This window comes from Artibeus jamaicensis, unplaced genomic scaffold (genome assembly GCF_021234435.1).
Source record: "Artibeus jamaicensis isolate MK-2021 breed Jamaican fruit bat unplaced genomic scaffold, CSHL_Jam_final contig_797, whole genome shotgun sequence".
In the NCBI taxonomy this organism is placed as follows: domain Eukaryota; kingdom Metazoa; phylum Chordata; class Mammalia; order Chiroptera; family Phyllostomidae; genus Artibeus; species Artibeus jamaicensis.
The window spans coordinates 20,984,922-21,273,279 of record NW_026521977.1 but is presented as its reverse complement, the minus strand read 5'-3'; the positions used below and the strand labels follow the sequence as shown (position 1 = coordinate 21,273,279).

Genomic DNA, 288,358 nt, shown 5'->3' with positions numbered 1-288,358 from the left:
TCAAATTCCTCTAAAGCTTAAAACGAATGCTGTTCCGTTCCTCAAGGTAGCCCTGTAAGCTGCCCAAAGGACCCCAGGGGAAATTAAGTGGCCGTTACTCGGACCAGAGATCCCCAAGGTGGGAATTCCTGGTGGAGACTGGGCTATTTAAAATATCAGCGACTTCACTCCTCTTATGTCCTGTATGTCAAGCTTTCAAGTCCTCCTCATAAAGCATTGGCCTGCAGATACAGACGGCAAACAGACATGGGTGACTCATATGCTCCATCCTAAACGACTAGTTTCTAGCAATGGAAGGGAAGTCCTGGCCGAGATGCAGAACAGTGGAGTAACTACAAATAGAGATGCCTGAGTTTGACGACATACATTTGAGTCTCTCCATATGCTGAATGCTATTGGTTTCTTCACCCATCTCCCAACATCGATTTCTCCTCCCTTTCAAATAGAAGCCTACCTTTCTCACCTATTTCCTTTTACTTCTTTATTTTTATTATATTTTATTGATTATGCTTTTACAGTTTTCCTGATTTTTCCCCCTTTGCCCTTCTTTCCACCTGCACCCCCCACTCCCTCAGGCAGTCCCCTCACCATTGTTCATGTCCATGGGTCATGCATATAAGTTCTTTGGCTACTCCAATTCCTATACTGTATTTTACATCCTCATGGTTACTCTGCAACTATCTATTTGTACTTCTTAATCCCCTTACCTCTTCACCAATTCCCCACACCCCCTCCCACCTGCAGTGATAAAAATGTTCCTTGTATCCATGATTCTGTCTGTTTTTCTTGTTTGTTTAGTTTGTGTTTTAGATTCAATTGTTGATAGATATATATTTATTATCATTTATTGTTCATAGTTTTCATCTTCATTTTCTTAAATAAGTCCCTTCATAAAATAATGATTTGGTGATGATGAACTTCTTTAGTTTTTTTCTTCTCTGGGAAGTTCTCTATCTGCCCTTCAGTTCTAAATGCTAGCTCTTCTGAGTAGAGCAGTATTGGCTATAGGTCCCTCCTTTTCATGACCTTGAATATTTCTTGCCAATTCCTTTTAGCCTGCAAAATTTCTTTTGAGAAATCAACTGACAGTCTTATGGGACTCCCCTGTAAGTAACTAACTGCTTTTCTCTTGCTGCTTTTAAGGTTCTCTCTGTATCTTTAAACTTTGGCATTTTAATTATGATGTATCTTGGAGTGGGCTTCTTTCCTTGCATGTTGTTTGGGACTCCCTGTACTTTCTGGACTTGCACGTCTATTTCTTTCCTCAAATTAAAAAGTTTTCTTTCATTTTTTTTCAGCTAGATTTCCAATTTCCTGCTATTTCTCTTCTCCTTCTGGCACCCCTATGATGTGAATGTTGGACCTCTTGAAGCTGACCCAGAGGCTGTATATACTATCCTCATTTTCTTGGATTCCTTTTTCTTCTTCTTGTTCTGGTTCAGTTTTTTGCTTCCTTATGTTCCATATTATTGATTTAACTCTCAGCATCACTCACTCTACTGTTGTTTCTCTATAAATTGTTCTTTATTTCAATTCGTGTATCCTTTGTTTCTGACTGGATCTTTTTTATGCCATTGAGGTTCTCATTAAATTCCTTGAGCATCCTTATAACCACTATTTTGAACTCTGCATCTGATAGATTGCTTATCTCCATTTTTTTTTACGTCTTTTTCTGGAGTTTCGATCTTTTTTTTTTTTTCATTTGGGCCTGTTTCTTTGTCTCCTCATTTTGGCAGCCTCCCTGTGGTTGTTTCTATATATTAAGTAGAGCTGCTTTGACTCCGTGTCTTAGTAGTGTGGCCTAATGTAGTAGGTGTCCTGTAGGGTCCAGTGGCACAACCTTGCCTAATACACAAGCTAGGTACTCAGCATGTGACCTTTGTGTAGGCTGAGTATACTGTCCTCTGGTGGTTGAGCCTTGGTTGCTGTTGGCAAATCAATGGGAGGGATTAACCCAGGCTAGTCAGTTGTAAGAACTGGTTGTGACCACTGACCACCAACCTCCACCCTCCATGGTGGTCAGCTGTGCAGAGGCAGGGTGGTGGTATTCTGATGTGGTCTGTAGCTGTCCACTGGGTGCACTGACTCTGGAGTTTCTCAGATGGTGCAGACTGAGGTCAGCCCTGACCTGTTTTTTGTCCAGAGCCATCCTGCCTGAGCTATAAAGCAATCTGAGATGTCTACTGTGTGTGCAGGGCTTGGGGATTCCTAGGCGAAGCCAAACTATGAATCTAGGCTGGCTGCTGCTAGTTCTGGGCCTGGAGCTCACTGAGGCCAGCTGTTATTTGTTTGCTAGGATTTAGGAAGTTGTGAAGCATGAGCCAAGATCAGCCATTCACACGGAAAAGCAGCTTATGCAGGCCTGTAAGTGGGTGGGGTGGAGTCTCTGGGGATCTCCAAAGCAGGTCAAACACTGTTAGCTGGGTTAATAGAGTCTCAGATTTGGTACCAGCTTGCCAGCTCTGTGGGTTTAGAAAAGGTGCAATGGCCTCTGCTCGCCTTGATGCCAGACACTTCAGTTTCTACCCGCATGCCAATGGTGCTTTTCAAGCTACTATTCTGGTGCTGGGGCTCAGAAGGAGTGAGTCTGAGTAGGTGAGTCTGTGTGTGGGTTCTTCAAGAGGAACTGCTTGGGCTCCAGAAGTTTCTTCCACTGACTCAATCCGCATTGGTTTTTGCAGCCAGAAGTTGTAGGGTCTTATCCTCTTATTACTGGAACCTTGGGCTAAGGTGCCTGGCATTGGGCGGAGGTTCCTCACTCTTGAGATATCTTTCCTGAATTGTTATCCACCACATGAATAAGGGACCAGCCTGTTCCACATCTGTGCCCCTCCTACCAGTCTGGATGGATGTGGTTTATTTAATTCCATAGTTGTCAGACTTGCAGTCAACTCAATTTCTGATGCTTCTGAGTGATGGTTGTTCTATGTTTTATTGTAATTTTGACGTCATTGTGTGAAGAGGCAAGCCATGTCTGCCTATGCCACCAGAATCTAATTTTGCTCACAAAAAAATGACCCACCTCCCATACAAATCCCAGGAGTAGGCCTAATTGGCCCAAGGTAATTCCGTTCCCTTCGTCGGGTATTGGTTCAGGAATAGGTAAGTGACCTAGAACAGGCCAATGAGACAAAGAGTGCCTCCATGGGGAAAGACTGCTGGGAGGGATGTGGAGGGGCTCCTGGAAAAAGTTTCTTCACTCCAAGGAGAATGCTCTAGAAAGACACTGATGCTCTCTTCTTTTGCTGAACCGCACCATGTCTAGAGGTCACTGCCAGGGTCCTGTTTCTTCCCAAAGATGACGTAACAGGAAGATGTCAGGCAGATCAGAGATGGAAAAAGAACCGGAGTGCCACGGACCTCGCTGAACTGCCGAATCAACCTCCACTTCTGCTTGCCTAGCAACATCCTTACTTGTAAATGAGGTAATAAAATATACTGGATCAAGAGTTTTGACTCACAGTATCTATCTCAGCCACTTACTAGCAGTGTGTCTTTGGGCTCGTCACTTAATATCTTCAAACTCCATTCTTGTACTAATACGCATGTCACAGATTTGTTGTGGGGATTAAATGACTGTGCATCTGAAACTCTTGAAACCTTGTAATGCCTGCTCCTGGGATGGGCGCAGATGACTCACAGGTATGACTTTTGGTATCATCCTGCGAGGAAAAGCAGTCCTGGCCAATAACAGAAATTCTGTGCTTCCCTCTGTTCACAGTTATTTCCCTCTGGCTGTTTCTTCTAGAAAATAAAACATCCATAGTGGGAAGGCCCTGTGTCTTTTTAAGGTAAACTTAGAAGTTCTCCCATCCTAACCACTGAAGCTGGAGAAGGGTAAAAGTCCCATGGCAAAGAGTAGATGGGGGATATGTTTACTTTTTCCTTTAAAATGTATCATTAGCCCTGGCTGGTGTGACTCAGTGTTTGAGCGCCAGCCTGCAAATCAAAGTGTTGCCAGTTTGATTCCCAGTCTAGGGCACATGCCTGAGTTGCAGGCCAGACCTTCAGTAGGGGGTGGGTGAGAGGCAACCACACATTTATGTTTCTCTCCCTCCCCCTCTCTAAAATATAATTAAATAAAATCTTAAAAAACATATCATTATTACATGTTCTATTTATGAAAAAAGGCAGAAAAGCAATATGAGAAAAGGAAATTCCCACATCACTGGACATTTGTGTGTTCTCCCAGATGTTTTTTTTGGTGGCTTCTTTGAAAAGAAAAAGAAAAGAAAAACAGACATCCTTGTACACTACTTCTGAGGATAAACTGGTGAAGACTTTTTTGGAGGATAACATTGTAGTCTTTCAAAATTAAAAACTTTAAAAAAAAATGCACCAACCCTTTGGCTCAAAAATTCCGCTTCTAGGAATCCTTCTTCTAGTAACAAGAGTGTTGGATTCTTAGATAAAGCTTACAGAATGCCAGGTACTGTTCTATGCATTCTTATGACAGCTCAGTTAATCCCCCATATGCGTGAGAGAAGTACTATTAATTTTTCTGTAACAGTTCTATTGACATACAAGTCATATACCATACAATTTACCCATTTAAAATGTATGATTCAGTGGTTTTTAGTATATTCAGAGTTGTGTGACCATCACAAGTTTAGTAGGTTTTCATCACCCCAAAAAGAAACCCTATACCCATGAGCAGTCATTTGCCATTACCTCAGCCCCTTGGAAACTACCAATCTACTGTTTGTTTCTATGGATTTGCTTATTCTGACATTTCATGTAAATGAAATCATACAATATGTGGTCTTTTGTGACTGGCTTCTTTGAGTAGGCACACATAATGCTTTCAATTAGTTTATGCTGTAGCTTATATCAGCACTTCATATGTTTTTAAAGCTGAGTAATACTGCATTGTATAGAAAAACCATTTTGTTGACATGTTCATCAGCTGATGGACTTTTGGGATTTCCTACTTTGGGCTATTATGATTAATCCTGTTATGAATACCTGTATACAAGTTTTGTGTAAACATGTTTTCATTTAGAATTGTTTGGTGAGAGGGTAATTCTACGTGTAACCATTTCAGAAGCTATCAAACTTTTAAAGTGGCAGCACCAAAATTTTGGCCAAGATGGAGGCATAGGCAGACACACTGTGCCTCTTCGCTCAACCAAAAAAAGGACAATGACAAATTTAAATACAAAAAACAACCAGAACTGATAGAAATTTGAACTGTATGCAAGTTCCACAACCAAGGACTTAAAGAAGAAACATTTTCCCAGACCGGTAGGAGGGGCGGAGTCGGGCAGCCAGGGCGGAGACGACTCATGGCAAGGCAGCGGCTAAAGGACCAGGGCAGGCAAGGCCGAAGCTGGCAGTCCCGGTAAGGCAGCTGGCAGAGCAGACAGTCCCACATTCGAGTGGGGAATAAACCGGGAGGAACAACTGGGGAGTGAGATAGACCCACACAACCCAGGGTTCCAGTGCAGGGAAATAAAACCTCAAAACCTCTAACTGAGAAAACCTGTGGGAGTTGAGACAGAAGGAGAAATTCCCAGCCTCACAGGAGAGTTTGTTGGAGAGACCCGCAGGGTCCTAGAACATACACAAACCAACCCACATGGGAACCAGCACCAGAAGGGCCCAGTTTGCTTGTGGGAAGTGGGGGAAGTGACTGAAAGCCAGCTGAGAGCTGAGCAAGTGGCATTGTTCCTTCTCGGACCCCTCCCCAACATACAGCACAACCACACAGCACAGAGGGTTGCCCTGACCTGGAAAATACCCAAAGCTCCGCTCTTTACTTTGGAACAGATGCGCAAGACAAAAAAATATGTCCCAAATGAAAGAGCAGATCAAAGCACCAGAACAAATATAACTAAGCGACAAAGATAAAGCCAACCTACCAGATGCATAGTTCAAAACACTGGTAATCAGGATGCTCACAGAATTGGTTGAATTTGGTTGCAAAGTAGAGGAAAAAGTGAAAGCTATGAAAATTGAAATGAAGGAAAATGTACAGGAAATCAACAGTGAAGGGAAGGAAACTGGGACTCAAATCAATGGTTTGGACCAGAAGGAAGAAATAAACATTCAGCCAAGAAACAAGAATTCAAAAAAATGAGAAGAGGCTTAGGAATTACCAGAACAACTTTAAATATTCCAACGTGAATCACAGGGGTGCCAGAAGGAGAAGAGGAAGGGCAAGAAATTGAAAAGTTATTTGAAAACAGAATTAAGGAGAACTTCCCCAATCTGGCAAAAGAAATAGACTTCCAGGCCAAGAAGCCCAGAGAGTCCCAAAGAAGTCGGACCCAAAGAAGCACACACCAGGCACAACATAATTATATTATCCAACATTAAAGACAAGCAGAGAATCTCAAAAGCATCAAGACAAAAGGAGACAGTTACCTACAAAGGAGTTCCCATAACACTATGAGCTGATTTCTCAAAAGAAAACTTATAGCAAGAGGGAGCTGGAAAGAAGTATTTAAAAGTCATGAAAGGCAAGGATCTACATCCAGGATTACTCTAGCCAGCAAAGCTATCATTTAGAATGGAAGGGCAGATAAAGTGCTTCCCAGATAAGGTCAAGTTAAAGGAGTTCATCATCACCAAGCCCTTATTATATGAAATCTTAAAGGAATTTATCTAAGAAAAAAAAAGGTGATAAAAAATATGAACAGTAAAATGTCAACAAACTCACAACTATGAACAACTGAACCTAAAACAAAAACAAAAATGAACTGAGCAAACAACTAGAACAGTAACAGAATCCCAGAAATGAAGATCATCTGGAGGGTTATCAGGGGGGAAGGGAAGGTGGGAAGAATGGGGGGAAAGGTACAGGGAAGAAGAAGCATAAATGGTAAGTACAAAATAGACAAGAGGAGGTTAAGAACGGTACAGGAAATGGAGAAGCTGAAGAACTTATATGTACGATCCATGGTCATGAACTGAGGTGGGGAGGGGAATGTGGTGGGAGGGGGTGTGCAGGGCAGAGGGGAATAATGAGGGGGGAATAGGACAACTGTAATAGCATAATCAATAAAACATATTTAAATTTTTTAAAAGAAAAAGAGTGGCAGCTCCATTTTACATTTCCACCAGGAGTGTACAGGGGTCCGCTTTCTTCACATCCTTGTCAGCTGGTACTGGGGGGAGGTGGGAGACAGGCCACTCCTGCAGGGAGCCCCAACCCCAGTTGACAAGCTGCTCTTCCAGGTAACAGGAATCCAGTGTCAAGAGGCCAGCAGTAAATCTTGTTTTCATGCTTAAGATGATCTTAAAAATTGATAAGCATAGAAGGACACAGCCAAGTATTTTTACTTCTATCATTTTTCAATACTTGTTTAACTTGTCATCCCCAAGGATCAAGGGTTTCTGGTGAAACAGCTCAGGTGGAAAGGCTGGGTGGGTTGGGACGAAATCAGAAAAGGGACCAGGGGCTGGCTGTGGCCTAACTGTGCCAGTACGCTTCGGGGGCAGCAATGACCTACAGATGACCACAGCTGCAGGTGACAAAACTTGAACCATGAAAATAGCAAACTGCACAATGGTGTTTAGCAGAGGACAGGACCAGCGAAACGTGAGTGGAATGGACAGCAGGCTACCGCTCACAGATGGGGCAACGTCAGGGCTCTGCTCGTACCCTTCCTGTGCTTGGGAAAAGGGTATCTCCACACTCTCTACGTCCGTTTTGCACCCTGAGACGGGACGTGCTCTCTGGGGGGTGTGGCCTGGGCATCCTCTTTGACTCCGTCCGCACACAACTGTCCGATCACCAAGTCCTGTCGATTTCACCTCGGAAGACCTCTGTCCTGTCCTTTTTCTCCTCTTCCACTGCTGCCATTTCAGTTCAAGTCCCCATTGCACTTGCCTGGGTTTCTGCAACTGCTTCAGAAGCAGCCTTCCGGCCTTGAGTCCTGCTTTCCCCCAGTTCCTTCTCCACAGAGACCAGACTGGACTTGAGTGGCCGTGTGGCCTGGGGGAAGAGCCTGGGCTCTGGGGCCCAGCATCTTGGTCTCCATCCTGGCTCCTCTGGGCTCCTCCGGATTTGCAAACTTGAGTCGGTAACTTAACCCTCCTGTGCCTCAGTTTGCCTCATCTCTATAATCAACGTGCTAATTTTTAGCACCTGGAAAAGGCACAGTGGTAGTGAATTAACATAGGTGAAGTGCTTGGACTAGCAGCTGCCTGCTCAATGCCCGTGAGCTACACCTTCTGGAGTGTGACTGCCCTGCTTGCACTTGTGTTTGGGACAAACTCTCCCTCGCAGCTCACAGCTCTGCAGGACCTGCTCCCCTGCCCTTTCTCACCTCTTGGTAGCTCCCTGCTTCCCATTGCACACTCACATGAAATAACTTTTTGTTCCTCTAGCCAAACAGGCTAGTAGGCCTTCCCACACACCGTTCCCTCTTCCTGGAACATTCTCCCTAATGCTCTTTCCATCCCCCTGGCCACTCATCTCTCAGGTCTGGGATGGTACTTTCTTCGTAAAGTGTCTCTCACTCATCAAAATCCAGTTAGGAGCCGCCCTTTGTGTTCCCACGGAACCCTTATTTCCCACCAATGCACTTGCTACCTTGTATTTTTAATTTTTTTTATTATGAAAGAGTTCAGACAGAAAAGAATACCACAATAGCCCTTGTTGGTGTGGCTCAGTGGATTGAGTGTCGGCCTGTGAACCAAAGGGTCACCAGTTCGATTCCCAGTCAGGGCACATACCCGGGTTGCTGGCCAGGTCCCTAGTTGGGGGATGCACAAGAGGCAACCGCACATTGATGTGTCTCCCCCCTCTCTCTCCCTCCCTTTGCCTCTCCCTGGAAATAAATAAATAAAATCTTTTTTAAAAAGAGAATACCACATAGGAGAATGAGCTCTTGTCTAGTCCCTCAACTGGTGAAGTTTTGCACATTGCTTTCTCTTTCTCTGTCATTCTCCCTGTATTTAGTTTGTTTCCAAGTAAAGGACAGACATCAGGACCTTTCACCCCTAAATGTTTTAACTTTTATATCCAAAAACTAAAAAGCCAAGGGGTACTCTCCCATCTACAACACAACAAAATGACCACACCTGAAAAAATGAATCCTTCTCTGACATCACTAAAGACTCCATCCACACCCAGCTTTCCCAGCCCTTCTGCTACACTGCATCTGAATTGCTCCTTCACTGGCCCGTTTTCCTCCAATGGGCTGTGAGCTCTCGGAGGAATGGAATGTGTCCCCTTTCTTCCCTGTCCCAAGCACTTGGCTCCTGGCAGAACAACCCTGGTGCCCCAATTCCTCCCGCCAAGAAGAGTCTCCAGCCTCCCCCAATCCCAGCCCAGCTGTCCCCTACGTGTGCACACACACACACCCTCTGGTAATGCAGGGTATCTCTCCAGGGCCCCAGGTCAGAAACCAGTGGGACATTCTAGGCACCTCCCTCGGTTGAGCTGACATGCGTCCCCTACCCTCTCCAGCCTGACCCCTTCCCCTTGCCATTCTGGAGGCCAGGGCTTCCGCCTGGCCCTTCGTCCTCCCCGGCCCAACTCCCTGAGCCTTAATACCTCTAATGCGGGATGGTGTCCCTGCCCTGCATCGGAGCTTGCTCTCTAAAGGCAAACCCACTCCACTCGCTTCTCTTCCTCAAGAGAACCCTCTGGGCCCAGCCTCCCGATCCAGCTTCAAGTACTAACCTGGCAGCTCCTTCCTTCTTCCTGTTCTGGTCCCCACCTTCCCAACTCCCTTGGCCTCTAGTCATTCGAAACTATCCACCCTGTGCGTCTCCCTGCCTCCAGTCTCTCCACCCGGCGTGCCTACCTTCCAGTGCCTCACCTGCCCCTGAGAGCCCAGGGAGAAACTCAGGTGCGGGTTGTCTCCAGGGCCCAGTCACCGATCTGTCCCTCCTGGCAGAGCGCCCCGAGTGCTTGAGCATAATCGGTGTTCACTGAGTACTTGCTAAGTGGATGGACAGAAATAGCATCCTCTCCTTCCTCCCTGGTCTGAGTGAGCGGCAGCCCTAGTCCGTCTCAGTCCTTTCCCTGGGCCCCGATGCCCAGCCCGCCCGAGCCCAGTGCTGCCCCCAGGTGGACAGGACACAGCCGAGGCACACTGCTCCCCAGGGGCCGCCAGGCCCATTTGTTGTCCTCCCTTTCCTGGCACACTGTGCAAGGAGGGCAACAGCACCCTGGGCTGCTTCTATTTTTTAAAAAATAATTAGCCCTGGCTGGTGTGGCTCAGTGGGTTGAGTCCTGGCCTGGGAACCAAATGGGTCGCTGGTTCAATTCCCAGTCAGGACACATGCCTGGGTTGTGGGCCGGGTGCCTGGTTGGGGGGCTGTGAGAGTCAACCACATACTAATATTTCTCTCCCTCTCTTTCTCCTTCGCTTCTCCTCCCTCTAAAAACAAATAAATAAAAATCTTTTTAAAAATAATAAAAAATCTAAACAAAAACGATTTCTTAGAAAACTTTTGAAGTCGTCTTGATGTGAAGTACTTCCTAGGAAGCAGAAGGTGAAATGATTCGGCCCCTTCTGCCTGGAATAGGGTTTTCAGAGCACAGTACACGTTTGTGCAAGTCTACAAGAACAGTATTCCACTTCCGTAGCATTGTGCCATGGATTCGGTTATGTGGGGTGGGGGGGCGCGGTGGGGCTTCAAGCAGAGATGCCCTTGGTCCACAGAGCTCACTTCCTACTGTCCCTGAGAAGGTTCCTGACGTCCTTGTCACCGCTGGGACCAGCCCCTGCATCACACCTGGAGCACGAGCAGAAATTTTACCTTTTCACCTTTACAACATTCTGCTCAAAGGGATGTTTTTAGCGGCACAGAACAAAACTTGACAAGGAAACATCTAGGAAGCCTGGTGGTGAAGGCCCAGGACGTGCCAGTGAAGTGGGATAAAGCTGGAATCTCCACACCCGCCCCCCTGGGGGCCGAACAGTCAGTCCTGAGTGAGGCCTTGACCGTTCTGAGCACCTTCCGCCTCGGCTGCATCAGGCTCCTCCCTTCCTCCCAGGGTCCTTCATGAAAACTGAATGAGGGCTGTATGCGCAGCAGGAGGGAAACTGAGTCTCGTCTCAGGTTGTGCTGAAACCATGAGACATTAGTGACACATTCCAAGGTGAGCTGGGACAGCATCATGCAGGGCTTCTGAAAGAAGGCGGCTGCCCTTTATCTGACCGCCTCCAGCCCACAGGGAGGGTTGGGCGAGGAAGTCAGCGGGAGAGCAGGGAAGGAGTTCTAGAATGAGCAAGAGCAATCTCAAAGGCACTGGGAGCTGGCAGCTGGGGACTCACCGGGGACTGACGTCTGAATCACGCCTAAGAAACCTCACAGGGAGGATGGCCAGCTGCAGCGAGGGGGAGACGTGGTTTGGATTTGCCAGGGTAAAGGCGAGTTGGGTGTTTTCCCCAAGCCAGAAGGGCGCAGCAGGCGACCTCGTGGGGTATGCAGGTCGTTCTGAAGGGGGAAACCAGGGGGAGTGGAAACTTCCGACCGTACCTGGTATGGCTGACCTATGCCATCCCCAAATTCATGTGTTAAAGCCCAGTGTCCAGGACCTCAACATGTGACTGCATTCAGAGACAGAGCTTTAAAGATGATCTGTTAAAGTAAGGCCCTAATGCCATTGGACTGGCATCCTTATAAGAAGAGATTTGAACCCACAGAAATACACCAGCCATTCACCCACGTAGAGGAAAAACCGTGTGTGGGCACAGGAAGGAGGTGGCCAACTGCAAGCCAAGGAGAGGAGCCTTGGAAGAAAGCCCCCCGATTTCTCCTGGATGTCTCAGCCGGCTAGACTCTGCAACTGGGAGAAAGCCAGCTTCTGCTGTTTCCGCCCCTGAGTCTGTGGCATCCGCTGTGGCGGCTCCAGCAAACTCATCCAGCACCACTCGGAGGCTGGGGACCAAGGAGAGCGTCTAGGGGAGCCAGTGTCCAGGGACCAGCAGCTCAGGGATTGTTCTCTGATATGTTCATACCTCGTGCCAGGAGATGAAGAAATCAGATCGAAGCACCCACCAGGCCCAGCCAGTGGGATGCCAGCCTATCTGACTATTATTAACCAGTTAAGAACTTCTGGCCCCTCACCTTCCTCTCCTGTGCCCACCCCCACCCCCTCTCCCCACTTGGGTTCAGAATCCTCAGTGAGCCAGATAGAAGCGTAAGGTGGGAGGGGAGGGACTGACCACAGACCCCCTTTGCCAACCTCAGGCCCCAGTTGGAGGAGGAACAGCGGTGTCCACTTGGAGCAGAGTTTTAGGTCTGGGCTAGTTCGCGGACTCAGACACGTCAGTGGCTGAACCGAGACAGTGGGGGAACCAGCGAGGCCACCAGACAGTCCCGACCAGCCCTAACTTTCATCCCCGGGGCAAGGAAAGAGCGGGGCTCCACCAAAAAAGGTTGGGGGCAGTGACAGGGAAGCTGGCTTCCCGAAAGCCCCCTGTGAGTCCTGTTTATTTCACATGCACCCTCCTACACACGGGGCGACTCAGCCCAGTCTCTGGCTGAGTAAGAGATGGCATTCACTGAGCAATTGCTGTCACTCTGAGTTCCTTGCCTGTCAGCACAAAGCAACTCCATCTTTCCCAAGCAAGACAAAAGCTAACGACAACCGACAAACCATTTAGAGCATCTGCGTTCCTCCAACCGACAACTCAGGTTCTACCAAACCCAGACAGAATGCCACCCTCCACACCTTCTGACTCACAGGAGGACACTAACTCCAAACCAGCCACGGGCTGGGCAGGCTTTATTCACACAGCTCTCCAGGGAGAACTGAATTCAAACCCTGGCTCTGCCGCTGGGGACCCTGGGTGAGTCACTTTACTTTTCTGTACTTCAACGTCCTCATCTGCAAAATGGATGTGATGAAAGTACCTGTTCAACAGGGTCCCCGTGTGGGATAAAGAAGGAAATCGGTGCCAACACTTACAGCATCGCCTGGCACAGGGCGAAAGACTCAGTACACACAGTTATCACGCACATCACTGCCTCTCAGAGTGAAACCTCGGGACAGCTTTGGGTTAACGTAAAGAACAGTGTACAAGGGGTGTGGTAATGAAGAGCACAGATTCTAGAACCAGACTGTCTAGGTTTGAATCGAGCCAGAATGGGAAGCACATTGTGTAAGTGTTGGCTATAATAGGTACGTATTTATCTATTTATCAATTGCTAAGCCAATAAATAAAGATCCATATGGTAACGTGGTGCAGATACAATACAGACAGTAGTAAGAGGGTAGTAATGGCAGCTACTACTAAGGGAATGACCGTCTCAATAAACTCACATGGGTCCCGAAGTTTCTGGTCACCAAACGACATCAGAGGCACTGAATGGAGGGCAGACAGGCAGAGTGACCTCCGCTGCTGGTGCCTGTTTGTTGGCAGAATGTCTTGAGCCCAGAAACCCCTTCTCCTGGGGCTGGGCCTTCAGCACTGCCTCCGACCTCGGTGCTCGCCAGCAGCTCTCAGCCTCTCTCCTGTGTTACCTGGTCTGGTGCCTTCCTCCAGGGCAGGTCCCTCCTTGCAGGGGAGGCACGAGGTCCCCCGGCCTTCCAGCCTCCTGAGAAGGTGACATTTCAACAGGCCCAGCTCCCTGCAAACCTGGCTCTGCATGCGCTCCCACTGACCTGGGGCCTGAGGACGGATGGAGAAAAGGGGCAGTCAAGATGAAAAGCTGATACACCCTGCAGGAAATAATTGTTTACCCAATTCCAGGACTGAAAAAACAAGTGTAACATTGGAGAAAGGAGAGTGAAGTGCCATTCAAGGCCATTGTCACAGCCTCCTCTCTGTGTATTGGGGAAACAATAGGGCTCTGTGTGTGTGAGGACAATGCTGGGTGTTATCAGCCACTTCTGTGTTACTTCTGGGGACAGGAGGGCGAGAAACGAGGCCACGGTGCCCTCCTGGGCCTGCTGTCTCTGGAACTCACGAATCTCAGCCACCAGGCCTGTCAGAGCTGGGAGAGAAGCCCTGCCTCCAGCCTGGGGTGCTCTGTAGTGGGGGCGGGGGACACCTGCTCAGGAGGGTCCTCACCCTCTCCCCTTCCCTGACCAGCTTTCAGAGACTCTCCATGAATTAGAGCTGAGAGGAATCACAGGCGTCACCCCTCCAAGCACAAATAGTGTCTCCTCCAAGTCTCGGCCTCAATAAGCGGGCACCTGGCAGGGACCATGGCCCGGCCACAGAGCTTATTAGCAGCAGTGGGTCAGGCCAGATGGACCCTGACACTGTGTCCTCCATCGAAACCCCACAGTGGACCAGGTCGCAACATGACCTCGTTTGCCCCTGGCTTCAAATACTGGCTTTGTCGCTAATTACCTGTGGCCCGTGAGCGAGTTTTTTCTCTGTTAGGTTTCCCACCTGAAAACTGGGATTATGTGGAGTCGCTGTCAGGATTAAATGTATGAATATATGCAAAACTCCAAGAACAGTGCCTAGGCCATAGACGTCCCTCAAGAAGCATGAATGACAACTTAGATGAAGCATGAATGACAACTCAGGTGACCACATCACACCTGCCACTGGCTTAGATTCATGAGGAGAGGGTGTGGAGATGCCTGGAAGTCCAGGAGCCCAAACACCCGAATTCAGCCTTCCCCCCACTATGGCCTATGTTTCCCCACTGGGTCCCTGAGGGAAGGTGGCACTGACCAATACTCCCAGGGACAAGGCAGGTGACAAAGGTATGGAGAGGGTTAACTGTGGCCCACAGAGAGCAGTGGGGACGGTAGGGGTTCCAGGAGCCCACACCAGACGTCAGGGGCAGCCAGGACTCAGGTCCAGCCAACCGCTGCAGTGCAGAGAGGTGGCAGCAGCGTGGCTAGGCTTGTCAAATGTCCTTAAAGAGCCAGAAATTTTAATGTTTATATCACATCTCCCCATTTTTACACACCGTGTCAATGAAGACATTGTTACTGCAGTTAGCCCCTAATCACGCAGCCTGTGATCCGGACACAGATGGCATTTCCAAGCCAGGGCGTGTCTGTCATTACCAGTTCTTCTGTCCCTGATTTGCCTGTGGTCTCTTGGTGAGCGATCAGCTCACTTCAAAGCCACTCCTTGGCTTAGAGCCTCGGACCAGAAAGACAGGGCAGCCCCTTCTGCCTGGACACTACCCTCCTCTCAATCCATGAAACGAGGGTGAGGAAAAGGGAAACCGGGGAAGTGAGGAGGCCCACCCTGCAGGACCACCTCATGCAGATGTTCCTCTGATAAAGAGGGCAGTTGGAACCTGGTGGTGGGACCACAGGGCAGACTGCGGGACCTCAGCCCCCAAATCTTCACTGACTGAACGGAAGCCGTCCACGGGATGAATCGTGCTTGCTAAGCCAACGCAACTCCAAAGCAACGCTGCTCACAGTGAGGTGCCATGTCACAGCCATCGGGGTGGCTGCAGACAAAAGGACCTACAGAGAAGTGCTGGGGAGGAGGTGGAGAAATCGGAGCCCTCCCACACTGCTGACGGGAACCTGAGATGGCGCAACCACTTTGGGAAACAGTCTGGCAGTTCCTCAGAAAGTTAAACACAGAGTCACCACATGACCCAGTAACTTTACTCCTGGCTACATATACCCCAAGAGAAATGAAAATGTGAATCCAAAAAGACTTGTTCACGAGTGTCCACGGCAGCATTACTCACGACAGCCAGAAGGTGGGAATAACCCAAGTCTATCAGCAGGCGAATGGATACACAGCATGTGGTCTAGCCATTCGGTGGAAATTATTTAGCAATCGCAAGGAATGAAGTGCTGATCCATGCTACAATGTGATGAACTTCAAAATACTGGGATAAGTCGGGGGGGGGGGGCCATAAAAAAGACCATGTAGCAGATTATTCCATTTTTTATGAAATAGCCAGAACAGACAAATCTGTGGAGACAGAAAGCAGATGAGAGATGGCCTAAAGCTGGGGTGTGATGAGAGGGCTGGGGGCTTGACAGCTGAAGGGCACGGTGACCTTCTGGGTGGTGGTCATGCTCTAAAACGGACTGTGGTGATGCTTATACAGCTCTGTAAATATGCTAACATCCATTAAGTCGTACCCTTTAAATGGTAAATTGTGTGAGTTACATCACAATAACGCTGTCACCACAACAAAAGAACCCCAACTAAGACTGCTATCCGTGAATGCCTTCACTTAAAACACTTCTGCACCCACACTGCTCTCTTCGCATGGCCTCACTGGGGAAGACAGGACAAGCGCTCTGCAAAGATGATGTTTCTCAGGGGATCAGAGCTCAAACGAGGGTGACCGACTGGCCTGGTTTCCCCAGAGCTGTCCCAGCATTCGTACAAAAAGTCCTGTGTCCCAAGAAATCCCTCCTTCCTGGGAAAACTGAGTTGGCTGGTCACCCCGGGGCAAAGCCTTTCCCACGGCCCAGGGAAGCGCTTCCCTTTAGTGCTACCAGTGGCAGGAACGGTCCCCAGACCCTTCCCCCTTTGGGTGTAAGTCATCCTGAAGCTCCTCCTAATAGTCAAAAAGGTGTCTTAATGACTGGTGTTCCCATTTTACAGATGAGGAAACCAAGGTTCAAAGAGATGAAGTCACTTGCCAAAAGTACCCAGGAGCCAGGAAATAAACCTGGGTCTTTCCCCAAAGCCCAAGGTACCCCTTCTGCTCATCACATTGTCTCTCACCGTACCCCTGGGTCACCCGTCCAGGAACCCCCTTAGACTGTTTCTGCCCCCTGGGGAAGGCAGTCGGACATCCAGACAGAAAAAGCGTGAGTTTTTAGCTATGGGAAGATGAGAAAGGTACGGTTTGGTGGTTAATGGCTCACACTGTGGAGTCAGACTGCTCAAGTTTGCATATGGACTCTGCCAGTACCATGCTGTGTGACCTTGGACAAGCGACTGAACTTCTCAGTGTCCCCCTATGTAAAATGGGAAAAATAATAGTACTCTGTGCGTGTGTGCATCGCATGGGATTGTGATGGGAAGTAAATAAATCAACAAGTGTGTCAGGGGCTTAGATGGAGGCTGACAAGTAGCAAGTTTGTTAAATAAATGTAAGAAAGTGGTTTATTATACCCAGAATTGGAAAGAAATCAGATTAATCTTAAGAAAAACCAGGCAGTGGGACCAAATCATGGAAATGAACTCTAATATTCTGTTCTGTTTCTTCCCGTGAGAATGTTTGTGGTTTAGGAATTGCTGGGAGATCCCCAGACCACAGGCACACCTGTAAAAGCAACACGGTGGGTGCGGCCTGGGCAGCCCACCCCAGCGGGATGCCGCAGGGCGGGCATGAGGCCCTGCCTGGCAAACTGGAGCCCAGGGGATCCCTTCACACTCTGCCTGCCCACGAAGACAAGGAGAGCTGGAATTCTCCGGCCGAGGTAGCACCTATTACTCTGCTGTGCTCTCTGAGCAGGTATGAGCAACATCCGTTTACAGATTTGGAAACAGACTCAGAAGTTCAAGAACTGGTTCCAAGTACAGTTACCAACATGCAGAGTTGGGATTCCAACTGAGATTGAATTCTGAAGTCCCTCTGCTTTATCGTGTGTGTTATGACTGGCACGTAACAAGGTACCTCAACAGTTAGTAGCTTCAAACAGCAAACATTTACAATCATAGTTTTTGAAGGTCAGAGATCCAGGAGTGGCTTAGCTGGGTGTTTCTGGCTCAGAATTCCTCATGAGGTTACAGTGAGGATGTTGGTCAAGGTTCCCATCATTTCAAAGCTTTACTGGGGCTGGAGAACCAGCTTCTAAACTCAGCAATGAGGCCGTTGGCAGGCTGGCTATCTGCTGGAGGCTTCAGTTTTTCATCATATGGACCCTTCCAGTGGACTGCTTGCAGCGGGACAGCTTGCTTTCCCTAGAGCAACAGATTCAGGAGAAAGACAGCAGCCAAATAAAAGAGCCTCAGGGAGCTGCAGTCTTTCATATCTCAGTAGTAACACACCAGCACTTCTGCCATTGGCTGTCAGTCACATGGCCAATCCCCGTACAGCGTAGAAGGGGACTGTGCAGGGGTGTGAACACCAGCAGGCAAGGATCGTTGGGGGCCATCCTGAAGGCTGGTGACCACACTGCTCACTTCTCTAGAGTCGGACAAGAAGGCACATCCTGCAAATAGTAAGGCAGTGACCCCCACAAACCAATCACAGAAATTAATCTTAATCCAGCCACTTTTTGGATGCTGTTTATTGAATACACATTCAATTCACTCAGGGCATAGGCTGGCCCCTCTGCATTTGGGCAGGTGTTAAACCTAGTGCTTACAGTGGCTCATGGCGGAGAAATAAGAATCAAGCCATGTGGACCCTTGGAGCAGAAGAGAAGAGGGAGAGGCCAAGAAACAGAGGTGGACTTGGGACTCCATTTCAATATGGCTCTAAAATCTTCTAGTCCGGGGATGGATTCATCCTGAGACAACCTGGGTTTATTTTCCTGGGCCTGGACAACCTCCCAACAGAGAACAGGAGGAAGAGAAGGAAGAGAGAAGCAGGAAGCATTGGAAAAAATGTCCTTTACTCATTTACCAATTTCTGAAATTTCACAAATAGGCATTCTTTCTTTAGCACGAGCTTATCAAGCTAAAATTTTGAGCCAAATTTTGCTAAGGAAATGGGGGAGGAAAAAACAGTGAGTCAACCAGACACTAAGCGTGGATAAGGGAAATGACAGAGAGACCGTGGGTTTGGGGGTGCAAAGGAGACAGATGTTTCCTTAAAAAAAATCAGAGTCCTGCCCTGGCTGGTGTAGCTCAGTGGATTGAGCACGGACCTGTGAAGCAAAGGGTCTCCAATTCGATCCCCAGTCAGGCAAATGCCTGGGTTGCAGGCCAGGTCCCCAGTGGGGGACACATGAGAGGCAACCACACACTGATATTTCTGTCCCACTCTTCCTCCTTCCCTTCTGCTCTCTCTAAAAATAAATAAATAAAATATTTTTAAAAATCAGAGTCCTGTACTGCCCACCAAAAACCACTTGCCACATTCACTGTAACTATCTTGTTGAATAAATGAATAAAATCACTTCCATGAATCCCCCCATAAGTGTGATAGGAACCTAGTAGGTAATACCTACTTTATTTTTTATTTTTCAATTGCAGTTTATATTCAAAATGAGTCTGTATCAGTTTCAGATATAAAACAGTGGTTAAAAACTCATTTACTTTCCATGGTCCACTGATGTTTCAAGTACCCACCTGGTCCACACTTAGTTATACTACAATATATTGACTATATTCCCTGTGCTGTAATCTGCATCTCTGACTATTCTGTAACTACCCATTTGCACTGCTTAATCCCTCCACTTTTTTCACTTGATTCCATCCCTATCCCCGCTCTTCTAAAAGCTTCTTTACCTGCTGTCCAGAACGGATCTCCCCTAGGACTACAGGAAAGCTTACCAAAAACTTCGATTCAGTTTCCCCATCTGGGTACGGCAAATAGTACCAGCTCCTATCTACCGCACACATACAGAAACTACACGTGAAAGCAATTTTACATCCTCCAAAATGAGGGGAGGGATAAATTCCAAGAATTCCAACATGCACAACCACATTTTAATTCCGAGCAGCTAGGTAGTAGCTACGCTTCCAAGGCCTCTGCCAACGCAGGCGCATTCCTCAACTCAACCAGCCAGTCCACTCAGGTCAGGGAAAAAATCAGGGTTTTTCCTGATCTGGTAAGTAAACAAGCTAACTCATTTCCTTCCCTGAAAGCCACCCATGCCCACGTCCTCCCCTTCCACGGCCCTAAAGTCGCCCGACTGAACACGCAGCCCTTGCTCCTTACTTGGCTCCTCCCCATTTCCCGGGCCCCCAGCTCCGGGCAGTTTCCGCCACCCTAAAGGACTACAGCTCCCAGCCTGCCCCACGCGGCCACTGGGACCGCGCGATTGCACTCCCCCCACCCCCGTGAGAGCGGTCACATGACCTGGGAAAAATGGCTGCGTTGAGTGCGGAAAACTTTGCAGCACTCCAGAGCCTGCTGAAGGTAGAGTGTGGGGACAGCCTGAGGGGTCTTTTGTCCCCGGGATTTTAGATGGAATAGGAATTGGGGATAAACAGACCTCGATCTGGAGCCAAGACTCAGCCACTGCCTCTTTGTGGCCCTGAGCAAGTCGTTGCCCTTTTCTGAGCTGTTTAAAAGAAAGAATAAAACTAATACCGGGCTGACAGTGGGTGGGGAAACAATAAGATGATGATTGTGAAGGCGCTGCTGGATTTCCTGATTGCTGCATTAGGGTGGTAATTGCTGGATCCACGAGGCCACTTCAGATTGCATCCAGCAGACCCTGTGCAATGCTGGGCAGTGGAGAAATTCTCTCTTCATGCGCCCAACCCTGAGTGAAGTGCATTCTTTGTTCTCCACAGTCCTGGGTTTTCTGTACTTGCTTTTGAAACTGGAAAAGCCTGTGTTCATGCAGCCTGTCACCTACCAGTAAGCAGAGATCGGAATTGAATCTTTATGGGCTCTTTATTCAGATGGCCAGAGATCTGAGAATACGGCAGGTTTGCGCCCTAACACACTGTATAAACTTCTATTTTAAACCTGCCTTTTTTGTAAGGAGAAGAAAAGTGTAGGTAAGGGGTTTGGAATTCAGGGGAAAAGTTAATCAGATAAAAGCTGCAGCATTCTTTCATCTGTTCCCTGGGCAGTGGACAGCTCACCCTGGAGAAGGAAGGCTTTGATACCATCTTGAATTGCTTGCAGTCCTGGGGCACAAAGGTGGTACTGCTTAAGGTCTCCTGGAGTCAGGGTGGGGGTGGGTCATACATTCAGTTCCTGAAACAATAGCTTTTTATGTACATTGATTACTAAGCATATTAGCTATTACCCGAGACTAAAAAATTTGCAATATTTGAGTCTCCCATCACTTTGACCTGTTATAAGGGCCCAAAATTTTCCTGACCATCATTTGAAAGATTGTAATGTCAGAAGGGATGTACTTCACAGGTCTTTGTAAGGATCAAATGAAATGATGGATTGGAATTATTTGTTTAAGTTCAGGCTTTTCGTATAGGAAGGGGCGGCTTTATCTTCCTTTGCAGTTTGCAGTTCTTGTCACTAGCAGACATTATGTATCTATTTGTCTGTCTGTCTCACAAGACTGTAAGATTCATGAGAGGCTTTTTTTCAAACCAGATGAAGAGGGTAAAGTTAATTATACTCAGCAATCATGTGGGGCACAAGTTCGTCGTTCATGGCACAACATTCCTCATTGGTCCATGCCATGGTCCCTCTGTTGTTTTAACCACTGCCCCCGTGTTCTTTCGTATCTTCATCCCTAAAGGTGCCTAATGTTATTTATAAATGTGTCACCGACAAGCGTGCCCCCAACACCTGACACAAAGCACGTGCTTAATAACTAGTTGTTGGATGTGTTCTTGAGTGAAGTGATGCCACCGGGTGAGGGCAGGGCCACGGTTCTTTCTGCGGTGTCTGATGGGAGTAGCGGTGTCTGATGGGAGTAGTGGTGTCTGATGGGAGTATCACAGTTACCGTCTACGGTTTTCTGTTTTGCTGGGCTGCCCTTTTCTTGGTCCCTCAGCTGGAGAGCAGGTATTTGTAGGAGCTTTTTTCTTGATGCACCCACTGGCGTTCTCGGTTGTCCTCTTCTTCAGCTCAAAGTCTGAGATATGTGAACAAAAAGAAAACCCAGGGGACTCACCTCCGTACCATTCCCTGGTCTCGAGGTCCCCAGCAGGGCTGTCCCCTCCTCTCTCCCATTCAGAGTTACCTTGGGTTTGTTCTCTGTCTGGTGCCCAGGGACGTTCATTGTGCTTAACAGGAAGAATAAGGAAAAGTACTCTGAGTCCATCTTCCCAGACATGGGAGTGTCCTAGGCACCTTTAAATCTGGAGTGTCCACAGTGTCACACCATTACATCATACAGAGACAGAACTGTGTTCTAAAACGTCTGTTTTCTTTGGTTATTTTCTTTTCCATGTGTGAATTTCTAGGCTTCCTCAAAAGACGTCGTCAGGCAGCTGTGCCAAGAGAGCTTCTCTAGGTCAGCCCTGGGCTCGAAAACACTGTTGGATGTCACGTGTTCCAGCCTGTCTGTGACCCAGGAGGAGGCGGAGCAAGTAAGTATGGTCAGAAGTGACCTTTGGACACTGGACTCGCAACTCCTTAGTCTCTTTCTTGACCTCCCAGCCATTGCTGTGTCCAAGGAAGTTTTTTCCCCTTAAGTGTCTATTGATATTAAAGCAATCTAAAATAGATTTTTGTTAATGTTAGTGAACTTAAAAACCTTTGTTTTGAACCTTTATTTCCTTATTGTAAATGAGGCTAGGGTGGGAGAACTTACCCAGAGTCAGGGCTCCCAACCATCTCCTTTTCAGATTTGTTACGTACAAGGGGGCCAAAAGCCAGCCGTTCTATACTTCTCTTTCCCAACCCATCACGTGCTGATACTCACTAATTGTTGGTTGGATGGCTCAGGCAAACTTCAGGGATCAGTGCGGAAGCTCTACGGCCTGAGTGCTGTGAGGGAGGTTGTGTGGCTGGAAGGATGATCTCACCTGATGGCCAAGAGGAAGAGTAGAGGGACTCAGGGATGTCGCACTCCGACACAGGAGTGCATCCAGACCGGCCTGTGCTGCTGCTGCTGTGGTTGTTTTAAAACCTGGAGCTTTGTTCATTGAAGTTAGCTGTGGAAGAGTAAAAGGCAGAAGTAAGATGATCAAACTGAGTTGGAGACTTCCTTTGGGTTCCACAGATATAACCCTGAAGCAAAGATTTCAGTGCAGGTATCACTTGAGAGGTGATTCTGGAAACCACAAAGGAAAAGGTGGGGAAAATCAAACAGGGAAGAGAGACAAACCAGTAACAGGGTGTGTGTTAGTGAGTGGTTACTTCTGTGGGCAGCTTGGGCTCAACCTTAAGGGCCTGTTAAAAGCCATGCGGAACATACCCCAGAATGTTGGTGCCCTGGAGGGCAGAGAGGCTAGGGCGTTCCTCCACTAATTCCCGCACCTCCTCAGTGCGGGGTTAATGTCCCCTGTTCTCTGAACAACCTCCCAAGGCATCAGGAATGCCCTAAAGCAGCAGGTTACCTTCGGAGAGTCCCCTTAGGTTCAGCGAAGCGTGGTTATATCCACAGAGCGACCACAGCCACAGCTGGAAGATCAGAGGGTGGAACACAGCATCCTAGCACTCCTCTTCCACCCAGCCTGGAGCCGGTGGTTCTCCTTGCCCTCCCAGGTGACAGCCTAGGGACAGGGCCATGACGCTCCTACCGCTCTAGATCCAACACCCAAACCCCACAGGAGCCAGCACCTCTGGTCACAGACAGTTCGGTCAGCACAGCCTCAGGTTCTGGCCAGCTGCGCGCAGCCACCCTTAGGGAAGAAGCTCCGCACAGAAACCGATTCCTAAAATTTTGCAGCACACTAATATTTTTTGCAGACTTGACCCCAAAAAAGGTATAATTTTGATTTATGCACACTAGATGGCTATTGTTGTGTTTGCTCTTGTCACTCTTTTTATGTGACAGTCTAAGGGAAAGAGAGGTCAGTGCCTGTGACTAAATAGATATTGCACGTTTTAAAAACCGTTTCGGCGCACCGGTTGAAAATCGCTGGACTAGAAAGTTAATGGAAGGTCAGGTTCTGTGCAGTGGGAAAGAGTACTCAGTAACTCTTTGCTCGAAAGCAGAGTTTCTGGCAAGGTGACAGCTTCCTATGCCCGGTGGCTGCATCTGTCTTCTAAAGCAGCGGGTGAGCTCAGGGACAGACCAAGGCACATGGGCTTCGGCACCTGCAGCAGAGGCCGCAGGACTCACGAGGCTGCGATGAATGGCCGCAGCAGTGTGTGGCCGTCGGGGGGAGTGCCCTGGCCCTGGTCCCTGCCCGCTTTCCCTCAGTGCCCCGGCACCCGTCTCTCCTGCAGCTGCTCCAGGCCCTGCACCGCCTCACCAGGCTGGTGGTGTTTCGTGACCTGGCCTCCGCTGAAGCAGTCCTGGCTCTCTTTCCTGAAAATTTCCACCAGAACCTCAAAAACCTGCTGACAAGAATCATCCTGGAACACATGTAAGTGCTCGTTTCTCGAGAGAACCTTGGAAGGCTTCCTGTTCTGGAAGTAGTAGGTTCACTCTTTTTTTTTTTTAATTACTTTATTTTTTTTAATTTTTAGGGAGAGGGAAGGGAGGGACTGAGAAAGAGAGGGAGAGAAACATGCAGTCAGTTGCCTCTTGTACATGCCCTGACCGGGAACCAAACCCGCAACCCAGGCATGTGCCCTCACCCGGCACCAAACCATGACCTTTCGGTTTGCAGGAGGGTGCCCAACCACCTGAGCCACGCCCGGCAGGGCAGTAGGTTCACCCTTGCAAAGCAAACACAAGTAAGCAAGATGAAAACCCTAACCCTGCCACCCAGGGGCTTAGCAGCATTACCTCCTGAGTGGAGGGCCTTTCAGGACCCGTTCGGTTTTTTCATTTACACGTGCAGAACGAGGTTGGCGTCGTTCTTAACACAATGGGATGGTGCCATTTTATAACATGCTCGTTTGCAGTTAACAGTATTAATATTCTGGTATTGCAGGTCAATAAATACTCACCTTCAGTAACCTGTTTAATGGCTGACTATAGCCCATTCCATAAAGGAACCGTGTATGACGTAATGAAGAAATTCCCAGGTGTCAGGCATTTGTGCTCTTGGCCATTTTCACTTCAGCGAACGTTTCGTCGGAGGCAGCGGACATTGGGGCTTTGGCTTCATGCTGTCGAGGCAGCAATCAGAATGCTGCCCGACTGTTGTCACACTCACACCCGAGAGACACAAATGCACCTTTCTCCCCAAACCTTCACCAGTACCAAGGGGGTGTTTTTTCCCTTTGTAAAGATTTTAGTTATTTTTGAGAGAGGAGAAGGAGAGGGAGAGAAATCTCGATGTGCTAGAGATACATTGATCGGTTGCCTCTCAAACGCCCCTAACTGGGGACCTGGCCCGCAACCCAGACAGGTGCCCTGACTGGGAATCAAACCTGTGACGTTTCGGTTCACAGGCCGGCACTCAATCCACTGAGCCACACCAGCCAGGGTGGCATTTTTATTTTTCTTACATTTTTTCTGTTCCACACATGGCCAATAGTACCTCATGTCAATTTGTTTGTCTTTGCTACTACTGATGTTGAACATCTCTTTTGGCCATGTTTTTTGGTCAATTTTATTTTTGTGTGAATTATCTGTATATTTTCTTGGCTGGCCAAATCCTTTTAAACACACACAATTTACTCAGGTTCCATGAAGTGGCTAGCAGCAGGTTTGAACAGACCTCTGGAATGGTAATAACAGAGAATGCCTGTTGACAAAGGGTTTTGTTGTCTATTAAGAAACTTCCTCATACATGACCACACTGTAGTCTGACTCTGCTTGGCATGTGTCTCACGGCAGTCCTGTTTGCTGTAGCATGAGACAGGCCTGTTTGGGTGTGTTTGGCTTAAGTTGTAGTGCATCGGCCTCGACCCTGGTGGCTCAGTTGGTTGGGCGTCGTGCCCGGGCAAGTGAAAGGTTGCAGGTTGTTTGATTCCCAGTCGGGGCACAGGCCTGGGTTGCAGGTCCGACCTGGTTGGGGCACGTACAAGAGGTAACCGATTGATGTTTCTCTCCCTCTCTTCCTCCCTCCCCACTCTCTAAAAATAAATAAAGTTTAAAAAGTAAAATAAGATGCAGCACGTTGTGTAGTAGCTATTCAATAAAAAGAGACGAGGTTGCCCTTTGTTTTGTCTCTGAGTGTGATGGGCACAACAAGGTTACAGTGCATTAAGCCTCTTCCTCTTTTTTTATGTTGTGAAAATAGCACTTGTGTCCTTAAAGTCACTGAGCTTTACAAACCAGACAACAGACAGCTGCTCGTTGGAACGAGGCTCCTCTGTGGTCCTGGCCTGTCGGAGGCTTGAAGCTCACAGGGCGGGGAAGCGGGGCCCGGGCCACGGCCCCTCTCATCATCAGGAGACGTCTGCATCCCCTTCCCATCATCTTTACCTTCTCTTTCTGTCTGAAACAGATCCACTTGGAGGACTGAAGCCCACGCAGATCTCAGTGAGTATCGAGAAATCGGCCTTTTCCTCCTCACCCCTCCTTCCCAGCCCCAGCTCGGAATCTGCCAGGTGGCTAGAGTTTCTAACTGAAAATCAAAGTGAGTGAATGATCCCAACTGAACAGTGTGTGCTGTTTTCCTTTCAATTCCACTTTTTAAAATTTTTTCTGATTATAAACTTAATACCATGTAAGCATGTTGTTAAAAAAAATAAACAGAAATATCCAAAGCAGTAAGTGAAATACTTAAAATAATGACATTTCCATTAGAAAAAAACCATGGCTGAAATCAGTTAGAAAGTTTGAATGGAAGTGGGCATTTAATAAATGATCACTCAGAGGCAGTCCCTGTGCTGAGGAATTCTCCCCGTGTTAACTCATGTGGTCCTCCCACCAACCCTGGGAGCTAGACCGAGATTATCCCCCTTTTACAGGTGAGGAAGTAGAGGCTCAGAGGTCAGGCAGGCGGTAGAACCCACCTGCAAGCCAAGTCCGTTTGTTCCTCGAACAAAAGCTCTTTCCATTACTGTGGAAGCTACATATTTCCGAAGGCTCAGGCCACAACCTCGCCTTCTCTACCCCGTGTCATTTCTCCTTGTGCCTGGACATCGGGGGGCTTGGTGTCCAGGCAGAGGCCTGGAGATGCTGCCCGCGTGAATCAGTGCTGAGCGCGGGTGGCGTGGAGCAGTGGGCCCCGCCTGTCCGTCCCCCTCAGAGTCTCGCTGTGTGGCTCGGATGCGCTGCACACGCACGGTCCTCAGGGCCGCCCGTCACAGAGCGAAGCCTCGGCAGATGCAGGCGGCGGGAGCTCTGAGCGGGCTGTCCCCTCCACAGTCTCTCTGCCACGCCTGGTCGACCTGGACTGGAGAGTGGACATCAAAACCGCCTCCGACAGCATCAGCCGCATGGCCGTCCCCACCTGCCTGCTGCAGATGAAGGTACGTCCGCTGTCACCCTCACTGGGAGGGAGGAAGGGGCGGCAGTGACTCGGCACCCCTGTGCGCCGTTGAAAATACCGGTCTCCAGAGTGTGGGCACCTCTGACTCCATAGAGGAAAAAAGTGAGCTCTGCCCGGTACAGTATTTATTTATAGTGTGTGTGTGCTACTGTGTTAACATAGACAGTGAAGCACACACTGCGTAGAAATTTTAATGAGACAAACACAAAAGATGAATTTTAAAATCATTTGCCAATACCTGGAGGTTACCTGGTGCCCTTTGGGAAGGTCGAGCTTTAATGAGACGAGCGTGCTCTCCGATTCCAAACGGCCGTCTGGAGGGTGCGCTGTGCATCAGCCGGCTTCTCTGCAGTGGGCTGAGGTCGTCCTGGGTGTGACAGGGCTGGTCCCCGTCAGCAGTCGGACATCTGTCACTTCTTCGTGTCCTTGTTCCCCGGCTCCTGCCTCTGGGGTGTCACCTTCACTTTACAGTTGTTCTTTTCTTAGATAAGGTTTTACTTATTTTTAGAGAGAGGGGAAGGGCGGGAGAAAGAGCAGGAAAGAAACATTGGTGCGAGAGAGAAACATCAGTCGGTTGCCTCTCGTGTGCCCCAGCCGGGGAACTGAACCCACAGCCCAGGCTTGTGCCCTGACCAGGAACCAGCCAGTGACCTTTCGCTTTGTGGGATGACACCCAGCCATCTCAGCCACAGCAGCCAGGGCTTCCCAGTTCTCTTCAGGAATCCGTTTAAGCTGCATTTCCATCCCAAGGGTTTGCTTAGTTAACACTGCGTAATGGGAGGTGGCTTTACTAACCAGACACTCAGAAATTCCAAACTTGTAAAGAAATGAAAACATAAGGGTGCCTCTAAGTTATATTGGTAACGCTCACTTTTTAAAAGAGGTATGAATAGAAGTTATAATACGGGGGTGGGCAAAAGTAGATTTACAGTGGCTCGTGTGGTTATGATTATGTCACAGCGCACTTAGTCCAGTAAGTGCTCAGATTGCCGGCCGCCATTATTTACGCATTTTGTAGTCTCCTTGCTCTCCTCCAGCACAGGGGGTACAGAGCGCATTATAGACCTACTTCGGCCCACCCCTGTGCTTCGCCTGCATCCCACTGGATTCTTCTGCCCCCCCCCCCCAGGGCCCCTTGTATAAACTGCCAGTGTGAACACGTGTGTCCTCACTTGACCGCTGCTCGGGGCAGGAGTGAGCCTGGCTTCTCAGATACCCGCTCTCAGTACCTGTTGCAGGTGGAAACTGACCCCCAGCCTCGAGGCGGCTCCTTCCTTCTCTGGTTGCTGACGCCTGGGCTGGGACTGTCTGTCGCTCTGAGCAAGAGCCTCTCTTCAGAGGTTCTCTGAATGGGGTGGGGCTCCCTGGTCCGGGGCTCACTTCCAGGGCTTTTGGAAGTGAGGTGACTTTGACTTTGGGGCCATGTTCTCTTTTCAGGTCCAAGAAGATCCCAGCCTATGTGGGGACAAACCCCGCGTCTCAGCCGTCACCATGGAGCTGAGTAAGGAAACGCTGGACACTATGTTGGACGGGCTGGGCCGCATCCGAGACCAGCTCTCTGCCATGGCCAACAAATGACCCCGGCCAGCTGCCAGCCCCAGCTGCTGTCGGCAGTGGAGCACCTTGAGACCCTGGGTGGGCTGCCCTGGCTGCGGCAGCCGCAGCTGACAGAAGACGGGATGGCAAGGATGGAGAGGGGCTGCCGTCCAGACGGCGCAGCCACACTGGGAAGCAGCAGCCACGCCCCCACACGGTTCTCACTCATCTTCCCTGCCCTCTCTCTGACGCTGCTGTGCAGAAGCCTCCGTCTGTGGGATGCTCCTGCTCTGTGTGCGGTGATCACCGAGGTGGCAGGTGAGGGAGGCTTTGCCTCGCCTGCTCCCTCCGCACGTCTGCTGAGAGGGCTGGTCCGATAAGTTCCTTTCCAGCATTAGCTCAGAGTAGTTCGTCCCCAGCCCTGGAGCTCGTGGAGGGAGCAGGTGGGTGACGCTAGCTGCTCCTGCTTCTCCGTTGGAGAAACCGGGCGGACCCCACAGAGCAGAGTCACTGCAGTGCACCCACCTGCCCCAAGTCCAGGGCCGCCCCAGCTCCCTCGGCCTGCTGGACTTGGCAGCACCGGAAGTCGGGGGGGCACATTTCCTTCTTCATGCATCTTGGGGCCTCTTGATAAATGCAGCCATTCCAGGATGAAGAAGTGGGAGGGACTGGGAATAAATAGCAGTTCCGAAAATGTCATCATTCTGGTCTCGCTCCTCGGCGTAGCTCCACCCTCCGCCTGAGACGGCTGCCGCAGGCCTCTGCTGCCCGTCCTTCGTAAGGGTGACCCCGACTTCCTGATTCGCAGCTAAGCTTGTGACCACGGTGAGACCCGAAACCAGGCACGCGGCCCTCACCACCCTCCATGCATCTCATGGGGAGCAGAAGCAAGGCTGACAGTATGTGCTTGTCACAAGAGCTGCGACATGTGAAAGCACTCCTCTGAGTCTAGCCAAACAAGATCATCTCTGTCACATCCCTGACATATCATAGGGACGAAGTGTGTAAGGCTCCCCTGCCCCCATTCAGGCCCACACCCTGCTCTCTGAGTGGCCTCAGGTGGGGGGGGGGGGCGGTGGATGGAGGGGCAGGCGGAGGTGAAGGTTAAATGGCATACCCCAAAGCGCTTAACACTGCTGTGGCCAATCGGAAGGGCTCGGTGGTGTCAGCTTTCATTGTTAATGGGAAGGAAAGTGGAAAGTGCTCTGCCCCTGTTGGTGAGGGAGTCCGCTCTTTGAGGTTAAGTCACCTGCTGGTAATGTCCTCATTGGGACTTGGGCCCAGATTTCTCTTTCACACAGGACTGCAAGGGACGTGGAGTTCTCTGACTTGAGCTCCATTTAGAAAATGGGGGAACCGAGGTAGAGATGAGAAGTCCGCCCTCCTGGTGAGACACCAGCAGAGTCAAGGGGGAAATCCTGGGCTCCTCTTGGTCTTCCAGCACCTGGAGGCCGAGCTGCCTTCTGCTGAAATGGCAGTGCTTGACCCTTTGGGGGTCACAGAGGCTGGTGAGAGCTGTGCGTCCTTTCTGCAGGAAATGAACATTCGCTCTTCACGTTCCGTGACCGGTTCGTGGACCAGGGAAGGCAGCCCACTGTTCCAGGTTGAGAGCCTTGCCTTCAGTTAATTCCCCGCTGTTCTCCTGTACCCAATGATGCACGAAGATCTTCAGACCTCGCCCTGTGGGCCTCTGTAAAAGACTAGCTCGAAGCAGGGAGTCCAGCGTGGGCGTCTGGAGATCTGGACGTTCCCTTTAGGCAGATCCACTGAACAGACTGTCCAGGAGTGCGGCGTGGAGAAGGTGTCCAGTGACCGGAGAACTCTAAATGTTTGCTGCCCCACTTCTCACGTGCTCATTTAAGGTGCTTGTTTTCCAGTGTCCGGGAGGGTAGGTTTTGGGCACCACCATGTTTCTGGCTGGCCTGACCCTACTTCCACCTGCTGATTTCAGGGGATGGCCTCGGGTTCAGTACTCGCCTGGTTTCCTAGTAGTACTGTCCGCATGCTATCCTTTCCTCACAGAGCAGCATGGTTTGGGTGTCCAGATGCCACCCACAAAAGGGCAGTGGTAGCCCTCAGTAGCAGCTGTGTTCTGGCTGCTCAGGACTTTCCGTCTGAACCTCAGGGCTGAGCGTTCGGCTCATCCTAATCCGTGTGGTGTCCCACGGAGATTGTCCCACGGTTGTACGTGACTCAAGCTGGGCCAGTCTGAGTCTTCCCCTACAACTTCTTTTCTGCTGGAATCAGCAGCGAAGACCACTTCCTGCCCCTGGGCTCTGGTGGTGGAGCCAGGATGCTTGGGACCATCTTTGCACTCAGAGAAAGCGCATCTGCGGAGGGGCCAGCCCGGAGGAAAGCAGAGTTTGGAGGTTGCGGAGGGCAGAAATCCAGTGTTCCTGACGCCACTCTCCATCTCCTTTCCAGTGTCTGCTGGGATGGAAAACATGCCCAGGACTTGCTTGACTCAGGAATGGAAAGACAGACACAAATAATTGTCACGAAGGAAGAGGGTACTCATGGAATCCTAGACACAGGAGGCCCACGCAGCACAAAGGGCCACATTAGCGAGGGACCGGGGTTGTTCAGGGAGCAGCAGGGCTTTACTGAGGTTTTCCCAGGAAGGAATGCGTGAGGCAGGGTAGGCGCACTGAGTAGGATTGGCTAGTTCTGGTAATGGCAGGCCCTGGGCTACACCTCATCGTCCAGTGCCTGGTCCTGGGTGGTTCAGGGCCGGGGACCGTTGGCTTGCTGTGTGAGAGGTTGGTGAAAGATGCATCTGCAGGTGTGACCACATTGGTTGGTTTGTGTATCAAACGTGCTCTCGGGGGTTTGCAAGTCTCTAGGAATTAGCTCACTCTAGGAGGAACAGTCCAGGATCAAGATCCCAAATACCAGAGCATCAAGAACACAGAAAGTGAAATCTGCTCAGCACAGTCTTGTGGTGCAGCAGCAGACAGTCCCAAGGTGCAGAGGCGTTGAATGCAACCGAACTTTATCTCGGCTACACAGCCAGGGGCGGTGGGGGCGGGAGCTGAGTGCTGGACTCCCTGCAGTCACTGAGGGGCCCCAGACCTCGCAAACTTCATCTCGGCGTGTGCCTTTGCAATCACCAACACAGGACAAGGGAATACAGCGGACTGCACCCTTGCTCGTAAAGTTTTAGCCCAGAAGTAACAGGCAGATAACATGGTGACATCTAACTTTAAAGAGGGCCAACCCCACCATGTGCCAGGAAGGAAGGAAAAGGGGGTCTTTGCTTTAGCTCTGATAACTCTTGTCCCCCATCGTCTGAACCAAGTTTCCTTTCTCCGCCTAAGCTAGTTTGCACACAAAAGAACTGCGAGTAACTGCCACCTTAGCATCCTCTCTCATGATGAACATCGTCACCGGTGTGGCAAACATCTGAAGTATTTTCTGGAAACCCTATGCAGCTCCAATCGCCTGGGATCAGTGGAACATCCGCTGACTTAGCATTTGCATTTTACTGCGAAGGCAGCCCAGCCAGGCCTGGGGCTGCACTGGGACCCAGATCTGAGTCTCCACACTCAAAGGCTGTAGGTTTCCCCATTCCTGCCTCAGTTTAGGGGAAAGGAAACCTGCAGTTTAGGGGAAAGTTCCTCCCAGGCGACCAAAGCTTTCCCTTCACCTGGTGGCAGCGGATGAAGCCTTCCCACTTCCGTCCGGGTCACCTTACCTTCCTGGCCTCCCTTTCCTGGTGATTTTCAGGGCCAAAGACGTTAACGTAAGGAGGATCAGGCACTTGAGCTTTCCCACGGCAGCCAGTTCTCTAAACGCAGTGGGCACCACGTCCAAAGTCATTAGTCAAGCTCTGTGGTCCGGTATTTAGGAGTTTCCAGGAAACGAGTCCAGTGTGGTGGCAACAGACTCTCCATCACTTTGTTCAGTAAGCTGAGAAGTCAGGAACAAGAGAGGGTTTTTGTCACTCTCTATATAGAGAGTAACTATATATATATATTTGAATCTAGGAACCATTGGCTAGCTGGCATTCTGAAAGCTTTCCAGTGGTCGAACATTTACAAGAACTGTTCGAACGTGTAACCACTAACCTCTGAGTACTGATCATTCCTGAACATCGTTTTACCTGCGTGATGTTGACTGCCGTACTCCCTCCTTCAGTGCTCATGTTTCTGCAGTTTAATTGTCCTTTTTACAACTCCTTTAAGAAAGGATGAAAGACTTCCTGGTAGTACCCCTGGAGGTGCTGGAGGACCCTGCTCTCCCAGGAGAGAACCCTTCTTCCTCCGAGGAAATGTCAGGAGCTGGTGGAGAGGAGTCGGAGAGGCTGAGCTTCTGTCGGCCGCGGGCTCTGGGGAAAGGCTGACGCATTTCCAACGCCTCGTCCACGCGTGGAGCTGAGATACCTGCTTAGGTAACGCACACGGCAGACTGACGGAGAGGCGGGAAGTGGGCCACGACTGAAGAGAGGGGTGCTCTTGGCTGCTGGTGGCAGTGTCTCTCTAGGCTCACGACCTCGGGCTCATCCCACACAGGGAAGCCTAACACGTTGAAGGAAGGATGAACCGAGAGATGCCTCAGGACGTCAGAGGGCACCGGGGACCTAGTTTTGAACACCTCAGATCTGCAGCTCTGGGCTGGCCTCTGGCAAGGGCTGCGGGAACTCGAACAGAACACCCACGCCGCCGTTCCTTCAGGTCTTCACCCCGCGGGAGTGTGCACGTGGTACTAGGATACTGGCTCGACTGCTTTAGCAAAAGCCAGTTCCCATGCACTGAAGAATGTGGTTCATCTCTTGCATCAATGTCCGGGCTGGCAGAGGGTGCGAGGAGGTTGGACGGTTCTGCTCCAGGAGACGTCCACACAGCCAGGTTCCCTCCCGGCCGTTGCTTCACCAGCCACCAGTCAGCAGAGTCTGCTCATCACTACACTCAAGTCTGTTCCCCAGTCCATGGGGGAGAAGAAAGAGGAGGGGAAGCCTGTGCCCCAGGAGATTCCACGTACTTCCACTTACGTCCCATTGGCCACAATGGCATGGCCAATATGTCACTGAGAGGTAGGTTGGGAAATACATCCCCCAGCTGGGCAGTCGGGTCTAGCCACAGCCCAGAGGGTGGGCAGGTGAGTGAGGCCCATTCCATTAGTAAGGAACAGAGCAGACTGGCATGGCTTTGTGATCAGTTGCTTCCCTGAGATCAGGCTTCCCAGAGGAGGGGAACAGAAGGGCTGCCTGTGTGTGTGTGTGTGTGGGGGGGTGGTGGGCTGGAGTGCTTCTTGAGACTGGAGACCGGGTCTCCTTCGCTGGGTGTCCACAGCGCCCTAGCACCCAGCAGACTGCCGCATAAATGTCCGTTTGTGTCCCACCTTCCACAAACTCACAGGGATTTGACCTGTGTTAGTAAATGATGGTTGAATTCTAGTGAGTTGATAGAATGGCAGGCTAATGTTGACAGGACTTGCTCGTCCTAAATCCACCTCAGCAGCGCCTCCTTTCACCCTAAAAAAATGTATTCAAACCCCTTCAGTGGGGTCTGTGGCGGCTGGACCGAATTCACCTGCCAGGACCACGCCCCCACCTCGCGGCTTTGCTTTTGGGCCTTGACTTCAGGTCTGTGCCCTGCAGCCGCCCTAGTGCCGCCCGGGGCAAGAGGAGGAAGGAGAGGTGCCCGGGGGAGGGATCCGCCAGCAGGTAGACAGTGCGAGGCGACCTCAGCGTGCTGAGCTCCTGCCGTGATTACAGGGTCCGGACTGGCATTTCCAAGGGGCAAGCGGAGGGAAGATGCCTCCTGGGGCGGGCAGGCGAGGAGAGAGCCCTGGGCCAGGGAAGGGAGGGCAGCGCGCCCTTCCAGGTGCTCCTTCTCCGAGTGTCTCCCCTTCATCCCGGCTTAACTGCCAGTCCTGCTGGATTCAGCAGCCGCACCCGAAGGGACCGAGGAAGTCGACTTAATCTCCTCTCTTCTCTGCCCGTATTGTCCGCGGCGGCGTTGCTCTCACCACACCGCCCTGTGCCTGGCTGTGCATTTGCCTTCTCCCCTCGCCGTTCACCTGTGGGCACAGGTAATAGGCAGCCCTGTGGGCTCTCTTTCCTGCCACCAGCTGAGATGGGGTTCTGTTCCTAGGGTTATTCCTAGAGAAGAGGTCACTTGTCACATCATCTTGGTGAGTCAAGATTCTTCTTATGCCCAAAAGCCACACAGGCAGGGACACGTGTCTGCCTACACCTCACCTGGGCGCAGCTGGAGCTTGCCCAGCATGCCCAGCAGATGGCGCAGTCGCTCTCCTTATCGTCCTACCCCGACCGCAAATGGAAAACAAAGGCCAGGAGAGTGGGGAAGGCGGGATCAGCCACTCCCAGAACAGAGGCAACAGGAGAAGCCCCCAGCAAAGGCAGACCCCAGGCCCAGGCCCAGGCCCTTCCCCTACAGAGCTCTTCCCCACAGGCCCAGAGCAACAAAGAGAGAAGAGGGAGATGGAGGCAGAGCAGGTTTGGGGGGGGGGGGCACTCAAGCCTGCTCCCAAGACTCAGCTCCAAAGCACCCACTTGTCTTCTCATTGCTTCTATCCCTGGTGGTGGGCGCCAGGGATAGAAGGCCTGTTGGATTGACGCATCCAAGTAAGGTTCTATTAGGAGCAACCACACAAGTCCTGGGCTCAGCCCACAAGGCCTTGCACTGCATAAGTTTCTACCCCTACTGGTAAAAAAAGATTCAACAGAGTAAATTTTAAAGATGTAGTTGGCTTTATTATTGAAAGATTCATGAATTGGACCGTATCCAATCTAGCAAATGGAAGTGTTTTAGAAGGGAAATGTTTTTAAAGGCAGGACAAGGAAGTCATAAACAAACAAACAAATAATAATAAAGGATGATTTCAGGCAAGGTCACCTCTCTTTGGGGACAAAAAACCGGCCTATTAAGAGGATTACCTCATCTGCCTTTGGGGATGGAAGGCCCCATGTGGTAGATGATCTCACTGGTGCCTAGCAGAAAATTCCAGACCGATCGGTTAAGACTACAATACATTCCCAGGAGAAGTTGTAACTGTTATCAGTTCAGGGTTTAAGCTGTGGTTTGGTGTTGTGGGCTTAGCACAAGTGACTCCATTTTGGACTGTTGCTTCTTTTTAACAATATGTTGGACAAGTGGTACAACGAAGGTTCAAATTCGGGGGGGGGGGCTTGGAGCCAACATTTCTCTACCCCTAAAAGAGAGAGGTCAAGTATAATCTTTCCTGACAATGCAGCTTAGAGGGAATTAATTACACACGAAGGTCAGAGAAATGGAAGCGTCCTGACCACTGCTGGTCAGACTTCAAACACACACTGATGCCCCTGCCCGGGTAAACCTCTCCACAGGCCAGAAGACACGTCAGTTCTCTTCTGAGAGTAGCTAAGGCGTGACAGGCACGGGCAGGGGCGGAGAGCAGGAGAAGGGCCCTGGTCCTCTCTCGTCTGGATCCTTCCAAAGCCCCCTGAATGGCTTCCCCCCTCCAGTCCTGCCCCCCTTCTCTCCTCACCTGCCGTCCTTCCTCCTCATCGCGCAGGTCTTTTCTAAATGGAAATGAATGCTATTCCCTTGCCTAAAATACTTAAATGGCTTCTTAATGCTCTCAGAATAAAGGCCAAACTCAGAAAAATGTCATGCCGTGTTCTTCACAACCTGACTTCTCCCTACACTTTTGTCTCGTGAGACAAGATGAAGGGAATGGGCTTAAATTGGAATGAAAAGTGTGAGGGGCTGGAAGACAGAGGCAGTGGGCTCTGGGAAATGACTCTGGGGACAGACATGGGGCAGGATGAGGGAGAAAGAAGTCAGCGTCACCCTGCTGTTGACCTGCCTTTTCCCGAGGACAGAGGCAGGGGCGTGCTCACCGTCTCGTCCCGGCACCTGGGACACTGCCTGGCACCTGGGACACTGCCTGCCACCGGCAGGGGCTCGGTTGGTATTTGTTGGAAGCGTGTAGTCAGGAATGAGTGAGTGAACGAAGGGCCTGATGGGGTCCCAAGGTGACGGATTGGCACTTCCTCCTCCCGACTGCTGCCAGGTCAGCCCCTCCCCCTGCTGCCTGGGCTCGTCTCTGGGCTGGAGTGGGCACTGCCACCTGACAAGGAGGCCACGGAGAAGAGCTGGCCGTGCTGTGCAGCCTGGGACCCAGCTCTAGAGGGGAGGTCATGGCAGCACCGAGGGTGGAAATCCCAGTGTGCGTGATGCTCCGGCCTCTCCCGACGCCCCATCCTAAGCCGCTCAGGAAAGTCACCCCGGAATCAGAAGGTCAGTCGCCCTGACTTTCCCCTGTGACCCCGCGGCTGCGGGCCACCTGTTCCCCAGATGGCCTCCTCCCTGCCCAGACGGCGCTCCCTCTCCCCTGCCAACCGCCACTGCAGCCTCTGCCTGGTCTTTCTCAGGACCCCACGTTCCGCATCACTGGCCTCCACTCCTCTCTGCACACGGTGGCTTCCCTTCAGTGCTCTCCAAACAGCACTGCTCCCCCTGGCTGGCCGGCTCAGCCTCCTCAAAGACGGCAACCCCTAGCGTCTGGGGAGCCAGAGGCTCTCCTCTTTCCTTGAGTAGCAGGGACGTCGGTTTTCCCACATCCCCCGTGGACACCACCCTAGGTCGCCCTCATCTGAACCCGTCCCCTGGGAGACTGGGTCAGCCCTGCACTGGCTCCCTGCCCTGGGCTTGTCTTCCCCTAGCCCAGCGTCACCGTGCTTTCCAGAAAGGAAACTGGATCTTGTTTAGCCTCCACACCTGATCCCCCTTTCCCAGGCTTCTCCATCTCGGCAAAGAGCAGCTGCAGCCAGAAATGTGGGGGGACGTCCCCACCTCCTCCTCCTCCTCCATCCTGTTGTGCCCCATGCTCAGCCCGCTCAGTGCACTGGCAAGGCCGAGGGTTCCACCTCCCACATACACTCACGTGGGTTTGTTCCTCTTCATTTGTGCGCCAGGTTGGTGCGCGGCGCCGTCCTTTCCCAGTGGCCTCTGAGTGTGCTGGCCTCTGCTGACCTCTGCCTCCTGATCTCCTGGCACTTTCCTCGTCACACGGACGACTTCCCATCAGTGCCCAAGGTCCCCTAAGCTCTCCCGGAGGCGGGGCCTTTGCACCTGCTGCCCCCACAGCCCCACCGCCCTCCCCCTGCTTTTCACAAGACCGGCTTCTTCTCATTTTGTAGGGCTCAGCTAGAAACCCAGGTCTCTAGAGAGACTTCCTTGGGCTGCTCTCTCAAAGGAGGACCTTCTTTTATCTCAACCCCAGGATCCTGTTTATTTCCTTCCTGCCCCCAATATCTAGTCTGACTAATTTAACGAATGTATGTGCATGTCACTCATCTAACCTGCTCGTTGTCTGCCTCCCACTGCGCCGCACCTCGAGGCTGAGACTCCTGTCTGCCTCGTTCAACACTGTCCCCCGTGGCACGCCGGCCTGTACTGAGTATGTACTCCGTGGGTGGGTGTTAGATGAACAAAGTCAACAAACGGAAGATCCGCGTGTCCCCACCCTGCTTTTAGTCTGTTACTGCTGCCCCCTGTGTCTCCTCGGGACACACTCCAGACTCCACAGCGCCCACTGCAGGCCCTTCTTACCCTCTCGGGAACTCGCCTTTTCCAGCTTCCTCGCCAGCCCTGTGAGGGTCCAATGAAGACAGAAAGGATAGAGCCAGACCAAGTGCCTCAGCACAGACACGAGCATGGGCCTGGGAGGCGGGAGAAAGGGACAGGTGACGAACGACCTTCCCGATCCTCCGCAGAACTTCGATTCCGTGGGGCCTAGTTTTGTAAACTTAGTTTTACTTAGTATTGACATACACTGTTGTGTTAGTTGCAGGTGTACAACGCAGGGATTATGCGTTGACGCACCTTACGCAGTGATCACCAGAAGAAGTCTAGCATCTGTCAGACACCATCTAAGGATCAAACTTCTGACCAAGAAGCGGAGGGAGCAGCTCAGTATCAGATGGGCCAGGCGGCTGGCAGGCACTATATACCCAGGTCAAACTCCCCCCGAGTGCTGACCCAGGCCGGGGAGGGTGGGGCGCACGGAATTCTCCAGAGAACAGGCCCTCGAAATAAGCAGCCCTGGGAGCCGGGCAAGGCCCCTGTAGCTCATGCAGAGCACGGTACTTGGCACATGTTAGGTCCTCAGTGCGAGGTTGAGCTGAAAGCTGCCGTGGGGACCAGAAAGCTTGTGCCACTCATGTCATAACTAACATGCAACCAAAAGCCCTGGCCGGGTGCTCAGTTGGCTGGAGCGCCGCCCCCTGTACCAGAGGTTGCAGGTTCGACCCCCGGTTGGGGTGCATACTGGAGGCAACCGATCTATGTTTCTCTCTCGTCTCTCCCACCAACCCCCATCTTCCTTCCTCTCTCTCTTTCTGAAATCAATAAAACATATCTTTGGTGAGGATTTTTAAAAAAAAAGATACAACCAAAGGCCCCCAGGGGATATCCCCTAGAAGTAAGAAGACTCTCTGAATGGCAGAGGAGGGGGCTCTCTGTCCCCCCCCCAGGAAAGACTGTGACTGGCCATCAGCTGGCCCAGGGATTGAAGGTGTCTGCCCGCCCAGTCTCCACTCCCCGCTCCCCGCACTGCTGCACGCATCTGGAAGATCGAGGGATCTCCGTTCTGCTGCTTCCTTCCGAGCAGCTCTGTGCTGAGCTCACCACTCCTCCCAGCCCAGCACCTGGCAGCTGCCAGGATGGAAGAGCCTTTCTGAGTCTCTGGGTCGGCCCCGCAGAGAGCTCTTCCCGGGAGCCCAGGTGCATGAGGTGCCCAGGTGCATGCCGCTCTGGGTGCCGGCCTCTGGCCCAGCTCCTGACTCTGGCATAAATTCAGCCTCTGCTGTGGGAGTGGGTGGGGGCAGGGAGCAGGGCTCGAGAAGGAGCAGCAGGCGTCTAGGTGCCTTTCCCCGGACCACGGTCCTTCTGAGCAGTGTGAGTTTCTCCACAGCGAACTCGGAAGCCTATTTGTATTTCTGATCTGCCCGCTGAGCCCTTCGAGATGGATCTGTTGAGAGGGCAGGGAAACTACCCTTTAGTGCCTGGCACCGCACCGGGACCGGAGTGGCCCGGAAAATGCCTCTGGGGGGGAGGCGCACTCCATGGGCCTCAGTCAGGGGGCAGAGGCGCAGAGAGGCGGAGGGACTTGCCGGGGGTCACACAGCTGAAGGCCTTCCGGCCTCAGGTCAAGTGCTTTTGCAAGGAAAAGTTAAAGCTCCGAAGATTACAATGTAAAGAAGGATCCTCTCCCGGAGAACAGAAGTCAAAATCAAGGAGAACAGATCCGAGGGTGTGGCCAAGATCTGAAGCCCCTGCTGAGTAGGGAGCTGCCCCAGAGGAAGGTGCCGGGCAGAGGCACCTTAAGATGTAAGGGGTGGCTGGGAATGTAGGGGGACAGCAGGGGACACAGCCTTCCCAAAGTGCCTCATTAGGCTGGGGGGGGGGGCAGGCAGAGAATGGGTCCCGCCCTCCCCCCCAGGACGAGGAGGGGGCCAGATGAGCCCCTTCGCCTGCCAACTCCAAATAAATCTCCACTTTCCTACTTCCTGCACACATGCCTTTTAACTCTTTTATACTTTTGAAGTGGGTTTTGATCTTTAAGTCCTCAGAACATTTTCAGCACCTCCTTTGCAAATCCTGCCTCAGCATGGAGTACAGCGGGGACGTGACATTTACTGTTTTGTGCTTGGCCTTTGGGGACCTTGGTGAAGAGAAAAAGGTTCCACTTTCATGTCAAGGTTCATTTTACTTTATTTTTTAATTGGCAATACATTTATATGATTAAAAAATATCAAAAGGTACGAAAGTGCACACGAAGAAAACTCTGTCACGCCTGGTTCCAGGGTCCCCGCCGCAGGGGCGCTGATGGTATCAGTTGCTTGGTTGTCCTTTCAAAGAGATTTAATCCAAGGGTCAGCCAACTGGCAGCTCCGATCGCCCAAGGCCAAGGCCAGCTCACAGCCTGTTTTTGTGTAGTCTGAGAGCAAACAATGGTTTTTACATTGTAAAGTGTTATAAGAAGACAAAACAAAATGAAGAAAAAAATATGCAAGAGATCATCTGAGGCTTGCGATGGCTAAGATCTTTACTCTCCAACCCTTTACAGAAAACGTCTGGTCAAAGTTTACTCAGAAGGTGGTGTACTCTCTACATCTTGCCTTTTTTTGCTTGATAATCTGTCCCGAAGGCCTCTTCCTATCAGTGCAGAAGCTCCTCTTCATTCCTTTCTGAGGGCTGGTAGGATTCCATTGTCTGGATGGGCTATACTTTAACCGGTTTCTAGTGGATGGTTGGGCTGTTTCCAACTTGTGCTATGTGGGGGCTGCTGAACCAACACTACGGACCGGATGTCTTGTAACAACAGAGTTCACTGCTCACAGTTCTGGAGGCTCGAAGTCCAAGACAGACACAGGCAGATTCGGTGTCTGCTGAGGGCCTGCTTCCTGCTTCCCAGACAAGTGTCTTCTTCCCGTGTCCTCAAATTGGCTCTCCAGGTCTCTTTTATAAGAGACCCACTTACGGGGGCTCCACCCTCGTGACCTGAGTGAGTCCCAAAAGCCCCACCTCCTAGAACCACCACACTGGGGCTTAGGTTCCAAGATATGAATTCTGGGGGAAGAGTGACTTTATCTATATACAGCAGGGCCCATGCCATTTCCTCCCCCCCTTCCTTCCTTTTTCCCTTCCTTCCTCCTTCCCTCCCTCTTCCCCTCGTACCCTCCAGTCCCTCCCTCCCCTGTCTTCTTTTCTTCCTCCTGCTTCCTTTTTTCCTCTTGGCTGTATGGCTGGCATCTCAAAAACGGTGGGGTGAGTGTGTGAGTGCCTGAGTGAATGGACTTGCCAACGATTCTTTCCAAATAAATACCCGTTTTCCAAATTCCTGCCCACATTCCTTTCAATTCTTTTATGCTTCTGAAGTGGGTTTTGATCTTTAAGTCCTCAAAGCATTTTCAGCACCTGCTTTGCAAACCCTTTCTCAGCATGAACTCCTGGGGGAGGGTTCAGTGTGGGGCCAGGGGCCCCAGGGAGAGCCAAGTCTCAGGTGTCGTGGCACCCTGTGTCTCCCTCCCTTTTTCACCCTGGCTGCCAGCACAGTGGCCCCAGGAATGGGTCCATAGTACCGTCCTGCAGCTCCCCCTGCAGGAGATGGGGGGTGGTGAGGAGGACAAGTCAGCGAAGGAGGTGGTCCCCAGGTGACCTGTACTTCCTTCAGGGCTCCTCTAGGTCCTTGTCCCCTGGAATTCTGTGCAGATGATGAGGCCCTGTGCTCCATCCAGACTAGGAACTCGAGGACCACGGATAACCCACCCCAGGGCCACCAGGGCCCGGCGGCCCCCACAGCCCATAACTCAGGGTCCCACGACACACATGTCCCTTTTCCAGTGCCCTCAAGGCCTCTCACTTTCCAAGCTCTGTCCTGATGGTTTGGTGTAGGGGGAGCAGTTGTCCGAGAAGACCAGGCACTGGTGGACTAATCCTCTCATCCGCTGAGCCCGAGGCTGGACAGACAGGCGTGTGTTGGGACTGGGCTGTCCCCAGAGCCTCTCCCCTAACGCTTCTATTTTCTGGGCAGTGCTGGGCTGGCTGGGACCAGTCCCCCTTTCCTCCCAGCCCTCCCACCCTGTGGCACTGTCAAGCAGGGCCCCTTTCAGGGTGGTCCCTCAGGAGTTGTAAGGAGAGGTTCTCTTCTCTGTAGTTCTGATGTTCCAACTGCTCGCTCAGCTCACAGGGTGAAGGCCCTGAGACAGACCCTGTACAGGTGAACAGCCCACTGAACGCAAGCCCCAACCCCCCGAACCTGTCTGCCTTGTCCTTTTCCTCATCCCCCACGTCTAGGGCACAAGTTCACTTGGGCCCCTAGTCACAATATAGTTCCAGCTTGCCCATTCTCTTCAATGTCATTGTCATCACGAGTTTGGGGTAACAATGGACTCCTAAAGACCCTCTAAGGGGCCACCCCACTGTCTTGCTGCCCCTGGAATCCATTCTTTACCTGATAGATCGGGGGCCATCTGTCCTGTGCTAACACCTGCATCGTGACAAGAGTGTGCCTGTCCCCCCTCCAGGTCCCTGTCCCCCCTCTCAGGGGCCCTTGTCTTTTGTTCACTCTCTCTGACTTAAAGCCCCTTGCATGGGCTCATCCCTCTCTCCAGAAAGCTCTCTCCCAGACCCTGGGGAAGGGGGGCGGCAGGGCAGCTCAGGGCCGGCCCAAACATATCCTTCCTACAGAGGCTTCCTTGACAGCCCCATGCAAAGTAGCCCTCCGGGCACCGGGGACCGGGCACCGGGCACCGTCACAGCTGGGGTCCTCTGCATCACCTGGCATCACACTTGCTGAACCGGTCCTGCTTGGTGCTGCCTGTCCCCTCCCCCTGGAAGCTAGTTTGCTGCCATGTCCACACCTTGAACTTCCTGCTCTGTCGAGCTCCAGGGGAACTGTGTCCTGGTCACGTCCCTGAACGCTTTCAACAACCACCTTCGTTAGTCAAAGCCCCTTCATTTTGGTCTATGAAACCGAACTAAGGGTCACAAATTAGAGCACAGACCTGTCACAGAGGACGGGAAACCCTGCAGCCCACAGCCCCTCTCTCCTTTGATGTGGACCCCCTTCATCTCCTCCCTGCCCTCGGCCCCAGCCTGCCTCCGGTCCCTCCCCAGTCAAAGGAAGGGAGGTCGCTCAGAAACTCCTGAGACCATCGGAGACAAACGGAAGGAACTAGGAAAGGGAGACGAAAACAGAAAACATGGAGGGAGGGGGAACAATGCTACCGGAAGTACAGTCAGAGAAGTCAGCCGAGGACTCACGGCGTTGAGGACGCACGTTCGGTCAAGCTCAGCTGAACCGGAGTCTGGGGGAAGGTCCAGGAAGGAAGGCGACCTCTGAACATCAGCTTCGTGTTGGGTGTTGAGCAGTTGGGGGGTGGGGGTCTGAGGAAGTCACAGGTCTCTTGATTTCTCTGTCTCTTTATCTGGTCCTTGAGCTCTACCCCTGGTTGACTGGAGAAAGAAGAATAGCTCATAATTCTGAGCATTTACTATGAGCCAGGCATCGTTCAGAGACTTTAGATATTTAGAATATTGAATTTACACATTACGTATTCACAGGACTTTATGAAGTAAGAACTAGTATTAGTATTCGTAACAGATGAGAACACTGGGACCCAGGGAAGTTCAGTAACTTGCCCAAGGTCACACAGCTACTAGTAACGAGAACTGGAATTTTCTCCAGGCCGTCTCCATCCTCACTGGGCTTTCCACAGCCCCACCCCCTGCCTCTCCAGCTCGTTCACACCAATGTGAACGAGCCTTGTTCAATGGGAACATACTACATAGGAACTCAATGTTAATCCATTCCCCCCTGCATCTCTCCACATCTCCATGACAGTACTTCTACCCCAGGGACCTCAAGGGACCCAGACCGGAGCCCTGTCCCTTGGGAGCTCAGTGCTCAGCCCAACAGCCACACAGCCGGGTACAGAGTTGGACTCCACTCGGGGGGGCTCCTGAGCACTAAGTGAAGGACAATAAGATGGTCGTGGAGCTGGAGCTCCAAGTTGGAGCTTACTGATCATGCTGTGTTAGTAATACAATTTGCTACACTTTATTGAGGGCTAATCCCCTCAGGCGTCACCTGAAGCATTTCCGATATTAGATGATAAGCTAATTCTGTCCAGCCTCGCAGATGGCCCTCAATGGTCCTCACCTTCAGAAACTCTTAGCCTTGTTGACTCCCCTTCTACACTGGACCAGGGTGACTTATCTGAGCCAGAAATGATACAACGGAAGGGGCAGTGTGTGAGGGCAATGTGACTTCTTCTTTAGTGTCTTGGATCAGCCACTATGGGGAAAGGTGCCAAGGTCTCTGGCCAACATCGACATGAAAGCGCCATCTCGGAAATGGGTTCCCCAGCCGCACTTGAGCCTTAAGATGCTGCAGTGTTGGCCGACATCTGAGTGGTGGCCTTGTGACAGACCTTGAGCCGGAACAGCCCAATAGAACACGCTTGAATTCTGGACCCATGGAAGTAGTGAGAGATAATAAATGGTGTTGTTTTAGCCACTCAGTTTGGGGAGTAATTTGTCCTGTAGCAATAGGTAACTAATACATAGACTGCTGTAGCCATCACAACTCTGTGAAGTAGATGCTAACATTGCACAGTCACACAGGCAGAGGCAGGATCTGAGCCCAGGCAGCACCTTCCTCCCCCCTCCCAGCCTGCCTTCTGGATGGCCACGTGCCGGTGCCTCTGCTGTGTGAGGTTTTCTAGGGGACTTAGTAGATCACAGTAGCAGATTCCCGAGACTTGGGCCAATCCTCAGTATCATCTCATTAAAAAAAAAAAGAAAGAAAGACTCCCAGGGCACATCCGTAAATATTTTGACTCACTAGGGCTAGAATGGGACCTTTAGTTGATTTAATATTTACATATTTCAGAGCTCACTCGTATTCCTGGAACTCCTCACTTTATAACTATGGCTCTCCCATTTGGCTAGTCGGGGGAGACTTCATTATGCTGCAGTAACCAGGAATATCAGGGGCTTCCCCGCAGAGGTTCAGTGCTCCCTCCCATCTCAGTCTGACGGCAGTTGGGTGGTCCTCCTCCATCCTGAACTAAGCCACCTGGGACAGAAGGCTTCCCAAATCACTGCTGGGAAGCAAGAGAGAGAAAGGAGTAATCATGGAACGCATTTATAAGGGTCAAGCCTGGAAGTAACTTATATGATGCCCACCCACATTCACTGGCCGAACCCAGTCTCTCAGCGCCAATAGACATGCAAGGGATGCTGGGAAACATGAAGAACAAATGAACGCCTGGGGGATCACATCAACGCTCTGCCATGCCCACTAGTTGGCTGGTAATTACGTACTATTTTGCAAATTTTATGTTCTTCCTGATTCCTCACTTCAATATAATCTTTGAGGTCAAGGGCAACCTTCATCTCTCCCCATAGGGCCGAGCACTTAAATGTTGCTAAAGGTATTCTTCTAGATAAACTGGTACTGCCGTAGCTCTAAGGAAGCAAACCGTGGCCATGGGATGGGGGTGTGATGCGTTTGTGTGCAAACCCTGACTCCAAGACTCCCTTGGCAGGTCTCTTGAGTCTCAATGACTTTGTCCATATAATAGGACTGATTATGGAGAATGCCTCACACAGTGAAGTCTTTAGGACAGAAATTACCTGCCACCCTTTGTGTGATGTAGTGGAAGATGCAAAATGGCAGCTGCTATCGTCTGCTAAGCCGAGGCCCAAAGACAGGTGAGCTTGCGTGGAGCTGTGAACCCCTTGAAATCACATGAAAACATTTGGGACATGTCTGAATACACAGGGACTTTTTTTTTCCTCATCTTTTGTTTATGCACAAAAGCATGCATGTAATAATTCCAATTATAGAATGTTTAAACATTCCAGATCATAATCACTAAGGCATGTTAAGGGCTTCCTACAAGCTGGGCTCTGCTCCGAGTGCTTTAACTCGCTTAGCTCTCGAAAGCCATGAGGTAGGGGCTTCCAGTATCACCCCTAATGTACAGACGAGGAACCCGATACACAGAGAGACTGAGTTGTCAAAGATCCCACAGCCGGTAATAGCCGAGTTGGTTTCCAGTCAAACCCAGCAGCCTGACCCCAGAGCCCATAACCTCCAGGGTGGGTGCTTCTCAGAGGGTGACACCCTCGCTAGTGGCACCAGCACCACCGGGGAACCTGTGAGAAATGCAAACCCTGGGGCCTCACCCCAGACTGAGCAAATCAGAGCTGGTTTTTTCACAAGCCCTCCGGCTGATCGAGACACGGTCAAGTTTGAGAACCCTGCCCTCTGCTGGAGCGCTGCCTCCCCTCTCCTGCAGGCCGTCCTCTGGCTCAGGGGAGTGCCTGCAGCTCACGAGGTGAACAGATGAGCGTTGTCACTGCTCATAACTCCTGTTGAAGGCCCTTCTCCCCACATCGGATGCCAGAAGCTTCAGAAGGAAAAGTTCACCCCAAATGGCCAATGCCTTCCTTTGCCCTGCTGGAGTCACCCGAGCTGTCCTCACACAGGACTACTCAGCCATTGCTGCTGTTCACTGGTTAAAACTGGGCCCAGTCCCCATGCTGCCTGTGTGCCAAGAAGGAAGGCCCAGAGTGCCTGGCTGCATCCTGGCGAGGATGGTCTGGTTTTTGCCAATAACCATGCATCTCATGTGAGTGTGCAATGAGCAGACTGCAGCCCGGAACTCTCCTGGGCCTCCGCCCCAGCTGTTTCTGCCTCGGAGACCAGCCCCCCTCTGTGCTCCCTCTGAGACCCAGATGGCAGCAGACACAGCAGAAAAGGCCGCCCCAGCCCGGAGGCTCCCAGGCCAGCTGTGTATTTGATGAACCAGAGAGTTGGCAGCATGTGTGGACAACTCACGCAGGCGGTGCGCAGGCCACAGCAAAAAGCCAGCCTGTTACCCTCAGCCCAGCCAAGGGAGTTTTTCCCATTGGTTCTGACGTTTGTTAAATGGTACCGTGATGACTGGACGCTCACTCTGGGCCAGGTGACCCGCATGGCAACAACCCCTGGTGGAGATAGTGTATATTATTCCCCTTTCACAAGGAGGAAATGGAGGCTGAGACTGGTCTCAGAACTGGCGAGAGTGAGGCTAGGTTGCAGAAGAGGCTCTGTGGGACCCCCGTGCCTGGATGTCTAACCATTGTGCTAGACAGACATGGTGCATTTGAACCTAGGCCTGAGCTGGCCAGCAGGGACTCTGGCCCACCGCCCCAGGCCCCTGGAGAAGTCCATCTTAAAGGCTGCTGGTGTTCACAACTATTTATCGGTGAGGCCCTGTCTTTGCTTAGAATTGTGACATTTTGTTCGCCAATAACTTTCTTTTTCTCCCCTGAGGATATACTTAGAGAGAGGAAGGGAGAGAAAGAGAGAGAGGAAGCACTTCGACCAGGGGTTGAACCCACAACCTAATATGTGTCCTGACTGGGGATTGCACCCTCAACATTTTGTTGTACAGGACAATGCTCCAGCCAAACTAAGCTGCTCAGTCTGGGCTGCTCACCATTGACTGTTGGTTTTTTTTTTTTTTGCATTAGCTTTCATTAAAAAAAAATCTTCTATAAAAATATTCTTTCTGCCCTTGCTGGTGTGGCTCAGTGGATTGAGCGCTGGCCTGCAAACCAAAGGGTTGCAGGTTCTATTCCCAGTCAGGGCGCATGCCTGGGTTGTGGTCCAGGTCCCCAGTAGGGGGCGCATGAGAGGCAACCACACATTGATGTTTCTTTTCTTTCTCCTTCCCTTCCCCTTCTCTAAAAATAAGTATTTTAAAAAATATATTCTTTCTATAAAAATTATTCTTTCTGTTGGTCATTGAGATTTCTGGCGCCTTACGTTTTGTGCCCAAGGCAAGTGTCTTGCTCCCCTTTCCGGCACTGTCGAGCTTTTCCAGGTAGGCGCTGACCCAGAGTGAAGAGGTTACCGCATGTCTCCAGATGGGGTGATACTGAGGCTGGGAGGGGGTGTCACTCACCCAAGGTCACGCTGCCACTGACCTGTGACGAGTTCATTCTCAGAGCTGCAGTTGGACCAGACCGCCTTGCTCTTGGGGCTGCCCCCTCCGGATGGCCAAAACCACCCTGGGACTCTCCTATAAGAAATGAGAGTGACATGGGCACATTTTGCAGGCCCAGCAGGGCACACTGACCTTACTTACACAGGTCGTCCCTGTGGCCTACAGCCCAGAGGTCAGGAGGGGAAGGGCCCTCCAACACAACCCATGGACACAACCCATGGGTGGGGCGGGATGCCCACTGCAGATGCTGAGGCACAGACAGCCCCGTCGCCGGCTCGCCCAGCAGCCCGGGACACATCAGGCCCTCAGGCTCCGCCATCCTTGGTGTCCCAGCCACTCTCTGAGGAGTTGCCTGATCTACTGGATGGACCGAGGGTAGGAGTTCGCGGGGTGGGAAGGGGAGAAGCTCTTTTTCGATAGGGAAGCTTGCTTGGCTGCTGTTGGAGGCCTCTTCTGGGGTTCAGTGCTCCCAGGGGACAGCTGGTTTGGGGAGAATAGAAAGAGGTTTGCCTCTGTCCTGTCCCCTGCTGGCAAGACCTGCGCCCTGGCTCTGGCTGAGGGTCTGGAGTCAAGCCTCCTGGACTCAGCAGATGGGTGCCGCGAGAGCCAGGTGGGAGCCAGAGGTGCGGCCAGCTCAGGTTGGCCTCAGACACCCAGTGGCCTCCAAGGCCAAAACGTAGACCACTCTCTGAGAGTGGAGGAGGCTCCAGCCCCAAGTCATCCTTTCACGGTCACTGTCGCCTGCTGGCCCCAGGCCTCTCTTCGGAGGGTCTGTCACCCAGTCCCTGGTCAACGAAGCCGCAGTGCTCAGCCCCGGTGTCACAGGGCACACGAGACCAGCGATACTGAGAGCAGCAGTCTTGTCCGTGGTGGAAACCGCCAGGGCTGGGGTGTCTCCGACAGACACTGAGTCTCCTGCCCCTGCCTCCGAGGAGGAGCCGGCTCTGTCACCCAAATGCCCAGCCCAGCAGGACCGGAACTGAGAAAGAGCTGGCAAGCCCTGGCTGGGTGGCTCGGTTCATTGGAACGTCGTACCTAACCCCAAAAGGTGGCGGGTTTGATTCTTGGTCAGTGCATATTACCTAAGTTTTGGATTTGAATCTCTCTCTCTTCTACCCCCTCCACCCTCACTGATAAATCAGTAGAAATATCCTCAGGTGAGGATTAAAAAAAAGGAAGAGGTAGCAATTAAAAAATAATGGTAGAAATGATACTGAGATGAGACATGATCCAGCTTGTGTATAGTGACCTATTGTTGCATGACAAATTATCCCCAAACTTAGTGACTACAAACAATTATCATCTCATAATTGGTGTAGATGAGAAACCAGGCACAGCTGGGCTGGGCCCTCTGCTTCCGGGTCTCTCACAGGCTGAGGTCAAGGTGTGCACTGGCATGGGCTCAGCCCAAGCGTTTGTGGGGACAGGGCCACTTACCAATTCATGTGACTCTTCATAGGACTTGCGTTTCCAGCTGTCATTTGGAGGTGGCCCACAGTTCCTCTCCATCAGGGCGGGCATATGAGAAGACCCAGAGCGAGAATACCAGGAAGACAGAGGTCACCTTGGGTGACTGAATCACAGAAGTGACATCCCACCACTTCGGCTGTGTGCTCTGGGTTAGAAGCAAGTCGCCGGGTCCAGCCCCTGCTCAGGGGGAGGGAATAACCTAAGAGCAGGACTACCTGGAGGCAGCTGTCATCTGGGTGTCATGTCAGAATCTGCCCATCGTTGCTTATTTTTACAGAACAGTCTGTGCCCAAAAGTTACTACTGCCATCTTTCTGGAAGCTTTCGATTACCTGCAAGGAGTTCTGGCAGGTGAGCCTGCTAGATGTCGGCCAGAATGAATTGGACCCAGGTGGGCTGCCTGACCAAACACAGTCTTGCTGGGGCTTCACTTATCAGCTTCCATTTCTTGGCACGTGGGAATGGAAAACTCGGAGAAAGATGAAAATCATTTGCCTACGTGGAAGTACCCAGGCCCTGGGTACACAGTGGTACAGAAAGGAGGCGTGGCTCTGCTCTCCCGGGTAAACCAGGAGGAAGTAGAGGGATGCGTGGAGCAGAGGCAAGGGGCGGGGACTAGGAAGCATCGGTGGCCAGGAAAAGGCAGCTGCTGCGAGGCGGTGAGAAGAAGGAGGGGAAAGTAATGCAGGAGGAGCGGAAGCAGAGGCAAAAACAAAGGGGAGACCCACCTATAGGAGGCAAGCCCAGGTGTAAGGAGAAACAGACAGCTAGCAACCAGCTCATCTCCGCTACAGAGATACCATCATTGCTGAAAACTGTGGACAAGGACACTCACTGGCCTAGGTTGGGACAACTGCCCATCACCGAACCAAAGAGCGAGAGTTTCTCACTGGCCAGCTCTGAGTCACCTGTTGGCCCGTGGGGTGGGGGGAGGGAGCGAGGGTCAATTTACATAAACCAGGAGAAAAGCAGGTTCTGATTCCAGAGCCACACCTGCTGGGTAGGCAAAGACATGTGGAGTTTAGGGGAGAGGAGGGCAGGGATTGGGGACTAACGTCCATCTGAGAGACCTCTCTGGACAGATTTTGGATAGCTGTTCTTCACTTCTGACACAGTCACGAAATACTGATTCTTCCAATGGTCCTTCAGCTTGTAACCTCTGCAGGTGATTTTTTCTACAAGCTCTGCATTCTGAGCAAACAGGGCACCTTTTTTTCGCTGGGCCAGTTGTTTAATCCAAAAAGCCAGAGGTATGTTTCCATTTCTAGTTTATTTCTACACAACTGCCCATTGAAATTTTTCCAAGTTGGCAACATCGTGTTTCAATTTATTTTTCCCAACTCCCCTATTTCAGGTCAGAGGTCATTTTAAAAAATGAGGACAAGACTCCCTTGCCTTTGGTCTCCCTAGCCCAGTGTTGGAAAGGTTCCTGGAGTCCAGCTGACCCGTTCTTATTCAGTTTGCACACCCAGCCCTGCCCGTGCTGCCCTGCCCCGGTGGTGTGCTGGGCCGCTGGCAGCAGAGGCTACGCTCCCAGATGTCCCACGGTTCACTTGAAGTCGGCCACGGTGAAACACTCACAGCACGGAAACCTGCAAACAGGACAACTCACAGCTCCCCCGCCCCCACAAGGCAGCTGGGGGTTAAGCATTTACTACCACATCATTGCCTTCAAAAGGAAAAGGCTTCTGAAATTGCCTTATTTCAGTAACTTTCCTATTTTTCTTGTTCTTTCAGGGCCATTTAAAAACTTGTGGTATAGCTGGGTTATTTAGTTTTCTCTTTCTCCTACATGGCTGCTTTTACCATCATCCCTCACCTATTGTTAGTTACAGGGATTAATAGTGAGGTAGACTGGTTGGTACAAACTTGGCATAGCCCGGGAAAATCGGTATAACATAATCCTGAACTCTGCAGCCGATTTCCATCTTTCTTCCTGAGGTTTACAAAGATACTATAATTATAGCTCTCGATTTAGCTCTAGACCATGGTTAAAATTCAACTTCTATAGATATACCTTCTAGTTTGGCAGCTTTAAGGGGGTATTTTATGATGCGATGGTTCTTTTCCTGAGACGAACTCACTTAGGAAGTCAAGACAAAGAGCAGAAGGAAGAGGGGGACTTCGTGGGTGGCGACAAAGGAGAGACGGACAGCGGAGGGCGGAAGTCTGAAAGTCCGAGCAGGGGTGAACTACAGGCTCATCGAGACAGACTCTCTTGCAGTCAGTGTTTTGTTTTGAGTTCTCAGCAACAAATCAATCAAAGAAGCTATGAATTCTGAATATATGAGGTTTGTCCAGAAAAAGTCCAGCCATCCTTAGTATAATGAGAATGGTTTGCGCAACATCGATGTAACCTGGCAGCCAGGGAGCGTGGACTGGAAGGCACATGGGTGAACAATGATGACTGCACTGTACCAGTCCGTGGGGTGGTAGATACTGTTGAGGAAGCATGCGTACAGTGTGGTTGTCACATTCAAAATGACTGAGCGAGTAGAGCAACAAATCTGCATCAAACTTTGTGTTAAGCTTGAACGCTCCTCCATAGAAACTATTCAGATGACTCAGAAGGCTGCAGCTATGGGCAGCTGGTGATTGGCAGCTTTATCACGTCAACACACCTGCTCAGGCATCACGTCTCATGCACAGATTTTGGGTGAAACATCAAATCACCCAAATGACTCAGCCCTACAGCCCAGATTTGGTGCCCTGGGACTTCTGGCTTTTCCCAAAACTAAAATCACCTTTGAAAGGGAAGAGATTTCAGACCATTGATGAGATTCAGGAAAATATGATGGGGCAGCTGATGGTGATTGGGAAAACTGTGTGAGGTCCCAAGGTGCCTACTTTGAAAGGGACTGAGGTGTCATTGTCCTACGTACAATGTTGCTTATACCTTCTTCAGTAAATGTCTCTATTTTTCATATTACATGGCTGAATACTTTCTGGACAGACCTCATCGTGTATCTTTCACCATTTTCTAAAATTGTTAAATGTCCTAATTTCTTAACATTGACATGTCACGATTCCCCCAAAGCCCAGTTGTTCCAAGTGTTACGGGCTAAACTGTGTCCCCCTCAAACTGACCTGCTGAAGTCCTACCCCAGTGCCGAGGAATGTCACTGTATGTGGAGAGAGGGTCTTTATAAAGGTCATTAAGTTAAAATGAGGTCATCCAAGAAAAAAATGGTGTCCTTCCAAAGCAAGCAGGGGAGAAAAAACCTGAGCAGATTAATGGTAAAAAAACAATCTAATGACTGAAGTAAAATTTCCTTGTACAAAGAACGATTTGGTTACAAATCCTAGGGCAACAAAATTCTGCAAAGGCATTTTAATGAAACATGCCGGGAAAATTCATAAAGTAAGTGGAATTTGGGCACCAAGGGCCCAGTGAGGGCACCTGTGGGGCCAAGAGTCTCCAGAGCAATCTCCTTGGGGCCACCCAATTTATCAGAGGAGGCGCCCACCGTCCCAAACCCAAAAATCATTCTGAGGTTGATGTCAGGAAGAGCCCTGCTGGTCAGACCGTCCCCAGAGCAGAGCAGACTGCTGGCCTTTTATGCCATCGTTGGGAACCGTGCGTTGGGGGTTGCATTGGCTTCAGAGCAGGAGTGGGCTGAACATGCTCACAGAAGCGAGTGGGCCGACTCGAGTCGGCCGCGCCAGCAGGGGGCCAACTTCCACACGTGAGGCTGTCGCTGATGGCCTGGCTTTCAGAGTTGCGGTCATTGGAGTTGGTTGTCACTCATCACTTGGTCCAGTTTAAAACTAGCTCTTGGTTTATTTGATGCCAAGATTATGGAACCATCACTGGTGGATGAGACAGGTTTAAAACCAGCTGTGATGGAAACTTATAATCAGGACCACAGAAGAGTCAGTCCTTTGCTAGGAGGGTGGAAACACCATGTACCACTCCCTGTATTTCATCTTCTTATTTTGATTAGTCCCTGTCTCTCCATTGGAAGAGAGAGAGGGAGATCTGCTCCGTGAGGGCAGGGCTTGCCATCCATTTTGATCCCTGCTAGATTTCCAGCACCGAGACAAGTGCCTGGCACACAGGAGGCACACGGTAAGTATTTGTTGAATGCACGAAGGAGCCTGGCCTCCAGATGGTGGCCTGTGGAAGGCACAGGAAAGATGTGGTTTTCTGTTTGCATAATTTTAAAAATAATTCATCTGCACCAGGGCTGAGCTGAATCTAATGATAAATGCTGTTGAATCGAGGGTGATGAATGAACTGTGAGACGTGGCTAAGTGGGAGGGTGTGCCTGTTGCTTTCCAGGCCGCGTTCCATCCCCACTGATGCTGTAAGTGCTACAGATTTTGGACCTCGGTGGCATCACCAGGATCGCTAATCTTGGAACATTCCTCCTCTGGTTCTGTAGTCTTTTGGTCTTAGAAAGTGAATTTAAGAAGGTGGTATGGTATGGTGACCAAAAAGGTAGGCTCTCATCTTTTCCAAGCCTCAGTCTCCCCCTCTGTGAAATGGGAATAATAACAGAACCAACCTCCTACAGCTATTTTTATCAGCACTAGCAACACCACCAATCTCTATCCCCCATGCTGTGGGTCTCAGGTGGGCTCTCCTGCCGGGACCCGGGCTTCACCAGCTTGGACAGAGGGGTCAGGAGCCTTTCCGAAGAGCCGACTTTGCCATGGGAGTTGGAAGAGGAAAGGTGACATTAAAAGTTGCTGCTAAGATTATCAGCCCAAACCAAGTGTAGCTCATGCTCACGTTCAAGGGGAAGAACCAGGGGAACCCAGCAAAGGCAGTGGCGACAGACTCTTTTGTTTGACTAGTCAATATTTTCTTTCGCCCTTGCCCCACTGGAGGGACTAGAAATGCCGCCATTTGCTTTTCCAGCCTCCCTTGCTCCCAGCCGGGGCCACGTGACTGTTTCGGGCCAGTGAAACGTAAGTGGAAGTCTGCTGGGAAAGGTCTGGAAAAACTTGCTTTCCTGATCACGAGCACCAGATTCTTGATGCAGCCTCTTCCGGTTTCCTTGCCTTGACTGTGGGCATGAGGCTTGGAGCTGGGGCCCACACCTAGTGATTAGGGACTGGTCACACCACCTCTTGGAACTCACTTTCCAAGAATAGAAGACCAAAGGGCAGCAAATCTCCAAGGACCACAAAAGCTGGAGGAGACATGTTCCGTGATCAGGGGTCCAAGGGATGCTTCTAGCGTCCAGTCACTGAGCGTTAGGGAATTTGCACGAGCCTCCTGAAGGTGATGTCACTGAACCCTGGACCAGTTACTGAGAAAGAATAAATGTTCCTTAAGTCAGATTTTCAGCAGCGTGCAGTCAAAATCATTCCCAACTGACCCAATGCCACCCTACCCAGGAGTGGAGTCACTTCTGGACGAACTTCTGCAAAGAGGCACCATGTGTTGGTCTCCAGAGGGCGGCCACGGTCCACCTGACCCAGGGGAGATTGGCCAGGGGTAGTTCGGCTCTCTGACTTCTGAGTGCAGATTTAGTCTTTAGGGTCCTAGATTCGGATCTGGGACAAAAATGAAACGAGTATTATAGAAGGCAGAATAATGCCCCCCACCTCCCCAGCAAAGATGTCCACATCTCAATCCCTAGGACCCGAGAAGAAGTTATCTTACATGGTAAAAGGGAGTTTGCAAATGTGATTAATTTAAGAATCAGGAGATGGAGAGATCGCTCTGGATTATCTGGGTGGGTGCAATCCAATCACTAGTGTCCTGACAGAGGGGAGGAGGAGAGTGAGAGATGTGACCTCGGAAGCAGAGGCCGGTCATGTGGCCAGGAGACAAGCAATGTGGTGACTTTTAGGAGCTGGAAATGGCAAGGAATGGATTCTCCTCTGGACCCTGGAGAAGGGACTCAGTCCTGCCAAAGCCTTGATGTTAACCCGAGTGAGAACGTTTGGTACTTCTGATCTCCAAAACTGTAAAATAATAAATTTGTCTTGCTTTAAGCCACCCACTTTAAGGTAATTTGTTACAAGAGCAACAGGAAACTAATCCAATGTTTTCTACTTTCACTTTATTCTTTGCTGAAATCAGGACTCCAGCTTCCATATTTTTCCATAAAAAATCAAATCCCACTACATTACATTAATTCACTCTAGGGTGGAGAAAACACAGTTTTCTAATAATACACTCCAAGACCGGTCCCACGGGTGACTCTGGCTCTGTGCTAGTCTGTGCGAGCCTGTGTGAGCCTGTTTGTGCTCAGACCTGCCCACCACCCCTTTCTCGCTCCGAGTTGCCCCACAGAGAATTTTCAAGGATCTCCTTCTTGCTGGCCTCCAGTTCATTTTGGCCAATGGGTGGCACTCACAGAAGAAGGTGGGAGGAAGGGAGGAGCCAGAGCAGGTCCCTCTCTCGCTCTGCCCCTGGTGGCATCTGGAGCTGCAGCTGCACCTCCTCTCCACCTCAGTTTCTTCTGTGGTCCCAGGTCCCACTGGGTATCGCCCACCATGGCTTTGGCTCTGCCCATCGGTCCCTGGCTCTGGGCTCCTCCTTTGATCTCTCTAACCTGGGCATGAACTGACTTCCTGTGGCTGCTCATCTCTGCGTTGTTTGACTTCTTGGCCGTGCCAGCACCTGCATAACCAGTTCCCTGTACTTACTGCCCGCTGTGTGAAGTACCTAGAGTGGCTACTTTCCACAGAGGCACTGAAGACCGTGCATGATTCTCTGGCTTCCAGCCCTTCCGCAGGCTCTGGGAGGGCAGACTCTGCCGGAACTGTGACAGCACTTGACCTCCTGCTAGGCTCGGTCCGCTCTGTTTGGTTTTGGTCATGCTTTAAAAGGGGGGAAAAGCAATTACAGCAGTAATTGCTATTTCTCATAGTAATAGTATCCCAGACCTTGGCCGGGCACTTCACACGGCTGGGTGAAAGAAAAGCCCACCCTGCCCAACCTCCTTTCCAGCCAGGCACGGCCATAGGACTGAGCTCTGGATGGTAGAACTTGGACAGATGGGTGCACCTTCGGGACCACGCCCTCCTCCCGTCCCCTCCCTGCGTCCTGCCGGCTGGAACGTGGACGGGGTGGTGAGCCCTCTTCAGCCACATGGACGAAGGCAACCCGCAGGGATGGCAGAGCCACAGGATGGAAGGATCACAGTCCCCGATGCCCCAGAGCTGTGGTGACAGCCTTGGACACCTCATGTCTGGACTGTACTACGAGAGAGAAGTAAACAGTCACCATGTGTGAGCAAGTGTTATTCTCTTCCCAGGCAAGCAGACGAGCCCAGACTGCGGTCACCACAGGGAGATCAGGAGAGGTGCAGGTGCGCGCGCAGTCAGCCGAGCGTGCTGGGCCCCGGTGACCCTTGCTACCCCATGAGGCTTTTGGCAGTCCTCTGAAATAAGCCTGCCTGCCACCACCCCTTAGGAGCTGCGTGCCTGTGATATTTACTCTCCGAGTCACAGGTGTCCCATTTGTCGGATAGAGATGATAGATGAAGGTGTCCGTCTCATGAAGTTGCTAAGTGGATGAAATGAGAAAAGGCCTCTAGACTGCTGTCCCCAGCCTTTTTGGCATCAGGGACCAGTTTCATGGACAACAATTTTTTTACAGATTTGGGGTCGGGGAGGGTATCAGGATGACTCAAGAGCATTACATTCAAGCTCACCTCCTGCCGTGAAGCCCGGTTCTTAACAGGCCTGAACCGGTACTGCTCTGCCCCCCAGGAGGTTGGGGACCCCTGCTGTAGAGCACGTATCTCAATGCTTTGCACATAGTAAGTGCTTAATAGATGGTCCTCTCCTTCCACACTGAGATGGGGAAGGGGGAGATCCTGAGACCAGAGTCATGAGCCACATCAGCAATACCTAGTGTTAGCAGGGAGCTGCGCTGGGCCATGGGACGCAAGCCAAGATGGTCCCCTTGAAGCCCTCTCCTCCATCTGTCCTGTGAGCGGAGGTGACAGTGGACAGCCCCTGTCCTGACATGCCCACATGGGGCCCCACCCCCCCTGCCGGCTGCACACCCCTCCCTCCTCACCCAGACGCACCCCCCCCCCCACTGCCCCGTCAGGAGCCGGGTGGCCTGTTTCAGCACTTTAATTGCCGTGAGGTTTGCATTCATCAAGGAAACAGCAGGGATCCCAAATTAAATTCTAATATGCAATTCATTCAAGATAGAAGGCCTATTGAGAGACTGTCTGCAGAACCCTACCTCCCATTTTGCAGGCGAAGATTTGCTGCTGCCAGTGCTGCCGCACCCCATGCTTATCCCCGGGAACCGAGGCCCCGGGGACAGGAGGCTCCCTGGGCTGATGGCCAGCTGCATCCCCATTTTACAGAAGGGGTCGCTGAGGCAGAGAGCAGGGTTTTACACGTGGGAACAGTCCTGGGGACCCTGAGGCCAGGATGGGTATGGGCTTGTCCGTGTTTGGGAACTGTGCATGCCGGGGTATCTCCCTGGCACGCCCCGAGATGACAAAGGAGCCCACCAGAGCCATAGTAAGGGCTGTGGGAATCTCATTGTGAAAACAAGAACCATTCTATCGGTGTCCATGTGCCGGAAAGAGGTCGCTCAGAGCCCAGGCAGGAACCCGTGGTCTCTGGCCTGACACCAGTGGCTAACCCCTTCCTGCCAGACCCGGCTGCCAGGGCTTCCAGACTGGCTCCTGCCACCTGTTTCCCCCAACGCCCAAATGCTGTGTCAGTCACACAGATGTCAGGACCAAGATGACGAAGTCGTTGATAACCACAGAGATGAGGAAGCAACTGAACTGGGAAGGCAGTGCAGGGGGCACTGTCCATCCTCCGGCCCCCTCTGTTTTAGCTCTTCCCTGACCGGGGTTACGTGCGGGCCCAGCCCAAGGGTTCCTCTCTGAGGGAGTGTGGTCGGTGGCCCGAGTGTCTGTTGTTATTTACTGTCAGAGACGGATCCGTCCCCAGTAAGCTTTAGGCACAGATGAGAAGTACAGCAAAATGCCAAGACTCCCTCTGGGGCCTGAAGCTCCCTAAAGTGGGAGGTATAGTGCAGGGACATCAAAGTGACATGAGCTGAAACCCTGGGAACGCTTGTTCCAGAGGGGAGAGTTTCGACAAAGCCAGCCCTGCCCGGCAAATTGCATTTCCTCTGGGTCCTTGGATTCAGCCCCCAAACCTGAGCAGATTTCCTATCACTGTGCAGAACAACAGCACCGTGGCTTCGGGGAACTGATTGATTTTGAGAACAGCAAGGCAGCAAATAACCGCTAGGGAAGAAACCTCCAGTGCTGAGCGAGAGCCGGCAGCAGGAAGTGGATGTTTCGACCCAGGCGTGATGCTGTAATTTAAAGGTGGGAGGTGGGGAGGGCTGTGCACCTGTTTTCTCCGAGGGAACAGGGAACAGAAAGGAAGAGGAGACGTCACTGTGGTCCCCAGATGGAAGGTTTAAAACCTGGGGGTTGGTGCTCCAATCTGACACTGAGGACTTGCTAGGTTTAGGTCTTAGATCAAGCTGTTTTCATCTCTGCCCCTCAGTTTCCCAATATGGAAAGTGGGTAGAACAACAGCGCCCAACTGGCAGGCTTCATTAGAGCAAGGGTCAGCAACGTTTTCTCTGAAGGGGCAGAGAGCAAATATCTTAGGTTTCTGGGCCCTATGAATGCTGCTGCCAGTTTACTCACCTCTGTCATTCTGGAATGAAAGCAGCTGCAGAAATGCCAGTGAATGAACATGGCCATGTCCCCAGAGAACTTTACTTATGAAACAGGTGGTGGGCCTGGTTCGGCCTGCATGTCACCATTTGCCAACTCCCGATTCAGAGGATTACATGACAATGCAGATGAGAGTCAAAGGGGGTGGCAAAAATAACTGACCACTAAGCATCACATCATCACCGTCATCACCACCACCACCACATCATCATCACTGCTCTGCACTTGGCCATTTGGATCATCAGGTTGCCTAATACGCCCCTCCATTCCCCCTCTCCCTGCCTTTACCAACTTCAGTCAATTTTTTAATTTTTAAAATATATTTTATTAACTATGCCATTACAGTTGTTCTATTTCCCCCCTTCATTCTCCTCCACCCTGCACACCCCCTCCCCCACCATTCCCCCCCCCCCTTTAGTTTATGACCATGTGTCTCAAGTTCTTTAGATTCTATATTTCCCATACTATTCTTGCCCTCCCCCCTATCTATTTTCTACCTACCATCTATGCTACTTATTTTCTGTACCTTCTCCCCCTTTCTTCTCCCACTCCCCTGTTGCTAACCCTCCGTGTGATCTTCATTTCTATGGTTCTGCTCCTGATTTAGCTGTCCTCTTAGTTTGCTTTTGTGTTAGGTGTGGTTCTTAATAACTGTGAGTTTGCTGTCCTTTCACTGTTCATATTTTTAATCTTCTTTTTCTTAGATAAGTCCCTTTAACATTTCATATAATAAGGGCTTGGTGATGATGAACTCCTTGAATTTGATCTTATCTGAGAAGCACTTTATCTGTCTTTCCACTCTAAATGAAAGCTTTCCTGGATAGATCAATCTTGGATGTAGGTCTTTGGATTTCATGACTTGGAATACGTCTTTCCAGCTCCTTCTTGCCTGTAAGGTCTCTTTTGAGAAATCTGCTGACAGTCTGATGGGAACTCCTTTGTAGGTGACTGTCCCCTTAGCTCTTGCTGCTTCTAGGATTCTCTCATGCATTTTAATTTTGGCTAATGTAATGATGATGTGCCTTGGTGTGTTCCTTCTTGGGTCCAACTTCTTTGGGACTCTCTGAGCTTCCTGGATTTCCTGGAAGTCTATTTCCTTTGCCAGATTGGGGAAGTTCTCCTTTATTATTTGTTCAAATAAGTTTTCCACTTGTGGCTGTCCCTCTTCCCCTTCTGGTACTCCTATAATTAGGATGTTGGAATGTTTAAAGATGTCCTGGAGGTTCCTAAGCCTCTCCTCATTTTTTTGAATTCTTGTTTCTTCATATTTTTCTGTTTGGTCATTTTTTTCTTCCTTCTGATCCACTCCTTTGATTTGAGTCCCAGTTTCCTTTCCATTACTATTAGTTTCCTGTGTATTTCCCTTCATTTCAATTAGTTTAGCTTCCATATGTTCCTCTAATTTGTGACTAAAATCAACCAGTTCTGTGAGCATCCTGATCACCAGTGTTTCGAACTGTGCCTCTGATGGGTTGGCAATTTCTTGTTCACTTAGATTTATTGGCTCTGGGGCTCTGAGTTGTTCTTGAGCCATGTTTTGATCTGTTTGTGTCTGTTACATATGAGGAGTGGAGCCTTAGTTGTTCACCAGGGCGGGGCCACCCAGGTCGCTGGTTTGTGACACTGTATGTGGGGGTTGGGTCACAGAGGGACAATGGCGGTCCCCTCTGCCGCTTCGCGCTGCTGGGGCCTGCGCGGTCTGTCTCACCACCGCTAGCTCCTTCACCGGTTTATCTGCACGCCAATGTGTGACCATGGTCCGCCCTCAGTGGGTCCACCGCCTTGCACCCTCAGTGGGTCTGCCCGCTACTCCACACCTGGGATCCACCCACAGCTGCTGGCGCACCTGGGTCGCGTGCCCAGGTCAGTCCGGTGGATCTTTGTTGCCCGACCCCGCTCTGCTGCTGGCTCTGCCCCTCTTACCGGTTTGGCTGAAGGGTTCGTTGTTGTCAGGCTTCCGTGTAGTTCAATTTTCTGTGGTTTGGCTGCGTTTTTGTTGCTAAAAATTTGTTGTTTTTAAACTTGGTTGTGTGAGGAGGCACAGTGCTTCCACTTTGGCGGAAGTCCCTCAGTAAATTTCTTAAAAGGAACTTGAATAAATGAATGTGATCCCTGGGCACCAGTGCATTTAAGAGTTTTCCCCGAAGTGCTCTGCTCCAGGCAAACTCCCAGATCGCTTAGCATTGGACAGGCAGAGCTCAGTGGTTAGAGCGCTGGTCTCACAAAGGCACAGGCAGCTGGAGCCCTGGTGAGGACACGGCACGACTTCCCCGTCAGACCTCTCCGGGGGCCTGCAGCAGAGAGTCCTGTGCAACACGGCATGTGGGTTTCTCACGGCTGCTCGAGGAAGAAAAGACGATGGCAGCATTTTACCCACGGGACACAGCTTTGATGAGGCAGGCCGACTGGTGTGAAGTCGCGCTGGGAGTTGGGAAGTGAGCGGACCCTCGATCTCAGGGTCCGGAGCGGTCCCCACACATTCCGGCTGTGCTGAGCACTGGCTTAGTCAGATTTTTGCTGCAGATCACACATGTGCTGGTTTACACAGAAAAGAATTCATTAAGTAGGCGGCTTGGAGAATTCGGGGGAGGACCATGGATGCAGGGGAGAAGGACACCCCAGTGAAGATGCTGGTGCTCCGTGGCACATGCTCCCGGCAGAGGAGCCACAGCTGGCCCCTATAAAAAAGCCATATATTCACACAACGGAATATTACTCAGCAATAAAAGAGAAGGAACTCTTACTACCTGGGAAGACACGCATGGGCTTAGAGCATATTATGCTGAGTGAGACGAATCAGACAAAGACAAATAGCATATGATTTCACTTACATGTGGAATCTAAAGAACTGTATCAATGAGCAAAGAAAACAGAAGCAGACTCGTAGACACAGAGAAGAGATGGATGGATGGCTGCCCGAGGGGAGGGGCGGGGGGACTGGCTGAAACAGGCGAAGGGATTAAGAAGTACAAGTTGGTGGCCACGAAACAGTCACGGGGTGCCGAGCGCAGCACGGGGAACGCGGTCAGGAACACCGTGATAACAACCTGTGGGGCGGGTGGGCACCAGCCCGGTCCGGGGACTCTCTCTGGGAGGTGCATGCCTGTCTGACCACTAGGCGGCACATGTGAAATGAATACAAAGTGGAACTGGATGTAAATTGCACTTGAAAAACTTTAAAAAATGTCCTGAGGAAAGACAAGACCCCTGTCCCTGCTGCAGCCTGGAGCTTCACATCCCCCGGCCGCCCTCACAGTGAATGCTGCATGGCGTCCCTTCTTCCCTGCACCCTCACGCATGGGCGTTCACTGGAGCGTCCTATCAGCTGGGACTCCGCCATGGGCCCGGGCCCCAGCTCCCAGGGAGTTCTTGGGGAGGCAGGCAGGACTCACAGGAATCCTGCAGACCTATAGGAAGGATGAACAAAAGGTGCTGGCTCAAGTCCACTTCTGGGCATCTCCCCAAAAGAAATGGAAACAAGAACTCCAAGAAATATTTGTACACCCCCGTGCATAGCAGCATCAGTCACTATAGCCAAAAAGCGGAAACAATGCCAATGTCTGCCTCTGGAAGAGTGGATCAACAAAGTGTGGTGTACACAACATGGAATATCATTCAGCCTTTAAAAGGAAGGAAATTGTGACATACACTACATCATGAATGAACCTTGAAGACACTATGCTAAATAAAGCAAGCCAGACACAAAAGGACAAGGACTGAATGATCCCACTTAAGTGAGGTACCTGGAGGAGTCAAGTTCATGGCCACAGAAAGTAGCATGCTGTTTCCCAGGGGCTGGGAAAAGAGGAAATGGGGAATTACTATTTGATGGGAACAAGGGTTTCAGTTCGGAAAGATGAAAACGTTCTGGATGTGGCCGGGGGTGATGGTTGCAGAACAATGTGCTGGTACTGAATACCACAGACCCTTGAAAGTGGTTAAAATGTGTTATGCGTACTTTAGCATAAAAAAGGCACTGGGCATAACAAATGTCCACTATGAGAGCTGTTAGTGAAGGGAAATGGAGACCCAAAAAGTGGCAAGACTCATTGGCAGCTCCGTTTGCAGTTGTCCTTCTTGCTCCTTCCAGAAAGAATCTGCTGGTGATGGTTAGAAGTTTGGACAGCAGCTCCTCAGTCTCGCAGCCTCCAGGTTCTAATGAGCGGATGGAGCCCAGCAAGCAAGTCAAGGAGTGAAGTGGGCGGGAGGGGCCAAGACCGAGAAGCAATTGGAGATGAGCCGCTGAGCACACATTCCCTCTGAGCAGGACAGCTGCTTCTCGGCTCGGCAAAGTTTGACACGTGGGAAGGCAGCCCCAAAGCCCTGCATCCGCTGGCTCTTTAAAGAAGCCACGTATCCAGGTATTTATGTGAACTATCCTGAATTTCCAGGGTTGGCAACAGGTTCACAATTAAAAGAGAGAAGAATCTACAAGCCAACTGAAATATTCAACCTGTGGGTCAAGTACCATTGGAGGGCTGCTGGTTCGCAAACTGAGTGTTTGGGTGAGAGGCAAGGACCAAAGACAAAATCCATGTATCCGTTGAAGGAGTAGACGCGAGTGTCCAGTGATTTGTCAAAGTAGACGGTCTCTTCAGTAAAGGCCAATAAGAAAATTATGGCTCTGCAGCTAATGTAAAATAATATTGAATGACAAGTATAATTGAAGAACCAAAAAAATTATAGCTATTAACCAAAACCAAAATGAGAGCCTCCTATGACATCCTAGGTCTCAGATCTAAGCGCTGGGATGTTCTGGCAGAAAGACCGGAGCCTCAGCCACCCTGCTTGCTCTAAGGAGCTCAGGGAGGTCAGCCTTACAAAGGCGTTAACCACGCACAGAGTGAGAGAACAGGCAGGCTGCGGGGAGGAGTGGTGAGGGAGACAGAGGAGGGGCGAGGAGGAGAGGGGCGGGAAGGAGGAAAGTGGATTTCCACGCCTTTCCAAGGCTGACCCCTCCTCCTAGAATCTCTGAAACCTCTGGTCCCAGTTCCGGCCATCTGGTTTCTGGTGGACATGGACCAACTGATATTTTTACTTGACTGACTCACACTTAAGAAATTTGCTCCCATGAGAAGGTGTCAGTAAACCAGAGAGAGGAAAACCGTGACAGGAGGCCAGAAACCTTACACTTTTCAACACTCCCCCTGCCAACTCATGGCTTTGTAGCCCAACCTACGGCCAACCTAGTGGCCTTTCTCGGGGGAGAGAGCAGCATCTCACTTCCCTCTCCCTGAAGTTGCCCACCCAGTGCCCACTGCTGCCCCTCTCTGAGTCCCTCTGGGACCCACAGTGGGCAGTAGAAAGTTCTGTTCGGGGTAAAAACATATCATTAATAAAAACAACTCCAAAGTTATTGTTTCTATTTCCTGACATCAATTGTCTAGTCTACCAGAGGTTATACCAAATCATATCACAGGATCATTGTACTTTCGAAGACTGTGAACTTCAACTACTGGGTACACCCGCAAGAATTAAAAGTCAAAAGTGAAATCCCCTCTTCTCACCTGATACAAAGAAACTGAGGCCCAATACTTGTTGAGTCCAGTTTGCTGCGCAGTCAGAATCCTTTTCCCTGGAGGATGGCGGGTCTGGGCTGGAAGCGGCTGCATGGCCCAAGACTGCGGTGCCCCCGGGGTGGGAGGGGGGCTGCTGCCTGCTGTCTCCGCCCTCTCCTGGGAACCATGCTTCCTGAGTCCCCTTCCCGGTGCAGGTCCAGGGGCAAGTGTGCCAATGACAGACGCCCGTCTGAGACTTGAGGGCAGACGTGCAGGCGGAGTCGTCATGCTCAGGGGCCGGGTTCCTGAGACACACGGCTTCGCAGTCCTCCCCGGGAGCTCCCTCACTGCGGTGCCTCCTTGTAGGCAGTGGCCCCTTGGCCTGCCTTGCAAGCTCTGGTTTCCCCACCCGTCCCAGGCTCAGGCTGGCGTCCTTGGTAACCGTGATCCTCCACCTGACCCTTCCGGGCCTTTGCTCCAGCAGCTCTTCCTCAGTGTCGGCCCTAATTTCCAGATTCAATCCCTCGTTCCCATAATGCTTGTTGTGGCCCTGGCTGATCCCTGCTGACACGCTGTGCAAACACAGTTCTCACAAAAGAGCCACTTACTTGATTTGAGCCAAACCAGCAAGGAGGGTCAAGACACTCATATTCAATTATTTCCTGACTAGTGGTTCCAACCCGAGAGCTAAGCCATTTACTTGTTGTGCATGAGGAAGCCAACCCCTGCTTTTCTAGACTATCTCTGTCACTCTTACCTGTTGGAGCTAGTGTCAGTCCCCCATCTCCGAACTGGGGATGCCGCCATCTGCGTGCAGAGTTTGTGGTGCTGGGAGTTTCCATGCACGTGTGTGTGCCCTGCACCGACTCGCAGGCTGGCACACCAGGAACACACCCCAAGACGAAGTTCCTTTGCAAAAGGGTCAGACTTCACACGGAGTCACTGGAGGGACAAACTCCCTGACGGGCCCTGTTCTGCACATTCCAGCGTGTTACTTCCATTACCAAGGCACTTCTTAAGCTGACTCACTTCCTAACCCAAGAACATTGATCCAAATCAAACTAAACTAAATTTCCATGCCAGGCCCCAAACATATTCCCCGATGCTCCTTCCCAAGCCCCCGTGCCCTACTCTACTCTAGGGTAGCAGACCAAAACCCCTTGGGTGGTAGCTGGATGTTGGTTGAGAGCTCACTCTGGGACGCCTCTCCTGCAGGAGTCCCCATGTGGCCACTGCTGAGGTCCCCAAGATGGCGGTACCAAGACTCTATGTGGAGGTGGCCCCTGCTGATTCCCTAAGGAGGAAGTTCTGCAGGTATCTGCAGAGGGGTGCCCTGGGCCGAGGGAACACAGAGCCAGGGTGCTGTGCTGGGAGTGTGGCTGGTGAGTTCCAGAACCAGCCAGGTGGCGAAGGCGGCTGGAGCAGGTGGAGGAGGAGGCAGAAGATGAAGTGAGATAGGTCATTAGGGAGCTGATGGTATGAGGTCCAGGAGACCATGATTTTGACTTTTATCCTGATTGATTTTTAAATTATTCAAGCATTTTGAGAACAGGCCAAAGGGAGGCAATCCAGAAGAGAGAGGATGAGAGCCGCAGGGCTGGGAATCATCTTACTAGAGGGGCCGCATCTGGACCCGACGTATAGATTTTCACCAGTTCCTGGACTTGGAATCTGATTACATGGGATGGATGGGTTTCTTCTTTCGGGATTGAGGTGGGAGTGGGGGTGGAGGGTGAGTATATTCCACGTGTGAACAGGACACACAGGTATTTGGTGGCCAGCGTCTAGCCCGGCTCCCAGTTCTTCCAGACAGCCAATCTTCCTTCCTAGCCTCCCTTGCGGGTAGGTGTGGCTATAAAACTGACCAGATGACGGGCAATGGAATATGAATGGAGGCGATGGCTACCTCCAAGCCTGGCCCATAAATACCTCCCATGTGGGCTCCTTTGTATACCTTTTCCTTTGCTGGCTCCCTGGGATGGTTCACCAGGGTGAACTTGAGGGCCAAGTGAAGCCAAATACTGTCTAGCACTGAAACCTAGCGTGAATCAGCCTTGCTCAGACCGCAAACCCAAACGCAGCCCAATTGAAGCATCAGTCACATTAAAATAAAGAAGCCTCCCCAACACTGCATCCCCGACCCCATGGCCATGCCTTCAAGCCCTAAACATGATGGAAATTCAGTCCCTCAGCTCCTGTGGCACCAGCTGTCACAAAACTTCCAAAAGGTGGTTACCTAGGTACTGATGTACCTTAGATCTTAGGGAGTAAATAAAAGGGCTAATCATGGAAAATCTAGTTAACAACATGCATAATTGAGTCTGACTCTTTGGGTAACCTGACAAGGGCAATCAATGGGAATATGACTTTGATCCTTTCACCTAAAAATCTGGTGCAGGCTAGGTGTGTCCCTACGTGGGACAATGGCTCATTTCAGTACTTTCAGTGGTTTGGGAAGAGTTCTGGAGCCTACAAGGCGGTTCCAGGTTCTTCAGTGTAGGACTCCTCCTGCGTGGCTTCATCCGTGTTCTTGCGGCCTACCCCAGACGACCACCTCACAGAGGCACACCTAACCCAGGCCTCAAGTGCCTGCAGCATGACCTTGCCTCCTAGCTTTAGGGAAAGGCTGTTGAGTCTCCTGAAATTTTGCTGTCACTCTGCCCCTTTCAGACCTGGCTGTGTTACCTGAAGCTTCTCATTTGTATGCCTTTTTCTTATATGTACTAGAAATTGTGCCAGCCAGCTGTGGGTCCCTTTCCTTGGTGACGTTCTACAGTAGACGCATTGGTATTTTGCCTACTACCGGCCCCTTCCATTGGTTCCTTTCGGGCTCCACGTAACTCATGTGGGGCTGTCATCAAGAGATGGACTGTCACACACAGTAGCAGCCATATCACCAAGCAAGTCCATTCGAGGGAATTTCCATAGACTCTCGTGAAGATGGTGTCTCTTTTCCTGAGACAGTGAGCCTGGGCCCCTGGGGCCCTCTCTGTCACCTGATGGAAAGTCATCAAGCCATCGCTAAGCAAGGCCAGTGAGCAAGGCCAGCTGAGACCCTAGGGAAAGAGAGATTCCTGACAGTTGTTGAGCAACTGGATCCAGCCAGTCCTGTTCCATACCGACAGCCCCATACCCTGGGACTTGGATGCATTAGCCAACCTGTCTTCTAAAATTAAACACAATGAAGTTTTTATGAGTTGAATTTCTATCATTTACAACTGGAGGTTCTATGAACGTTCCCAAGAACTTGACTCACCATAAGATGTCAAGGGGCGATTTGCCCATTTTCCCGCCGACGTTTCTCCTGAGGCTCTTGCTGGAGCATTTGCTGTGCACAGTGCGGGCACGTGTGCTGCGGCCAACTGAAGGTCTTCCTTGTACAGTGCACCCTCTGGATCCACTGCCTTACCTGAGGGTGGCAAGCTAAACGGAGAACACAGACAATACCTTTCTGATCACTCATCCCTGTCCTTTTTCTAAAAGGCAAACTGTTGTGTCAATTCATCACCTTATAGAATCCCTAGTGAGAGGTTTGGGGGTCTTTTTTGACCAGGATCTCTGTATACAATCCAACTGTTGAGGATGTTATTGGGGAAAATCTCTATGCATCTTATGCCTTTGTTTCCTCATTCACTGCAAAACAGCTAATAGGGTCAATTAAAATGAATTTTATAGCTCCTTGAATTGCCTCCTTCCTAAGTGATTCTAGTTTTAATTTTGGGAAGGTTGGTGCCATTTCAAGGGTTCTAATCTTCCAGGCCATCGACCCACTTTTCTAAGACGCCCCAAGCTTTGGGCCCACGGATACAATGTGGGAATGCTCCTTCAGGTCAGGGGTTGGCAGGTAACAGCCCAGGAGACAAAAGCCAACCGGTCACCTATTTTTGTGCGTAGTTATTGGAACATGGCACACTCACTCGTGTATTACATGTTGACAGCTGTTTTTGTAGTTGCCACAGAGACCACTGGCCACAAAACCAAAAATAATTATTATCTGGCCCTTTACACAAAATGTTTACTGATCACCTGCTCCAGGTCAGCACTTCTAAATCATTTCTTCATTGTGACACCTATTAAAAAATGACACCCCGGGAGATGAAGACATCGGCAACTCGACAAACCTTTGAGGCACCCTGCCTGGGAGGGTCTACCCTAAGACCACGTGGGAGAGCACATGAGCTGGCCTACACTTGTGGATTTCACCTGTGGCCAAGACCAAGACCAAGGTCACTTGTCCTATTCGTGGGTGGTGGCAGTAGTGACCCCCCCGGGCGTCCTGATTCCCTGTGCAACTGCCCTTGTGGCATCGGTTGGGGCATGGTTCTAAAGTGAGACTTAAAAGAGCACAAAGTTGTTCTCATCACTGATGGGGCCAACTTGTACCACATGTGGCTCAACGCCAATTGTTGGCACCCCTGTGCTGGCACTGCTGTGCAGCCCCGAAGACACCATCACAGCCTGTCACAGTCATCACTGTTGCTTCCCTTCCCCTGCAGACAGCACCGGGGTGAACACAGCTGGTGCCCGTCTTCTGAGGGACCTCCTGATTTCACCTCTGGGTCCCCACTGCACCAGTGGCAGAATCCTTAAGTGCCCCTCACATTCTGGGGTCCCATCAGTGTCCTCTTCCTTTTTCTCCCTTTATGATGGTATAAATTCATTGCAGAAGCCGTAACAGGAGTGACTGTTCATTTTTTATGTCACCGTAGAGGAGAAAGGGGTGTTAAGAACCAGTCATACCAATAAAGAATGAAACTGCAAGTTTATTTGAAAGTATAAAATTAAAAAAAAAAAAAAACCTAACCAAAAAAAAAAAAAAAGCCTGCACACAATCTTTCCAGTTTAGATCAACTTTGAACATCACAGACCAGTAACCACTTAGTTGCATTTTTTTAGAAGTGTCAATGTCAAATTAGAGGGAGTTGAATCAGATGAGGAACTAGCTATCACAGTGGAAGTGTTTTAAGGCTAAAATGAGAAGGACTCATTGACCTCATTTGAGAAAAGAGAACAGAGATGGTTTTCCAGTTGGCATAGATTTAGGCAGCGTATAAAAAAATATCCTGACTGGAATGAGTTAAAAAATATCGCGGGCCACCTAATTTGCTATCTTGAGTAGAGGGCAAAAAAATCCCCAAACCCCCCACAGCTTTGGTGTCTTATTAACATATTTTAGAAACATTCATTAAAAAAGTCAAATCTGTAACAAAAGCATCCCTGTGTTTTAAAAAACATTAAACAGGCTCCTTTCACCTACTAACACCATTTGTTTTCCCAAAGGGCCTGGGAGCAGCAAATGTGCGAGAGCGGAATTCACTGCACTCCTATTAACATCAGAACGCTTTCCCCGGAACAACGTCCAGGGCACCAGACAGGAGGGCCCATCCCAGGCAGAAGTCAAACCATCCTGACTCACAGCAGGTGAGACGTTCAGCCCGAATGTCTAGTGTACTCTGGCTGCCACCAAAACTTCTTTCTTCGTTGGATTTCTCAGAAAACAACTAGAGTGTTATTTTAAAAATGAAGGATGCAAGCAACTAGGTTCCTTTCCTTAAAAAAGAAAGACATCACCAAGTGGTTAGCTTTCCTGGAACACCCTCTGGGTCTGGTTCGAAAAAAGGAGCCCGCAGAACAGGGTCACTGACACCACTTCATTCCCCTCTGCGGGGTCCACGGGGTCAGCATCACAGAAGCTACTGCGAGTTTGCTGGGCCGTGGGGAGAAGCCCCGAATGGGGAGCAGCTGCCCAGAGTGGCCCCCCAGTTCCAGTTTTGTCCCCTGTCTGTTTCTTGCCAAATAACACCTAGGTTTCTACCCAGCCTGTTCCCCAGGGGGTGGGCCCTGCGGCTGGCGGGGCAGAGAGAAGGAGGAAGCCAGCAGGGACGGAGACCAGGAACTAGATAAATAACAGCTCAAAGTGCAACAATGCACAAACACCTGGCATGTGGGTCGGTCTGTTGTGACCTGTTATCAGGGATCAACGGGACAAAGGTGTGACCTCCTTTAGCATCATTCTTTGGACCTCACTAGAGAAACAACGACAACGACAGCTGTCCTATACACATATAAATAGTCCCTTAACTGGAAGGGAAAAAACAAACACACCATTTCAAATGCATTTCTAAAAGATAAAAAAAAAAGTCCAAATGGCAAATCCTGACTCCAAATTGTCCATGTCCATGTCTCTCGGGGGAGAAACTACAGGGTGTTCGAAGAGGCCTAACCCACTCTAACCCTAACCCTACACTGAGGCTTTGCAGTGGGGAGTGTGTGCAGTGCAGGGAGCTGGCAGCTCTGGTGGGAGGTGCTGATACGGTTCTCATGTGTTAGCAACTGATGCCAAGTCCAAATACACATGTGAAACATCTTCTGAGTGTTAAGGGAACTTAGGAGGCTAGTGTTGAAACTGCATGAACAGGCCTGGCAGGCTGGGTGTGCTTTACAGGGACAGACGGCCAGATCGGACACTCGGCCAGCTTCAGCCGGATGTTCACCCCTTGGCTGCAATCAGGCCGCAGCTGGGAGGCTGACGATCCAGGAACCAGGAAGGGACTGTGGACAAAAGCTGGGCTCGGCCCCTGGCAGCCTGCACTTCAGGAGTCTCGAACTTGGACAGACCCCTGGTGGGGATGTCCTGCCTATTCGGGGATGAGGCTGGCAATATGTTGCCAGAGAAAGCTCTCAAAACAAGGATTCTCGGGCAAAACGTTACAGCCAGAATCTATCCAGAGTAGGCAGTTTCACGGTCATTCACAAGCCCAAAATTACATGGCTGATTACTGACGAGCTCAACTCATGTCAAAGGTTTTCTCTGGCTACTGCCTCCCCTGAACTGAGAGTTAAGCACAGGATAATGCAAGGTTTCCACGCTTGCCTGGTTTCGAGACCAAAACCCCAACACAGCTACCAGATGGCAGCCCACAGAGAATGTGGCCCAGTGTCCCCTGCCCTTTTGGAATGCCCAACACGGCACAGAAAGAATGCTTCTCGGGGCTACTCATACCCTGGTTCGTGGGGCTGCCTACTCGGCCAGATTACAATGGCAGCAGCAGAACAGTGGGAGGCGTGAAGCTGTGATCCCCGGCCCCAGCGGAGGGGTGACCTCCCAGAAAAGATGCACAGTATACATCATGTCAACTAGAGGCCAGGGGAATGCCAGGTCACCCTCCTGAGAACATCCTGAAATCTGAGGGAGGAAGGAACAGAGACAGCTGACACCCCTCATCACTCCTTGAGGCGCCTTGAAGAGCTTCCCACGAGTGCAGGTTGTTAGGATGGTAACAAGTCAGAGCAGATGAACCCACATGGACTTTGGAATAACCGGATTTTACACTTCTTCGGTGCCCTGGCTGGGCACGGAGTCCCTGGGCTCGGCAGCGCCCTCCTGAGGGCCAGGCTGCCCAGAGCTGTGGCCGGTGTCTTCCACGCTCAGGAGGCTGCTGGCGGCCTGGGAGCTGGTGCTGTCAGCGCTGCCGGAGCGGGAGCGGTAAGGGGGAAGATCGGCTTGGTTCAGGGACTCGGTGTCGGAAGAGTAGGGCGGCGGAGGAAGGTCGTACCATGCGGGTCTGCAGTGGAGAAGGCGGATGGGGAGGGAGAGAGGAAGGAGAATGCATTACGAGGAGCCAGGGCAAGGCGGGCAGTGCCAACTTCTGCCCGCTTCTGGGCAGCCGCCGACGCGAGGAAGATGTGCCCTCCAAGTACAAAGGCAGCTCGAGGTGGTGCGCGGCAAGGCGGGGCCGGGGCCGGGCACAGGTCGGTGCGCTCCGGCTGGCTTGTGCCCCAACCACATCCTCTGGCTGGAGCCGGAGTGAGGATGCCAAGTACACCCTTGGCTCGTGCTGGGTGGTCTGGCAGAGTGGCTTTGCTCCACCGGCTGGGGTCCCTGTGGCCAAGCCGCTGGCCTGGTGTTTGATGGAACCTCTGAACTTCTTACTGAGAGCCAACTCTACCTTCTGTGTGGACTTGGGTAACACCTTGGTCTCCTTGCCTGTAGAAGGCGATACTAGTGACGCTTTCCTTGCAAACAAGTGACAGCTCACTTTCTGGCCCTCACTCACTGAAAGCTCACTGAGTCGGGCCAGGCCATGTGCCTACATATCAGGATGACAAGAGCGAAGAGGCAGGTGTTACTTTGTGCTCTTGCACTGACTGGGGAGGAAACTGAGGCAGGGGCACAGGACCACCAGTAACGTGGAAGCAGCGGGGTGGGATATGCACCCAGGCGTCATCTTGGTTTCGGTGATTTTAACCTTACTGTGCAGTGAAATAAGAGACTGTGAGTGGGGAGTGAGGTCCTGTACATTTATGCTAATTTGCGAAGAGATCCTTAAGCACCACTCCCTGAAGTTACCTTTTATGAGGGGGGAAAGCAAAGATTAAACAATACAAGAGCTGCCAGTGAAGAGGGTCCAAGAGGAACCCAGTCACCCCAGAAACATGGGCTCACACACAGTGAGTCCGAACCTCAGGGGACTCAGCTCTGGTCCCAGGCCGCCAGGATACCCCGGAGGTCAGCAAAGGAGAGAGGGAGGCGGAGCAGGCAGGATTCAGGTCCACTACCCACTTCGACTACAGAACTCTGGGTTCTGACTTCATTTGTAGGGAGGGCTCTACTGTTTAACAAAGCTTGAGAGTGCTCTGCTCCGCCCCCTTATTTTACAGGTGAAGCCAAGAAAAGGTAAGAAACTAATTAATTGGCTCACTCATTCATTCATTCATTCCGCAAATACTAATCAAACCTCTAATATGTAGGGGGCACTCTTCTGCGGTAGCAGGCGAGGCTTCCGAGTGTGAAAGCCAGTGGCCTGAACATGTGCCGGTGTGGCAATAACAGGGAGAGGCAGGGCTCTCAGTTGGCCAGGATCCTAACTGTATGTCCTTAACAAGGAACTAAACTCCAGTGCCCTCAGTTTCCTCATTTGTAACTTGAGGCAGAAGCAGAGCCATCTTCAGCGAGTCAATGGGAGGATGCATGTGAATGGTTTTGCAAGGACTCAGAGAATGCCAGACGCTGCTGTGCCTACGGCACCTGAACGCAGACTCTTGGCAAGGCCCAGGAATCCAGGTGTGCGCACGTTCTGCTCCCCCCACTGGATGAGCTCCCTCCCTCCATCTCTTCCACCCAGCACGCACCTTTGGTCCAGCAAGGCCTCTGAGTAGGAGGGCGGGGAGCCCACTTCTGATGCGTTCTGCTCGGCCTGGCTGGCCACGTACTGGATGCCATTGTTGACGTTGTAGGTGACATTGCAGTGGTGGGGGTGGTCCAGGACCACCAGGCGCGAGAGCAGCACAGGGTGCTGCAGCCGGTGCACCGGCAAGGTCATGAGGTTGTTCCGCTTCCGCTGGTGGTGCAGGACCAGCGCCAACAGGGCCACCACCAGCACGAAGATGACGGAGCTGCCGATGATGGCGTAGGTGATGCTGGGGTAGTACACGAGCTGGTTCTCCGAAGTCACAAACACCTGCCCGCTGCCAGGTTCTGAGAAACCCCCGAGGGGAAAGAAAAGGAGGAGGTGATCATTTAACTCACCCCAGGGCACGCACGCAAATGTTTGTAGCAGCTCGCTTCACGCTTCACGACGGCTGAAACGGAGAAACCACCCAAATGTCTACTGACTGGTGAATGGATAAACAGAATGTGGTGTCTATACAGTGGAGTGTTTCTGAGCCATTAAAAGGAACAAAATACTGATACATGCCACAACACAGATGAACCTCAAAAACATTACACTAAGCAAAATAAGTCAGACACGAGACCATACTGTATAATTCTGTGTATGTGAAATGGCCAGAAAAGGCTAATTTATAGACAGAAAGTAAATTAACGGTGGTCTGGGGAAGTGGGGTGGAAATGGGGATTAAATGGGGATCACCCCCGGGACCTTGTTGGGGTGAGGGAAATGTCGGGTGTGGTGATGACTACACAAGTCGGTAAACTAACGACAACACACCGAATGACACTTAAAATGGGGAAATTTTATGTTACGTAAATTATACCTCGATCGAGTTGTTTCAAGGTATTGGCCCCGGGAACTATAGTATCCAGGAGGGGCAGCTCCTGTGGCGGAAGTCGGTTTCCCCCGAAGCTTTAATGTAACACACACGAGGGACACTGGTCTGTGGGTCTGAGTGCTTATGTGTGCAGAGCACTTATTTTATGCCAGGCCCATGTCAAGCTTTCAATAGAGAGCCAGCACAGCACGGGCTAAAATTGTGCACTCGGGAGCCAGACTAGGTTCAAATACCAGCCGCTCAGTTTACTGGCTGTGTGCCCTTTGGACAGTAGTCCACCCCTCTGTGTAGCACTGTCCCAACTGCACAATGGGGATAGTAACAGTCCCTGCCTCACTGGGCTGCCAGGAGCATGAAATAAGTGAAGAACCACCAAAAGGCCCCCCCCCACAGCAACAGCAATCCTGAGAAAGAAAAACAAAGCTGGAGGAATCGTGCTACCTAACATCAAACTATACTATAAGGCCCCAGTAATCAAAACAGCCTGGTACTGGCATAAAAACAGACACACAGATCAATGGAACAGAATAGAGAGCCCGGAAATAAACCCACCCCTTTACAGTCAATTAATATTTGGCAGAGAAATTCAATGGAAAAAAAGCCTGTATTCACATACCTGGTAAGGTAGGTGCTTTTATTGTTTTATTATTCTTAGTTTTCAGATGAGCAAACTGACTCAGAGAGGTGAATTAACTTGTCTAACGTCACGTAAGTAGAGGAGCCAGTATCAGAACCCAGATAGTTCTTCAAAAAAAAACACCACACGTGCTGAAACATCCCATCTTCCTTCCTCATATCAATCTTTCTCGATTCTTCCAAACAGTCCTCATCTGAGACAGATTTTCCCCCTTAAGCTCCAGGCTTTGTGCTAATTTTCTCCCTAGCTACGCTCAAACACGCATGAAAGCTACAACATTCCTGTGGGTCAATGATTAACTGTACAGAAAGAAGCAAAGAAAACCCCAGACAAAAGGTGGATGCACGCTCGAGTTAGGGCAGGGAGACAGTGCTGAAATTTTCCCGAGACAATTAGCTGTCATTCAGGGGTTCTGCTGGAGTTCTGTCTGTTCCCAGTTCAGATAATTAAAAACCGGGTGGGGGCTTGTATTTCAGAATCCAGACTTAAAACACCCTCTTTGTTTTGTTGTCTGCAGCATAGAGCGAACGGGTTGAATCCTGGGACCATCACTCAAGGAAGTTACTGAACTTTTATGAGCCTCTGATGCCTCATCTTTAAAACGGTGGCGGTTCTGTGTAAATAACAGCGGCCATCTCCTTGGTTACCGAGAGGGTAAAATACAATATTCCCAGAGTTCTGAGCCAAGAACCTGGCAAAGTCCTGTGTGCATGTGTCTGACATGAAATTGGTCAGTTTAACCATGTTTAGGTGTGCAGTTCGGTGGCATTGAGTACATTCGCACTACAGCGTAAATCGCCACCATCTGCCTAGAGAACTTCTCATCACCCTGAACCAGTTAATGCTAATTCTTGGTGTCCACAGTCTTTCCACTGTCCTCATCAACCTCTCTGTACGGGGTGGTGAGGCTGGAAGAGACAGAGACAGGCTGGAAGATCTGCTTTTGAGGGGTAAGGTGGGGGACAGGATAAGGATCGAGGAATTTCCTTTCCAGTGAGAGATGCTTCTTTTCTTTTTTTCTTTTAAAGAAGAGTTTTGCTGCTTTGGGGAGTCTTTAAAGATTTTATTTATTTACTTTTAGAGAGAAGGGGAATGAGTGAGAAAGAGAGGGAGAGAAACATGTGAGAGATACATGGATAGGTTGCCTCTTACATGCCCCCAGTCAGGGGCCTGGCCCACAACCCAGACATATGCCCTGAGTGGGCACAGAACCAGCAACCTTTTGATTCACAGGCTGGTGCGCAATCCACTGAGCCACATCAGCCAGGGCAAGATATGTTTCCTAAAAGAGAAAGGTGGCTGGGTTTTCACAAGGAAAACCAGTGGGTCCAGTTTCAGGACCCCGACTTCTGTGTAACTTGCGGTTTTAAGAACACGAGAGAGAGCTCCTTCAATGAATGGAATGTCGGATGCTCATGGGTCTCAGCAGCCTCAGTAACGTCTCCAAGGGCAGGCCGTCTGCAGATCGGCCCACGTTGGCAGGCGAGAAGCGGCAATCACATTCGCTTGAGAAATTATGTCACGTAAGTCAGTGGTGCCTGGTCTCCTTTTTGCTCTGTGTGTAAAATGTCATCTTGTATTAATTCATTAACTAGACTTACTTTTCTTAAGAGCTTAATGAGCTCGCTGGCCAAATCACTAATATCAGAGCTGCCTGGGATCCAGGCTCCAAGTGCATAACCACGGGTAATGAAGTCCCTCAAGCTGATGCCTTCCTGCTCCACTGCCCACCGGTGTGGACTCCTTCCCGTCCTGTGCCTGCCCCTCCCACCACAGGAACGCCAGGCAATCTGGTTACTACCCAGAGACCATCGTGCTGGCTCCCTTGGATGGGCCGTGTACCACTCCGGGGGCGCTCTGCCCCTCCAAGCCCCTCCAAGTCCCCTGGGGTTTGTGTAGGTATCACAGCAGTTTTCGAGGGTCTCAAAGCAGAGTGCCTTTTTCTCATTCCCATGGTGGCACTGTCTGGACCGACAGAGGGACAAAAGCAGCTGACACGTGTGACTTGGGTGTTCCTCTGCTTCTCAACAATTCCCTCTTGCGGGTACAAAAGGATTTTTCTACAAGAGATCTTCTTTTTTTCCCTTATAAGATTGGCAAAGGCAAAGATGCACTTTGCAGTTGGCTGGCCAGGACTCGAGAAAACAAGCGTGATCATGAATGCATGGTCAGTTCGGGTGGGAAACTGGTGTGAGTCAGCGTGGTGACAGGGTTCAAGTACATGTAAAAAAAAGGACATTTCCTCTGACCTAGCCATTCCACTCTGAGAAACCTGTCTGTGTGTGTGTGTGTGTGTGTGTGTGTGTGAGAGAGAGAGAGAGAGAGAGAGAGAGAGAGGAACTTGTTGTTCCACCCGTCCCTGCACTCGTTGGTTCTCTGGTATGTGCCCTGGCTGGGGGATCAAAGCCACAATCCTCGTGCACGAGGATGATGACACACTAAACACCTGAACTACCTGGCGGGGGTAAGAAATAACTTCTTAATTTAAGTATTTGCTGAAGCATTTTTCATAATAGCATATATATCCAAACAGTTCTAAAAGCATCTATCAATTGCAGCATGGCTAAATTATGGTGTATTCAGGCATCTTTAAAAAATCAGGGCAGCTCTGCATATGTGGACGGAACAACCTGAAAGATGCCGTATAAATGGGGAAAAAGGCCAAGTTCAGTGGAGAATGCACAGGATGGCTCTACGGGGACACACAGAACTGGCATCACCGGCAGCGTCTAGGGAGAGAAACAGCAAGAGAGGGGCTCGGGCTTCCTCTCCTACTCTGTGCGGCTTCTGGTCCTGTACCATCCACTGGAAATGGGAGCCTTGCTTCCCTCTTTCCGTGTGCTGTGAGGGCTCCCCGGGGGCCCTGTCTCCCTGTCACTCCCCGAGACCCCGTGCTGACGCTCCACTCCCTGAGAATGCTCCGAGGCCTCCAGCCTGACCTTGGGAATCCCAAAAACATGTTCTGGAAAGTTCACCGTCCTGGTCACATGGACTGTTCACCCTTCCTCTGAAGTAGTGACTCCTGTGTGCTTTTTTAAAAACATTCTTTTTTAAGTTTATTTTTCTCCAGATGAGGTATTTTAAAAAGTGAGGTTTCTTGAGATATAATCTGCACACAATAAAACTGCAAAGCTGTAGATGCCCTTTAAAAATGTAGAGTTAGGTGAATTTTAACAAAATAAAACAGTTGCGTAACCTTCACCTCCCACACCCTGCTATAATTTGTTCCTGGGCTCCCTGGCAGTCACCGGAGACCACTGAGTCACGTACGTGAAATCATACCATGTGTAGCCAATTGCGTCTGGCTTCTTCCACTTGGCAAAATGCCGCTGACATTCATCCATGTTTCTGTGAGCACCCCCATTTCATTCCTTTACATTGCTGAGCAGTCTTCTACTGAGTGGATGGGCGTGCCAGAATTTGTTTATCCATTCACCAGTTAAGGGGGCAAATAGGGTTGCTGTCAGTTTCTGGAAAGCAGGTCTTTATCCTGACATATTTTTCATGCTTACTGATATATATTTAGGGGTAAGGTTGCTGAGCCACATTGAAAGTATTATGTTTAAATTGGTAAGAAACTGTAATACTGTTCCCCAAAGTGATTACAGCATTTGTCTTCCCCTGCCCTGCCAGTTGCGCTGCAGCCTCATCTGCACTTAATATGCTCAGTCTCGTACATTTTGGCCATTGTGCTAGGTGTACAGCGGTATCACTGAGGCTTTCTTTAACTTGCATGACCGATGATGTTGAGTATCTGTCCTGTGCTGATCTGCCACCCCCAGCTCTCTGGTGAAGTGTCTATTTAAATCTCTTGCCCATTTTTAAATGGGTTTGTCTGACTACTTATTATTGAGTAGTAAGTGGCTTTTATACGAGAATGTTCTGGGATAAAAATCCTTTTCCAGAAATGTCATTTGCAAATTGTTCTCTCCCAGGCTGTGGCTTGTCATTTCATCTACTTTATGGTGTCTTTTATAAGATAAGTGTTTTAAAATTTTTTTCATGAAGTACATTGTATTAATTATTACTTTTCCTTTCTGTGCCTTTTGTATCCCATCCAAGAAAGTGTTGCCTAAAAGGAGTTTTATAGCTTTAGTTCTTACATTTACTTCTATGATCCACAGCAAGTTAATTTTTGTTTATGGGACAAGTTGAAGTTCAATGTTCTTTTCCCCCTCCCTTTGGATCTCCAACTGTTCCAGCACCATTTGTTAAAAACCCTATTCTTTCCTATTAATTACCTTGGCAACTTTGTTGAAATCAATTGACCAGACAAGCCTGGGTCTATTTCTAAATTCGCTATTCTGCCTGACTGAACCACATACCGATTCTTATGCCAGTAAGTGTGTTGATAACTACAGCTCTAGAGTAAGTCTCGAAATTGGATGGTGAGAGTCTTTCCTGAATAGAACTTTGTTTCTGATCATAAAAACCCATATTGATTATTCAAATTAAAGTAAGAAAACGGTGTTGAAAACATACAACATTCCCCCTGTAAATCAACTTAGAAAGCCACCAGAGAAAAACAATCAATGGTTTGGTGTATACTAGAGATTGGTTCACTTTATCTGTTAAGAGCCAGATTGTAAATATTGTATGCTTTGTGGGATGTGCAACTTAAGTACCTCTGTAGGGCAAAAAGCGATACTCTGCAGGACAAACAATACGTCAATGAATGAGGATTTCTGTGTCCCAATCAAACTTTATTTACAAAGCAGGAGGCAGACTGGATGTGGTCCACTGGCCTTAGTTCACTGACCCTCAGCACACACTCTTCAAAAGGGTTATTCACAGACCAGACACACATGCACCTTCCTCAGGCTGTGCAAAAATCTCTACAACAGACATCTTTTTTCACCCATCCACACCTTTGTTAAGGAGTAGCTGTGTAGTGTTCCATGATAGACTATGTCACAATTTACTTATCCGCTGAGAGAGGAAATTGGGAACAACTAACTGCTATGGGTGTACATTTAGTTTGCCCCCCACCTTTTGCACTATTCAAAACAATGCTACAACATTTAGGCAGACCGACCAGACCGTGAGAGCCTAAGGAGAGGAACAGGCTTGCTTTCTGTCCACCAGTCTACAGTCAGTGCTCAACAAAGATGATGAGTACATTAGTGATCGGTGTGGTCCCTGGGGCAGGTTTCTTACGAAGGGCTCCTGGATGGCAGCCGTTTCTCCAGCCATGTGGTCTCCCGGGTCTGAGCGCTGTAGGCTGTCTTGAACTCTCTCCTCTTCCCTGTCCACACCGAGCCTCCACTCTACTTCTGGTTTACATTTCCAGGACCACATCTAAGCTCAGGCCAGAAAGAGCAACCTCCTTGTGGGTCCTCTAATCCTTCTGCAAAACTCCTATCAGTGTGAACACCACCCAGCTCTGTGACACTGGAATTCTTGTGAAAATCTTCAGCTCAAGGACCCTCAGTGGCTCATATCACTCTCCTCAGCCAGGCATTCAGTGTCTGCAGTCTTCCCTGCCTGGGCTTTGCAGCACAAGCCCCAGAGGCCGTGGGGAAAGAAGGCCAGAGCTGGAAGTGAGGAGCCCTGTGATCTGTCCTCACTTCCAATCTGAACTGAGCAATACAAATAACACTAACCACCACCACCACCACAAAGAAGAATAATAATGCCATCCTAGCAATCACCAAAGCAGGTGCCCTGTATCTCTGTGTTTACATATAGTAACTCTGGCTTTATAATCCTTACACCATGTGGAGTGAGCTGAATGGTGTCCCACCAAAACATATGTCCATTGGGAACCTCAGATGTGACCTCATTTGGAGTAAGGGTCTCTGTAGATACAATTAAGGTGAAGATCTCAAGAAGAGACTGTCCTGAATCCAGCTGGACTCGAACTACAAAGATGAATGTCCTTATGACAGAGAAAAGGAGAAGACACAGAACAGATAAGGGAGAGGTCACGTGAGGATGGAAGCTGGGGTCATGCAGCTCCCAAGCCCAGGGCCGCCGAGCAGTGCAGGGAGCCAGCGGAAGCTGAGAGATGTGGAACAGACTCTCCCTGGGAGCCTCCACGAGAGTGGACCCTGCCAGGGCTTTGATCTTGGACTTTTGGTCTCCAGAACTGTGAGAGAACAAGTTTTTGTTGTTTTAAGCCACTAAGCTGGTGGCAGTTTTTCACGGCAGCCCCAGAAGACTAACATGCCATCCTGTGAAGCAGACCGTGGGGAAATGGGGACTCAGGGAAGTGACGGAAAACTGCCCAAGTCCTCCATGCCCCTCAGGTATTATTAATATTAACAGCCGTAATCCCAGGACTGTTCAGAGCCTTCACTAGGCAGATGTACATTGCGACACTTTGTGAGAGAGGATGTGGCTGTTTTATCAACCTCGCTGCCGCGCTGAGACGAACAGGAGGCACCCCAAGCTGCACACAAGCACATTCCCAGCACCCTGGATGGGGCCTGGCCCTCGGGCATCCTGCTAGAGGAAGCTTGTGGCCCTGGGTACCAGCCCAAAAGGCGGAAGCTGGGAAGGGACTGCCTCAGCCCCGCCCCTCTGTGCAGCAGCAGCTCCACCTTCCAGGCCACACCCACTTAAGGTTCAGCATCACCATCCCTGGCTGACTGACGCCTGCCCAGCTCCTGAGTGAAATGAGAGACCCCATTCACTGGAAGTGCTGTGTGACACCCTGCTATCATGACACCTGACAAGAAAGGAGCTGTTACTGTCAAATGCGCAAGGAGCCCAAGGCAGCCGTGGGTCTGTTCTTCACATCTGCACGTCTGTGATGGTCCCTGCATAATCGGTTCATCGGTGCTGCGTCTGCCTGTTAAACTGTACCACCTGGGGAAACGCTGAGTGTGCACACTTGGACCTAGTGAATGCAGAAAACTTTCTGAATAATTTAGGGAAAAGGGCTGATAACAGAGGCATTACAGGCAGGGCTCCCAAGGGGCAGCTTTATAGACCATGAACAATTTCACGGCTTTTGGAGATTGCAGAGAATCTTAACACAACTGGGGCAGACACCCCGCAGTGAAGGGCTATTCCTCTGGCACACAGTGGGGCCTTGTGCTCCGGTCCCAGAGCTGGCAGACAAGGACCTTCACAGGGGCACAGGCACATCTGACCCAGTCAGACTGCACACCAGCCCTGGGGTGGGCCGGTCCTAGTGTCCATGTCTCCTTCCCTCTGCCACTGCCACCTCATCCCAGCCACAGTCTCCTCCATCCACCCCGCCCCACCTGCTCCCTACAGTCTCTTTTCCCTTGGCTGTAGAGTGCTCCTTCTAAACCCTAAACTCCTCCATCATGTCACTCTCTGTTCAAAACCCTCCAGTGGCTTCCCACAAACGCAGTATAAAGTCCAGAGTCCTCTCCGTGGCCTCGCAGGCCCTAAATAACCTTGCCTGTTACCACTCCAACCTCCACTCCTGCCTGCTCGTTCTGCTGCAGACTCCCTGCTGTGGTTTCAGAACACACAAAACCCCTGAAGGCCCCAGGACCTGTGCACACGCCGTGCCCTCTGCCTAGGCATCTGCATCACTCACCCTGTGCCACTCAAGTCTCTGCTCCTAGGTCAACATTAGCAGGAAGACATCCTGGGCCACCACCATCCTCTCCATCTCCTACCCCGCCTTATCTGTCTTCACAGCACTTGTCACTGCCTGTCACTGTTCACTGTGTTTGTATGGAATCATCTCCTTCCTACTGAACGGCAACCCCGTGTGGGCACAGGCAGACTCTGCTCACACGTCACTGCATCTCCAATACCCAAAATGGTGCTCAGCGAACCTCTGTGGGGAGATGTGGGCAGAGGGCCTCGAGCTCCGTGGCTGTGCGTCTCGGTTTTGGCGTGCTGGACTCCCGCAGAAGCACTTGCATCTTTCGCAGGAGACCAAGCACTGCACGTGCCAAGTGTTTCATGGCCGGGACTCACTTTGCCTCATAGGTGAGAAAAATAAGTCTCGGGGAAGTAAGGTCACACACCCCAGGTCACACTGCCTAGAAGTGACAGAGTGTAGCTGTGAGCTTAGGTCTGTCGATTCAACACCCAGAGATCCTAAGGTATAAGGGCAGGTCCCACTCAAGTCTGCGGAGGCGATTTGCTCTGAGAAATGGGAAACCACTTCTGTGGCTGAAATAGTCATGGTATTACTGATGGGCAGCCATTGAGCTCAGGACTGTAGAGAAGATACATGTTCACTGCTTAAAATACACAAGGTCTGTCCAGAAAAAGTCTAGCCAGTGTTAATATAACAAGAATGGTTTGCACGGCATTGCTCTAACCTGGCAGCCAAGGAGAGTGGACTGGAATGTGCGTGTGTGAACAATGATGACTTCACTGTACTAGTCAGTGGGGGTGGTAGGTGCTGCTGAGTGAGCATGTGCACTGTGTGGCCGTCACATTCAAAATGACTGAGAGAGTAGAACAATGACTCTGCATTAAATTTTGCATTAAGCTTGAATGCTCCTCTGTGGAAACTATTTGGATGATTTACAAGGCCCAGCCTATAGGCAACTGGTGACTGGCAGCTTCATCACGACAACACACCCACTCAAGTATCCCATCTCATGCAGAGATTTTTGGAGAAACATTATTATTATTTTGATTTTCAGCTATATCCACTCTACTGTTGATTCCCTGTAATTTTTTTGATTTCACTTAGTATAACCTTCATTTCTGCCTGGGTCTTTTTTATGTAGTTGAAGTACCCAGTGAGTTCCTTGAGCATCCTAATAACCAGTGTTTTGAACTCTGTATCTGACAGATTGCTTATCTCCATTTTGTCTAGTTCTTTTTCTGGAGTTTTGATCTGTTCTTTCATTTGGGCCATGTTTCTTTGTCTCCTCATTTTGGCAGCCTCCCTGTGTTTGTGTCTGTGTACCAGGTACAGCTGCTTTGACTCCCTGTTTTAGGGTGGCCTATCGTAGAAAAGCACACGGGGAAGCTGGATGGGGCGGAGCCTCAGGTACCGTATTTTACTGTGTATGATGCACACTTTTTTGCCCAAATTCTTGAGGGAAAAGTAAGGCTGCATATTATACATGGGTAAAATAATCGGTGTACCGTGTGAACAAAAACATGGATGCACATTATACACAGCGAAATACAGTGGTCACCAGGGTGGGGGAACCCACGTGGCCACCCTATGCCTCCACATGGGGGAGGGCTCAGAAAGGAGACAGTGCTGCTGCCTGGCCTCTGGAGTTCTGTCTGACAGGACGCTGTCGCCCAGCACTCACCTGGATGCCAGTCACTTCAATTTCTCCCCGCATGCCAGCTCCTGCCCTGGTGCTGGAGCCCAGAGGGAGTGAGTCTGAGTAAGCCCTAAATCTGTTGCGGGCCCTTTAAAAGGAGACTGCTGAGAATCTGCCGTTTCTTCTGCTGCCCGAATCCCCCCTGCTTTTTACAGCCAGAAGTTATAGGGGCTTTTCTTCCTGGCACTGGAAACTGGAACCCTGGGCTGTGTGGGGCTGGGATTCCCTTGCTCCCAAGGTATCCCTCCCAATTTCTACCCCCCACACATGGGTGTGGGACTGCCCGTTCCACGTCTCTGCATCTCCGCCCCTCCTGCCTGCCTGGACAAATGTGGCTTAATTCTTTGGTGGTCCGACTTCTACACTGCTCAATTTTCTGATGATTCTGGGCGACACTGATTTTATAGCCTGGCTGTAATTTTTGCTGTGGTTGTGTGAGGAGGCAAGCTGTGTTTACCCACACCTCCGTCTTGACCAGAAGTCTGGGAGACTGAAAGAATTTAATGAACACCCGTGGGAAGCTGTTCCCAACCTCGGGTCTGAGGGGTGAGGATGTGGCTTCTAGAAGCAGGTGAAATCTGACAGGAGCCGAAGCCTTCGGTGGGTGAAGGAAGCCACCGCTGATCTGTGGCCTCACCAACAGGGAGCTGGGCGAACAAATGTTCTGATCTTTTCCTTTTTCCACCTTCTACCTCTTGCTCGTGCTTCCTACTGACCAAACCCACCAAAGCAAGATGGTAAGAGGCCCAGCAGATACAGCCCGTGAACATCAGCCGTCACTGCAGAGAGGAGGCTGGCTGCAAATGGAGATCAGAGCTTCCAGGGCGCCCCGTTCTTTTGCCACAACCTCTGGGGAGCCCCTTCCCTGCAAGTCCCACCTCCTCTCGGCCGTCGCTCGACTGCTACCACTTTCACGAAGCCTTCCACTGTCCCCTCCACTGGAATGAAAAGGTTCCTTTCTGCGCTCCCCTCACCACCATTCTCTCTGCCATACCGCTATGATGTCATGCTGCGTGCCATGTCTGACAGCGTGCTGGAAGCCAGGTGGCTTAAGCGAAATGGGGATGACCCGAGGTGCCCCCGGCCGGCCGGGCTCACAGCCCCACGCAGGGAAGCACCTTCCTTCAGAGCTGGCACTCATGCTCACTGCACCCTGATTGGAAATACACGAAAACCACCCAAAGGAGCACAGCAAAGATTATTTATTCCGAGCCTGCCGCAGCAAGGGAGTCAGGCTTCCCCTGTGTTTTGGTAGAGACTGGAAAGCTGGCAGAGGAGTGGGGAAAAGGGACGGCTTCAGGTACGTCCGGACTGGGGACGGTCGGCACGGGGAAGTGGAAGGGGGGCTACGGAACTGGTTAGAGGTTTATACTTGGTTTCTCCTCTTGGCCCTAAGCTGGAAATGGGGATTAACCTTAGGGAGGCCGTTAGTCATTAATCAAGCCTTGGAATGTTTGGGGCCCATGGTTAAGGGGTTGCTGTTTGGCTTCATCGGGCTGGTCACTGTAGGCTGTGGGTCAGCATTCCAGTGTTCCACGCCATCTGCCGGTGCCCGTCTGTGCAACCCATGTCTCCAGGTCTGGCCCACATCCCACGGCTGCCTCAGGCCCCGTGACACCCAGGGCAAGTCTAACGCTCAGTTCCCTCGTCTTTGAGGTGGGGGCAACAAACAGCCACGGTGCAGAGTGGCTGGAGGCCAAGAGTGCGGGTGGGGAAGCCCCTGTCATGGAGCGGCAGGTCTGTGGAGGAGACACTGGTGCTGCCGTCTGCGCGCACGGGCGAGGCAGGAGCTGGAGGAGTCGATCCGGTGGAAAGAGGCGGCGTGCGTGGTGGCGAGTCCGCGTGGAATTCCGACTGGCTTAGCTTCTGGTTTTGTCCCAGACCACATGAGTGGCTCTGACCAGTTTACAGCCCCTTTCTCAGCCTCGTCTGTAAAACTGGGTTTAAAAACCTGCACCTCTCCCAGACCCGACATGAACACTAAAGACTACTCTTTTACACCTGAACCGAGGGCCGATGGTTTCTGGGCGTTTCGGGGACTTTAATTTCTGCGAAGACTCTGACCTCTTTCGCACCCAGTTAAGAGAGGCCCTGTGCCTGGGCCCGCGTGGCTCAGTAGGTTAGAATGTCGTCCCACAAACCACAAGGTAATGGGACTGATTCACAGTCAGGGCACATGCCTAGGGTTCAGGTTTTTTTTTTTTTTTTTTTTTTAAAGATTTTATTTATTTATCTTTAGAGGGGAAAGGAAGGAGAGAAGGAGAGAACTGGCCTGCAACCCAGGCATGTGCCCTGACTGGGAATCGAACCGTGGTTGCTTGGTTCCCAGGCCCGCGCTCAATCCACTGAGCTACACCAGCCAGGTTAGGGTTCAGGTTTGATCCCTGGTCAAGGCGCACACGGGAGGCAACCAATCCATGTTTCTCTCTCAGTCTCCCTTTTTCTCTCCCTAAAAGCAATGAAAACAAATGTCCTCAGGTGAAGATTAAAACAAAACAAAACAAAAGCCCTGTGGAGTGGTAACTGGCCAAGAAGAGGAAATGCTGTCCAGAGGAGACAGGAAGGTCAGCCAGGACTCTGGGGACACGGAGGGTGTGACCTTCAAAGGCTTGGGCTGAGAACTGAGGTGGAAGTCTCGCTGGGTGCACATTCACTTATCCACTTAATGAAGCCCCGATCGCGTCTGGGCCCTGTGCTCAGTGCTGAGGATTCTGGAACCCAAATGGCAGGACCTGACCCTGGAGAAGCTCACATGCGGGAGAGGCCCTGGGCCCACTTCTCTCAGCACGGCCCTGGGGTGACCTGTACCCTCCTGCAGCCAGTCACAGGAGCCGTGGCCACTGTAAACCAAGGGCGTCCCACACCCACCCTGGCTTCCCTGTTTAAAAAACACCCTGTGGACTGCGGCACCTTTGGGGATCCCATTCCAAGCTCATCTTCTGTCCCAATTTAGATACAAATTGAAGAAGTTTAATTTAAAGGTCAGACCAACAAATAACTGAATCAAGAGAGAACCATGAAAACCCCACTGAACCATTACCATGGCAACTCAAGTTTCTAAAATTAACCAAACGGAGGGTGATGGGAAATCTGCGCGTCAGCAGGACCACAGCAGGAGCCATGCTGCCTGAAGCAGCGGGCAATCAGACAGAGAGGGGACCCCTCTGCTGGGGGGGACGAGGGTTTCTAAGACCATCCTGAACCAGGACACAAGCGCCACACGATTAAACTCAAAATGAGAGGGATGTGTACGAGAGGAGAAAGTTCTAAAGCTGAAGACAGAATACTCAGTGGTTCTTATTCCAAAGGACCAAAGGGGTTCTGGTCTGGTCTGGCCTGCCCTTGGGCAAAGGGGACAAGGAAGCGTCCCTGAAAGGTCCTGCATTTTTAACAAGTGCTATGGAGACAGCCGGCGTTACCAGCGCCCCTAACAGACAATGAGGAGGGTGGAAGGAAGGAAGTGTCCTGGGATCCCGGGCTCCCTGCGGCTGCTCAGAGTCGATCCCCCAGAGCCTCAGCTCGGCCTCTTGTCAGGAAAGGCTCAGTGATAAGCCAGGGAGTGGGTGGGGAGAGGCCTCTTTGCTAAGAAACAGGCCCAAGGTCGTTATAGAGTTGGCTGGTGGGGAAGAGGCTTGCCTAATTGTCTATTTAAAGGTAGAAAGGCGCATTTTTAAAATATGAATTCAGATTGCCTGCAAAAGTCTGTGATGAGGGTAACTGGGAGCTAGGGCTCAGGGGTCTTTTCAGAACTCTGCTCAACTGTGCGGTGGGGCCTAAAAAAATGTCAACAGAAGAGCACAGGGAGGGGGAGCAGCAGCTGGTCGCTGCCACTTCTTCTGCAGATCACAAAAAGCAAACACTGAAGAGAGCAGGCAGCGGAGGGGTCTGCAACCTGGTAATGAGCTCACGTACTGGAATCAGTGTTCTGTTCATTCTGTTACAGGGGAGACCACCGGTACTCCCCTTTCCTGAGCCCTGAGTGGCTCCGGCTGACCCACACCCCTGCACACGGCATCCGGGGCTGTTCTCGCAGGCAACATGCTTGCAATGGACACAGGTGCTTCCCGGGATTTGCTGAATAAGGAGGGCTGGACAGTTACTGTTCCTATTACTGTATCTGCTTACCTGTATTGCATGGAGGAAAAGGCAAACTTAAACGCCCAGCAGACAGTCTTTGAACTCAATGGTCAGTTGGTTTCTGGCCCAGTAATAGGGCTTGGGGAGCGACAATACGGTGGTTTATTGGGCCTGCGGTGCCAGCAGCCAGAGCAAAGAGCGCTAACTCCCCTGGGACGCAGGGAACAGCAATGCTTTCATCAGCCCGTGAGTGCCGAGCAATCCTACAGCAACAGCATTGCAGGGAAAAGCTAACCCTAAAAACCAGGGAGAGGAAAAACTACCCTAAGTGTGCCACTGTCACTGCAAGTGAGGTTTCATTTGTGAGGGTTGGGAAAACAAGTATCATCACCACACGTCAACTGCGACCCCACGATGGCGTCCCCAGCCACCCTACACGACGGGAGGCCCCGAGTCAGCAGGGTCCCTGCTTGCCTTTCCATTTACATGCAACCCTTCCTCATTCGTGTCCAACTCATGTCCAGGGGCAGGTCCTGCTGATTCTGCTTCCTATGTTTGGGACAAGTCACTGTCATCTGCTGCACAGGTGACCACATCCTCTTCCTCGCTGCTCTCCCAGTCACCAATCTTGCTCCTCGCCAATCCATTTCCACACAACGAGCAGAAACCTCTTTTGAGGAGATAAATTATGTGACTGTTCACTGCACTTACAATCACCCTCCTAACAGTGGCCTAGAGAGAGAGACCTCTGCCCTGGCCCTTACCACCTTCAACCAGGCCTTGAGCCGCCTCTCTTCTCACAGCCCGTGCTCCATCCCCGGGGCCAGCGGAGTCCGCCCTCTGACTATTTTTATACACAAGGCTCCACTGGAGCAAACACTCACTCAGGTTCTGCCCGTATTGGCTCTCCTGCTACACGGCTGAGTTGTACAGTTCTCCCGTGAGACTCCGGGGCCTGCAAACCCTAAAATACTGACTGTGTGGCCCGCATCGGTCTAACTCTGATTCTTTGAACAGACACTGTAATGAGCCACGTTTCCCTTTGGGAAACGATGTGACTCCACAAAACCTGGCAATCATGGCTACAGCTGAAATGGCAAACTAAAAGTCAGGCCCTGGCTAGGCTTCCACTGGCTTCTGCTTCCTGTTGTCAGTAGAAGTGAGCGACTCAAATGCTCCTACAGGAAATGGCAAGCTTGCTCTTATACTCGGATACGAAACACCCGCGTGGCCAGAAGTCCCTCTGCTTTCTGCCAGCACCGCCTCCGTGGGCAGCTGGCGATGCTGCCTGACTGTGCACCCACCCGTGAGAAGTGCCTGGACGTCTCCTCTTTACGCTCCTGACAGCACGGCCGGTGGGGGTCTCCGTGTGTGTTCTCTAAGACAAGGTGCTGGGGGCTCTGCTCCGACACCACGGGGCCTGCCGGGCAGCCGACTCTGGCCGTTCCGTCACGGATGAGGAATGACAGGGTCCGGGCAGGGGAGGACTCGGGGTTACCTGCTCGATTCTTTAGAGAGGAAATAATCACCAACGATCCCTGGGCGTTTTAGAACCGAAGTGTCCCTGCTCTCCAGACACCAAGGAGAGGCCAGAGAGCTTAGGCGAGCATTAATGGGGCTGTGTTTGAACAAGTACACGATGAATTAAAAGCCCTCCGTCACTGATGCCCAGGCTGGCCTCCTAGGAGGAGGAATCGGAGGACCTGCCTGGATCGATGTGATGCAAAGATGCGTCCTGTGAAGGGCCAAGAGCAGAAAACACCTGCTTAGTTGTTCCCAGTTTTTCTGATGTGGTTTCACCATTACAGAGAGGACCTAGACCTGGCTGGTGTGGCTCAGTGGATTGAGTGCCGGGCTGCAAACCAAAGGATTGCCAGTTCGATTCCCAGTCAGGGCACATGCCTGGGTTATGGGCTAGGTCCCGAGTGGTGGGCGTGCAAGAGGCAACCACACACTGATGTTTCTCTCCCTCTCTTTCTCCTTCCTGTCCCCTCTCTCTAAAAGTAAATAGTCTTTTTTTAAAAAAAGAGAGGGGACCAAGATTATCGAGGAGAACATCACGGAGGTGACGTGCCCTTCTCAGTGCGCCTGTCGGGAAACCCCTGACACGAGCTCGCTGACGCCGCCGACCGTGGTCTCAGCGTTCATTCAAGGCGGCGCCTGCCCAGACCTTACACTGCCAAGTTACTAGTTGTCCCTTGGTAATTAGTTAATAAGCATCCTGGAGATCCTGTGAAACTGCAAACACCCTGTTTCGGCTTAAACTTTCCCCTACTAATTTTAGACTTCATCCTGGATCTTGCCTGCAGTAATTATTACTGTGTTGCTCTCATGATTTTCTACTTCTCTCGTTCCTTCCATGTTCACGTACTGAAGTTTTTCTGTAAGGAAGACTTGCCCCTTCCTCCCACTTAGTTATTCAGTTATTTGTGTAAATAACTGACATCAGATGGGCTCATGAATATTCATTTGACTCTCTGAGCCATAATCCAATACCATTCCTGTTTAACCTGTTACTGCAGTTGCCCCAGTTTGGGCCATGGGAGCTCCTTCCAGGAGGCTCCTGAGACAACCTTTGACTCCGCCCCCCTTATTCTGTCTGTTGGTTTTTCAGACTTTTCTTCCTGGCAGAGATGCTTCAGGCTTCTCCCGCATTTCCGGCCCGAAGCCTGGCACCGACCCCTAGTAAACAGCTGCTCCGTGTATTGTTTGTAGAGATGTGCCATTACTTACTTAACCAGAATCCACTGGCTGGGCGCTTGGGATCCATTTCCAATTTTCCCCTATTATAATCTTTTCCAATAAAAATCTCGATAGATGATCATTTCACACTGCAGCAGCCATCACAGTAAAACCTGAGTCTTCACAGAGACTTACGAGGCCTCCCTGAGTGGCCCCTGGGCTCCCTCCGACGCCAGGTCCTGCTGCTCCTTCCCTCCTGCCCAGCACGGCAGGCCACCTCTGGGGCCACCTCTGGGGCAGGCCACCTCTTGTGACTTGGAAGGATTCCGGGAATTCACCCTCTGGGGTGATCTTCTTCCTGTGAGTTGGGGTTGGACTTATTTTCTCACTTCTAGTGAACAGATGACAACAGAAACAATGAGTGAAGGAGTGTTCATTTCCTATATGAGGATATAAAAAGACTGGCTTTTATTCTGCCTTAGGTGCTTGGTGTGGCCTCCGTCAATCAATCTCTCTCTCTCTCTGTCCTGCTCTGCGGGCCATGATGGGAGCTGCCCTGTGAAGTCCACTGGCAAGGAGCAGAGGGAAGCTGTCGGGCAGCCGGTGAGGAGCTGAGGCGCTCCTTCCAGCAGCCCACAGGGAGCGGCATCGTGCCGACGTCTACATGAGTGAGATCGTCTACACGAGTGAGCCTCGCAGCAGACCCCCCCCCAGCCTTCAGACGAGACCACAGTCCCGGCCAATGACGTGCCTACAACCTCATGAGACCCTGAGCCGGAGCCTCTTGTATACGAAGAGCAACGTCTACTCACGTCACAGAAGAGCTGACGTGGACAGCAGTGTTCCCAGACACAGGGCCCCGCAGGCCAACCTTTCCAGAAGTCCTGCCTTCCCAGCACTGCCGATGGCCTGCAAGGTTCTACCCAACTTGACCTCCCGTCCACATCCTGGCCAGCCTTCGAGACTGGAATGGCCACGGAGCCACATTCTCCCTGGCTTCTCCCCAGTTTTCTGACTAGAAGTAACTTCTCTTTGCTACAGCTTCCTCCCCCCGCACCCTGCACCTCACCTGGTCCACGTCACAGCACTTTCTCACACCCTCCTCTGCTGAACAATTATGGATACAGCTAGTTTCCTGCAAACAAAACCCTACATTTCTTAAGGACTGATTTCCTGTTTCAGTCATGATTACACCCTGTTTCTCTCACTTCCAAGCGTGAAGTTCAGCCATACCACATATATTTAGGTGCTCTCTAATACCTGCAGAGTCAGGAAGAGAAATCATGGGCTTAGGGTCTCCCGGCAGACATGGTAGGAGCTCTTGTAAGCGTTATTACCACCGCTTAATATTCCAAGAATGAATGAATGTTCCCTTCTCTAACAAGGATTTAATTTTCTGGACTCCCCCATGAGCTTCCTTCCTGATGTTTTACTCTCCAAAATTACAAGTAAGAAATAACTCCTGACCAGCAGTTGACGGCCTTTGGCTCAATTCTGTTGTTTTTATATGTCAGATGCTCCTCCTGGCGATGCCTCCACCCAGAGCAACAAGGAGACACTGGTGTTCACACAGAGCCTGGACTTTCACTGGAGACTCGGGGCGCAGAAGCTGCCCGGCAGGAGCGGCGACGAGACGGGCTCACGTCCATTAGTACTCCCCCCCTCACTTCGGAGAGTTTGCAGCCGCCCTGTCACTCCCAGCAAAGCTCCTCGTGCAACTGTACGCACGTCCGATGGCACTAATTGAACACACAAATGAGGGAGATAAAGGGAGACTGGGCTGACTGTATTCTTCTAATTGGCTTCAGAGGAGGAAAGCTCATCGTCAGTCATGATCATGATCATGACCACAGGGGACCTGCGGTCTCAACAATACAGACCTCAGCCGGGCCAGTCTGAAGCGTCCTGCCTGAGGGCAGATAAACTGGCGCTTGACCCTTGTTGGTCTATAAAGTCTATAAAGACTTTGAGGGAATAAGGGGTGCTGGAAGCCTTCCTGCTTCCTTTGGTTTAGAAGACCCTGCAACCCAAGTTGTAAGCTAGAGATACTGTCATTTGTCTGTCCCATTGCCACCAGTATCGGTTGTCTTTCTGGACAAAAGAGGCTGTGTAAATAGTCTTTTAAAAAACATTTGTTGATTTAGAGAGAGAGAGAGAGGGAGGGTGGGGGGAGAGAGAGGGAGAGAGAGAGAGAAAGAAAGAAACATCAATTTATTGTTCTACTTATGCACTCATTGGTTGCTTCTTGTATGTGCCCTGACTGGGAATCGAATTCACAACCTTGTTGTATCAAGGCGACTCTTTAACCAACTGGGCTACCCAGCCAGGGCCTGAATAACCTTTCAATGTGAGCCTCACTGGGACAACATAATCCCAGAGCTAGGCTCGTGAATCCTGTGACTGTCTCACTTCTTCAAAGTCACTTTTCAGGAAGCAGAGACGAGCTGTGCGCCTCCTTCGGTCTTTCACGCTGGCGACAGTGGGTGGTGAGTGAGCCCTGTTGATGGCAGGAATCTCCGTACCCGTGGGGACCACAGAAGGGACCAGGGTTTTGTTGTCTGAACTTATCCTAAATGCGTAGGTTTTGTGAGAAATAAGAATAAGGCAAATCCAAACTGAACACAACACTGAACTTGAGCCCCAGCTGAGTCTGGAAAACACAGTTCCAGAGAATTCTGGTCACTTGTTAATAAAGAGGAGGGAGGGGCGGGGAGCCTGGGGTGGGGAAGAAGGGGTCGTGTGTCAGGGCTGGGGGCACACAGGGACAGGTGGCCTGAGTCTGTGGCCACTAGCTCTCCCCAGACTTGTGCAGCACAAGTGCGGGCAAAATGGCCTGAATGGCTGGCTGGCAGCCGGCGGGAATGTCTAATGGTGAAATGATACTTTGGGAAAACTTCATAAATGTAAGACCTAGCAGGGAACTGAAACCATTAACGAAAAAACTCCAACGACAACAAGATGACAGAAAATAGCTGGAAGAGAGCCCAGGGCCCAGGAGCTCAGCCCCACTGGACAGCCTGCGAGAGACACGGGGGCAGCAGGGAGCCGACTGGGTCTGGACCGGGCTGGCCACTGGCTGGCTCGTTCCCCACCTTTGGGTGAACTGCTTCACTGTGCCTCAGTTTCCTCCTCTCTTTACGATGAGCCGGACACAGCATCCAGATTTGGCTCGGCTCTGACACACCTGTAACGCCATTATTTTTGACAGATTCCCAGGACGCCTGCCCAGAGCCTCTGACTTCCTCTGACCCGCACATCATAAATCGCTTCTGTCTTACACTTCAGCAGGTTTGCCCATAAATACATTCAGCCCCAAACTGCTTTAATTACAGAAGGAGGAAATTGCTTCACTTGGTGAAAGGTTCTTCCCGGTTTTGCTAATGGCAGTCTGGTATGCACGTCTGTGATGGGATTTTTTTTTCCCAACTAAAGCCATTGAGCTTAATGAGAACTGGAAAGGGGCTGTGGAATCACCATTCACTGGAGGCTCATGCTGGCCCTGCTGGTGAGCTGTAACTGCTTCAGAAATCACGCACTACTCTAGACGGCGACCACTGACCTCAAGACAGGGCTTCAAGAACCAAGAGAAGCCACTGGCTGAGAGAGCAGGACCTGACAGGCAGGGGCGGAGGGTGAGAGGCCTTTGGGTGGTCAGTCATGTATTTGCAGTGGAACCTGGGGAAAGGGCTCTGGGTTACATGGAAACAAGGCCCCGCAATGGCTGCAGTGAGATGCACTCTCCTCTCCTCTAAGACTTTGCTCTGAGAGTCTGCAAAGTCCCTTATAAGCATCCAAGTATCACCCCATTTGCAGATGGGAAATCTTCCAAGATTTCCAAATGCTCAGACTCTGGCTCTTACCACTAAGGGATGACGTGGAAGCCTGTCTTTGTGGGGACAGGTTTTCCTGTCCAGTGGGTGGCTGCCCAGGGACATTAAAAAGGGGTTGGAAGGATGATGGAAGGATGATGCACTAATGTCTACCAGAGACCACCGGCTCCTCGGGCTGACTGCCCTGTGTCTGCCCCCTGGCTCTACCATGTACTAGCCTTGCCATTCTAGCAAGCTGCTGAAACTCCAGAGGCTCAGTTTCTTTGATCTGTGGCATAGGGATAACAGCAGCCATCCCACAGGGTGTTTGTGAAGATCAGACTTCGCCATTATAAAGTGCACAGTGCAATGGCTGGTGAACAGCCCAAGGGCGTAATAAACACTTGTTGCTGCTACTGTGCCAGAGCCACCAGAGTCTCGGCTGTCTGGTCCTTGTGGCTTCTTGTAGGGACCTCTACTGCTGAGACACCCTGGAATTTCCATCTGTCGGGAAGGCAGCCTCAGAGACACCAGGGAGTTGAATAACTCCACTTGCAGCTTAATGCGGGAACTGAAAAGGTTTCCTTCTGTTTTTCCGACCTGGAGAAATACGAGAGTGAATGCATGGCAAAGAGCATGAGTCTCAGGACAGGAAAGAGCTGGGTTCCAATCTACCCCTGCCACTTCCTCGGCAGGTGACCCCGGGCCAGTTCCTTTCAGTCTCAGACCACGGTGGCCAAGAGGATGAGGGAATCGTGCATGTCAAGTGCTCAGCGTGCTGAGTAGCCTGCAGTAACTGTCCGATCCAGGAACTGGGTTATATAACATGCAGTGACCGTCATATTCTTGTTAAAAGCCAATTCCCGCACCCAGCCCCATAGACAAGGGAGCCCAAGGAATGCTCAACGAAAGGCTTCTGATCCGGGCTGAGGTGACACAAGGAGGCCTGTGCTTGTCATAAGAATGTTAATTCAAGGTACTATCACGGCCACACCCTGAGCAAGGACGATCCAACGATCACCCAACGGTGACCCCCGGACCTCAAGATCCAAGGAAGCTAGAAGTCTGCAAAATTAAGAGTGAGAAAAAAGGCACGTGCGCTTGTCTCCTTCACATTTCTGGGAGCTATCTGTTTGGAGAGACTCTGCTAACAGTTTGAGGAGACGAAAACACAATGTGGGCTCCCCGCACGAAGCCGGCTGAAAGTTTAATTAAACACAATTGCTGGCTGTGCGTTCCTCTCCCAGCCGGCCTCATGCATATTCATCACTGTAATTACGGTAGTGAAAAATCCACAACTAATTACTCCATGTTCCCCATCTTTCACATGCCTTGAATTTTTGCATAATTATTGTTGGAATTAATTGCAAGTTAGTTAATTTTATACTTTGTCCGCTCAAAGCTTAATTGAAAATTAATTTAAAAGATAAAAAAAAAAACCCAAAACTCAACAACCACACAACAAAAACCCACCACCAGCTGTTACGGCAAACCTAGTTTCTCACACTTGCTATGATGGGTGTTCAAAATGCGGTGTGGTCACCTCTAACCCAAGCACAGGGCTGTACACATCACGCTGAACCATGAAAAGGCCGATCCCACGAACGGGCCCGCAGTCACGTCCTTATTTTTCTGCTGTACAGCAACAAAGAGGAGGCTGGCGGTGCATGGAGCCGCTGGTTAATGGCCTGGCTGTCTTCTGGCTGTGGGCTCATCATTTTATTCTTAGCTAATGGCATCTCCCAAGGCGGCCAGCATGTGGCTTCTGTTATCACCCCATTCCACTTCTACCTTCAAAAGCCTCTACTGGCACCCACTTTCAGGGTCCAACTGCAACATGGCACCCAGGATACTTTTCTCTCACACAGCTGAAGACAGTTCTTGTCCCCGTTCTGCCGCTGTGCTCGGCTATCACCAGCTCCTTTGAGAGGCTCCAAGTAACTCTGCTTCTGTGATCTGTTCTGTGTGGGACCAGGAAGGAAGCACTCGTTGGGGCTCTACCTTGTCTTGCACTTGGTTTTAGGCATGTGCATGAGTTTCATTTAATTTCAGCACCTAACACAGTGCCTGATGCATAACAGATAACCAATTGACCCACAGTTATTTCTTGACTAACTGAAGGAGTGAAGAATGGCCCCTGTGAGCCCCTGAGTGAATATTTTACAGGAGGGGAATAGGCAAGTTCAGAGGGGTTAAGTGTGCCTCTCAAGTTCATACGGCCAGTCAACGGCAAAGCTGGCATCTGCTGCCCTTCTCATCCCACATCCTCCCACTGACAGCCCTGGTTTTATCTTCTGCCCACCACAGTCTCTCTGTAACATGCTTTTCTTATTCCCAAGTCCTGAAACCTGTTGGTGATGGACTGAATATTTGGTCCCCTCCACACATTCATCTGTTGAATTCTCTAACCAATATCTGTTGGTATTTGAGGGGGGGGGCCTTTGGTAGGGTTAACTCTCATCATAGGATTTAATACCCTTACAAGAGGGGGCCGGAGAACTTGCTCTCTCTCCCTGCCATGTGAGGAGACAGCAAGGTGGCCGTCCACAAGCCAGGAAGAGAGCTCAAACCAGGAAATAACTGATGCACTTTCATTGTGACTTCCCAGCCTCCAGCACCATGAGAAGTAAATGTCTAAGGCTCCCAGCCCATGGAATTTTGTTACAGCAGCCTGAATAGACCAAAACACTGTTCCAGCCTTACTGAATGACCGTGGTTACTCACCTTATGTATTGTAGACTGACTCAAGGTGAAGCTGTGTGAGCATAAAGGAAAAGGAAGTGAAAACCAAGTTGAGAGGGAAGACAAGTCTTTGTGACACAAAGGACGCAGGATGGGGGACTGGTAACAGGCTAAGGCTTAGCATGTGCTAAGCAACGGCTGGCACCCCACCTGGATGAGACGATGCATCTGTATCTGCTAACAGGGGTGCTCATCTGCACAGCAGATGTGTCTTCAATTGCACCACAGAGGAAATGAGTGGATCGACTAGCCACTGAGTAGATGGGAGGAGAAGGGGTGGGAAGCCAATGCACAGAGCACAAGGCCATTGATTTTTTTTTTTTGAGTCCAGTAAAAGTATCTCCTTTAAAGGTGACCTCTAGTGATCTGAGCCTTCAGCGATTTCAGGGCAAACAATTCAGCCTCCAAGAGACTCATAAGATTCAGTGACCTCTTAGGACCCTAGAAGCAAATTCCTTAACAGGAAATCTTTATTAGAGTTCCAGCTGCCAAAATCTGAGAGGTGGTTTAAGAAACAAGGTGATGCATATATGTACAAATTTTTCCTGCAAATGTTGAACTGAGCCCCCCATTCCAGCCCATAAAGGCTGCTGGCAAACCCCAGTTGGGGTCCTCCTGGATACCAGCACACAGCGGGAGAAAAGCCCCCGAGAGTCCGGAGGCCCTACGTGGTGCTGGAAGGAGCTTTGCAGATGGAAGCCCAGTCAGTCGCTGGGTGTGTGACCAGAGTGGAAGGGCGGGCTCTTTGAGCAGAGCCTTCCTGCCCCCTGGGGCGGGGCGGTGAGTGGGTACATAATGAGCTCGGAGGTCCAGGGTGGCTCTCAGTGATAAGAAAGTCAGTCCTTATGGCTGACATGGCAAGGTGAAAAAAACTGATTTAGTAAAGACTATATATTTTATAAGAGCGGGATGCCATTTTTGTGGATCAGAAAACATGTACACGTGTGCATGTATTTCTATTCATTAAAAAATGTGGATAATGGTTATTACTGGGCGGATAAATTAAGGGCGATGTGGGGGACTGCTCTCCGGCACTCCGTGAACTATTTCATCATGCTTTAACGCCTCCCTCTCCTTCCATCTCAAGTCGGTCGGGCCTCCTGGAGGAAGCCTGTGCTGACCACCTCGACAAGGACAACTCTTGTGTCCGCCCGGAGCCAGCTACCTCTGCTGCGTCACAGTGCGTGCTCCAGTTCCAGTTCCTCTGCAGTCTCCCATTAGTGTCTGCCGTCCCCAGGAATCTCTGTGTCTCATAAGCACGAGGTTTGGCTTTGTTTTTGTGGACGACTCTGTTCCCAGCATCTAATAGTAGTGATGATCATAATATCGACAGCAGCAGTAAAGGTGGCAACTAGCCCTTATGCAGTACTCACTAAGTGCCAGGAGCTAACCCAAGGACTTTAGAACGAGGTGCAGTTGACACCCCCCCTTTACCAAAGCGGAAACCACAACCCAGGGAGGCTGAGTGCCAGTGCCGCCTCATGCAGCTACCAAGGACTGAAGCCAGGATTTGCGCCCAGGCTGCGGGGCACCTGGGTCCATGCCCATAAGGACTACATTTACACTGCCCGCTTTAAAAAAATTTTTTTTTAAATCCTCACCTGAGGACATTTTTTCATTGTTTCTAGAGAGGGGCAGAGGAAGGGAGAGAGAAACGTTGATGTGAGAGAGAAACGCCTATCGGCTGCCTCCTGTACGCGCTTGGACTGGGGATCAAGCCCACGACCTGGGTACGTGCCTGGACTGAAACTCGAATCCAGAGCCTTCGGTCACGGGACGATGCTCCAACCAGCTGAGCCACCCGGCCATGGTGTGCTGCCCTTCGGTCCAGCACGTAACACACAGGGTGCCCAGCAAATATTTGTTAAGGAAAGATCTATCACGCAGTCCTTTTCGGAACCCCAAAAATGTTATCTTCTTTTTTTTGGATAAAGGGAAATGAAAAACAAACAAACCAACCACTCCCCTGGGAATGAGCCAGCAGAATAAAAGCAGTAGTTATGAAAAACTAGAGTTTCCTGGAAAGCAGTTTCTTTTTAGACAGCAGTGCTGGACTCTGAAGAAAACACGCCATGCAGCCCCTTCATCAAAACAAGTCCCGACGTCCTCAGTTTCCTGAGTCCAGAAGGGCGAGGGACAGACAGGGCTCAATGCCATGCTCCTCACACACAACACAGCGGGACACCAGACTTAGTTCCCGTGACTTGATGAAGTCAAAGGTCCCAGTTCCCGTAAGTGGCTAATCAGAGACGAAGCCAACCCTTGATGTGACACCTTCCAGGCGCGCAGTAAGAGGACCTGACCCTACAGAATGGGCTGTGCACCACCGCTAAGGTTAAGACGGGCCAAGTGCCTCATGTGAGGGATTCGAGTAAACCATGCCAGCATGGGGAATTATTGACTCTTTCCTAAAAAAGCAGGCAGAAGCAGTTGTATTTGCATGGTCTTCACAGAACAAGACTGACTGTGGAGCTGAAGGGCCCCCTGGGCATTGTTAGTTTGAAATATTTAACAGATTAGGACCGCGCGTACTGGCAGACAGACCTGATTTAAAGTTTTCACATGGTATGAAATCCCCAGGGTGAAGCCCAGCAGGCTGGCATCTCTCCAGGTTCAAGCAGAGGATCAAACTGGGAGATTCCAGGCTGTTCCATTCATTCCGAACTGAGAGAGAAAACACTCCTCAGAGCTCATTGTTTCGGAATTAGGGTATGTAATGTGGGTGCCACAGTGAATACCGATGAGATGGGGCCTCACCTCATTAAGCACTTGATATGGTTAAACTGCCTCCCTATTTCAAAGTCCACAGGAATTACCACACTGACAACCCGTCCTACAGATGGAATGCAAAGTACACTCCACACTCCGCCTCCCCTTTGGATCGTTTTAAAATCCAGTGGGAAGAAAGAAAAAAAAAAGGATGAACTTTGCCCCTACTCCCTGCATCTCTGAGTAAGATAAGAACGCATTTTCTGCCATTCCTACCATCCTCCGGCTCATGTCGAAGATGCTGAGTAACTCAGAGAGGCCAGACGTTTCCCATTCCCGCAGACACCGGTCCAGCACCAGGCAGCTGTGAAGGGCAGCAGCGGTCTGTCAGGACCGCGTCAGGCCAGCTTTTTGGAGGGGGTACACTTTTTAAGAAACTTTTTTGGATGAACATTTTGGCAAAAGGCTGGGATGGGCTGATTATAACATAGGTGTGTTCTTGATTCAGGTGACGTCTAGCTGATTAGTGACGGCGAAAATGACTTCCCCTTCCTTCCTCTGCAGACACAGACCCAGAAGTGTCTGAATTTCACCCACAGGCCGGGAATCAACAGGGGCATTTCTGTGGCTCTCCAGTCCTTCCTGCCAAACGCACACTCATGGCCCTGGTGGGTTCGGGAGATTGAGGGGGCAGCCCCAGAGGAACTCAGGATGTACTTATCCCCAGGAGCAGTGACTAAGATCTGGCCACGGAGAAGCACATGCAGGCGCTGGTTTAACGCATCATGGGGCTGCTTTGCAGCCCTTTAGTCCGGCTTACAGAGTTATTAGCCACTTTCTCCCTGCTTTATGAATGTTTAATTCATATTCAGCTGTTCTATGTTCTGAGCCTTAGTAGTGAAAAGCTACTGGAATGTTCAAAAGGCGTTAGACAATGGGACTTCAGAGGCCGACGACAGTGATCAACTGGAGTCACCCAAATGGCCAGAGTCGGGGGATTAGCTGTGGTCATGATACCAGACACTTAAGGGGGGGGGGGTCATGCAAGGGCTTGTGGGGGAGTCTTATGCGGCTACGCCCCGAGCCCCTCATTCCTCCTCTGAGCAGGTCTACACAGCATGATTAGTTGATATGAAAGGTCAGGGGGTCTGATCTGCAGGAGCAGCAACAGGCTCAGGGTGGAAAGGTCACCCTCGGGGTCAGGTCCTAGCCTACAATACTTGTTTTCCAAGTTGTGCCTGTTGCTGGGCACCCTGGACTTGCTGCCCTGGTGACACTGCACACCTGGCCGGTGGTTCCTGCTCCCCATCGCGTCTGCCTCACTGCCCTCTCTAACAGGGGGACGCGGTGCCACGTTGTCAACCAGGGCGGGGCGCAACTGCATGGTGGCATTCACGGGACAATACCAGTGAACCTGAAAGGGCTCCCAGGGACTCGTGTGCAACACGGACAGCCCTTTTTAAATGGTTCTCAGGAAATGCAAAACCTTCCCTGTTTGTGCAGCATCACTCCCACCACCACCTGTTACTGGTACTGCTGTTACTGGTACTGCTGTTACTGGTACTGGTGGTGAGGTGATGATGGTGATGGTAACAGCAGCTGTGCTGAACATTTAGCCAGGGCTTTCCATATGCCAATGTCTTTATAAATTCTTTTTGCTTTTTAAAAAGATTTTATGTATTTATCTTTAGAATGGAAGGGAAGGAGATAGGGAGAAAAATATCAATGTATGGTTGCCTCTCATGCATCCCCTGCTGGGAACTGGCCTGCAACCCAGGCATATGCCTTGACTGGGAATCAAACCTTGATCCTTTGGTTCGCAGGCCCGCACTCAATTCACTGAGCTACACCAGCCAGGGCTATAAAATGTTTTATTTGGACTATTTCATTTGCTCTTTATAATAACCCTGTAACGTAAGTATGGTTATCATTCCCACTTTACAGATGGTAAGACTGAGGAACAGAGTGGGTTAGGGACTTGCCCCAGGTGGCTAGGAAGGGATACACAAGCCCAGTCAGGTGGTCTTGCTCCAGAGCCCATTTTCAACCATCGAAGTCTGCTGCCTTCTCTGCCCAGTCGTCCAAACAAATCTGAGTCAGCAGGGACCATGCTGGTCTTGGTTATCACCACGTTGTTGTAAATAAAACGGTGCCTGGCACACAGAAGGTCTCAATAAACATGGTGTTTGTCAAGGAAATGAATACAGGGATGAATGAGCCAAGATGACAGAACATTAGCAAGCTGGGGACCCTGAATACTGGTCAGGATTTGGGGCCGGATGAAGCTTCCTTCCCTGTGTGTCCTCAGTGCTTAAGGAGTGGTCGAGTCTCAAGACGACTGGACCTGCTCTGGGTTTCTGGGAGAGGCTGTGGATCTCAGTGAGAGAACTACAGACCCTCAGCTACTGGACTGTACCTGACTTTTGAGGCTCCCAGTGCCTGGCAGAGGCCTGTATGCCCAGCGGTGACACCAGGCTTTCAAACCGGCGTCGCCACGGGCAAGACCTGACACAGGCCCTTGGAGGACATGGCGGTCCTCAGAAGGATGGCCAATGTTCCTGAAATTTTCTCCTTCCAGATACGCAGTAGGACCTGACTTCCCTGTCCCCTTAGGAGTTAGACTTGGCCTTGTGACTCTGTCTGATGAAACATGAGCGTACCTGAAATGAGAAGAGCCGGCCCCAGGAGTCCATAATGGACGTGTAGGCAAACAAGAACTAAACCTCTACAGTTCTGAACTGTGGAAACGTGGGTGTCTCTGCTACCACAGCATCAGCTGGCAAACGGCGACTGACACAGGAGGGCAAGTTACTCACAGAAAACAACCGGGGCCCGCACCTACGGAGCTGACGTTATAGCAAAGTACGTGCGTGTGAAGAAACGATGGGGGAAGAGAATTCACATGCGAGCAACGCCACGCCAGATGTGACAGCAAGGAATAAATGTGGCTGTTTTATGAGGATTCCACACGCTCCCTGATCTCTCACCGACTCATCATGACGCTACCCTATCCGACAAACTCCCCGTTTGCGAGTGAGGACACGGAAAGCGGACGTTCTGTTCCCAAGGCCTCTCAGGTGGTCAGTGGCAGAGCTAAGATGGGAACCCACATCCCTCAGACTCCAAAACCTTACACTCTTTCCCTCCACAGGAAGAGGTGTTCCCCGCCAGGGACACACACCCGAAACTGCACAAGCCCAGTGCTGGCTGCAGTGTGGAGAAGTGCTTTCTGATGGGAGCGAGTTTCCAACCAACTCTTAACATATCTGATGCTCTTGGGAGGCAGTAGACATAAGAGGGGGTGAAGAAGACGGTGGTCACTTGGGCAGGAAAGAGGCAAAGCAGCAGAGTTGAGACGGAGGCAGCGTGTGAAGCTTTACACAGCACACGGCCAGCCAGGGGGGGTTGATTTTACAAGCACCGTGGGCTCCTCAGTGAGGGTGGGAAGTGATGAAAGCAGTGTTTATGAAAGGCTGTTCTGCAACTGCGTGGAGGGTGCATTCCAGAGGGGAGGGGAGACTCAGGGTGGCCAGGCAAGAGGCAGGTAGGCCTGAGTAAGGACAGAGGCTGTGGAAGTGGAAAGAAGGGAAGTGATTACTACCTTTGGGAACCAAGCTCTCACTAACTGCCACGCATTGGGCTAAGCAGTGTGCAGATATCGGCTTCCAGAACATTCACAAACGCCTCAGGAGATGCAGCGTCGCCCCATTCTGCAAACGAGGAAGCTGGAGCTGCAGAGTCTCCCAATATGCACAGGTAGTAGGATGCTGAGTTAATAGCTAATACATGACAGGCCCTCTTCTACAAGCCCATCTTATGCATTATTTCATTCTGTGCCGTAGGCGCCAGCGTTCTACCTACTTCAGAGACGAGAAGGTGGAAGCCCAGGGAAGTGAGGTCACTTACGCTGAGTCAGCCGTCAGTGGCCAGATCAACGCCTGAACGGGCTTGGGCTGTCTCCCAAAGCTCATGTGCTGAACCACTGCACCCATGAGGACGTGCCTTTGGCCTCTGTGGCCCTGGCTGGACGGGCTACGTGCCTGGGCGCACGCGGCAGGACCCCATCTCGGAAAAGGAGCCTCTGCCGTTCACCCCAGGGGGTGCTGGGAGAGGAATCGGGTAACACGACCTGCCTTGGGAGCTGGAGAGGAAGACCTCAGTCAGTGTCCCTGGTCGGGGCTGCCGAGGAGCATGCGGGAAAAGGGAGTAAATCCTCATCCCACTCCCCAGGTATCTGCCATGTGGTTCTGCTTTAAAAGCCAGGGCAGAATTATAAGTTACTCCCCAAAGGGGTGTGCGGTACTTCGTGTGGGATCCAAACCCACTTCGAGGCCACCTCGGCCACCTCTTCTGGTTTGTGGTAAACCAAAATGCTCCAAAATGGATTTTTTCCAATAAACCACTCATCCTGCTGAGAAAAAAGTCAGCTCACAGGCTTCTGAAAAGTCACCGCTGCGTCTCTGCTTCTGCCATCGAGGGGGACCCGGGCCTGGCAGACCAGGCGGACAGAGGCTCGTGCGGGGCCACCTGTGGCGAGGCTGGGAAATGCCTGCAAAGCTTTTTCGCCGACAGCTCCCTTTGAAAGTACAAGTGCTCTTACCAGCCAATTGTTCCTCCCAGTGCATTCTTTAACTTCATTTTTATCTTTATCAAATGAACATGTGCACACAATGTGAGGAGTCAGGTGGCTGTAGAGGCCCCGATAAAAGGAACAGCGATCTTTGCCCTGCCTCTGCCAGCAGCGGTCATTTCCCAGTATTTTGGCTGGGCCTCTCCTGCCTCCCTCCGTATCTCTCGATCACACGCCTACAGAGCCACTTCTTCGTTCTCAGTTTCAGGAGTTAGCTACGGGCTTCCCGTCGAGGAGATGCGGACGCAGCTCCAGTCTGTCACCGTCTCAGCGGCTGGCCCACGAATGCCCACTTTCAAGCCCCCTAGTTAGATAGTAATTTTAGATAATCAGCGCTTTTCTTATCTTGATCATAAAAAGGTTACTCACTGCCACGTCATAACGTATATTATGGCTCAAACACTTCTCTTCCTGTTTTCCCTGGAGCTCCTATAGCCTCCCCCCTCCACTTGTTTGGAATTATATATGTATTTGCTTAGTACTACATATAATTCTCACTAATCCAAGCCCAGAACCTTCCCCAGCGTTGTAAACACCTTCTCCATACACTCACAAGTATCTCATCAACGCCTGCAGGCTCTCCCTTTCCCTCTCACTTGTCATGTTGGATTTCCCATGAGCTGTCTTCGTGTTTCTCGGTTTCCTCCTTTAGTTTGGGTACCGCACCCTCATTCCTAGTTTCCTGGAAGCGCTGTGTGAAAGTCCCTTTTAAAAAATCATTTCTGAAATGTGTTTATGCAGCAGAATTTGACATTATCTGCTCCAGAACTGTCGACTGGTGCCCACCGCTGTTAAGGGGTCTGATGCCATTCTGACTCCTGAACCTTTGCAGAGAGGCGCCTTCCTTTACGTGTGTGTGTCTGCAGGCCTCTGGGGGTGCCTGCGGGACCGGCCCCTTCGTGCCCAGTGTTCTGACAGCCCACGCCGACGTGCCTGGGTCGGAGCATTACACAGACCCTTTCCTGTCTGAAAACTCTGTGCTCGCTTCTGGGGGAATTTCCTTTAATTTCTCCATTTTTCTCGCTTCTGTCTAGAATTCCTGTCATTTGGGTGTAAATAACCACATCCTTGATTTATTTTTCTTATCTTTGCGACCTTACTCTGCATTTCTTTGTGTTTTTGTACTGTCTGGGACATGTCCTCATACTCATGCTTCAGCTTTTTCATATTTTAAGTTTCTGAGTACTTCCCTGTTTGCTCTCTTAAAAGGACATCCTGCTTGTTTCCAGAATGCAGTATCTCTGGTTAGCTCTTAAGCTTTAAAAATCATTTTCTTCCTCTTTGTACAGCCCATTTCCTCTAGGTGCTTTTCACTTCTGTTGCTGTCTCTTCATGGGCATGTGCCTGTGCACACATGTGTGTGCATGTGTGAGTGCTCTGTCCCTCACATTCCAGTGCCCGGTGATCCCGGCTGGCCACTCACTTATAGGATGAGGCACTAACACTCTCTCGGGTGTGGTTTATTGACTCCGGGCTTCCTCATAAGATAACTCAGTTGGCCCATGTCATTGGGAATCTCCAATCCCTTAAACTGGTGAGATTCCCCCCCCACAAAACCCTGTTTAATGCTTGACTAGAAGGAGCCTGAGCCTGGCTGTGTCCTGGGAGTTGACTGGAGGGGGAGTGAGGGTGGAGGTGGGGTGGGGGATGGGCGGAGAATAGTGGTTTCAGCATTCGTTATATCGATGCATGCTAAGTCCATTTCCAGAAAGGCACCTTCGTCCTCAACTGCACCTGACATATGGCATCCAGAGACCCTCTGCTTCCCCTCAGCAGAGAATCAACTGGCATCTTCTGCCACAGCGAGAGGGGCAGTCGCCTGGCTGAGTCTGGCAGGGGGAGAATCTGGAAGTGTGACAGGTTTCTAACGAAATGCCAAACAATATTCCTGGTCACCTCTGCTTCCAGAGTTTCCTCCTGGGAGTCCAGCGGTTGGTTCTTGGTTCTCCGAGTGCCAGCGGAACTCTGCCTTCTGAGCTAAGGCAGCCGCTACTCATCCGATTGTTCTCCTGCTTCCCCATTTTTATCATCTTTTCTTTTCTCCTTACACTGTCCTTGTGGGTTTACTCTTTAAAATACCGTTAGGGTGGATTCTGGGGAGGAAACAGAGGTAAGGGAGTGTTTCCGAGTTGCCATTTTAAACAAGCAGGCTTGTGGGCAGGGAGTCCCCCTCACCTACTCCCCTGAACCTCCACGATCTCAGGCACCTGGGTGTTGAGGTAACTGCTGTTAACGGCACCCTGGGGGGCTGCTCTGTGATCACCGATCCCCCCTGATGTGGTTCACTTTCCAGTGTGGCCAGAACACTGGGCCAAGAATAGGACAAGAGGTACTAATCCTAGCTCTGATTCCTACTTACTGTTTTCCTTGGTCTCACCTGCAATTTTAAGATAATCACCATCAACCTATGCACTTTCAGGGTTCAAAGAGGGATCAAGTAGGATAATGACAATGAAAGCATTTTGAAAAGCATAAAGGACTACAGGAACACAAGGCTTTGCCATTGCGTAAAACCTCACTTTCATCTCCTGAAATTCAATCCAGCATTACCTTGGCCTGTCCTCAGGGGAGAGAGAGAGGGTTGTCGGTAGTAATCTTATAATCACCCTTTAATGTTCAAAAGAATGTCCTCTAGTCACAGACATATGACAGAGGATAGTGTTGCCCCCTCTACCAAGACCTTTCTATCAGTTGCCAAAGCCGGCCAGACTCCACAGCACCCCAAACAAACACACCCAGAATCCAAGGCCGTGTTACTGAAAAGCACTGAGGGAGATGGAATTCTTTTGGGGGTCCATTCCACAATGGGTCTGTCGCTGCGCTGAGCTGCATGTGCCCACCTGGAGTGAGGTCAGAAATGTAGCAGTACGAGTGGCTAAATGTATCTAAGCAGCACCCTATGTATTGTAGCCACTGAAAAAGAGTGGGGCGGGGGCTCTGTGCGTGGTGTCCTAAGAAGAGGCCCACGGTCTGTCAGTGGTAAAAACAGGATGCAGAGCCACGCGAACGATTCCATTTCTATAATAAAACAAGACCATATATACATATGTGCACGTATATATCTACTTAGCTGTATATTTGCATTATATATACTAAACTATGAATACGTTTAAAAAGTGGTTGCTTCTGGGAAACAGGGTTGGAGTAGGGAAGAGGAATGACTTTCACTTTTTACTTAAACCCTTCTGAGTGGTTTAATTTTTTTCATAGCATCCACATGTTATTTCTAATCATAAAAAGAAAAAAACCCCGTAAATTAGAAGACTAAAAAGGAAGATAAAATCTAGGGGGAAATAAAGGTAACAAGAAGCCAGAGAAAGGTACAGGAGAGGCTAAGAAGGGGTCAGAGCTGGCAGGAGTCAGGGACAGGCCACGCGCTCCTGCAAGATGCAGCAGGTGCACCCCTCCCCCTTCCGGCCACACAAGGGGGAGCCACACAAGAACCCCCTTCCGGCCACCGTGCATCTGCGAAAGCTCCACTACCCACTCGTTTGGAAAAGGAAACTCACTTTTAAATGTTTATCTTGTTTTTTATTTTTACTTTTAAGAAGTTTTTGTATTTATTTTTACTTACTTTTTAAATTTTTACTGTGTTTTTCCATTACCATGTATCCCCCTCAACCGCCCCCCCCCCCCCCCCCGCGATCACCACACTGTTGTCCACGGGTCCTCTTTCCTTTCTGCTCAATCCCTCCACCCCCAAAGCCACCCCCTACCCTGGAGTTGTCCGCCTGCTCTCTATCTGTAAGTCTGTCTCTATTTTGCTTGTTAGTTCAGTGTGTTCGTAACACAGCTATGGGACATTTACACAATGGAATTCTACCTGGCCATAAAACAGAAAAAAATTTTACCTTTTGCGACAGTATGGATGGAGCTGGAGAACATCATGTTAAGTGAAATAAGCCAGTCAGAGAAAGACAATACCGTATGATCTCACTCATACGTGGAATTGAATGAAAACTCCTTTTTCAAAAACTGTCATTTCAGTTCAGTGACTTCCGACAAACGCACACAGCCGGGTGGCCTACGAAGAGCATCCGTTTCGAACCAACCCCCTCCCTGTGTGCCGACGTGTGTCTCACCTGGTGCAGGTGAGACACAGGAGAGGGCTGTCTCAATTCCGACGGCCAGTGACGGGTCCAGGCTGGGTCCAGTACGGGACTCACACCCAATCCCGCTCACTAATCCCCAGCGGCGCCTGCCTGGTGGTGCTACCTCATTTTCTCTCTGCATTTTCCAGAGACCTCCTGATTCCGCACTCCTAGTCTGAGTGGCTCCTGGCCAAGCAACTCACATGTCTCTCGGTAACGAACATGAGAACCCTGAACCACATGTGCAAGGAGGTACTGAGCTGAAAAGACCCTCGGAGGCGAACCAGCCGTCTCAAACAGGCCAGCACTACCGCCGATTTCCCCTTTCAAAATGGGAGCTCTCAGCTCCCTGACTCACCAAAATAGTGGACTGTTTTCCAGGCGCTGACGGTACCTACGTGCCGTCCCTCTGGCCCGGCATAATAATCATGACAGCCTGCACTTATTGAGTGCTTGCTATGGCCAAGCATTATATTGTAAGCAATTTATATGACTTATCTCCACAACCACACCATGCCCTAGGTACTATCACTATCTCCTTTTTATGGATGGGGAACTGGGGTCGAGATGTGAGTCCCTTGCCCAAGGTCACTGAATTAGTAAGTGATAGTGTCAAGACTGGAACCCCGAAGGCCGCACCTCCTGTCACCGGGGAGAGACTGGCAGGACCGAGGTGGAAAGAGTCATCTCCTGACTTCCTGGCCAGAGCATTCTTTGCCAGACTCCGTGGCCTCTGTCTGATACATAAAGCCGCCAAGTCCATCTTTCTTCCACAAAGAGGCAAACGGACAGCAATCCTGAGGTACTGCTCTGGCCACAAAGGAGCCTCGTAGCTCTGTCTAGACACAAAACCCACAGGGCACCGTGCCTACTGGTGTTTTATAGCTACGGGTTTTTATCTTGTTTCCTCTCGGAGGAGCTGGCGGATAAATCAGGCTTCGCAGGTGGAGAGGAAAGTGTGTTTCTGAGAGTGACTTTCACAAATGGAGTGAAGGGCGAGCAATAATGTGGCCAATAGAGGCACCTGTGGAACCAGCGGCGACCTCACCTCGAGAGGACAATTAACCCACCTGAGGGAATGACAACCAGAGCGGCAGAGCCGGGGTGCAGACTGCCCACCCAATTTTCAACGACGGAGGCCGGAGTGCTCTTCCCAGAGGGGCTGCAGGCAGGGTTATCCTGGCAACACGCGCACTACGAAGACGCAGAGGCCTTTGTCAGGGTGGGTGGCCCTCTCGTGGACTGTATGCCGTGGGTCTGCATTACCTAGATGGTCTGTGGACCCGCATGAACTTGGTTTCAAATGACAGTTAACTGTGGTACTCCCAGAAACCTAGCAGAAGCCAAGCGGAGCCTCTCTGGAGAAAGACAGCTTCATCATACCCCTCGGTGAAGCCCCACAAACAATTTTTCAAAGACGATGAGTGGAATGCAGCCCCAAATACCAAGTGCTTGAAGGTCAAAGGCACCACGAACAGACCCATGGAAACAATGGACATCAGACACACAAACACTGCAGAAATTAAATTATCCGACCAAATCATAAACACGTTTACTAGGTCTAAAGAAATAAAAGGTCGACTACATCCTCTGCAGGGAAGGGTAAACTATTAAAAAATGACCAAATAAAAATTTGAAAAAAGAACCAGACAGACTACTTACAAGTGGATAATATTGTTACTAAAATTAAAAACTCAACGGACCCATTAATGGTATATTAGAAATGTGTGAAAAAAGAATATATGCGTATTTCCCTTTATTGTGCTTTGCTTCACTGCGCTTTGTGGATAATGCATTCTTACAAAGTGAAGGCAAGACCCGTCACCAGAAAACAGACTGCGACTCACTTCACCGTGGCTGTCTGGAAGCACACCCCAACGTCTCTGGAGTACGCCTACAAAGGAACTGAACGACAGCTCGGGAGGAGTTACCCGGAATGCAGCAGGGAGGGACACAAAGAGATGGGAAATACGGACGAGAGGCTAACAGACCTGGAATGGGGTGGTCCAGGGAAATACAAACTGTGGCGTGCAACAGAATCACCTCTGGAGCTTGTTAAAACATGGATTTTGGACCCTGGCTGACGCAGCTCAGTGGATTGAGTGTGGGCTATAAACCAAAGGGTCACTGGTTCAATTCCCAGTCAGGGAACATGCCTGAGTTGCAGCCCAGGTCCCTAGTAGGGGCTGAGAGGCAACCATACATTGATGTTTCTCTCCCTCTCCTTCTTCCCTTCCCCTCTCTCTAAAAATCAATAAATAAACCCTTAAAAAACATGAATTTGGGGGCTGTAATCCTGTTTCAATTCTCTGGGACTATGTTGGGTTCCAGGAATAAGCAGCGGTAACAGGTTCAGGAAGTTCTGAAATAGTGACTTCTGGTGGCAGCCTTCAGAAGTGAATGCTTTCCTTGAGTCTAACGATTAAACTGCCACTGCGCACGGACCCTTCTCACACAGAAGAGCTGGGCAGGGTGCACAGTGTCCCCTTGTACCATGGTCAGTGAGCTCTATTCCAGTTCAATAGCAGTTCACACAAGAGAATCAAAATATGCTTTAAAACCCTGTATTTCTGTATTTGCACAGCAAGATACTTAAATTCTGCTTTGAGTGTATGTAAATTTACTACCTTTGCTTAAACTGGGCTTTGGTTAAAAAGGTCATGCTGCTTATCTTCTACTCACTCCAGCCTGTGACAAGTGCCTCTCAAAGGTTAGCTAAAGGTTAGACCCCGTGTGTCTGTGGCTGGCTCACTGAACCTTTGCTTCTCACCTCCCCTGCCTGCGACATGAACATCCCACCGTCTGCATCCTCAGTGACAAGCATGAAGTAAGTGCTCAGCACAGTGCCTGGTACGTTGTAAGTGCTCAAAATCTAGAAACTGTTATTAATAAATAATGATCCATTTCTTGAATTGCAGCCCCAACCTTGGAGACCTCCTTTCTTCTGGTTTTCTCCCCAAATGTTTTGTGCTTCTTCAAAGATAGCAACTTCTTGGCCCCACTGTCTTAGCCTGGCTCCCTTGCTTTAATGCTTAGTATTGGGCTCTGTGTGTGACTAATAAAAACTGAAAGTGCACACTATTAAATTGAGACACGCAGCTTCTGGTGATTCCAGGAATGGCTCCCTAAAGAAGCAGAAGATGACAGATGAAGGGGGAAGGCCTTTGTGACTTGGCTCTTCCCTACACAGCGGTAGTGCGCACTGTCAAAAGTCTGCAAAAGCTTCAACAGGGAGCTAAAGGGGACTGGCAATGTTCCCTTGTCCCCCACTCCAGAAGTGGGGAACAAGGGGCTTGTGGACTCTCTGAAGTCAAGTAGGACGAGACTTCCAAGAGTGCAAGTGCACCAGTGAGTAGCAGATGTTGCCAAGATGGAAACTCCTTAGAAGGGCGGGCTGGGGCGGAGGTAAATAGGAGCAAAAACTGAAATGTGCACATCCTCTTACCTACTGTTTTTCTAGTCTGTCTAGAATATAGACCCCTAAGGACAGGGGTTTCCGCCCATTCTGCTCACTGCTGCAAATCCAAAGTCTATAACAGTGGCTGGCACACAGCATATCCTCAAGTATATGCTGAAGAAATGACGCCGGCAGAAAGGGATTCTAAGAGAAGCAGCATTGATGTGTGTCTTCTAGCTCATGTCCACGGGGCCTCAGCAGTGGAGGGGGTGAGGAAGAGACAAACCCCAGCTGGAGAACAGCTGGCATCTTAGATGGAAGAGACCTTAAATAACATTCAGGGAGGGAAATGCTGGAACCAGCGTTCAGAATCAGGTGTGTCTTCTGTGATCTAAGCCTTGGGCCGGCCATGTTACATGTGCTCTTTTATTCGACCCACCAGTAGCCCAAAAAAGCAAGCAGGACCACGCCCATTTTACAGACAGGGAGGCTGCCCAGGTTGGCACAGCAGGAAACTGCAGAACTGGACTCAACTCAGATGCACGTGATCCACCGCACCAGGGAGTCCCCAGAGGGGCTTTAGCAACGACCAATTTCTGAGATGCCTGTTAATAATACAGGTGTCTGGGGTCCGCCCTCTGATTCAGCATCTCCAGTGACTCAGCCCAAGAATCTGCGCTCAGTGGGCACCCTGAAGGCCCTTATCAGCCAGGGCCTTCTTCTGCCTCTCTGACTCATCATTCGGGTCAGAGAAAAAGTTAAGCTACAAACAGAGACACACTATCCAGTTGAGAGTCAACCCGATTCACAATAGAGGGCTTACGATCTCTAAGGCAGATGGCCATTCCTTTGGGTAACATGGCACTCTCTTACCCTCGTGACCTTAAGAAGCTTACAACCAAGTGGGTGGAACAATAAAGGGAAACAAATAGTAGGAATAGAAGCATCCCAACAGAGGTGTTGGCGATGTGGTACTAATTAAACACTATGGATGTTCCAAGTCAGGAGTGATGGTCGCTGGACTGGCAGCACAGGCCGGACAACCAGTGCAGGTGGCAGGAGAGATGAGTCTTGAAGGATGGAAATGATTCTAGCAAGTGGAGATGGAGTGAGAATGTTCTCCGTGAAGGGAAATGACAAGACCCACTTGGGGAATGATGAACAATCCAGTTTTGCTGGGACGCGGAGTGAGAGTGTGAAGTTCACTGGAATCAAAATGCCAGGGTGAGGAGCCGACTCTTAATCTAAAATGTCAACACTCTTTTAAAAGCACCTTTCTCAAGCTCAGAGAAGGATGTGGGCTGTATTCTGAATGCAGACTGCCTCACAGCAGTCCTCAGTCATTTAATTTGCTGAACTAGACAGATGAGAAATCACAGTATCGAGGAGCTTGGTTGCTCCGCGCTCTTGCTGTTAAGAGGGGTCCACTTTTCAGGGTCCTACTGTTTCCTCACCACGGACTTTGGGTGCTAACTCCTGGCTACAGTTGAGATCACTGGTTTCATACTTCAGCTGCGACGCGCACACACACGCACACGCACGCACACACACACCTGTTGCTGCGAAGCGAAACAAGTGACATTTACAGCTCTGCCTTCCTTGTAGAGGCTCCCCTATTGATCACAGATGACATTTACTTAAACATTCCCCAGTGGAAATACACCTCCCCCTTCCATGTCCTTCTGAAAAGGCCAGCAAATGTGCAGGAGGCAGGAGAAAACCCACTCAGAATAAAACCATCTATCCATTCCCCCACACCCATGTTGTTTTCATATTGTAACTTTAATTATTTCTTCAGTTCTTCTTGACAGCTCTCATTGTTAGTCTAACCCTCACCCAGCACTGATTCCCTTCCCGTTAAAAATAAGCATCAGCGGAGCACCCCAAGACTGCCTGCTCGAGTTTCCTGCTATGCCGGGAGGTTGTAACATGCATATGAAATCTGGACGGCATGGAAGCTAAAGCAATCTTAACTCCGTGACCTTGTTGATTTTAAAGCAAATGTTAATGAAATAACGCATTACTTATGGTAAAATGGCAGTCCCAGCCGGGGCACATTTTAATTAGTAGAGTTTGTTCAGAGAAAAGCAGATTTAACTCCTCCTCATCTGTCGGCAGGCTGCCCTGCAACCTGAAGACAGGGGAAGAAGAAAGAACAGGAGGGCACACGTGAGCATTTCCCTGTCACTGTCCGGTCCGGGAGAAGAGGGGAGCCCTGACCTGGCCATCCCCGCCCCAGTAGCTCTGAACTGCTGGTCTGCAGTAAAACACTTCACTTTGTGCACTTCGAGACTCTGGGTCCATCTTTCAAGACAGCAGATTACCAGAACAGTCAAGCACTGGTGATGATGTCCTCAGGCTTGCCACTGCCTACGACTCAGGACACTGTGGCAGGTGCCTAGGCAGTTTCCTCTTGCTGTAACAAGGTACCACAGCTGGGTGGCTCACACGAGCACAAATTAAGGCTCTAGGGAAGAGTCCTCCCTTGACTCTTCTTAGCTTCTGGTTGTTGCTGGCAATCCTCGGCAGTCCTCGGCTTGCAGATGCACCCCTCCACTCCCTGCCCCTGCCTTCACATGGTCCTATGTGTCTGTATGCAAATTTCCTTGTTCTTCTAGGGACGCCAGTTGTCCTGGATTTAGGGCCCACCCTCATCTGATGTGGCCTTGTTGTGATGGTTAAATCTATGTGTCGACTTGGCTGAGCTGTGGTACTTGGCTTTAGTCAAACACCAGACCAGACGTTGCCATGATGGTATTTCTTCAGATGCGACAGGCATTTAAACCAGTGGACTTTGAGTAAAGCAGAAGAGCTTCCGTAATGTGGGCGGGCCTCACCCAAACAGCTGAAGGCCTTAGAAAAGACTGATGTCCTCTGAGGACTGACTCTGCCTCCAGAGAGGGCATCGGATTGAAGACTGCAACAGCAGCACTTTCCAGGATCTCCAGCCTGGGGGGCTGCCCTGAAGATGGTGGGTCCTGCTCTCAAAATCCCGTGAGCCCATTCCTTAAAGCCAGTTAGTCTTTTTCTCTTGACAGAAGGAGAAATAGACCCCTGACTGACACACTCACCTTACCTTGATTTCATCTGTAAAGCCTCGATTTCCAGATAAGGTCACATTCACAGGTTCTGGATGGACATGAATTTTGAAGGAATGCTATTCAGCCCGGTACAGCTATGCAGAACAGGGCCTTACTATCCAAAGCGGGTGCCTGGGTCAGTGGCAATGACATCTCCTAGCAGCTTAGAAGAAATGCAGTCTTTCTGGTCTGGTCCTGGACCTGGTGAGTCTGCATCTTCATTGTAACAGATCTCCAGGTGAGACGTATGTGCATTACAGTTCGAGAAGCCCTGGGCTGCATATGTTTCCACCCATTACAGTATTTGTAATAAAAGACATTGTAAAAGTTGGACAACTCTGAAGTAAGGGGTCAGGGAAGAGGAAGAAAGAAGGTAGGAGCTTTAAAGGAAATCCTGTCTCATCCACATGCACCTGACCGAGAGCTGAGACTCGAGAAAATATTTATCGACTGAGTGGACAAAAGAATAAAAGAATAACTGAACATGGGCTCTTTAAGCTTTCAGATAAAGAGGTTTCCTAATAAACTGACTTCTGTTTACAAGGAAAGCCCTTCGGCAAAAGAGAGAAAAAGCTCATTCCCACCCCGCGGAGCCCTTCCCCCCTTGTCACAGGGACAGGCCCCGCTGTGCCTGTGTGACCAACCGCCCGGGGAAAGTGCTGCGTCCGACACCAACGTCTTGCTCCAGGCTTCCGCCGTAACTCATGTTGACACGAAGAAATGTTTCATTTTCAGATCCATATGTATGAATTTTTAATGAACTGTGTCAAAGAAATCAAATATTTCCCCCTCCACCCCCACTGTGAGGAGTCAGATTTTGACCTTCTGCCGAACGACTATAAATCACGTGCAGCGGGAAGAGGAACAGGACCCGGGGGCTGCAGCACGGGGATCAGCCCGTCCATTCCGCTGTCAGGCCGTCACCTAAGCTGTCACGGGGAGGGGAGAGGACTGCAGGGCAGGGAGGGGGGGGAGGACCTACGGGAGGAAGAAAACACTGTGAACAGGAGGCGCTCCATGGTTGCTGGCTAAACAGCACAAGTCAGAAAAATTAAAATACAGGCCGTTTATTGCCTGAAAACGGCGTGGCTATCTCAGGCACCAGATCTCTGGAGTGTTCATTCTCCACAGTCTGGTCCTGTTGCTCTTCATGTGAGGTGACTTTGAAGTGGCAGGGAAAAAAGATGAGAGCTTAGGCAAAGTGGATGAAAATAAAGAATTTCCTGCCCTGGCTGGTGTGGCTCAGTGGACTGAGCACAGGCCTGTGGAAGGAAGGGTCGTTGGTTCGATTCCCAGTCAGGGCACATGCCTGGGTTGCAGGCCAGGTCCCCAGGTCAGGACGTGAGAGAGGCACCCAGCGGATTCTCTCACACACCAATGTTTCTCTTCTTCTCTTTCTCTCTCGCCCACAAATATAAATAAATTAAATTAAAAAAATAAACAATTTTCTTTTTCAAGAGCACTTTCCTTGAAATTTCTATGCACTATGCAAAACACAGTAGGATCTTCCTGTATAAAGCCTCAGTCGACACAAAACAGGAATGTGCAACAGTACAGAAAATTAGGTATCATTTCTTGCCTAGCAATGCAGCAATGCAGGATTTAAAAATGCTAACACCCCAGGTTGGCCAGGATGCAGTGGAAAGGTCCTATTCAAATGCTCGTGAGGATGTAAAAAAGATACAACCCATTTGGAAAACAATTTAGTAATTTAAGTACAATGAGCCCTGTAAGTGTTCACACCACCTGATATACATCTTATGAAAATCTATTGTGAAGAAGTAATCCGAAATATGAAACAAAGCTTTAAAGACCTTTACCACTGTGTCTGTGAAAATTCGATGGTAAAGCCTAGGTGTTCACCCGCAGGCGTGTGGCACCCACTCGACAGGGTATCACGCAGTCATCGAGAATGCTTACTGAGTTAGAGCTTACAACAACATGGGAAAATACTAACGCAAGCAGAGAGAAAGGAGAATGAAAAGCTGAATAAATAAAGCCATGGCTGCAAGAACAAAATGCCTCCATTACGTATGCACAGAAAAGATTATGGAAGAAATTACACTGATAGGTAATAAGTATTATTATTATCTTTAATCCTCATCCAATTAATTTGAGAGGGGAGAGAGGATGAGAGAAACAACGATGTGAGAGAGAAACATCAATTGGTTGCCTCCCACACGCCCCCTATCGGGGACTGACCCACAACCTAGGCCAGTGCACTGACTGGAAATCGAACCTGTGACCTATTGGTTTATGGGACGATGCTCCAACCAAATGAGCCACACCTGCCAGGGAGCTAATAATGATTGTTATGGATGGAGGAAATATGGATGAATTTTTCCCTCTTCTATATTTTACAAATGTCCTATAATGAGTGCGTGTGTTTTTATAATGAAAACATGATTCCATTGTGCTTTTGAAAAGTAAATCAATTGTACAGGATCTTAAAAGACGTCCCCGTCAACAAACAATAATAACTGAATCACAGCTAATTCAAGGTGAAACGTGTTGGTAAATACCACGGTTTACAATGTAGCATCCAGATCTGGGGCAGAGAAGGACCTGGCCTGCCGCCTGCTCGCAAAGCATCAACACCGCACTGAGGCTGAGCGAAGAGTCCAAGCCGTCGGCTTTAAACTACAAGGCTCTGGAGCGAGTCAAACAGCTGTCACGGGCACTCCATTTGCTGGCGCTCCTTCGCTGGGAGGAGATCTGCTGTGCAGTGCCAAGGACCAGTCCCAGGGACCAAGGCGTGGGTCGGAGTGGACATTCCTCGCCAGAGATCATCGCCAGTCACCGCACTCTCCCTTCTCTGCCAGTCTCTGTGCTTGGCAGCTATCGTCGCCAGCTTTCTGACCTGGCTCAAGCATGGTTTTTTTTTGAAGCAAGCCATCTGCTTCTGGGAATGAATAGAGATCTAAGGCCATCGGCAGGGTGAAGGGGTAGGGGATGTTTGAGCGATGAGCATACGAATGTATTTTCTAAGTGGTTTCATCTTGTCCAGTTTTAAATAAAACCACACTTGGGTGACCTGCACTGGTTAAGCTGCAGCAACGGCAGCAGGGCAAAGCAGGACAGAGGACTGGGCCTCTCGTGAAGGGCTGCACTTCCCATGCAGCACCTGCACAATGGTAACTGCCCGGGAAGCCTGTGGAGCAGGGTGTGGGCAGCGGACGGCCGTGATCTGCAGGCCAGGCTCCATCACCAGGGCGGCTCCTGGGAACCTGGAGATCACTCAGGCCGAGGAGAGAGCAGGAAGGCCCCTTATGGAGGAGGGCCGTCTTGATTCAGGCAGGTCACTGACTGTTCTCCTTCCTCCCCAAACGCTCTAGTCTGTTTCCAGCAGGCAGGAGGGGGTGTGAAAAGTGGAGCCAGTCGGCACCCATGACAAAGGGAGGAAATCCAGGTGCCTCACTCTGTGCTCTGAACAGTGGGCTGCAAACATTTTTATTAATAACTTAAAAAAATACCTGTTTCCCCAATATAGACATATTGATTTATATTCTATATATGCTTGTTCATCAATCCATGTATCGAATAGAAAGCTTTTTTTTTCCTTCAAGATAAAAAGAAAACCTATCAGAACCCTAAAGAAAACTTCTAAAAAACTTCCATCAGATGGCCTTGGCAGTGACAGGCAATGGCAAAAGGAAGTAACAGTTTCCTGCCTTGAAGCCTTACTGAGTGAAGGAACACTTAAAAGGACCCCCACATCTGGTTGCTAGGTATCTTACACCAGCTCTCTCCAAAAGCCCTTTATCTACACCGGGCACTATATTCTACCTGGGCACAGGTAAGACCAAACTTTATTAATGGAGCCCAAGAACTAATTCAAAGCACAGGGGGCTATGATACACACCTGTGCTGCAGACTACAGGGAACGGGTCTGATGAACAGAGTAAAGAAAGTGGAGGTGGAGGGTGTGTGTTTAACTCCTAGAAGGGGGTACAGATCGAGTCTTTTCAGGCTCCATTTACAGCCAAGCAATCCATCCATCAATTACAAACCACTTCTTATCCAGACATTAAAGCAGGCAACTGCTCATGTTGGAAACCAAGCAGAAGTGCTTCTCTTCAACCTTCCCTAATTCCAGACTTTGTCCCGATCCACCCTGGCTTCCTGCCTAATGCATCTGGCATTGCCTTTCTGCCCTGGTTTCAGCCCCGGGCTTCCTGTGATGTCAGACGTCAGGGCAGACACAGGCCCACAGGGCGGGGCAGTGAGTGAGCAGATCTTTGTTTGAACTACCCGGGGAGGCAGATGCCATCCTCAAAACTGCGGAGCCCCCCCGAGAGGATCTGGTTCGAGGACAACCCCGGTTCATCCCTCCCATCTGAAATATTCCAGAAAAGAAGACTGTCATAACGGGGAAGGGGGAAGCTGTGAGGTGAGCCAGGACTTTTTAAAAATGGAGACTCCATACCAGACTGTGGATTTCCACTGCAAATCAACTATTCACTGTGTCCACCAGTGGCCAAGCTCAGGACGCTGGCTGATTGGGAAGCTTTAAATTTAAGGATCCTCACTTGGCTCCTGGGTGTGGGGCTCACGGTGGGGGCTCCAATTCACTCTCCACACAGTGTCTAGCAAGGAGCTAATGCAAGGAGCAGAGGCAGAGCTGGCAGGCCCCCCCCTTCCCCCCACCCCAGCACGTGCCCTCACAGCCCAGGGCTTGCCGGCTCGTGTGTCATTTCTGTGCATTAACATTCTGACTGTGCTCTCCCTTTACACTCAACGAGTCTATCGCAGGCTGTAAATAAGGCGGTGAAGGACGAGGAGTGTGTCAAGGAGGGCTTTCTTCTCACATGTGGTGCACAGCGACGAAAACCGTTTTAGCAACGTGATCAGAAGAGACTCAAGGAGGATCGGATGTGCTGTAATTTCTGTCCTGATGAAGAATCCTGCCAGTGGGAGGTGATTGATATTCCAATTCTACAAAAACACATCTTCCTAAAAATGTAGATTAAACTTGCAAATATAGCTTTAAAATGCTCCTTCAACTCCCTTTCTCCCCCGGCACCCCCCTTTCCCTCACCCTGACTTAAAAATACCATGCCAGAAATGTATATTTGGTTCAAATTTGCTTAGCACGCCAAAGCTAAATGCAGCTTATACACCGATCTTGTTTCCCAAAACCACTTCCTTGTAAATGTATGAAAATGTAATGGTTTGACTTACAGCTTTCAGTTAGCTCCTTCATTGCTGATCTTTGGAGATTCCTCTAGGGGTGATTATTTTTGGATATATCCAAGTCTGTGGACTGCATGACTCTCGACAGATGCTCATTCATTCTCACAGAGCCTCCCAGTAACTAGCCTACACGTGCCGTTCACTTAAACATTCAGTGAGCACCCAGGAAGCCTTAGGATTCATACGGCAGGGCACACAAAACTGATCAAGGCCCTGTCTTCAGAAACTTATTACACTTATTCCCAGGCATCTTACGCGGCAGACGTGTTGCCACAGCAACTAAATTTATTGGCAAATCAAACTTGCGTGGTCTGAAGCCCAGGTCGTGTATGTCTATAAATGCATCTGTTCTAGCCCTTTAGCAAGAGGGCTAATTATTATTCCTGGAATGGGAATGGAGTTGGCTCTGAGGATTGTTAACCATCCATCCATCCATCTCAAAATAAAACACTTAGAAGATAGACTCCACAGGGCCGGGATTTTTTCCCTGCTTTTCTGATTTGTTTTCCTATATATACACATATCTACGTATTATTGGTGGTCTCTCCATCGTTTGAGAAAGTTCGTGTCTCACCCTGTCTGCAGAGACTCAGAGGCTAAAGCCCAGTCTACATGTGCAATGAAAATGAACTTCCATTTTGCAATTAGAAGATGGGAGTAATGAGACCTGCTTCACAGGGTTCCTGGGAAGGAACCGGCCGGATAAGGAATGAAGGCACGTTTGTTGCAGTGCCTAACTCCCTGAGAGCTCTTCCCCAAAGCAACGAGACACCAAGGAGGCTGAAGCTTTGCTGGGCTGGTGTGGAGAGATGAGAGCCCCTCGCGGGGGATGGGGGATGGGGGGGGTCCAGCTCCGGCCGTTCCTCACCAAGCCACCGCATATCTTCGGGGACAACACATGTGCATTTTCAGCCCTGATTTCTTCCTTGGGAAGAGCTTTTTAAAACTAAAAATCAGTTTAAAAGGAAAACTATGACTATCCAGGGAATCAGAAAGCATTAGTATTTTACTCAAAGATCGTCTCCTGTGACAAGCAGAGTTCCTGGCTTAACAATGGGATTAAAAAAATTTTTTTTCATTGACTTCTGAGAGCTTAATTGAAGGAAACAAACTCCCGGAAACAGAGTTTTTTTATTTTTGTTTTTGGCTACAAGGCTAAATATGGGTTAAAAGGAAAAAAAGAGCTTGTTGGGATACGCATTCCTGTGCCTCCTAATACATATTTCATGTGCCATCGCTTAGAGGAATGTGCCCCCCGCCAGCCTCGTCCCCTCTGGCAGGAGAGCCCTGCTGGGCCCCTGTGGGTGCACGCGCCCTCCCAGTCTCGGTGGGAAAGGCCCTCGGGGCTGGCCTGCACGAGGAGCAGAGCGGATCGCTACATTTCCCACGGAAGGGCAGGCCGAATGTTTCCATTTTCACTTTCCCGGGATGTCCATTCACTACACAGATTCGGGTTTACTTCATGTCTCAGGTGAGAAAACGGGAGTGGGGAAAGACGCTTTTATTTTTGTCAGACTGCTGCTTATCTGCCTCAGCCACAGCCACAGCCACAGCCACGAGGACAATAGATTTACACGTTCTGCTGCCGTGGTCTTACCCACTACTGGCCACACGCAGCACTGTGTGGCCGGGCATGTGCAAGGGCGGGAGTCCCGACGGAGGCCCTGCAGCCGGGCGCTGCCGATGAGACGCTGCAGGATCCACCGCTGGGCACCAGCGAATGATGGGGGACAGACTGAGAGGAAGCCAGCTGGCCCTCTAATCGTGTCCGGGCCCCTGGGGAAGGGGCGGGTTCTCCTGTGGGCGGAGGTCACAGAGCTTGTCACCCTGAGGCTGGCTCCCTGTCTCCCCTTTTTCTGGGGATTCTCGCTCTCTATCACCATCTCCTTGCCCCGCTGTCTCTGCTCATTTCCATTCTAGTCCAAGTGGGGGCTCCTTTCCTTTTAGTTCCTCTATTCAAGAGAGTGAGGGAGAGGCTGTAATTTAAACACACTCACTCATTCACTCTACAGTCTTCAGGGGGAATCCATCATGCAGCAAGCAGTTCCTTCTCCAGCTGTCTGGGCTGTTATCAATCAATAAAGCACAAATCCTGCCCACAGGACACTTACAAGCTAGCAGAGGGAGACAGGCAATAAACATAATATGATAAATAAATTATAGAGTACGTTGTTTGTTCAAAGACTGTTAGGTGCGGTGGCAGAAACCAAATCACAACCCCCACAGCCAGAGTGTGAGAGGTGGCGTGAAGAGTGGGGGTGGGGGTGGGGGATGGGCTGCAGTTTTAAACAGGGCTGTTGGGTGTATCACTGAGAAGGTCACCCCTGGTCAAGAAGTGAGGCCGGACCCTCGCTAGCTGGAAGGAGGAGCAAGTGCGAGGGCCCTGGGGCGAGAGAGTCCCTGACGCGTTTGAGGGGGCTGTTCCTGAAAATGCAGCGGGAGGCAGGGGACACCCGGACAGAGCACTGCTGGGAAGGCGCTCGCCGGGGCGCCTCTCCCACTCCAGTGTGGTGCCCGGTGCTGCGAGAATAAACGCCCTGCTGCAGCGTTTTTAAACCGTGGGGTGGAGACCACACAGCAAGGAGAGAAACTAACATACCGGGTCGGGGCCCACATAACATTAAAAGAAGGAAACAGAATCTGAAAAATATCAGTGTACCCACCGCACACAGAATGCATCTCTATTTGGATAGTGGACTGTGGTGTGAAAAGAATTTCTTATTGTGGGTTGAGGTCAAAATAGCTGGAAACCTAGCAACCCCCAGGCCACCCTTCTACTGCCTGCTGCCCCTGGCACCTGAGAGCACCTGCCCTGGAGAATCCAGATTCCTTGGAACGCAGGCTCGAAAGGCGAGGTCCAGAGGGACGGAGACATTTCTTCGCCCAGGAGACACTGCTTGTGTCGGAATGACGGGAAAAAGACTCTACACCCTCCAAAGATCGACGCCATACTCTCCGACCCTGGGGCAGGCCCTCACGGGTCTGGCTCCATCAGAACTGGAGACATTCATAACAGAGACTCACATGGTGGGAAGCAACTCCCCTTCCGGATGACTCCACACCACAGACAGGAGTCAAATTCACGGGCAGTTTGCTGGAAAATAACCCCCTGACCTAACCCACATTCATCTCTTCTCCTGGCCCAGACTCCATGGCTCGCCTGGGACTTCCGAAAATGACAACGAAATAAAAAGAGATTTTTAAAAATCAGCAGCAGCACTATAAAACCGCTCACAAGCTGCAATGTGGGAAACTCTTCAGTCAACTCCCCTCAATTTTTTTCTTTCCAGACAAAACCAAGTTTGTCTGGCAGCCCCCAGAGGTCTTGCTTTATCTGGACAACTCATTTCTAGCTTTTGTAATCTATTCTCCACTAAGCAGAATACTATTAATATTCCTGTTTAAAGACATGAAGGGGCAGAAATGGGGGGCCCTATAGGATGGCTTTGGGGGTTCAGGAAACTCTGTAAAAATCTGGAGACCCCATCAGGTCCTGGCAGCGTTACTAAGAGCATTCTGAACGAGGCCCCCTCTTTCCAGCAGGAGACCAAAAGATTGCCCTTAACGGAATTTTTTAAATTGCTGAAAATTGCTGCTTCTATTTCGGGCTGAAAATGACAGCCCTCGCTGCACTCCCCCACCCCCCCCCGGAGCTGCTCGGAGCCCCCGAGGACATCTGCACTACAACGGCACCGTCAACAAGACCCGAGCGCCCTTTGTGTGCACAAAGATGTTTACAGCTTTTGCGCCAGACCCAAGGAGGCTGTGACTGACACACACGTGTTCCCAAATGGATTTAGGCTTTCCTTTTTAGTTTTTAAACACGATTTAAAAAAAATTACCCACATGATTTATGTTCCCATCCAAAAACATTACAAATCAAATGGTGGACACCTCGGAGAGCCTGTCGTGCTGACGATGAGGGACGCTGGCCTTCCTCTGGTGGGGTCCTCCATCAGTCAAGTGAGAGGCAGGAGGGAGGGGCAAACCCTTGTTCCCAAATAACGCCACATCACTGTGTGTGTGTGTGTGTGTGTGTGTGTGTGTGTGTGTGTGTGTGTGTGTGTGTGTGTGCACTGCCCACGTTACCTTCCTGTGTGAGAAAGCTGTGTGTGGGTAAACAAACAAAACTCAGGCGCGGCCGAGCCGTGAGCGGGGATGGCGAGCCGTCAGAGCTCCGCTGCACACCGCAGTGAGGCCCGGATCTGCCTCGGGAAAGCCCAGCCCTTCCAGGCTCATGCTAACGACGAATGGGTGTTGTTCCAAGTGGCCCCCAACCACCTGGTTCTCGTTCTGCCGGGGCAGCTGGCCCTACCCAGGGCCCCGCTGGGTAGAGCCGCTGGATGGGCCAACTTGGCGTCTGCAGTGACAAGGTTCATGTAGAAACTGCTCTTAAGCTGGGGATGGTGTCACCCCACAGAGATAACTGACTGATGCTGGTTCACTCTTAAAGTCCCAATTAAGAAGCTAACTACTGGAGTTCATTTTTTTAAAGATCTTATTTTGTATTTGTTTTTAGAGAGAGAAGAGGGAGGGAGAAAGAGAGGGAGAGAAACATCAATATGAGAGAGAAACATTGATCAGTTTCCTCTTGCACACCCCCAACTGGGGACCTGGCCCAAAACCCAGGCATGTACCCTGACTGGGAACTGAACCAGTGACCTTTTGATTTTCAGGCCTGCACTCAATCCACTGGTGAGCCACACCAGCCAGGGCTGGAGTTTGTTTTTATTGCTTCAAGTGCAACGAGGTTGTACAGTCTCCGCTCAGTCAGTTCTCCTGGATTAACACGAAGGCTTTTTGACCCTGGCTGTGCATCAGAACTGCCAGGCCCCCATTCCGGCACAGCACAGTCTGCCCTCAGTATTGTGAAACCAGCTCCTTGGGTGATTCACACGTGCAACCAAGACCGAGAACTACAGAGGTGTCGTCGCCAGAGACACAGATGGCACCGAGGTGACTCTGTACACGCACCTCACTAAGCAACCCCCCCCATTAGTCCCTGTATGTCTACCTTTCCACAGTTTACTACTACAAACCCCGGCCTCTTTTCCTTTTCTAATCACTTCCACAATGTATCGCCCTTTGTTAAAATGGTATCCAACCACCAGGTAAGTGATTAATCAGTTCTTTGCATTTTCAGTTCTTTTCCATGAAGCCCCCGTGTCCACAAAATTAAAAATATTAACATCAATAATTTTTTCCCTGTTGACCTGTTTTTTTTGGTCAGTTTTATTTGCGGGCCCCCAAGAATGGCCGAAGAAGATCTGATTTTTCTTCCCCGACAGAAAACTACACTGTTGAACAGTGCCGAGTACTTTGTGTTTTCCACTTCTCCCATTTAATCCTTACCACTGATCTGTGAGGTGGACATTGTTATGCCCATTTTGCAGAGGAAGAAACCGAGGCTCAGGAACAGTAAGCGATCGCTCAAGGTCAGAAAGCTAGGAAGTGACACCAGTCTGACTTGTTCTAGACCTCACAGCCAGGCTGGGAGAACACAGGCGGTAAAAGTGAACTGGGCAGCAAAGGCCTAAGTCAACGAAGCTACTGTTTGACTGGGTTGTCTCAAACAAGGCTTTTAATAACAATCCTTTACACAAAAGCGTAAGACATCAAACAGTTTAGAACTGTTAATGGCATCTGGAGGCACGGCTTCGAAGTCTGCCAATAAAGAGACGAATGTCACCCAAAGGACTCGAGCAGAGTGGAAGAGTCACAGGCGGGCAGTGTGCAGAGCTGGCCGCTCAGGAAAGTGCCTGATGGCGTCGCGCCTGCCCCCTGGGTTGTTAACAACAACGTCTGAAAATCCTTCCCAATCAGCAGACTTCCCAGACAACCGCAATCCACCCTGAGGAGCCTGTCGGCCACCAATTAATTCCTGATCAATGAGAAACCAAACCATGGCAAATAAAACAGTCCAAACCCAGGAGAGTGGTAGGTCTGAGGTCAGAGGTCATCATCCCCTTCCCAGCAAAGTTCCAACTCAGGCAGAGAGGGAGGGATGAAGAACAAGGAAATGAAGAAGAGGTGTCCTTTCTCCGAGGAGGGAGAATGGAAGAGAGAGAAAGCAGCACATAGACAGAGAGACTGAGCCTGAGAACAGGAAGGGCCTCAAGGACAGGGACCCGTGGTGGGAGGGCAGGCGGCAGCTGCTTGAGGCCGGCTGGTCTGTCCATGAGAGAAACTCCCGTCCCACATGAGAGCACCGTCGGGATGGACATGGACGGCCCTCTGTGTCTTAGTCGGGTCTGGGCTGTTACAATAAAGCACCGCAGACGAGGAGGCTTATAAACAACAGAATTTGTCAGCTGGTTTCTGAGCCTGAAAGTCTTGAGCTCAGGGCGCCAGCAGACTGGTGGCTTCTCCTTGTGTCCTCGCGTGGTGGGAAAATGAGTGAGCGAGCTCTCTGGCCTCTTCTGACAAGGCCACTAATCCCACTCCTGAGGGCCCCGCCCTCAGGGCCTAAGGCCCTACCTCCTAACATGGGTTTCACTTTGGGTTTCGGTGTGTGAATTTGGAGGGAACACACGCACTGTCTTTAATACTCTGACACAGGCTCCAAGAAAATCAGTGATACGATGGGTCGTGAGACACGGGACAGATTCCCAACTAAGTCACCTGGCTGGCTGCAGCCACAGCTTCTGGGATGGCTTTGCACGGGGAGGTAAGACGGTACAAAAAGGGGTGGGAAGTCACGGGTTCTTTGGTCGGTTACGTTCACCAAACGCCGGCTGCACAATGCGGAACAGGCTTCTTTTCAGTAAGACGTCTCCACAGTATGTGATTTCTGAGTGGGACAGTGTCTCCTGAAGTCTGGGGACCACAAGCAGAGCTGCTCGCAGGTTTGGGGTTCCAAGGGCACTGCCACGTGGGGTCTCGTGCTCTCTTGGACACTAAAGGTGAGTCACCACTGTCCACTCTGCCTCACCTTCAGCTTGGGGATGCTGGAGATGGCGGGGGAATGAGGACATTCTTTGCATTTAATTCTGCCTAGTGTATAAACTGTGACTTGTAGTGGGGGTGACTTTCTCAGAAATTAAATTGGGGCTCTGTGTGCTGACTGACACTCTGAAAGAACGCCAGAGATGTCAGGGAACCTTCTGGATCAATTTACAGAAGGGGAACAAAGTTGCAGCGACCACTCAGTGGCAGAGATGAAACCAGAACCTGGGGCCTCTCAGTCTGAGCTCTCCTCCTGCCCTGTGTCCTGCAGGAAATGAAACTCCAATCATTCAAAAACTCAGGAGGAACTGTGTCCTTGCGCTGTGGGGAGGCAGTACTCTCCACCTCCCCAGACTGGCCACCTCTTGTTGGTCTGTAGTGACTCTTCCACAGTATTTATCCTGTGAAAGAAACACGAACGAGAGAGCGAGCCAGAGAAACTCCCCTCGGGAGGGAGAGTAGGGGCTGGGTTGCCCCCCACTGGAGTGAACGAATATGCAAACGCCTGCTTCTCTCCCCTCTGCTTTGTTCACGAAGCAGAAGGAAAACGGCATAAAGGCAGCACTTGGGAAATGGGTCACCCGGACTGTGATGAGGGGACGTTCCACTCAGCCATTCAAAATGAGCCTTGCTTAATTAGATCCCAGGCTCGGTAACTAGGTCCACACACACAACAGCTTTCCAGACTGGTCCAGACATAGATGAACTGAGGCGATCCGGAGAGAAGCCCCGTGCCCCCGGGGGCGGAGAGCTTGCTCTAGGTCTGGCCAGATGAGCCGGCAGACCTGGCAGGTCTGGGGACGTGGAGATCACCCCGTTTGCACCCTGCCACCTTCAGTTAAAGACTCCCTCCCACCACACCTGCATGTCGGCCAGTGGTCAGACAAGACGCTTCCATGCTATTTACTCACGTCGACTGACAATAACCTCTGGTTCCTCCCAGACCCGTAGGCTTCCCACAGCAATGGAAGTTGACATTTATTCAGTCTCACAGTATAAATCCTACATATGTTTATTGTAGGCCAGCTACTTGCCAGGAGGTCCTGTTCTCAGAACTGAGGGCAAAGCATTGACAACACAGAGCTTCTGCTAGTCAAAGCCTCCCCTATGCCAGGCATCTTGCTGAATCCTCACCTATGAACACCCCCTTTGTTGGGGACCCTAGGCTCAGAGTGGGGAGATGACTTGCCCCAAACACATGGTAAATGGCTGTCAGGACTGGAACCGGGGTGAACAGGACCCAAGTCTTCATTCGTAAGCCCTAACCACTCCTGCCTCCCTTAAGAGAAGAAAAAAGACTGACTGACTGTGCCCTGGACCAAGAGCTCATCTCTCCCTGGGTTGTGGGGTAGGGGAGGTCCCCCAGGACTAACCTCCAGATATGGTGATTCACTAGGACTCCAAGGACTCAGTATTTAGTTGTACTCACAGCTAGCATTTATTACAGGAAAAAGATACAGAGCAAAATCAGCAACGGGAAAAGGCACATGGATTCCAGTCTGGGGGAGCAGGCGCCAGCTTCCAACAGTGCCCCCCAAGTGCGGCCACACAGCACTACTGCCTTCCCCTAGCAGTGAGCTGTAACACCACGTGTTAAACTTTTATCAGGAAGCTCACTAGGGACCAAGGCTTTTAGCCCAGGCTGGTCACATGGGCACACTCGGCCTAGCAGGTGCCGTGTTCCGGTCTCCCAGGTGGCACGCAGGTGTCCGGCACAAACCACACTGTCTGCGCAGACAGGTCAGGCACAGGAAGCCCTCTCTGCAGTCAGGGTGGTGGGAACCCTTCCAAAATCCAAGTTCCGGGTGCCGGCCAAGGGCCAACCTCGCAAGCAGGATTTTCTAAAGATAAGCAGTCCCAAGCTTGCTCTTGTAATTGCTTTATGCACACACTCCTTCTGTTAGAAGGGCTGCTCAGCACAAAACGGCCAAGGGAAGTTGGTATGAAGCAGGTAGAACCTGAAGTGTAGATGAAACCCTCTCTGGTATAAGAACTGTTGCGTTTTTAAAACAGATTATGGTGAGGGGTTTTTGTGGGGGGAGAGTGAACGAGGCCATGGGTGGGCACGGGGTGACTTTAAAAAAGAGCTTTACACAGGGAAAAGCAGTGGCTGCAAGCCTCACGGGACTGAAGGTTCTGTTTGGCTTCAGGTCAGTCCCCATCTCAAACGAGCTGTGTGACCTTGGCCCAGTCCCTTAACCTCTCTGGTTTTCTCATCTGTAAAATGAGGAGGCTAACCCACGTCATCTGTAAGGTTCCTTCCATCTCTGACTGTGGTTTTATGACTGATGAGCAGCCTCCTTTAAACAGGAGATCCCCTGGTGAATACAGAATGTGACACAAATTCCACCCAGCTTTTCAGGAGCACATACGTCAAGAAGTGAGACCCTTGCGGATGCCTCAGCTGAGGGAAAGGGGAACGGGGGCTGCATTTCTCAGGCCAGCGGTGGTTTTAGTTCCCTCAGGGGGTATGAGGAAATTCAGCATCCCTTGGTTCTACCGGTTTGTACTTCACTCACAGGAATGGAGACCTGGAACGGGCTGGTTTGGGGAGAGACGGGGTGGCTGCAGAAGGCACTGTAATTACCCCGGGGTCAGTTCCTCAGAGTCACCCAGCTGCAGGTGTTGGGGTCAAGTCCAGGAAGCTCCCAGGCACACCCAGTCCTTCAGCGTGCAGTTCAGACTTCCCTCGTGGTGTTACCGAGACAGAAAATAACAGGCTTAGTGTATTCAATATATTTTCCTCCCTTCGACTCTATTTACTGACTCTAAAACCCGTCTATTTGGTTGAATCCATGCTAATGCCAGTCTCTGCTACAGAGGGTGTGACTGGCGCTACACGGGACGAACAGATCTGGCCAGTAAACACTGATTCAGCTCCATGCAGGAGGGGGGAAGATGATGGTATTACAAAGGAATGGGACGTGGGAGCCTGGCTTCACAGAGTCTAGCATCCATCAGGGAGGAAGCAGAATGTCATGGAAAGAACAGGGGCTTCGGAAGCAGACCTGAGTTAACTGCTGCCCAGCCCCGTTGCTTGCTGGCTATGTTGAGCACCTGCAGCCTCAGTTTCCTCCTCTGCAAAACGGAGGCAAGGGCATCCCCTTTCGGGGCTGAGATGGTCTGTATGGAGGGCTCGGCACCCCTGTCCAGTGAGAGCAGTCCTGTGTTTGATGTGAACGACGCCCCCTGCAGCTGTGCGACGCGGCAGCCCCGGCCATCGGCGCTCAGTACGTGCTCAGTAACGGTGGTGCTATCTTACTGTCAGCGGCATTACTGTGTGAGTCAGAACTCTAGGGAGTCAGCACCAGTCTGAGCCAGGATGAATTCAGAAGTCGTTCCCAGATGTGATTATGGTTCACTGAAATGAGCCTTCTGAATTAGAATTTGAACAACTAGAAGTGCTGCTGGGTGAGCCCAGGGAGGGCAAGCCAGGGAGAGGGAAAAGCAGGAGTGAAAAGCGGAAAACCAAGAGGTGTGTCTAGAACAGACTTGGAGAACCTTCGATATTAAGCAAGACGCTGGGCTTTATGCAGGCAGCACAGAGCACAAGACAGTGAGGACCGGGCTCTGAGAACCACGGACTGGAGGTTGGGGGGACGAGGGGCAGGGGGCCTCACCAGCACGCAGGCCGTGTGAAGGACGGGGTGAAGAAGTCCAGAATTAGGGCGCAGGCATTCAGCTCCAACAGGTTTTTGGTTGTGGGTTTTTGTGGGGGGGTTGTTTGGTTTTTTAAGGACCAAATAACATCCTCAGTCCTGGGATGGGTGGTGACACAGCCGCTGGGAGGTGATGCTGTCCTTCCCCAGAGGATGCGACAGCACACACAGTCCCCAGGTAAATGATATCCACCTGCAGCCTGGCGGTAACTTCCAAAAAGCCATTTTGGAGGTTGTAAAAGGCACCCCCCCCGCCCCCCGCTCTTTCTGCCTCACCCTACTGCACTCCCCACTCCATAGCCCCACCCCCTGCCCATCGAGGAGGAGGAGGAGGAGGAGGAGGAGGAGGAGGAGGAGGAGGAGCGGAAAGGAAAGGAGCAGGGCTGCGCCTGCTCACTCAGCCCTGCGGGGTCGCCTGGCAGTGGGTGCGGAGCCCCATCGGAGCCCTGCTCTGGGCAAGGACACCACCCACCGCCAGCACTCCTAGTCCGGAGGAAGCCCTGGCTCCGTGCTCCCCAGATGCTGGGTCCCAGGCAAGGGTTTTCTTCCCAAATATTGTCTGAGATGAGAGAGCCAGACGGTGTGGTGCTGCAGGCAGGGACCCCTGGCCACCTTCACCGATGCAGACACTTGTCCCTGACACTTTTAACAAGGAGCCAACAGGAGCTGGGGCCGGATTCCAACTCCCTCCCCTCCTCTCCCGGTGAATGCTGCGTGAGGTCAGCCACTCAGCCAGAGACGGGTCTCTCGATGGTTGGGTCTTTCTAGTGCTTCCAAATGGGGCTGTTTTGTCCTTTCCTTTGTATCTACTACATGCTTTTTCCTGCCAACTTACCTTTATCTAGGGACATCTTTGCATTTGCTTCTCCCACACCCCCTCCATTCTTTTTTCAACAGGAGAAAATCAAATACTTAATACAACCCCTCCGTTCTTTTATAGATTCAACTGGACAGATTTCATCTCCTCACCTTCTACAGAGTCCCTGGATATTTTGTCTCCTCCCTGCCCAGTCCTCCTGCGTGTCTTGCTCATCCCCAAGAGCCCTGCAGAAAGGCCAGCATCCCTGGCCCCCTCAAACTGGGTGAAACGCCCCTCTTACCTGCCGTGTCGGTACTGCACAGGGCTCACCCACTGGCCCTGTGCCTGCTCCTCTTTCTAGACTCCGAGTGTCTGTGAGCCCAGAGCTTGCTTCTCCTTAAATCCCAGTAAACACGAGGGTCAGTCAGTTCACAGGAGGTACCAACAATGCTAGAGAACTGGGTGGACGAAGGAAGGACTAAATGAGGGTCCATTTCAGTAACATCATTTGCCCTTCTAGAGCATCCACCACCATCTATCACAAAAGCTTTGAGACAGAATGCTATTTCAATTCACTGCCAACGCTTTCAGCCAACCCGAGCCAAGGGAGCCCATCCTTCACAGGGCGGGTGACCTGTGGGTGGCAGAAGACAACTGAACTCTCCGTGTCGCTCAGAACTTGGAAGACATCCAGGGTTTGAGAGCCTTGCAGGGACAGAGCAGCCCTGACTCAGTTTCCCGGCTGCTGCATGAGCCTGATGGTCATTGAGAGCCAGAGCACAGGGTGGCCGGAAACCCTACAACAGCCTCGTCTCCTTCCCCGTCTTGGCCATCACTCAGACCTCCAACAGCTTGATTCTACGTAGTTCTTGTTGCCAGTGCTATAAGCTTTTCCCTTCTGGCCTCACTGGTAAATCCGACTGTCAGAAGAATTTCCCAAAAGCAGGTGGCCAGAGAAAAGTAGTAAAAGCAGCAATGTCCCAGCTAGAGAACAGAACATCTAGATCCACCACTAGATGGACTGAAATCACTCTGGAGTCACCACAGAAATCCAGAAAGAAAATGCAGCACCAGAGTTCATCAACACGGAGACCCCAGCACCCACAGGCACCCCCTCCCTGCTTATAACGCCCTGAAAGGACAGGGGAGGTGTCAAAACACAAACACGGGGCTGAAAAGCTAGGAGAACGTCCTCACTGACCCCAGTCTATAGTTTTCTTTTTTGTCTTGTCGTGTTCTCTAAAGCCCCCATGCCAAAGTGTACCACTTATAGAATAAGAAAACAAAAAACATAATGGAGGATAAAGTAAAAGAACAGGTACTAGAGCCCCCAACTGGTGGCTCGCCCTTGTGACATCTCAGGGCAGTGAAAAGCCAGGGACTGAATCTGTAGGTCGGAGTCACGATGACGGGACACAGTGAAACATTTACTGTTGAAGAAGCTCTTCTTGACTCAAGAAAAGGCACATGACACTATGTATAGTGGGATGAATTGTGTCCCCTCAAGAGGTACGTCCAAGTCCTCAGCCCCAATCCTGTGAATATGACCTTATTTGGAAATAGCATCTCCAAGGATGTGACTGAGTGAAGGATCTCCAGAGACCATCCGGGGCTCAGGGTTGGCCCAAAGTCCAGTGACTGGTGTCCCTATGAGTAAGGAGACCGAGGTCCGAGACACGGAGACACACAGGGGAGAAGGTCCGATGAAGGCAGAAGCCAAGACCAGAGTGACGCTTCTGTGAGGCAAGAAATGCCAAGGGCTCCTGGAAGCCAGCAGAAGCTCAAAGAGAGGCACGGGACACACTGTCCTGCGGAGCCTCCGGAAGGAACCAATCGTGCCGACGCTCTGACTTTGCACTTCTGCCTACCAGCCTGTGAATGAACCCGTTTCTGCTGCAATCCACAGAGTGTGTGGTTGTTTATGTCAGTCCTGGGAACGTACATGCTACAGTAAGCAGAAGTGGCTTATGTAACTACAAGATGGTTTCAACTATGTAAGAAAGATGGACAGTGGGTGTGTATAACTTTATAAAGCGAGGGAAGTTATTAAGAACACAATTTGCCATCTTTCCACTAATGATCAGCTAACAGCAAAACCTTGCTACTGTGCTGTGGTCCTTATGTTCTTCGGATACTGCATGTTCACAGTAGCATGGGGAGGTGAGAGCACAGGGAACGTCATTCCAGTTTTACAGACGAGCCACTGACGCTAGAATGTAGGCACCAGGCTGAGCTGGTGGTGGCTGGGTCTGAATAAGAATTCTGGTCTCTTGGTGCTTCTCATCAGCTCCAGTCTGTTTGGCTAGTTACTTGGGGCTAAGGGGGTCTGTGCCACAAACCCCCTCCCCATTCGTATGTTGAAGTCCTAACCCCCAGCACCTCAGGAGGTATCCTTATTCGGAGATTAAGGTCTTTAAGAGGTGATTAAATTGAAATGAGGGCAGGAGCGTGGGCCCTAATCCATTCTCGTAGGGACTGCTGTCTCTACAAGGAAAGGACATCCAGCCTCACAGAAGACCGGTGAGTATCAGACACCTGCAGGCACAGAGGAAAGACCACGTGAGGACGCAGAGGGAAGGCGGCCACCTGCAAGCCCGGGAGAGAACACTTTGAAGAAACCAGCCCTGCTGACACCCTGACCTCAGAACTGGGAAAATACCAGTTTCTGTAGTTGAGCCACGACGTGGTCTGGGACGGCATGCTGAGAAAGCCCGAGCTGACTGTGACGCTTAGGAAAGCTGGAACGCACTCTTTATGCCTGCTTCCTTCTTCTGTGCACCCTCGCTGGGCTCAGCCAGGAAGCAGGCAATGCATCCCCGCCTGGAAAGGTTATCCTGGGCTAACAGCTAGCACTTCTGGCAAACTGATCTTCTGGATCACACGTGCCAAGTCTGGTGGGCGGACAGAGTGGTCAGGGCCACGTTCACCAGCCGTGCCAGCCTTTTCGGGTTTCTCATTTAGAGCACAGGCCACCACTGCTGGGGCGTGGCAGGGGGTGGGGATGGGGGTGGAGGGGGCTGGTGGGCAGGGGGTGCCGCCCAGGCTTGGGTGTCCTTTCAGGCCAGAGGATTCTTCTTCTTTTTAAATACTCATCTGAGGATATGTTTATTGATTTGAGAGACAGAAAGAGATGTGGACGTGAGGGAGAAACATGGGTGGGTTGCCTCCCACACACACCCTGACCGGGGACCAAAGGGATCAGACCTGCAACCTTCTGATGTAGTGGACAGCACTCCAACCGACTGTGCCGCCCGGCCAGGGCAGGCCAGAGGACTCTCTGCGATTGTTAGGCAGGGAAGTGTGGCTGCGGGAGGCAGGGCATGGCAGCTGGGGCTCTGGAAAGAAGTGAGGTGCAGATACTGGCTCCTGTCGCTCCTGTGTGACCCTAAAGAAACTGCCTCCCCGAGCGAGACTCAGCTCCCTCACCTGTGTAGTGAAGCTGGCCCCACCCACCTCCCTGATGGGAATGAATCTGCAGTGTCCAGCACCCGCTTAGCACAGTGCCCGCCACACACAGTGGTGCTCAATACCTACTTCTCCTGTGTATCAGTGAAAAGGGTGCACCAGTTTGGCTCCTTTCTGAGCTGCACCGAAATCCCATTGGGGCAGTCTGGTTTATTTCCCCATGGGGCTACCTGAGCCCTGGGGCTCAGTTTTCATATTTTAAAAGACTGCACGGTATTTTTAAAGATTTTTATTTATTTTTTTACCCCAGCATTTAAAACTCAAGAGCTTCCAAACAAAAATTCCAACCTGAGTCCTTTTGATAAACCAGAAGACCCAGCGATACAGAAGTGTCCTCCTTCATGACAGTCCCTGGCTAGGCGGGGGCTCGCCCCCCTTCACAGAGCATGAACCTCCTCCGGCATGGGTCCCACCTCGTGGGCTACACCACACCCACCTGCCTGGCCTCTTGGAGACATCTGTACATGGACTCCAGGTGCAGAGAGAAGGGGGTGGGACCCACGGAGCGGGTTCAGCATGCACACAGGTCAGTCAGGTAACTGAATCCTTACCAGCTCTGACTACAAGCTGCAGAACAGACCTTCAGAGTTCATGATGAGCCACAGTTAACATGGACAGGTGAACAGGTTGTACTATGAAGAATTGTACCTGGAGATCTCCCAGGAGCTACTAAACCAAATGCGAGCACAATTATAGGCAGACTGGAGCATGACGGAGCAGGCACGAAGCGTGGGTTTTCTTGTGTCTAGCTTTTCTGCCAAGCCCTCAACAAACCCAGTGGGGGCTCTCGAGGAGGTCCAGACTGTGGTCCACCTTTCGTCAGAGTGACATCGCCAGAGACGAGGCGTGAAGCTCAGGGGGTTACTGTGCTCAGAGCAGTCCTGGCAGAAGGCCCCAGGGACCCCAAACACTGCGGTGGGACAGGGCACCCCCACCCCAGAGTGAAGGAAGGGCGGGGGCTGGGAGCGAGCAACAGAGATTTACTTTTCTCAGAAAATGAAACAAATTAGCCCCTGCACATCCTATCTGAGATTCAGGGGAAAATACGGCTTAAAAAAAAGTCACTGATGCAGCATTTTCACAGAGCAGATCGATACTGCAGCTTAAATGAGAATTTATTGCCTCAGAAATGCAGATGAGACCGTGCTCCACGTCTCAGTCTGTCTCCAGCCCAGCAACCCAACAGTTCTGCCCGCTTCCCGTGGCCTTGAAGGCCCCAGCTGGCTGCCTTTTCAGGTCATGGACAGAGCTACGGACAGAGCTCTGAACGTTGCCCGTCTGACTTCTCCAGCTGGGGACACCAGGCTCAGTCCCAGTGTTGTCATGGAAACCACCATGCGAACACCTAGCCTTTCATCCATATTGGTTAACTGACCTCCTTCCTCCCTCCTGACAATTGTACCCCATGGACTGCCTCCTCCCCCCACTGCACCGAACTGCCCCCACAGGTTGAACTCTGGGCACTGGCTCCCAGCAGCCTGGCAGGTGTGTGCTGCAGCCTCTTGGACCCGCTCCGAAGATGTGACTGGTGCGGAGACCAGGTGCGGGCCTCAGGACAGCCGTCTCCGATTCCCTGGGAGGAGGCATCCGCTCCCACATCCTCCCCAGCCATCCAAGACACACATAAAAACTTCTCTGTACTTTCATCTCTGCTGTGTGCTCTGGGGAGTGCTTACAAAACAAACGAACATGAACTTCAAGGTACCGGGAGTGTAAATCACTGAAAATCCTCTCAGGCCTCCAAAAGCTACAGATGCTGCTTGGCCAAAACCAAAGAAAAGCTGGGAAGGCGATTACTCTTACTTAAACAGGCACTGCCCCACCTTCGCCCTGCACCCTGGTGGACGGAGCGTTTTCGCATCTGTTACCACCACCCCATCCCCATTGTGGACCCACCCGAGAGGCAGGGCCAGTGACACACAGCTCCATTTCAGGGTAAAACATACAGAAAAACACTTAACACGGTGGTAGTGCACTCACCAGCACCTAAATATAAAACTAGCTAGGGTTTTGTCATAGTTCCATTAATTAAAAAAAAAATCTTTCAGTTAAAGTGAAGGTCTTCTAATACACCGCCCCCCCCACCTCACCCCACTGACTCCAGGTGATCATTTTCTTCCATTTGTTTTACAACCTTAATGTCATTTTTAAACAACTTTCATATACATGTTTATACCCCTGATCAATAAACAGTATTGGCTGGTTTGCATATGTTTGTAAAGTTTATAAAAACCGTCATATTCTACACTACGAGTGAACACCTGGCTTTCTTTAACAACTCAGGTCCTGTAGGGAACTGCGCTGTGATCTGTCTGATCCCCTACTGACGGGGACTTACATCGTTTGGCATATTTTCATCATCAGGAGCAATGAGAACGAGATACCCTGAGTCTCACCCCAGTGCACACGTGGCAAGATCTCCTCTAACGTGAGGTGGGGCCCTGCCCGCCGCAGAGGGGGCATCTTCTCACAGGCTCGTGGGTCCCTGTACTTCCTCTTCTGGGAACCGCCACGTCGAAATTAGTTCAGATCAAACAAGCCACAGCCAGGGGTAACAAGCACAGCTTTCCGAGGCAAAACGGAACACTTCCCTGTCACTTTCAGGGCTTCCCCCAAAATGTCAGGCTGACCCCACTCCTGAGAGCCTTCAGGGCGACGGCATCAATACCCACCCAGGCCCAATGCGACGGTTGTGTAGCTCGCTGTCACTGCCGCTGGCTTCCTGCTGCCAAGGCTTCCTGGAGGAAGAGGGGCTGCCAGCGTTCCTTCCACACGAGTTCTTCCCCACATCCACGCACAGAGGCCACCCCCAGGTCCCCCTGCACCCTTGCCTCCTACGGACAATCTAAACACTGGCCACGAGGGCCTCCGAACCCCCAGTCAGGCAGGGACAGCGGCCGCCTGTGTGCCGCCCTCCTTGACCTGGCAGCGCTGGACGGGTTAGTGGAAAGGGCGCAGGCTTGTATTCATCAGCTGTGCAACTCCAGGTACGTTACCTACCCTCTCTGAGCCACAGACACCTCCCCTGTACTGATGTGAGTTTTAAGAATTAAGCGAAAATATGCATGAAGTAATTGGAAAATATCAGGCATTCAATTCATGGTAAGTGACAGCAAGCCAAGAGGCCCTTGTTAAAAAATCAATACATCAAACAATGATGAGCTCTGTGGAGACAGAAAAAGCAAGATGTGGCCCAGACTGTGGTTGGTGGCTGGGGAGACAAAATGAGGACACGTAGTCGGGGTCATTGGGAATTAACTGATGGATCCTAAGGGCTGGAAATGAAGTCTCCACGGGGAGGGGTAGATGTTAAGCTGAATCTGGTCCCCTGGGGACACTTGGCAATGTCTTAGAGACATCTCTGGTTGTCACCGCTTGAGGGCGAGGACGCTACTGGCATCTGGGGGTAGAGGCCTGGGACACTACTGCACAGCCTGCCGTGCACAGGACGGCCCTCCACAGCAAAGGGCTGGCCGCCCCGGATGCCAACAGTGCCGAGGCCGAGAAGCCTGCATCAGGTCACGGGACAGAGACGGCATTCTGGGGCCGGGCGCAGGAGCGAGTGCAGCATTTCCCTGAGGCTGCAAGGGAACTTACTGGCTCAAGCCAAGACCACAGCTGGAAGGGGCAGGCAAGGCATGTGAACAGGTGAAAATGGTCACGATTCCTACTGAAAGTGGTAACCCAGGTCACAGGATGGCTGCTGGGAGGCCCTGCTGGCTCACGAGGCCGTGCTCTCCAGACAAGCTGGACTCACAGAGTCAGAGCAGAGCCACACCCAGGCTCCGAGCCGGCCACTGCCTCGAATCTTCCTCGTGGTCCAGCCACCTGCCCCGCCCCCCCAACCAAGGCTGACACGTTCTGACAGTGGCCACCTTCTGAACCACAAGCCTCTTTCACATAAAACGCATGAGGGAAGTCTGGCAACAATATCTGCCACCATGACGCAATTATTAAGGACAATTTCACCTGATTCTCATTTTTTATTAGTAACGAACAAACATCACTGCCAGGCGGGGCCTCTGATCAGCCCGAGAGACCAGTGGGTGTTGCTATGAAGCTGAAACGAGTCCAACAAGAGCAAAGGAACCGGGCATTTCTAAGCTGGGCGGAAATACCATGTAGGCCACCCACCTCTGATGTTTATGGAACCCGAGGAACCCGACGACCCACTGTGGGAGCCGATGATGTGCTCTGACTGCTTTGCCTCACGGAGATGAACCCGAGGTCTAGAAACGCGTCAACGAGAGCTGACGTTGGTCTAGTCCTCCGTCAGGTGTCAGGCACTGCTCCACGCACCGGACACATTAGCTCATGGATCCTCCCAGCCACCTGAGAAAGTACCATCACTTACCCTCTTCACTTATTTGCCTTTCAGAAAGGGAAGAGGCACAATCTGAACCCAGGTCCCTGTGGTTTCAGAGCCCATGTTCCTTCCCCACAGGCGAGGGTCCTCCTGCAGTGGACAGGTGGCTGGTGTCCCTGCCGGCCTTGGGCCCAATGGCATGTTCGTCGGTCAAGTACTCAGGCTGATGCTGCTCAAGTTCTTCAGATTAAAGGATGCAGCCCCTCTGCCACCCCACCCTGAGTTATGTAGAGCCCAGGAAATTCCACCTTTAAGAGGCAGTCTGGCTTTATACATATACACATACATACACACATATATACATATATGTGTATGTATACACACAACCACAGTTTAATATTTCTAACCTTAAAACACAAAGAGTCTAGCTGAGCTAGAGAGTCTGCGAACACAGACATAACAGACCCCACCCCCCCACGGAGAAGACAGACACCCAAACGGCGCTCCGCTCCCGGTGCCTCCATTGGTGCCTCAGCAAGCGTGGCAGGAGCAGCACTTTTCAAGAAGGGGTTTAGGACGCTGTGGCTGAATTATTATTTATCCATTAACAATAGGAGTCTTGCTAATGAGGCCATAATGGTGCTCATTCATCATCTGATTTGGGAGCATATATTGTATTGGTCTGCAGTGCTGCCCACGCCCACGAGGCACTTAGCAACACCAGCTCGGCTCTGCGACCTGTTCTCAGGAACCCCGAGCCCTCCCGGAAACCAAGGTCGGAGACCGAGCTGACTGCCAGTGGGAGGCTCACTCTGATGATGCCGGTTCCTTTGGCGTTGGATGCTTCATATGCTTTCCCCCTGGTTTTCAACCGGGGTCCCCAAATTGTGGTGGGTCTGCTAATTCTGGCAAGAGAAGTTATAGGTACAAGGAACTCATGTGGTTATGTCATTGGAAGTTGGGTGGATAAAAACTGAACTTGTCGGTATCTGAATTGAGTGTTTTAAAAGGTGTTCAGTAGCCAGAGGATACAGAGTCCTGGCTGTAGCCGCAGGGACACACCTCTCGCCTCAAACAGGAACAGTGCGAGAATGACCCCAGCCCAAACCTCTGTTCCCTGGTTGGGCTCAGTTCAGGTCGTCTGACAGTGACAACTGACGCTTTGCATGGTTTAGTTAGGTCCCATGGACGCTTCCTAGTGTTTACGCTGAATCCTGCCTTGCCTTTTACTAGCTGCAGGGCTCTGGGTAACGCAGTGTACCCGCTGCCCGCCAGCGGGCACATCTGTGAAACAGGGACGATGAGGCCCACCTATGCCACAGGGCCATTATGAAGTCTACGTAAGACAGTGTATGTGAAATACCTGGCGAATGGCAAGTTCTCAGGGTTTCGGGCCTCAGTTTAGTCCTTCTGCAAACGGTCAGCTCCCTTACTGCAGCACACCCCCTGATGAACAGCGCGAGACCCACGTCTGAGGGTTCGGGTGCACAGGTGATGGGCTGGAGCACGCGGAGGGGTAGCTTACCCGGAAGGACAATATAGAAAGACTTCAGGGGTCAGACATTTGGCAGGGTCAATCCATGAGGTGTAACTCAAAAAATAATTCTGCGGTTGAGTACTTTCAGGAAATACCTCCCCCACTGAGCGATTCCTATGTACCCAACTATATCTGAAGTGCGAAACAGTCATAAAACTAAGAAAGTGGTTTAATGTAATGTTTACCCAGCCTTTCCCATACTTCTTGTCACAGAACTTTTCTGGGAGGTGGGTGAGAGAGGGCATGAACTCGTTATCATTTCAGACACTCAAGGTAATAAAAAGACTCAAAATGCAAACAGAAGGAGAGAAGAGGAATGGAAAATCAAAACTGTTATCCCTCCCCTCTACTCCCGAGACTTAGGAGGCAACAGCGACAGCTGGGCCTGACCTTCCCAGACTCCAGCTGCATAAGGGATAGAGGCTGACTGTTGCACAGACCAGGTGGCAGAGAACCGGAATGTCCAGGCACAACTCTTCTCAGACACCACCTACGTCCTGAGTAAGCTGGATGCAGAAACAAACACAGCAAAACCTTGTGCTCATTAAACCTCCTGGTTAAATGATTAACCAACAGGGGAGAGGAGACTTCTCTGGGCTGAGTCAAAAAAAGGCAGAAGCCTCAGGCATCCCAGCTGTCTGCCAAACATTACCCTTTCAACAGGAAGGGAAAGAAGGCTGGGGGGAATCAAGAGAAGGACGCTGAGAGAGTGGAGGGCTCGGAACTGAGAGGGAGCAGGCAAGAGAGAGGAGGGGACCAGAGACAGAGAGAAGTGAAAGAAGCAATTGGCATTGCACCCCATTTAACAGCCTCATGGCGCTGGAGAGCTGATGCTCCAGGGGTGTCTACAGTGCCCGAGGTTCCCACCACCGACTTGCTGATGCCAAAATCTCCTTCCTGCTCAAGTGACAGGTTTTCCAGCTAGATGGAAGGTTCCCACTGCCACTGAGGGAGTGGAGGGATGACTCCATTTCTCCATGCTGGTCAGCAGCAGACGCCCTGAGCTACTGCTCCCGCTGCCACTCCTAGCGTTCAGCTGAGAGCCAGGCTCCCACTGGCAAATCCACCTGCTGCGTCCCCTGGTCTGAGGACAGGGAGCTCCCTGAACAAGGACATCTCATTTCCCACACTGCCATGGAGACAAGGGGTAAAATTCCCTCTCCAAGCTTCATACCTCTGGATTAAGAAGTCACTTCCTTCAGACATGCAAATGTCACAGACCCCACGGAGTGAGAGTCGGGACAGAGCAGCCTCTGGCCTGACAGGACAAGCAGGGTGCGGAGAGCTCAGGTTTTCACAGGGACCTAACGGAGTGCTTGCTAATGCTGTCAGTTTGTGCAGCTACATCACACGCCGCTTGGTAAGGAGACCAGCAGTGGTACTTTACACATCTGGAACTGCAGCACCCAGGGCCGTGTAGAGCGTTGCGATTTATCATCTCCTGCTGGCAGGAAATTCCTCCAGATTTCCCTCCTCAGTTTCCACAAGGTGTTGATATTGTAGTTTTGCATTGTAGAAGGTAACTTGTATATGGATGTGCATGTGCAAATATAGATATACACTTGTCCATGTGTGCATGCACATCACACACATGTATATGCAAATGCAGATACACATGCATGCATGTCGGGCATGTGGAAATACAGACACACATGTCTGTGCACATCATACATACGTGTGTGGATCAGGTACACACGTGTGTGTCTTTGTCACCTGTATGTATGCATGCAGGCGTAGGAAATGCTGAGAGAGGGGAAGAGGGGATAAAGCCAACTTTCTCAGCTTCCAGGTCTGTCAGCTGGAAGCAACATCTAAGAACCACAGGTACTCAGAGCTGGACTGCTCCGCCCTCTAAAACAGGAAGCGGACACAACCCTCTCAGGTGACAGGGCAGACACACCTTCACGGCAGATGCCAGAGCACGTGGACATGGACCTAAGGCGCCTTTACCTTCTGGATCAGATGTACATGAAGGCAAAAATCTAAGGACGTACTAACTCCATGGATGTGAGAAACAAGAGCCACTGCCAGAGACCACCTGAGTCACAAAGGGCAGCACCTGGAACCCTAAATAAAATCCAGGTGTCTCTGAGTCCTTTGAAATTTCTCTAGCACAACACACCGTGATGTTGTGACCTTTGCCATATTACATGCCTTGGTTTCCTCATCTGTGAAACAGGAAACTACCACCACCTACTCCTTTTGGTGATAAAGCCAACTTTCTCGGCTTCCAGCTCTTCCAGAGGGAAGAGACATTCAAGAAGAGACACCTGGGTCATTGTGAGAATGCAGTAATTTACAACAGAAAACGCGCAGAGCAGGACTGGGCACACAGCATCAGGCAGGCTGAGCATCATCTCCTCTTATCACCACCGCTGGAATGGCCACCCATCATCCGAGCATGTAGCGTGCACACCCCACACACTTCTCTCTTCTCTCACATAAAAACTGTTAAGTGCTTCAAATTCGCCAGTGAGCAGACAGACAGGATGTGGCCAAGATCCCTGCAGTGTGGTCTTCTTTACATTCTGTCTGCGGCCCTCCTTTATAAACAGTTTCGCCAAATTGACGCTTAATAGCTTAATATCAGGTTCATACTAATCTCCCCGTCTGAGCTTCAAAGGAACAAACTGTTTCGACTGTTACTGAAACGCATTCAGTTACTAGTTTACAAGAGATCGGAGCCAAGAAAAAACCAGCTGATCTAACAAGACAAGCATCTCCTCGGTGCTCTTTTAAAGCCATGTAGGTTCAGAGCCGCTACCCTAAAGCGAGGGAAATCCAGCAGCCTCACCTGGCTGGCACAAGGCCCCACAGACACTAGATGGCACTAGAACATGCTCGAAACACGCGTGCCAGACACCTGGGCTTGGTCAACCCTCCACCCATCCTACTCCTTTATCATCAACTACTCATAACCGATATTCTTTCAAACTCCCATTCAGCCAATCCCCAACTCCAGTGCAAGCCGGCAGTTTTTTTCCTTAATATAGGGAAATAATAAAATAAACACAGTCTTTAATACCTGTGCATTTAGCTTCTAATAGTCATTTCCCCAGTCTTCTTTGTTAAGCACACAAAATCAAGTTTTCAGGAGTATAGGTGTTATTTATTTTTTAATGGGTAATTCTCTCTTTCAAAACATGAAAGAAATGCGCTCAATGGAAAATGTCTAAAACTGGACGTGAAAGTCCCCAGTGAGCCTCCAGCAGAGATAACTGCCGCTCTCGGGCAGAGACCCCGCCTCCAGGCTGAGTCGGGCACAGGGACCCACTTAACAGTGGGTCCCACTCCGGTGCTTCCTCACATGCAAATCCCCGAGCCCTTCGAGACACCCCGCGGTCTTACAACATAGGTCCTCCGCAGCTCATAACCCTGTGGAGTTCTCGCTTCCTTCCGACAGAAATGAAAATCGATGTGAAAGTCACAGGCATGCCACGATACACCAGGGATGCTGGAGTTCCCGGAGATTAAAAACCAAAGGATAACTCGGACCACCCAGCACCCCAGTATTGGATATGCTAGTCAGCCTCCACTGGAAAGCCCCAATGAGGCTGACAGCCCCAGTGGCTGATGGCGGGCACCAGACCTCCTGGCCCCAAAGTCTGGCCAACAGCCAGCTGGCTTCTTCTGGGGCCAGCCTCCTGCTCCCGAGCACTCCAAGGGCCAGGCTTCCCTCACTTCCCTGACAACTGGGAGTGGCCGATGCAGGGCTGGCAGTGCTCTCTGCGATAACCTGCCCTCTTGAAAAGAGAGCTGAGCATCTGGGGTAAGATGAGCCATACACTGGGATAAAGGAAACCTGCTCTCAGTGGGTGGAAGTCTTGACTTAGGAACCGGGCCCAGGACTGGAGATGTAAAGATGCCAAGAAGAGCAGGCCCATATCTAGGAACAGAAGGGGTTTGCCGTGAAGCTGAGAGGTGGGCAGAGCTGGTGGAAGGAGCAGGGGGCAGAGGCCAACAGAAGGGAGGGGAGCGGGAGGGAGTGCAGTGGGGAAATGCTACAGCGTCCTGCTGGGAGCCTGCTGGAGCCTCAGAGACCTGAAGGCAAAGATGAAGCTCAACGCAGGACTCGACCCTCCAGCAGACTCTGTAAATGAGGGCGTGGAGAGGCATCGCACGCACAGGTCACCGTGCGCCACCTACCGTGTCCCATGGCCTTGTTCACCCCTGGCTGGGCCCCAGAGCAATCCTACAGCTTCTTCTATCGGGTGCCCCTAAAGGGTGGCCTTGCACACTGGACTGGACTGGGGGCTGCTGCTGGAGGGGAGGAACAGGACCATCTTGCCTGCTGCTTGAGTAAGAAAGTATTCTTCACCAACGAAATCATCTGCCCAACTCCGCCAAAAGGACGTACAGAACTCTGCACCGAGGGCAGTCTCCCAAACCTGTTTACTCTCAATAGCAGGCCCGGGTGTGGACATCTGGGTGCTGGGAGGTGGCGAGCGGCACCGGCCACGAGGGTAACCCTGCCATCGCTGTGTTGAGTTGCCTCGGCTGGGAGGCTCTCCCCGAGCGACGACTGCGAGGAGACTGCTGGATCGGGGACCTGCCGAGGTCCCCGCAGAGGCCTCTGCTTCACCTTCTACAACAAGCAGCTCATTCATTCTTCCATCAACAGCCAGTGACTACCTAATATGTGCTAATAACAATAATATTAATAATGACGACAGAAATAGCAGTGAACATTTACTGAGTGCCTGCTGTGTACCAGGCACTGACCTGAGCATTTTAATGTATTAGTTAATTCACTGTACGTAACAACCCTACCGTCCTCAGTTTACAGATGGAGAAGCAGCAGGGGAGAGAAAGAGTCATCAGCCTAAGGTCGCACAGTCCACAGTAAGTGGCAGAGCGGGGATCTGAACCCAGGCAGTTGCTTCCGCAGCACAGGGTCTGAGGCACTCCACTGCCTCTATGTTCCAGGGTCGGGGTACACAGAGGTGAATAAACCAATATGAGCCCGGTACAGACCAGAGAGGAGACCTGCAACCACGGATAAATCTAAACACTGCCCCAGAAGAGACACGCACAGGACACTGGGATCGAGAATAGGCAAGGCTGTGGTCTTTGTAGCGGCAGAGCTTTAGGCAGAGGGAACAGCGCCTGCAAAGGCCCTTAGACAGGAAAGAGCTTGGCAGAGGCCCAGGTGGACAAGGAGAGTATCAGGAGATGTGCAGAGACCAGCTGCGAGCTGGAGCACAAAGGCAGTGCAGTCTTTGGTAAAGAGTTCGCATTTTACTCCAGGCACCGAGAACTCCCAATACACCACCTTGCAGAGGCCAATCAAAAGCACCAAGGTTGAGTGAATCTCTAGGTCACCCCAAGCTGTTTGACTTTTTTCAAATTGCTTAAGCTCTCTGGTCATAAGTATCCTCATCTGCAAAACAGGAGTAAGAATAATACCTACCTTATACGGTCATTGTGAGTGTCAGAAGTCACTTAGAGATGAGAAAATCACCCAGGCTAGTGAAGGGCACGTGTTAAGAGCCGTTTCTGTGTAATCTGGTGGCCTCCGCCTCCTCTAACCCCAAGTTTTCACCATATATTAAGCAAGTCTCCCAGGTTAGTGTGGGACTAAGTAGGACTAAGGCAGAGCAAGGAAGGGAAGGAATGAGGCAAAGTTAATTTGGAGTCAACACTGCTTGTAGCCATTATGGTGACAGGCACCATATCAACACACAAATGGAAGTGAGCACTGGCTTCCTTTGCCAGCTGCTAACACCCACCACTTTAGACAGTTATGCGGGCAGACGCGTAACCTTTACATAATTAAGCATTCCCTGACATTTTACTCGCAGCTCTCCATGTTACCCCCTCCCCCTTTTATTTAGGCTGCTTTCAACCTTGAAGGTCCAGCCGCCTGCTGGCTTCTCTAGGGTGCGATGACTTACGGTAATTTTGAGGTAAGCTTTATTTTACAGTCTAGGTAAGTAATGAGTCAGAGGCAGACTCAATAAAAGCCAGCGCTGGCCGGAACCAGAGTTCAGCTCTACGACCACAGCAGGCCTCCAGGGGTTTGGGTGGTTGGCACAGAGGGGGCTGAAGAAGGGGCTGGAGGAGGCGCTGTGCCACGGCAGGGAAGTCTCCCGAGAAACAAGACATTTGCAAGGCCAGGGGCAGCCACCTGTGGTTAGAACCTACTTCCCCTACAAACTCCTACAAACTAAGTGTGACTACATTGCTGCTCCTGGTTCTTCACCTTTCCTGCATCCCTGTCCTAGAGGCAGACTGTATTTTCCACCCTGTTGATCTTAGGGTTGGCCACGTGACTTGCCCTGGCCACTGGGACCTTAGCATGTGCAGGCTTAAAATATGCTTGTGCAGCTGGGTTTTTACACTTCTGACACTGTCATTGAGAAAAAACATGCTCTGGGAAGCCCATTTCCCCAAGAAAAAGATAGAGGGAGGGAGGGAAATAGGCGGAACCAACCTGGATGCAACCTGCAGAATGGAGCCAAGCCTGACTTAGATCAGCGGGACCCTACCAAACTAGACTGAATATTCTTCTCAGGGTGCATGTTTTGCATTACATTAAAAATAGTCACTGATGGCTTACTCATCAACAACATCTGCCGGAGTCCTTACTACCAGGGAGTGCAGGGTGCACAGAAAAGTAAGCGAGCAATGTGGGGATGATCTGTCCTCCCTTTTACCTCCTCCCCTAGTCTCTGAGCTCGAGGGCTGGGGCAGGGTCTTATTCTTCCTGGTCCCTCCAAGCCAGTGTCTGCTTAACAACAAGTACAGCAGCCACAGTGTCGATAAGTAATGGCAGCTACTAGCACTGAGGGCTTCCTCAGCGTCAAGCCCTGCCCTGAGCTCTTCAGCAACACCACTTCACTTGCCAGTCCCAAGAAATGACAGGGGTCTTGTCCCCACTCTTCAGGGGGAAAACTGAGTCTTGGAGAGGTTGCTTCATCAGTTCTTGACCCTCAAGTGTACACAGTGAGCCTTTTCTCCCACACCAAATCCCCGCATCCTTGACCACAGCTCCATCCTGGGCAGCGCCTGCAAGCTGTTCACCCAGACCCCTCGCTTGCTCTTCAGCACACAGCACAGCTCACACTCATGGTTTTGTTTATCCGTTTGGTCGCCCAAACCAAACATGAGACCCTAGGGAGTGTGTCTTAAGAATGTAGTAGTAAAGATCTTCACGTGTGAGGTCACAAGACTATGAGTTCAAATCCTGGCTCTTCTGTTTACTGGAGACTGTATAGTCAGGGTTCTCTAGAGAAAGAGAATCGACAGGAGACTGGATGGACAGATGGAGACAGACAGATACATTCTATGAGGGACTGGCTCAGGTGATTATGGAGGCAGACAACTCCCGTGATCTGCTGCTGCAGGCTGCCCAGGGAAGCTGGTGGTGTGGTTCCAGTCCAAACCCAGATGCCTGAGAACCAGGGAAGAGCCAATGGAAGGTTCCCCTACGCAGGGCTCAGTCGGAGTTCAAAGGCCCGAGCACCAGGAGCAACAATGTCCCGATGCCCAAGGGCAGGAGAAGAAGGCCGCTCCAGCTCAAGCAGAGGAAGTGAATCTGACCCCCTTCCTCCACCTCTCTGTCCTCAGTGGATTGGGGAAGGTCATCTGCTTCACACAGTCTACTGACTGTGATCATCTCTTCCAGAAACACATGCCCAGACACATCCAGAAGGGTTTTACCAGCTCCCTGGTCATTCATTAGCCCAGCCAAAGGCACCCAAAATCAACCGTCACAATGACCTCAAGCAACCTATAACCCCCTGGCCCTCATTTTCCTGCCCTATAAAACAGGGATCACACTAAACAGAGGAACTTCCTGAACTGATTCTGACATGTGAGGAAAATGAATGGTCGGTGCCTGGCATGCAGCGAAGGTGCAATAATATTCACGGCCGTTTCAGGTGGTAGGCACGGCATTTTCGAGGAAGACGGTCTCGTGGCTTTGCCTGTGCTCTCACACTGGCCCAGGCTCCCCACTCCATGCTGGAGGAGACCTTTTGGCTTAAATACCGTGAGAAAAGCAGAACGAATAAAAATGCCTGGCACCAGTCAGCACAGATAGACCACCAAGCTACCATCGCTCACGAAGCCCTGGTCTGCCTGCCTGAACAGTTCTCCCAATGCCTCTTTTGAGACGCACCTTCCCCAGCCTTCCATGACGAGCAGCGTTTGCCAGAATGATGACAGTTTGACACGCACATGTGGCACCACCTTCTCACAGCCATCGACATCTCTCTGGATCCAAGGTGATGCTCGCTGTTCGGCCCTGCGGCCCACCTCTCCCGGCCAGCCCCCTCTAAATGAGGGGCCGGACTCTCTCTGGGCGTCTATGCCCACAGACGGCGTGCCCACACTTTCCCAGACCGCTCCACAAGCTGCGGTGCAGGCTTGGGATTCCTCATCTACATGCCAGCCTGACTCTGCACCCCAACACCCCGTCATTCCCTGCCCCCCCTCCCGCCACCATGTTAACACAGCTCCTCCCCCCCAGGGCGCCTGGCTTCAGTCATTGCTCTCACTTAGGCAAGCCCTGTCTGTGGGTTCATTCCTCTAATTTTTTCCCATAAATCAATCCTCCCTCCTTGGCCACTGCTGTTCTGTCTGGATTACTCCTGTAGTCATTTATTCATTTCATCCAATCGTGTCTTCAATAAATGGTTATTGAGTGCCAACTATGTACTGGGTATGGAGGACAGAACAGTGGATGAGAGAGGCAGTTCAGCCTCACTGCTGAAAATGCTGAAAGGTGTCTGGTGCTGGGTAGCTGGGTTCAAACCCCGCCCCTTCACCTCTCAGGGGAGTGACCCAGAGCAAATGAACTAACTTCTCTGGACGTTTTCTTCATTGGCAAAAATGTGGATAACAGTTACCGCCTCGTGGGGTTCTTGCAAGGTCTGAAAGAATAATGTGTACGAAGTGCTCAGAGAAGTCTCTGGCACACAGAGAACACTCGAATGACAGTTCCCACTGAACACAACTCCAGGAGCAACGACCTCCCACTCACTACCTGTGGAGTAAAACACATTGTTATTCCGGGGAAGGAAACTGGCCCTGGATTTATGAGGGAAGCTACAGGGTATTATGAAATCATCCGCTGACAAAGGGAACCGGCCACTTTTTAAACAGGGTTCCCTATATCATCGCACGGCTCCGTCCTCTTCCCCATTGGCCTCTCAGCTCTTCCTAAAGGAACATAAATCCCCGGAAGGCGAGGACTGTCACATACTACTTGTGAATTTGTCCCCAGACTAGAAATACAGCTGAAGGGGTCTAGATAGTGTATTTATTAAAAACAAAAGCAGACAAAGGTACCAAGACAATTCAGTGGGGGAAAGAATAACCTTTTCAACAAAATGGGCTGGAATAACTGGATACCCACATGCAAGGGAATGAAGCTGGAGTACTCACTCTGTCCATAAAAATGAGCTCAAAATGCATCACAGATGGATGGAAGAGACAAAACTATAAAACTTAGGGGGAAAAAAGAAGCAAGCTTTGGCACTTTGGATTAAGTAATTAGATATGATACCAAAAGCATACACAACAACAGAAAAAAAAGATGAACTGGACTTCATCAAAATTAAAAACTTTTGTGCTACAGTTGAAAGGCAAGAAAGTAAACAGACTACTCACAGGAGAGAATCTTTGCAAATCAAAGAACTTGTTTGAAGAATATATTAAAAACCCTTACAACTCAACAATAAAAAGACAAACAACTTTAAAAAAAAGTGAAAGACTTGAATAGACATTTCTCTAAATAAGATATGCAAACAGCCAATAAGCACAGGAAAAGTTGCTCATCATCGTTAGTCATCAGGAAATTACAAGTAAAAACCACAACGTGGATTTCGCACCACAAGGATGGCAATAGTAACAACAGCAGCAGCAGCACAATAACAAGTGTTAGGGAGGATGTGCAGAAAGCAGAGTCCCGCTGGGGGGTGTATAAGATGGCGTAGCCACTTTGGAAAACTGCCTGGTGATTCTTCAGAGAATGAAACACAGCTCCCGCGTGGCCCAGCGGTACAGCTCCTAGGTGTACACACCCACAGAAATGAAGAGATGCGTCCACACAGAACTTGTACACAGGTGTCCACAGCGACATTATTTCTAATAGCTCGAATGTTAAAATAACCCTGACGGCCGTTAACTGATGCCGAGTTAAACACAATGTGGTACATCTTATTGTACCACGAGATACAAGATGTTATTCAGCAATAAAATGAAATGAATCACTGATACGTGCTAGGATGTAGGTGAGCTTCAGTGACATTATGCTAAGTGTAACAAGCCAGTCACGAAAGGGCGCACACAGCTGGGTCCCACGCCCAGGACACATCCAGAAGAGACCGGTCCACAGAGACGGCAGGTCGGCGGAGGGCGGAGTGATGAAAATGTCCTAAAATTAGATGGTGGTCCAACTGCGTGACTAGATTAAAAAACACTGAATTGTACACTTGAAATGGATGACTTGTACGGTATGTAAGTTATAGTCAATAAAGCTGTTCTTTAATAAGCGAAACCAACCGGTAACATTCAATACCTGTGACCAACACCTCCAGTGGTGGTATTCAGAACTCCTGACCTGGATGGAGTTCAGTTCCGAGTCTCCAACGGGCAGGAGGTAAGGCATTCTAGACATGCACTCTCATTAGTCATTTACTTTATTTTGTTGCTTCTGTTGCTTAGAGGTTCATGTCGGTCAAATGGCAGAGTGTACAATGTGTCAGTTCTGTTCACAACAACATGCAGATTATTCCCCCTCTAATTACTACCTTCAGTTTTTTTTCCTCCTTAACTAGGAGTATAATGGGGAAAGACCTGAGTTTCGGGGTGTAAAGGAACGGGTTCCTACCCAGTCTTGCTGTGCGACCTTGGACAAAAGCGCATCACTTCTGCAGGCGTCCCCTTCTACTTTCTCTTTATAAAGTGAGAGTTGGTCTGATGTTTCTCAAGCAGAGAGCTATTGGTATTGGTGGGGTGGGGTGGGGAGGAGGCGGGACGAATTCTTTGCTTTGTGAGACTATACCCCTCAATGAAGGGCATTAAGTTTCCCTGACCCCTTTTAGTAAATACTAAACACATCTCCTCCACCCCTAACCTCCGCCGCAGCATTCTGAAACTCACCATCAACACTCCCAATGCCCAGCTCTCCCCTGCTTCTCAGCCACGGCTGGTTAAGCATCGCTGTCAGCAGACGCTCTCCAGGGCAACGCCAAACACACCTTGATGCTGGCCTCCAATGACGTCTGCCTCTACAGAACCCCGATCACACTCACCTCCACTTTCTAGATCTTTCTGCAGAGGCTATAAACATCTTACAGAATCATCTCTGAATTTTCTGACCAGACTGAGAGCTGAAGGGTCCACCCAGCAGGAAACTGCCGCCACCTAGAGCATGGCCACTAATGCTGACACTGCCCCTGGAGTGACAGAATCCGTGTGGAGCCTCTGTCCTGTGGACACTGCTGTCACGCCCCCGTGTCACACTGTCAGACTGAGCGGGGAGCCAGGGCCTCAGGATACTGTGGGGTCAGCTCCCCCGGAGCTGGGAGCTGCGAGCTTCGGACCCACTCTAGCTGACTGATCTTGAAAGTCCACATAAAGTTCTGATTCAAAATACTTTTCATGACAACAATAAGGAACAATGACGGAAATAAGAAAAGACAAGGAGAGAACCAAGATTAGTTCAGAATCCAGCAAATTAGTACAGTCCCTTCTTGTTTCTGCTGCATGTGTCAGCTCATATCCCTGTTTTAAATATAGCACGTATTAAATATAATGTGAAGCCACATTCTAACACCCTGTTTTGCAATTCTAATAGAAAACATGCCATAAATTAGTCTGAGGCCACTCGTCTCCTGCAAATGTCTCCAAACACGACCGTCTAGAACGGATGTGCAGTGACACCACGGGCGTTTTCCTCCTTCCCTTCCAGATTCCGTCTCACAACTTCTGCTCTCAAAGTCTTACGATCAAAAGTCAAGGCTTTGTTCTGCTTGATAAATAATCAAAGTCATTTCTTCCAAACTAACCAAGACTTACACGTGGCTTTTAAACTGGTGCCGTTCCTCAGAAATGGAGAGAACCACACAACACAGGGGCCTTGTGTGTTCGGTGATGCACCAGGTGTCTGGCACATACCACCCGCTGAAGGAACAAAGGCGATTCGCCTTTGTGACTACGATGAGACAGTTTCTCTAACTTCACTCCTGAGACACCAGGGGCCCCTCCTGAGCACCCCCCACCCCCGCCTTGCTGGCGGAGGCTCTCTGCTCCACCCCCACCCATATCTGCACACCCACACTCTGCAACATTCCACCACTATTTCCATTTTTTTTCAGACCGGGAAGCAAGATGCCACATGGAACCAAGCCTGGGGCCTGGCTTCTTGCTTGCAGGCAGGAGGAAGAAAAAACCTGTCAGCTCTCTGAGACCAAGTACCCTGGAGAGCTCACCTGATTCGTTTACATTTGGTGTTTCTCCAAAGACGAAGAGGCTCAGGCAGGTAATGACGGAGGCTGTTGGTTTTCTGGAGGGCACACTGACACTGCGGGAATGGAAGCCCCACTCAGGGGAACCTGCTCTGAGCTAAGGGCTCTGCAGCTTTCTTCCTTCCAGCAGGTCTTGGTGCTGAAGAGGCTCAGAGTGGTTAAGCAACTTGCCCAAAGTCACAGAACAAAGACTGGGCTCCTAATGTGTTAAATCATGAATACAGCTGATGTAGTTGCTACAGTGACAGAGTGTCTTGGAAATCAGCTTGCTCCTGAAATTTATACCCAAAGCCTGATGAATTTCTTAACTCTTTCACATCAAACGTTCTCCTCCTCTGTGTGTTCGTGCTTAGCACAGGACCGGAGAGAAAACAAAGCTCCCAGGTTTCTGTCCCATGCTGAGGAAGTGGCGGGTCGGGGTGACCAGGAATCTGCTGTGTGACTGAGACTCGAACACGGGGACTGTGGGGGTCGGCAGCCTTTCTGGCCTACGTGTGCGACTCCGTCTTCGTCTTCGGGAGAGCGCAGGAACGCGGAGGCAAACGGAAGCCCTACGGGGAAACGAGAGGCCCGAGAGAGGCCCACAAAGGGTCTGAGACCATCGGCTTCTCCGCCTGGGGAGCAGACTGGTGGTGAGGGAGGGGGAGGTCTTTCACCGACGGAGGATCCCATTACTGCTGCTGCCGAACAAGTCACCTCCAGACGTGACGGCTCGAAGCGACATTTTATTATTTCTCACAGTTACTGCGGTTTGGGAATTCAGGAAAGGAGCTGCGGTTTGGGCTTGGGGTCTCACATGTTGCTGAGATCGGCAGGGGCTGAAGCAGCGGGGGCTGCCCGGCCACTCTCCTGTCTCTCTTCCTGGGCCTCTCTGTGCAGAAGACTTTGGCCTTCCTTACAGCGTGCTGACCTCAGGGGAGCTGGACTGCTTCTGCGGTGACTGATGCTTTCAAGAGAAAGTGTTCTGAGAGCAACAAAGCCTTTAACATCCTAGCCACGGAAGCCCATTGCATCACCCCTGTCACAAGTCACCACAGCTGCCAAGGGAAGGGGCACAGGCTCCATTTCTTGATGAAAGGAAAGCCAAAGAATTTGTGGCCGTACTTCCGAACCGCCACCCTGAGGAAGACCGAGGGAAGTAGTTGGGCTGTGGATCCCACGGGTCGGTACGGGGACGAGGGAGGCGCCCTGTAGTCACTCCCCACCCAAATGCACACGTGTCCAGAGGGAAGCAGAAGGGCCCTGGCTGACCAAGGGTCAGAGGGAAAACCTGTAAGGTTCTGAGCCACGTGGGAAAGACCGCCTAATAAACCAGCCCGTGAGGGCAGAGCGTCAGTCCTTGGGCATTTCCTTCAGATGCACTCGAATCCAAGGCCCAGTGACTTCTACAGCAAAAGCAAATCAAAGTCAGGTTCCTGACATTGGAAGAGTAACTACTACCCTGATCAGACTCCAAAATTAAAGTAAAAGCTTGGCTCTCAAAGGATCTCCACAGGTTTGCAATAAATGGGTCCATGAAGGAAGAAACAAATACATAAAGAGCCTCTTCAACTAGACACTTGAAGATGGAGGGGGCCACCCTCACTGGCTACGTACCTCGGTTTCCCCTGTCGGCACAGCACGGCGTCCCGGCTCGGCCCGGTCTGTCTGAGGGACAGAGCACACGCTGCGTGTTCTCTCTCAGGCTGCGTGAATTAATGCCTCTCAGATAAAAGTCCGGTGGTCAGTGCCAAAAACCTGTAGGCCATGCTATCCGCCTAAACCAGCCTCCGAACTACTGCCTCCGTTTAAAAGAGTCCGTAGCACCACGCACAGTCATTGTAATATTACTGGCTGTACTCTCTAAGCTGTTCTTTCCATCCCGTGACTACTCTGCAGCTACCACTTTGTGCTTCCTAACCCCCTCACCTGTTTCACCCAGTCCCCCCACTCCCTCCCCTCTGGCAACCGCTGGTCTGTTCTCTGCATCCATGAGTCTGTTTCTCTTTTGTTGCTTTGTTTTTTTTGTTCTTTAGATTCTGCACATAAGTGAAATCATATGGTATGAGTACTAGAAATATTGGGGGGGATACTTTGTAAAGTGTACATTGTCTAGCCACTATGCTGTACAGCTGAAACTAATATAAAATAATATTGAATGTAAACTATAATTGAAAAATACAATTTAAATTAAGAAAAGTTTTGCATGTGTGCACTTAGGACACTCACACACGTCTGTGACAGACACCGTGGCTAATCACTCCCCAGTATCTGCCCACTCCACTCCTCCTCTCTGCCTTTTCAGAATAGATATTCCTGAGTTTTAGCTAAGCAAGTAAGGACCCACAATGATAAAGAATCCGTTTCCCAGCCTCTCTTACAGCTAGGTGTCGTCATGTGACTAAGTTCAAGGCATTGGATTATGAGTAAAAGTGACGTGTGCAACTCTGGGTTGCGTCCTTGCAGATGAAACAGCCTGGTCTTCTTTCTTTCTCCTTCCTGGTGTCTGGGAAACAGTGACCTCAGAGTGACCCTGGGAGCCCCCAGGAAGGCGGAGCCCCCTGCTGGCCCAGGCTGCTCCTCTCCAGGGTGTTGTGTGGATAACTTCATCTTACTTAAGGCACTTACTTAAGCTATAACCTCAACCTTATTTTAGACACCGTATGACAGGGTCTCTGTTACACCAGCTCAGCCTATTTCCTAACTAATACAGCGTCTCTGGACCACCTCGAGTCTTCCAAACTAAGAACCTAATGTTAGGAAGAATCAGAGAAGAAACGCTAGCAATGGGATCCTCAAGGTCCCCAAAGGATTTCCACGTACGCTTCTTTTCTGTAGTTGTTCCATCTTCCCGTTCTCTCCTATTTGTCTGCAGTGAGTAATCTACGTCTTCCCTGGCTCCATGAATGACTGACGATGACCACTCCCCATAGAAACATCACTTGCTACCCACTCAAGTCAGTGCAAATGAAAGGAAAGGTTTCCTCCAGGACACACAGGCCTCACTGGAAGGTGGAGCCCTCGGGCCCCCTGGGAGCTAGAGCCAGGCCTCTGGAAGCCACCTGGGCTAAAGCAAGCACGCCCGCCAGCTCTCTGAGTAGGGAGAGAGGCCACCTCTAGCTTCTGAGATGTCTTCTCTAGGCAGACCAGCACCCTCCACTAAGAATCCTGCCCTTCCCAGCTGTGGCTGTGTCTTATCCCAACACAACGTTTGCTCAGCCTCCTAAGGCTGCTTCAGCCCTCAGCATCCGATTTTAAGAGAGACATTCTGATTCACTGCTGGCCACCCCACAAAAGGAAGGGCCTTGGGCCAGGTATCCCTGCCTAAATGGGTCGTTAATGGCTGAGGTGGTTGGGAACTGTCTTGGAGGGTGGAGGGGGCCCTTCCAGAGGTTGTGAGTGGAGTACGTGGTCTAGAAGGAGCTGAGGACAGGGCAGCTAACAGAATGCACACGGGACACCCTGGCACCTAGGACACCCTGGCACCCTGGGTGCTTTAACATATATTTTCAAATGCAAGGCTTGACGCAACATTTTTCAGGTCCCCAGTGCCGGTCAAAGGGTGACAGTATACTCCTGGTCTTCCTCTCCAACTGAGAAGTTGGGTAGGTACCAGAGAATGGAGCGCCTCCCAGGAGTCCTCTGGTCACCACGTAGCGCTCAGCAGCGTGCTCTGCAAAAGGACACCCTCAGGAAAGGCTGACCTACCGAGGCAAACTGGAGGTGCACACACGTCACAGAGGGCACGAGAGCTCAAGGAACAGAGCGCGCTCTGAGAAAACGTCGGTAAGAGCCATCGTGTGGCTTTCCAGGACCAAAGGTTGATCTGACCGGTGACCCACTGAGTTTCCAGAGAGAAACAAGGAGGGCGTGGGAAAGAGGTTCCTGGAGCATTTGGCAGGCGTGGCAAGACATCTGCAACAGTAGGAGCACATTTCCACTTTTCACAGGCCACCGAGCTCTCAGGGAGCCAGACCGGGTCCAAAATCAGAAAGCTCCTTCCTGGACCACATAACCCAGGGCAGATTTTCAAGCCACTAGTCAAGGGCAGAGGTTGGGAATACCTGGCCCATCGTCCTCTACCCTCCCCCACGATTCTCACCCTGGAGAAGCCTCAGAATCTATGACTTGCAGCCTCCTGTACAGTAGCCCCAAGTCCCAATTAGGTTTTCCCTGTCTGTGGGAGAACGGAGCTCGGTGTGAGACCCACGGAGAACCTGAATGTTCTCTGTGTGCGGTGATAAGCAGCCCTCCTGCGAATTCCTTTCCCAGACCTGAGCATCTTATTTCTTCTCTGGTTCCACCTTCCAACTGAAGTGAGCAGCCTCAACCCACCCCGACAGCTTCATGTCCCCGCCACCCCTGCCAAGGCCCCCAAAATATACATACACACTTTGCTTCAGCCGTAAGGAATCTCTGCTGTTGAATATGCTACTTCCTCTGGCTAGATGCCCGGTCTCATGCTTGTTTATGGGTCCGTTTTTGTTTATCATTAAAGACTGGGCAGAGATTTCACTGCTCTGAAGCCTTTGCCATGTTCCCCAAGGAACAGCAGTCATTCCTCGCCGCCCCAGTCACATCCTGTGTCTCCACGGCATGCTGCTCGCTCCTCTATTACAGCATTTATCATACTTGAGGATCATTATCTGTGGGGCATTACGTTTCTCCCTTGCTGACTGTGAGCAACTTTGATCTGAGCTAGCCTTGTACTTCTTCCAGAACCTGAGTGGGGCTAGGCAATAGCATGCGCCCTGCAAATAATTTGAGTTTGAATGAATATGAGGAAGCATCCGGGGAATGAATATGTTATGGAACGGGGTGGGGAGCTGAGGGCCACAGGCTGCCCTGGGACTGGCCCGATGAAGGTCCCCTACACAATCACACAGCGTAGCGAGCAGTCACACGGCTCAGAAAGCCTGCAGAGCATACCTGCAGACAGCAAGGTCCACACTCAGTCCCACTGCCCCGAAGCATGTTCTGCCGGGTGTCTAAGCGGGACCTCGCCTGGCGGGGAGCCTGAGCAGTGGGGCAAAAGGCACGCGCACCTGGACACCAAGAGGAAGGATTCTGCCGTTCTGCAGAATCAGCATCTCCACGGTGACTCGTGCAGGAGGGCTATTTCGATCCCTGGCAACCCTCATGCAGTTTGTCATCAAATCTTAGCCATGCTAGCCTGAAGTACTTCCTGAAGCCATTGTCCTGTCTACCACACCGTGATCACCTCTACAGTCTCCTCCGTGACCTGCCACTCCCCACAGGAGAAAGTCCCAAATCCTTAATGTGGCTTCCTGGGCCACCAGTTCATAGGCCAATGCTGATCGCTCCGTTCCTCCCAGGTTACTCTCACTGCCCACCACGGCGGAGGCCCCTGCTTTGTTCTGCAGTGCACCCCCCTTTCTAAGTTCTGGATCTTCTAACCCGCACTCCCTTCTCCCCACACCCTCCCACCTCTTGTCCAGTGAACTCCCCCTTCTTCTGGTTTTCACTTCGGCAGCCCTTTCTCAGGAAGGCCCTCATCACCCGCAGGACGGGCCCCACAGCATCCCGAGTTTGCCTTTTCCACCCACACATTCCTCATGCTAGTTCTTCCAACCAGAAGGAAGTTGCATCAGAGTAGAGACCACCCTTCTCTTCTTCCCTATCACCATTCTTCATTCTAAAGTAAGTGCACATTACTTTTCCTATTTTAACACTCTGAAATTGAGAAGTACCTTAAAATCAACAGGCCATCATAATTTGTCAGCATTTTTCCTTTCTCAGCAAAATGTAAAATCATGGTGGTTCTCACACTCCAGAGCATCTTAAGAGCAGGCAAAATTGGGTATGTCCTGTCTACGGAACACGGCGCCCAGCCCATGGCAGCAACTGACAATCCCCTGTCAAATATGTATGACGTGGGTATATTTCTTGAGGATCTGGTGCTAGTCAGTTTTTGCTGTGTAACAAACACACCTTAAACTCTCAGGGGCTGGCAACGGCAGAGATTCACTACCTCGATCATGCATCTGCCGGCTGGCCGTACCTTTGCTGGCCTTAACTGGCACCGACCCCAGTGTGCAGGTTGGGTTCAGGTCTGTTCTATGTGACACCCATTTTCCTTACACCAGCAGCTCCCCCTGGACAGGTAGCTCCCCCAGGACCAGCAGCTCTCCATCTTCTTCTTAGGGCAGATCGCTGGAATTCGGGGTAACAAGCACAAGCGCACAGCGATTTCAAACCTCTCTTCTCATCATGTCTGCCAACACTCACGGCCAAAGGAAGCCCAGCACCCACGAGGGAGGGACATTTCCTCTGGCTACTCTGCCAGTCACAGGGTTGACGGAGGGAGTGAAGAACTGAGACTAAAAAGCCAGTCTACCACAGGCCCCCTGGGAGGCGGTGGGGAGCAGGGGCGGACGGGCATGTCAAGGGACACCATACTTGGCATTTCAGCAGCACTAAAGGACAGTCCCCCTTGTGGACTTTGTAAAACATGCGCCTGGCCACAATGGGTGACAGGCCCAGCAGTGAGCAATGGTGGCCTGAAGTGGCGACCCTCTGCCCAGCAGCCTCAGGACTCTCGTCCTGCTCCCTGTAGCTGTGAGGTTTTATTTGAGGTATTTATTTGAGAGGGGAGCATAAGAAGCAGTCGCTGTCCCTAATTCTCACTTCCGGTGGCTGTGTACTTACTCACTGGGAGCCCAGGCTCCAGCTCTCAGTTGGGGCTGGCTGCTGACCCACTCGGGTGGGCTGGGGCCTTAGAACAAAGAAAGACCCAGGTGCAACAGTCCTAAGTTGCCAGGAAAACAGAGGTGCTGATGGACTCCGACCGGCCTCTGTAAACATACGCCGGGAGATGTCCTATTAACCAGGCGTGGCTCTACCAACCCAAAGAGAATTTATTCTCAACTGTCACGGTTCCCTAAAGGCACCAAGCACTTGTACGTGTCCCTAAGGTCCTCATCCCGCTTTGCTTTTGCACACTGTCACTCTTTCACAGCTTCGCTGTGCCTCAGTGTGTGACTGTGCCTTGCCTGTGATTTCCTGGGGGCAGCGTCAGGTGCTAGGGCTGCTGTAACTGAGTACCACCAGCCAGAGGGCTTAAGCGACAGAAACTGACTACCCTGCCATTCTGGGGACTGATGTTGGCAGGGTTGGCTCCTTCAGGGGGCCGTGAGGGAGCATCTGCTCCGTCCCCTCACCGCACGTCTGGTGGCTGGCTGGCAATCTTCAGAGCTCCCTGCCCTGTAGATGCACCACCCCGGCCTCTGCCTTTCCATTCACGTGACAGTCTCCCAGAGCCAACGTCTATGTCCAAATGCACCCTTTTCATAAGGACAGTAGTCACCTCGGATTAGAGGCCCGCCCCACTCCAGTGTGACCTCATCTCAACTAATTACATCTGCAATGACCTTATCTCCAAATCAGGCCATACCCTGAGGCACTAGGGTACAGGGTTCCAGTGTATGGACTGAGGGGGGAGGGCACAACTGAAGAGGGGCCAAGGTCACTTCTGCATTCCTGCATTCAGCTCAGGGCCTGGCACGTGGAGGCGCTCCATTACCTGCCCACTGACAAAATGCCAGGAGGAGTCTCTCTCTCTCTCTCTCTCTCTCTCTCTCTCACACACACACACACACACACACACACACACACAATTTTACAGAAGAAACAGCACAAAGCTGTCACTGCTAGCTTTGGGTGAGGTGCCAAACCTCACGGCTTTCCAAATTCCCCAGAAGCATTATCACCAGAGCACAGCAAGCAAGATACAGAAGCTGCAACCCAGTTGCCAAAATACTCCTTGAACTACCCTGGTGTCAGTGGCTTCTTCGGAAGAACTGAACTTCCCGGCATGCCTCACGAGCCAGGAAGGTGGACAGGCATCATTTTCTGCAGAAAGGAAAACTTGAGTGCAAGAAGAGGGATGATATGCCAGTCCTCAGCACAGCCTCCCCCATGAGCTCACAGGACCAAGGGCTGGATCTGGTGCTCCTGGTCCCAGTACAGTGACATCCGGACGGCAGTGCCATGGGGGACAGAGGGTCACAGAGGACCTTGAAGAGTATCAAGTTGCAATGCTGGGTGATCTGCGTTCCCACCCTGGCTCCACCACTGACTCCTGTGGACGTGGCACAACCTTGAACAATTTCTCTGTTCCTCAGGTTCTCCATCTGGAAAAGGGGGGCTCATTTTCTGTGTCAGGGTCCCTCTCACACATAAAATACTCGGAATGGCGCCTGCCAATTGGTCAGTAATCAAAGTCACAGCAGTCTTTATAAGCACCCTACCTGATCTCCTTCCACAGACGACCCCCCACCATCACCTGAGTCTTCATAAGCCCTCTGTGGCTAGAACAGCCAGAATCAGGGCCCACATGAGAGGTATATCACTTATCTACTGCCAACTGTGTAACAAATTACCCCCAAACTGAGACTTAGGTAAGCCAAACACTTCATTTCAGTTTCTATGGGTCAGAAGGAGCAGCCCAGCTCTGGCTCAATGCTAAGGTCACGGTGTCTGCCGAGGTCTCAGACGGCTCGAGCTGGACCAGAGGAGGAGCTGCCTCTAAGCTCACCCATGTGGTTACTGGCAGGCCTTCATTCCTTGCTGGCTACTGGTCAGAGCCCTCACCTGGTCACTGCCCGATGGGCCTACCCAAGGGGCAGCTTAAAACATGGAGGCTGCCTTCCATCAGCATGAACGAGAGAGGGAGCAAAACAGACACCAGAGTCTTTTGTCGTCTAATATTGGAACTGACACCCCATCACTGTTGACACAGCAGTGTCATTTTGTGCTTTTGTGTTCACAGCAGCATCATTTACAATAGCCAAGAGGTGGACCAACTCAAATGTTCGTCAACAGATGAATGGATAAATGTGGTACAGACGTACAGCGGAGTATTATTTGGCCTTAACTAAAAACGAAGGAAATTCTGACACAAACTGCCCCGTGGGTGAACCTTGAAGGCACTATGCTAAGTGAAAAATATGCCAGTCAGCAGAAGACAAATACCGTATGATTCCACTTACATGAGATACCCAGAGCAGTCAAATGCAGACAGACAGACAGACAGACAGTGGAATGGTGGTGCTCGGGGCTGAGCAGAAAATGAAGGGATGCGGAATTTTTTTTAATGGGTGGAGTGTTTCAGTTTTGCAAGATGGAACAGTTATGGGGACTGGTGTGTAACGACATGACTATACTTGAACACAACTGAACTATACACTCCAAGATGGTTAAGATGGCGAATTTTATGGTATGTGTATTTTGCCACAATGTTTTTAAAAAGCAAGTCGCAAAGTCTAGATCACATTCAAAGGATTAGGGTTCTACCAGGGTGTGAACCCCAGGAGGTGAGAATCAGTAAAGGCTACCTGCCATGCTCAGTCATTTATCCAAAATAGAAAAGAATCTAAATGTGTAATTAGGGCTGAACTCAACTTATTTGAGGCCACATGTGCATGGCAGCACCTGCTGACTTTGGATGCACCGCTCAGGAAGAATTCCTAAGCAACAGAAAAGTCCATGTGCAAGCCTGCTCCAACGCCACAGCTTTGGGAATTATCTGGTAAACAGGTTATGGTTCCAATCCATAAGGCCCCAATTAAAGTTCAATTCCACCGTGCTGTTCTCTGGTCTCTAATACATCCCATATGGAAATAGAAAGGTATGGCAATGACTACATGTTCACAGTCTCATCATGCTTCCAATTCCTGGCAGAGTTTGTCGTTGGTTTAACTGCCAAGGATCAGGCAGGGAACTTACCGGGATGAGCAGAGAAAGGGAGGAGAGGTGCACCAAAGCCGGTGTCTCTGGCGTGGAGACAGCACTTCTCCACACCCTCATCAAATTAGAGGGGAAGCACTTTAAGAACCGTACTTCCTGTCTTGGGGCCAGCTTTCTCCACTCTGTTCAGATAAACATCATAAAATATAATTTTCTTATCCCACATCAATGGAAAGCAAAGATGCATCTGTGAAGGACTAGAAGCCCAGCAGAAGCAGACAGGATATATTTTGGCTAAATGAGATCATGCACAGAAAGTGCATATTAGCACAGTATCCAGCGCATGGTAAGGCTTGACGATGTTCACTGTTACTAAGATGACAAGGGCTCATATCTTCTGTGGCCCCAGATGAGATCCTGTCCAGTCCAGATGCCTCTCAAACTCTTCAGGAGGATGTGGAGCCCGTTCTCTCGAAACCCCGGGGGCCGGGACCTCCCCCAGCCCTGGTACATGGGCATTCCACGGTTCCAGCACCAAAACCAGCAGTTTGCCTACAGGACACCGGACCAGAGGAAAGCACACCCTTCACGGCTAGAGCCACACTTGGAGCAGGGGGACGTCACACCATAAGAGGGACGCCAAACTGCGTCCCGGCCCAGGCGACAGCAGGCCCAGGGCCCATCACATGCTTCCCGTGGGGCCAGCTTTCCAGGGGGAAGGACAGCAGCATCTTCTCTATTATTTAATCAACAACAATCATCCTGAACGCGATTATTTTCATAGATGGTGGATTTGGAAACTCACAAAATTTAAAACCACCAATGATGTAATACTACCCAGGGCGCAAATTAAACACAGCTTAGTAACCTGACGCCCGTCAAAGACATCTTTTCTAGTCTCCAGTGCCTATTCAACCACCTGTGAGGGCGCTCTGCTGCCAGGCAGGATCTGTGGGGTTCGAGAGGCAAAGAAGGCGCGCTCCTGATGGCAGCAGGCCTCTCCGCAATGGGCACCCTCGCTCAGAGGCTGTCATACCAACGGCAGCGGACAGCTGTTCCCCAAGCCCGGGTGGGACGTGTTTTCAGAGAGCACGTGAGAACACCGCTTTCGGTCCAGGGGGTGCTGTCTGCGTGGGGAAGGGCACAAAGCGGAGACCTGAGGAAGGGGGCTCCAAGTCAGGCGTCCGCCAGCAGTGGGCTTTGGGGGCACTGGGCCACCACTACCCTTTCCTACACCTCACGTTTACATGAAGGTACAATATTACGGAGGAAAAGGAGTTGGGGCTGGAAACACTAACTGTAACCAGCCCGCAGAGGGACGGTTCCCAAGGGTAAGCAGAAATCTGCTTCAGCGAGGTGCTGGAAGAGGCCTGGGGGGGAGGGGATGGGACAGATGTAGCTACAACCAACAGGACAAATTCCCTGGCTTCCAAGTTTTAGACTTGGGGGTCCTTTTGCTGAATATCTCAGGGCACCACTAGTGCATGTAGTACACACGGGAGAAAATGATATAATAACACTCAACAAAAATTCTCCGCACTCTTTCCTATCTGTGTTAATATTTACTCGCCTTTGTGACTGCTGTTCCCCGCATCCAACACCTATCACTGCCGATGGCACATGCCATAGGAGGTATCCTGGCACCACTTTTGGTGAATAACAACTTGACTTTGTGTAAAGACCAGAAATACCTTGCTGTCCCATCAGAAGTTTAGAAATTCCTCATCCCATGGGACGATTAGAGACCTCTCTGAACTTAGTGTGACACAGTGGCTTCAGACCAGAGTGGGTACAGAAATCACCGGGAGGCTCTGAAAACACAGAGTGCACCCCGGTGGGTTCAGCTGCTCTGGGGGGCAGCCCGAGCTCTGCACTGCCGGGTTTCCCACGCGAAGCGGCTGCTTCTCGAGGACCGCACCCTGAGGCAAAGACCCAAGGGCAACTGGAGGCTGATTCTGCCTAAGACGCAGTTTTCTGGGCTGTTCTCTGCACAAATTCTGGCAAAGTCTGTGTTGATGCGCATTTTGTCTTTTCTTGTGCCTGAACCTTGGGCGTACAGAACTGGGCCGAACATAATACTTGATTGGTGACCCACTCTCACCGGTGGTCTGTGAATTACCTATTTATTCATTCATGTATTCATTTTCAATAACATAACCACCAACCGAAATAAAAGCTAGTTCCATGAAAAGAACCCACATCTAACTTCATGGAGCTTACCCCACGCCTCCGACAACCATCCTTCACTTGCTTTCCTTGTTACAGTGTTGTTACATCTGTAACCCGTGGCACATTTGTAGAATGGAATACTGGCAGCAGTCAAGAAAATGAAATCTACCAACAAACAACAACGTGGGTGAAACACAGAGATGTATTAAGTAAAGAAAGTAAAGACTGCATACAGATGATACCAGTTTATGAAAGAAACACATACTTTTTTAGGGTGTTTAAAAATGGACATATGTTCTTAAAACGTTACATTTCTCCCTCATCACTGAAGAAAATACTGTCTACAGTAAATCAGAAAAGCAAGGTACCAGGAGAGGATATTATCCTGCTGCATCTGTCTAGTTCCCTAAAAAGCTCATCCTTCCACCCCCAAACTGCATCCATCAGCTTCCAGAAAATAGCTCTGAGCCCGAGAGCCCTACTACAAGTAAGCAATTCACACAAGAGGAAACAAAATAGTAAACACACACATGAGGGGAAATGTTAACTTTGCTCATAATAAGAAAAAATGCAAATGAAAACATTTGGGGAGCTATTACTCTATGACTGCTAAATTAGCAAAAATAGAAAAAAACAGAACAGCAGTGAACACCTAGGGTATTACAGTGAAACTGACAAGGGCAGACAACGCTAGTCACCAGGTAAAGCAAAAAAAAAATCATTTCAGACAGCTGTGTGGCAAGGCGGAGCCATGAACCGTGCAGATGCTCCCCCCCGCCCGCCCCTGGTGGAACTTACCCCAAACAAGTAACTCAATGGAAAGAAGCAACCCCGATGGCCCCCAACAATGCAACCATCCAGAAAACCACAGCAGAGCACCATGCCAGGTTGCATCGCAATGAGGGCAAATTTCAGTTTTGAAGAGAAAATGCACATACGACGTTTAATACATGAGAAAAAAAAACTGGATGGTGCGTTACAGATAAAGCCGTGTGCCCAAGGACTGCAAGGTCAAGTGCAAACATTAATCAAGTGTTGTACCTGAAGCGGACACAGGTGTCGCCTTCTCCCTTCCCGTGTTACTGCACCGTGCGTGGTGCTGCGATTATTTTTAGCACTGGGGCATCTCCTACCTTGAGAACTTTCACAGCTTTCCTCGTCACTGTTGTCTTGGCAGTTATTTTGCCCGTCACAAATGAAGCTCTTGTCAATGCAGAGGCCGTTCTTACAGTGGTAGCGCGCCGTGGAGCAAAGCAGAGGGTTTGCTGCTGTGAAAGGAAAATAGATCGCGTCACCAGCAAGGCCACAAGTCGCTGTGAAAACTCTGGGGACCTTCCCCAGCCTGGAGCATGCCCTGCTTGGGAAGCAGCTCCCCTTCCAGGATGGCTGACTGGATCAGAGCCCATCCTGGGACACCAGCCAGCCAATGACCCAAACAGGACAAGGCTCACTCTGCCCAAGTCACCAAACTGGTGCCCCACCCAAGTGGTCAACCTCTAGGCAGGCCAGCAGTCCCTGAGCGGCCGGAGGCAAGCCTGAATGTCCTGGAGAGCTGCAAGTGGAATGTCTGGTGGCGTAAGAGACACAGAGAGAAAAGCAAATCCAGAAGGGGTAGCTGAGCCAGGGATCCAGGACCCTCAGCCACAGAGGCAGTGATATCATGATCCAGTCCAAGAGCCCTGCCAGATCCTTCTGGCTCCCCAGTGATGGACCAGCATCTTAATTCCTCATGTGTCTTTACAGATCACTCAGCTCTGTGGTCTCACTTCCCTGCAATCCAACAAGCCCACTAACCCACATGGTCAGCCTGTGTGGCTGCCCCATGAGGCTCCCTTTTCCAGACACTTTCAGGGACCTCACAAGAAAATCACAGGATCCCACCCTGAAAGGCAAGGGGGGGGGGCGCAACTGACCAGGATGGGGTCACTGCAAAACTATTTACCACCATGCAAGCAAATCTCCACGGCAAATCAGTATTTCTTCACCATGATTTGCCTCATTCCCGGTTCCCTGCGGTGCAATTCAAACAAGGCTCTCCAGAACTCTATTTTTAATAAGTGAAGTAGCAAAGAAGAAGTCACTGCAATCCCAGCTCTGCCAGTTATTCGCTGTGTAACTTGGGCAAAAGAAGTCACCTCTTGAGCCCTGGTTTCTTATCTGTGAACAGGACTGGCTACATAATTATCAGGGCCTGGTGCAAATTGGAAAATGTGGGGCCAACTGCTCAAGAATTATTTAAAAATTCAAGAAGGTAAGTGCAGGGTGTAAAAGTGAGCAGGACGCCCTTCTAAGGCAAGCCCGGACCCTGAACGACTGCTGGCCACAGGCCTGCGTGGCTGGCCCTGCGACTCGCGCAGCACCAACTGGTGTCCCCCTGAGACAACACAGGACAGAAGGCCCGGAGTCTGGCACCTGGTGCAGGCTCAGGGAACATTCCCCTCGTTATGTCTGAAGGAGCAATACTGGCCATGATGAAGAGGTGTCATCCCGGCTCTTGGGCGACAAACTGAGCCCACAGCTCAGTTACGCGTTGTGGGAAGAGCACCAGCGCGGGGCGCCAGGCCTGGCACGGCAGGGCACTGTGGAACCCGGGCAAGCCCCCGCTGGCGTCTCTCAGTGTCCTCAACTGCAAGATGCAGCTGCCATCTCTCCTTTGCACAGCTCGCTGGGCTGTTGTTGAGAGACACAGGGAACGTGGCTGCAAGGACTGTAAATTTCACAGGGATCCGCAAACTCGGACTGCAGAGTTATTTTTTAACTATTCAACTCAGACAGTCTGAACGGAAAGGTCAGAGGAGGGGGAGGGAGGAGGGAAGCCGGTGCTCGCAGTTTTGAAGATGAAGGATCAATGCAAAGCCAAACAAAAGTAGTCTGGCCTGGAAACGGGAGTATTTTTTTTTAAATATTTTATTTATTTTTTTAGAGAGAAGTGAAGAGAGAGAGAGAAAGAAGGGGAAAGGAACATCAATGTATGGCTGCCCCTGGCATGCCCCCTACTGGGGACCTGGCCCACAACCCAGGGACGTGCCCTGACTGGGAATCGAACAGGTGACCCTTTGCTTCACAGTCTGGAGCTCAAACCACTCAGTCACACCAGCTAGGGCTGGAAATGGGAGTTTTAATTATTTAAATCACTGTGAGCCAGAGAATGGTTTGACTTGATCAAGCTGAAACCAAAATCTGTTCAGCCAAAACTAAAACAGAAAAAACCCAAAACCACAAATCACATTCGGTTTCTGTCCAAGGCAGCCCTCCAAACTTTTCGTGTCCCACCACAGTGGCTTCTCTGGGACCTAGAGGGTCACCTCCACACAACCAAAGCAAGCGCCAGCGGCAATCAGCTTCTGGGACGATGCCGCCGGGGCAGGCTGTTTTGGATCAGCCCTGCTGACACTGTTGCCAAGTCTTTCCTTTTCTCCACCCTTAGACTCTCACAAAGGGAGACACTGGTGCCAACCTTCTCAAGGGAAAGAGGTCATTTATGCATGCATGTGTGTGCATATTTGCATTCATACATACTACATATATGTGTATATATACAGATCACATGTATCTTCAAGATGAACTAAGGCTGACTAGACCGTGAGGCACAACTCCGGTAAAGAATCCAGACTGACTAAAAACTAAGACACTGGCGGTCTGTAATGCATAACCAAAAAGACTAGTAGCCAGAATACATAAAGAACTCTCATCATTCACAAGGAAAAAGAGGACTCAATAGGAAGATGACCCAAGGATATTATTAGCAGATAATTCCCATAATGAAAAAAATGGTCAATAACAGCCCTGGCTGGTGTAGCTCAGTGGGTTGAGCGTGGGCCTGAGAACCAAAGGATCGAAGTTCGATTCCCAGTCAGGGCACATGCCTAGGTTGCAGGCCAGTTCCCAGCAGGGGACACATGAGAGGCAACCACACACTGATGTCTCTCTCCCTCTCTCCTTCCCTTCCCCTCTAAAGATAAATAAATAAAATCTTTTTAAAAATTAAAAAAAAGGAAAATGCTCCATAACAACTTGAAAAGATGTTGACCTATAACGAAGCACCACTTTTAACTGCACCCACTTGCCAAACGTGTCTTAAAATACCAGGCTGTTGGCAAGGAGGTGGAGGGAGAGGAAGTGGCACAGACCGCGGTGGGAGTGCAGACTGGCGGGTCCACCCCGGAGACCAGTTTGGTCCTGTTCGGTAAAGCTCCTGGTGCACATGTGCTCCGGCCCCATAATTTCCCTGCCGGCTCTGCCCTCTGGGGAGAATCGGGAACAAGCAGGAACGTTTACTGACACACTGTGACCTCAGAATTCTAAGGCAGGGCTCAGGTAACTTTTTTCTGTAAAAGGCCAGGCAGTAAATATTTTAGGCTTTGCTAACTATTCAGTCTTTGTCTCCGTCTTAACTGCTCAACTTTTCCATTGTAGTGCAGGCAACTGTAGAAAATTAGGACATGGAAGGGTTCCAATAAAACTTTATTTACAGAAACAGGTAGTAGGCTAAACTTGGCCCACGGGCCACTGTGTGCCAACCCCTGGTCAACAGCAGTGAAAAATAAATGAATCTGAGACAAGGTGAATACATTCTACCAATACAACAGCGAGGGAGAAAAGGAGGTTATGGGAGACTATCACGGCGTTGTGCCACTTGCTGGAAGTTACCTGAGCAAAAGGACGCTAGCCATTATTGGTGGACAGGAAAATCGACACTGAAAGAACAAAAACTCGCACTGGAGAAACACGGCTAAGTCCAGAAGAGTGGGTGCCTCTGGAGAGAAGGGAGGAGGACAGGATCCGAGGAGGAAGTACTGCAGACTCCTAATGATATTTGGTAGCATCTTATTATTTTAAACTCTGCAGCAAAAGAGCAACACGCTAATGTGATTTTTTAATTAAGATATAATTAACAAATAACATTATATTAGTTTCAGGTGTACAACATGATTTGATATTTGTATATACTGCAAAAAGATCACCTCAATAAGTCTAATTAACATCTATCACCACACATAATTATATTTTTTGCAATTGTTACAAAAGTTTTTGTGTGATGAGAATTTTTAAGATCTACACTCTGAGCAACTTTCAAATATACCATGCAGTATGACTGACTAGAGTTTAGTTATGATAATGTAATAACTGTAGGGCCCTGGTCGGGTGGCTCAGTTGGTTGGAGCGTCGCCCTACACACCAAAAGTTGGAGGTTCAATTCCTGGTCACAGCACATACCTAGGTTGTGGGTTCAATCCCTGACTGAAGTGAATACGGGAGGCAACCAATCAATGTTTCTCTCTCACATTGATGTTTCTCTCCCTCTTCCTCTCTCTCTAAAATCAACGGAAATATCCTTGGGTGAGGGTTAAAAATAAAAAAAAATAACTATAGGTAATATAATAATTGAAAAAGGGTATTGGGAACAAAGAAGTCAGTTAATTTTGCTTTTCTTTTCCAGTGTGCTTGAAAGACTGCACTACGAATTTTTAAACACTCCAGTCTGGCAGACAAGTTTCAGCACCTACACACTTTCCTTTTTCTTTACTTTTTCCCCACAAAACTCTCTCTGGCTCGCAAACACCCGTTTTCGGTATCATTCATGCTCAGGTAGGTGCCCAGCTGCTGTGAAGACACAGGTACGCACTTGTAAACCACCACACCTTGTCCATGGCTCTTCATAACACGCCGCGCCCACTGCCCCGGCAATGCCAGGCAGAGACCCAGGCCGAGGGTGCAGCAGGAACACGCCCCCACCCCAGCGGCCAGCCTGAAAAAAGGCCTTGAGCCACCAAAACACACAGTGGGGTGTTCATGCCCCTCAGGTGCCAGGAGCTTCTCAGGGAAGGGGCCCTCAAGCCCGCTCTCCTTCGAGGTGCACTGACTCCCTGGTTATGTAAATCCCAGCAAGGTTGGTGGTTGGCCCCCAGGGACCCAGCAAGTCATACGGGCAGAGGCTGGCCTGCCACCCTGCAGACAAACTGCCGGCAAGAAATGAAAGCTGACAACTATGGGAGGAAACAAGAAAAGCTATAAAAAGCAGCCTAAGGTAGTTTCAAAAGAGATTGGAAAGTTCTAAAAGGAGCCAAAGGCAACCCAGTATTATAGCCCTGTCTGAAAACTAAGGTTCCTAAGAATGGCCCACGGCTGTCTCCAATTAAACACTGATCACGCCAATATACAACACATCTCAGAGAATCCCCGTCAACAATGTTCCTCAAAGGCAAGAACGCTCAGTTATTAGGCGGCTCACCCAACCAGAGTGGCAGAGCCTCCCAGAGTCGCCAGACAGCTCGAGCCTCACTACGTTTCTTCCGGGGCCTCTGCAGCTAATCCCCAGACTTGGCCAGATTTCAGGGCCAGTGGATGTAGGGCAGCAGGCTCCGGGTGGTCAAGGTTAGGAGCTCCTGTGGTCCCGTGGAGCGTCCCTCACCCAGGGCCCTGAAATAGTAACTGCTCAACAGACTGCTCATAAACTAGCCAGGAAACGCTCCGAACTTGAGGATGTTATGTCTCCGTAACGTCTATGCTCAAAATCTGTTTTCTTTGTTTTTGCTAAAGTTTACCAGTCACTGAGAAATGGATTGTTTTACTCAGTTAGCTAGGAAGGGGAACAATGTGTTTTATAGTACTCATTTCAATAGGGATAAAGGACACTGCACAGTTAACTTCAAAAATACAATTTCGGACTTAAAAGCTCCTCAGTTATTACCACAATAAACACAGGGATCTGAGGATCTGGTTCCCGGCCCACTTACTCAGCAAAGAGAACTCGTCTCCCCTGCCAGAAGGAGGGAGGGAGGGAGGGAGGACCAAGTTAAGAGTAAACTCAGTGGTTAATTAAACTGGCGGCATGTCTGAAGGGAAGGACCAAGGGCCCACTGCGGTTGCCCCAAAGCAACGGACCGGCGTCAGGGCAGGAAATGAAGCAATGTGCCTGCAGCAGGACCCAGGGGATGCCGCCTTGAATCCTTTTAAAGTCTGTATGGTTGGCACCCATTCCACCTGAAAGGGTTCTGGACAAAACACTCCAGTGAGAAGGTCCCTGTCACCAGCCCTCTCGTCTCCCATCTGCTCCTCGTCCCGCGGTGGCTGCCGCTCACTTCCGACCAGCATCCCAGCGTCGTGGGGCTCTTGTCTTCCCAGCTCCACTTCCCTGGAAACCATGCAACTGGGAGGAACGAAGCTGCTCCGAGACTCCCTCTGCTCCAGGATGCAGGGCGCCGGACCCCAAGCCTCTCTGCAAATAATCCATCCCATTAACAAGCACCACTTCCTTTGTGGCCTGGAAAACACTCGAAGCCGCAATCTTCAAAGACACGAGGGAGCCTGTCTGAGGCCAGCTGCAAGTTCCTGCCCTCCTTCAGAGTCCGCTCAACAAGGCAGCCCTCTGGCCACCGAGACAGAGTGCCTATGTACACCGCTTACCTCTTCCCAGCCTCTAAGACTCAGAGACTTTGAATTTTTAAAACCCCTCCAGACTTGGCTTGGTGCCAAGGACTGTGTCCTTGTCCCCAGAAGAGCTTCCTTGGCATGGTGACCTCCTGTTCAACACCCAAGTCTGCCTTTTATCCAGACCTCTGCTCTAGCAATAAACATCATCTCTCTCCTGATGGCCCATTCAGGCACCTCTGCCTGAATACCCCCCACCCAAACTGTGTGTGTCTAAAACTGATGTTCCTGCCTCTCTCTCTTTCCTGCAATTCATAGGTTCTCTGTCCCTCTATTTTTTCCTCAGAATTTATTAATAGATGACACTGGGCTCTGAAAAATTTCCCTCATTCTGGATCTGGCACTTTGTTTACCTACAGGTCACTAATATGTTCCTCTGGCCCTGAACTTCCTGTAGACTCATAGTTAATGTCATGGACCGCATGTTCTCTCCTCCAAAACCCTAATTGCTAGTGGCATGGTATCAAGGGGGGCCTCTCAGGAGGTGATTAGGGTTAGATGAGGTCATGAGATGGTGCCCCCAGGATGGGCTTAGTGCCCCGTAGGAGGTGGGGATCCGAGGGGTCTCCCTGTGTGTACACACACCAGGGAGGGCCACGTGAGGACATAAACTGGAAGAGGGCCCACACCAAGAACCTGACCATGCTGGTGTCCTGGACCTTGGACTTCTAGAACTGTGACAAATAAGTTTCTGTTGTTTAAGCCACACAGTCAATGGTGTTGTTATAACAGCCCAAACTGACTAAGATGTAGGGGCTCAATCGGATTCAGGCTGGGTGTTCTGGGTAGATGTACATCATGGCGGTGACGTGTGTCATCAGAAGGCGGATGACACCTGACTCTCTCTTCTTGTGATGCTAAAGCCGAGCTGGAGGAGGTTTCGATTCCAGGTCGGATGCAGCCAGCACTCCCCTGGCTCTCCCACTGAATGCAGCAAAGGAAACAGAAACCAAAACCAAACAAACCCGGACAGAACACATGCGGCACGTGTAGCAGCTGTTTTCAGATTCTGAAAAGAGAAACTGGAGCAGGCCAACTGGGGAGGATGATGACGTTTCAGACAACTGCGGAACCCTCTCAGGTCCCAGGACACTGGGATGTGCCAGAGAGATCGCAGACAGGGACGCACTTGGGGAAGCAAACCCCTGAGGTCATTCCTGAACTCCCGGGCTGGTCCCCAGGCTGCACGAGCACAGCGCAGATGAGAACTGAACTCGAGCACCACTGCCCAGGCCCGGACTGACCACTGGGGGGTGCGCGTGCGGGACGGATCCAAACGGCACTGCAAAAATAACTGGAAAACTGCTGCAGTCCCCGTGGGGGGCTGTCGGGAACCTGTGTTCTGATCTAACAAGGTCATCTGCCTCCTAAAAAAAATAAATAAATAAGCACTCTCTGTAGGATTTAAATAAAACCCATAATGTCACACATAATATTCAAAATATCAAGAATATAATCCAATATTCCTTGCCATCTGGAAAATCTCAATTCTCATGGCAAAAGATAATTAACAAATATCAATGCCAAAATAAGACATGTTGAAATTATGTGATGAGACTTTAAAGCAACCATTATACAAATACTCTAACAAGCAACCACAAACACTCTCGGAACAAATGGAAAATAGAAAGTCTAGGCAAAAAGCAGAAGATACAAAAGAAGAGCAAAAAGGAATTTTAGAACAAAATACAGTAACCAAATTAATAACGAACCATAGTATGTGGACTGAAAAGTTGACTAAGAAAAAAAAGTTGACAAGATAGAAATTACCCAATCTAAACAACAAAAAGATAAAAAAGATCGGTTAATAAATGAGCAGAGTCTGAGGGGCCTGAAGGATGCTAAGGAAAGAGCTAAAGTTGTTATCAGAATCTCATGAGAAAAGGAAAAAGAGCGAAGTTCTTTAAAAAATATTTGAAAAAATAATAGCATGGCAAAAGACAAAAACCTACAGATTCAAACGGAACCTTAAGGAAGATGAACTCAAAGAAATCCACATACCCAGGCACACAATAATCTCACTGCTAAAAACTAAAGAAAAAAAAATCTCCAAACTAGTCACAGAAAAAGGACAACACATTCTCCACGGAGAAACTCTGTGAACGAGCACAGATCTGTCATCGAAAGCCACAGGCGCCAGGCGGGGCGGCACTACATTCTGAAAATGCTTAAGGAAACGAACTGTCAGCCCGGAGTTCTACACTCAGGAAACACATCCGGGAGCAATGGCGGTGAAACACAGACATCCTCAGACGAGGGGAGACTAAGAGCACTGGCTGCCGGCGTGTCTGCGTTAGAAGAATTGCTAAAGGAAGTCCTGAGACGGAAGGGAAAGACACCAGAAGGAGACTTGGAACCTCAGGAATGAAGGAAGAGCCACCGAAATAGTGGTTACCTGGGTAAATATTCTTCTCCTGGTTTTCTCCTCTGGGCATCTTTAAAGCATATTTGAAAATTTAAAGCAAAAGTTAAAACTCTGCCTGTTGGAGTTTTTAATGCATGGAGATGTACCAAAACAACGGAAACACAGGGAGGCCTCAGAGTGGACAAGGTGTCTGCATGCCACTCGAAGCGGTGCAGTACCGACTCAAATTCTGTGAGAAGGCTGGCTGCTGGCTCCAGGAGTTTCCAGCCCGATCCATCCACTGTGAAGCTCCCCAAGTTTTCATCTAATGGTTTCAGCAGCCACTGATGATCCATTTCTCTATTAGAGTTTACAAAACAGAGATACCCTAATTCCCTCATTCTTCTGTTACAGCTGGCGTTCTTCAATACAAAGGAGCTCTCCTAAGTCAGGTATTTAGTTACTCAGAAGTGCAATTCATAGGGGAAAGGGAAGGTGCTTGGTTCTTTCCTTTTATTTACCAGTTTTCAAAATAGTGGGTTAGAACCACTATTTTTAAGTAGTAGTTAAGGCAAAGAAAAACAGTGACTTAATATGAAACGGATATAATTTACTCAATTAGGGGCCAATATCCAAGCATTTAAATCAGACGTGGTTTTTAACTAAGGCAGGGAGTGTGTAAGATGACCCTGTTGTCTAGATGTACACACTATAATGTGTCGTACTCACTTTTCATTGCCACTGGATTACTCTCTAGTGTATATGTACTCTTAGTATATACTCCCTAGTATATATATATCACTTATATATGTATATGACATGTATAATTCCCCCTTAGTTTATAAGATCCCCATGGACAATAGGAAGTAGAGCTCAAGCTAACAGACACTAAATGAAATATAAAAGCAGCGTGTCCTTTTCACAAAGATGGAGCCAAAATTAAAAAAGGATGCCCCTGCCCCTCTCAGAGCCGAAGCCCAAACAAAGGCTTTGAAGGCAAAGAAAGCAGTGCTGAAAAGTGTCCACAGCCACAAAACCCCCAAGATCCGTACATCACCCACCTTCCAATGGCCCAAGACACTGGGTCTCCAGAGGCAACCCGAATATCATCGGAGGAGCACCCCCAGGAGAAACAAGGTTGGCCACTAGGCCATCAAGCTCCCCCGACTACTGGGTCAGCCATGAAGAAGACAGAAGATGCCAATACACCTGTGTCCACTGTGGATGTCAAGGCCGACAAGCACCAGATCACACAGGCTATGGAAAAGCTCTATGACATTAATGGGCCAAGGTCCACACATGCTGACCAGGCCTAACAAGGTGCTTTGGATGTTGCCAACAAAACGGGGATCATCTAAACTGAGTCCAGCTGGCTAATTCCCAACATAAAAAATGTTTTCAGTGTAGAGAAAAAGGATATTCTTGGACATCCTAAGCCAAAGGCAAAACTCTAGTAACTATGGTCTTCCTCTTAATCACCCACGGTTTTAAGTCACGACACACCTTCATAACCAATCACTCCGTGCCAGCCTCTAAGCCTTTTTCAGATATCATCGCATCTAAATCTTACGACAACCCCAGGAAGCAGGCGCTCAGCACTGCTTTTGGAGACTAGGAAACCACTGGGCCGGGTCACGCGGCATGTCCATCCCCTGCTCAATGAGGGCGAACACGAGCAGGAGGCCAGACCCTGCAGCTCCAGTCACTCTGCTCAGTCGGGCCCGACCCACTCAGTGAAATGCAGCCTCCCAGGAAGGTGGGTTTCAGCCGCTGTACTAACTGTTCAATAACCTAGTGGCTGTGCCGTATTTCTGCCACCTGGGACCCAGAAGATGAAATAAGGCAACAGGAGAAGGCAGGTGGGAGAGTTATGAAGTCCCAGCGTCCCTGCGGGGAGGGCACAGCAATGACTGCTCCCTGGAGGACATAACAGCACAGGGGACAGCTGCCCCCTTCTCCAGGGACTTAAAATAGAACCAACAGGATAAGAGAAAACCAACTGATCAAAACAATCGCTGAAGTCACCAAAACTTACGTTTTGGAAAAAAAAGATAACGTGACAGAATGGTCACAGGAAAGGACAACTCAATTAAGCACAGAGAAGAGAAGAGAAGAGAAGAGAAGAGAAGAGAAGAGAAGAGAAGAGAAGAGAAGAGAAGAGAAGAGGAGGCGGCGGAGAGAACAGACTGGCACAAAACAGTCCAAATATTAACGGTGTTGCGTTCTGGGCAGCTTTGCCTCCCTCTTTATACTTTTCCATATTTTGCAAGTTACATTAACAATCAGAAAAGAAAATCTTATACAAATATGCAGACACAGAAAATAAATGTGTAAATTGGCCCAGAGCCTACTACAGTTACCAAGGCCCTGTAGACTAAATATTTAAGGGCAGAGCAAGGAAGAAACAGTGAGCAGGGACCAGAGTGAGCAGTAGCAACACAGCAACCTGCTGGGAGAGATGGGATAGTATGAGAAGCAAGAAAGAGACACTCAAAGGTCACCGAAGCCGCTGCGTGTGAAGTGATTCTGGACAAAGAGATGCCAGCAAGGAAGGGGCTGCATGTACCCAGGCCAAGGAGCGGCGCTCAACACCAAGACTGCTAAGAGGCCAGGCGGGATGGGAAGAACCAGAGGGGGTATGTGTGTCTGTGTTGACTCCATGGAATATTATACAGCAGGTAAAAGGAATCGGGGTGGTCACGAATCAAAACCTTTAGCTTTCTATACTGTCTGAATGTGTTTTTCCAAAATATATTCTCATAGTGTGTGTGTGTGTGTATACATATGTAATTAAAATATAAATATCTTTTTTGAAAAAAGAGGAGAGAACTGGCTCTGCTACTTGTACGCTGGGTGATTCCTTACCTGTTAACGGGACCCACACACCTGCATTTGCTCAGCTACTGTCATAACTGAAAGCAAGGTACGCCCAAGGCCCAGTGCACTTAGGAGAGTCCTGATAAAGGGCAGCTGAGCATTCGCACGAGACAGAAGTGGCAAAGAATGGAATCAGGGTCACAGCAGAAAACGCCTGCGCCTAAGGGTGGAAGAAGCCCAAAGGCGCCAGTGGCCAGCGGGGAGGGGGTGGGCGGCTGCCAGTGACCAGGGATCACAGCACGCAAGCTCCCAGCACTCACTGCAGTTCTCTTCATCGCTGCCGTCGGGGCAGTCCTCAAACCCGTTACACCGGAAGCGGCCGATGATGCAGTGGATGCCGCTGGCACAGGGGAAGAACGTTGGGCCGCATTTCGATTTCGCCTTGGCTGAGGGAGGAAAAACAGGATAAAGAGCAAGACGTTAGGAAGTTAAGTTCACTAACCACGCATACCCACCCCACCAGCTCTGAGTGTGCAAATGGGCCCTCTTCCATTTACCTGGAAGTCTGCAGGAGTTTCTTACTACCACCACTCGCCCCAGGCTGGAAGCCCACAGGCACCATCCTCTAGGAAGGGAGTGGCTAATCCTGCTGCTCTGAAAGCCCCAGAGAGGCCACCCCCACCCCTGCGCCACCAGGGCTCAGTCCGAATGTGCTAACAGGAATGAATTGGTGAGTAGATGGATGATGGATGGAGCCTGCTCTTAAGGTGCTAACAAGCCATTCAAAATTCATTCCTTGACTGTCAAAGTAATTGCTGACATTCACTGAGTGCTTACTGTCCTAGACGGCGTGGCTGGCGCTTCACACGGATCATCTCTTTTAATCTACCCAGCAACCACCCAATGGGGCGGTATGCAGAAAAAAATTTAATGCAAGAGGCCAGAGACTGCGATTCTTAGAGAAAGGCTTGCTGGCAAGGCTGGCCCCTGCTTGCCTGACATCGGGGAACCTGGATGGTTTGTACCACCCTCTCATATTAATGGTTTGCTGCGCCCAAACTCTTTATGTAGATGGCGCAGTTGATGCGGAACACCTGCTTTTCCCTGAAAGCGTGTGCGAGGGTGCCGGTGTGGCTAACCCACTCCCAGGAAAAACGCTGGGCACCGCGTTTGAGTCTCTGACGAGCATCCGTCCTCACTAGAAAACATCTCACACCGGTCATCGCAACCACTGCTGGGGGCTTCAGCACAGCCTGTGTGGCACCACTGGGTGACAGGACTCCTGGAAGTCTAAACTGGGTCTCCCCTGGAATTCGCTCCATTCACCTCTTTTCCCCTCGCTGGTTTTGCTTTGGCTCCTTTCACTGTCATCAATCACAGCTGTATGACTGACTATAGGCCGAGTTCTATGAATCCTTCGAGCAAATCACTGAACCTGAGCATAGTCTTGGGGCCCTCGACAAAGATGGGTACAGTTCTTATCCCCATTCCATAGATATGCCTTGCGAGATAGAGTCACTTGCTCAAGGGCGCAGAACTGGAAGTCTGGCCCTGGCACGATGCCCCAGGGCACTTAGACCCCAGAGGCCATGCTCTCCACCAAACCCATTGTGCTGCCACCAGGCCGGCATCTGACATTTTCTGAAACAGAAGCCCATCTCCTGCTCAAAGAAACTCTTCCTCCACTTCTGCTGTACAAACCACTTTAAAAGAAACTGCTGTGACACAGGCTTGGCTGAGTGTCCTGCTAACCAAACAGCCCTGTGGTGTGACGTCCTTTCCCAGTCATGGGCCTGGCTGCTCTGGCTGGTGATGAACTGCATCCCGGGTAGCAGATCCCACCTGGCATGACCCTCATCTCCTGTCTTAGAAGCAGGGCTCAGTGTCCTCAAAAGGAAGGGCCGTTTCTTTGGACCAAACAGGCAGTGAATTATCCTCACGCTCCGGCTGATCCACAATCAAGAGGGTTTTAAGGGCTGGGACACGCCTTGGTTTTAAAAGACCATGTGGCTTTGTTTTGGCCCGGAGCGTCCATCCAGGACCTGGTGCGCCCTTCACAAAGCACGAATGTGAAAGAGAGTGACGGAGGCTCCATTTTTTCATGACCTTGGGTAAGTTTTCAAATATTACTGAGTTTCAACTTCCTTATCAGTAAATTCAAGCTAATACCTACCTCATAGGGCTCTAAAAATATTCAGTGAGATCATCTATGTCAAATGTTTAGCACAGAGCATAGCACACTGTAGAGCAGGGGTGTCAAACTCATTTTCACCAGGGGCCACATCAGCCTCGTGGCTGCCTTCAAAGGGCCAAACGTAATGTTAGGACTGTATAAATGTAACTACTTCTTAACTAGGGCAAGGAGCTTGGCACTGCTGCCGGGTAGAAACAAGGCGTCAGGCCAGATAAAACAAGGTGGAGGGCTGGATTAGGCCCGAGGGCCTTGTGTTTGCCACCTGTGCTATAGCTGCTCAATTAATGATGCTTATGCTATTTATCATCATCGTCATCATCATCGTCATCATCATCCCCATCATCAATAGGCTTAAAGAACTCTAAAATTGATCCTTGAGCTGTTGAACTTTTTTTCTGATGACCAAAGTTCAAAGAGCTCATCATCATGGACAATCTCTAGGAACCGATGTAAAGTGCTCTCCAGGACTGACCGTTAAGTGGAAAAAGCAAACTGCAAAGAGGAGCTAGAATACATTGACCCTCTACAGTAAAAGGAGGGGCTATAAGAAAGTAACTGGGACAACTGGAACAGCATAACCAATAAAATATACTTTCGAAGAAAATATACATGAATTACCTTATCTGTGCAAAAGAAATCCAGGGAGAATAAGCCAGGAATGAAAGACTCCGGCTACCAACAGAGGGTGGGTGGGCAACAGTGGGAATGATGGGGAAGCAGGACTGGAACGAGGTAGCAGGGATGGGAAGGCCACACGTTTCTCTGAGTCTATCTGCGTAACTCCGACTCAGAACCTCGATATTTCACACACCCAAAAAGCAAACAACTAAAATCAACCATGTGTATGCGTGTGTATAGACTTAAAATGCAATACAAATAGCAACAAACGCACACAACTGTATTACAGATGAATACCACCACCACCACCCTGAAGGGGTTGGGGAAGAAAAGAACTAGCCTAAGTAACTATGAAATGATTCTTTTTACTGGATTCTATACGGTGAAAGGAAAAAAAACAGCACACAAATACGGTATTCTAGCTGTAGTTGTTTGTCACAGGGGATGGATCAGGGATTTTGAAATTACTTTAGTAACAGCAAGGTATCTCCCTATCAGAGAGAGAAGTTACAAATAAGGACAGTGGGAAGGCTGCAATGTACCCTGAGGCTCTGTACTGGGCTCAGGTTTGTCCAAACAGACTAGACACAGATACAGATGAGTGTAGATACAGACGCACAGAGACAGGGAGAGAGGTCGGGTTGGTGATGTGTACGGGGCGACGAGTGTACTTCTATCTCCCAGCTCCACCTGCTAAGAAAGACAGGAGCAGTCAGTGCACCCTGACGGCACTGAGCAAGCCCCGAGCTTGGTTTCTAAACACCATTAGCCAGTAAAGGGAACCAGGGCTCCCTGAAGAAGTGGGTGATTCCAGGGGGAAAACACAAGATAAACCTGGAGTGTCCTGTGTTGCCAGAAAGTAGAGAAGCGTTCACAATAGGATGGAGACCTGTCAAAAGGACGCAGGAATCAACCTGAAGGACTGAGTTCCCAATGACCAAGGGTAGAATAATTTAAGCAACAAAATAAACAAAAACAGTACTGGCTTGAAACCCAGAGAATATAATAAATGCCTGTGAGTCCAAACTGGCATGACAAATTGTTGAATAAATAAGTAAATGAGGGAGAAGGGAAAGTGCTTCCTTTTGGAAAAATTCCAATTAATAAATGTGGAAGGGATGAGGGAAATAGAATGTCACAGTAACAACCACTACAGGCCAGACCCAGGGAGGGACACTCGAATTAAGAGGCCCGCCCGCCTTGCTCGGGCCGTCCTTCTAAGGCTAAGGGAAGAAAATACCTGTAGGCTTTTTACCCTCCAAACGGGGTTTCCTCATAAACCTCAATGTGGTCACTCCGTCACTCGGAATTCCACTGCCTTCCCACCTCCTTAAGGAGGCCCAGGAACCCCCCCCCCAGCACCACGTGCTCCCGGAGACCGCTCCAACTGCTGGCCTGCCCATTCTCTGTGCTGTGGCTACACAGGCCTCCTGGCTCCTCCTTGAGCCCACGAGGCTAAGTGCCACCATAGGACCTTTGCACCGGCCGCTCCCTCTAGCTGGAATGCCTTTCTCCCCGGGGTCGGCATGGCTCCCCCCACCACATACTTAGGTCTCTTTAACCACTGAGGTCCCTTTAACCAGTATGGTCTATAGTAGAACCCTGCCTCCCACCCACAGTCACTCTAGTGCCTACCCTGCTTTTCTTTCTTGTCCTTCATAGCAAAGATGTCACCAGCTTTGTGTTGGGCTGTTTGGTGATGAACAGACACTCACTCGAACAGTATCACTCACCACTTTGGAAGGAGCCTACACCAGATGGCTAACAAATACTTGCTGAACATACAAAGGAACCTACAAAGAGAAACAAGGGGGTTGGGTGATACTAGTTAGCATTTACTGAATACTTGGAACGGCTAGGCACTGCACTCCATGTTTTACAAATATCTCACTGACTCCTCACAAAACCCGTTTTACAGATAAGAAGACTGAGGTCCAGATGTGAAGTAGCTTCACATCTGCTAATAAACTGAGTCAAGACTCAAACCTTGTTCTTGACACGTCTTCTCTGTGGCCTCCTTACATATTTTTAAGGCCCAGCAATCCCAGTTCCAAAGGCCTACACCTCATAAGATAATGAGAGAGAAAAGTGAGTGAGAAGATGAATAATTATAAGTGAATTAGCCACCATTCAATTAACCAGCTCTTTCCCCTGTCCCTGCACTCTCCTCAGGGACTAGCCATCAGACGTCCTGCCTGGCCAGGGATGCTCGGATACTCAGAGGGAGCCTGTCCTGTTAGGATTTACATCTGCACCAGCAGACGCCGGCTAAGGCGACCTCCACGGTGGATCACAGGCGGCCAGCCGAGCGCTTGGCAGAGGCTCAGAGAGAGAGGCCAGGTGCTGACAGCAGCTGTCAGCTGCTCCCTGCCTGCGTGACCTGCTGTGAGGCTTAGCGGGGTCCTGGACAAAGTCTGGGCCCCATCTCCACGGAGGGGAGATTTCAGCATGAACCTCAGCAGTCCTGGCAAAAGGCGGAAGGACTCTCCGCCTAAACTCGCACTGACAAAGGCGGACAGGGAGACTCCACTCCCCTGAACCCGTGTTTAAATCCATCACTTTGCAAGGAGCTGCTCCATGAACTTTTCAAAGTGGCAGCTTTTGCCAGCAAGACAGGAATCAGGGCTCTCCTGGGGGCTGGTTTATTTCCTGATCTGAGTCCTTCCCCTCCTAACAGCCTGGTTGCTCCAGTTCTGAATTTCATAGACCAGTAAAATAAAATTTAAAAAAATTTAACTAGATGGGAATGGACAAAGGATGCACACAGTTGCTGATTTTTTATTTTCACAGCAAGGACACAAATAAGCAAATGTGTAATAACCTCTATTCACCATCACCCTAAACGCAAAGCTGCCTTAGCATCCACCATGCAGGAAGCCCAGAGCCCTTGGCCCAGAGTTTGCGAGTCATGTCAGAACTGGGGTGGGGTGGACCAGGAGACACCCCAGTGTTACCAGGCTGTGATGCCCTCAGGACCAAGGCCCAATCTTTACATGCACGACACCCCGAGCACAGCAGGTAATTCACACGGGCTCACTCAGAAACTAACCCTCACTTTTCAGAGATGAGGAAAACTAAGGCCCAAGGAGGCAATGGGGGTTACCCGAAGCCACCAGGCTATTATTTGGGGTCAGACTGCTCCAGAATCCAGTTCTGCTGCCCCAAGTCTACACTGTGCGTCAGACAGGATGCTGCAGGGCCACACCCTGCCAAGGCCCACCTCAGGGATCAGATTCAGGAGAGGTGCCGAGAAAAGTGGCCATGAGATTCGAAGGCCCTTTTCTGCATGGCCAGAACCTTCCAGGCCTCGGACAGAAGCACCAGGCATGATGCCTGTGGCTCCCGACCTGCTAGGGGCGGGTGCCGCGCTGCCCACTGGTCCTGGAAGGTGGCGGACGTTGCAGGCAGGGTGGCCCTCTACAGCTGCTGCCCGGGCTCTCCCCACGTGTAATCACGCTCAATGCTGGACCGAGGCTGCAACACCAGAGCTGCTCTGTTCAGCCACAAGGGCCGTGAACTCAGCTCATCAGGCCTGCGGCACCGGGCAGACTGTGACAGCAGCTGCAGCCACAGACCCGTACTCCAGCCTCTCTCCTGGACCTCTGCGGCGGGCCAAATGTGCAACAGCTGCCGCGGCCAGCCCCTGCTCTAGGATGCCACCAGTGTGTCCCGGAAGCAGCCCGAGGAACCAGGAGCAGGAGCCTTAAAGCTCTCGTGCATAATTACCATCCTTGCTTTGTAAACTCGAACATTACTCAATGTGAAAAATTCAAACAATAGAGAAACATACAGAGGCAAATGTAAAAATTACCCCAAACTGCTGCCACCCAGGAAAACCCGGGGCAGTAGTTTTGGTTCACGTGCTCCTAAAGCACAGTCTCACAAACTACAGTGTGCAGAGGGGCAGCCCCGGACTGCATTAACATGCAGCCCGTCGGGAGTGGAGCTGGGGTCCTGCGTTTCTAATGCATTTCTGGGCGATGTGGGGGCTGCTGGTTCCAAGCCCTCCACTGTGAGCAAAGCACCACTGTCTTAATTCACTGCTCTGCCTCCTGAACCCAGAACAGTGCCTGGTACCTAAGCTGCCAGTGACTACTGACCAAATTAATAAACGGATATCAGAATATGCTGACTAAATGCACCCATAAAATATTACGCTACTCTGAACCCTGCTCCTGTGACTAAACATTGTACACTGGATGTGTTCTGCTGGTAACTGAAGGTCCACACCATCCCTTTTGGTGGCTAAGAGGAATTTTACTGTGTCTATGTGCCCACAAGTCCCATTACTGGTGGACCTTTGGGGCATTTTCAATCAACAGTGCACATCCAGACACGCAGGTTATTTTCCCCGCTTGTACAGTGTCTCTTTAAGGTATAACCACTGGGTCAAAAGATCTACGTATTTCACATTTGGGCCTCCTTCTGATCACTGGCTGCCTCCTCCCTGAGGACCTGGTACTGCCTCTGGCCACAGACCACCCGAGAAAGCCTCCAGCCCAGAACTGTCTGAGGGGGTCGCTGCTCCTCCGGCTGGCGAGGATCTCCCTGGGAGCGCACAGCCAGAACGCCGCGCGGTTCCTCTGCGTCGTGTCAGGGGGGCCCTTCGCCTTTGCCTGTGCTCATCACTCTCCATCGGTCTCTGTCTCCCTTCAGTTTAACATCTGCGTAGTTAATTCTCTGCAGAGTAGGGGACATTCCTCTGTGGTCAACGAAACCATGACTCCTCTTTTTCTCTCTTTAAATTTGCGCCGGGGGCAGGCATCAATCCTGCTGGAACTGTCTCCCTGGGTTGCGCCAAGCACAGGCCACCGCAGTGGCCCTCCTCCCAGGAGATGCTCCTTGAGCTGACTTTGCTGCACTCCCCCCTCTGAGGTCTCTGACAAAGGGCGGGTTCTCCCGCCAAGGACTGTCCCATCTGCCAATACTTCCCTCGAAACTCCGGTGCCGTAAGGAGTGTTTCATGAAGAAGGGGCTCGGTGCCCCTCCTGCAGCAGTAACTCCAGGGATGTTGTGAAAATGTAAATTCCTGGGCCTCCCCGGGAGGATCTGCATTTTCACTGAGCACCCACAGGATGGCAACGAACGCTAACATGTGAACGTCCCCCTCAGACTGACTCGCCTGTCTCATGGCCGGCGAGCAAACGACCTCATCGGCCCTCCTCCTGATGTCGCCATGACACAGACCAGCGGCCCCTCCAACACGGGGCACACGTGGACCGTCGCTCCCTGGAGTCAGATCTAGCTCATCCCAGACGGTGCAGTCACCGCGAGAACAGTGCCGCCCACGAGGAAGCCACAGGCCTCTGCAATCCTTCCCCATTCCAACAGGTTCTCTCCTCTTCCACGGTCCTGAGCGAGACACGAAATCACTGTGCTTTACACGAAAGGCTGAAGGCTCGTATTCAAACAGTTCTGTCCTAGCAAAAAGTCCCTCTTAGAACTTTAAAACTCTTAACCAATCCTGTCCACTTTTCTGTTTTCGCAGAAGAGAAACAGACTCATAGGTACACAGAACATTTTTACAGTTGCCAGATGGGAGAGGGGCTGGGAGGATGGGCGGAAAAGGCCAAGGGATTCAGAAGTGCAAACTCGTCGTTACAGAACACAGGGAATACTGTCAGCAATACAGTCAGGAAGTGCGTATGGAATCAGATGGGGACTGGACTCCTCAAGGTAATCACTTCCCAAGTTACACAGATGTTGAGTCAGGGGCTGTGTACCTGCTCTGTCCACTTGTGAAGGATTAACACTTCACCTGTGCGCAACACAAAACAGGGTCAAAGGAACCCAAAAAATGCAGGGTCCAGCAGAAGTAACACCTGCTCGAGTATGGTTGGTAGGGTAATGGGTGTGATCACTTACAGTTTCAAATTGAACATTTCATCTAAAATGTCAGATGGTGTGCTTGAGTGCGGTATCGCTGTGTTACAGAATTACCTGCTTATGGTTCTGTAATAACATTTTGTCATTTAAAAGCGGTGTTATTTGTGCTAGACCCTGTATTTATGCCCCCTCTTGGCCAATGACAAAATATACCTGAGCATCGTATTACTGTATCTGTCAGGCACTCAGTCAGTTGCATGGCAACTAAAGGGCACTCCTGACAGAAAACAGACAAGTCAATGAGCCTCTGCATGCAGTGCTGGGAGTGCTCTCATGGGGGAGCTGGAGGACACGCAATCTCAAACTGGGGAGGAGGCCAAGGTCAGAAAACGACTCTCGGAGGAAAGCCAGGTTCAGTGGAGACACACACACCATATGCACCTAAGGAGAAAACCAGTTTAAGGCTCAGAGAGTCCGAGGCCTGACTTGTTTGGCTGGTCACTCGACTGGCATTCCTTCACAAACTCTGTGTCTCACCTGCACACAGTGAGGAGACGCAGGAGGCAGTTACGCACAGATGGAAGTCTCGTGCTGGCGGGACTGCGGAGTGGAGGCTGTTCCAAGGGGGGGAACAGCACGTGCAAAGGCTGGTGGCGGGAACGAGGGGTCACGGGAGAACTGGAAGGGGGTCGGTATGAATTTGTTTCTCTTACCAGGAAAAGGACCTGGTATCTTTTATTTAACTAACAAAGTAAAAACCCTGTTTCTCAGAACAACTGGGCGACAAGTAGCTACAATTCAGCTCACGCTAAAGATGTTGAGAATACTAAGTATTACACCTAAGTATAAAGTAGAAAAAGATCAAATCAGAAAATTCACATAATTTGAATGAACATGCACACAATCCCCTGAGTGACAGCCACGTGGGTTTGTGGCCAAACCCATGTGGCTAAAAACTTTGCAGAAAGTAAGGGGTCTGAAACTGCTAGTATATTCTGTCTCCTGGATCATTTTGTAAAAAGTCAAACTGTGGCTCCTTTGAAAAGTCAAAACTGACATCATGGATGGGAGCAAAAAAGCAAAAAAGGTCTTATAAAACTAAGACTTTTAAGAAGCCACATGCCCAGATTCTCTAAGCGGGGGGAGGGGGACAGGTCTTTCACTTGTTCCCAAAAAGCCCAGCAAGCCAAATCCACACGTGGAATTCAAGCCTTTACAAAATCCTTACTGGATGAGCTAAAAACCCCTTTGCTCGTTCCAGCAGTTCCGCTCTGTGGGGCTGCGGGCATGGACTCAGGTTTTAGTGCTCAGATACCACAGCGCATTACTTCCTCCTAAAACGCCACGCTGGCTGTCGCGGAGATACACCCTGGGGAGTGGAGAAAGCAGAAGACCAGAGGCTAACCGGACTATAAACACAGAGAGACACTATCTAGTTGAAACAGCTTTACCAGAAGGTTCTCAGACAGAAAATTCTTTCTATACATTTCCTCTTTGAAAAGTAAAATGGGAGGCCTACGGCCCTGGGGCTGAGAGGTCTGGAGGGCTTAGGGCTCGAAAGCGTCTGGGTTTCTATCCTCATTCTGCCTCCGAGCAGCTGAGACCTTAGACAGTCACTGAACCTCCTTTGGCCTCCGTGTCCCCATCTGCAAAGGGGTGTGAAGAGCATGCAGACCGCACCAGTGGATGGAAAACAGGATATGCTGCACGTAGAGGAAACGGCCTAACGCTTGGCATCCCGCAGGGACCCGACGCATCCTCCCCTGCCGAGCACGGTCCGTGGTTCCACACGCTGCTCTCCACACGTGTGGATGGTCCTGGGGAAATGAGGCCGAGCCAATGCAGCGCTCCCACTAGCCGAGGCCTCACTCGCTAGGCTGTTTTTCCATCAGTGTTAATTCTCGGACACTTCGGCCACACAGGACTCAGCGTGGAGGCTGCAGAGAGAACCAAACACTCAAACATGACATCTGCTACCAAGACTTCCCTGGGTGAGGCGCACTTAGTCAAGAAGGAAAAAAAATGAGAGTGAACAGATTTCTGCAATGAAATGTGGTGAGTGCAGTAGGAACTGTAAAACGTCTGCCTTTCCAGGCTGTATCCCAGGATAGCACACGGGGTTCCACGCCAGCCTGCCTGGGGTCAAGTACTGGTCCCACTCGCTGGCTACGATTCACAGTAAGTCATTTCACCTCTCTGCGCCTCAGCTTCCTCACCAGCAAAGGGTGACACTAACAGTACCTACCTTGAGAGTTGCTATGGGGATTTAAATGAGACAATGTCATAATTACATAAGTCTTCTTTGGAACACAGAACTATGATAATTCATACTGTATTAGCTACTGTTGTATACATATTAAATGTTAGCTATTATTATTTGATTATACACTATAAAGTATAGCATTGTGTGAGAGTGTTATAGAGTAGTACACAGTACAGGCTACTGTGATTACCGTTATCATTTATTACTATTATTTTCAAATGGTTTCTGCCCATCAGTGGATGCTCAATTGATCTGTGGGAAACAGCCAGAATGCAAAGGAAATCCCCCAAAAGAGAGCGACACACTCAGCCTGGCGGACCCTGGCGGCGCGGCAGAGGAGTGCTATTTCAGCTGGGTATGAAAGATCAGCGGGAGAATGCTGGTGAGAAAGGACAGGGAAGGGCACCCAGGCAAACGAAGGGCATGAACCAAAGCTCTGGGCTGTGAGGAGGAGACCTGGCGGAAGTCAGGGCATCAGGAAGGCAGCGTGTGTGGAAGGAGGTGAGGCTGGAGGAGAGGCAGGCAGGGGTTTGGACGCTCACCGCGGGAGCCAGCAGACATCCTTATAAAGGAAGGAAATGTGTCGGAGTTGTTTCTTTATAGAAGAAATCTTTATGGACTGACAACGATATCATGAGGCTCCGTAAGTCAAAGAAATATCCTCCTCACTCCCCAAAAGCCCTGAGGGAACTAAAGAGAGAAGCCAAGTCTGTGATATTCTCAGGGCTTTTAGGAAAAAGGGCACTCTAAACAATAAGGGAATTTAAAATGCCTGTCAGTGCCCTTAAAGGTAATTTTATTATTAAAAATGATAGGGAAAAGGCAAAACAAGTTAGCAAGCTTGGCATTAGAAAATTTTCTTATGGCCTGAAGGTTTTTGGTTTTTTTTAGGCTACCTACTTTGGCAATTTATGACTCACACGTACATGTGTATGTGCGTGCATATATTGGAATGGAAAGTCCAAACAATCTAACAGCAGGAAACCCAGGCATTCTTAACTGGTTCTTCTACCGAAAAATCTTCAAATGTGGGTCAGATAACTCAGCCCGGGGAGGCTGCCCATCGCGTGGAGGGAACACTTCCTGACAGTGGATCCGAGTCCCGGGGATTAGGAACAGATGTGGGGACAGATGCCGATAAAAGACAAGTCTCCACCTTCAAAGGAGCATTCGATCAAGGCATCGGCCAGCTCCTGGAGAGGGAGTGTCTGAGGGACAACTCCTCAGACATGAGAGGAAAAGGGAAAAGAGAGAAAAGGAGGAGGGAGGAAGGGAAGTGAGAACTGAAGAGGGTTTCCAGGTTTGCATAAAAATGAGTGGGGAAGGAAGAGCCTGTTCTGGATCCCTCTCCACCTTGCAGGGCAAGGAGGGTCGCCTTGGCCAAAAGGAGGACTTGCTTCTCAGAGGTTCACCCTCTCCCGCCCACTGGGCCCCCGGCAAACTGGGAGGTTTTTCTCCTTACCTCCTCATTTTCATTTTGCAGATCCTACTTCCTTCAGGTTTGTGAAGGGGTGGCTCATTTCTAACTGTCTTTCTAAAAGTGTCTCTCACCGGCCCTCCTGCCTGCACCTCCCTAGACAATGCACGTACACAGGAAAACTTGGGGCTCAGACTTTGTGTTGTTATGACACCTGCACAGGGAACCAGGGAGAGGTCTGTGATGGAAGGCCACACGTGGGGAGACCCACAGGACAGCGGGACCTGAGCTGAGGGACCAGTCCCTGCACACGCGGAGGCAGGCAGGGAGGCAGGCGGCCTCTGGCTGCTCTGACCGGCTGACCGGGAGAGCGCCCTCTGTCTGCCACGAGGAGGACTGAACACGGCGCTTTCAGAAAAACGGAACTCAACCCGCACGAGTGTCCCTGCAGGACAGGGCTTCGTGGAGACATGCAGAGCTTCTGTGCCGCCTTCAACAGCAGTCCGGGAAGCGCACGGATCCGGGGATCTCACCTCTTGGCAGCTGTGGGCGCACTTTAAAGCCAAGATGGTGATCCTCAGCTTCTACTTTACCCCACGGGCACGGTGACCTTGAACCCTAACTACGTACTAGGGTAACCGTGGAGGCCTACAAAAAAACTATCCAAAATCATGAGAGCTGGAGTGATTATGCAAAACAGAATCAGACGAAGCAGGATTTAAGACCAAAAAAAGTTCCTAAAGAGACAGAAATGGTCAAACCATCAGGAAGACATAACTGTATGTACCTAAAAATAGCCACAAAACACGTGACACACGCACCAACTGAACTGAGTGGAGAACCGACTTTGACACCTGAGGGTTGGAGGCTTCAGTCCCCACCCCCAGTGATAGGCAGAGTACGCGGGGTCCACAAGGGAACAGGAGACAGGGATGGCACTGTAAACCAGCCAGACCCACGGACTCCCACGGACCTCCCCGCCCACCAGCGGCCGGGCCCATGTTCTCCTCAGGTGCACACGCCACGTCCTCTGGGGTGTTCCAAACGTGAGGCCGTGAAACAGACCTGGTCCACGTGAAAGGAGTGAAATCATACCACATATGTTCTCCAATCACATCGCAATGAGGTCAGAAACCAGTACTAGGGGGCTTCTCTTGGGGGTGAAGGAAGTGTTCTAAAAGCAGAATAGTGTTAACAAGTTGTACAAGTCTCCAGATGTAAGTAAAGAAACAAAACGTTCCAAGAACCCCTGGAATCTAGGAGGGGTGGTAACATCGAAATAAAAGAGCTGTTCTTTCCAAAGAAGGTAGTAAATTGACCGCATTCCTCCCTGGGTCTGGTCTGCTCACCAGGTGACCTTCCGCAATACTGGGGGCAAGGGCAGTCAGTGCTGCTGACGTCTGGTGGGCAGCCCGGGGGTGCTGCGAACCGCCCTACAATGTGCAGAACCCCCGGCAACCATCCTCTGGCCCCCAGATGTCACGAGTTCTGAAGTTAAGGAAGACTAGGAAGGACGGCAGGATGGGGCTAGAGCAGAAAGCCGGGGATCAGGGGTCAGTGAGCGGGAAGGGGGCAGGGAGTAGGAGTCCCTCAGGGAGGGCTTCCTGAGCCCGAGTTTGGGTTTGATCCCAAGTGTGATGGGAAGCTTTACAAGGGACTTATTTATCTTTTTTTAAAGATCAGCCACTGCCTAGACTGAGGGCATGGAGGAGTGGGTGGAAAGATCAGTCCAGGGAGTAAGAGCACCTTGAGCCCGTGTGGGAGTGGGGAGGATGGAGAGCCATGCATGAACTCAGAGCCCCTAGACCAGTGGCCCCCAACCTCTGGCACCAGGGACCGGCTTCATGGAAGACAATTTTTCCACGGACTGGGGTGCAGGGGGCGGTTTCAGGATGATTCAAGCACACTACATTCAAGCTCACCTCCTGCGGTGCAGCCCGGTTCCTGACACGTGCAGACGGGTACCGGTCGGAGGCCCGAAGGTTCGAGACCCCTGCTCTAGACTACAGTATCTGGACCTCTGCACTACTGACATGTGATGTGGGCTGGAAATTTCCTTGCTTGGAGAGCTGTGCTGTGCATTGTAGGGTGTTTCACAGCATCTCTGGCCGCTACCCACTGGATAGCGGGCACCCCAAGTTGTGATGACCAAAACTGTCTCTGGACATTGCCCAATGACCTAAGGATCAAAGTCCCCCCTGGCAGAAATCCAATGCTTTAGAGGTGGCATTGACTGGACTTATCAGTGGATTGGACTGTGGAGTATAAGAGAGGCCACAGGGATGATTCCTAAGTTTTCACCAACAAAATAAAATAACCTTAAACATACGAAGTGCTTGTCCTCTAGGCCTGTGGATGATTCTGATGCTCACTGTCACTCAAACATTCATGCATTCTACAGTATCACAGCCCTCCATGAGTATCACAGCCATTCCCAATGTCAGGGCTGCACACATGACTGGGGACACTGACATATAAGGAAATCAGGTCAGTGGAGCAGGACTTGCGCATCACACAAGCCCCTGAGACTCAGCAGAAGCACAAAGGCAGATATGGGGAGGCGGGGGGAGCTCCAAGGGGAGCTCCAAAGGCTATACCGGGAAAACAGAGGCACCGAGACAAACATCATGTGAGACTGGAGGCTGGGCAGGAGCGGCTGAGACAGGCAACCAGGCCAGGGGGCTCTGTGAGGCGCACTTTGGGGGTCCACTGAGGGCTGCTGCTATCATCCATATTCCTTATAACTAACGATTAAAGAAAACTCAAAGCAGACTGCTGAGTGCTCACAGTATAGCAGCTCCAGTGCTGGGCACTCTCACTAGATGAGGGACAGTCCCCGCCTGCAGATGAGATGACAGCCGCCTAAGGAAGCTCTATGACCTGCGTGAGATTTCCAGCTGGCAAGAGGCAGGGCCAGGCAGGATCTGTGCCCAGACCAGCTGGCTCCCGAGTCCTCTGCCACCTGACTCAGGCATGAGAACGGTAACATGATCTGAGAGATGGTTTAGGATGATCATTCAGAAAATAAATATTTGGGCCTCACTAGTTTATGGGAGTGATGAGCTCTCCAAGGGAGGATGCATGAGCAGCAAAGGATGGAGTTCATTTCCAGGTGAACAATGATGCAGAGACCAATGACCAGAGGGGCTGCCTGCCTGCAGGGTAAGGGTAGGGTGCAGCCAGAAGATGAGGGGGGAGCCAGCAAGCAAAGCAGGGAAGTTAAGGGTGTGGTTGATGGAGACCAATGCTGCTCAGAGGTCAGGGAGGATCAGAATGTCTGCTGAATCTAACAATGAGTGGTTTCTTGGTCATCTTCCCCAGGGCAAGTTCGGTGAGCCTCAGGCTGCAGACTGAGGCTCAGGAGCCACTGGCGTGGGCAGTGTTTCTCACAGGGTGGTCCTGGGAACACCTGCAGCATCCTGGGCCCCATGCTTGGCCTGCTGCCTGGGAATCTCCCAGGAAGCTGCCTACTGAGGCCTCCCGGTCCTTCTGATGGAGCCTGCAGACCCTCTCTGCTCGCAGTGCAGACCTCAGACCAATGGCATCAACAGACTGGTAAAGGTCTGTTAGAAATTCAATCAGCCTTGCCCTAGACCCACTGACTTGGACCCTGTGTTTTTACCACGACCCCCATGCCTTTCATGTACATATAAAATGTGAGAAGTTTGAAGGGGAAGGGAGAGGTACCTGGGCACCCTCCTACAGGGTGTACTCAGTGCAGGGTGCTTTGAGATCGGCAAGCCACTGATTTTTACCAAACGCAGCCGAGTACTGCTCAAAGGAACACCTGAATACTTCCAGGCCCTGCCACATCCTCCAGGGCCAAGGAGAAAAGTCAGGCATGACTGCAGACACTTAAAATGCAACCCTTTCCTGCAAGGCGGGAAAGTGTTGTGCAGGACGTTCAATATGCACTCCCTTTGCAAGGGAGGCAGGAAGTCCATCTAAGCCTGAGAAACCTCTGTACAGACCCGCATGGCACACATTTACCTGCAGGGGGCAGCATAGCAGAGAAGTCAGCCTGCTCGCATGAGCTAAATGTCTGCCTTCAGAACTTGGCTGAGCCATTCGAGCACCTTAGCCAATGCCTTACCTTCTCTAAGCCTCAAGTCCTCATCTATAAAATGGGGATACTGACAGGACCCACTTTGTGGGGTGGTTGTGAGGACTGAACAAGACCATCCACGCAGAGCGCTGGGCACTGTGCCTGGTATGCAGTTAAAATTCCACAGTCTGACCCAGAAGCCCCCGCACCGCATGCCTGTGGGGTCTCCATGATTTTGCATAAGCCTAAACTACCGTGGACCCACCCCTACGTGTGCATGCCCACATGCCAGAAAACCATTCTCTATTTTCACAAGAGGATGTCCTATTTTAAATGGCAGACGTCTGCAGCTGTACGTGGACTTGGAAGGCAGAGAAGCCGGAATGCATGCCCAAAGCACACTATGCGGGAAGACCACGGGCAGACAGTGCAGGCAATGGCCGAGCAGCGGAAGGCCAAGCGCGCCATCTGCCACTCGCCCAGGCTGTGCTACGTGTAGAGTCCCCACAAGCCTCGGGTTAAACGGAGAGGCTGCTGAAGCTGCCGGGTGCCCTCTGTTCCTGAGCATAAAAGCCCCTCATTAGCCCTTGCCTCTGGCCTTTCATTCCCAGCCAGGGCTACAGTGGCTGAGCTGAGGGTGATAGGTGTCCACACAAAGGCTTAGAGAGGGAGAGAGGCAAGGTTCGCCCCGCGGTCATACCCCTGGGAACCCAAAGAAGCAGGAGAGAACCGAGAACCTGGAGGGCTACTTATCCTCAGAAGAAAGATTCATTAACAAGGAGGAATGAGGGTCTCAGGAGGCAGAAAGGGAGCTTATAAGGACAAGCTGTTAAAGCAAATCAGCTAGGTGACCCCTTTTAAAATCCTGAGGGAGAGAGACAAGTGCATCTGTGTTAGAGGGGAGGCACCCCACTCCTGCTTAGCAACCCCATCTGGCTCCCTGGTGGGAGAAACACCAGCTCCGGGAGAGCAGTGTGTGCGACAGATCCATGGAGGAAAGCAACAATGTGCCCCCACACATCCTTTCAAATTGTCACTGTTCTCTCACTGGTCCATTCAACCAACGTGCACAGAGCACCTTCCATGTGCCTGGAACTGACATTGTCTGATGCAAGGGTAAGAGCGAACAAGATGCAGGCGGGGCCTTACCTGGCTGTCCTGACGCTTCCAATGTCACCTGACAGAGGGTACCATTCGCTCTTTACTGTATGTGCTTGTTTACAAGTCAGAGATGGAGAAGGGCCACGGGAGAAGGGTCAAGGGGCATCTCCCTAACCTGGGGAGAAAGGACAGGAAGGCTTCTGGGAGGCAGTGTGGTTACAGGAGAGGCCCCTGTCCTTACCCATCTATCCGTCCATAGATCCACCCATCCACCTTCATTCTCCTTAAGCAGCAGCCTCTGCTGGTGGTTTACATCACCAGGGAAGCCAAAGAAGAGGATGGTGCCAGTTCTGTAAATAACTAGTATCTCTGGGCACACGCCAAAGGGCAGATTTCTACTTAGAGGGAAAAGGAGGCTCAGAAAAATAAAAGCAAATGCCCCAAGTACCATGCAGGGTCGAGAACAAAAAGGGTCTTTCCTACCCACCCTGCTTGGCTGTGGCATCCCTGCCTCCCCTAAGGTTCACTCTCAGAGGCACTGTTTCCTAAAGTTTTCTGTTCTCTCTTGATTTCCCCATGCACCCTGCAGCCATACACGGGGTAAGCACCATACTGCTCCTATGTAATTTTCCTAAAGGTCAGCCTTAAATATAAGACTGAGAAGTCTGCTGATCAGCAGGAGAAAAAGCCTGGCAGTAACAGCAAATTAAATGATGAAACAAATCTGCCTTTGTACTCCCGCTGTCTGGAATGAAAAACAAAATATTTGTGAAATGCAGAACAAGGGGAGGACCTGGCAGAGAACCGGAATACCCGAGAGCACAGGGAAAGCGTGTTTCACATATGTACTGTTTTCACAGTCCTTCACACGCGCCAAGATTTGGTTTGCACACAACCGCAGCTTGTCTTCTTCTGACACGCGCCTTGCAGAGCAAAGGGAAGAGGGGAACCATGTCTGTGCCTGGTCCGGGGTGTGGCTGGTTGCCAGCACCAGGGCGAGGGTTTTAAAGAGGGACCCACGACATCGGGGGCGGGGGGGGGTCCACACGCCACGCCTCCCGGCAGCCCTCGTGGGAACTGTAAAAGGCCTGGCTCCTGCAGGCACGTGGCCCACTGGCAGGGTCAATGGCACTGCCCAGAAACTGCCTGCAACCCAGGACAGGTCTGCTCCGCTGTCTGAGCATCTCTCCTCCAGAGTCACAGGAAGAGGAGCCCAAGCATGGTCCCCAGTCGCTCCTGGTCAGTAGAGCAGTGGCGTCACCGCCACCCACCCGTCACCACACGAAAGCACTTGGCCCGTCCTCTCCACCCATTCCTCAGGCAGACAGAGAGGCCGGCCCGGTCACACGGCCTGCAGTCCATGAAGCTGGAACTTGACATCATCACGAGCCTGAACGCTTCTAAAAACAGAGAACGCGTGAGCATCTCCAGGGCCGCCATCAAAGGGTTCCGCCATCAAAGGGTCCCGGAGAGCAGAGTTTGGCTCATTACAATAAACACATTTGTGAGTACTCCCATCTATGACAGCTGGAAGCAAGCTTTGTTCTGGAAAAGGACAATTACCGTGAGGTCTCCGGAATCTCAGATGTCAAGAAGGGACTAAAGAGGGAAGAAGGCTTCTTAGGGTTCTAGTCCAACAATCTGGTCCAGTGGGACTCCACTCTCTTTGTCTATTTTCTGCAGAATGAAATCTTATGCAAAGCGCATTAGGTGTTAAGAAAGAGAGGCCTGACCTGGCCAGTGTGGCTGGGTTAGTTGGAGTGTTGTCCTGTAGACCAAAAAGGGTCATGGGTTCGATTCCCAGTCAGGGCACATGCCTGGGTTGCGGGTTCTGTCCCTGGTCCAAATGCGTGCAAGCAGCAACTGATCAATGTTTCTTTCTTACATTGATGTTTCTCTCCCCTTCTCTCTCCCTTCCCCTCTCTAAAATCAGTAAGCATGTCCTCGAATGCAGATAAAAAGAGAGAGTGAGACCGGTAGCTGCTTTGCCTTCGCAGGATCCCAAGTCCCCTCTGCCCTGTGGCCCTCCTTCCTCCCTACGGCACTGACAGTTTGCAGCAGTGAGTGGGGTCTCAGCCCTCACCGCAGAGAGCTGCACCCCAGATCGGAGAGCTGCGTCCCACACGCTCTGCGCAGTGGCTCCTATGACCTTGGCAGCCTTTCTGTTCGCACTTTAACCATCACCTATAGCCCACCTGGTGCATGTGCGTGCAAATGATGTTACTATTAATAAAAATGGCTCCCACTCCTCAAGAGCTCCATAAGGGTCACGCATTGTCCTAAACACGTAACAGGGATAAGTATATCTGAACTCCATGTGCTAGACACTACTGGATTAGTCCCCGTTTTACAGATGATGAAGCTGAGGTACGGAGAGAGGAACTGACTTTCCCAGGACACAGAGGAACCGGGAAGAACCCAAGCAGCCTTGTGCCAGGGTGCGTGCCCTGAAGCACCTCACAGACAGCCTCCTGGGCAGATCCCCCTCCCAGAGATGCCCCTGTTGACAGGAATGCACTCTCGTTGGCGTTCCTTGTTGAGACGTCCAAAATCAGGCACCTCTGGCCAAGAATTTCATTTCTGGCTCGGAGAGCACTTGGGATCCAGCTGCTCCCTTTAGGAGAAAATACGCACGAAAGTCCTTTAAAAGCGAACGAAGCTCTAATCCCTGCGGCCATCCCATTACTTGGTGCTCTCTGCTCCCGTTTTGCTCGGAGGCCAACACACCAGTGGGGTGCTTCTTACCTGCCTGGGCCTCTCAGAAGACATCAAGAACCCCTCCTCCCGATGCGGAAAGAGGCTGACAGCGTAAGACGTGCCTGATGTGACCCCTTGTTCCTCAAGACTGAGAGTCCCATCAGGGGACAGGCGCACCTCAGTGTAGTGGGTACACGGCTCGCCTGTGCCTCTGGTTAAGACGCCAGTGTTGAGGTCCCACCCACAAGGTTCTCTTCCGGCAGGGTTTGAACAGATGGGCCAGGCCACCCTCAGGTGGCTGTCCCTAAGTTTGGTGGCTGTCCCTAAGAGCCTGGGAACCCCAGCTGGCCGACAGCTCGAGCACTATTCAGTTATTGTTGGAGAGAAAACAGACTCACTGAGGTGTGGGTTTTTTTAAAGCTGCTTTTGGGAATATCACATGGAGCAGCTTCATGCTGAGCCTTCGAGAAAACACTACAACATGCCCTCACCCGTTCAGCAAATGTATGAATCATGTCACTGTGAGGAGTCTGGTGACTGTCTGGTGAACGCAGGCAAGCCCTAACGATGGCTTTCCCATGACTTTTCACAGGTGAATTCAAAGCACAATGACCGGAACTGCACACTGTTCCCAGAGCTTCACAGAGAGCAATCTCTCTTCACAGCCCCGCGAGATGGACCTGCTCCTATCCCGCTTTACAGATGCGGTCCCTGCAGTGAAGAGAGGCTCAGTGACGTGCCTGGGGCCACACGGCTGGGAGGTGGGACAGCAGGAATGACCCACTCATCGGGCTCTTGACCACAGGCACGCAGTGAACGTCCTTCCCTTGGGGGTCAAGGCCCTCCTGGACGCCACCCCCCCATCTCTACACACTCCCTGAACATCTCTTCTCCCCGCCGGTCACAGGAATTGCTTCGGCATTCCCAAACACCACCCCCTCTCTCTACCCTTGGGCTCTGTTAGGTCTTCCCTTTCCATGCAGGTGCGCCCGCCTGTTACAGGGGTCACCTCCATACCCTGCCAGTGCCAGCGGAGGCCGTGGTTTGCCCAGACACCTCCTAGGAGCCCCCGGTGCCCCTCCTGTGGGACCCCATGGCACCGAGGTCACGCCCCTCTCCCACACCCCACTGCAAATGCCTGTTCACTGTCTCGTCTCTTCACCTGACTAGGTCTCTCAGAAGATGGGGTCTCCTCCGTCAGCCTGTCTCCAGTGCATCACAGGGCTCGGCATATGTCTGTTACACGAATTGGTGAACTCATCCCTGGTAGGAGCACGAACACAGCTCACCCGTGGCGGTGGGGGTCAGGGAAAGGCGGTGCCCAGGTCTCCTGGGGCAGGGGGTGTGACCGAGGGCCCCTGCCACTGCCCTCAGGACCCCTCCCATGGGCCTGGCTAAACAAGCCGCACTGAAGTCCGAGGCTCTTCTCCTCCTCCCTCCTCCTCTCCTCCCACTAACGCCAACTCCCAGTCACCGCTTGCCCTGCCTTCTCGGGCTCCCACCCCCAGTACAGCTCTCGGACACCTAACCCCGTCCCAGCGGCGACATCTCAGCTGACCCTAGTAACACAGCGGCGGAGCCTGAGTCGTAACTGCCACTCCACGGCCCATTCCCAAAGCCAGGAGGGCCAGGCCGGTTCTTCCTCAAGTCACCATAGGACCCAACATCCCAGCGTGTGGCCAGGAAACAGCTGAATGGGAGCTGGAGGAAGAGCAGTCCCAGGTCCCCGTGTCCATCTCAGAGGGGCCCCGAGTAGCAGCAGGGACAGGAAAGGAGGTGGGCACTGCGCCAGGCCTTGCGCCTGCACACAGTGACTGTGGGCAGCAGGTGACCTCTCTCCCTCGCTCTTTCCCCGCGCCAGACTGGTCCGTGTCCTCAATTCCAGGGAACTGGGAACAAGCTTGGTTTGGCTTTGAATGTCAGACAGCGAGTGCCAGAGACCCACCAGGTTCCAAACCAAGACCATCTGCTCCCTGTCATCCGACAGAGGCTCCCTCCGCCTCCCACGGGCTGCCGGCCTACTGCCCGGGCACGCGGAGACTGTGTCCGCCTGCGCTCCACCGAGGAAGGCCAGAGGACACGCGGCACAGTGACGGTGATGGGCTGGAGCAGGCCACAGGCAGGATCCTGCTCCAGGTTCCCCTCTCATTGGCCAAAATGTTTAAATCAGCCAAGAGAAAAAAACATCCCACGCTGGGCGACCACCAGAAAATCACTGTGCAAGTGGGCCCCCCATCCAGCTCTCTGGGACATCTGATGCTCGGACACACCGCTGACAGTCTCCTCCTCAGGGCCCCCCTCCCCCACCTGGACCCCACCCCTCCCTCAAGCACCTTCTCTTAGCTCGTGCCAGGGAGCATCTTGGGTCTTACTGCTGGATCCCAAAAGAACTGCAGAAGCCAATAACCCTCCCCCCTGCCGAGGGACAACAGGAGCCAAGATGGTCCTTGATCCCTGCAGATTTCAGCCCCATGGAGAATCAGAGGCACTGGGTCCCTGTCTCCCCCGACAAGCCAAGGGCCCTGAAGATAGCAAAAACTCAGGTATATGCAAACTGCGGCTTTCCAAGGGCGCAGAGACTGCGTGCTGACTTGGAATTGACCTGAAGCTTTGCCATGCCTAGAACATGGAACTACATGTATGCAGCCTATTTCTCTCCCTCCTCTTCCAACCACCGAGCCCAGACAACCTGGCAGCCTTTAGCCCTGAGACATTCCCTGCGTTTCCCGGGAGCCCTCTTGCAGCCCTCTTAGCCAAGGAGGTGGTAGAAACCGTGACAAAAGCCAACAGCTCCCGAAGTGTTTTGCCGCGGGGCCATACCTTCTGACCTCAGATTCTCTACCCACATCGCTTCCCACTCTAAACTCGCAGGAAACTAGTGTTCTAGTGTTATTAGCAAAAGAATGCTGCAGTCACGTGTCTGGATTATACGCAGGCACCACATCCTCTTCTTTTAATGACTCCTTTCTCACTGGTCTCTGAATTGTTTAAAAGCCATTCGGCAACTGTAAGCTAGCTGGGTCGCAGACGAGAGTACGTGTCTGCCCACGAAAATAAAAATGAAAAGGCGGCCCGGTCACAGCCCAGCTTGAATCAGCAGGACTTGGACATACCAGAGAAATACTTTTTTTGATGTTCTGTGACATTGCAGCCATTTAAATTTTATTAGCAATTTAGGAGCCTGTTACCACGGACTACGTTGTGGCACAGCTCCCGCCACGTCCTGGCACCAAGACCGAGCCTGAACAACGGGCCCAGCACCCTGGCCGAGTGCATTCCAGCAGCTTGGAGCATGGACCCTCCCAGCCCGGGCCCTTCATTAGGATTCTCCTCGTGCAGGCTGGGAAAGGCAGCACACAGTGCTGAGTGGAGCGGAGCTCTCCACGGGCAGCAGCCGGAGGACTGGCGAGATAAGCGAGGTTGATATTTGCACAAAAGAGTTGACTTTTAGGATGACTCACTGTCATTTCAACGGGCAGTTGTCAAGAAAGCAGGGGCTGCAAACCAGACGGAGCTTGGTGGCATTTTTGGTAGGCGCCATGTGAGTCTCTGTCAACATTAACATAGGATTAGAATGACACCGGCAGGGACGTGTGTGTGGTGTGGTGGGAGGGATTAACTAAATAATAAAACAAGACTTTCTAAGAAACTGAGAGCTTCGGTGACTTCAGAGATGAAAGATTATAAGATCTAGGGAGATTACTAACAGGGACAAATCCTCCCAGTTTTTATCTAGGCTCCAGGATGCTTACTTCAACTTCTCCCTGGGGCAGGAGTCTGAGATCTCCGGCCCCAGCTCCAAGTGAGGGGGGCACCAGGGCTCTTGGTAGAGTGTCTGGTTCTTCTCACCTCTGAGGGGTGGGTGGGGGCTCAAGAGCACTGGGGATGGGATGGGGCTCCCTCGCCCCACACCTCCAATCAGGGAGGGCTGTCACGGGATCACTGGGTTCTGTCTTCTGAAAATGGTTCGGAGGGGGGGGACAGGCTCATTTTCGTGAATGTACAGCCAACCTGAAGGTGCACAGGATTTCTGAAACGGAACGGTTCACCTTCCTCAGCTTAGCCAATCTTTTAGAAAGCAGAATCGGCAGAGCATCTTCCAGCCCATCTCTGATGACTGAATGCAGGAGCCCCAGGGAGCCTGCACCAGATGTGCTCCGGCACCTCGGGAGGCTGTCCCTTTCGGGGAATAATGCGTTGCTGGGGGCGGGAGAAGATGGGAAAGCACACTTGATAAAGTTCCTGCTCTGCACCAGACGTCAGCACTGGCACGCCTAATTCTCACACACCCCCTTTTTCAGACCTACTCCCGTTTCACAGAAAAAGAAACTGAGGCTCCAAGCCAGAGAGCAACCAGCCAGTGGCAGAGCTGGGATGTAAACCAGAAAGGTGACTGTGTGCTGCCAGCGAGACTACAGCTAATATTTACTGGGCGCCTGCTATGTGCCAGCTGCTGTGTGAAGGGTTTTCAAGGTTTTAGCTCCTTCAATCTTCATAAAAATTCCATGGGATTTAAGGAAACTGAGGCTGAGATACCTTGCCCAGGTCCCACAGCTCCCAGGTGACAGAACGAGGACCCAACACAGGCAGTGTGGCCCGAGAGCCAGGCCCCTCCCAGCCTCCCTAAGGAAACCATATGCCGTGGTGCATGTTTGAAAACGTCGGCAGCCTTGGCTGAACCATCACATGCTCATGATCAGAGAAAACCACTTGTATTTCACTGACTTCAAGGTGCCGCCAATTTACAAGGCATATCCTGCGTTCCATACAAGTCAAAAAGAAAAAAACTGCCAATTAAACTGGGATGTGTTTCTTTATCCCATCACTTGTAAGAAGCATCTCAATGTCAGCGATCTGAAGGTGAAAAGATGCCTCCCTTAGGGTTCAAGTAGAACTGGAGGCCTGGGGAGATGCACCATGGAGGCGGAGTGGAAATGGGTCCTCCGAGTGCGGATTCAACCTCAAGCTGAATCTGACTTTTCAAGAAAATCTGATAATCCCCATTTTTATGTGCAAGTTTTAGAAACACTGGCAACCAAAGCAGTTTTTAGGGTCTTTGTGCAGGACACACAAAACCCGCCGGCTGCTCCAGCTGGCTGGAGGCCCTCCCGGCTTCCTCCCAGGTGGGCTGGAAGGCAGCGAGCTGCAGGCAGCGGTTTAGTTACAGCAACTCCCACCCCCGTGGCTTTTAAAGGCGCAGACTTTCACAGGCTGCCACGCACACGAACTAGCGTCCAGAGCACTTTCTTTACGGTGAAGTGGCCAAATCAAGGCCGCCAGGTGACAGCAGAGTTTTCTTTTTTAATATTCATTTTGTCATACAAAGTGCTCTTCCCATGCTTTCAAACCGCTCCTCACCATGACCACCACGCTACAAAGGGAGATGAAATACGTAACAACGAACTAGCCCCAGCAGATGCAGAGAGAACCCACCCAGAATGGAGCTCCGTGTGAAGGCCTTGTCCTGCAGGCACCGGGCATGCTGCCTTCTCGACAGGGCCCCAGTGGAGCTGGGTCTGAGTGTCCGGCACCTGTGAACACAACCTTGTTTGGAAATAGCGTCTTCGAGTACGTAACCAAGTTAAGATGAGGTCACGCTGGATTAAAGTGTACCCGAATTCAACAATGGGTATCCTTTTAAGAGGAAAATTTGGATGTAGAGACAGGTGCACAGGAGAAAGCCAATGACAATGGAAGCAGAGGCTGGAGTGTGTGTCGACAAGCCAAGGAAGCCAGTGAGGAGCAGGGAGGGCCCTGCCCTGGAGCTTTCAGGAACAGTGCGGTCCTGCAACAACTGATGCCAGACACCCAGGTTCCAGAACTGTGAGAGCACAGGTTTCCGTCTTAAACACTGGTGTATGGGACTGTGCTATAGTAGCCCCAAGGAACTAATACACCCAGAAAGTTTCGGAGCACTCTGGATTGCTCAACTCAGTGTAAAATTGCTTGCATCTTCAAACAGCTACCAGGGCCCTTTTAGAAAAGTCTGCATAAGGTCAAGTTCATGTCAGGTCAAGTGTGGCCTGACAAGCCGGAAATGTTCCTAGGTTGCTATCAGGTGACAACCTGGGAATTTATGCTGAGATCCTAACATCTGGACTGCACGCCATTCCTCGCCATGGGCGCGGGGCACACAGAGTACAGCTGGAGGGCCAGAAAACAGTACCTGGGAGACTGTTACTCCTCCAGGCTCTGGGCCTAAAACCTCAGAAAAGCCACAGGGAGCAGTTCTGGTCTCAGGACAGCAATGTGAAGATGGAGGCTGAAGAAGACAGTTCAGGTGATGAAGCAAAATACCCCACCAAAATCCACCCAGATGCTTACCTGTGTGGGGTTCCAGCTGAGCTGGGAGAGAGCCAGTGGCAGCCACTCTGGCGAATGGGGAACACCTGCAGGCCCCGTGTGGCCCCGAGGGGCTGCCTGGCTCATCTCAAGCTCTCAAATAGGTGTTTCCTTCCCTTTCTGCACTGGCTTTGGGGTCTGGCTGCCTCCCTGGAGCTCGAAGCTAAGGAGAATTCCAGCTAAGGAGAATTCCGTTATGAATGGAACCTCTGTGAACCCTGTGGCACCACGTTCAAAAGAACGTGTTACATGTGGCGCCACCTAGAGGCAGAAGATGAGAGGGAGGATGAAAAGAAAAGGGGGCATTTCTGCCCCTGCTTTCCTCCTATCTTACATTTCTTGGTGACCGTCACTCCGAAGTCGCCCTCTCAACCACAGCTCATGGATTTCTGCCATCACACCAGAGCACTTAAAAGTCACGCTCAAGTAATGGTTGGGAACAGTAAAAGTAAAATTTAAATTCCATCTTTGTCCCTATTTTTTGATGTTTCTGAACTTGGAGATGTATTAAAATGTTATCATTTGACAAAATCCTTGAATCTTTCCCCATCTCCTCTCGCCTCCCTCCACCCCTGCCCACCCCACCCCACACACCCACACAAAGGAAAGGGCTGGCGACTGGAAGAGTCTGCCCATGCCTGGTCAAAGCTATGATCCATATGATTTTTCCAACCTCCACGACCTCACCCCCATTTGGTTAGGACACAAGAGAAGGGGCAGCTACAAGCCAACACAGAGCTGGAGGCAGATCTCTCTGGACTCCAGGTCACGCGCGGTCCTGGAATCTGGGTCGCTGCGTTACCGCCACAGCAGTGGCAGCCACAGAAGTGTGGTCTCTTCCTTCGCAGACTCACAGGGCTAATCGACGTTTCAGAAATCATTTACACAGAAAATCATTACCAGCGTTTCTAAATTTTTAAAAAGCAGAGTGGTAGGTAACAGAGAAGACTCATTCAGCAGTGACACCAACCCACGTGGACAGAAAACCGCAGGACCCCCTGGGGGTCCCTGAGGGGGGGCGGTCACAGGGACATGGTCCCTGGGGCAACGAGCAAGCTCTGCCAGTCTCTCCAGTTTCCTCATCTGGATATAACGACAGTCCCTTCCTCACAAGGCTTGCGACAAGCAAACGAGGTATAAATATAACTTAACGTGCAGCCCAGAGGAAGTTCCAGTCAGGCCACAGCACCACAAGGTGTTCTCATGAAGCATGGAGCTTCCCTGTTTTTCTAAAACATATCTCTAGTCCTTTTGTTACCACCCCCCCCAATTATTTAGATGAAATGATTATTTAGGGCATTTCACTGAACAGAAGTACACTCAAACTTCCCCAAAATAAGCAAGGTCTTCTCTCAAAACTCTATGAAGGGAGGTTCTTCAGATTCATGAGGCGGAAAATTTAATGACTTGACCCAGACGGAAATTTATTCTAGTGCATTAACAGGTACTACACAAAGGTGGAAATATTACTAGTAAACAGGGGTACGGGGAAACATTCAATTTCTTTAGATAATAAAAATTAAAGTTAAAATATATATCTGTTTTCGTCTATTCAATGAGCCATACAAATATTTTTTGAGGTACTACTGAACCCCGCCAAGACTAATAAAGCCAGAATTCTCACGTTGCCCGTGAAGACTAAGCTGGTGCTGGCCTCTAACAGAACAAGTGGGCGGTCTGAATCAAGAGCCAGAGACAGCTTCTGTCCTTCAACCCAGTCCTTCCACTTCTGAGAATCTAGATTAAGAAAATTTCTCAAAACAGAGGGAAAGTCTTTTGAGGAACAAGTATGAAAGACACAGGAATGAGGACTGGGGGGCGGGGAATGGGAGGGAGGTGGGGAGACGGGGCAGGTGGGGCTGGGATGGGAGAAATAGACAAAAAACTGTACTTGAAAAATAACTAAAATTTAAAAAAGAAAACAGAGGGAAAGTCTCGTCCACCCTCACGTTCAGAACAATGAACACCCTTTCTAATGGTAAAAAACTGGAAACATACATGCTGAGTAATGAGTAAATAAACATTACACCAAGTGAATAGAATATTCACTTAGGAATTAAAACTGATACAGAAAAAAATATGTAAAGGTACTACAATGTTGAAACATTACCTGGAAAAAAGTCACAACACAGTAATGCGTATCCTCGGTGACAATGGGGAAAGCCGGGACGCAGACTTTGGAGACGCTCACCAACAGCGGTTCTGCCAGAGCACTCGCTGTGTGCGTGCGACCCTGCCGACTCTGCCCCTTTCCTCATTTTTCACAACATGTGACTTTATTACCTTTATGATAGAGAAGTTTCCCCCGTCTTAGGAGAAGCGCTCCTCTGCGTGCACACAGAAGAGCTGCCTCCTACCCCACGGTGCCCTCTGCCTTCCAGCAGGGCGAGCGAGAACGCTCCTTGCTGAAGTCTATTATCCTGTAAAGGCCAAAGCTATTTCATACGGAACTTGAGGCAATCACCTCTCTCTGGTGAGACCATCAGCCGCCTTCGCTCTCCTCTCCTTAACTACCATATTACTACAAAGAATCAGAGAACGGGCCTTGCAACTTCTGCGCAAGATGTGGGGGGGGAGTGGCACAAATTCTGAAGAGGCCAGTCGGTTACCCCGGAGACCTCGGTTCAGCCCATCCTGACCCCGTCCTGGCGTACGTATAAATTCCTCAACTGACCCTCAACCGTCTGATCAGCGGAAGTAAAAAAACGAAAGAGAGTTAAACCGCCAACAATAGCAGAACGTTAGGCTACAGTACATCTACTTGGTGGAATAGTAGGCAACCTCAGAAAACAACGATCGTGAATGCTAAACATGGTAATGTGGCAAAGGGCCTCCAATGCAAAGAAGAAAAAACAGTTGCTCAATCATGTTTCCATGACGACGTCCAGATTAAACAGTTTGTGCAGGCTGACCAGTTAACAGCTGATGTTTACCAGGCCCTATGCTGTGTGCCTAACATGCTTTCAAACTTCACAACAATGCTTATTAAGAGCCTCATTGTGCTCATTTTGGAGAGGAGGGAATTGAAGCACTAGGAATTCTCACTTAATCTTCCCAATGGCCAAGATTTAGAGCATTCTGGTAACTCCCCCAAGACCACAGAGCATCTGGGGGAGGAGTGGGAGGACGGCCTGGGAGCTGGATGCATTGCCAGGGCTCGCGCCCTCGACCCCGAGGCTGTAAGGCCATATGTCAGAAATTTAAAATGCAAGTTGAATTTGCTTTAGAAAAGGACTTCTTTTTCTTTCTCTCTATTGTCTAAACTTTCTAGTGTTGTTCTGTTTTTATTTAAAAACAAGAAAAAAAAGGAAGAGCAACAGAGGAGAGGGTTTTATTTAACACATGTGTTTGTGTGTATGGTTTGTTAAATTACGTTTTGATCAAAAGACTAAATAAGTGCCAATCAAGTCCGCACTTGGGGGTTAAGGATGGGAAATGAGGAAAAAAGGATGGAGAACAGCCAAGACGAGCCTGTTCCAAACCAAACAGTGCCAGGCAGCTGCCCAGGCCATCTTTTTGCTCCACAGTCTCATTCCACCACGTCCTCCCGTCTGCGTGTAGATTCCATAATCATGGCACTGGGCTGACAGAGGACACCGAATGTCACAGCAGATGCTGATATGGCACAGCTGCTACTGACAAAGCTGGGAATAAACCTTAGGTCTCCACCCCCAGCCCTACATTCTTCTACAAACTTATCCTGCACTGAATAACCCGCCTCGGCCAAGTACATTTATTGGAGGACACACCACATCCTAAAAATGGCCATTCCACATATCTGCACAGTGTTACTAATGCTTGAGGCTGACAGATTATAGAGTTTACACATGTTATGTCATTGGAAACTCAAATGACAAATGCTATATTTCTAGCAATGTTGAAGCCACACTAGAAACACAGAAGGCTGAGAGAGACCATACGTTTTTTAACAACTGCAAAAACAAAAGTGCAATATGCAGAGTGGGCTATTCACACTAGAAAAAAATCATATGCAACAACCAAAATGACATACTCTGCACAAATAAGATACTGCCAACCCACCCCCCAAAACTTCCCTGCGGGCAGAGGCAGGCAGCAGGAGCACCGGACTCTCGTCCAGGTGAGGCCAGTCTCAGGGCGGGCTGCTCGCCGGAGGAGGAGGCACGTCACTGGGTGGGGGCAGAGGGGCAGGGTGGCAGCGGTTGCTGACTGGCTCCCAGGGTGGACACCAAACACAGTGCTCCTTCCTGTGGGTCAGCAGGCTTGGCCTCAAATGCGGGTACCGGCTATGTTAAAAGTTCAACTGATCGGCCCCTGCCTGGACATTTGCTCAGCTGGCTTCCAGAGAGACAGCAGGCTGAGTCTGACACACGTCTTCCTGTCAGAGAGGCCTGCTGCCTGAAGGCGGAGAAAGAGCCAAGAATCACTGTCCCGCTGCGCAGACCCCCAGGCAGACACCTGCTAGACCAACCTGGGGCCAGTACCCTGGGTGTGCTTCCCCCTCCAGGGGCCGAGTGGAGCTTGCTCTGCAGCGCCACACTCTGGGAGGAAGAGGAACTCACCTCTCCAGGGCGCACGATCCCTAGACACCCTGGACCACCCTCCACTCATCCCAGGTGTCTCCTTTCTCACAGATGACCCCTCACCCAAATCTCATGCACATTTCAGGGCACGAAATGGGTAAGAGGCTGAAGGAGGTGGGTGGGTGAGGCGGATCAGAGAGGCACCCCTCAGGCCCTGGTGGCCCTCATTTGAAGATGATGCCCAGGCCTTTTCAGCTGAGGAAAGAGCATGGAAGCATATGACGATGTAGTCAGTACCATCTCCAGGGTGGATACTTGTCACAGTGCTACACCTCATTTAATCGTCAAGAACACTCCATGACGTACGAGACATGCAAGATGGTTATCAGCCTGGGCCTTGGGGTCAGGCAGCCCTGGGTTCAAATCCAGGTCAGCTGCCTGGTGGTTGGTAGATGGTGAAGCTACATAACTTCCAGGTCTCAGATTCCTTGTGCATAAAGTAATGGCAATGACAGGCCCCAGGGTGGGGGTCCTCTGTGCGCCCAGAACTGTGGCTCTGCTGCCCAGACCACGCCCTTCTGAGGCAGAGCTACAGCGTGGACAAGGACAGCAAGCTGAGTGCCCAGGGTCTGACTACACTGGCACCTCCTCCCTCTGCCCCGGGACCCCCCACTCGACCCCCACCCCAGCAGGGCTGGACACTCACGGCACTCCTTCTCATCGCTCTTGTCGAAGCAGTCGGGCAGCCCGTCACACTGCCAGGCGCCCGGGATGCACCGCCCGTTGCTGCACATGAAGTTGCCCGGAATGTTGCACTCGTTGGTGAAGTTGTTCCCAGGGAGCAGCTGGCTGTCTGTTGGAGAGGGGGACACGGATATCAGAGGCCTCATGAACGTGGCAAGAACTTGAGCCCCCAACTGGAAGGGCTCTTGTCTGGCATGGGTTGTGTAGGTAAGCGCTCGGGCAGGTGACTTGACCTCTCTGGGTCTCGGTTTCTCATCTGTGAAATGGACTGATAGTCTTCACTGCCCCACCCCTGAGGATTCTGGGAGGACTAAGTAGAGAAAAATCGAGAAATATGATATAGGTGTCTGACACACATTAGGTACTTTTCTTCTCTCTCCATCAAGAAGATGGGCTATAAACGTCCAAACATCTCTCCTGGCCAGCGGCGGGCCTGAAAATGAAGGGTCCGGCACAGCAGCGACCACTGGCCTCCCAAAGGCTCCAAGAGCAGGAGCTGCGCGCGCCCGCCCACCAGGCCTTGGACTCCATGGTCCTACAATCACAGAATCCTTGAACTTCGGCCCACTTAACAGGAATACTGGCAGATAATTTCACTTTAGAAAATGGGAGCCCCAGCCCAAAATAGCAATCTGCCTGAGGTCACATGAGGAGGAAAAGCCAAAATGAAACTTAAACTAAGACCTCTAACCCCCAAGGTCACTGAACTGCCTGCCAACAGTTGTTGGAGATGCTGAACCGGGCCCAAGGTTTGGACGCAATCCCACTGAACAAAGTCACAAAACGCCGAGGCCTCACCCAAAGGTGCTCTTGGGCTAGGAAGCAAACAGGGCATGGGAGCGGGGTGCTGAACGCATCCACCACTGGGCTCGCGGGGGCAGATTTGCAAGGGAGCCAGAATCTAATCAGTCTGATCACTGTGATTGATGGCCAGGGGATAAGGATCTATCTGGAAGTAAAACGGTCTCAGGGTAAAAGGAGAGAAAAAGACCAAGCCTCCCAGGGCTCCCTCCTGAGTCATCGATGAGCATTTACTGAACGTCTGTGACCAGACACTTGTGCCAGGTCCTGAACACAGATGCAGACTAGGGCTGGAAAGGTGCACGGCATCCTAACGATCTGTCACGGACTGAGACGGGTGTCCGGACCCCCCCGGGGGTACGGGGGTAGGGGGGCTCATGAGCCTCGTTCACAAGCTTGGCCAATGAGAGGCAGCTCATCCCAGACCCCCGCCATTGCATCTTTCATGCCACTGTTCTCTGCACAGGCTATCATTTTTACCTGGAATGCCCTCGACCCACGGAGTCTGCTCGAAAGTCCCTGTTAGCAGCTGTTTGCGTACAACGTCCACGTGGCTCTCCCTCTGAAGTGTCCCCTGATCTCTCCAAGCAGAGGGGCGCACTCACTCTCCCATGTGACTGTGGTACTATGGGGGTGACACTCAACGTGTCGGACTGGAATGAGTGGGCACCCAGCAGTCCCACATCAGCCCGGTGCTGTGGATACTGCCGTGGGCCAGCTGCCCCACGGTACTGAATCAATCATGGACACGCATATCTCCCTACTGAAAATGAGCTTGCAAAGCTCACTGAAGACTCCTACAACAGCAGCTACAGTGGGGGGCCTTGCCCTGCCCCAGCTGCCCGGACCAGTACCCTGACAACCCTCCATGTCTGTCCCCTCCTCACTCGGTCACCCCCTACAGATGGCCAAGCACCAAGTGTGGCACCCTAGTCTCTACGGCCACAGCCATGAGTCCAGCCCAGGTCACCACCACTGCTGACCAGGGCTCCTCCCATAGTCTCCCAGCCTGACCTCCCTGCCACCCCTCACGTCCCTCTCTGTGGCCAGAGAGGGACCTTTCTAAAGAGCAAATCAATCAGGACCCTTCCTTACTTTAAAAAGTCATTGAATAGTTCCCTACTGTTCTGAGGTCAAAATTCAAGGCATCAAAGAAAGGTTCAAGGAGAGAGGTGGCATTTGTAGTGGACGCTGATGGATACAGAGATGGAATGTTCAGGGCCCTTCAGGCTTAGAGTGAAATAGCAAAACAGTGCAAGAAGGCCCAACCCAGAGCATTAAAGGGTACGGAACAAAAATGAGCCATGGTTGTTAGGAAGTGCAGACATACGGTGCCACTGTGTCCCCTATTCCACCAGCCAGACAGACATCACTAATCACAGCACTGTGTCCACTGAGCCCACACCCCACATCGAAACCCCTCTCGAGACTGGACTCCTTAAAAGCCACCACCCACCCCGAGAAGAACATGAAACCAATTTGCCGTCTCCAGAAGAGGGCTCTAGAGGGCAGAGGGGAAGTTACAGGACAGAAGCCCTGAGGGCCAGCCAGGTGCTGGATCCTGGCCAGACAGGGAACGTACAGCCCAGAAAATCCCACATTCCAGCTGTTTCCAAACAGCTGCCCTGAGCCCCATCGGGGAGCAGGCAGTTCTTCAGGGCTCCAGAACGTAACTATCATGCCGTTTCATTAGGAAATCGCCTACGCGTGCGATTGTAGCACCAGCTCCTCGAAGGCCAGCTCCCTGAAAAGCCGCTGCAACTGTGAAATCTTGTTCTCATAAACAGATTTCCGGAGGCAGAGCACTGGCCAGATTAGATTCCGAAGTGCTTGCTCTGAGACTCAACAGGCTGGCGGCCCGCAGACTTGACACACGAAAGGGTGTGATGCAGGGACTTAAATACCACACCTGTCACAGGCAGGTGGCCCTGCCAGCCACAGGGCCCGGAGCTCTGTAGGCGGGACCAGAGATCCCCAGGGCCTGTTGACTGACAACACAGTGGAACATTCTTCAAGCACCTCTGAACGCCATTACGTATGCACAGGGCACAGGGCCTTGTACTTCAGGGAAATGACGATATCATCAAACTCAAAAGCATGTGGAGAAACCAAGGCAAAGAGAGGTTAAATCCCATTGACTTTGTCCTCGACAATCTTCCCCGAACCCACCCAGTGTGCCTCACTCAATTGGTACCAGCCAATCCACGCTGCCAGCCCAGGTCCTCAGCCTGTCAATGTCCCCTGTCACTGCTCACAGGGGACAGAGGACTCCTGTATTCTGCAGGAGCATTTTTGGTTTCGGCATCTAGTGCAATGCACGCTTCTGCTCATCTGCAATGCACAGGGCCGGCCCTCACAGCAAAGCACCGCCCAGCCCGAAATGTCCAGAGGGCCAAGGTTGAGACATGCTGGCCTAAACCAACCTGCCAACTTTCACTTCTCACTGCCCCCAGTTCCTTCTCTTCACAGCAGAGGGGGATTTTAATGGGCTGCTGATGGCTTCTGGGTGCCCTTACAAGCATCTAGAACTGCTGCCATGGTTGACAAGGCCTGGGGTGATCCTGCCTCCCTCTGCAATGTCATTTCCAACCACTTCCTGGAACACGAATCCTCTGGACCTCAGCTTCAGGCTACTTATTCTGAGACCCTGTGTTGACACCCAGTCTAACGTGGCTCCCATTTCTCAGCTTCCTGGTGCTGCTGACGTACTATCTCCCCACTGGCCTGCACGCCCCCAAGGCAGAGGGCCAGCACTTGGTTCAGTGCCACACCCTTGACATCTGGAGCTCAGTGGTCTCCAGTAAGTATTTGTGGTCGCTCTAAGAAGAAAACCAAGTGTGCAGTTACTTATCCCCATCCCCAGACGACTCCTTGAAAAGTTCTATCTACTTCCTGCCTGTCTCCCTAGAAGGTGAGTGGAATCTACAGCTATATAGTTAAAAATAAGGAACATGAGGGTGTGGGTTTGTGCAAGTAAATCACGACCCTGTCGGTTTTAAAAGAGGTGAGAAATCTCTTCAGCCCGACAGCAGGACTTTCTAGTGGCTGAAATAGTTATCCCATCTCACTGTCTTGGGACACATTTAGAATCCAGAAAGACAAGCATTAGCACAAAGTAGGCTACCTGGGGCTTCTCCTCTTCCCTTTCCTTTTTTTTCATTAAGCTGAGAAATGAAAAAGAGCTGCCACTTCCACCACAGCACACCACTTACTTAAAATACCTACACCATCTCGCCAAGAATGAAAGAAAAAGTCCCCAGTCCTCCCGCACTGCACAGAGGCGAACAGCCTACTGCAGCAGCTTCTTCCGAAATTTCTGGCACCCACAACTTCATTATTCGACGAGGGGCCGAGGCTGAGGTCACTGCAGAAACTCAGACAGCGGCTGGAACAGGCAGCCAGCGGTGTTGGCTTTCCCAGCTGAGAAATGGGAATTCTACTCCAGCAGCTGAAGTCCTCCGCATCCTCCGCTCTCCTCCTGCTCACCTCCGGGACGCGCTCTGGATATCCCACCATGATGCGGTAGAGGACCGACATCTGCAAACTACCGACAGGCCCGGCGTTCAGATTTCTGCCCAATCGCCTCCGTGTTCATCCTTTGCCTCCTGACAACCCAGTCTGCAAGCTCCATGAACAACACAGCAAGACACACAAACACACACAGACTCACACAGATCTTCCCTAGAACCTCCCCAGAGAATTAGCACACCTCTTCCCCCTGCTTGGTGCCAGCACACAGGATGTTAGGAGGCCACTGAAAACAACCATCTGTTTTCCCTTTGACTCGCTTCTTCAAACACATATGCTCCACACACGGCACACGCAAAGCACCGAGAGCGCTGGTCTGCAGCGATCTGTTCGTAAATACCCCCGGAAAATCCCCGCAGGTCCCTCCAACTGCAGACTGCTCCACGCGGTGCCATCAGAGTCGGATGGAATGAGGGACATCTGTTCCAAGCATATCCCAGGGCCATTTGGTTCTCATCAAACTGCTTCCTGCCAGAGTCCTGCTACAGGGAGCACTGTGGTGGTCACCAGGAAGGGAGCAGTCACGTGTGGACACAGGAGCCCAGAGTGAGGCTATGCTTCTGGCTCCGAGTACCTGCACGTGGCCAGGTCCCCAGCTCTGTCTAGACTGCACACGGCCCTGCCCTGTTTGCCTGTCTGGTCAAGGGAAGAAAGTGGTGAGAAGGTGTAAAATGACTCACGGATTCGGCCCAGGACTGGGGACTCTCAGCATGGACGGATTTCATGTTTACACCAACCATGAAGGAAGGTCATGTACAATTTTCCGCAGGAAAATCTATGGGCGGTGAGTGGGCCGAGCTGTCAGCCTGCACCTGTGCTTCACGTGCTTTCCTCCCTGCTTCTCCCACGCAGGGTGAAGTGGCAAACGCTCCAAAGTGCTGAACGCTTTGCTTCCTTCTTCAAATGAGTTGGCGAAGAAAGGCAATGGCTAGTCGTAGTGAGAAAAGCAGAGAGAAAAGTGACAAGGTCTAGGGAAAAGACAGTTCCTCACCAGGAAAGAGCTTTATGAATTATTTTTGTTCTGTATTTATAGCCTTATTAAGGGTGTGAAGCTGTTACTTACATCTTTTAGTTATGCTCCATTGCATTTCAAGAGAAAAATTATGTTGGAGCGACATTAACGTCATGGGGATTTGCAGGGCCGTCAGGGTGCAGCCTGTGTGAGGTCCAAGGTCTGCAGCTCAGGGGCTGGACAGCAACGCGGGAAGATGCTGGCCCTGGGACGGGAACACGGGGCCGTGGGCCACCCTGGTTTCCAACCCCCTGTGCTCCCTTCAGCAGCCTTTCAGAAACCAATCGTTACTGACTCCTCACTAGGGAAGATCTACCATCTACTGAAGCTCCTGACACAGGGCAGGAGGTCACCACCAATTCTTTTCATTCCGTCATGACGGCACTATGAAATAGGTTCCACGCCCCCCTGGCAGGTGAGGAAACAGACTTCAGAAGTAACGCGCCCAGAGTCGCACAGCTGGAACGGGGTCTGTAGCTCTGTCCGCACAGTCTTTATAAAAGGCTAGACAGTAATCGTTTTAGGCTGTGCAGGTCAGGAGGCCAAATTAAAGATATTATATAGGTACTTGTAAAAGAGGAGAGAAAATAATAGTCACAAAATTTTTATTGATGAAATTCAAAATATTATCATTGAGGACAATTTTCTGTAACATGGTTTTCTTCTCATCTACTGACAAGAAGAATGAAACCCTCTGAAGGGACAGGTGAGGTGTCACTTGACTGAGGTTCAACATTAGTGTTTCCCATCATCGACATTTACTGCAAAGTTTATCTTTTTGTCGACCATTTTAAAACATTCAAACCGTTCTTCGGTCGGGGACATGGGCACAGTACCCACTCCTGAGCTAAAAGGTGGCAGGTCTACCTGAAATGACACACCGGCACAGGTGCCAATCCAAAGGCATGGCCTCTCGGTGCCATCACGCCCACCGCACTCTGAAACGATCCCTGTGGTTCAGGGGCTGCTCCCCACACCATGAAGACAGTGACCTTGGCCGTCCTATTCCCCACTGTGTCCTCAACCACTAGAAAGTGCCGGGCACCCCCAGCAAGCATTCAGCAAATGCTTGTTGACTGGGTTGGGGAGCAGAAGCTGATGACTCCTAACGACCCCACCCAGTTCTGACACTCTCGAGTGCTGTGATTTTACCTAAACCCTACTTGAATCCATTTGCACTTCCGCGCAAAACACAATGAATGGGTAGGTGAGACTGGGTCTGCAGACACCCCTGAGCTCCTAGAGGAAAGGCGGGGAAGTGATGAAATGCAGGAAAAAGTGGTGACCTTTCCAAGGTTCTCTTTTCCCCCACACACCACGTCCTCGCGGGGACCGGCTGCATGTCGGCCTGGGTGAGAACCTGGAGCAGACGCTGTCCCCACGTGTTCTGTCTTGTCAGCTTCAATCAGCAGCAGCAGGAAGTGAGAATCAGGCAGCGAGACTACCCCTACCCGGAAGAGGACAACTTTATGACCGGTTCCATCAGGCTTGCAGATAAGCCAGACTTGGGAGAGAGCCAATCAACCTTGCACTTCAGCCTCTCTCAGAAACAGCCACAGGGTCAAGAAGAAAGATTCTGCTCTGACCCCAAGTTCAGTGCAATCCCATCTGCTCAGGGTCGGCTGCAGCAATTCTTACAGTCACTGCAAACCGTTCTAGCCTCTCCTCTGATCCACAGACACACCCACGCAGGGCACATATGAAAACTACCAACGCAAATCAAGGATTAGTAAGGGCTAAAAAACTACAATGAGCTTCACTTAGGCCCAAAAGCATATCTCTGTGAGCTCAGGGTAATAATTTGTGGAATAAGACTCAAGAAAGCACAGGTCGTAAGGACTGATAAATACAACCAACTGCATTAAACTGTCAAACTCCTAGTCATCGGAAGACACTATGAAGTTCAAAGACAAGCCACTAACTAGAAGACAGTATCTGCCACATATAACCCACAAAGACTGACACCTAGGACTGTCTTACAAGACCGTGTAAGAGAACACAGCCAACCCAGTGGACACTGGGCAGAACGCACGAATGGCCAACTTTCACTGACGAGCAGCCTCACTGGCCACTCAGTAAGTGCTTAAGCTTACTTGCAGTCGAAGAACGATTAACGAAACACGCAAGTTCTCTTTCACATTCACCAGACTTCCCAATTTTGGAAGTGTGGCAAGCTCGAGTGGTGAGGTGACGTGGAGCTACGGGAGCTCACATGCGGCCCGCGGGGGAGGAAGTCAGGGGTTTGGCAATTCCCCGTGAGGTGGGGACACCACTGCCCCTGACCCAGCCGATGCCCCGGCGCACGCCCTGGGCCTGGGGGGACCGGGTGCAGACAAGGGCCTGAGGATATTCTCGGCGGCATGGCCCTAATACAAAACTGTGAGATGCACTAAATGTTCATCAGAAGGGGGGTGGACGAAACCTCGGGGTACATCCACACAATGGGCTACTACCCAGAGCTTCACTTCACTGAACTGAGGTGGCATGCGTCAACATGGAAACATCTGAGCTACGCTTAGTGAAAAACGCAAGATGCAGAGTATCACAGGTCAATGGATACATACAGATGTGAACATGTTTTGAAAACATACGGGAAAGGAAAACATCAAATTCTGGAGAGTGGATACTCACTGACAAATGGGGTCATACGGCCCACAATAAACCTCAACCAGAAGACTTCTTCTTTTAAAGCAACCTGAAGTAAGCATGACAAAACACCAACATTCAACGGAGCTGGGTGGAAGGCACACAGGCTTTCTTTGTGTGACTCTGTCTGGATCCTTTAAATAATGTTTCATAATTTATTATAAAGAAAAAAAATTATGCTAATATTTGAGAAAATCTATGAAAGACATATGGGACCGTTTACCAATAATATCTTGCTCCAAAATCCCCACCCACGAGAACAAAGGCAAGGACGCCCATCCAGGAGAGTTGGTCTTCACAAACTCTTCATTTGCTGAACGGCCGCAACAGTTGCAGAGTAGCAGCCGATTGTGGAGGGGAAAAATAAGCACATCTCACAAGACAGATTTACCCACCCAACTTATTAAGCCATGGCATTCCCAAAATAAAAGTAGCCAGGCCTGGCCAGCAGGTCAGACATTTTTTAAACACCACCTCCCTGAGACACCAGGGCAGGAAGAGCCTCTGTAAAGCTCTCCTTCTCAGAACGGCGCACGCCATCTGCCTCCTCGCCCCTCGGCATTCAGCTGCGGGAGGCTGAGCAGCCAGCAAGGCAGCAGCGGCAGTGATTTGCTGAATGCCTGCTTCTATCACTGGCTGTGTGACTTCAGACAAGTGAGTTACCTTCTCTGAGCTAATGAGTCTCCATTTGTAAAGCCAGGGTAGCCCCGCCTCCCAGACAGGGTGGCCACCTGTCCATCTATCTGTAATAGATGGAGGGACAAAGTGAGAGAAGGGGTGGCAAATGGCTGGAGATCAACAAACAGTCCTAGTATCTGCTACTCCTTCCTCCCCCACTCACATTCCTGAATGCTGGCACGGTCGATGTCCTCAGACAAGACGGGCCCTTTTCTCGCCCTGCCTCCCTAGGAAGGGTGCAGCCCGAGTGGACGGGAAGCCTGCTGGAACTGAGGCTGGCTGGCGGAGACCCACGGTCACTCAGGTCCACAGGGAGAAATGCCAGGCTTTAAGAACACAGTGAAGGAGCTCACAAGGTGATGCTGGCTGTGTGTCGTCTAACACACGACAGTCTCAGGTTGATTATTCCTAATGAGTCCCGCTTGGGTCATTCCTCGGGCTCTTTAACGGCAGCCACACTATGAACATGAACCACCCCTCTAAGCAAGGTAGTGAGGAAGCAGGTCAGAGACAAAGGCACGTGGGGTCCACCACTGGGATCTGGGGGAGCCTCTCCACGTCCCTGAACCTCGGTTTCCACCATGGGTAAAATAAGAGAGTAACAGATGATGTCCACGTTCCTTTTCAACTTGGTGGCGAGGCTCGACTTGCCGCTCTTGTCTGTGTGGACAATAATACCCAGTTCTCATGACAGGCCACACTCACCACCTGCCCATCCCAGATACATTCTTTAGCACTTAAACATAATACCTAGGATTTGCACAGAGCTCCTCCTCTAAAGAACCAAACACCTCCCTGTGAGGCCAGTACTAAAGGTAGTTCCTCCTTTTTAAATAGAGACTAAGTCCCAGAGATCAACCATCCTGGGAAAAGGCAGGGCTAGAGCCAGCCTGAGAAGTGGGGTTTCCAGGCCCTCCCTGGATGACACTCAGGTCTTGCCTCTGCACTTCAGAGCCCTGACCCCCCGTGGCGTCCCCTGGGAGAAGGCCAGCCCCTCACTCCCTCACAACAGGAGGAAACCACCTCCAAAGGGCCAGCGATCAGACCTGCCTCCGGTTCCCTACGGATCTAGGGGCCTCTCCTGTTCACTGCCATTGCCCACAACCTTCCCTCATGTCTCAGCAGATGAAGAACTGTTTGGCTCATCACTTCTGATTAGGGACATCAAAACCACCAGCCTGGGAGCACTAAGCAAGAAGGGAATACATAAGAACCGGTGCGTCTTTTTAAATTCTATCAAGTCGCTTTAATCCACTAAACCAGTCCGTTCACTCCCACAACCTGCTCGTGTGGGCACCCGCCCTCTCTGCTGAGCCCGACGACAGCCCCTCCATCATGAGGAATTAGCTGATTTCTCAAGCAAATGGTGTTTGCACACGTAGCAAGGGCCAGCGTTGAGCAGCATTTCGGGCTGGAGTCCCTGCTTCTGTGTGTGACTGAATGAGCGCAGCCTTCTGAGGGAGCCATTTACCTCCACGAGAGACTTGTCGCATTTGGAACATCAGAGGGCTGGAGCGTGCAGACTAACCCGTTCGGGTTTTCCAGACCACGGAGGGTAGCTTCTGACAGCGAAGAAAACAAAGCAAATGAAAAGTGAACGAGGTTACAGAGCTGGTCTCACTCGGGCCAGCCCTGGGGCCCACAGACTCGGAATTCGAATTCCACTCCTTCCAAGCTCAGAGAGTAACTTCACTCCCTGTGCCTCAGTTTCCTCACCACGATGGAGATGGACCGAGCCTAAACAAGCTCCCTGGGTATTCTGTCCACCTTGGTACTGGAGTCACGTCATCACAGACCTGAAAACATTAGAACTCTCAGGAATATCAGTCACACCACAGAAATCTCTTCATGGAAAAAATATATATTAATACAGGCCACAGATATGCCAGAGTTCATTTGTTAAGAGTACTATTATTCACTAATTAAGACTTACTATTATACAAAGATTAGATATAACACGGGCACATGTCATTACACCGGACCTACGATTATAATGTAGTTCCATGATTAGTAATTAGAGGAAGAGTGATCTCAAGTATAAAGGGAGCTTTGAAATGAACACAATAGAGTCCTACCAGGTGAGAGGAGAGACCAGGAGAAGGGGCTGCTCATTAAGAAACGATTTTTCAAGAAATCGAGTACGCCTCACCGTGTGGCTGCAGCCCGGGTCAGTGAGGTGCTCGGCGAACGGGGGCAGCTCAGCACCCACTCACTGGAAAGAAGCCCATCACTGCCGGGCTCCAACCCTACACCTGTGCCATCTTCAATCCCTGGACATCCAGTTGGTCTCCACCCCCTTTTGTGTCCTGAATCTGGCCCCACAAAGTGACTGGTGGCCTCCCAAGTCTCCCAATCATTCAATGCAAAGATTAGCTTTTAATCTTTACCTTATACACAGTTTTGCCCCATTGGACCAACTGGATCACTCCCCCCTTGTGAAACTCCACTCCTGTGGCCTCCCCCACACATCTGGCTCTGACCACTCCTCCTCAGCTACCCTGGGGGCTCCTCTCCCTCCGTCCGCCCCTCAACAGCCTTCAGTGTCCTGCCTCCTGCCTGTGGGAGAGAGGGCTACATCTGCCCTGGATATGTCGCCTCGTCCGCCGTTAGGTGCAACCTCCAACTCAGCTCTCTCCCCTCCAACTCAAATGACCCCTGGAAGGGAGGAAGAGAAGGTGGGAGGGAGGGAGGGAGGGAGGGAGGGGGGAGGGAGGGAGAAATAGATGAATGGATGGTATAGGGATGGATGGAGAGAGGAATGGAGAGATGAAGAGATGGAGGAATGAATGGAGGGAGGGAGGGGAGGATGGCAGTCTACACCTCTGGATTAGCATGATTTAAACCAATAATTAAATCTCCATGGCTCAAAGTAAAAAACTCAAATGTAGCCCAGTACTTTAGGACCATAACCTTAGAGCTAAAAGCTTGCCTCCGGAACTCTGGGGCATGAGGACTCGACATAAAACGTGAGCTGTCAGCAATACCTGACACAGCTGAGCAAATCCAGCACTCTACGATGACCCACTCTCGCAGAGACAACTAGCAAAAAAGCAAGGTTATCGCAGGCTCTGGCGGAGAGGAACCAGGCCAGGTGCATCTAGTCGCTGAAAACACCGTGAGAGTCAACCTTCTATTTCTGCTCTGCCGCGGTTGGAGGGCGTCCCAGTCAGGCCGCCAGGCCTCCGTCCACGGGGAGGTTGCCTTCCCCTCTCCCCATGGTGGATCCCAAACCCTCCGCACCCTACATTTGGCCTCTGTTTGTTTCTGTCTGTATCCAGGGAGTAGTGACAGCTGCACCAAAGACAGTGGCATTTGGGGCTGGGACAGTCATCCAGAGCGGACAACGAAGCAAGCCCTGTGGGGGTGGTCTGGCAGGACAAAGGGGCCTAAAAGGGATTAAGGATCTGCCTCTGTCATCAATGGGACCCCAGCCCCCAGCTACCCCCACTTCTGAAAGCCCTGGCGACCTCCAAACCAACAGCCCAGCCTGTTTACCAACATGGAGGGTGGCCTGCCTCCAGAGGCTCTGGACGTGAACAGAAGAAGACTGGCTCCACGTGGACCTGCCAGGGGAGTTTAGGGAGCCATGCTGATCTGGAAATGCCAGCAGCACAAATAAACAGAACGAACCAGAACTGCCGACACAGCCTGAGAGACTCTCCCTGTCTTTTTTGTTGATCAGGTGCCTTTAGGCTAAAGACCAGAGAGACCGCAGTTTTTAAGAGAAACGAGGTGAGGGATCCAGCTTCTCGCTGAACACCCTCGATATAATCAGCTCCGACAGGAGCCAACCCCCGCCTGGCACGGCCCACTTTCCACCCCATGTCTCCCCCCAGCCTGCGCTGCGCCAGAGAGAACGCATTCACAGACAGCCAGGACTCTCCAGCCAGGAGGAAAAAGTTCACCCGATTAAGTAAAAACAAAACAGAAAACCGAAGTCTTTAACCAGTGCCAAAAAAATAATAATTTTTTAAAAACATGCACCGTTGGAACTTTTATGGAGTTTTATAGCCAGGAATGTCAATCAAGGTGACTTTTTTCCTAAACAGACCTTTCAAAACAATCCTGTATCCCTAAATGCAGAGAACTCCTTAAAACCCAGTACAAAAGCCTAGAGAAGAAGAGATAAAGGAAATATACAAGCATGTCACCCAAAATAAAGATGGCTACTAAACAAATAAAAAGATCCACAACCTCACTGGTAGTTAAACAAATTCAAGTGGAAATGCCCCCTTTTAAAGCAATCTGATCAGTAAACGTCAGAAAGACAGACGATGCCCCGAGCTGCGTGGGCTCGAGGAAGCCAGCAGGCCCCCCCTGTTGGTGAGGGTGTGAGTGGCGCACCCTCCCTGGGGCCGTGAGGCAGTTTCCTGCACCAGCTACTATGAGCTAACATTGGACTCACCAATTCTACTTCTAGGAATCTATCCTTAGGAATACAGAAACGCATAAAAGACTTTTTAAAAATCTACTCATCATTTTTGTAAAAGCTCAAAAGAACTTAAATATCGACTAACAGGGCGACAGGCCCGTGTGATACGGTGCATCCCCACTGCAACCCCACAGCCCTGAAGGAGAAGGAAGAACCCAGCAGCCAGACCTACTGACCTGGAAGAATCCCCACCATTCATGCAGAGGGGGAAGCAAGCTATTGAACGTGCACAGCATAATCCACTTTTGTTCATCTCCAGAGATGTCTGTGATCATGTACACGCACCTGTGTGTGTTTGTTATCTGCAATGTCCTAGAACACACTCTGAAGGAAGGGACTGAGAGGTCCTTTAAAAACATAGGTATATTTTCTACTGGTGTCTTTGCTTCAAAACAAATTTCTTAAAATGTCACCACAACAAATATGCCTGGAGACCTTTTAGGAATGACCATGACAGTGTGGAGGAGGGACTGCCAAATACCACTCAGTATCAAAGTGTGTACACACACACACACACACACACACACACACACGCACAGACACTGGCCCCTTTAAGAAGCACAGCCAAGAGGTCACCCTACTCAACGATGTTCAAACCATGAAAAAGACAAAGCACTCCTTAAAACTTAAGAGAAACAAGTCTGGGTAAAAGCACTTTTACATAGTTATGAAACAGTCTCAAACACTGGCTCAAACTAGAAATTAAAAAAATGGTAACCAATTAGCAAATCACTTGGAAAAACCTGTGGATGGCTGCTGCTTCTTCTGGGAGGTTGCCAAAGGGCTATATTCCCTTTTACTCCCTTTAGAACACAAATATATTCCACAAAAGAGGTGATAAGCCACCTTTCCACGGTCACGCATGTCCCCTCCCTCGAGGCCACCCTGCTGGCCTGCGAGGGGGTGCTGGGGGCTCTGACTCCGCTTGAGGGGTATAAATTGAATTTGTCCCCAGCGAGGAATGTGGCATGTTTCTGCAGGGCTTGCCTGTGCTCACTGTCAGCCCACAATTACGGCTGGCTGGACTCCTGCTTTGCCGCTGCTGGATCTTCCAGGTGGCGCCCGGCCACACTTTCTGCTGGAAGACAGAAGAGCTCATTCAAGGGCGCCTGGAGAGAGAGAGCTGGAGCCTGGAGCCCGTGGCTGCTGGGGCGTCTGGTCGCCAAGGTTTCAGAGTTGTCCTCGCAACCTAAGTGGGTGGAGGGTCATCCCACAACCCGCCTCCTGGAAGAGGCTGCGGAAATTAGATGTTTTTAATGCTGAGCAAAAGGAGCCAGACGCTCTTATTCTTGCCAGCTCAAAACCAGGCGAAAGCAATCCATGATGGTGGGAGTCGGGACCGGCAGTGGGCAGGACCAGGTGCGGCACGAGGAGGGCGCTGGGGCGTTGGTAATGCCTGGTTCGCGCACCGGTCCCCCAGCTACGTTTACCCCATGAAAATTCACGGTGCTCCCTACCTCTGTGCACTTTTCAGTATGTGCATTAAATTTCTAGGAAAAGTTTACTTAAATAATCAAAGGGAATCTTCTGAATATGTAGCTGGCTCACAGACACCTTCTTTGTCCTTTCCAGGTTGACTCTCTCATTTTTTCCCTCTATAGCCTGAGCCACCAGCAAAATCACTGGTCCAAGTCACACGAAGGCCAAGTGACTGCTGGGGACTGGCAGTGTGAGGGGAGGGCAATGTCCAGCATGTATTTTTAACTGATATGCTCATTTGCCCCCAGTATGAAAACAGTCGCAGCCCTTGTCCCCGGTACCCCAAATGGCCTCAGTCGCGCCCTGAGAAACCCCAAACAACAGTGGCTGGGCCTGGTACCGGGCTCCGTGGCCCCAGCCACTGAACTCAGCTGCAGCTCAAGCCTCTGGGAAGCCCTGAGAAAAGTCTGCGTGGCTGCTCCCTCTCTTGGCTGCTCCCTCTCTTGTTCCAAAGTGAGTCCGAACTGGGGTGGGACCCCCTCCTAACAGCAGTACCATCTCTCATCACCTTCGACTCACTCCCCAGCTCCTCTGGGGTTTATCCGGCCCATCAGGGATATCAGGGGTCTTTGATGAACTTTTCCATGAGGTTCGTGGGGGGGGGGGGGTTCCTTCACTTTTGTGAAGCGAAGAGGGTTTGTCTTTGACAAAAAGAAAAATATCAAGTTTACAGAAGAAAATTATATGGAAAGTGAAGCAATAAAGAATGATTTGCATTCAACAAGCCCACCAATTTTAGGCAACCAAACCTCCCATTCGTGTTCTCTGGACCTGGCAGTGCATCCCTGTCACGCACCGCTGTCTGTCTGTCTGTCTGTCTGTCTCTCTCCTTCTCTCTCCGGTCAGCTTCCTGTGTTCCACAAAACAGCTTCTGTTCAAACTTCAGAGGACAGCAACTCCATCTCCTGACACCTCCCCCAGCCCAGGAAAACTCGGAAACGAGGTGTAAACACAGAAAGGCCAAGCTCAGACTCCAGAGGCGGGAGGTGTGGCAGGAACACCTCAGGCCACGCTCACCCGGCCAAGACCCAGCCCGGGACCCTTGGTTCGGCATCAGGTCACAGACCCTAAGATCACACCAGGAAAACCTGAACAAGAACGAACCAGCTGAGGACCTGTTAAAACTGTGGTGCACAGCTCTCTTCCAGGGCCTTCCAGATCCTAGTAGGACACACAAAAGGGGGAAGACAGCCACCTAACGGCTCCTGCCTGGGGGTCAGCAAAACTGGTCCGTGCGGGCAGAAGCGTCCATGTAACAAGAACTGCCAGACCCCCCACTACCTCCACAGAGGAAAAGCCTCGGACACACTCCCTCCCTCGGGGGTTGCAAACTCGGGAGATGCAGAGAACAGATACGTAAAAAGCAGGGTCCAAAGAGACAGACAGCAGCCCTTCGAAGCCCCTTCTCTAAGCGAGCTGCCAAGAGGCTCAGGGGCCCTGCTAGCAAGCACATAATGTCAGGAAAATGTTTGTTTTCACCGAACTTCCCCATGAATCAGGCACTATTTCTCAGTACTTCTTAAAGAACAAGAAAGAAGAAAGCGCAAAACATTTCTCAGCAGTAGGTAACAACAGCATTTCTACCTCTAAATATGCCAAATAAAATCGCCTGCGAGCACGCCAATGTACACAGAGTAGATCTTTCTGTGTTTCAAAATTAACAAAACTTCAGAACTAGAAATGAGAATTCAAACATTTCATGGAATTCCATTTTCCGTCCCAAGTACCAGGGCTTTTTCCTTCCACCTTTTCCATTCATGGTTTTGCTTTTCCTGATTTCAACATCTCCAGGAGTTCACATCTTTAAACAGAGGCACAGTACTCAGAATGTCTACCCTCTAGTGACTATGGAAGGAAGACTTCCCAGCCTTAGACTATAGAAGGCAATCTAAATTTACTAATTAAAATCAAGAATAAGAAACCACATCAAGCGCCAAAAAAAACACACCAAAAATGCAATTTCAGACAGCAATGCAGACCACCACCAACAATGCCAGTGACAGGACACCCTAAAAGCAAGACCAGCCTGTAAAGTCTGGACTTGACTTTGCCCACATTGAGAAAGCAACAGTGGTTTTGAGAAGGGGAGTGTCGTGTGGTGAGTAATGCTTCACGTTACCTTAAGCTGGCAGCCCCACGCCAAAAGACACTGGGGTAGGGAACAGTGAGAAACTCTGGTTTGGGAGCAATTCAAAAAACGTAGGCACCTATTTGGGAATCAAGGAGTTGGGCCTTACTTCACCAACTCCAACGTATGTTCCCCCTTCGAACAAGAAGTAGTACAAAAGGCTGGTGAAACTTAAAACAAGCAAAGAGACTGAGCGTCTATGAGCTGAAGGAGGAGACACCCAGCCATCAAGCTCCGGCTCTGGAAAACAGCAGATGGTCTTTTTGGCAGCAGACCCACTGTCCTAGTTCTATGTTTTGCTCCGGCTAATGCTGCACTTTGTTTGTATTGCTTCGGCCCGCACCACGGAGCAAGGGGTGGGCAACCCTCACAGGAACAATCAAGGAAGCTGCACTGGCCTCCAGACTTGACCATGGGGATAACCCAGACCCTAATACGTCAGGACGGACTGCATTCTTCAGTCTCCTACGCTGGTGGCGTTTGGGGGCGAGGGAGTCCTGAGCACTCTGTACAGACAATTCTGACTGGTTTGCTTCTAATCTGCAAAATCCAACGACAACCAGAGGGGGGAAGGAAAAGAAAACAAACAAAAATCAGAGAGTAATAAGTAGCTCTGTATGCAAAACTGGAAAATTCCTGATACTGGTTACAGATTTCTGGAAAATAACTGCTTCAGAAGACAAATAAAACCAGCTTTTTGAGAAGTGGGTTTTTCTAGACCTGCCTTTTGATGTGCTCCTTTCTGCAATAACAGTAAAGAAGCTATTGCAGGAGATGAAGCGACTCATGGCATTTTCTGCATGGATTCAATTTTTGCTACTTTCTGTAAGCAAATCAATAATACAGTGAATGGCACCAAACCAACTCACGGAGCAGGGGACAGGTGCACGGGAGAGACTGTAGCAGGGGTGGAAGACCCATTCTTTCCTGAAGAGTTTCATTGCATCCTCCCAAATCCACCTTACCCCTTTCAACAGAAACCTTTCGCAGGGGGAAAATCCATCTCTAGCCTACGGGAAACTACTTTTTCAGGTATGTGAGGGAAGAGAACGCAGGACTGTCTTCTGTACTCTTTTCTTACCCTTCTTCTCAGCCAGGTAACAGGACAGCCAACCTAATCCTGCAAGTGGAATTCACCTGCAGGCTTGCTGATGGTGACCACTCCCAAACCCACTGACTTCAATTGTTGTTTGGAAGCATCTGATTTCATGAAACAAAAAGTGTCCGTCTCCGGGCAGAATGGGGAGATTCCCTAGGATATGACGCCAAGATAAGGAAATGAACTCTCCAGGGAAGGCCTAGGGAGAAAAGGGTGGAAGACACAGAGAGGAGCTGGAGAAAGGCTGGACATTACAACAGCACAACATCCATGTCGCCAGGGACCGGAAGCAGGGTGAAAGTGAAGGTGTGCCCTTGGGCCTTGGTCTCCAGGCGCTGGAGGCCGCAGGAAAAAGTGCAGCAGAGGAAGGTATCTGGCCCGGCCTGCATGCAGAGAAATGAAGGTGAGAGAATGGTCAATTAAAAGAAATAAAAAAACTGCATAAACTGTATCCGTAACCAAAGTTGCAAGAGACTGCTATAATCTCCACAGTTGTAATTCTGCTCTAAAAACATGTTTTTAAAAATAAGGCCCCAGCAGAAATAGAAGTCCAAGCTGGAAAGCCTACAAGGAAAACAAAGCAGCACTCCTTCCTCGCACCGTGCAGCTTCCTGCAGAAACTCGGTGAATAAGGACCATTCATTTCTTTTTTTTTTTTTTAATCTTCTTTTTTTTTTTTTATTGATTATGCCATTACATTTGCTCTATTCCCCCCCCTCCCTTCCCCTCCACCCTGCATACCCCTCCCTCACCATTTCCCCCTTTAGTTCATGAACATGTGTCTCAAATTCTTTAGATTCGTTCCCTTTTTCTTACCCTCCCCCTATCTATTTTCTATCTACTGTCTATACTACTTATTTTCTGTACCTTCTCCCCCTTCCCCCTCCTCCCACTCCCCTGTTGCTAACCCTCCATGTGATCTTCATTTCTATGGTTCTGCTCCCGATCCAGCTATCCTCTTAGTTTGCTTTTGTTTAAGGTGTGGTTCTGTAATAACTGTGAGTTTGCTGTCCTTTCACTGTTCATCTTTTTTATCTTCTTTTTCTTAGGTAAGTCCCTTTAACATTTCATATAGTAAGGGCTTGGTGATGATGAACTCCCTTGAATTTGGTCTTATCTGAGAAGCACTTTATCTGTCCTTCCATTCTAAATGAAAGTTTTGCTGGGTAGAGCAATCTTGGTTGTAGATCTTTGGTTTTCATGACTTGGAATACCTCGTCCAGCCCCTTCTTGCCTGTAAGGTCTCTTTTGAGAAATCAGCTGACAGTCTGATGGGAACTCCTTTGTAGGTGACTGTCCCCTTAGCTCTTGCTGCTTCTAGGATTCTCTCCTTCATTTTAATCTTGGCTAATGTAATTATGATGTGCCTTGGTGTGTTCCTTCTTGGGTCCAACTTCTTTGGGACTCTCTGAGCTTCCTGGATTTCTCGGAAGTCTATTTCCTTTGCCATCTTGGGGAAATTCTCCTTTATTATTTGTTCAAATAATTTTTCAACTGGTGGTTGTGCCTTTCCCCCTTCTGGTACCCCTATAATTCGGATGTTGGAACGTTTAAAGATGTCCTGGAGGTTCCTAATCTTCTCCTCATTTTTCTGAATTCTTATTTCTTCATTCCTTTCTGTTTGATCCTTTTTTTCTTCCGTCTGGTTCTCTCCCTTGATTTGAGTCCCAATTTTCTTTCCATTACTATTGGTATCTTTTGTATCAGCATTCATTTCAATTAATTTAGCTTCCATATGTTTCTCTAATTTGTGACTAAAATCCACCAGTTCTGTAAGGATCTTTATAACCAGTGTTTTGAACTGTGCATCTGAAAGACTGGCTATTTCTTCATCACTTAGGTCTATCGGTTCTGGGGCTCTGAGTTGTTCTAGAGCCATTTTTGGTTTATTCGTGCTGTTAAGGGCTGAGCGGAGCAAAGCCTTAGTTGTTTACCAGGACGGGGCGACCCAGGTCGCTGGTTTTGTGACGCTGTGTGTGGGGGCGGGGTCAGAGAGGGAGCAATGGCGTTCCTCTCCGCTAGCCCAGCGCATCCAGACACTCAAACGCCTCGGGCTTGCTTATCCGATCCTAATTTTGCGAGCCTGCTGCACCGCGCGGGTTTCCCTTCTCACTGGTTTCTCCGCACGTAAATGCGCGCGACCGACCGACCCTCCGCGCCGTGTGCGCTCCGGCAGCCAGCTCACTGGCGATCAGCGCCCTCGGTTGCCTGCGCGCTCCGCGCACCGCCCCGGGAATTTTTTCTTGCTAACCTGCTCCGCTGCTGGCCTCGCTCCTCTACCGGTCCAGCTGAGTATCTAGTTGTCCTTTGGACTCCGTATTGTCGATTTTCCGTGTGGCTTGGTTGTGACTGCTGTTAAAAATAGTTGTTCTTAGATTTGGTTGTGCACAGAGGCGAGGTGGACCCTCCACCTACTTCTCCATCTTGGCGGAAGTCGGACCATTCATTTCTTAGGAGACGAGACAAAGGCCTCAATTCTCTCGAACGACTTGTTATTATTTAGGCAGTTAAACATTTGCCTTTCCCAGTTGCAACGCACCAGCCCATAAAAGAAATATAGGCACACAGCATACACATGTGCCATGTGTGTGCACAGATGCACACTGATATAGCATGTGTGCGCCATACACGTGCCGCACATGTGCACACGTGCACACACATTTGGGCATGTGTGTGCATCCAACATGCACACACATGTACAGAATGCTATACCTGCAAACACCTGTGCATTCACAAACCCAGTCGTCCATAGGGGCCTCTAAAGCTCTGGTCCCTGACCACGACCAACTCCCAGGGGAAAGAATCTCAGTATCTGTTTCTCTCTCTCCCGGTTATAAATTCCTCCTTATAGTTTTTAAGACTGGAGGAGGTCCCAAGGCCAAATAAGAATCCCACCCTCTTCAGTGAGCCCCAGAGCTGAAAAGAGTGAGCCTTTTCTTCGACCACAAGCCTACTCCGGTCAGGAGGAGCAACCCAGCCTGGTCTGCATTTTCAGGCCTTCAGGTACACACGCAAATGGCTTTTTGTAAGAATAAAGGACTCTACCCATTTGTTTACCAATTCTGCCTGTTTTGTACAGCCAAGCTTCTTTAAAACTGAACAAGAACATGCTCCCCCCACCAAATATAAATGCACTGATGATAATCACCATTTACTGAGTGCCAGATGCCTTTACAAACATCTAATATTTGTAACAGTTTTAATCAAAGGATTTATTAGCTCCATGCCACCCAAGAGGATAGATGGGCGGCTCAGGGAGGTAGAAAGCAGTCTGCCTGAGGCAGCACAATAATCGAGGACCTGGGATTTCCGCTGCGGCCGGGGCTGCACGCTTCATCTTATCTCCTGCCGGACTCTTTCATCTGGCCACAGAACCAGGGGACACCCAGCTGTCTCCCATCCTCCTCTTGGCCCCTACCAGGGGACCCCCAGCTGTCTCCCACCCTCCCCCTGGCCCCTACCAGGGGACCCCCAGCTGTCTCCCACCCTCCCCCTGGCCCCTACCAGGGGACCCCCAGCTGTCTCCCACCCTCCCCCTGGCCCCTACCAGGGGACCCCCCCAGCTGTCTCCCACCCTCCTCCTGGCCCCTACCAGGGGACACCCCCAGCTGTCTCCCACCCTCCTCCTGGCCCCCACCAGGGGACCCCCCCCAGCTGTCTCCCACCCTCCCCCTGGCCCCTACCAGGGGACCCCCCCCAGCTGTCTCCCACCCTCCTCCTGGCCCCTGCCAGGGGACACCCAGCTGTCTCCCACTCTCCCCCGGCCCCTACAGAACGAGAAGCCTGCAGGACGGCCCACATGATTCTTCTGCACGTTTCCCACAACAAAAAAATTACAAGGATTTTACAAAATCACTGGTTTACAAAGGCTGCAAAGTGACTTTCCAGTTCTAAAGATGAACAAGAATCTCTCCAGAGCTGATTATTAGGGCTGATGCAGCTAATAAACCAGGCCATAAAGCCATTTCTGTTCTATTGGTTGTCTTCCTTCTCCAGAGGCCTGTCCAAGGGGAGACTGCAGCAGAGATGCCACCCGCAGCTCTGTGGTCCACCCACACCAGGAGCCCAGGAAAGCCTCGGCTTGCGTCTTGGCCTTTTCCCTTCCCCGCCCTTATCAGAGACTCTCAAGTTTGTACAGAGGAAACATCATGAAGCAGCCTCGTCTACCAGATCTCAGATGGGTCCCAGGAGCCGGTTCTAATTTACTTAAATGATTGAGATCTCTATCTCCCAGTTACTCAATCCTGCAATACCAGCAGCCAGCAGATATAATTGCAAAGCAGGTAGGCTAGACTCTCCAATCTGCCCATCTGGTGCCAGCAAACGTTGCAAATTACAGGGTATAAATTTAGCAGGGTGGGTCCCGACACACATTCCTGCATATTACATGTTCCCTCGCTAGCAGAAAGTGCATTAATTACTTCAGGACCATGCACTATTTCCACTTAAGCCAGGCTTTCAAAAGAGCTGCAAGCAACTCGGGGTCATCTCTGAAGATTAAAGCATAAATAAATAATGCCTGGTGGGGAGATGGAACTTTTCCAAAGCTCTTGGCATGAGAATTGTTAACAGTCTCCCCGCAGATTGAGAGAGAGCCACAGCATGGCGTTGAGGTTGGACCGACCCAACTGTGGGCCGGAAGGGCTGCAAACTTTGAGCAGGTGATGCTGTCACAGCTGCTCCTTTCCTCCCTCATGAGCTAGAAGTGCTGCTTCTCCTCCAGGAGGGAGACGGGGCGCCAGGCAGGGACAGCAGGGCGGATGCACGGGAAGTGGGGTCTGGGTCTGCGGGCTGGAGCCCATCAGATTTCACCCCATGTAACAGAGCCAGTGCTATCTGTGTGCCAGGCACTGGGCTGGGACACAAAACCTGCATCTTTAGAGGATCCTTCACCAGAGCCACACAAGGGAGAAAGGGACCAGTGCTAACTTTACAGAGGAGGAAACAGACAGTTAAAGACCTTGCCCGAGGTCACATAACCAGAGACTAGTGGCACCAGGTCTGTGTGGCTCTCAAACTCATACTCTTCAACCCCAGGAGCGGCAGCGTCTGCCGAGGGGCATCCGGCCCGATGTTCGTGGGGGCCCTGTCTGGGGAAGGAGAGAACACCACACACTGCTTCCGTGCCTCCTACACCCTGGGCACACAGCTCAGGGCTCTCACCAAGGCTGTTCTGTTTAATTCTCGAAACAACTCTGTGAGGTGCCCCATCCTCTCAATTGTGCCCCCGAGAAAATCAAGGCTGGTTAAAGTCAAGATCATCCAGCTGGTAAGAAGCAGAGCCCAAACTTTAAACCATCTACGTACCTCCTAAATTCAAAGCTTTTCCCTCTAAACTAAGATCTTGATCTGGGAGTTAGCTGTGATTCTGATAGCTCTGCAGCCTGTGTGATTTAGGCAGTAAAAGGATTTCAAAGACCAAACTGCTGGGGACAGAGGAGAAGATCAAATGGAGATCCCATGGTGTCCCAGAGCCCCTACTTCCAGGGGCTGAGCAGGCCATTTTGGAGTCACAGCCGCAGTGGACACTGGCGGCGCCCACTTCTCCTGCTTTATTGGCACCACCTCTGTCTCGCTGGCTGTGATGTAACAGGACCATAACCAGGGCCCTACACTCGCCAAAGGGAGCAGTCCCACGATCTACGCTGAACCACAAAGATGCTCTCCCCTGGAATTAGACTCTGGACAAGAGGAGCAAGGACCCTGAAAACATCCACTTCCTGCCAAGAAGCCGGACGTGGCAGGACTCTTTTTACCTAAAACAAAACCTCTCTGATGCCACTCAGTTTGGAAAGGTCGCGGGCCTCTGGACTGAAGGGACGTGCACTTCAGCAGGAGAGCAAGGCTAAGAAAACACAGCTAAAGAGGAAGAAAAGCAACGCAGCTTCCACACAACCCGAGCGCCGCCTGCACTTTCACAGACACAGTGTTCGGAGAATGTGGCTGACTTCCAGGGGGACACGTGCTCACTCTGATAGCAGAGGCTGCCTGGACCTGCCAGATAAGTTAAGACCACGCGTGGCTATCACAAGAATGACTTGTCACAGCCAGATTGCTGTCCCGTCACATCTAATATTGACAGGCCACTTCCTCTCAGTAATAATAATTTGGTGGATTAATTAAACTTGGAATTCCTGAGCACTCAAGGTTATGACCTGAATCCCGACTTCAGGAAATTGCACTTCTTTGTCTTAATTGGAAATGGGTATGGTTTTACCTAATAAAAATGTGTGTGGTAATCTAATATCACATGCAAGGTTACTCTCTACCAGAAAGCCAATAAATACAGTTGACACAGGCGTATAGGAAATGGCTGTCTTTACATTAATAAATGTGTAGAATGACTGTGAGCTTCTGTAGCGTAAACGCCACCTCGTTACTATGGTGGTTCCTCTCTGATTCTTTCCTACTAAAGAGTAGGAAGCCATGCGGTAGGTGTGCCACAGGGACCCTTGACTCATCTGTGCAAGTCAAGATTAAAACCGTTTGAGTCTTGGCTAGTCTGGCTCAGTGGACTGAGTGCCGGCCTGTGAACCAAAGGATCACCAGTTTGATTCCTGGTCAGGGCACACGCCTGGGATGCTGGCCAGATCCCCCGCAACGGGGGGTGTGCAAGAGGCAACCACACACTGATGTTTCTCTACCTCCTTTTCTCCCTCCTCTCTAAAAATAAACAAAATCTTTTAAAAAAATGGTTTGAAAGTCATTCATCTGGCACACTTCTGACCTCCTGGGACCCTTAGTGTGAGGTGAGACTCATCATCCTGAACCCGGGTGAGATTCTGGGGGCCTCCCCAGTCTGGGAGGGGTTGATGCCTAGATTGGGAAGACCCCAATGGCACCCTCAGTGGCTGCTAAGACAAAGAGCCAGAGCTGAAAATTAAAAATAAAATAAAGTAAAGTGCACCATGAGAGGATGATGCCAACCGGGAGTATCAAACGGGCCCTCTGAAAGGTTCTCATTGACTTCTTTCCAGTCGGAGCAGGAGCAGTAACAGAGGAACGCAGTCCTCGGTTCTCCACTGTCAATGAAGCGATGAGGGGGACACAGGGGGAGTGACAGCATGCACACAGCAGCGAGCTGCCAGGCTCCTAAGAGGGTCACTGTGTGGTCTCAAGAAATCAACTACTATTAGAACAGATAGCCTAAATTAGGAGACAAATAACATATAAGCTTACTCACCATTTCCATGATACAGACTACAGAAAATAAATCTAATAAAAATTACATGGACTAAGTGAGGTGATAAAGAAGACTGAGGATAAACTGAAATAGAAATGCTCAAGTGAACAGAAAAATGTTCAGCGTGTGTAAAATGAAAAAAGTTTAAAAACTATACACTCACTCCTGCAACATGTCTGAAAGATAATACATCAATTTTTGGATGGTAGCATGACTGATGATTTTTGTTTTCTTCTTTCTGATTAACTATCTTCAGTAACAAACCATAGTAAGAATAGTAACAAATGTTATTTTTCAGGATTTTAAGGGCGGGGGGGGGGGGGGGGGGAGGTGGGGTAGGGGGGTTGGGACCATCCCAGAACCAAACTGTCACAGGGTCAACGCAGGTTGAACATTGACTCTGAGGAGACAGTTGCCCCTAAAAAGTCAAAGACATTTTAAAAATTTTATTGCATTTATTAGAGTGACATTGGTTAAAAAGGTTATACAGGTTTCAAGGGTACAATTCTCCGCTACATCACACCGCACTGTGTGCTTACCATCCACAGTCAACTCTCCTTGTCAGTCAGCACATGCGGGGGGGCCCCTTACCCTCACGACCTCCCTCCGCCCCCTTCCCGCTGGAAACCACCATAGGCTGTTGTCTCTGCCTATGAGATTTGTTTACCGTGTTTGTCATTTGTTGCTTCCTGTTTTATATCTCAGTATGAGTGAAATCATATGGCTCTTGATTTTTCAGTCTAATTTATTTTGCTTCACATAATATGCTCAAGATCCATTCGTGTTGTCACATACGGCAGTATTTCATCAAAGACATTTTTTGATAAAGAAACAGTGACGCGTAAATGGAGCTCATTATTTAGCTAATCTCCCCACAGAACCTCTCTGTACTAAGTGGCACCTTAATGTGCAACTTGGCAATGTAACGGCTGCTTTACATTTCAAACGTGTCTACACGACTCTCAAATCACAGAACGTTACGGACTTACACCTGCCGGTCTGACTCTGGGAGACCCCCACCTTCTCCTCAGAGCCCTTTCCCCCCCTCCGAGCTCTCTCTCCAACCACAAGCTGCTTTTCCGGGCAGCTTCCTGATCACGAAGGTACCAGTGAACGGCCACAACAGACAGCCCACAGGTCTGGGGAAACCAGTTCTACCACTTCAACAGCCAACAGTCACATGGCAAGGGCCCCACGGGAATGTGATCGCGTCCTCACCAGGTCCTGCTGCCTCACCTCCGGCTGATTCATCCCCCAGCCCTTCCCTCCAAAGTCTGGCCCTGGCCCCTCAGTGGGGACCATTGAGCAGCTCCCCACCCAACCTCAGGGACCTTGACCGAGCTCTCCCCTGTCACTTTTTATGCTGAGGACAGGTCATGTCACGTCTCTACTGCATGTCTCCGGAGCTCCTGCCTCCAAACCCCACCGGCTGGGAGATCCGTCGCCTGGCCTGGCCTGGCCTCCATCTCCTTGCTCCTGGCAGCATCCAGGACAGTCCTCCCCACAAACCGAGTTCCTGACACTCACCTCATCGCTCGTGCTGCAAAGACGCTTTTAACGACACGACATATTTCAAGTGTATAAAGTACAGATTTTAACACAACAGGCCCTCCTGTACCCAGACCCCCAAACTCACAAACATTAATGCCAAATTTTATAGAGTCTGTTATGTGGGAAGATCTTCAGTAAAAGAAGGTCATGAAAATTGTATAATAACAGTCAAATCAGAATACTCTGCTAACTGCTAATAGGACAGAAGCCAGATCGCACGTAAAGAAATGCACAGACTACTGGTCCTGAAACAAGTATTCTGCAACAGTTCATACGTGTTTTAAGGACTAAAACTCCACTGAGATGGATGGTTCCGCGCACCCTCCCGCCCATCACACTTTCCCTGGGGAACTGCAGTCCTGGCATGCCTCTTCTTCCCAGGTTTGCTACTGTTACCACCAACGTAAAATCTAACTGTGTATTTCACAGGTAATTATGTGTGGACAACACTACATATGTACCAGACAGACAGTCCCATTCTGTGTGGTTCTGAAATGAACTCAAGGGGCACACACCACCTGCCACTTCCTCTCCCCACCCTCAATGCCTTGAAAGATCTATCCACGTGGTATGTGAAGATCTCCTCTATTCATTTCGGTTGCTACATAGCACTCCACTTTATGACAGTGCCGTCAGTTACTTACTCGGTCCCCTTAGATGGAGGACGAGACGACTTTCGGCATGTCACTACTGTGAACAGAGCTGTACTGAGCGTCCTCACGGGCGTCCCCAGGGGCCATGCAGAGACCTGCTCTGGAGCAGCGCTGCATCCACAGGACATGGGGCTCACCCACCCCAGATACTGCTGTGCCCGGGGCTCCTTATGAGCGAGCAGGTCACCACGGTCACTGGTTCTGAACCTGGACCACCACTGACTGAACCAGAAGGGGGCCACTGGTCCCAGATGGGGTGACATGCATGGTATGGTCAGAGAAGACAAATAGGTAGCCCACACTCCTCCCTTGGGGTCTTTAGAATTAGGCCACAAGCTGGCCAGTGAGCCCGGAAAGCTGAGCTGGTAAAGCTCAGGGGACACCTGGGACTGCGATGACTTGGCCGCAAAGCCTTCAGGAAGCAGTGGGCAGGACAGGGACACAGTGGGCATGTGAAGAGAAGCTGACCACACCTGGAAGGGGCAACCACACAGGGTGAAGACAGACGGGTAGGGGAGGAGCCCCAGCTCTGGAGAGGCTCCTGGCTCCAGTCTGCACTGCCTCCCCCCCTCCTCCCAGTAGCCCTGCTTTAAAGTCCTTTACAGGTAATCTGGCTGATTCATCAGAGAGGAATTCCTTCAAGGATCCCTTAAGGTCGTCTGTGCCACAGAGCCTTCCACACAAACGGAAAGGCTCATTCCCTCCGCGACGCTCACAGCACTTCCCTGCACCTCTCTCATGACATGCAGCTCCCGTATGTCAGTCCTGGGCTGCACCCAGTTAGCTGCCTCTACCCTTGTCCTCAGCACAGGACTTTGTACACAATCGATCAGTGTTCCATAGCTGAATACACTCTGGGAGCTCCCTAAACGCAGGGCCCACCTCGCCCCCATCTCCATCACATATCCAGGGCTTTACAGAGTCGGGGACAGAGCAGGTCCTCACTAACTGTGTCCTGAACAAATGACTGACGCGGGGCTCCTGTGAGTGAGCACACCTGCCTGAACTACTCTCCCAGGGCTCATCCCAACGAGCGTACTTCAAAGTGGAGGTGACCAGGCCGAAGGATAATTTATCTCCCTAAAGACGCTAAGTGTCAGTTAAACTGTTGTATTTAATAGGGCCTGACTTCAATGGGCCATTTTGAACAAAAGCAATAACGGCTCCAGTAATGAGCCTACTTTAAATTGCTATGACTATTACCACACCAAGTCCAAAGGATTCCTTGAACCACCAGACTAAGGCTCCAATTAGGGATCTGCCCCCTTTGCAAACCGCAGGCGCCGGACTCACATCTTTGACCTTCCTGGAACCACTGAGGACGTTTTCCAAAGGCATCCAGCACAACCCTCGCCAGGGGCTCATTCTAGCACTGGTTTTTTCGTTTTGATGGGCCTGCCCAACGGCTCTAAGTGATTTCACATATCAAGCCTGATAAAAAGAGAATACGTTACAGCTGAGGCCTCAGAGAACCAATCTAGTATTAAGTGTGTTTATTTTATTTCTTGGACGCATCCAATACTTACTAGCCCCTGGGAACGTTTGGAAGCATCAAAGAAGAGGGAGGGAAGGAAAGGCCTTTATCTGCCAGGACAGATTGTGATCTCTAACAGACAAGATGAAGGAAAGGCACCCCATACTGAAACTGGGCGACGAAAGTACATGCACCACTGAAAACTGGCTCTTCAGCTCAAAAGGGAGCAGAAAACACTGCCTCGGCCTCCGTGATCCCGGGCGCAGAGGAAGGAGGAAGTGAGAGGCAGAAGCAGGTCCACTCCCACACACCACGTGACTGCCTCCCTCCAGCGAACATCCTTGGGGTCACCTGGGGGAGTCAACTCCCTTCTGAGAAGACCTGCAAATCGGAAAGGGCACCACAGGTCTAGGGCCTGTGGCCACGGTGTCCTCCCTAAACAGCACCTCCACCTCGCATCAGATGATCGGTGAAGAGAACACGGTGGTAAAAACATGAATGAGGTCCAGTGTTAGGCAGCCCTGAACTCAGGCCCTGGCCCCGCTACCTTGTAGCTATGAATTCTCAGCAAGTTACATGCCTGTCGGAGCCTCAGCTTCCTAATCTGTCAAATGGGGGTGAGAAAAGTTGCCACATTGCAAAAATAGCTATTATTTTGTGAGCACCTGTCAAGGACCATTCTGTAAGCTAAGTGCTCCGTGCGCATTGCCTTATTTCAGCTGCCTGTGGTCCCGTGAGGTGAGGGCATTACAATCCCCATTTGATACGTCAGGAACCTGAGGCTTAGAAGGAAGACACTACATTCCCAAGGTTACAGGGGGAGCAAAGGAAGGAGCCGGGCCTTGAGGCGGGTCTACCAACTCTCGGCAGTTCTTCGCCTCTAGGCTGGGATGTTGGGAGAGGTTGCGTGAAACCTGAACCCCCAAACTATTAACTGTTTTTGTTTTATTGAGCATTACGTATATTTGCTGCTTCCCCTCAGTGTGCTCCCTGCTCCTGGCCTTCTGCATCAGGCCAGGCAGGAAATCAGTTCTGATCAAGAAACAGACCTCCACCCGACACTGAATCCATACACGACGGATTCTCTGTTGTCATGAAAACTAGCCAAAGGCAGAATTCCCTCCTAGGTACTCAGGGCCCGGGATCCGTGCAGCAGGCCAGCCCCGTGGCAGGACAGGCCACTCCTCCCCACGCCCCCCTTCCTCCACCAGCTCAGACCCTCGCTAAGCAGATTTCCCGTCCCTGAGGTGTGCCCCTGGCACCAGCGCTAAATTCATAATGGGAGAGGGAGAAGAAAACTGGGAGGTCCACGTGACAGCCCCTTTTAACATGGGAAATGGTCCTGCCTGGTAGAAGCAAATATTTATGCAAATAACTAACTAAGACGTGGAGTGTATTGTTTGGTCCAGTGTTGGGTAAAACTTGGTGAATAAATAGCCCTGAAATGGTCACTCACAGACTTGGGAGAGGGCAGCAGGTCTGAATGGTCCCCTAAGTCCTCAACAATGACCCCTGGGGGGAATGCACCGAGCACCCAGACTAACCCAGACCTCCACGCAACACCCGCCTCCCCATCCTTTACCCCAGCAAAACTCTCCTTCCCTTGCTTCTCTGGCCTGGGCCATGTACTCAGGGCTCAATTAATCGCTACAGCTTTGGCTAATTCAAGAGCTGTAGGGGAACCCGGCTCCTCTTTTCTCTCTCATTTCCTCTATTATCCCCTACCTCAAAGTCTACTTTCCATAGAAGGGCTAGAAGCCTGGCAGCTAAGAATTTCTATGGTTTCTACTCTGCACTACTCAGAAAATAGCATCTTCGCCTGAAAATAAACAAATGGAGCCTTCTGTGTGAGCTGAGGCCATGCCGTGTGTCCTGCACCAAACCCTGTGCTCAGCACAGAGTCGTGCAGCCAGCCCTTCCCTGTGTCCTGAGATTTCCTAACCCCTGCAGACCCCACGGTAAAGGGGTTTATAAGGAGGCTATTCACTGCCAGTACCTTTTTTAATCCAGAGTTCCGCTCAGTCTTTCAAAAGAACACCCAACCCCTTGGCTGGCCCCTGAAATGGGCGTTGAGACTGACCAGTTTGTAGCCTCAGCTCAGTCACTAATAAACTGTGTAAGCTTGAACCCACTTCTTATACTCTCGGGTTCGTTCTTTTCAATGGAGAGGACAATCTATAAAAACGTGGGTATGAAATCAATTTGCTGGGTCACGCCCACCAACTTTTTCCAGAAACAGAAGGAAACAGATTAAATAAATCAGAATGTATTGGACATGAAAAGAGTGGGTTTTGATTCAGCTGTATGTAAATGTTCTAGTTTGCAATGTAAATGTGATTTTAACAGTCTTATTGAGATATAATTCACAACCGCACAAATGACCCACTTAAAGTTTACAACTCAATGATTTCCAGTACGTTCGGGGTTACGCAATCATCATCACAATCAATTTTAGAGCATTTCATTGCCCCAGAAGGAGACCCCACCGCCATCAGCAGCCACTCCCTGCTTCCTCCTAAACCCCCGCCTCAGACCTAGGCGACCACGAATCCACCTTCTGTCTTCATTAGCAGCATCGTACAACACTGTGGACTTTGGTGTCTGCTGACTTAGCATGTTTTCAAGATCCTGCCACGCTGTGGCATTTATCAGTACATCATTCCTTTTTACAGGTGAGTAATACTCCATTGTGTGTATATAACACATTTACTTATCATTCATCCACTGGTGGACACAGGGGAGTTTCCACATTGGGGCTAACGGTAACTCTGCTGTGAACCATTCATGAGCAAAGGTTTGTGTGGACGTGTGAATGTGTTTCTATGGGTCACTGTCAGCAAGTCTGAAGCTGGGCTACAAGATTACTAAGGGGCAGTGACACCATTCTGTATTTTTTTAAATCAATTCATGGACTTTCGCTTTGGAAAAGGAAATAAATTATCATCAAATCAAACTTGCAGTCCTATTGACAAGGCCATCAGGGACCCTGTGGCCAAAAGTGCTTTACTACCACCTTGAAGAAGCTGTCATTTCAGAGAATTCCAACCCTTGGAACACACATCCCTGCTGTCAAACAGACTGAGACGGGGGCCCTTCCATGCTGATGGGAGCTGCGGCACAGCCCACAGATGTCAGCCATGGGTACATTCCCTTCTTTAAGGCAGCTCCAAGGTAGACCCAATTCCAAAATGTGAATTCCTGAACTGTGAGGTCTCGGACACGAAGTGGCATTCACAAAATATAGTCAGAGGCTCCTATGAGCTCCTTCCGCCACACACACACAAACACACACGTGCAACTCTGAACTCATAGTTCATATTTACGAACGGGTCTGTATGAAATCTGACTCCTACAACTGTTGCTATTAAAGAGCTGATGTCAGGAGACAGACAATGGTCACGAGCAGCTCCCTCCGCCAGCAAACCTGCATTAATAATTCAGCTGTTAACAGCCATGAAACCAAAGAAGCTTGGGAGGGACAGACAGCGCCACAGTCTGGGTGGGACGCTGGGAACACCTCCAGGGTCACCCCTTTTCTACTTCAAAATCACAGACGCTGTTGTCTTGAAGACCTTGTTGTCCTCAGAGACAAGAAAGGTGACAAATTAGTGAAACCTAAGGAATAAGCACCATTCCTGTAGGCCTGAAGTTTATGATCCTCACAAAGCCTGCAAAATATGATGAACCATCGTAGGTTTTTCCTGTCTCGCCTGCCTTGGCCACAGTTAATTTTGCCAGGCTGGCGTGCACTACGGGAGCTAATCTATGGAGGTGGGAGACTTAGAGCTGTAGTTGCCTTGCAGTGAGTAATAAGCTTCTGCAGTTTGGAGCCCCCGGAGGTAAAAGAAGCAGTAAGGACAGGCCTCATTCTGGAACCATTTGTGCGCATTTTCTGTTTTGCATCATTAAGCAAGACAAAAGTGCCTGAGGAAACCATGAGAGCGTGGGGCTGAGTCACTCAAAACCCAAATACCGAGCGTCTTCTGTAATTGAGATGCATGGCAGCTTTTACACAGACCATAGAACAGCATCATCGTATAACAAATAAAAGTGGTGTAGCACCAAAACCAACAGGAAATGCTCTGGTTTTACTGACACCATAACCTCAAAGGTCTGAACACACAGAAAAGTTCAGTTAGAAAGTTCCACGTAGGTTTTCCCAAATACTCTGAAGAGTAACAGAAACTCTTCTTTATTGAAGGCCTGGCATGTGGGTAGAATTCTGTCCCCTAAATAGACAGGTTCGAGCTCCCGGTACCTGTGAACATGACCGTATTTGGAAAGAAGGTCTTTGCAGAGGTGGTGAAGTTGAGGAGAGGTCATACTGGATCAGCGTGGACCCAACTCCGGTGATGGCTTCCACGGTAAGAGAGAACTCTGATACAGACACATGAAGGAGGCCAAACGAAGACAGAGGCAGGGACGGGAGTGGTGCACCTGCAGGCCAGGGCACCAAGGACTGCCTGCCGCCATCAGAGGCTGGGACAGAGGCGTGGAGGAGACTCACCCTCAGGGCCTCCAGAAGCAACCAACCCTTGTGACATGTTGATTTGGACTTCCAGCCTCCAGATCCATGAAACAATAAATTCCTGTTGTTTTAAACCACCTAGTTGATGGTGATTTGTTATGGCAGCCCTGACGATTTAATACAGCTATCAATAAAATCCTTGCTAACAACAACCCTGAGAGCTAGGTATTCTACAAATGAAAAAATAGGCCTGGGAAAACCAAGTATTTAGTTCAAGATCACACAGAAAGCCAGTAGAGGGACCAAGATTTGGGCTTAGGTTGCCTAACTCTTAAATAAACCCCATGCCATAATTACTAGCGAACACACACCAAATTTTGCCATTGTGTCCACAGAGTGGTTTTCCTATGAGAAGGTTTTTAAGAAAAAGGCCCTTAAAATGCAATAGCTTTGGTATTTTCTTGCTAACGAAATACAGTAATTTGTCAGAGCCGGGCTTGACCCGCTTCTACGATACCAGGCACAACCGCTCTCCAAGCAGACAATTCTATCAGCAAGATTATTCTAAGAAGCACTGTCAATCAGACAAAAAAAATCAGAACAGATTTTAAATACTTCATTCATTCAACTCAACCAACACTTGGTGAGGGCTGAGAGAGGGAGAGGAAAGGAGCCCAGTACGAGAGAGGAGGAGGTACAGCCCGGGACTAGGAGAAGCTCAGGCCCTCACTGCCTTATCTGGGACACAGGGCCTAACACTATTCACACCTGAGCTTGTAAACGGCCTCGATGAACTCACGACCAACAGGTGTCCCCTGCGCTACCCACCTGACATTCCCATCTGTACTGCCCACAGTGCCCCCACTTCCCAGGCTAGGCAGGGCCACATGACTAGTTCTGGTCAATGGGACGCAGGCAAAAGTGACACATGTCGCTTTCAGGGTGAAAAAAAGAAGAGCAGCATGTAACAACTCCTGCAAACCGTTCCCTTGCTTTGCCCACGTTCCAGGCAGGGCGTGTGACCAGCCTGGGATGAGGGACCATGCGGAGTAGAGGCCCCTACCCATTCCTGCAGGCTTCTGCGTGCTAAACCAATGAACTCTCACTTAAACGTACCATTTCCCTAAGGCTGCCTAACAACCACAAACTGCGCAGCTTTCAACAACGGAAGTTCATTCTTTCACAATTCTGGAGGACAGAATCAACATATGGTAGGGGGGCTCCTTCTGGAGGCCCCAAGGGGGAATCCATACCATGCCTCCGTCCCAGTTTCTGGTGGCTGCCAGCAGTCCCTGGGGTTCCTTGGCTTCACTCCACTCTGTGCCTCTGTCTTCACACAGCTTCTCAATGATTCCTCCTGTTCTTATGAGGACACCTGTCACCAGACTGATTTAAGGCCCACCTGAATAAGCCAGGATGATATCGTCTCAAAGCCCTTAATTATGCTCGCAAAGACACTTTTTCTTAATAAGATCACATTCACAGGTTCTGGACAGACATATCTTTGGGGAACAGAGATTATCGTTCAACTCACTACACCCCACTACAGGGGTCTAAGCATCAGCCAGGTAAGCTTAGGTTATCAAGCCCTTCAGAGCACCTCACGCCCACCTCTGCCCCCAACCTTCCACCCAGCCATAAAATCCGGGCAGGTCCATGCAGTTTCTTACACGGATAAAGGGAGAGAGAGCTGTAACCAGCACTGTTTAACAGAACTGTCATCCAAACTACATACGTATGTAATATAAATGTTTCTAGTAGCCACATTACCAAAAAAGTTAAAAAGCACAGGTAAAGTTCATTTCACTAAAGCATTTCATTTAAGCCAAAGTGCCCAATATAGGACAGATACGGTCCATGTCTTCAAAGAGGTGGCGGAGGAGGCCCCGAATGTGGGACTAATTATTGCAACCGGAAGCAGCTGAGGAAATAAAACTGCTGACAGAAGGACCACAGAGTTCCAACTCCCAGGCCAGAGGGCCAAAGTAAGAAGTGGGCTTTCTTTAGCTTTCGATGGAAGAACCAAGAAAATGCAGCTTTTCTGACGTGCGACTGAAGTGTGCCTCAAACTGCCCCCCAAAACGCCACGTTCGCAGCCTGGGCTGAGCAGGGCTACCGCCGGCTCCTGCTCACACAGCTCATGCCAGGGCGTGAGAGGTCCCGTGTGCCCTCGGTCTTCCAGGGCCTCTTGCCAGGGGGCTGTCTGTGCCCTTGACAGCTTTGGCAAACTGCAAGTGTACCTTAAAAAATATGAGGATGTGAAAACAAACCTTTCAACAGGATGTGCACCTGCCAACAAGGACCTCAGGTCTCCACGGGATACATTCTGCTCTTAACAATACGAAGAGCCTACCAGTGCCAGCCTAAGTCACCCCTTTTGTACATATGTTATTCCACTGAGTCTTCTTGCCAATCCACTGAGGTAGTTACTGCCTCCGTTTTGCAGGGGAAGGACCTTGAGATCAGAGAGGTTCAGTGACAGTGCCAAAAGCACACGGCTGAGACACACAGAGCTTGGGTCTGGTCCACAGTCACTGTGCCGACAGCCCCACGCTCTCCGTAAAATCCTCTCTCCTGACTGCATTCCAGCTGCCTCCTGTACTGCCCCAAGATGTGACCGTGAGCATGGAGAGCTAGAAACTAAAAAGAACCCAGCCCCAGTTCTAGGTAGCCCGTGGACTCTGGAGGGAAAGATTATCTAGAATGTTTTTCTTTCTTTCTCTCTCTGTCTTTCTTTCGTTTTAACATGTGAAATTTCCTAACCAATATGAAAACCAAAACCCAAATAACAATGCCCCGACTCCCCCAGGGGTCAGCAGCGGCCTGAGAAGTCCCCACGAAAAGCTTCCTCACTCCACATGGTTAGGGGAGGAAAGATCCCCAGGACTACTTCAAAAGGACCGACCACATTTGTCCATTTGCCTAAATGCCAGGAAATTAGCACATCAAACGTTTTTGCTCTTGGCTGAAATCAAAATATTAGCGTGGTAACAATAACTACTTCCTTTAAATGGAATCTCTTAGAGTTATAAATGTCTCTTATTAATGTTTTAACAATACAAGTGATTTAATTATTGTGGTTTGGTGACAAGCTACTTCAGAGCATCTGGTCTGTGGGGGACACCCGCGGAGTCCTTGGCTGGATGAGACAGGAAGGCAGACGGACTGAGACTTACCAGCGCCTGTGTCATCCACATTCAGGAAACTGGGAAGTGCCCTCATGAAACCTTGTGGCAGAACCCCAGTTTATCATGAATAAAATACCACTTCTCCCAAACTGTTTGATGAAGTTCACATTCACTCCTTCACCGTCACAGTGGGGGAGCGAAATGAATCAGAATTTCTACTGTGTACGTGGCGGGGTGCGGAGGGCAACTGACTCAAACCAACTCATCGCTCACTAGCAGATTCGTTCCCTAATGAAACCATGCCTATCCTGATAAAATCAAGGGAGGAGAGGAAAGAGGGGGTGCCAGAAAATCTTGGCACTACTCTGATTTGACTTTCTAGGGGTAGTACTTTTTGCTTCTCTATAAGAAGCCTCAATTTCCCCAGCAGTGAAGTGGGGGTAGTATCTGCCACCAGGTACTGAACATACAGCGATAAATTACCTGAATTGCCTGGATAATCAGCATTATGCAAATTGAAGGTATCATTAGAGAGCTACCAAACACAGTTATAAATCTTTCAAAAATACTTCAGTGGAAATTGAAGGCTCAATTAAAAGGCTCCATGTCTTAAAAATTTCCATCACCTTGTTACATTAAAAACAAGAACATTTAAGTTCGGCTTAGATATTTGTAGAGAAGGGATACAGGGCCTTTCTCTCACAGTCCTGATAAAGCTCTACACTGATTTAAAAAAAAAAGTTGTCTAATCAGAAAGAGGATGTCTTTATAAAACAGTTGAGAACCAGACTAAATCTAGAGACCAGGAGATCCCTCCCAGTCTTGGACTCAAGAACCTTATCTCGGGTGGGACGCCGACTGCCACATTTCTTGTCGCGGAGCTACAAGGGCTGGTGTATCCGAAAAATTCTTCCGAGCGTGGCACACAGGAAAGAATTTGAACTAACTTGACTCAGTCTGACTTTGCTTATCCCAATGCCTTCAAAGGGGGCAAAAGAACGGCCACGACCTAAAACGAATGGACGGAAGCTCTGAGATTCATGGCTTCAATACTCACCTAAAGCTCACCAACTTGAAAAGTTATCTGCGTCCTCATGTTCACTGCAGCATTATTCACAATAGCCGAGACTTGGGAGGGTCTCGACTGATGAGTGGATCAAGAAACTGTGAGATACACACACACACACAGAGGAATATTATTCGGCGTTTAGAAAAGAGGGAAATCCTTCCATTTGTAACAACATGGATGGACCTTGAGGACATTACCCTAAAAATAAGACAGAGAAAGACAAATACCACATGATTTCACTTACATGTTTAGTCTAAAAACAAAACAAACAAACTAGATAGCAACTCACAGGTACAGAGAACTGATGAGGCAGTGGGTTAAGGGTGAGTGAAACGGTAAAGTAAGTCCTGGGGATGAAATGAACAGCGTGGTGACTGTAGTCACACGACCCCTGACTACTCTTCCCGCCGCTGTGAACAGGAGTGGCGGAATGCAGTTCTATGGAGATGAGAGTATAAGAACATGGCTGGAAGGAGACAAGATATATTAACATCAGCCATCATCATTGGTCCGTCCGTATTTCCAGTAAATATCCCTCCCAGGGCCTCTATCTTTGGGAAAAAACTTTCCCAGCCCCACCACCCAGGTCCCACGTCATCTCCACCACCCTTCCTCTTCTGTGGGCTGGATCCACAGAACTAACCCCTACAGCTCTGCTTTTCTTAATTACTCAGGGATATAAAGACCCCCTAGGTACACTTCCTAGTTCAAATGCTACCATGATACAACCAGCTCACCAGCAACAAGTTTAAAGAATTACCTGGCAGGTTCACTGCCCACATCACCTGGGTCAAAAGAGGGAGCTTATCTTGCTTAGTGCCTTCCTCCCTCCTCCAGGCTGGGATTCACGGGACTTGGCTGCTACTCAAGCAGTCACGTGGGGCCAAGACGTAGCGGCAGAAGAACACACAAGTTCATCCACCCAACACCAGTCCCTCTCCTCACACCTGATATCAAAAAGGCCCCTCCGCAGCAACTGACTCGCCAGCCCTGCCAAGGAAAAGCGTCTTCTAAATGGCCCTTCTCCTGAGCCTGGGCACTCAATTCCTTTCTCAGTTGCTGTGAGAAGTCTCTACCACCATCAGCACGTTCAAATAACACTAAAATTCTCATCTCACATTCTTCCACTTTTTCAAAATCCCCTACTGTTCCCTCCTCCTCTGGGCCAGCTCTTTGTCCCCGCCCACCTGGAGGTTCCACCCACCTCCATCCCTCAAGAACCAGAGCTCTTAAAGAACATCCGAATTATAGGGGTACCAGAAGGGGGAAAGGCACAGCCACAACTGGAACACTTATTTGAACAAATAATAAAGGAGAATTTCCCCAATCTGGCAAAGGAAATAGACTTCCAAGAAATCCAAGAGGCTCAGAGAGTACCCAAAAAGTTGGACTCAAGAAGAAACACACCAAGGCATATCATAATTACATTAGCCAAAATTAAAATGAAGGAGAGAATCCTAGAAGCAGCAAGAGCTAAGGGGACAATCACCTACAAAGGAGTCCCCATCAGACTGTCAGCAGATTTCTCAAAAGAGACCTTACAGGCAAGAAGGGGCTGGAAAGAACTATTCCAAGTCATGAAATCTAAAGACCTACAACCAAGATTGTTCTATCCAGCAAAACTTTCATTTAGAATGGAAGGACAGATAAGGTGCTTCTCAGATAAGATCAAATTCAAGGAGTTCATCATCACCAAGCCCTTATTATATGAAATGTTAAAGGGACTTATCTAAGAAAAAGAAGTTAAAGAAACATGAACAGTGAAAGAACAACAAGCTCACAGTTATTAACAACCACACCTAAAACGAAAGCAAACTAAAAGGACAGCTAGATCAGGAGTGGAAACATAGAAATGAAGATCTCAAGGAGGGTTAGCAACAGGGGAGTGGGAGGAGGAGATGGGGGGAGAAGGTACAGAAAATAAGTAGCATAGACAGTAGATAGAAAATAGATGGGGGGGGCAAGAATAGCATGGGAAATATAGAACCTAAGGGACTTGAGACACATGGACATAAACTAAAGGGGGGTAATGGTGGGGATGGGGGGGCAGGGTGGAGGGGAATGAAGGGGGGAATAGAACAACTGTAACAGCATAATCAATTTTAAAAATAAATAAAAATTAAAAAAAAAAAAAAAAAAAAGAACCAGAGCTCTATCATCTCCCCGTAAATCCTACCACGCTCAGTGCCAGAAATCACACCCTATCACGACCGGCTCACATACTGCTTATTATTGCTGGGGAGGTTGTTAACTTTCTTTAACCCATCATCTTTTAATTCCTGCTCAAGTCCTCTATTCATCAATCCACACTGGTTTTGGGGAAAAGAAATGGGAGTTTTCTTTAGTTCTGTTTCAGGGTGGGTTTGTTTTTTGGGGGGTTTTGTGGGGGTTTTTTTTGCCACAACCTATAGGGACAAAATTGACTTAAACGAGTGTGGGAAAAACGAAAGTGGAGAGAACACAGCTGCCAGAATGTCCGCCCTTCCCCAGAGGTCTGTGCCTCACACTCTCCTTCAGGGACCAGGACTGGGACGGACCCACGAGCAGCTCCGCACCCCGCGGCTGACCCCACTACTGCGTCCCAACAGGATAACGTTTTCGAGCTGCAATGACACACTTGGTTTCATCTACAGGCAGTGGTGCAGCCAGAAGGTAATGTTCATCAACAGGAGCATAATTTCTAACAAAGCACACAAGTCCAGGGCCCAGTGCATGTGAGACTGCAAATCTTCACTACACCCCAGCGGTTGCTAGGTTATCTCTGCCGCCATGCATCTCTGGAGACACAAAGCATGGACATGAAAGCAGCCGCCAAAGGGTCTCAGACAAATGGGGCCCGCAACTGGCCAAGGTTAGGCTCCAACACGACGGGGCTGGGAAGGATGAGGGCCGCTCCCCGGCGCCTCCTACCGTCTTTGAGCCAGCTTCTCTTCCTGTACTCACCCCTTACAGAAATGGGTTCAAATATACATGGAAATGTAAAGTATAATGAAGGTGAGGTGACAGACACATTCTTAAGAAGGCCCTGACAGTCTCCCTGTCCTGGCGTCATGTTGTTGTCTAATCATCTCCCCTGGAATGTGGACGGGACCTGTGACTAGCTGCTAGTCAACAGAATACAGCAAAGGAGGTGGGATGCATGCAACTGTGTTAGGGAAGACCGCAGGGCCCCTTTCTCTTGCTGACTCGATGAAGCAAAAGACCATGCTGGGGACCCACAGGACGAGAAACTAAGACTAGCCTCCAGCGAGAAAATGAGGCCTCACTCCAGCTGCCTGCAAGGAAGTGAGTGCTGCTACAACCACACGGGGCTGTAAACAGATCCTTCCCCAGTCCAGCCCCAGTTGAGACCGCAGCTCCAGCTGACACCTGATGGGAAACTTGCAGAGAACCCGACAGAGAGGCCGGGGTGTGGCCAGAAGTACCATTCACCAATGTGAGTGTAATCTCCAGCGTGTTTCATATGCCCAGAGTCCGGACCCCACAGAAACGGTGAAATAATATACGTGTGCTGTTCTAGGACTCTAAGTCTGTGATAATATTGTTATGCAGCAATTAAAACCTAATGCAGGTCAAGTCAGTGGGCAGGAAAGGATTATTCAGTAAATGATTGGAACAAATTAACGAGCCACCTGGAAAAAAAAATTAAGTTGGATTCCTGACTCATATGACATGAAATATATTCCAGATGGAGGAAAAATTTAAATGTGACAAATAAATCAAAAGGCAAAATGCAAGTTTTTTAATATTTGGAGCAAGAAAGGCCTGAGTGGGACATGAAAATCTATCATTTTTTTCATCCAGAAAGAAAGAATTAACAAATCCAACCAAAGTGAGAAAATATATCTGCAACTTGTATCACAAAGGGCTAATTTCTTTAATATATAATTATTCTCAGATATCAGGGTTAAAGTTTCAACATTTGAATTTGAAAAGACACAATTCAGCCCATAACAGTGTCCAACAGGCCATGGAATTCCCAATAAAAACCTTCACTGGTGTCCCAATGCCCTTGAAACACGTCTTCCCAACACATAACCCCTGACTACTTCTGTCCCCAAGCTGGGAACAGGAGTGGGGGAGTGGCCATTCAAATGGAAATAAGAATACGGCTGGGAAGAGGTAGAAATGGCACTCTTTTCTTATTTCCCTTCCTTTTTCCAACTTCACACGGCTTTGGGCAAGCCGTCTACCCTCGGCAGAAGAAGACTCGGTCCCTGATTACCTGTAAGCCTCCTTGAACTCAGACGTCACGTCACAGGTGCCATGACACATCCACCCAGTACTTAGACCCCTGTTCAGAAAATACCTGTGTCGCCTCAGAGTCGCACACAGGGAAACTTTGGGCAGAGGCAGGATTTAAGGCAGATCTACCGTCCCTTTAGATGTGTAACATCCCTCTGAGAGCTAACTGCTCGTTCAGGTGTCCTGCATTACCCACACCCGGGAGTCGCACGGGAAAGCACGGCCTTGCCGGCACCCACCTGCACTCCCCTGTCTGTCTCCATGCAAACGCTGAATGACCTGGGGCAGGAGGCTTGACGTTTCTGAGCCCAGCTTTGCTCATCAGCAAAATGGGACAACTAAAATCCTTCCAGGTAACCCCTTACTGTATTGTTTCCTCGGGTTGCTCAACAAAGTCAATAAACTGGATGGTTTAAAACAACAGAAATCTGTTCTCTCACAGTTCTGGAGGCCGGAAGTTTGAAATCAAGGCTCCGGGGAAGAAGGATTCCTTGCCTCCTCTAGCTTCTGGTGGTTGCTGGCAATTCTTGGAGCTCCTTGGCTGGTGCTTACACCACTCCAGTCTCTGCCTGTCTGCACGTGGCCAATCCTCTTCTGCATGTGTCTGTGTGTCCTCTCCTCTTAAGGACATCAGCCATTGGCGTCTGGGCCCACTCTAATCCAGGATGACTTCATTTTTTCATCTTAACCTATTACATTTGCAAAGACCCCATTTCCAAACAAGGTCATGTTCATAAGTACTGGTACCAGGACCTGAGCATGTCTTTCACGGGGACACAATTCAACCTACCTAGGAGACCGTGGAGAGAGTTAAAGCAATCACGGAGCACAGCACTAAGAACTCTGCTGGGGGTGCTCAGAGGAAGCACCCAACAGGTGGGGGACCTCATCACTGTCAGCCACACAAGGGAGCCCTGCTCCCCACACAGCAGGCTCCTTCCCGGGTCGGGTCGGGCCTGGCTTCCTCACTCCCCATGAAAACAAAAACCTCAAGGAAGAAACCACGAGTTAACAAGCTGGCATCCTGATGGTTGCTGTGTTGTTAAAACTTTCAAAACAAACAAACCAGGGCTACGTACCGAGTCACCGTGGTAAATGTTTTATCAGTGGGTCTCTCTGAGAAACCCTGCACGCATACGTGGGCCTCACACCTCCTCCTGGGAGGAGCTGGTCTGCCAGGAAGGGGCCTCACGGGCTGCTCTGAAAGCCAGAAATGGTTTACTCAAGGTGTGCACCTCTGCTTCCAACGCCTGGCCGCCTTCCAGCTGAGCAACGCTTCCAGAAACAAAGCCCTGGGAGCCCCACATGCAGTGGGGAGAGAAAGGCCCCCAGCTGAGGCTGGGTCCCAGGCAGCCCGCTCACCGGGCCTCCCGGGGAGAGGCAGGAGGCAATGAATAAATCATGGGCCAAGCTCTTCCCCGCTGCCCTCATCTGTGGAAACCAAAACGCCCATCACAACGATCAAAGCTGCAGCCCACGACTTGATATCGACTTTGACTGGGCTCATTCAGTCATAAACTCCTACAGGGTGGATTTTCTCCACGGGTACTGCTTGAAAATGAGGAAGTAAGTGGCCTGGGAGAGCCTGGGACCCATTAACCAAGTAGCCAGACAGAGCTTCCCATTACAAGAGAAAAATGGCTGAAAATCTGAAAACGCCTTGGGCAGCTGTTCAAAGATTCCATTATGAGTCTTCTGAGCAGCCCTCTGGGGGCAGTTGTGCCACTGGGAGAAAGAAGCCTCCACAGATGTGGGGAGAGGAGCGCCGGGTCCGGGGTTCGAATGCTGGCTGCTCCGGAACAGGGAGGCCTCCCTCCTCTTTGCATTTACTGATTATTTGCTCAGGGGGAGAAACAAGAGCCCCAGCCACCAGCTTCACGTAAGGTACATGGACTCCGCACCCCAGACCCATGTACAAAACCGTAAAGCTGAGCCAGCAATTGGTGCGCCCGGAAAGAATTCTCCCTGGGAAGGAAATCTGCGTATCAATGCACCCTCCTCTGCCAGCTGCCAAAGATGAGGCTGCGCTCCAGGAATATAACCAGGGGCACCCGTCACCAGTCACCAGACAACTAACTGCACAGTCCCACAGGGAAACACACACACACATGTGCCCCAACAAGTCCCGGCTGTTACTCAAGACAGAATGAGTCATCAACAGGTTCCAAAACAGCATGCCGATGCCATCCTAGAGTCGGGGACCCGCGAGGAGAAATTAAAGAATGTGCCAACCTCCGTGTGAACCCCGACTCTGCCACTCAGTTGTGAGGTGACTTGGATACATCAAACACCTGCAGCTTCAGTGTCCCCGTCTGTAAAATGGGAGTGACCTCGCCTCTGCCCCCAAAGACTTTCCGTGAGGGCTGAGAGACCCCTCATAATGCGCTGCTGGCGGTGCGGCATAAACGGTAGGTCTGCCCCCTCTGGTTCTCTGCTCCTGCCCCGCTCTCTGGCACTTCCCACCTACCTGCTCCTACATTCACAAGAGCCCTCCCCAGGCCCCCCCCCCCGCACCTAGTGGGGACTCTGCACTGGAAAGCCCTTCCCCCAAATCCTAAATACCCATATACCTGAACACAGGGTACCTACACCTCGTACTGCCCTGGACTCTGCCCTCAGCTCCCTTCCCTGGGGCCAGGCCGGCCTCTACCCGGTGGGTCACAGGCGTGCACTGCAAGGACACCACGGTCTGCCGCAAAGTGTCTGTTGGTCAGCGGCAAAATGAGAATCTGAAGAAACCACTGCTAAGAACTCTTCTTAGAACCGAACTTACTTGATTTAAAAAGCATCCTTTGTTCCGAGGATGAGCCACTTCCACATTTTTATATTAAAACATGATTTCTTTTAGAAAATGGTGGTGATACAATAAACAGTGACTTTTTTCATTGGTCTCATTTTATCAAAGCAAGGTAGGTGACCCCACACCAGAAGCCCAACCTTTTGGGTTTAAGTATTTTTCATGATTTTACGGGTCCATAAAACCCATGTCTGGGAATCGCTGGCTATGTGAACGAGCAGTGCGTGGCTGCCTCCACTTCCTCCCCAGTCCGACTCCTTAACTCTAATCTACAAACCCAGCCTCTGCTCTACCCTTCAAGGGAAACTGCTCACAGGAAGGTCTCCAAATCCAGGCCCCTCCCTCCAGCCCGCATTCGACCACCCGGGACAGGCCCTGGCTACACTCAGACAGAGCCTCCAAAGGGCCAACACGGCCCCTCTAAGCAGCTTTGATCAAGGCAAAGGCTTCTCAGTGCCAACCCCATAAGGCCAAGTTCTCACTGGCATTCGTGGTCCTCATCACCACCCCACCCACCAAAGCATGGGCCAGGGGGCCAGAGAGCCCGAAGTCCACCACCTGGCGGTCGTCACCCGTGTCCCACCAAGTGGCCTCACGTTAGTCGCCTACTGGCTGAAGTGATGCTGACGGTGCCTATTTCACAGGAGTCTAGAGAGGGCTCAATACAATTCTGTGGGTGAAGCACTTCCCACGGTTTCTGGGGCACAGTGAGGGCCAACGACTGGAAACTCTGTAGCAGGAGGAGTGTTCCAGCAGACTACGCCCTCTTTCTGGCTTTATCCCCCACTGCTCCTTCAGACTCTGGCATAACTGTAGTCTTCCCCAAGCACATGCGTCCCCTCCCACCTCTGGGGCTCCGCCAAGCCAGCACGGAATTCCAGCCTAACTCCACCCTCTGCTCCACGCTCACGCCAAGGCCCTCCCCCGTGCCCTTGCTGTCCCATCGCGGCCGGCCTGACAGAGTACGGTCTCCCTCTGGTCTCGGGCAGCATTTGGTCTGTGCCACTCTGCAACTCTACTTTCCACATGACTACACAATGCTTTACTCAGCCCTACCTGCACGGCTTCCCTCTCCTGCTCAACGTTAATTACTTAAAGTCCAGGGGAAACTGTACATCCAACAGTGCCTGACAGTGCCTTATACGTAAGTGAACAATAAATAATTCTTCTAAAGAGCCAGCGACATCATCCCCCGTAGATTACTCTAAAATAGATGATAAGCAGATACAGTATAAAGACCTCCTATGTACAGTGTTGAATGTCATCCTAAGACCACAGCTAGCGAAGTTTACACATGTGCACACACACATGTATACACACGGCTGTGTCCACCTACACGTATATAGAAAACACAAGCACCAAATACGCTCATTCCCAAATCTCAGGCAACGCAAGTAGACAGTAATTAACATTTGAATCCTATGGGATTTAAATCCATTGTCCTAGGGTCTGGCACTTCCTCGCCCTCAGTTCCAACAGACTGTCAGTACAAGACGGGGCTTTGTTCCCTGGTAACATTTACAACTTTGTACTTCACACTTCTCTTTTGTTTTGATGATGCTTCCTTTTGGGTTAGTCTTTTTACCACATTCTTTCCCTATCCCCCTCAAGTCACCCTTTCCAGGTGGCACTGTTATTTATTTGTTTGTTTGTTTGTTTATTTTACGGAGCCAGTCTTTTGCCCTCCGCTTGGTTCTCCACCCCTCTTCTCTCTAAATCCACTAAATGGCCTTTTTAGGGCACCCTCTGTGCAAAAATAACTCAAGTCCGGAGAGATTTCAAGTTCTTTCCATTCTGCTCTCATTCTCCATCACTCAAATAAATGAATTATTTAAGCAGAAAAGGGAACAAAAACAGTTAGTGTGTCTGCCTCTAAAGGTACTTAGAGAAAGGGCACTTCTATTTCCGTATCTTTGAGGGTCTTTCGTTCTTCCTCGGTGCTCATTTAAAAGGAGATGCCCCCGAGAACCCTGGACACTTTGAACGTCCCAGAAGCAAGCTGTTCACTCCCTTGAAGCCAGAGCAGAAACGACTTACAGGAAATTATCAGTCACTCAGTCTGCATGATGGCCCTACAAGCTGTGCATGCCCACTTCCATACAGAAGTTAGGATGGAAAAAGATTACTCTCTAGAGCAGTGACTTTCAAACAGTGCACCACAAGAATTTTTAAAACAAGCAATACCTGACTATTTAGTCAGGGGCACTGACCTCCTTTCCCTTAGGTTGCCAAATTAAAAAAAATGATGACAGCCAACAGAACAATAGTCATTTGGTGTGAATGAATCAAAATTACACCTATTTTTTTGTTAGGTTGGCAAAAATATGATACATTTTTGAAGTGCCACAGAATTTTAGTAATTAGTTTATGTGTGCCATGAAATTTTTTAAAAGGTTGAAAATTGCTGCTCTAGAGCAAAACAGGCTGAGATGAGCCATCTGAACTTGCCGCAGAACTATAATATATTTGGGATTCTCAGGACCCTGCTTCCAAACTCTAACTTAGCACTGACCCTTCAGTGTGTCCTAGGTCATGAAGGAGTACATGCACGCTCTGGAACTTAGAGACAAGGTCAAGTGCGACCTCCAAATACTTGGGTACTTCAGAGCCACCAAAGAGGGGGAGCAATAAGAAAGACCAAGAACAGGGGGAAAACCTCTCAGGAAGAGGGATAATGGGAAGAATAAATTTCTTAAAATCATTGTGAAAATGAGTCAGAAGAGGTACCTTGACTTCAAGTTCATGCTTGGTGACTAGAAACTTCAGGACTGAAAATGTCCAGGTGGACCGACAGCTCTCATTTCTGTTTAAAGAGCACAAGTGGGGTCATAGTCATCCCTTGTTAAAAGCAAGTGATCGATCTTACGGTCTGACCTCAGCCCGCAGTCCTGCACACACGGAAGCACAAACCAGGAGCAGGAACTCAGGGGCTCTTCCGACATTCATGGCACACCCACTGCAGCGCCAGCGCTGGGCTGGGCACCAGCACTTCTGACATAAACAGCACTCCCAGTCCTCAAACCCCATCTCAGAGTGTGGATTAGTAAGCATGCTGTGACTGTTGACAAAGTGCCAGGCACTGGGCCAAGTTCCTTGCAAGCATGACCTCGCCCACTCCTCCCAAAGAATGTGATGAGGCTGGCATTCTCTTTATCTCGCTTTGACAGGTAAAGAACTCACTGAGTCACAGAGAAGCTCTGCAGGTGGCCTGAGGTCACACAGTCAGGACCTGAGCCAGACTCCTTGCCCCTAGAGCAGTTCTGAGCCACCACTCCTCACGCCTCCATCACAAGTAGGGTCCAGGAAGTGGCTCCCCATTGCTCTGCTGGTTTTCTCACACCGACACCCTTCGTTCCGTGGTCTCAGCAGCCCTCTGAGTAAAAGAGGCCCCGGGATGGAGTAACGCAGAACTGCCTTGTACGAGCCCCGGGAGCACCCAGAATCCACGTGGAAAGCAAACACTCCCCTTTTCAGCAGAAGTTGACCTCATCCCCTGGCTCTAAGACCCACAGTGAAGGACATGGAAATTCTTGCCACATCAGCGCCTGCGCCCATGTCCTCGGGGTTCTCCATCTATATTCAGCTGGGGAACGTGGAGGGGGAGCCAGAGGAGGGGAGGCCTGGCCACGCCTATCACATTCCCCTCCCTGGTAATCGGGGAAAGGACAGCAAAACCACCCAAGTGACCACTTTGTGCCCTCTGGGACACTGAGAGCTCTTAATTCCAGTATCACAGGAAATGTGGGGAAACAAGCACTCTAACGAACCATCACTGGGACGATCCATGGGTAGGACCATTTCGGAGGGTAAGTTGACAATATCTAGTCAGGTTGAAAATTCACCAATCCTTTGATCTGCAATTTTTCAGGAATGTTACAGAGCCCTGTCCTTGTGCACAAGGATTTCCACTGCAGTGTGCCTAGCCATGGAAATAACCCAAATGTCTCGTTCAGAGATGAGTGGACAAACTGTACATGCACACAGTGGAATACCCTGCAGCACTTATGCAAGGATACATCTATATGTGCCAACATGGAAGGACCTCAAAATTATAAGAATATATGAAAAAAGTTAAGTTGCACGCATTGGTTGGATAGCTCAGTTGGTTAGAGCATTGTCCTGATGTTACAGAACAGGTGGGGCGAGGGGGGAGGTGAACGATATATTGTTGCCGAATGGACCCACCCTTGTGCTCCACCCCCCCACCCCACCCCCCGCCCCATACTAGGTTCACCTTGCCTGCCACCAGATAAAGATGTCTCTCAATGCCAGAGACTGGTAAAAAGGAAAGGGATTATTTATTTAAAGAGTTATACAAAATTAAGACTAGTGACTTAATGTCTTCACTGAGATCCCAAAGTCCCTTAGAATACCCACAAATGCAGTCCTTCTTTCTCCCCTTTGCCCGGTCTGGCGTACCATATCTCAGAAAAAGAAATAGAAGTCTGTGGTTCTCTGCCCAAGCCACAAGGTCCCAAAAAGACCCTTCATGGCTGCCGTGCCTGGGTTTAAATCCCAGTGCCAATCTTCCTCTGCCGCACCATTTCCGACTCCGCCCACAATTGGCCACAGCTGCCAGCATTCCCATATTTTTCCAGTTTTACTGGGCTGCCATAGTAAGTCCAGGCAGGCGTTGACCTGTGGTGTGGAACCAATCTTCTCCAAGCTCCCACACAGGCGCTGTAACCAGGGGGAGTTGCCTCCCAGTTACATCATGGGTGGAAGTCACTCCCATCCCCCTGGCTCAAATCATGGCCACAGCTATCTAACATATCCATGAGACCAGTTAGAGGTTATAGATATATTAAATGACCATTCTAGAGGTTAGCTGCAAAGCTGTTGCATTCAAAACTCTCAATGCCCTGCCCCATGTGTCCCATTCCCCAGCTCAGACTTGTCAGGGTGAGAACATCCTACACATATATATTTTTCTAATATTTCCTGGACACTGAGTTCTGGGGCCCATTAGAAATCCCTATTTGGGGCTCCCCTTGGCTGCACCCTGTTACACTGATATGCCAAGGTTTTAGGTTTGATCCCCTGTCAGGGCACATACAAGAATCAACCAATGACTGCATAAATAAATAAATAAAATAATCAATAATTTGCTTTTTCTGTTTCTTTCTCTCTTTCTCTCCCCCCATTCTTCTCTCTATAATCAGTTCAGTTTTTAAAAATTTTTAATGAAAATGTAAGTTGCAAAAGTATACACAGTATGATAGCATTCTATACGCATTAAAGTATGATACACTGGATACAGATGCACACAATGAGGTAAAAAATTCGAACATGGACAGAAGGGTTCTACACCAGCTCGGGAGGAGTAGGAACCTCCGGGCAGAAGAGAAAAAGTAACAAGGTGACGGAAACTTTTTCAGAGCATCTGTAACATAGTCTTCTAGAAAACAACCTAAACTAAAATGGCAAATGTTAAAAATGTGATAGATTCGTATGATAATTACACTAGTATTTGTTATATTACTCTTGATTCTTTTACGAAGTTTGATAAGTTCCAGAATTTCAGGTAATTAAAAAGTACGTATGTAAAACACCCAAGTTACTCTTTTAGTAATCTAATAACCACTTAAGATAGAAAATGAGGATAAATAAATTAGAATACCATGTTTTAAGTCCAACACAAACAATCCAAGGCAGAGGCAGCCACTAAGAAGAGGGATGACAGAATATTATTCAGCCATAAAAAGGAAGGAAACCCTGACATTTACAATCTACACATACATCAAGTAAAAAAAAAGAGGTGAGACTGACTTTGTGGTTGGCAGTTACCTATGGGAAGCCAGCTTTCTGGACACACTAGCAGGGTGGTGAAGGGTGAACACGAAGCATTTTTGGAGAAACTGTACAAACACAGGCACAGCCTAAGTCAACAGCAAGACTAGACAGCAAATGAGGCACACACTCTATACATAAAGGCCGCACTGAGCTGTGGGGAAATGAGTGAGCTGGGAGACACCTTCCCTTCTCAGTCGAGCTGGCCAGAATCAGGTGCTACAAATCCAACAAGAGCGAGCACTTGGGCAGTAATAACATCTTCCAAGAAGTCGGGCCACGGGCTGTGTCAGTTGACTCCACCGTCAAGGCAGGGAGAACTTTCCCACAGGGCCTGGGTGCCCTGAGGCCTCAAGCTGCAGGGAGGGGTGGAGACGGAGGCCCCCACCACAGCAGAGCCCTCTTAGTGTCCACTACAGCCTGCGAACTGGACGAAAGCAGAGCACACACGTCCAAGGGGATCAGAGTTTCACTCGTTACGGTCTTTCCCCTGCAGAGGTAACACTATCCCCACCAGTCTGAATGGGGGCTTCATCTCCCCCAACCCTTATAAACTGCTGTGAAATGTGGGTGGGAGTTAATTTATGGGAAGAGGTAGACTGAAGTGTTTGGCAGAGGAGAAGGCGGTGGGCTTTGGAACAAAAAGCAACAGTAACACCAGTGTGGTCCAGCACCCAAGGGTCCTGAGAGAACCCAGGGGAGGAGGAGAGTCAACGACTGACCTGCCCCAAATCGCTAGCTCTTTGAGTGAGGGGCCGTCGGAGCTAGAGTGACTGAGTTTAGAAAAATGAAGAAATGCCACGCTGTGCCCCAGGGGGCAAGGGGCAATTTCTCCCTCTCCCCACGACCCCCCCCCAGACACACTCACACAAGTCTGAATCACTCTGTTTCATAAGGATTTTCCTTCTATGTTAGAGCTACCCTTCCAGAGCAGCCCTGGCGGTACCATCCGAAAGGACTTTCCGAGATGACGAAAATGTCACACACGTCTGGGCGGGGCACCACGGCGGCCACTGCCCACAGGAGGCTCCTGAGCACCTGAAACGTGTCTGGTGTAAGTGAAGAACTGAATTTTTGATTTTACCTAATCTCAACTGATTTAAGTAGCCACATGCGGGTAACGGGTATCTTACTGGAGAGCACAGATCTATGGAGTCTTTCTTCCTGCCTACACAGTGTTTTAGCGGATCGGTGGGACAAGTCACCCTCTCTAGTGACTATTTTGTTAGCTGTCCTACACATCCTCCTGGCTGAATGTCTGCACACATCCCAAGCTACTTAATCAGAATAAAGCCCTAGAAGAGGAATTCTTGAGTCACTGGGTAATTATGTTTCTCAGCTTCTTCTGCATATTCAGACCACCCATGTACAGTAACATAGATGCGAACAAGATTTTGCCTGTCACTAGCAGTTTTCACACACACACACACACACACACACGGTTCCCACTGGACCCTCACGACCACCAGGTAAAATCAGACAGGAGAGGTAACACCACCCCTAGGTATGGGGAGAGGGACAAGCTGCGAGAGAGCGCACCACCGACTCGGCTGTGAGGGACGGTTTTTACAGCCGACACTGAAGGGTGGGTACACCTGGCCGTCCTGTGATGCTGAACCATTTGTGCTCCCAGATTCCTTTAACAAAGAAAAACGCTTAGACTGTATTCTCAAGTGAAGAGGACGGGATGTAAAATTCTATTCCGAGTATGATCAAAACCATATAAAATCAAAGAAAATAAACCAACGTGCTAACAGTCTTTGGGTTGTAAGACTGGAACTTTGTTTTTCTAATTGTCTGCTCAAATTTTATAACAAACCTAAATAATTATTAAAATAAATAACTCGCATTTTGTGAGCAATTAAAGGCTGAGTGGTTTACATGCGCTGTATCTCATTTAAAATATTCAGACATGCTAGGGACCATCATTACCTCTGTTTACAGATGAAGACACAGTGCGCTGAAAAAGCTTTAAGAAACCAGGCCAAGATCAAGGTAGTGAGCGGCATTTGAACCCAGGCTGACTCACTGGAAAGGCTCTCAAACTGTAACATGCACACGGATTACCTGAAGATCTTGTTATAATGCAGATTCCCATTCACGTGGTATTGGTGCTGTTGGCCTGGAGCGCACACTTTGATTGTGTAGTACGGACTACACAATCTCTATACTATAATCTTCAAAGAGAAAACGTGTCTCTTTTTTTTTCTTTTTTAGACAGAGGGGAAGGGAGGGAGAGAAACATCAGTGTGTGGCTGCCTCTCATGTGCCCCTACTGGAGGCCTGGCCCACAACCCAGGTATGTGCCCTGACTGGGAATCGAACTGGCAGTCTTTCAGTTTGCAGGCTGGTGCTCAATCCACTGAGCCACACCAGCCAGGGCAAAAACAGGTTTCTTCTAAGACATAATTTAAATAATAGCAGTTTTTGCATATATATATATGCGCAAAGATATACTTTTCTTCTCCATAACCTCTGCAACCCTTCTTTATCCATGCGGCAGGCCTCAACTGCTCCTGCCAATTCCCACCACTGACAATCCCCTGGCCACACGCTGGTGTCACAGTCACTAAGCCCAACTCGGAGCTTAATCAACCTTCTCATCGCATTAGCAGGGAGCACGTTACCCTCAAAGCTTTCAAGAGCAAGCATTTCCACACACCCAGAGAGCAGGTTCAAGGAGGAGGGGCCCCAGGGCTGTCCCAAGGAACCAGTCAGTGCCACCTGCCACTCCCAACTGCAGACACTTATCACCAAGCCACCAGCACAGTTCAGATCTGGCGTTTCTCTATTCCCACCGACTTCTCCTTTGAAACATTAAAATTATGTATTCTCTAAACAGTTTAACCTTCCAAAATCTGGCAAGCCCTGGCTAATTTTATACTTAAAGAACCTTCAACACCCTTTAATTAGGTTCCTAATTCTTTATGTCTTTTTATGTGGGATTATCGGATACTTGTTGTTTAATGAACCTTTTGCCGTCTGCAGTAATCCTGTTTATCTATCTTAATGCTTAAGGCCATGAAATTACTGATCTGATACCTTGAAAGTAGCTCTTCCAGAATGGATTTCATTACCCTAACTCTTCCTTTCACTTATATCTCTTGGCTTTTACTACTCTTCCTACAGTGAATATATTGACGGGCGATTTTTTTTCTCAATAAGAGTGACAGTTCCACATTCAGGCAGTCTGTACATGATGTAGTTAGATCACCTTCCATGTCCCTCTGAGACTGTACTTATCGATGCACTTCCTTCCTTGGATCATTTGTGTGACTTCAGCAGAAAACTTTTATTTCCTTTTACATTAGACCAAAAGATAGTCTTCGACTTCTTCTATTTAATGTTTCTGACATTCATACTTCATAAAACAGAACTGTTTTCACTTTTTCCTCTTGGTAACTTCTCCTACTCATTACAGTAAACTATGTAAACTCCCTTCAAATGGAATTAAGATGCACAGCAGTTTCCATTGACCTGTCAAGCCTTTTATATATGCCACGCATACTAGTCTTAACGTATCATCTGACTTTAAATTGCTATAATCCATTTCTGTCTCAAAGGCCTCTTTCTCTTTGCCTTTTAAAGCCAAAGGTATCTCTGGTCTTGGGAGAGGAATGAGACCGTTCTAAAACCTGGAGGAAATATCATGTGTCACCAAAGGGCAAAGGTGACTTGGCCAGGTGAACTTCAGTTCTTCCCTCAAGCCCTTCTCTCCTTCGGTCACTGGTACACGTCTCCAGAGATCAGCTCCATTCCTTCTGGTAACTGACAGGTGACCTTACTGGGTCACTGACACTATGCCAAGCACTGACTCAGGTGCTGGAAAAAAATCAGCAAATAAGATAGATATCAGAGGTGAAGACAGATCCCATCCTGCCTCACGGAACTTTCATTATAAGAAAGGAAGAGTTCTTTCTTCTGGTGAGGACCGTTGCCAAGAAACGTATTATGGGCACTTTCAAAAGTACCCATGTTGCCCGCTCAGTGCTGGACAGAGTTCTCGCCCCTGAAGATACATTCCAGTTTCTGTGCATCTCCATTTCCTTTGGCAGGTTCATGATTCAAAAACTGGACGCCCTTATTCCCGCATTCTGCCACCTATTATGTGCTTCTGGGCATAATGCATACCCACGTCTTTGTCCCACACTTCCAGGAAAAACATCTTTCGTTTTAATTCCTTTTTATTTATTTATATTTAGATACTTGCTTTCTGTATTATAAAGTCACTTGAGCATTTATTTTTGAACAGATACTGGTACAAGAAATTTTCTGTAACAAATGATTACAAAACACAAGAACAGATACAAGGTATACCGGGTACTACCCATGTAGAATGTGCACCCTCATCTTTCCCTTAAAAATTTGGGCATAAAAGTGCGCATGATGCATGGCAAAATATGGTAAACTTTTGACATCTGTTGGTTTTTCCTGGATTTTCACTACCATCTACTTGGGCAACACAAACCTCGGGCACACTCACTCACACCTTCTGCCTCCCTGCTGACCTTCGTAGGTCCTGCCAAGGTCTACGGTTTCTCTGCAACACTGTAAGGCGAGTGCTGCCGTCGTTAATACAGAATACTCCTGATGCAAGTCGTTCTTCCCAACTTTAGTCCTCGACTGCAGCTCCCGTCAGCTTCAGCCCTGCCGACGGCGGGGCTCAGTCGCTGCTATCACACTTTCTGATCGAACTTAGGCTGATGTGTTCATCAAGTCTGTTCTTCAAACCCCTTGTTCAGTTCTGTTCTGGTTTCTCTTAGCAGTACCCATTGTTCACGGCTTCCAATTTCTCCTGATGAAGTTTTTTTGTGACACAATGCCTTACGTTGCTAATCCCTTTTCTGTCCCCAAACTCCCCCATTTTATTTTTATTTTTAAAAAAAAGTTAAATTTAGAACTTTCCAAACCAACGGAGAGGTTTTTTTCTAGCTCGTGGAGCTGCACGTGTGACGAGGGCTCGTTTTTCGGCCATGTCCAATTAGCTTAATGACTCCTCAAGAACACTGCGCTGGTTCCAGGCTAACGATGGAGGAAAATGTTCCAGTAATGCCATCACAGACAACACTTCTGATACCCACAAAGCCAACCTCACTGGGCCTTATAATAACAAAAAGGGATTTTTAACGCAGTAAAGTTAAACACCCTTTATGCTTTCGTTCCTCTACGCCAACAGACACACAAACGCCCCAGGGGGAACACTTGGCACCTTGCGCCTGCAGGTCTTCTAAATGGAGTTATTCATGACTCCCACACCCCTCCAGTTGCTGAGGGGGCCTGTTCCAGACGAAGCTAAATGGCTGCCCTCCCTCCTGTGGCCTCTCTCCCAGCCAGGGACAACCCTCGCCTTCACTCTGTGCTGTCTGTTGAAAATGACAGTTGGGTACGGCCCCGGCACACTCAACCCAAGGTACAGTCTTCCAGTATCACAGCGACTCGTGCAAGGAGAGGCCGGCTTGCAGGGAGCATGGGAGTGAGAGTTTGGAAGCCTGAAGCTCATTCTGGGCGGCCAACGTTTTAACACTTTACAGACCCGCAGCATTACTTTCTCACAAGGCACGACGTAGCGCTCACAAGAGCCCCCTGGTTCGCATTAACAAGATGGAGCAAATTATTTCGAGCTTCTTTCTGGAGCAGTACGGTAACATTCCACCTTCTACAGTAAGTTCAGAAAAAGTTCTCTCATATGTGAATCATATAAGCTTAAGCTTGGGATCAGAAAGTAAGAAAAAACCTTACATTTTTCTTTTTATATGAGGCACTAAAATTGGCATTATTATTTCTGTCTTAAAAATCTACTCCTAGACCGTTTAAACAGTGGGCCCTTCTATCTGGCAGCCAGAACTAGTTGAGAGGCATGAAACTGCTTTTGGTTGGTATTCCAACCAAATATTCCCCCCAAAGCCGGGAGAAACATTCTCCATCATCAGTATATTCCAAGGCAAGTCTCATGGTGCTGGAATAATTTATCATTGTTGTTTCTTTTAACAAATCAAGCCTCTGCAAAGGTCAATTTAAATGCCTAGAATGACGAGTTCTCCACGGAGGGAATGACAGAACACGTTTCAATCTGCCAAAGACCCCGCTTGAATGAAATCAGTTTAGGATGCCAGCCCCCCGCCCCCCCCCCGGCACTTCAACAGCTCTCTAACAGATCATCCCATCCAAAACAGTAAGCGAGAAGTCAATACTGACATCACTACCCACCGATGGGATTCTTTTACAGGGGTAGGGGTGGCCGACCTTTTGGAATCTCTGGGCCACACTGGAAGAAGAGTTGTCTTGGGCCACAAGTTAAATACATCGTGACATGTAATCACACAAAAAATCTTATAATGTCTTAAGTAAATTGACAATTTTGTGTTGGGCCACATTCATAGCCCTCCTGGGATACATGCGGCCCACGGGCCATGGGCTGGACACCCCTGCCCCACACAAGCTACACAGTGCACTTCTTCATTAAACATGAACTTGAGTGTCTGTTCTAAGCCAAAGCCATCGAGTCAGTGGTTAGGAGCACAGGTTGAAGCTGTGTAGATCTACCTGCCAATTCCCACACCACCTCTAATGGGCTCAGGGCTTGAAAGAAACCATTTAACCCTCTAGTTTCCTCACCTATAAAATGGCAGAGCATACTACCTACCTGAATAAACTGCTGTGAAAAAGAAATGATTTATCAGCAGTGGAAGCACTAAATAAACTGAAGTATACACGTATCCCAGAAGATGTATTTAAAGCTGTTTTTAAAACAATGGGAAGCTACATAAGAACTAAAAGAAAGACAACCAAGAAGACACGTACCTTTAGTATCGTAACCTCAGAATTCAAGCTACATCGAAGAGCCAAGAGCACCTTCTGATAGCGCAGGATGGGCGGAAGCTGTGATTTCTCGGTCATGGGCAGTGACTGGGTGAACTTGGTCACAGCCATTCACGTGTTATATCACTTCCATCCAGTTCTGTGCATGTTGGCACCACAGAGGTTGAATTTACCTATTTACAATGTCCTTTAGAAGATTATGCTAAAATCTGGCACTGAAATGAAAAGTTACTGTGTATACAAGACAGCAAGGAAAGAGCATAAACCTGATTAATAGTGAAGCAAATCTCTGTTACTGGAAGAATGACTACAATTCCATATTTTCTGCAAAGCAAGAACCAAGCACTTTAAAGGACTTATGGAAGGCACTCACAAAGAGTTGAAACTATATTGCACTCTGCTTCCGAAATAGAGGTAGTAAGGAGAGTGCCATTCACGAAACTGAGCAATGCAAGGGAAGGCGAGTGAAAATGCCAAAAGCTTTGGAATAATCAAAGTGTCTAAACCAAAGGAAGACAAATGTGGCCAATTCACACAGCTCAAAGCACAGCTAACAAAATACTGTAAATTAATAAAAGCGACTACAAATGTAAACAAGTATGAGCTCATTAAACTACACATGTATATATATACATGCATGTGTGAATGGGTGTATAATCCATATTAGGGTTACACTGATATATTATAGTTAAACTTCATTCAGAAAAGGGGAGAGAATGTAAATGGAGGATGGAGGAAGATTTTAATCCTCCATTGTAATTATTTCTATTTTGTTTGAGATTTTTATAATGAGCGTGTATTGAATTTTTTACAATGTTTTTAGTTTCAGAAGATTACAACAGAACAGTAAGTGTCCCGTCTTGGTACCCTGCCAAAGAGAGTAAATTTTCAATGAGTGGTAGCCATTACTGTGTTTCTAGATGATACAAAAGAAGTAAGAAATGTGATCTCAACTCTCAAGCAGTTTACAACCTAGAAGGATTCCAGACTAAAAGAGGAGAGACAGATAAATGGATGCGGAAGTGGCTGGGTGGATGGATGAATGGATGGACAGATAGGTGGTTGATAGATAGACTAACCTAAAATAAAGTAGAAGAAAGCCACAAACCACAGAAGAAATGTCTTGTCCAAATCTCAGGAGCCGACAGAGAGTAGCTACTGGAGTCTAAAAGCAGCAACATACATAAAGTCCTAAAGCAGCAACATTGTACCTGGAAAGCTAAGGAAACAAGCTAAGCCATACGTCGTCACCTCTGAAACCTGTCCAAAATGGCTCATCCAGCCCTGGCTGGTGTGGCTCAGTGGACTGAGTGCCAGGCCAGCCTGTGAATCAAAGGGTCATCGGTTTGATTCCCAGTCAGGGCACAGGCCTGGGTTGCAGGCCAGATCCCCAGTCAGGAGTGCGCAAGAGGCAACCATATACTGATGTTTCTCTCCCTCTCTTTCTCCCTCCCTTCCCCTCTCTAAAATAAATAAAATCTTAAAAAAAAAGATCCATCCATTAAATATGCCACAGGACAGTGCATCCATGTTTCCCCAAGCCCACGATGTCCCCACCAAGGCCATAAATCCATCAGCATATCCCACATTTAGGAATGCCTTTTTTTTTTTTTTTTTTTACCACTTGGGGAAAAGTGCCTCTGCTCTTCCCAGACAATGAAAAGAGGGTAAGCAACCCCATCTCCATCCCTGGATCACTTGATTCTTCAAGAAAAAAGCATGGGTTTCACACCACTTTCCATCCTGAGAGCACAGCACAGTGCCAGGGTGGGTACCACACTAACGAACAGCCAAACAAAGCTTTCAGAAGAATTTCTAGTTACCCAAAGACAAAAAGGGTAAGAATATTTGCATGCTTGGGAAGCCAGACCTCCTCCCTGGAGACACACGTGCCTGATCAATGGGCGCACCTCCCCTGCAAGCCCAGCGTCCCTCTTCTCAGCACCTCCTTTCTTCCTGCAAATTCCTGCACAAAAGAGGACAGCAGCAGGCAAAGTACACTACTAGTCTGAAGAGGAGAAAGTAAAAACTCAAAGAAGGAAACAACTGAGCAAAGGAAACGACGGCTGGAAGACTTGTCCTAAAGAATCCAAGTGTTATAAAACGATATATGGCATAGCTTTTATAAGACCAGAGACAAATTCGAAGACAAAAATTTCTCCAAAACCCACTTACTATTAGTACAGATGATTTTCTCCACCACCTGCAGAACTGACTCAAGTTGTAAAGACCTTTGATGGGAAGGGAAACGGAATTCTGGGAGGGTAAGGGGAACTGAAAAGAACAATAAGGGCTCTGTAGAGAGGAGGAAGAGGGACTTCCAGGGCTAGGATTTCAACACATGACTCCCAAGGCAAACTTTGAGGCAGCTTCTCCCTTCCCTCCCAGGGCCAGTGAACCTCCCAAGTTCAACATTCAGGGAACCAGGTGGCTCTTGGTGTCAGGTGCCACCTGCCCTTTACCTGCTGCTTTCTCAGCAAGTCTTTCCCAAGAAAACCAAAGAAAAATACAATCTTAAAACCCCAGAAGTTTGCACGATGCCACAAGGGAAAGTGGGAGGGAAAAGGTCAGTACTGACACATTTGTAGCTAAGAATGGGTCTTCACATGGAACTTGCGGGGAACCTGATGACTAAAAGACCCCTCGGGAGGAGGATGACCCCCTGACCCACTGCATCCAGAACACATTTTTAGGATGAGGAGTAACAATGTTCAAGAGGTATGGCGGGCAGGCCTGCTCGACTAGGCCGAGGTTCTCAACTGGGGTTCTCAACGAAGTGACTTTGCCCCCAGAGGGCATTTGGTAATGACCGGTATGGCTGTGACAACTGCTGGTGGGAGGGTTTGGGGGAGTGGTACCGGCATCTAGACCCAGAGATGCTGCTACATAGTCTACAATGGCAGGACACCTCGCTCCTCCCCCAACAAAGAACTAGGCAGCCCAAAATGTCAACAGCACCGAAACTGAGACTAACCCCATCCACGCCATCAGCTCCAGAAACCCTAACGACCCTGCCTGAAGTATCTGCCATCCCTTGGGCTGCGCAGCGACCCTGCCACAAAATCCTACTTACCCCGGTGAGCATCGTTACACAGCAGGCAAATGATGTGACAAGCAAATGCAACATCTGCAAAGTACCCACATGCTCTCCCACCAAACATTTTTAAGGGCATTCCTCGGGACCCAAGAGAGTAAATTCTTTTACGACAATTGCCATGAAAAGAAGGGAACTTACACGCATACGCACGCATGCACGTACGCACGTACGTACGTACGTACGTACGTACGCCCGCATGATGAAGCAGCCAACTTAAAAGTGCCCCCAGGGTGTCACTGGTAGAAAAGCTGCACGAGTTTGGATGACCCAAGCCTTTCCAAAATACTCCAAAAGGAGAAAGAAAGAGGCAAAGAGAACAAACAAGGAAAACTCTACAACCAGAAACAGATTTGTCCCCGAGACTATCTCCCAGCTACAAACAGTTCCATCACTCCAACTTGCTTGCACGGCATGCAGTTATCTTTTGTCAACTGTAAGATCCAATAACGTGTAAGAAAAGGGGGAAATATAAAGACACAGCTTAATGAACAACAGCGAACCCCCTACAGCTCGGGTCAAGAAATCTCACGGTGGCGGCCCGGGGTATCTTCCTGCCATCTTCCCCGCCTTGCACACAGCAAGAAGATCAGTGCTATTTTGAAATGAGATTCCTTAAGGATTGAGATTTACTTTATGTATTTACCAAAAACAGTGACTGCTAAATTCGGAGCAGTGACCACGGCGTGAACAGATTTGGGAAGGGGGTATCTCTGGAAGTAACCTCATTGGCTGCTAACGCACAGAAGCCGTGGGAAGGAAGGTATGGAAGCGCCAGGCCTGGAAACTGGGAACACCCAGGTGGAGAGCCAAGAGAAACGGGTTGGAATCCAAGCTCCCGTCCTTCCTCCCTCATTCTGGGTAACGATGCTGTCTCACAAACCATAAAATAACTTCCTGCCATACCATAGCATTGGAAAAATTCAGCAAGATACGTGTTTAAAGTGGCAAGCAAAGAGGCTCACGCAAAGATATTCCTTCCACAAATACCAGGTTCTCTGTCCTCCCCTCAATATGCAAACATGCAAGGTGGTAAAAAGAGCACATCTGTAATATGAGATTATTTATCTATTAACTTTCCTAATCCCAAAATTCTCTCAACTGTTTTACGAAGGTGATGATACAAACCCACTTTCAAGTTACTCTGGAGACTTTGGCCAGAAAGTGTCTGAACCAGTCTCGGAGGCGCAGACATTACCTTCCTGCCCTTTCCTACTCACACCCCTGTCCTTCCCCCACTAATCCCAAAGTAAATGGCCTAAGTGGGCTGTCAGGAAAAAACACCCCACACCCCAGGAGGGAGGCTTCTGCTCAGCTCTTTGAAGATGAAAAGCAACGAGGTGTGTTTATTTGTACTTCAGTGCACAGTCTCACCTACCTGGGCTGGGCTGCACCAAGCTACTATGCTAGTAAAAATTAATAATGAAATCCACCTGCTGACACCATTAAGCAGATCTTTCCAGGAAAAAAAGGTCAATAGCCATACTCCTGGGAGTACATATGGGGGAACCTTGAGCCTTTTCACTGACAGGAAGAGAATGTCAAGGAATCTAATCAAAGGTCAGCCTGGGAGGAGGTAAGAAGACTGACCACCATTTACACATGTCTACTTTCAGAGCACTTAAACCCACCCAGACCACTGTGTGAAGAGAAACTGGACATTGTATGGGCAGAGTCTTTCTCACAGGATACATTAAAAAATAATAGCAGCCAAAAATCAATGCTTCACTTCCCTAACACAAGCAATAAAAACAAAGGAAGAAAAAAAATGAAGGTGTCTGAGATGGTTCCTGAATAACAAAGGCTGCCAAACTGTTCTTGGAATGCCCATGGCCTTGAAGCCCCACAAAGACAGGGAACTCTGACTCAGCCTCCACTTTGACCCCAGGTTTCTTCAGAGACTATCAAAGAGACAAACAAATCTGTGGTACTGGCTTAAACAATCTCTCGTTTCATCAACTTCCCAGAAGAGGATCAAGATGTAGGAGGTGGGATACAATGGCAGGGTCTCTGGTCCTGCGATGGACCCCAAACTGAACCACACGGGCTTCTCTACAGGCGGGCAGCTCAGGACACCAGGCCAGCATCAGGAAAAATGGCCAGCCCTGCTTCTCGTAACACTTCGCGTCAGGTCAAGGAGAAATCTGTGCTAGGAAGAGATGCTTAATGCAACATGAAATACGGACACACCCACACCTGCCTAGAGGGTTATAAACCAGCAGCTCTAGAGGTGCCTCAAAGCCACACAGGCTCAATGACCATGGATAATGGAAAAACACCACCTGGGACAGTTAGGCAGTCCTGTGACCCCACCCCACTCTGACCATTCTATTTATTTTAGCCCTATTTTATATGTACACATGTGTTAAGTAGCCAATACTGAACAAGAGAAGAACAAAATTAACTTTATAGCTATTTTTATGGAGATGGGGACTCAATCAAAGCAACCAGGACCAACTGGGAGATGCAAAAAATAGTTTCCACTGAGCCACAAGCAGCTCACACACACACACACACACACACACACAGGCTTCCAGGCTGTCCTACTTGGGCGTTACCATGGGACACACCATGGTTATGCAAATTGAGAACGTGAATCTAGGTGAATCTTTATGTCTCAGATGCCCAGGAAGTCTGCCTGCTCTGCTTCCAAATAATCATTCATGTCAACAAGTGGCTGCCAATGCCCCCTTGGAACTCCCTCCCTGGGATGGCCCAATAGTTCAAGAGAAACAGGGCACTCTGACCCAGACCTGGTTAAAAATCCATAGCAGCCACCAGCATTCCACCCTCACTGGAAGCCACAACAAACTCACAGATATCTAAAGAGAGTCTGTGAGGAGTGGGGAGGGGCTTTGAAAAGGTTGCCCAGTGGCCAGGACCTGAACTTCAATGAAGAAGGGAGATTTCTCTCAGCACGCTCCTGGGGGGAGGGGCAGGGGTCAAAATGAAATGAGCCTCAACTTCCCCTACAGACACACCACCAAAAAGACACCTCCACAGCACATAGCTAGAAGCACTGTGGGAAATCAGGCATAAATTACATATGTGGATGCCACAAATGTCAGGCAAGCAAGCTGCTGCTGAAGAAAGTTCACTGGGCCTGTCACCCACTTTCTGGGCATCAGCTGCCCAGAAATAAACATCAGGGGGCCAAAGGCGAGTGGAGGCGAGGAGGGGCAGCTGACAGCTGTGGCGGCGGGCAGGGACAGGGGAGGAAGGGCTCCCGGACTGCAATTCGGAGCGTGCCCACATCAGCAGAAAAGTTCCTGGGAACAGCACGCTGTCTGGGAGGAAAAGACGCTTGCTGCTCCTCTGCACCTCAGGATGCACTCACTACGGTGATGCCAGATTCAAAAGCCCTCCAGACGAAGCCCGGGTCCTCTCCTAGGGCACCTCGCCAATCAGGGCGCCCATTGAAGGGCGAGTGAGGATGGTCAGATGACAAATAAATGATCTGATCCCAGAACCAGTAGGGAAGATTATTAATTCCCAGGCCCAGCCTTGCTTCATCTCTTTGCCCAAACCAAACACAGTCCAGGGAGGAGTGGAAGGAAGCGGCGATACAGCTCGCCCAGCGATCGAGGATGGGAAACTGAGGCCCGGAGGTGTACGAAAGAGACCAGGGAAGAACGTCTGGGGAGGCTAGCCAGCTCCGAGTACCCGGGCATATGGGAAAATGGGATTAGGGAAGAGTTCTCTCCTTTCCTCTCCGCTTTTCCCCAACACACACAACACACAGACTCACTCGAGCTACGCCCAATCGGGGCAGTTGCCGGACTCCCCAGAGCCGGGCTGCACACAAAGCCCCGCCCGCGCATACACACCACACAGCAGAAGCCGGCGCGCACGCCCACACAATAGGACCGCGCGCACCCCGCCGCGGCCCCTCGCCCGGGTCCCGGCCAGCCCGGCGCCGGGGTCCGCCCTCCCTGCACACCCGCGCCAGGAGACGCAGCCCAGGCGCGGGGAGGGGGCGCTATGGTAGCCCGGCCGCCGCGCCCAGCACCCCGCAGGAAGTTCGCCGGACGCCCCCCGACTCACCAGCCGCGCTGCCCAGCAGCAGGCACAGCGGCCCCAGCAGCCACATGGCACGGCCGCCGCTCCCGCAACCCGGCGCAGTCGCTGCCCCCGCGGCCTTGGCGCTGACCCCGCCCCTCGCCGCGCCGGCCCCGCCCCCCAGCTGTCCCTCCACCCTCCGCCCCGCCCGCTTCGGCCCCGCAGGCTCTGCCCAGCCCGGCTTGAACTTTTGCAAGCGACCTCGCTGCGCTCCGTGGTCCGCCTACCAGCGCGGTTGTCCCGACTCCAGGAGGCCGCCGAGGGGGCAGCGGAGGGTCCGGCCCTTTTGGCCTCTCGCCGCCCACTCACTCTGGCTGCGAGAATCTAACTGCCCGGGCTCTGTTCTCTGCCTTCTCTTTCTCCCCTTTCCTTTTCTCTCTGTTCTTCCATCCTCTGAGGATGCGGCGCTCACCCTCCCCGAACCCAAAATAGTGTTCTTTATTCAACTATAAAATGGGCTTACTGTACTCCAGAGAGGGAAAGAAAAAGTTGGAAGGAAGAGCCGAATACTCTGAGAAACTGTTTAGGTTTCTTTTTTGTTTTTAATAGGGAAAGTGAAATATGACCCGTGCTTCTCAAAATTTAATACGCATCCGACGAAACACCTGGGCATCATGTTAAAGGCTGACTCTGATTCCGTCAGTCTGGGGTGGAGCCTTGCTAACAAACTTGTAGGTGATTTGGAGGCTGATGGTCCATGACCCACACCTGGAGAAGGGAGGCTAACACCTTCAAGGTACACAGGCTGGCCATATGAGTTATTTCATCTGGATCTGGTCTACCAGTGGAACGTTTGGGCCCCGATTTGTAGAAAAGTAAATGTAAAGAACACACCCAAGTGCGAAATGAACAGCTGCTTCATTCAGTGCAGCTGGGGCTCCTGGACAGCACTGGTGCAAGTTCCTGAGAGTCAGATGGTGAAAGACTCTCATTTTCTGTTCCATTCCCTACTCCACAAAAAAGCAAAAAGCTAATGGGGGGGGGGGGGGGAAGGGGAGGAAAAAAAGCCAAAACAGGAAATAACTAAAATGCCCATCAACTGGTGACTGGCTAAACAAATTTTGCTATATTATTTAACACAATTTGAATGATTCTTAAAAGCATGCTAAGACAAAGAATCTGGCCCTATAGGGTACATTCTGTAAGATTTCATTTATCAGGCTTGGGGCGAGGGGCAGCAGAACCATAAGGACCAAAATCAGCTCAGTCATTCCCAGGGTCTGGGCCTAGGGGAGAGGGGTGAGTGCTCAGGGGCTCAAGGGACCTTTTCGGAGCAGAGGGACTGTTTTGCATCTTGATTTGGGTGGTGGTTACACAACTTAATACATTTGTCAACACATACAGAGCTGCATCCCTAAAACAGGTGAGTTTTACTGTATATAAATTATATCTGTTTGGAGGAGTCCAGAGGATGTGGGTGCCTGGACCACTTGCGGAGGGAAATTGCACAGGGGAGGCCGTCATCCCATTTCGGATGCACTGCAGACAACCTGGAGGATGCTAAGATCCAGTGCCTTGACTTTTTGTCTGCTCTGGTCTGAAAACATGGAAGCTAAAGTGGATCAAGTCAAGAGTTAAAAATACCAATGCCCGTTTAAGGTAATGAGAAAATGTGATGTGATGTAGGAAAGTTTAGCAAGTTCAATATTACAAAGTAGTTTGTCAAGTATGGAAAATGTAAATTCTCCATAAGAGTTACCATTCTCAAAGAGTTACCATTTGGGTTTTTTTTTTATCCTGGGATCCATGAACATTAGGATATCATCCATGGGCTCTGAGGAATTTTAAAGCCCCTCAAATTTTATGCAAAAATTCAGGTATATGTGAGTATGTGCATTCTTCCAGGAAATGTGTTGTGGAAAGGCCTTTGGCCTTTGATAATGACACCCAAGAAGACAAGTGATTTCTCCTACAGCTGTTCATTCACCTCCAAACATTAGTAATACAGAGAGACAGTGGACTTGACCCAGTACTGTCATTCTTGTCTCCTTAGGTTCCTTTGGGCACATGAACTTCAACTCTGGAAATGATTTAGTGTGCCTGGCTTACTCTCTGCATCTCCATCTGTCTGTCTGTCTGTCTGTCTATCTATCTATCTATCTATCTATCTCATACACGTTTTAAATATATTAATGTTTTTAAAGTCATTTGGACAAGTGTGAAGTCCTCTTTAAGTTCCATTGTTTTTAGAGTTTTGCCAAATCCCTTGCAACCTCCTCACCATAAAAGCTGGGCAGGAGGTAAAACCATTCATTATGCTCTCCTATTTCGCAATTCTTTAGAATTTCATCAAAAACACAGGACACTCCATTTCCAGAAAATGTCATAGCTCCCAGTGGTAATTGTTTGGGTTTCAGAGAGCCAATCTCAAGCCCTTTTTATGTTGGTTTAATAAAAATCAAAGCCAGAATGCTTTGTCTTCTATTTACCACAAGTGAGACACTCTGACCTTGGATGCATGTTCTGGCATGGCTTCACATTGCCGAAGGAGGGAAGAAAGAATTTTGTCTCTCTGTGGTCCTTGGTATAATACTCTGTAGTACCCATACACATTCCTGATACAGAGAGAGTTGATCAGATCATTGGGGAGAAGTAGGGAGGATTCATAGGAGGAGTCTGCAGAGGCAACTGTGAACAGTCTAGGACAGGACTGGCTGAGAAGCTGAATGCCTCTGGAGTGTGTGGAATTATGAGCAAGAAGATTTGAAATAAAAGAAGGGCTCTCAGCTGGGTGGGTGCGGGTTCTCTTCGTCTCTGGGCTCTCTTCTTCCTTGAGGATGCCTGGATGATCGTGCTGCAGCTGCCTGCACTTCCCAATGTGTGGAATTTGGGGTGGGAAGAAACTCCGGGCAAAGCCTAGGGTCCAGCTGGCCTGGCAGAGGGTGGCAGAGTTATTCTTCTGGGGGTGTTCTAGAGAAGATGACCTCTGAGGCAGAAGCCTGCTGTGCTTCCAAAATTGTGTAGCTTTTGTATCTTAGGTTGCTTTAGTTTGTAAACGAACCCTGCAGACTAATGGGGAAAATGATAGGAGAATTCGGGTGTTAGAGTTTAGCCATAATTAATAGGTTTAGGTGATTAGTGCTGTAACTAAAGAGTGAGAGAGTTTAGGACTGCTGGCCAAGATGGAGGCGTAGGTAGATACACTGTGCCTCCTCGCACAAACAAAAGAAGGACAACAATTTAAAAATAAAAAACAACCATAACTGACAGAAAATCGAACTGTATGGAAGTCTGACAACCAAGGGTTTAAAGGAGAAATATCCATCCAGACCAGTAGGAGTGGCAGAGATGGGCAGCCAGGCAGAGAGGACTCACGGCAAAGCGGCGGTGGAGGACCAGGGTGGGCAAGGCTGCAGCTGGGGACTGGCAAGGCTCCCGCACGTGGAAGCAGGCAGTCCCACATTCACTTGTGGACAAACTGGGAGGAACAACTGGGGAGCAAGACAGACCACGAAACCCAGGGTCCTACCGTGGAGAAACAAAGCCTCACACCACAGATTGAAAACACCCGTGGGGTTGAGGTACCAGGAGAGACTCCCAGCCTCACAGGAGAGTTCATTGCAGAGACCCACAGGGTCCTAGAACCTACACAAGCCCACCCACCCTGGAACCAGCACCAGAAGGGCCCAATTTGATTGTGGGTAGTGCAGAAAGTGACTGAGATCTGGCAGAGAGCGGAGCAAGCAGCACTGTTCCCTCTCAACCCCTTTCCCACATACAGTGTCACAACCCAGCAACTGGGTTGCCCCGCCCTGGTGAACACCTAAGGCTTCACCTGTTATATGTAACAGGTGGAACAAGACCCCCCCAAAAAATGGCCCATATGAAAGAACAGATCAAAGCACTGGAAAAAATACAACTAAGTGATTAAGAGATAGCCAACCTATCAGATGCACAGTTCAAAACACTGGTAATCAGGATGCTCATAGGATTGGTTGAATTTGGTTGCAAATTAGATGAAAAAAATGAAGGCAATGCTAAGTGAAATAAAGGAAAATATACAGGGAACCAATAGTGATGGGAAGGAAACTGGAACTCTAATCAACAGTGTGGACCAGAAGAAAGAAAGAAACATCCAATCAGAAAAGAATGAAGAGACAAGAATTCAAAAAAATGAGGAGAAGCTTAGGAGCCTCCAGGACAATTTTAAACATCCTAATTATATGGGTGTCAGAAGGAGAAGAGGAAGAGCAACAAATTGAAAACTTATCTGAACAAATAATGAAGGGGAACTTCCCCAATCTAGCAAAGGAAATAGACTTCCAGGAAGTCCAGGAAGTTCAGAGAGTCCTAAAGAAGTTGAACCCAAGGAGGAACACGCCAAGGCACATCATAATTATATTATGAGATTAAAAATAAGGAGAGAATCTTAGAAGCAGCAAGAAAAAAGAAGACAGTTACCTACAAAGGAGTTCCTGTAAGACTGTCAGCTGATTTCTCAAAAGAGACCTTACATGCAAGAAGGGGCTGGAAAGAAGTATTCAGAGTCATGAAAGGCAGTGACCTACATCTAAGATTACTCTATCTAGCAAAGCTATCATTTAGAATGGAAGAGCAGATAAAGTGCTTCTCAGATAAGGTCAAGTTAAAGGAGTTCATCATCACCAAGCCCTTAAATGAAATGTTAAAGGGACTTATTTAAGAAAAAGAAGATAAAAAAATATGAACAGTAAAATAATTGCAAACTCCAGCTATTAGCAATCACACCTAAAACAAAAACAAAAGCAAACTAAGCCAACAGCTAGAACAGGAACAGAACCACAGAAATGGAGATCACATGGAGGGTTATCAATAGGGGAGTGGGAGGGGGAGAGAGGGGGATAAGGTGCAGAGATTAAGTAGCATAATTGGTAGTAGAAAGTAGACAGGGGGCGGTTAAGAATAGTATAGAAAATGTAGAAGCCAAAGAACTTATATGTATGACCAATGGACATGACCTAAAGGGGGGAATGTGGGTGGGAGAGGGTGTGCAGAGGGGAATAAAGGAGGGGGGGTGGGAAATGGGACAACTGTAATAGCATAATCAATAATAAATAAGTAAATAAATAGTTAAAGAGTTTAGCTTTAACTGATAGCGTAAGAGACTAATGCATGTGAAAACCTTTTGTTCCAAAATGGCTAAGCTTTTAAAAAAGGCTCCTTTCCTTTATCACCAAACCTTTGCCTCTGGAATTTTGCCTAGAGGATGGCAGTGACCCCAAATGTTCAGTAATATTCTCACTCCTCACAGTAGCCCCACTAACACCACAGGTAAAAATGGAGCAAAGCTGGACTTGAGCTCAAGTCTTTCTGAGATGTGCTCCAGTGTTCTTTTCACCTGCCACATACTAGCTCTGTGACCTTGGGCAAGTTAGTAGCCTCCCTAAGCCTTAGTTTTCGTATCTGTAAAATGGGGATATTCAAAGCACCTGGATCTCAGGGTTGCTGTCAGGGTTAAATGAGGTACTGTCTGTCAAGTCTTTGGCACAGCACCATGAGCAAAGTAACTACTCCGGAGGTGGTAGCTGTGGCTATGGAACCTGTTATAAGGCAGCTGCAGTAGTAGCCAGTCTCCAAGGAGGTTCCCAAAGGTCCTTGCCTTCTGGGATCCATGCTTTTGCATAGTCTAATTCCACACTGTGTGGGGCCAGCCTGTGGACCAATGGCTATTGTAGAAGTGACACTGGGCAACTTCCAAGGCTGGGTAACAAAGCACATAGTGGCTTCTTTCTCACCTTCTCAGATCCCACATTCTGGGGGAAGGCAGCCGCCATGTGGTGAGGGCGCTCAAGCATCCCTATGGACAGGCCCACACGGGGAGGGACAGAGCTTCCCGCCAACTTGCCAGCCATTGGAATGAACCATCTTGAAAGTGGAACCTACAGCCCCAAATAAGTCTTCCTATGACTGCAACCTTGGTGAGAAATCCTGAGCTGGAACCACCCAGCCACTCCCAAATTCCTGATCCACAAACCATCAGAGATAATGAATGTTTACCATTGTTTTAAAACACTAACTTGCAGCTTGCCATCTATCTCCATCTCCCTCTCCTTCTCACTTGCCAGCCCTCCTGTTGTGAACTTCCCCATAGAAAGGCTGAAGTGGCAAGGAACTCTAAGGGCCTTCCAACATCATCCAGGGAGGAATTAAGGCCCTTGATCCACAAAAAACTGAGTCCTGCCAACACCCATGCAAGTGAGCTAGGAGGCAGACAAGGTCGCAGTCCTGGCCGCAGCTTGACTACAATCTCATGAGAGACCTTAAGGCAGGACCACCAAGCTAAAGCTATGTGCAGATTCCTGACCCAGAAAAATTGTAAGATTATATATGTTTGTTGGTTTAAGCCACTACGTTTTGAAATGATTTGTTACACAGCATTAGATAACTAATACATTGAGTCTCTGAACACTTACTGAATCTCAGTCACCCATTAGCCTGAGGAAGGCTGTGCAAGAGGAGATCACTAATCAAGTGTCTCCTTCAGACATTGTACATTTATAATCAAATTTATCTTCACAACAGCCTCCATGTTAGGTATCGTCATCCCCTTGCGGAGATGGGGAGCAGGAGACAGGAATCTGTGGCCCAGAGAATTTAAGTGACTGGCCAAAAATAACCCAGGAAATAACTGAGATCTGAAGCCCGATCCTTTTGATTCCAAAGGATTCCCATGCCACCATACTGAACCTTGCTTGCTGCCTTCTCCGGCAAAACCACTTCCAATTCATGAAATTCAGAATGCCTGTGCAACTCCAAAGGTAATGTGTTCACTGGGTTTGGGGCTAGAAAGGTAAAGATGCTCAACATATTAAATAAAGATGCTCAACATATTAAATAAAACTTGATTTTTTTTTATGTAATACAGTTCGACTCCCAGAAAACTTTTCTGGATGCATCTAATTATTGCAGTCTCTACCCACCCCCCCAAAAAAAACTGCTGAGCATCAAACTTCTCCCAGCTAGGAATTAAACTCATCCCAGAGCTGCCAAATGCATATATATATATTTTTTTAATTGTCAGACTAATCTACAGGAAAATACAGCTGGGGACCAACAGCATTTTTGTAATTGATGTTTAATATAGTTGCTAGCTTGCAGAAGAGAGATCTGCTGACATTTATTAATGAAAATTTTGCACCCTCTGAAAGGATGGAATTTTTACCCCTCACTTCAAAAAAAACATGCAGCTTATGATTTATTTTAATGCCTCAGTTTTACTTCCCCCTGAATGAAGTTGTCTACACCCTTAAAAGGGTGATTTTTCACTTGTGACCAGTCTTGGAACTGAGAAACAATTATATGAAAAAGAATTTAACCTGCAATTTATCAACAAAGCCATTTTGCCAATTTTCATCACAAGCACATTTTTTCCCATTCTGAATTAGAAAAAGAAAAAAACATGGATTCATTATGTGTATAAACCTACTCTTGGTCTATCAGTTTAAGGGGGAAAGCTGACCTTGAACTGTATAGATCTGCGCTGCAATATGGCAGCCACTAGCTAGCTACACATGGCTTCCTATAGCTACACCATGGGCTTGAAATGTGGCTATTCTGAATTATGATATGCTCTAAGTATAAAACACAAACAAGTTCAAAGACAGTACAAAAAATGTAAAAGATGTCAGTAATATTTACATTGATCATATGTTGAAATGTAATATTTAGATGTAGTGTTATATAAAATAATATTAAAATTGACACCACAGGTTTTTTCTGCTTTTTTAACGTGGCTACTGGAAAATTTATAATCTTATAGGTGGCTTGCATTGGGGGATCACAGCATATTTCTTTCAAACAGAACTGATAAAGATAATTTTTTTTATTTGGTAAATGAACACATGACCCTTGCATCACAGTTGAATACAAGTCCACTTGAGGATCACCGACTTCAGAAGGACGTTTTTCCTCCCAGTTTCTCATCTACCTAATTCTACTTCCCAACCCTCCTCACCTTATGTTCTAGGCATCCAAGTCTACTGACACAAAAGTGACTTTAATGTCATAATGTCACTATTACAAATATACCACACGGTCAAGAAAAGAGGAAGGGGGAAATGAATGGAGAAAAAAAGAAATCATCTTTTTAAGGAACATGAACACTTGGCACTTCAGTTTCAAGATGAACCCAACACTGAGTAAGATCTCCGTTTCAGTAAGGAAATTTATACAGTAATTAACTAACAAGCTAAAAAATCACAGGAGATACCCATTGAGTAACAATGCAAGAAAATGATTCCAGCATGCCCTGGTCTGATTACCTTCTCTAAGGAACCAACTCTCTTTCATAGACAAACAGGCAAGCGGCAGACTTTAATAAGAGCACTCACAAACAACATCTGGAAGGTAAATAGATTTACATTTTTAATCTGACGTTATTGGAACACCTTCCCTGCACTGTGAAAATTCCACTTTAATAATTTAGGTTGTTTTTCTCAGTGCCCCTCAGCCTACTTTTTAAAAACACACCTTTGTTTCAAACTAGACTCTTTGGGCTTAATTGATTTTAATGATTAAAGGCTTCATTTTGGGCGCTGTGTGACTGCCTAATCTGGGGCGGATGCTGCGTGGGTTTGTACTTCATCTTGGGAGGAGGGAGAGCAGAGAGATGGATTTTGTGTTTGTTTCTTGTTTATTTGTTTGCTCGCTGAGTTTTGGTGAACTCCCACACCCAGTGTGGAAGGGAGGGAGCAGAGAAGGGAACATTGTTGACAGCTTCCAGAACCCTTCAACATACGTGAAACAAAAACACTGTAGAATTATAGGTACATTGGCTCTGTCAAGCATTGATCGCAGCTCCTTAAAACTAGCTGGTGACTTCTGCCTTGCCATTCAAGCCAGAAATCTGGGTATGCGCCTAGGCCACTCTCTCCTTCACTTCTCAGTATGGTCAGTCACCACCTTTTGCAGACTTGACCTACTAAATGCCTTTTGCCACCAAGTCACCCCTGCTCCTTCTTGAGTTCAGACGTCCACGCACCTGTGCCTGGGTTGCTTCAGCCCCCTCCTAACTGGTCTTGTCTGCTGCAAATCTCCGTGGCTCCCTACTGGACACGTCCAGACTTAGCTGAGAATATCCTTCATGCTGCTGCTGAGGCTGCCCCTCATGGGGGTTAGGGGTGGAGAGAGGGTAGAGGGGTGAGACCCGGGGAGTGAATGGGAGATCTGGGGCATGTTAAGGTTACTGGTTATCCTAGGAGCAATAGGAAGCAGAAACATGCATGCACATATTTGTATAGAGGTTCAAAGCAAGGGTTCTGGAATCAAACTTCAATTCAGTCTGACCGTGCCACTTAGCAGTGTGACCTTGGGCAAGTTACTTAGTCTTTCTGAGCAGATTTCTTCAACTATGAAATGGCAAGTAAGACCGCTGTGAGAGAAGCACAACTGTGATATCTAAATAAGGTAGTACTTAGCATACTGCCTAGTATATAGTAAGCACCCTACTAATTATAATTAATAGTACTATTAGTAACTCCCGATCTTTCTAGGCTTCTTCCAAGAAGCCCTCCATAAGCTCTCAAGACTGAGTGAAGCTGAATTCCCTTGTGCTCTTGTAACACCTTGTATTTTTCCCTGTGGAAAGCATTTCTCAGTCTGTATCTTAATGGCCTATTAATGTGTTATTTCTCCCACCAAAAGATAGCTCCCTAAGGCTGGGAACTCTGGCTGAGAAGTGGCAAGGGTTCCTTCGATATTTACAAATGAATGAACACTTTAGATTGCTTGGTACTTTGAATCGCATGATCTCTTTTGCCCCATAATTACTCCCACCTTACAGCAGGGAAAGCAAAAGCTCAGAGAAATCACGTTGTAAGCCTCAAGTTCTGCAGCCAGAGCCTCAGAGCTGCAGCTTCTCACCAGGGTGGAAGAGGGAGAAACTAAGAAGTTAACACCTTCTAAGGCAGCCTTCCCAGAGCGGGATGGGTGTTTGCCCAAAGCTTCCCGAAATGTGGAAGTGAAGGAATAAAACACTGCAGCTGGAAAAGTAACAGATAGCCAGGAATCAACCCCCATCCTACCAGAAATAGTAATTCCAGGAAACAGAGCAAAGTACACAAAAGGAAATAGCATACTCCAGGATACTCATGATAAACTCACCTTGGCAAAGCTCGTGTCCTCACGGCCAAGCCAGGGAGCGATCAAATTTAAAAGGGAATTGGAAGGAGGACATTTGCCCATGGGAGAGCTGTGCCAACCCACCCTGCAGTGTTCAGCTGCCTGCCCCATCACCCTGATCACAACGAAACTCCAGAGCAATAACAATGAAAGTTTCCAGGGTGGAAGAGAGCGGGCCATGGTAATGCTAGAAGCTGTCCACATCAGCCAATTGGCTCCAACCTCCCAGCGCAGTGCCAGCGAAGGCAAAGTTGAGGTCGGCACTGGCATGGGCCCATTGGCTGTGCACCGAAGGGATGAAAAAGAACTCTGGTCGCTGGCGAGAATCTTCATCCTGCTAAGCCGTCCTGCCAGTGCTGGTATTTGGGATCAAAAGGGACTGGGGAAAAGAGTTTGGAGGACCTCGGGGCAATCTTGCCGACCAGAGCTGACATGCAGGCAGCACACACCAACACCAACGGCCAACTGTCAAAACAATAAGGCTCTTCTGGACCAGCTGATAACTAGCCCTAAGGTGAGTGCCTCCGACATTGCCCCCGCTGCCCAGCTCCTCCCCTGGGGCCTCTGGTCTTCCCATCTATCGAGGGCCACCCAGGAGTTAAAAGTAAAAGAAAGCCTGATAGAGCAGGGAACTGAGTTCTAACTGGTTGGTACCTGACTTCTGAATATCATTTCTGATTATAATGACTCAAAAAAGGGAAACAATGATCATTCACTGGCTCCTTCATTCATTTATTCAACAATTCTTTCTCAAGTGCCTGCCATGGTGACAGCAGATCAATAGTGTGGTTTTCATGTGGAAAACAAGAAGCTTCCTGGCCTGTCCAGGTATCTATAAGCCTAGTTCAGACAGCAGACTGGATACAAATCAATCAAATGCCCTAGGTGGGAGGATCTGGGCAGTAGGTTTTGAAGGTCTCGGTGCCCTTTCCCTCCATCCATCTATTCATTCATTAATCAAATATTTATTAAGTGCCTATTACATGCAGGGCCCTCTCTGAGTGCAACAAGAGGAAGGGAAGATGAATCACTCGGACCCCAGTCTCCTCCGGCCCCCGAGGCTAGAGGAGGGGCCAGAACCCAGTCCATGCACCGAAGCAGAGGGAGAAGCAGCAGGCCAGGGAGAGAAGTCCAGAAGCCACACCTTTCCAGTGTTGGGGGACAGTCTGCTACCACGAGATCTGCTCAATGTGTAACTACATGAGACAGTGTTGATTAGTTTGTATTTTTTCAACTTAAGTAAAATATCAAATGAGAAAAAAGTCTCCATATGCACCCTGAATTTTGGTTCTGAAATCGGTCATCTTGGGAATAGAAAAGTTCTTCGATGAAAATCATAACAGAAAATATTGATGAAGAGTTTCCTCGGCAGGGACCCCTGTGTTTGAGACAGGGCTCGGGTGAAAGCAGTTATTAGGGGTGATTCCAGGAAGGGGAAGTGAGGGAGTGGATAGAGTGGGACAACAGGGGAAGAAAACTCAACAAAAGGTGCATTTGTTGAGTTGGTTAATGCTGTGGGCGACTGAGGCTTCATCATAATGGGGCCCCTCTGGGATCTTTGTGCATCATACCTCAAATTATCTCTCTAAATAGGGGAATGACATTTATCCATGGTCTTGTCTCCCCCATTTGTTGAACATTAAACCCACTTTCTGGTTGCCCCTCTTTGGAAAAGAACCTGAGGCAGAAAAGCTGAGAGACTGGGTGGGTGATGGAGGTGGGACCTGGGCAGGGTATAAGGAAGCCACTCTTTGAAGCCATAGCCCGAACCCCACGTGGGCCAAGTGGTGAGGCTTCCAATATGCCAAGTATCTTACTTCCAGAGGTAGGTCCCATCACTTTCTTCACTCTCCGAAGCAGCAGCTGAGACATGGAAAGTTCAAGTGCCTTATTAAAGGTCAGGGAAGGAGGAGATGGCTGAAGGTTCAAACCTGTGTTATCCGACTCCCAAATCTAAGCTGTTGAACACGTGACAATAATGCTTATACTGGGACTTCAGAAAAGAAAAAAAAAGCAACCATCTGGAGGATGAGCTGGGAATGAGGGAGAAACAATATTAGGGAACGTTTTAAATATACACTCCCTTCCTTTTATGGAAATAGGGAAAGAGAGCCAATCCGGCTGTAGATGTTTAAAAACTGAAATATGTCTTCTAATGAGCTGAGGAGATAGGTCATTCCATTCCCCAACACTCAAAGCTTTGAAAGCACACGTTTCCCATTCTCCCAATGAAAGCCCAGTGGATGTGGAGGCCCCCGATGCCCCACGCCACGGCTCTACCAGGGCTGAGAACTGAAATGTCGGTGTAATTCTTTACAATCTATGAAGGACCACAATCTATGGTCCTTCTTGGCTTGGATTTTTTTTCAAGAGGTCAAGAACGTTGCTTTCTCTGAAGCAAAACAAAACTTTAGCAAGAAGTCAAAGACAGACGACATTTGGGGAGGTAAGCTGAACTGGTATGTCCACGTTCAGCTGGTTCACCTGTAATTGTCAGAGTGCGTGAGAATGATCATTTGGGATGAACTGACAAACAAGCCCCTTGTGCGGCGAACATGGTGGGGAGTAACGCTGTGTCAGGGGTGTGCCAGGCATCTGCAGAGCTAAGCAAGCCCAGCCACCACAGACGTGAGGCTCCCGTCAGGTTCCAGGTATTGATCTCCAGGGAAGCAAGGGGGGAGCTTTTCACACCAAGGATAGAAGCTGCTAAAAACACACGGTCCCTCTCATCACAGCTCCTTCAGCTCTGTTTCGCCGGTGCCACACCCCTGTGCTCTCCATCCGTTTGACTTCATAGGAAGGTTCTGTAAGTGAATTTGGTGCTTCTGAGTCATGGCTGAGACCCAGGTGGCTGCCCTCACTCTCTGCCCCTGGGCCCTCCTGTCCAAGTTTCCTCAAACCTGATGTCTGTCCTGCTGTAAATGGGATGGCAATGGGACAGCGGACCCATTTCCTCCGGAGGCTGTGTCTCTGTTCGGTCAGTCAGCTAGGAGGCCACTCTGTCCTTTCCTACCAGTGTGAGAGGAAGAAAAGAACCGTCAGGACTTGCTTGAAAGGTCCAAAATATCCGAAGAGGAAGAACTATGTAGGGTGTGACAGTAGGAAAGATAGGAACTGTTTCCCTTATGTGACCCCATGGAAGCCATTACACCATCAGGTCTGTCCCAGGGGGAAGTACTATTTGATAAAGCCCAAACCAGACAGACAAAAAGTAATTTGCAAGTTCTTAACCGGAGGCTTTCAGGAATTAAATGATTTATAAACTCTCATACAATCCCAGTGTATCTCATAATGGCTTTTTTCCTTCCAGTTTTCTTAGACCACACACTATCATCCTCTTTCTGACATTTCCGGCAAACACTCAACAAGATCGTTTGTTCAGCACAGAGCCACTCCCTCCCCCACCCTACACCGTGGGAAGTAGAGACTTCCCACCCCACTGAGGTTGGGCCGGGCCATGTGACTTGCTCTGGCCAGTGGAATGTTAGCAATTGCAACAGTTTTCTTGTGGCTTTTGGCTTGACCTCGTTTGCTCAAGTGACCCACCCTGAGAACACACCCCAGGAACTTTCTGCTTGTTCAATATGGGCCCCGGTCAAATACACTGGGGCCAGACCTGAGCTCATTCACAACCTGGAACCAAGCCCAGTCAGCCAGCCCGCAGCCAGAAGCAGAGCTGTCCAGCAGAGCCATCCAGCTGAGCCCAGCCAGCCAGAACTGGCCTACTTGCAGTGGACAGTAGGCCTATTTGTGGGACAACAGATGCTTGTCATTAGCCACTGGATTTGGTGTGGTCTGTCCCTCGCCAATGTGTCTCTTTGTACTCCTCATTCGAATTCATAAAAGCCACAAACGATGGCAGCCCCTCCCCCACTTCAGAAGAAGAGGAAGGAAG

The 288,358-nt window shown here is 50.1% G+C and overlaps 2 protein-coding genes across 4 annotated transcripts; one reads left to right on the top strand and one right to left on the bottom strand.

Moving 5' to 3' along the window:
* Positions 1–19,833: 19,833 nt before the first annotated feature.
* COMMD9 (COMM domain containing 9) lies at positions 19,834–29,144 on the top strand. Its single transcript, XM_037128292.2, has 6 exons — positions 19,834–19,899; positions 21,870–21,995; positions 23,803–23,942; positions 25,920–25,954; positions 26,786–26,889; positions 28,347–29,144. The coding sequence occupies exons 1-6, from the start codon at positions 19,849–19,851 to the stop codon at positions 28,485–28,487; spliced, it is 597 nt and encodes a 198-aa protein (XP_036984187.2). The 5' UTR covers positions 19,834–19,848; the 3' UTR covers positions 28,488–29,144.
* Positions 29,145–69,348: 40,204 nt separating this feature from the next.
* On the bottom strand, positions 69,349–274,446 carry LDLRAD3 (low density lipoprotein receptor class A domain containing 3). Of its 3 annotated transcripts, none has more exons than XM_037128266.2 (6): positions 274,351–274,446; positions 210,195–210,341; positions 178,804–178,929; positions 167,025–167,159; positions 73,696–74,041; positions 69,349–72,128 (listed from the first exon to the last, which is right to left on the bottom strand). In XM_037128266.2, exons 1-6 carry the CDS (start codon positions 274,394–274,396, stop codon positions 71,891–71,893), a joined length of 1,038 nt encoding a protein of 345 aa, XP_036984161.1. In that variant the 5' UTR covers positions 274,397–274,446; the 3' UTR covers positions 69,349–71,890. The 3 variants fall into 3 exon arrangements, with proteins under 3 accessions (XP_036984161.1, XP_036984162.1, XP_036984164.1); XM_037128267.2 differs by having other exon boundaries at positions 167,025–167,156; XM_037128269.2 differs by lacking the exon at positions 274,351–274,446 and adding an exon at positions 182,931–183,088 and having other exon boundaries at positions 210,195–210,261.
* Positions 274,447–288,358: the final 13,912 nt, after the last annotated feature.

Coding starts and splice junctions, on each gene's coding strand:
- COMMD9 (XM_037128292.2), top strand. CDS start 19,849: ATGGCTGCGTTGAGTGCGGAAAACTTTGCAGCACTCCAGAGCCTGCTG. Junction 19,900..21,869: donor CACTCCAGAGCCTGCTGAAG/GTAGAGTGTGGG, acceptor GTGAATTTCTAG/GCTTCCTCAAAAGACGTCGT. Junction 21,996..23,802: donor CCCAGGAGGAGGCGGAGCAA/GTAAGTATGGTC, acceptor TCTCTCCTGCAG/CTGCTCCAGGCCCTGCACCG.
- LDLRAD3 (XM_037128266.2), bottom strand. CDS start 274,396: ATGTGGCTGCTGGGGCCGCTGTGCCTGCTGCTGGGCAGCGCGGCTG. Junction 178,930..210,194: donor GAGCGATGAGAAGGAGTGCC/GTGAGTGTCCAG, acceptor TTCCTCCCTCAG/CCAAGGCGAAATCGAAATGC. Junction 72,129..73,695: donor GAGGCCTTGCTGGACCAAAG/GTGCGTGCTGGG, acceptor TCTCCACTGCAG/ACCCGCATGGTACGACCTTC.